Genomic DNA, 288,358 nt, shown 5'->3' with positions numbered 1-288,358 from the left:
AGAGCAGGACTGGCAGCCATGGGGAAAGGAATTTTCCATACTGGGCACACTGTTTGCCCATGACTGGGCAAACAGAGCACTAAAGGTGGCCAGGTGGCCATCCACAAGCCTCTGCTCTATCGCACCCATTGTGACTGAGTGCAGTTATGAATGACGGTGTGCTTTTAGCTGGAACGAAGCAGCACGTGTCTCTTCACTGAGTGCATCAGAAGCTCTTTTCCTTTATGCTGCTTGCCCCTGAAAAATGGGCAGAGGAAACCCACTTGTTTAAAACAGGGCATCATCCTCCAGTGGGACCGAGCTTGGCCCCAGTGAACCCCAGTTCCATAACCAAGGCTTACTAAACTGCTGGCCATCTACCACCAGCCTCCTTCTCCTTTTTTTTTTTTTTTTTTGAGTGTCTGTTTGTCCCAATATGGGTTCCCCCACCCTTCCGTCATTGGAAGGTTTAATGCTGAGTGAAAAACCACGAATAGTCTTTGAACGTGTTCTGCCAAGTCTCTTTACAGTACAATACTGGCAGGAGTGAAACACTGGGGCCAGGCAAATATGCAAGCTTCATCACATTAAAGGAAGCAGAGCAGCACAGTTATTGCATCATTCTATGGCTTCCCAGACGTTGTTGTTATTTTTTCATTAGAGCAACAGAACTGCACTTGGTGCTTTTTGCTGAAGAGCCAAGGAGGCCCCAAAAGGCTGTCGACTGGAGAAGAGAATGCGGCAACTGGAAAGATGAGTGGTTTACTGCACTAATTTTATAGCACAGCCTTTACCAGTCTGTGGTAGAGGGAACCGGCAACATGATCTGTGTTCACTTTTTTTTTTACAAAAAAAGACACATAGCCAAGTACTTAAAACTATTTGCTTGTTCAAGACAAGTTATTTGAAAGTTTAAGTACTACTGAATCAACCAACATTTTTCAACACTAAATCATTTCAATTCCATATCATATGTTTTTAATTTTATCAGCATCTGTAACTTTTTAATTACCATTTTTATTAAATTTTTTTTTTCTTTTTTTTTTTATTTGTTTTTTTTTTTTTTTTTTTTTTTTTTCCCAGAAGCAGTACACAAATCCCTAGCTATTTAATCCGGGCATTAGAACATGCAGTTCAAGGCTTGGCCATTGAAGCAAAACTCTGCTGCCAGATGCGCCCACCAGACCACAGGTGCTCCGAGTTGCTCTCCGGTGACTGCCAAGCTCCTTGGAGAAGCAAGGGGTGTCACAGCATGGCTGGACAAAATTTACCACCAAAATTTTAATGAACAGTTTGGCCCCCTGGAAGCTTCTAGGCAGATTCCCACCTAACGAAGAGGGAAGAAGCTTTAAAGGCACTGGCACAATGGGGAGTTGCCTGGAAATTTATGTTTCATGACCTAATGTTTCATGGTTCAGCATTGGGATAATGTCATTCTTCTGGCCCTCATCCAATATACACTCAAAGTGACAATATGCTGAGGGTTTGACTGGCCAACTACTATCTGGTCACCACATCAGCATTCCCAACTGTTGAATGAAAACACATGAAATTAGTGGAGATGGTTTTGTGCTGCTGGAGAGATGTAAAAGTGATAGGGCTAGGCCACATTATATAATTTGGTAACCCAAGCCAAAGCTACCCTGTGTGGGTTTACGAACATTTCATTTGTATTCAAAGCAAAATTGATTGCAGTTGTCATAAAAGAAAGATCAAACAGCTGAAGGGTACCATGCTCCCTGTAGACTGGGTTAAATCATGTAACTCGCCAATGACAACAACTGGAAAAGAGAGCAGACCTTGCCAACTGGAAGATGCCTGGCAGATAGTGTAGAAACAACTTGAGAGAACAAACACAAGCCGTGGTAATGCTGTCCATGGAAATCCTTCCCAGCAAGCAACAAGTACTACTGAACTGATAACCAGGCAGTAGGATGGGAAGCACACGTTACAGTGTAAAATTGCACTCAAGGAAAAGATTCATGAAAATGGATGACTCTTGGCTGGCTTCAATGCCCGAAGCAGCAAAATGTTGAGCACTGAGGAACATCTCTGTTTAAGGAGAGGAGGGAACAATAATTGGTAAAATTATTTCCTTCAGAAACTGTGTAATGTAACTTCCCATGGCAGGGCTACAGCTGCAGACACTTTGGTCCTGGCATGTTTCAGGTCACCAAAGCACAGATCAGGTTGTCTGAATTTAGCAGTGGCTAAGATACAGCGTTGCTTCCTTCTGTTGTTCTGGATCCCAAGCAGTGTGTGGCAAAGTTTAAGTGGCTAAAGAAGAGGCAAACCACAATTTACAGTTGGGGAGCCGGCAGCTTCTGCCTCTGGAAATAAGCTCTGCACGGAAACTTGAACACCACAGCTAAAGAAACACATCGCGTGTTTCCATTGTAGTCATTCTGCTGTCATGTGTAAAACAAAGATTACTTTCATAGAGATGTTTAAGGATCATCTATGTAATTTATTAAGAGATGAAATTCTTCAACTAACATATTATCTAGTTTGGCCTCCTGGGTCGATTCCCACCTGATCCCCCTGTCAGCAGCTCATTTGACTTGTTTTAGGAGATGTGGAATGAAGGAGATAGCACAATTTCACACAAAGTGATTGGCGAGCCTAAGGCAAGTCAGTGATTCACATCTCAGGACGGCTTCATGAATCTCACACTCATTTATTTGCCAAAGAAAGGTTTTGGTGATGGAGCAGAATAACAAAGCCCCTAACATATCGCAGATCCAGTGCACCCAGGCCATGAAGTTTGTGTTTCCCCAACAACGTGGAGACAGTATGGTGTGTCAGAACACATGCACTTGCCATTAGCATGAATGTTACGAGGAAATGAGCATAAATCCCAGAGTTAAATGTGTAGTTTGAACATCCTGGGACAATTAAATTATTGATAATGGTTATCTGTCACCAAGCAATAAATCATGAACTCACGGAGTGGTAAAAGAAAAGCTATCTTGCTGATGACAGATGCACAGACTGAAAGATTTGGTGGGCCTTTAAGGTTCCAGAAGTAATTACATAAAGGTGAAAGATTTCTTCTCTTGCCTTTTTTTTTTTTTTTTTCCCTCACCGACTATACTATTTCCATACTGAAAACAACACTTTCCTGACAACTTTTCTTACTTGGCCTCTACATTTTGTGAAATTTTAATGAGCATGAGGAGCAAAGCTTTAAGTGAGCAGCTGGTGAAGAGCAGGCCTGCCTTTATTGCTGTGAGCTGGAGCATTGTGCCCTGCACAAGTGGAGGAGCTGGTGCCCGAAATTTTGAAAGGTGACAGATACTCTCTGCTGACGGTAACATGGAGATGATGCTGATGGTAACTGCAGGTATACTGTGGAAAAAAAAGCTGTTATAAGACTGCAACAATACAGAAATAAAACAAGGAGGGAGCAGGCGACAGCAAAGGAAGGACACACAGACTGGCCGCCTTTTTGTCACTGCACTTCTGCAGCTGAAATAAGACTCTGTATTGCACTGAAAACAGTACCGAGCTCCAGCACTCTGCACAAACCTATTTCCTAAGAGGCTACAGGTTTACGTGGGCAAGCAGTAGCTGGTGGAAAGGGAAAGGGACAGAGGCATTTCCCTGTCAGGCACAGGAGCAGTGGAGTGTGAGCTCGCCGCTGCCCGGTTATAAATGGTGGGAATGCCGGGCCCCGGCGGCCGTGGCTGCTGGAGCTGATGCCAAGGCTTGAATGGGGCAGCGGGCGCTGCCAGGAGGGGGATGTGAGCAGGAACCAGGACCAGCTTTGTGAACAGCCTTTTCAGGAGGCTGCGGTGTTGTGAAACTTAACACAGCCCTGCGGAGAAAGTGGAAGCTTGTCAAATGGACACGCTGTACTGCTGCCTTTAGGGGAGCCAGAAACCAGGTTCATTTATTCATTTTCCAACAGCTAAATCTTCTTGTATTAATTATGTGGAATCCAGGAATTTTGGCCAAAGAAAGATGTACTTTTTAATACTGATCCTTTGACTGTGTGGCGATCTGTATCAATTTCAAAACTTCTTCTCCTTGCATAGAAGTTTAAAACTTCAGGCATGGCACAGGAAAAGAAAATAGCACAAATAATGTGGCTTAAGTCTGGGATTAACTGTCTGAGACCTTAAAATAAAGACTTCAGATGAACTGCTCAGAGGCATACGGGCTACCAGCGTGAGTGTGAGTGTCAAGCTGAGGCCATTTAATTGTCAGGAACATGACATTTATTGCCCTGACGCCTGTATCATAAAATTAAGTTTACTTTAGAACTTATTCCATATGAAATACATGTTAAACAGTCAAGAGTGCCTTGAGAGGTCATGTTAAGGACAACAATTATTGTCAGGGAGTTTTTTTCCCCTACTTCAGTAAAAAGAATAACACACCAGTTTATGTACTTTTGTAAGCAAGACAGCAACAAGCTGTTTGTATCTACAGCCTCTCTCGCAGGAACAAATGAATAAATAAATAATACCAAGCCTCTCCTCTTCCAAATTAGTCAATTACTATTTAAAAGTATTTTTGCATATGCAACGTAGCATACACTACTACAGCAGTGACATCAGTGTGATAATATGGATGTATTGATTTAAAATAACTTATCATGTCTATAGGGCTGAGCTGGCAAATAACTAAGATACTATTAGCTTGGTCATGGGCTGCTGACAAAACCTGTGACAACCCCATAACTACGTTGGTGTTTGCACTTACCAAAAAATACTAATTGGATTCATATTTTGATCTCCAGACTGTCACCACCTGCCCATAGTTTATTTCCTTAAAGACACTCTTTACACCTTCCCTAAGGAACCGATATAATCTTCTTTCTCAGAACTATATTAGGCTTCTAAAATGAAATTTTAAATGAGCCTTTGTGTCTGCTTTAGAGAAAACACAAATGAAAGTTGGATTTGCATGATGCTTTCATTCGAAACTTCTGCTAAAAGTAAAATCAGTTGCTTTTAGTAGCCTTGCCAGTTAGAGGAACAATAATTGAATTAAAAACTGCTTCCAAAACAATAAAATAGTTAATTATTAAGGGAAGTAAAAAAAATCATTCAGAAGCAAGTACTTGACAAACACAAGTTATGTGAACATTTGCTGTAGTTTTTTTGTTTTCCAGTTTTGTCAGATGTCTGTGTTTGTAATTAAGGCATTACTGCTCTCAAATAAAATGTTAGTATTATTTGTTGAGCATGGTATGTAGAGAAGGTCTCCTTGCTATAATGTCAACAACTGATTATATGATTATTGAAATTAGCTCTAATTTTAAATATAATTTTATGCAGAAAATAAAGTAACTACTTCAATACAATGTTGTCCTCAGTTTAGAAATTAAAAACAAAACAAAACAAATAAAAAAAACAAACAAACAAAAAAAAACAGATAATGTGTGAACATAAATGTAATAATCTACTTTTATTTATAACTGGTAAATTTTAATTTGATTTAAGCACATATGCTAATTAAAACACATTTCACCAGCTACTTATAAATTAAGCCCTATTTTGTTTCATGTTGGTAGAAACAGGAAATTTGGAGTGATGTCTACTGCTACAGCTGTTTGCAGTACACCAGATGTGAGATTGATGTATCTGTATTTTGCCCTCTCCTGTGAGTTGCAAGTGATCAAACAGGCAAAAACATAATGACAGGATGATTAGACAAATTTAGCACAAAGGAATTGTTCGAGACATTCATAGTACCACCCAACGCCACACATGGTGATGGAAAATGTATTTATTGCAATGTCACAGATAGACAAAACCATTTATATCCACAACTAGTTTCAAATACAATCTTACTAATTGTAGAAGGCACCTTAGCCATATCTTATCTGGTAATCTTTTAAAAGATGCAATACTAAAAGATCCAGAAAACTAGGTGTGAGCATTTTCTAAACCCCAGGTGTGACAAACCGTCAATATAAAAACAAATACTATTTTCTACAGATGAATTTTTGTTATTAAATTATTCTAATATAAATGAGCTGTTCTATGACATAGCAATGCTAGAAGAAGCAATCGCGCATTCAGATGTAGCTGGATTGCAGAATGAGGGTGTTGGTAAAAGCTGTTGAAGTATCAGCCATACTTCGCTTTTTCTGTTGCTAGAGCCAATCTGCGAATGTTTGCTATGCAACCAGCTGCTGCCTCCTGCAGAGTTTCATCTGTAGAGCCCACCATAGTCAGTAGGAGCTACAAAAATAATATTAAAAAACAGCATAAGAAATACAAAAAGTATGTGATTATTTAAATAGTATTCAAATAATATCTTGAACATTTGGATGCATTTACTCATACATATAAGGAATAAAATATTGAAAATTATATTAACAAAAATCATTGTATTATATACGTGTCCACATATACACTTATTTTTGTATAGTTTTGTATACCTATATGTATTAATATACACATAGAGCACAACACTTTATATCTTATCACATTTGTACCTGCAATTTGATATTTCATGTCCAATTTTCTATTTATTTTATCACATCTGCGTATTGGATCTGACTTGGATTTTTTTCTTGAAAGTAGAAATTGTGTACATGTTAATCGAAATCATGGTTTCTCCTGAGGGCATACTAGTATATTTGTACCTGCTCAAGATTTTTAATAAACAAAACCATGCACTTTTTTTTTTTTTGCTTTTTTTTTGGCTTTGATCATAAAACTGGATCCATGTGAAGGGATGAAGGGACCCCCGTGTCCCATTGACTGTAGTAGGTTTCTTTATTGTCACAGGAAAGCACTCACTTTAAACTGCTTGAGGGATACAGATCTGGGCATGCCATTCTTATATATTTGCATGTAAAAGTGAAAAAACAAAAGCTCAACAAAGGCACCAAACGTTTGGAGCAGATTCAGCTCTTCAGTCATGTGGAGTAGATTCTTTACTCTGGAAGTCATTCAATTTTTTCAATGGAAATTCCCTTGGAGTAAGGTACTGTTCAACACAAGCGTGACATAGCACAGGCCTTGATGATAAAACATTTTTACATATCAGAAAATCATTAATAATGGTTTTGGATCTCTTTTCCTTAGTGTGTTGCAAGTCAGTGATGCAACTGCAACTGCAATATATGTTGGAAAACACAAGAGTCTTGCCTAGCTTAAATCAGCTCCACACAATCCTCACATTTCTGAAAATCTGCCAAGCTTAATGTGCGTCCAGGTATTTCGAAGCTCAGACAGCTCTAATTAAAACCTATATTTTCAGTCTGCAATACTTAGGATTCTGTGTTCACCCAAACAATGTTGAGTCAAACCACAAAGAAATCTGTTATCACTCAACTCCAGAGCATATTTTTCATACAGCTAAAATATTACATAAAATTATGAACTGCTAAATATAAAAGTATAAATTGAATGCAGACATCAAATTCATATGCTACCTTTTTCTAACCTTCCAGCAATCATGAGGCATGGGCCACAGCTGCACACATATGGCATTTGCTTATAGAGATCAAAGCATTTTATACTTGAGGAAGTATTTGTGTTAGCCAAATGTACAAAACAAGCATCTTGCCAGTCACCTTTCACCCTTTGACCCTTATATGTAACTTGTAAGAGTGCCTGTAATATGCCTGAATTATGTCAAAAAGAGTATTATGTAAATGAAGCATCAAATTTTTTTTTTCTAGTAATTCTTCTTCCTATAATTTCCATTAGTGTAATAAACTGTCTATGTCCAAATAGTTAAATAAGAGCTCTCAAGTTGTGAACACTTCTGAAGGGCTATACTGGAGGTATATGTATCCAGTGACAGTATAGAAGAAAAGAAGACAATTAAAGAGAAAGGTTTATATTCTTGTGCTTTATTTGCAGGCAAATTTTGGCCAGGTTCAGCAGCCAGTGAAGTCGGGGGAGGTTTCACCACTGACTTCAGCTGGTGGCACGACAAAGCAGGATGGCTCTGTGCAGTGACCAAGCTGCCCTACAAAGCACGAAGGCCAGAATGCAAGTCTTATCAGACACCTACCTTAAAAGAAATCCCCCTGAATGAAGTTCCTTCTTCTTTGCTAATTTCCACCAGCTGATTTCTCATTAACTTAAAATGCTTCTTTGGGTGCCTTACAACATTGTTGTATAACTTACAGAGGGAAACTGGTATAGATCCTTCATGTCCCTGACTCAAAACCAAAAATATGTATGCACATACCGTTCGTACGGTGGTTTTGGTAATGCCATAAGTTTCAAATTTGGGAGGAAGGAAACTATATGCCATATGTGATTATTCACTGCGTCTTCACAAACCCAGTGCAAGGCTTTTTCAGTGTAGAGTGTGCAACTCAAACTTCCATAATAAATTCAACATGAGATTTTTTTATCAGTTCTTGAGAGTAGACATTCATCATGAAATTAATATTTTTTGGAGATATATTGTTTAATGGAAATATAGCAAAAAGTAAAAATAAGCCTTTGCCTTTGTTATGACTCCATGCTAGGTAGTCTTCAATACAAGGTTATTTATTTCTTCTTTTAACTACCACTTCTGGGCTCAGAAGACTTAGGAAAATAAATACTTTTTTTTTTTTTTTGTCATTTTCCATGGTGAGCTCAGTATCAGGCAATGACAATGGCAGTGGTGGGGGCTGGAGGGGGAGGGTTGTCTCTGATTTTTATTGCTGCTGCATGTTGGAGAATCAGAATTTGGTATCAAAGAAGAACACATTACAGGACATGGATTCAAGGTACCTTTGCAGATGCCTAAAGAATTAGTGGTGTGCAACAACGCAAACAGCAATTTTTATTAAGACTGATTTTTTCCTTCTGAGTTTGGGGGATCAAGGATTAGTTGTTTTCTAATTTCTCATTCTTCTCAACCACTTGTCAGATGCAACACCCATAAGAACTGCCACATTATACAAAATCCTGTACTACAGCATCTCAGGATTTTCAGAATATAACTTCAAAGAAATATTCCTGGAAACACAGTCTTATACAGTTGCTGTCTCTGGGGACTGAAGATATACAGCACTATTTTCCAGTCACCTTATTCCATGTGTTAACAAGAGGGCAACTGCAAATATTATTAAAAATGCAAAATATTTCAGTGTAAGTAGGTGATTATAAATTTAGGAATCTAACTTCAAAGATTTGGATATAAATGCTATCTTAAATGAAATAAAATGTTATTCTTTTCTTATACACCAGCAAAGTTACAATTCTCTTGCTTTCTAACTGCCACTTCTTGCCCTTTTGTGGGTTCGGTTCAATTGACTGGAAATTTGGGTCACCAGTCCAAAATTCAGCTATGGAAATGTATGCATAGATAGTATCCACAGATTGTATCCACACATTGCATGTATTTGACAAGTCCAAGAGAGCTTTTTTTTTTTTTTTTTTTTTTTTTTAATTATTATTCCAATGCACAAGTGCAATATTACATGTCCTTCTTCTTGATGCAGTGTCCTTGAACTTCATGTATCCCTTCCCCTCACTGTTCAGGTATTGTTTTCTGACACATGTAAATGTTAACAGATGTGAGGAACAGTAAAAAGCATGTGGTATAAATGCTTCTTTCTGGCACATAAGAGGCACTTTCCATAGACAGAGAAAGCATTTGCAGTACTATGTAGACTTCATTTTCAGTTGGCAGGTATCTATATTCTAAGGCAACGGTCCAAAATTTTTTGCACAGTTAGCACGTCATACCAGCAAATAAGCACAAATACAAGCTGTTTGGAGAACGTACAGAGCATATGTAGCATTTATGGGTTCCAAAAGCAGGAGTAATGCACAGCCAAATCATTTAAATATTCAGAACAATTAAGAAGATTTTGCTGTTACTATCCCAGCTTTAAAATACAACTGTGTGGCTCCATTAGTGTAACACAATCACAGAGTAACTCTGAATGGAAGCGGTCTCAGAAGTCTCTCATCCAAGGCTGTGCTCAAAGCAGGGTCAGCCCTGAGATTTATACCAGATTGTTCAGGGTTTTATTCAGCTTGATCTTGAAAATCTCTGGGGTCACAGACTGCACAGCCTCTTTAGGCAACCTGTTGCAGGGTTTGTCCCCAGAGAGACAAGGCTTTCCCTATATTCAGTCTCTCTTCTTTCGGTTTATGCCTGTTGCCTCTCATTCCCCAGCCATGTATCACTGTGAAAAGCTTTGCCACATCTTTTTGATGACTGACCTCCTTGTAAGTACTGGAAGACTGCTATTAAATCCATCTGAAGCTCTCTCTTCTCCATGCTGAAATAAACACTTCCCTCAGTTTGTCCTCACAGGGCAAGTGCACCAGCTCTTCACCATCCTGGTGGCACTGTGACAAACTAGCTCTGGTTTATCCATGTTTTTCCTATACAGGAAGACCCACAGCTGGGTGCCATATTCCAGGTGAGGTGTAGTGGGAAGAATCACTTCCCTCAACCTTCTGACTGTGCTTCTGGTAGTAGAGCCCAGTACTGTGCCTTCTTTCTTGTCAGGACACACTGCTAGCTAAGGCTGTCTTCTGAAATCTCCATACACTTTTCAATAAAACTCCCCCACTACCAGTCAGTCTTTAGCCAACATCACCGCAAGGGCAAGTGCAAAGGCAAGTATGAGTCCTTCTCAGGCACAGGACTTGGCCTTTGTCTTTGGCTTAATTTTGTAATGTTCCTGTTGATGTGCTCCAACCCCTACCTTTGGTCAATGTATGTTGACTGTTGCCAGTCACTATTCCCTTCCTGGGTCCAGAAATGTGTTCCAAGAAGATTCTTCCCATAGTTTCCCGAGAGACCGATGTGAGGCTGACCAGGCTGTAGTTTCCTAGACCGGGAGGAGGAACTGTTGCTCTGAAGACATGCTTGGCAAATCCTCATTGCTGTGTCTTATGCTGCTGGCATACCAAAGTCATAACAATTGTTCTTCAGGGCAACAGTAAGAAGTAAGGGTGTAAGGCAGAACATTTGCTTGCATGTTCATGCATCACCAGTGATGCTGCCTTCTACTGGTTGCAAACACAGCTTCCTTACAGTAGAATCTCTACAGTCACAAAATATCCAATTGAAAAGTTGAAAACCCATTTTTTCAAACAAGGTAACATAAGAATCAACAAATAACTTGTAAAAGTGTCCTTCCAAAATGGGTATGTTTCCCTGGATAAGTACAACAGTAATAAAAATGGGCTAGCAATTCCTGTTTCTATGAAAATATCTTTCTAGAATTTTTCACTTCTACCGAAGAAGTAGCACAAGGGGATTTTAATGCAGAAAAAGTGCAGAAAAGTTTTATATCAATAAATCCTAAATGTGACAAAAACTTGTAAGGAACCATAGTGCCATGACATGGGTACAATGTTCCATAAGTATTCAATTTGCTACTTTCCTTTAGACACAGGAATTGACAGCCTCCAGCCTCGCAGGTGGGGGAAGCAGGAAATATATGAAGTGATATTTTCAGAAAGAATAGTTTGCATGTATTCTTCTTCAAATAAGGGGTTAGTCACTTGATGTTTCTATGAGTTTTCCAAAGCAGTGGACAGTGTAGAACAACACTGCTGGACAGAGGTTCCCATGCTCATACAAAGCAGATAGAGATCAGCCTAAGCTATACTCTGGAGTCTTGTGAACATGAAAGCAAATGATGAAGAAAGAATAGTTATTAAAATAATTTTAATACCTTTTATGTTTTTCCTATTCTTTGTTTGTTCATTTGTTTGCTTGTTTATGTGTTTCTGCCCTGTAAAACAGATTTTATTAGATTTTTTTTTTTTTTTTTCTGATCAGAAGGAAATATGGGCTAACTCCTTCAATAAGATTCATATCTATACTGGGAAGCGAGTCAGAGTTCACATAGAGCTCAAAATTCCTGGAACTAAAGACATTTACTTCAACACAACTGCTGCTTCTATCTGCTGTGCTGGTGATGACATCTTGTAGATTGACATAACATTTCCAGTTGGTGGTAGGACTTGCCATTTCTTTTTTTAAATTTAGATTTAGTATCTGACTTCTTTTACATGCAACATTTCCTAAAGGATACTAAATTTCTAGTACTGTGATTTTCTAATTGCGTAACACTTCTTTTCCAAAAAAGACATTTTTCACATGCTTTTTATAAACCTAACCTAAAAAAATACTTTAAATAAAAGCATATGGTGGAAGCTTATCCAAGAAAGTATCAGTCTAGATCCAGGCAGCATTTTGCTAACTTTCAACACCATATTGCACACTGGAAAATATTAAAGCACCTACTTTGAGTGTTATGTTACACATATTCCTATGAAAATATTTCTTAAAAAATTAGATTATAAATAATAAATCAAACTCTACAATCAAAGCATAATGAAGATTAAGCTGTCAGTTTCTAAATTAAAATTCAGGCCCATTTCCTGATTTCTTCTTTCAGTGGAGTGAAAGGATGTCCCATGTACCAAGCACAGCCTCCTAAGAAGATGCTCAAGCAAGTTCCGCGGTGTTTTCCTTTTTTTTTTTTTTTTTTTTTTTTCTTCTCCTCACGTAACACAAAGAGAATAGATTTCAGATGTGAAGTCTTTGGGCCAGGGAACACTGAGTTAGTAGAGGTAGAAAATCCTGCACCACAAGGCAAAAGTCAAAGGCAAAAGATGGTCAGGGCAGACGCCCACTGTGCTGACTGCCTCTCACACAAGACCTCTCCTCTCCAGGACTAAAGTTGGAGCAGCCCCTGACATGGCCCACTTCATGCTGAATGCAAAGAGGAGGAACTGAAACACTCTGGCTGGGCTGGGTGAAATCCTAGCAAAATCCCACCTGGCTTCTTTTCCTTTCCTCTTTCATTTCTGTCTTTCCTCTTCTCTCTCCCCTGAAACACATTTCCATTCTAGCAGCCATGGATAAAGGGTAACAACCCTTCAGTGTCAAGTCAGGCAGACTAGGGGATGAGAAGGTCCAAATGATGCAGCTTAAGCTAAGGTACACCTGAACATGGTGGCAGTCAGCTGGCTGGGCAGGAGCTATCTCTTCTTTCTCATCTTTCCCTTACACCTTAAAACAAATAAAGAAACAAAAACCAGTGAAGGAGAGTGCAGGGGGAAACCTGTATCCTTTCTGCAAACAGCTGCAGGACATGTTAGGGTGGAAACAAACTTGTCTGCAGTTTGTGGTATACTTCCAGGTATTAAATCACCTCACCTGCTTTAGAACTTAGGACTTACCCTTTGCAAGTGATTACTTTTTTCTGTGTGACTGCCTGTGACAAAGCAGCTGTTAGGTAAGCTGAATCCTACAAGATGCTGGGAAACAAGGGAGAAAGAACAGGATGGCTTGACAGATCCTGTGAAGAATTCTGAACATCTAATTATCACAGAATCACAGAATCACAGAATTTCTAGGTTGGAAGAGACCTCAAGATCATTGAGTCCAACCTCTGACCTTACGCTAACAGTCCCCACTAAACCATATCCCCAGGCTATGATACACTGTAATAAGATGTTTACAATTTCTTTAGAAATAAACAGTTTCAGTGAACTTCAACTGGTTTTGTCATGGTAGATCTGCAATTTAAAATTCTTCTGCATACAGGTCCCCCTCGTCCTCCTCTTATTACAGCCAAACTTAAGAGCATTTGGGTCTTTCTCCAGCACAGCTGAATTGTGTTTACTACACTCTTGAATAGAAGTCCTCTTGGACAAACACTAATAAAATAATAGAGATATATGTATATAGCTCTCTTACTGTCCAATAAGGCTAAATGTGGCATTGCTTCACTTGTTGGAAAAATACATAAAACCTGAATGCCTATAGGAAATTATAACATGGTACACACTCTAGATACAAATACATACTCGCAAGTTTATATACATGTAGAAAATATGAACAAAATACTCTTCAGCTCTTTTTATACCTCAACTGTATTAACTGTCTATTTCTTATAATCATATTATTATTTAGGGGAGGGCATCCCACTTCTGCGCAAAGACATAACAAAAGGGCAGAGAATTCTGATTATCAATGACAAGGAAAATGTGAATAAAATGCTATACGGTAAAATGCAGAAAGGTTTTAAAACTTTGTAAACTTGCAAGCCATCTTAAAATACACTAAGTTGGAAGGTTTTCCCATCTCAGGTTGTTAGTCATTGGACTTCAGAGGGATATTTCCCACAATTTCAGATGTAACTGAATATAAACATATAATGGAAAGGTAATATAGCTAAATAAAACCAGCAATAAAAATGCCTTTGAATCATTGTTTAAAAGGTAGGATTATATGCAACCAATCAGGGTCCTTAAGGGCGGACAGTTTGAATCTACATTCAGCTGTAAGAAGTTTGGTGCAATATTAAGAAAGAATTCAATCATCATGAGCATTCCAACGTACAAAAGTCTTACAGGATATGAAATTCATCCCACAAAAAGCAATAGGCAGATCTGATAATCCAGAAGTGATGAAGCCCAAGGTCTTACAGCACAGTTTTATTTGAACCACTTTCTCTATTTTATTTTTATTTCATTGTAGTTTTCAAGAAAAGATTAACATATAAAAGGCTCTTGGTGGGATAGAGAGAATAAAGAACTTTCTCATAACATCAATACAGTGACATAAAAAAAGCTTTTTTCAATTCACTGGAAATTCATTGTATTAAAACAGGAGCCTGCTTACTTGCTACATGTAATGGGCGTTCAAAACAGTAGGCTTATGCCATGGATGTTCTTTTCCTTTCAAAATTTAGTCTGATTCTGTAACATGTTGGGGATTATCCTTCCCTTATTTTGCTGCAGCCCGACCAATTTTTCTTTTTATTCCCTGCTTATTTTCAGTATGTATCTTATATGTCTGTTTTTTCACATTTTGCTTTCTTTTTCATTTTACAGGAGTGCAACTTTTACCTTGCCCTTCCTTCCCAAATACTACTGAGGAGATAGTACAGGAAATTGAAAAAAAGATCTGCTAATTCAGTTTTGGTTTTCCAATTACAATTTTTTTTTAATTACTATTAATATAAATACTGTTATTTTGTCTCTGTCTGTCTGTCTCTAGCAGTCATATAAAGGCTTCATGGAAGCCAAGAGAGGGCAGATGCAAATAAACTCTCAGGAACAAGTCAGAGAAAAAAAAGCTGTCCAGGAAACCACACGTATGGTTCTGCTTGACTTCTCAGCAATACCCTGAAAAAATCATGCATTTAGTTCTTTAGTTTACCTATTATTCTTGAAGTGCACCATAACCAGTCTGTCTTTAAAGACAACATTGAACTGCAGCAAAGAGAAACCACAATTTCCAGACTACTGACAAACTTTGCAGTGTTTATCTCAAGCTGTATCTTAGACTGAGAACAAGGTCCAAAGCCTTACTGTACTAGTATTTTAAAAGTACGTTACATCTACTGGTATTGCTGGACTGACTTCAAACTCTCTTCTGTATTCAATTCCAAGTACTGATTTTGATCTCTAAAGTCAATGTGGATTTAGATCCAATGGTCTCAGTGTCTGTCTCGCTGCCTATGTACGATCATAATAATCAAAACCAGTGGGATGCTTTTGCTAGTAAACATTACATATCAAAGTCTGGGGATAAAAGCAGGACAGCCATACTGTAGACCCATGCAATAGCATTTATTTCAAATAACAAGATAAAGTATTTTAAAGACTTTTTTTTTTTTTTTTGGTAGTGTACTGGAAGACTGATCTATAATCTCATGTTTTTAGATGTGTGGGTGGCAACAGTGCATACATTTACATAAACTGGAAGAAGACTGGCATTGTTCGATTTATAGTCTGTTTTTAAACTAGCAAATGTACCAGAGAACATTCAATTACAACACTTTACGAAACTAGCACAATTATATACATAGATAGATAGTCAAATTTAATAAATGACTCCTGTAATTTTTTCTGGGTAGATTCTAAGATGAGAGTGTAGAATTTAATAACAATAATTTAATTATTATTTAATTCTTCACATTTGGATCTCCTCCTAACTGAAGTTAATTTTCCAAAACAAATAATGTAAAATAAGAATAAGCACATATATAACTACACTATCCCTTTGGATAAACCTAGGATGTCTTCCAGTCTGGAAAGACAGTAATTTATCTTAGGTCAAAATATGAGAAGTGCATTTGAACTTATTGTATTTTACTTAGTGTATTTGATTATTTATTTGTTGGTCTTTCTGTATTAATTTCTTTCATGTTGGGCACTACTAAGGATACATAGTAAAGAGCAATTACATCAAACAGAAAAAAAATAGCACAGCATAAATGATTGTATAGATAGTATGAACACAGCTCAGCTTTATTCATACAAATACAAAAATCTGAACGTAACAAAGCAAAAAATGACCCAGGACCTTTCATGGACAAAAGTCTGTGTATAGCCCACATTTTATTTCCTATCTGTAAATTTCAAAAGTTGTTTGTCTTTTCTTGTTTTCTACTTTGTAAGTTTTTGCTTTGGATTACAGAGTGAGGTGAGCTGCAGGAATATTTTTTAATTTTCTTTCCTCTCTTAAAATTGATATTCACATTTGCCAAAGTCTGTATATACTATCAATTTTTGTATTACTCTTTTTTTTTGTCACTACTATTGTGATGTATGGAGGACAACAGACACAGAATCGAATATATGGTATCAAGTCAAAAAATAGAAGCAACAATGAACACAGAGTGGAAGTTACTACTTTTTCAGATTGTAAAACTGCTTCTATTTTGTTATTAGACAAGAACATAAGGAATGAGTTATTTTACATTGAGGATTCAACTTCCTTAAGTCAACCCAAATTTCTGAATGAGTTGAACATTGCTTTATGAACACTGTCTGATATAGTGATCATAAAATATATTTACAAGTGCTGGAAATTTGTATGCTTTCATAAAGGGTATGCTGTGGAAAAACATTACCATGGACATTTATTGTGACAGACAATTTTTTTTTCCAGGTCATATTCAACCAAACTACTTGTAATTTGCATATAGTTTACAAGAGTGAAGTTAGACAGAAATTTTTCAAAAAAAGAAACATCTCCCCAAAAGCAGTCCAGGATTTACACTGGCCATTGCTTGAGTGGCTGCTGAATTTTTGAAGTTCTGTGAGATTAGAGATTTTTAAAGACACTACATAGCCTGCAGGCAGGCAATAATACTTGCCTGCCTGCCGTGTGTATGCCTGTCAGGAAGTACTGGGGGTCTTCATCTGCTTCCTTCATCTTCTAAGGACATAACTATGACACAGGGAATTAGAAATACATTAACAGAAGTTAAATCTAAAACTTCCATTGGATTAGAGAAAAAGTCTGTTATTCAACCTTTTTATTAATTGCTCAACTTTATTTCCAGGCTCCAAATTTTGGGGATGTTTTTGGCTCATTTGTTTGCTTGGGCATTTTTAATTTTCTAAATAGAAAGTTCTAGTTATGCTTGGGCAAGTGGAGATTGTAGCACAAGTATAAAAGCTCTGGCGGAGCTGGTTAAAACATGTGGGGGAAGATGTGAAAATTAATTTTCTAAAAACATGAAAACTTATATTTTATTATGGAAGAAAAAAAAAATCATGTGGACTTCCTATGAATGCTACTATGGCAGAAAGCTAAAAAGAATCCCTATTGATACTCTAAACTCTTCATGGCGGTCACTTTGTAGTCCAGGTAGCATGAAAAGGTTGAAAGGTTGGTTTACCAGCTACCCAAAATATTATTTCATAATGCTGATGTTAGCACAAGCACACTAATAACAGAATTTTGGATGATTGGGGGTGAGAATACTTGGGGCACATTGCAGCATAACTATGACACTATGGGGAAGTTGGTGTAAACCGAAGAACTACTCTTATATAGGGAATATTCTCTTTTCATCCTTCAGTTCCCAACTGAAACAAACAAACAAACAAACAAACAGACCTTTTTCAGAAAAACACTTCATCACATGCTTGAATCATGATAAAAATAAGGTGCTTACCAACTCTTGCATCTTTACATAGAATAGTTGTGTTTGTTAAAGAGTGGTTCCTAGAAATACAATTCTCTCATATGCATCTGTGATACTCAAGAATTAAACAAAATAACAGTTCTTCTCCCTACTCCCTAGGAAGTTTGCATGAATTTAAAGAGAAACAATTCTTACGCAAATTGCATGAGAATTCTGGGATAATGAGATGAAGAGCAGAGAGATTACCAGAAACAGCCTGAGCAATCAGAAGCAAACCCAAGATCCAAAGTCCAGACTTCAGGGTGTCCTTAACACTATGTTACAATAGATTTTTATTTGTCCAAGGACATTACTGCCTTGCCCAAACATGGGCCTATTTTTAGTGCTAACAAATTGTTACTGAACATCCCTTTGCATCTGCTGCACATGTGTAGCATGCCGTAGGGTCTCTTGTAGTACATGCAATGCTTTCATGAACGATAAAAACTTTGTACTGAGCTGTAATGTACTTGCACTGGAGATTTGGCATGTCTCAGTTTTTTTGTAAAATTGCAGTTTACAATCAGCTGTCACATCTACTGCCATGAAGGACTAAGTATCGTCACCAAACTTTGCAATCTCACCTTTCACCATCCTTTCCATTATCATTTATGAAATACTGAATGGCAAGATCTCTTGGCTGCAAAACCTGATCCTAATTCCTAATTCTTACACTTTGAGTCTTCATTTCTAACCAGTTATTTATTCTTTCTAGGATTTTGCCTCCCCGTGATATGGCAGTTTGAATTCTTTATGAGTCTTTGGTGAAGAGTTCTGTTGAATGCTCTCTTAAAACCCAAGAGGAGCAAATCCAACACTTAGAAATAGCAAGAGGATTACTGCACATGGATAAAATTATATGGCAACTGATGAGAAGATGAAATGCTTTATGAAGCAAAATTCCAATAAAATATTTTCTCTACAGTGAATGTCCAAGAAATCCAGGACAAAAGTATGATGGACTTTAGTGAGATATATATGCACTCCATAAAGCCTACAATGCTTGCTAAGTCCAGCAATTACGTCTTTGCATTTCTGTATAGGGTGTAAGCCAGTCTAATGACTTTGGGATTTGTTCAGGTTTCACAGGTACAGTGTACACAGATAAAAAGAGCAAATTAACCTGGATTCATCCCACATACCTCTGGACAAGACAGGCAGTAGGCAAGTGGTAGTGAAAGAGGGGACCTCCTCAGGGCAGTTCTGGTTTTAGCTGTTCTAAATACATTTTGGAGATCTTTAATGTTTGCACATTGCCACAGGAACCTATATTATGTATCTCACCCTGAGTCCAGTGGTTGGAACTGTAATACATGCATGGCAGGAAGGAAGTACCTTTATGCATGACTAGTTTCTCAGTTCTATACCACAGACAGTTTCTCGATTTTTACCTTTATTTTCAACAGAAATGCAATGAGTAGACTAGGTACAATCTAAATTCACTTACTATCTAGCTTTCTGGATTCCCCAGATGGAAAGATAATGTATAATTTGCAATATATCAGGCTCCTTTGGTAATTGACTAGAAATACTGACCAATATTTTCTTACTTCAACATTCAATTTTTTTAAAAAACTTCCAGAGATTAAAAGTTATCATTAACAGTTGCAAGAAATCCTGCACTGATTAGTAGCTGGTAAATACAGTCAATTATGATTCTTTGAGATAAATGTAAAATTAAATGAGATTTCAAATAAAATGAAGTCATATGGGTCTAGCAGAAGTTATCTTCTAGCTTTTACATACAATGGGTGTTTATATAATCACCATTGCAACTATGATTCACAATCTGATCCAGCCCTCACTGAAGTCAGTGACACAATCCTCATCGAGCTCATGCTCCTTAGAAACACGGTCACGTCTACAGACTATGCCAAAATACAGAAACATTAACACTAGGGCTCATCTCATAATCTACACATTACAAAAGGACTTCTCCTTTGAATTTATACCTTGAAAGTGACAGCAGTAAGATGTGCCATATTACTAAAAGATAGTGCAGAATGCTCTTTGAAATAGCAACATAAAAGAGATTACAATGACTAGGGCCCGAAGCCAAGTGTAACTGAGTGATAGATTCTGTTGGAAAAAAAGAAGAAAAAAGAAGTTTTCATAGATGACAACATGCAACACATACTTTGGTCCACTAAGGACTCCTGAGCAACAATTCAGCCTCTATTTATATATATGTTTAAGTATGAATCTATGCGCATGTGTATATATTGTTCTTATTACTTCTTATACTCATCTTCTTTGAATAGCTTCTTACATAAAAGGAAACTATTTTTGATCAGCTGAATGCCAAAAATAATTACCTGGCATTATGCCCTTGTGCATTAAGCCCAGTACCTCTCATATTCTAATTATTAGAATTCATAATTCTAATATCTGCCAATGTTGATATTATTCCATAAATATTAAAATATTTCAATATTCTTCTTTCTTATTATTGCCAAATTAGAAAGAAATATTTCACATAGTCACAAGGATAAGACTTGGTACAGGGAGTTAAACAACGGCAAGAAGCTGCTCCGTGTATTTCTGTGGTTTAGAAAGAGTGCCAAGTCGGAAGGAAAAGACATTCTCTGAATTTTCTAAAGCAAGATAAATACAGAAAAGAAATATAGATGAAAGATGGAACAGCTATCTATGGACTCTGCCAGATTCCTTGGCTTTTTGGCACACCTATTGAAGCTGGCAGACTTAGCCAGTAGCAATCTTTTCCATTAAAAGAAGCAGCATATATTTTGGTTTAACATACTTTGTTTGTGCATTTTTAAGCTTCAAATATGTCTATTTAATTTTTTTTTTTTTAATGATTCCTTCTGCACAGTTGGCTGCAATCACACTTATTTTAAGCGGCTCATTTATCACTAAAAGAGCTGCAGGGCACAGCTACTGTTAAACAGCTCCAACAAACCTACAGCTTAGTGGGACAAGCTTCTTTTTATAAGACTAAAAGATGTTTAAATTGTGCCAAGAGGAGCTCTATGCCAGCCTCTAGGTTTGTTATCCAAACGTTACTAAATTAGAGGTCTCCTGAAGCACAGGGTTTGGGCAAAGATAAGCTGATCTCCCCTGGGCTGCTGGTTGTTCCCATCTGGAATCAGCCAGATTTTAACAAAACACTTGCTACGTATCATAAACTTTAGTAGTGTGAAATTTTGAAAAATCACCTCAAGTCTGAGGCTTAATCTACATTGAAGCGAAACTTCATTACCTTTGGCAAGGTTGCAAAAGCAAAATATTTTACATATAAGTACCCCTACTTTATGAATGGTGAAATTCTGCTTTGTTATGAAGGTAGAGGCTTACTGGGTTCTGCTTCCTGGAGCTGAGACTGTAAGGAAAATGTTCACACCCAGCAGTTGCCAACACAACAGAAAATGTAGTGATGTAACATTGTCAGTTATCATTAATCCTTCAGAACCAAAACAAAATATGTCAGTATTGGACTTAGTTTATGGAACCTCTTACATCTGAAATTTCAAAGTGTGATGAGATCAATACATTTGTGGGTGAAGGAACTGGGCATACTTTCTACAGCCAACAGTCATGCAGCGATTTTGCCATCTAGTGCCCTCTTTCTTAACATCCAAGAACTGCAACAACTAATTTATAAAAAGCAACAGGCACCAACTAGCTTGGAGTATGTGCCAAACACATTGTGTCTCCAGCCTAACAGTGGAGCCTGGGTAAGCCAACCATGGCAGTTAAAAAGAGGATGCTTCTAAACTGAAAATAAAAATGTAAATATGTAAATATGCAAGTATATTTGTATTGTACATAGATAATATTTATGTATAGATAATATATTAAATATTTTGGATTTTTACAAGGTATTTTCTTAAACCTTGTTTAATAACATAAAATTACATTCTGTACTCCCACCAAAGACCTAAAGACCATGCCCCCCCCCCCAACAACTGAAATAAAATTTTTCTAAAGAAGTAGGTGTCAGTGCTTTTGCATTTCAGTTTCTGAACCTCAGATATATATGGCTTATGCCAAAGAGATGTTTTTTGAAAGATTTCAGTAGAAAGTTCTAGCAATTGTCTACCATAGTTTTTAATTCACATTATTTATTTCACAAAGATGGTCTTATGAAAGCATTTTCACATTAAAAAAAAAAAAAATCACCAAAACTTGTAGGGATTTATGATTTTAGCAAACAAAGACCAATATTCTGGAAGCACTGTGTAGTAAAAAACACAAAAATGTATTCTTTAATAAAGTCATTATAAGAAAGTATAAAAGAACTCTCCAAATAGTAGATCTGCTTCTCACAATAACATTCATAAATCATGGTTAAACAAACTATTTTTTATATGTCATAGTATTACATTGAATGAAAGAGCCTATGTGTGATTAATTAACCTTTCTACCATTAAGAACAGGACTCAAAAAGCACAAACACTTTGAATAGTAACTCATAGAACAGTTTAGAAAATACATTATAGCTATTACACCTTGTTTGCCAAAGTAAGTTAACAAAATTAAAAACAACCATGCATCTCTTGAGGCTATAGCACTGTAAGAAGACAAGAATGGATCTGATGTATTAATTAAATACATATATATTCATAAGCATGTATATGCACACATCAAGAAGCATTTTATACACTCTTAGAAGCGCGAGGCTCTGTTTTGCTGCCTTATTATACCAAAGACTTCAACTTAGTTTCAGCATCCCTGCTCAAGTTCCTACTAGCTACAGCAACCAGTATTCTGGAAAGTATCTACAGATACTTCATAATATTAAGAAAATTAAGCATTTCGATGCAGTGCAAGTAATTCAATGAATGAGACCACAGAGAAAGGCTAAAGACCAGTTCTATATGCTGGCAGGTTGAATAGACACTTTCAATATTAAAAAAGGTCAGAACACAAATGGAAAGTCTAATCTGCATTTCAGATATGCACTGTAATTATGGAGTTAATGGTTCCTCCGACCCAAATGTGCTCATATACAATGGAGTAAGAGCAGAAGGAAAAAGACTTGTTTACAGTGCACGACAAAATACCATCTTCACATGAACTTATCTGGATAACAAAAACAGCTCAGAACAAAACAGAGCTCAACAGATGCTAATGCACTCTGACTATCTGGAAAAAACTGCAAATAGCACCAGCTGTGGTTCTCATATGGGTTAAGTGCCTTAAGGACTGATTGACTGGATACTATCTGGTGGCCCTGCTGCCTTGATTTGCACAAAAAGTATATAATCAGTATTTCTTATTTATACTTTCCTTATGATAACTGCAGTTATGAATTAGCAGTGCTTGTATCTTGGTTTGCTTGAATTATCAAGTATGAGCAATATAATTTTTTAATAGATGTTTTTCTACCACTTCATTCCTGTCTGTTCACCTCCACCTTGTGTCCTACAAGAATTCTGAGGTCTTGTTCTGATGTAGCTATATGTCACTGCCCAGCAAAGTGAACTACTCAACAGTGATCAATGGCTTTAAGCACCATCACAGTACAGATAAATAAATGAATAAATGACAAATTAATAACATTACTTATTAATTAACTTGTTGTGAGTTCAAGCACAAACTTTACTCAAAGTCAGAACACAAGGAGTATCTCAATTGACATACTGGAAATTACCTCACTGAGAAGATATCCCTAAATGTTTTAAAATATTTATGTACCACCTGATCAGCTGCTTACAAATGTAGAGTATTCATTGGCAAGCAGAATAGGTGGTTTTTAGCTTCATACTTTACAATCAAAACCACTGGCATTCTTTTCACAGACTTTAACCCATTTGTGTCTACATAATGCAACTCTCAGCCAGTGAACTTGAGTTTTCTAATAAATCATATCTCTGCCAAAAATAGAATCTTCCATTGGGGAAGGCAATATTTTGCTTTAAAGGCATTGTAGGAAGAGTCAGTATGTTCGTCTCTTAAGATTTTCCTCTCTAAAACAATAAAATGTGTGAATTAATTTTGTGCCTGCTTTTAAACTGTGAATGACTCATATCTAAAAGACAACTAACTCATCTGAGATTTAGAAAGTATATTGACATTTATTAAAATCTGATTTAAACCCCTGAAAAAAAAAGATATCAATTTATTTCACAAGTTCTAAATTCACTGGTGATTTACATTAGCAATATTACCTTATGTTAATTTTTATCCCTGTGCATGAAAGCCAACATTATAGCACAGAAGTTCTAACCTGGCAAACAGTCAAAGTAGAAAATTGGCCGAATATGAACTTTGAGGGCAATACTGTGGCCAAACAGAATAATGAAAATCTCTGATGTTCAAACAGAGCTTACATAGAAACAGGGAAGTTATTTTACCTGTTTTAAGTATTCATTCAACTATTACTGTAATACTGAATCCTGTTCAGAAGTATGCTGAAATTCAATCCAAAGAAGAAGGTTCAGAAATAAAGGTTCAGAACTGATCCACCAAAATAAAGAGTTGAAAAGATAGAGATTCCATGAGAGATTACACTTATTTAGTTAATTAAAGAGATGACAATTGAATGATTTGATCTTACTCTATAAGAACGTAGATGAAAACAGAACTTATATGGGGCTTTTCAGTTTACAAAGCAACAGTATCATACATGTAATGGCATAGATAAAGTTAGACAAACTTTAGGCTACAAATAAGGTGCAAATGTTTTTATGGGGAAGGTATTTAACTACTGGAAAAAGTTTTGATGGCTCTAGTGGATTTTCCATCGCTGGAATTTTTTAAGTAAAGAGTCAGTGTTTTTCTAAAAGATATACTCTATTCCAAACAGAAATAAATTGAAGCAATGTCTGGTTTGTATGAGCAACACTAGTCAGACTAGACCATTACAATGGTCTCTTCTAGTATTATAGTGTACAATGTAGTACAATAATGTGTGTATCTATGATTATTCAACATGAAAATGGTGTCCAGTTTACAGGACTATAATCTTATTTAGGCTTTTAAAATATTGGCACATTACCTTTCTTCCAGCCCTGCGAGTTTCCCTGTACTGCACAGCTTGCTGAAAATCAACATTCAAGAGGATATTAATTCAAATTTAGCTGTCTGAAAGCTAGCTGTTTAGTCTGAGTTAGACACCTAGGTCCTTTCTATCTATACTCAATGGAGAAAGCTAGAAACCTTCATGAGTCTATTCCTTCCAGAGACCTTGGGCATCTATTTTCAGCTAGCATAAGTCTACAGGTGCACTTCTATTTCCATTTGCTACAGAAGGTGTCTTAGTTTAGACTACTTTAAACTCCATACCTAAAAGTGGACTAAGTTAGATGAAAGGAATCCAACCTTAATACTCCAAAGAACTATTTCAAAATTCCTGGATTCAAGTTAGATCCACTAATTTAAAGCGTCTGTCTTTATTAGATCACGTTTAAAGTGTGCTTCAGTTACTGTTGGGCAGATAGTGTTTCATCACAATCATACCATTAATGCATGTCATCTGTATTTTTCCAAGAAAAGAATAAAGTAGCTTTTGAATAGCTCTTCCTTATTGTACTATTGTTCAGAATTCTGTCATTCCTATCTAATAACAAACTGGATGCATAGCCATTCTTATGTCCTCATAGGAATAAGAGAATTTATGTTCTCCACTGCCCTGGGAAGGGATTCCCCCCTTTAAGCACAGATATCTACAGTGCAGATGCGTAGATCTGATCTTTGCACCTGTACTCCCATTATAACCAAATGAGATCAGATAATACTACTGGGAGACACTAAAGTGCCTTACCTTTGCATATATGTCTAAATTAGGAGAGTGAAACACTGTGAAGAATCTATTCCTCTTCCTTTACTACTACAGGAACTTAGGTGACTACCTCAGAAGGGTTTGTCCACAGCATAAACATTTAAAGTTAAGATGAATGATGAATTTTGTTCTTTCACATCATGATTTTGTGTGCTTATTTTCACTTGTTCTTACTTTTTTTTTTTTTTTTTTTTTTTTTTTTTTTTTTCTCTTGACTTTAATAATCTCCTCAGAAGTCTCATTAGCCTCATCATAGAAGACTGGCCTCAACTCTGTGATGAAGCCATTCAAGCTTCCTAGGCCATCTTTACAGAAAGAATAATCATATTTGACAAAAAAAAAAAAAAAAAAAAAAAAACAAAGCCCAAAGTTGACTTTCACAAAAGAATATCTTTCATCTTCCTTCATTTGCAAAGTAAGAATGCCCAGGAATACTCAGTTACATGTTTCTCACTTCCACATATTTCTTTGAATCTTTCCAAATATCTGAAGTAGTTTAGAAGGCTTATTACGAGCCATTTCATAAGCGCCTATATACAACACCACCCCAACTCATCCACTTCAAAAGCATATCCCATTCTACAACTTGCCAAGAAAACCAAGAAAAAATGTGGCTCTAACACAGAGAAGTGTTGTATTAGTTTAATATGGTGACATGGCCTCTAGGAAAAGCCAACGATTTAAATATTTTCTCAGGATTTTCAGATGACTTGAATTCTTCCTCTAGCACATGTTTAGACTCATCTTTTCACTGCTAAAGAAATTGTACTTCCTCATCCATCTGCACCTTGCAGAACAGTCTTTCTACAACTCACCTTAAAAGAGTAACCCTGTAAAAACCTGTGCTTTTTAGCCAAGATCTTTTCATGAACAATTTTGTTTGTTCTAAGGTTTCAATAGCACTCAACCATAGGTAGAAATCTTTGTTCCTTTGCAACAGCTACATTTTGTGAGGGGTTTTCTGCTGTATCCATGTGGTGATGGCTGAAGAATTCTAGTCGTCTGTGATGTTTCCTATTTCTCTTCTCTCAATTGTAAGAGACTCAAGTGCGATGAATGTTGCCTGCTTCTGCTTATCTTGGCTATACTCTTAATACACTGCTGGATTTCTCTTCTTCCTTGGTCTGTGGACAGCTATTTCCCATCTTGAAAACACAGTGATGCCTGGTCTTTAGTGTAACGTCTAAAAATTTATCCTGTGTTCTAATGTCCCACGTCATTACTTGGTCTTTGTAAAAACAAATTTCTTTTCCAGTACACACATTAATTTTTACTTTAGAAAGAGGAAATATTTTCTGGTGTTTGATAGAAAGAAAGCATTGATTCGTCTGTCACAGGTCATAACAATTGTTTCATTCCTAGTCATAAGAATATTGAGCATGGAACTGAACATACAAGAAAAAAATCATGAACTGCCTTTCTAAACTTCCTCCAATATCGTCTTGTTTTCCCACTCCAAATTTCACATGGCAGTTGACATACACCAGTATTTCCTGACATTTTTGTTACATAGCCTTGCATGAGAAAACTGCCTGTACTTTGGGTACAGCCATGAATAGGTGAGAACTAGGAACCCTGTCTTTCTCCCACAGCTGTGCACATACACCTGTTGCTTTGACACAAGTAATTAGCAAACACTGTTTGCAGCAGTAGCAAAAATGTGAAATATAAATATCTGCCTCAAACTAGTTTCCCTATATATATTTATTCCTGGTGTCCTGAACAGAAACACGTACATACACACTACACAGTGACTAGTCAGAAGTCTGATGGTTTGAAAAAGTCTCTGACCAACTGTTCAAGCACTCAGCAACTGTGTCATTCATGCAGAGTAAATGTTTCCCTGAAGCTTCAGACTTTCTGTGCATGTGAACACAGCACGTGAATATGTGCTAAAAAACATCTGGGATTCTGCATTTATTGCAACCAAGTCAGAACTACAGCAGCTGTGCCATTAACCCAACCAGGCATGATTACCGAAATACCAGAATCTGGTAAAAGGATGGGGAAAAAAAAAAATCAAAAGAACCCAGACAAATTTTCCAGAAGCAAAAATATAATGATTTATGGAAGAATCTGAACACAACAATCTCTACATAAATTCAAAAGAATGCTTTCAGTCAGCTCTTCATTGGAGGGACTAGAAGAATGAAAACTCCCAGATATTCTGTGATCATCATGGTACAGAAGTGCAGTGCAAAGATACCCAGTAGCACAGACGCAGTAGTGCTGCAGTTTGTCTTACCTGTGCCTGGTAGACCAACTGAACAGATCAGGCAGGATTTAGCATTGTACTGACTCTTCCATTTGAGTTAATAAACCTCCTCCACCCACTCTCCTTTCCATCTGGGAATTTCTCTTTAGCCTTTCTGAAACTCCAGTAATTGATTCCTGATGGTAACTCCAACAATGCCAGCATAAAAGTCAAGTTCATAAGTACTGCTGTATTGGCCAGCTATCATGGTGTCCATGTTGTGCTTCGTGATCTGCTCAGCTCTGGCAACACTGAACAAAGCCAATTTTGCTAGAACTTCTGGAGAAACTGCTTTAAGTCCATCAGAACATATTTTCTCAAACTGTCCACCAAGCTTCACTTATTATATGATCATCCTCACTAGATAGAGCTGCTATGTCTTGCTGATCTGCTATATCCACTTGTATCTAAATCCTACAAAAAGGCCTATCTGTTGTTCTACATTGCTTTGCTGTTTTGCTATTCCAGGTAGTTAACACAATAGTATAAGCCGTAGAAAATGATTGGAAATCTCACAGCAGGATAACTGCTAATTAAGACACCCTTTATTTAGGGTTAGAAGTTCCAGATGGTCTCAGGTATTTTCCTCTTGTGCTTGGGAGAACTCCATCCCTTATATGATAGGGTTGAAAGCAAACTACACACTTTTTTTTTTCTCTCTTTTTTTTTTTTTTTAACATGGATATGCCTGTACTGCATTATAGTACTAGGATAAGGTAAATCTAATACTGAGCTCTGTGCTAACAAAGCTATACCAATAAGAAATCTCAAGATAGCTCAGAAAACTCGGTCTGATGACCTCTCACTGCACATCTGTCACTTTATGGTGTAGGGAGAACAGAACAGGGTCAAAGACTTTTGCAGTTTATTAACACGGATCTCTGAGTCATGGTAACTTCAATGCATACTCTGGTAGTGGATTCTCTGTGCGTATATATTAGTTGAAAGGCAAATGAATTTTGTAGTACGTCCTGCAGTCCTGATTCCCAATTGTTTATACATGTTGTGGTTCCAGTCTTTCTTCTGCACCTGCTTTTTTTTTTTTTTTTTTTTTTTTTTTTTCCAGCACAAGCCAGAATGCAACCTGGTGTGCATCCAGGTTTAGCCTCAATATGCAGTCAGTATGTGGCCAGGCTGTGCACCTGGACACAAGAGCTGGGAACTGCTCCAGGGGTCCCCCTGTTTAGGCATACCTATTTATTTTATCAATTCACCTTGTGTTAATGATTTCTTACAGACTTGAACAAATAGAGCTTTTATAACAGATGTATTTATAGTCATTGTGTCAGAACAAAGTTTCCATAAAACGCAATTTTAAAACATCTGAATAATTAAACAGTACAGAAATACTATTTGTGAAGAGTGTATTTGTTTGTTTAGGTATGTGTAATTACTTTCATATTATCCAGATTAAATGTCTGTGGCATCTGTAATTAAGCACTTCCATGAAGGTTCACTGGAATGTGACAGAGAGAGAAATGAAATGTATGCAGGCATTGAATTAAAAACAAGAACAAAAAACATGTAGCTCACCTAGTTAGGTACAGCTCTTAGTCCTAAGTATGAGACATGCTTAAAGAATTTGTTCAGCTGGATGGATTTCTTACAATAATTCATTTATTTTAATTTTAAAAGCATCAAACTTGTTTTAAAGGCTCATATTACAATAATAAATTTCCCATTGCTACAAACTGGGTGGGTGACTCTAGGCTTCAGAGTCTCTACTATACACACTGACTGCGGGAGGACATTGAACAGAAGACAGCTTACTTGAAGAGCTGGACAGATCTCAGAGGTTTATAGTAACTTACTACATTTGACTGTGCATTCGCTGTCAGGCTTTGGTTTGGACGGCATCAGCCATCTGAGTAGTTTGACTCAATTTATCTGAAAAAACACTCTGCCAAACTTCCATTCTTTTTGCTTTGGTGGGGGGTTGGTAAAAGCTAATCCTCAAGGTAAGTTAATGCTTTCCAAGCACAGTTCATTTTTACTGCCAATAATAACTGAGCACTAAGGAATCATTGTGTTTTCCCACCTATGCATTTGTTTCACAGTCACCTCCTAGCTATGAGAAGATTCCAGTTTACCAAACTGAGGAGCTTATGGCATGAATCAACAGTGGGGCCTTTGACTGTTATAATGATATTCTACATCACCTCCAAAAACCCTTCCCAAGACTTTTGCACATTGCAATACTTATAAGTAATGAAGAATTATTCTAGGTCCCTCATGACAAAGTGTTGTAACAGGTGTTTTCATCTTAATGCTCTTCTTTAAGCTCTTAATTCTTGATCAGGTTTAGCTGCATTTTAAAGATTCAATATGGAACCAGTTTTGTTTACAGTCAAACTGCTTTCCCCCCACAATGAGGTCATGTGAACTACAGAGGAGGATTAGTCAAACCTTGGAGAGTTCTGAAATACTTCCAGGTAGGTGAAAACACACTGCCATCTCTTAGTTCCTTACATTTGCAGAGCAGACCTAAAATTCAAGTGAATTTTCTGTTCATGGAATGAATATTCCATTTCTTAATGATAAAAAGTGGAATTCAGCTACCTTATCCTACACATTTCCATAACTACCTAAACAACAGAGTGATTTTAGCTGTTCCTCTAACAATATTTCTTTTGAGATACCCACCTGACAAAGTACAGTGTCATCAACATTACATAGAGTGGCTACTTCTGCATACTAAATGGCAAACCCTATTATGACAAATACGGCTATTTTCGCTAATTGGATATGCCACAGGTATGGATCAATAAAGTACACTGAGAAGCCGTGTACTGCTTCACTAACAAAACATAGTGAAGAGGGGTTTTGCAAAGATCACTCATTATTTTTCATCTGCTAGAAATCAGATGATCTGAATCACTCAGGTTGGAAGGTGTCTCATGAGGTCATCTAGGCTGACCTAGTACTTAAAGCAGGGTCAACACTGAATTCAGACTGCTGATGGCTTTGTCAAGGCAGGTCTTGAAATTCTCTTGGATGGAGACTTCCCAACCACTGTGCGAAAATGTTCCAGTGTTATATTACCCTCCTGGTAGATGTTTTTTTCCTTTTGTCCAGATGGAACCCAGCAATTTCAATTTATGATCCCTGTCTCGTATCCTCCTATCACGCAATTCAGTAAAGAGCCTGCCTCCATTTCCTCACTAAATTTCTCCTAGATACCGGCAGGTTGCTATTAGGGATCCCTATCCAAAGGTCTTATTTCTCAAAACTAGACAGGTTTGGTTCCCTCACAAGCTACGCACTTCAGTTCCCAACCACCATGGTGGCCTTCCGCTGGATTTGCTCAGATTAATCCACATCTTTCTTGACATGGGAGCCCAAAGTAGACACCTGATGTGATCTAACAAGTGCTAAGTCACTAACTCTGACCTATAGGTTATGCTGCTGCTAACACAGCCCAGTATGCTGTCAGCCTTTATCACTCCCAGGGCACCCCATTGGCTCATGTTCTGCTTGCTGAACCAAACCCCTCATCCTTTTCAGCTCCACCACTACCCTGGTAGTTAATCTTGTGATGGACCAAAATGTAGCTGCTTCCTGTCATATTAATAATGTATACGTGCTTATAGAATACAAATGCATGCCTATTATGGCCCATGTGATGAGAATTGGTCATATACACTCTCAGATGTTTAGGCCATCCATCAATTATGAGGTGGCAGAAACTTCCACTTTGGTTCTGTGCTGGAGCCACATACTATTATGTAATCAAACACTTGTCCATTTCATTACAAAAATACAAGTTTCTTGTACACAAGAAAGGGAAAGCGCACCCCGAGAAAAATGCTTAGATGCATGCAACTAAGTTAATCCAAGTTCATTTATTTTATAATTCACTTTTCCTTTTATCAGTTCTCTTTTCTCCCCTTTAACATACTGTAGCAATTCCAGAACATTGTGAACAATGTAAAAACAAAACACCTATGATATTTTTTGCATATCCCTACTTATCTGCAAGTGCAAATAAATGCTTTTATGCATTTTATTGCATGCTGAAAATGAACCTAGACTCAGATGGAATTACTATAAAATCACATCATCAGAAATTTGTAAAAATTGACAATTCCTAAAATTTCTATCTCTAGGGCCATAATCCTTCTCTTTCCTGTGAAATAACTTTACTGTCTTCAACTTGTGAGATAAAACTGATAGAAATCTTTTTGATAGAAAAATTATTTCTAGAGAAAGGCCTTTGGAGAATATTCTCATGCTTAACTCCTAAAATACAATTTCTTATAAGTGAATACAGAACTCACTGAAACAGCTCCAGGTAAACTAAGCCTTTGTTTCATTTTTAATTTTAATTTGTTCCCAAATCCAGTTACACGCAGTTCCAAGGTGGCTTCCTGTCACATTGGCCAACTTTCCATGCTGATAAAATGCTGATGTAATGTCACTACCAGCTGAGGTCAAGTCAAGTCAAGCACTCTAAAGGTGAATGTCCACATCTCAACAACCACCAGGCTGTGATAACTCTAGCACTGCTCTTCCCTATTTCACTACTTAATCGAACTTTTCTAAGGGAAAGCTCAGAATATTTGAGGTACACAGCAGCATTCAAAAACTATTTCAAAAGAAAGGTCTTTTTTGATCGAGCCAAATAAGAAAATTTCCACCTCACCTTCACCACTCCGTTTTCATGCATGGTGATACAGTTGCTGGGATCCTCTGAAAGTTGATATAAAGCCTGAGCTGTAGCTCTATGAACCAAAGGATCATTTGACTTCAAGTAACGCACTAAGGGAGCTACAGCCTTGCTCTCTCCAAAGGTAACTCTATTGCTTCCCCACATGCAACAGTGAGAAATGGCCTCTGCTAAGTGACGTCTTAATTTGTCATCGTTCTGAAAAAGGTAAAAACATAATAAATTAAAAACAATATAATACAATAAAAATTTCAAAGGAAAGCAGTACTGTATTCTAAAACATTTTTTATGTCCTATTTTAATTGTAATATAATTAAAAATTGGAGTGCACTATGAGGCATGGAGCCCTCTTTGTAAGAAGTGCAGTGAATTTTTATATTATTTTAAAGGTGCTTTTAGACTGACTGGAAATCAGGTAAGATTAGCATTAAAATTTAACATATAGCCCATCACTAAGATTCTCTGTGCATTTCAGATTTATTGCTCTCTCAACCCTTTGTACTTTTTCCATACAGCAGCTGCATTTCTGAAAAGCAATATTCAGCAACAGTGATTATTAAAATGAAGCTCATCTTCCAAAGCAATTTTAGTACCAGCCACAGAGTGCTTTCATGTCCAATATACATCTCGTGGAGGAGGAATTCTGCATCTCTTCCTGATAGCTGCTGCAAAATCTATCACTCATGTCACAACCTTTTAGTTGGGTATAATGCAGATTGATATAAGAAACTCAGGTACTTAATATAGTATGTTTAGTATGATACTTAATATAGTATGTTTACTTACTGTGTTTGCTAGTTTAGACAACAGAGGGACGACTCCGTGATCTGTTATAACAGCTAAATTTTCTTTATCTTTAGCTATATTTGTAATGGCAGCACATACACTTGCTAAAACTTCTTTATTCTTTGATTTTAGCAGATTGACTATCAGTTCCAAGCCACCGACAAAGGACCGAACCATCTCCCCAGCATCCTAAACAATTCATAAGAAACATTATTTTAAAATATTTAATATAAATTTTATGTGAATGTTAAAAAAAAGAGAGATTGGCATGACATAATTATTCAAAACTGCAGGTAGTGTTCTGTCACCTTCACTAAGAAATATGGACAATTTGGAACTCAAAACTCTTGACTGACAGATAAGAGTTAGACTGTTTTAAATAGCACCATGTAAGCAGAAATTCAATGCCTAAATAAAGGTATCTAGTGCCATTTTAGATGACACCGGGTATTCTTTATGACTTCAAGCTGTCACTTCCAAAGGTGTGCAAGTTTATCTTACCTGCTGTACTTGCCAGGCATGTGCCTCATATACCCTCGGGCATCTTAAACACCAAATAGACACCCCTGTTTAGGCTCTCCTACTGTCTTCTGTTTCTCACATTAAGTCTGACAGCTAAGACAAAAGAGTGGTAATGTTCTTTTCTTATATCAATGCAAATGAGTATTCAGGAGTACTTGCAAACTTATTCAAGAGGCAGTTACACAAGTCTTGACAGCAACTGAGGGAACCAAGGTACACTTTAGAGTATGATCAACATAAAATGTGGCTAGTGGATACAAAAACAACTCTACAAGAATGTCTAAATATGCTTTTAGAAAATAAAATAGAAACTAAACATGGTATGTTCAGAATAAAACAACATTAATTTCAGAGAATAGTTATGATGTTGAAGTCCTTGCAGCAGAACTGTATCATAGAATCATCAAGGTTGGAAAAGATCATCTGCTCTAACAATCACCATACTACCAATGTCACCCACTAAACCATGTCCCTAAGCGCTAGGTCCAACCTTTCCTTGAACACCCCCAGGGACGGTGACTCTTCCACCTCCATGGGCAACCCGTCCCAATGCCTGACTGCTCCTTCTGAGCAGAAATGTCTCCTCATTTTCAACCTGAACCTCCCCTGGTGCAACTTAAGGCTGTTCCCTCTATTCCTATCACTAGTTACCTGTGAGAAGAGGCCGATCCCTAGCCCCCACACCTTCCTTTCAGGTAGTTGTAGAGAGCAATGAGGTCTACCCTGAGCCTCCTTCTTCTCCAGACTAAACAACCCCAGTTCCCTCAGCTGCTCCTAGTAGATGTTAAAAGATTTTTGTTTGAAATTGACAAGACAATTTCACAGAAAAAAATATATAATTAAGTGTTATTTAATTGAAAAGTATTCCCTCTGATTTGAAAAGTTTCTGGGCCACAGATTCCTCAAAGGTGGGAGAGAGTTCTTGGGAGGGGAGCCACTGCTACAAGTTTGCCCCATTCTTCTACATTTCCTTAGGCATCCCCTTGTAGGCCAGTATAGAATGTAACAGAATACTGGGCGAGTGAACCTGTGGTCTAGCACAGAATTGGCTGCTCTCATATTTTTGTGTTTATTAGTCAACTCAAATTAGCAAGCACATGTTTACATTTAATGCGTAAAACAGAAAACCGTCAGCTTTGGCACTGCAAGACTGAACTAACAGGTATGGAATTCATTTGGTTGCCTCAGGCAAATGGGAACTGGCAGTTATCTGATAAAGTGACATGCAGCATACAGTACTTCATGTACCCTTAAAAGCACACAGGATATAAATCTAAGTTTGTTTAAGTACAGTTTCTTAACTGATTAAATTACATAGTCACTGACCAATGCTGTACACCAAGATTCACCGTAGTCTGTTAAAAATGTCTGAAAAGAAACATATTGCCATTTCTTTGGTAAGATGTTCCACCATGTAAGATTACATGACTTTAGTCAACCTCTTTTCAGCTTCCTCATAGACAGAAACGATGCCAGAATAGAAAAGCATCAACTTCTTCAAATGTTTTTTTACACTTTTATTCAATCTGTGGGTAATTCCAAGCAGCATTCTGCCAACCACCTAGAAAAGGTTCTTAGGATGCCTAGTTACACAAAACCTAAGACACAACACTGCAAAATGAAACATCATTTCCAGAAACTTTATTGCAAGCATAATAATTAACAATGGAGTGGAATGAACTTCAAGTGCGTAACCTGAGGATATAAAACTTTATAACGTTACCTGAAGAAATCACTTTGTTGTTTGATTGGGCCCTTCAGTTACTTTAGTTGAGTAGACCTTTATACTGAACATAGACATATGTGTTTTATTAGCACTTCTTTATATATATTCATATATATGTTTATATATGTTCATAATCTATAATCCAGCCCAACATTTTTTGGTAGATTTTCAACCTTTCAGGTGTTGATATGGAAAGATGAACAGTTCTCATGAAGTTCAATGTCCAGTGAATATAGAAACCAGCAAATGACTACACTGTGGCTAAAAAGGATTGCTGTTGAGCAAAACTTTAGCAAGTGAACTGTTAATCAAGAAATACATAAAAGTCAGAAACACCATGGGCAAAAACTTCAGGTATTCTTTGACGGTCATCTAATTTTTATGGAAAACTATTTACCAAAAGTATGCCACTAGTGCGCAAATCTTATTATTCGCAAAAGGGTTAGGAACCAGGGCACTGTCTTTACAAACAACTAGAAAAGTCAGTATGGTAAACAAGATCAAAGAGCATTTGCATTAAAAGGACAGGATTAGATACAATCCCATTAAAGGATCTGGTTCCTAAAAGGAAGCACTATTGGATTAAGAGTTTTAGAAATCTGTTAGAAGCAGGCTAAAAGAAAACAAAATAATCCTGAACTTGAGAGTACGAGAATGAAATGATCACTATGTGAAGTTTGATAGGAAAAGAAAGAACAGAAAGGCAGGAGCTCTTAAACTGTGTATCTAGTTGAAGACAACTATCAAGATAAAACTGGAGAGCATTATCTTTGAGAACTCCATTGATACTGTTTAGACAGCTGTATGTGGTGGATTCTTTATTGCTGTTTACAGTGACATTAGCAGGGCCTATTAAAGCTTCAGAGGACATCCGATAAGCACACACTTAGGTGGCAGGTGTTTTGATTTAGAGGATGCATTAAATGATGCATTTAAGTGAAATATATTAAATGTAAATCTGATAATAACAGCAGGAATTAAGGCCCCAGGCAGGAGCCTTTCCAATCACTTGGTCAGAAGTATACTTGATTTAAGAGCTAATATTGAGCTCTGAGATAAAACCCTTCTTGTTGATAACAATATCTAAGAAGTCCTCGTCATGAAATATGTAAATGATGATATTTCCTTGTATCTCCAGTTTGCATTTGAGCAACATGAAGTACTTGGTGCTGAGGAGCAGTGATGGTCAGAGCACTGCATCTCTGAAGAATCCCTGGTGTCTACTTTGAGAGGGCTAGGAGGCAACAAATAGCATGGACTGTAAGAAACTAAGTTAAGTAATGCCTTCTAAAAATGAACTGGAGCACTCCAATGGATCTTAGCATAGCTGTTCAATTATTTGAACAGCTTCTTTTGAAATCATGTTCATTTTGAATTATTTGAAAACCTTCTCTATGGGGAGCTAGAGAGCTCCTTGCTGTCAAAAAGGACCTTCAAAAGCAAAGTCTTCCATTACAGGATTTCTTTGCATAGAGTAGGGGTATAAAACGAAGACTGTTTCCTCTAAATAATTATTCTACTTGCAATCAGCAGAGTATTTCTGGCTCTTTTAAAGAATGGTGCCAAGACTATTGCTAAATTCAGGTAGATTAAGGCCTGAAAATGAAATCATGTAGGTAAGATCTTTGTGGGTACAGCTGGCCAGATAATGCCAAGAAGTTACCTAAGAAGAACAAACATTGATTGAAAAATCCTTTTAGTGATGATCTGATAGAACTTCTATCAACCTAGTGGATATAGTGACTCTTTTGGTCTACATACTCCTTTCTTTGGCAGCAGCTGCCATTGTTTTTAAGTTGGAAGGAAGGAGAAAAGGAAAAACTTGAGTCACTTGCTGGGATGAGACCTTTTATTCATCCTCCTTTATGAAATTCCGCATGACACTGGATTTTACCAGAGCTGACGGCCAGGACACAGAAATACAGGGCTGAATGACAATAATACTCTAGAAATCCAAGGCAAAAATAAGATAGTGAAGGCACATGGATCCAAAAACTGATCCAACTAAATATGCTTTAAGAATGCTAACCTTATTACTAGTACTAAGAAAGATCTGCAATCATCTATCAGCACCAAGAGCATGTTCTTCTGAAAAGAACAGTTAGAAACTCTGAAGGAGAAAATAGATCTGAGCAGATTCTTCGTGACATCTTGCTGTACAAAGGTGGCATTGGACAGCCTGCTGTCAAACTCTTATTACACAGAAAGAGAGCAAAAGTGACTGGCTAAGTGGTCAGAAGTAAATCTGTGGAAAAAATTTTAGCCTGTGTATGTCAGTGATGGTAAAAAAAAAAAAAATGCAGAGATGGAAAGAAAGGGCTACAAGTGGAATTTCATTTATACAGTTCCATCAACAGGTCAATAGGATAATTTTGAATAAAATCTAACAGACTTTCTCCTGAAACCCTTTTGAACTGAAAGGTCTTAGGACTTCATGAAAGTGCAAACATGGACAGTGTGAACTTTCCTAGGGCTAAGGAGTGACCATAAGACCAAGAATGGTTTTGATTATATTTATTTCTTTTTCAGAGCTGATTTATTAGCAGAGTATGACTCCAATTGTATTGTGTTAGTTTTGCTGAGCAAATCCATCAAATCGCTCATGGTCTTGGAAAATAAAATTTCCTACTTCTTTAGTTCTGGGTCTACATGCTAAGCAGAACTCTTAGCTGTGATGTTTCCTTCACACAGAAAGCAAAAGCAGTGGGTAGCCCCATCAGGAATGTAGTATTTTCTAACACAGGCAGGGAAATTCTTGAGACTGGAAGGGAAAGGTTAAAGCCATACTGTTTGAGGATCAAAACCAGAAGCCAAGGCGTGTGAAGAAAGGTAATATCCAGTAGCAAACTTTGGGCTGAAGTCCTAAAATTAACAGAATGAACAAATAATACAGGTCCTAACAGAAATTAAAAGGGGATCTAGATGTTTATGCAGAAGGACAACATATGTTTGTGATTCAGAGAAGCAGCTGAGAGAAGCAACGAAGGAAGGGCAGCACTCTGCCAATCCTGTTACCATGTGAGCTGCATGTAAAGTGAGGTGGGCTTGCAGCATGTTTCCCATGCGTACTCTAGGATAAAAGTTTATCATTGCTAGTATATACTATGTATATATTTAGTAAGAATATACCACAATGTAAATAAGCCTGCAGACAATCACTTGAATTAAAACAGTATTTCTTGATAGGCATTTTCATGCCTTACTTGGAATTTTAAAACTTGAGTAAAAGCTGGAAAAAATGGCTCACAGAGAAAAATCCTACAAATAAATTTCTTACTATATGTATCAAAGAGCTAAATGGCTAGAAGAATGGATATTTTACATTTACTTCAATTTCTTGAAACTTACTCCAGAAGCCGTGTCTAAATATTGGCTCAATAAATAAGAAAGGTTTCTGTTCAACAAGTAAACTCTACAGTAAGTGTCTAAGATTTGTAAGGGGCTCAGCTATAAATGCAAATGATCCTGCTCTTCTGGATGGTTCAGCTATCTGTGTATTATTCATGTTCTTTAAGAAGTTTTGTGAAGAAAGAAGATAATCTGTATCCCACCCTAATGAACTAACATGAAAATCTTACATTTTGCTACCTGTACATATTTTCTCTCCAGATGATTATAACCCTATTTGTAAAATTTCTCTTCTGACTAGCTTGCACTTTCCACATTTTGTAAAAATGTATGGTCATATTAAACTGACAGAATAATATATAAACAATCAAGCAGTAAGTAAAAGAAAGGAGTTTCAATAATCGTCTGTGAAACCAGCTAAACACAAGGACAGAACATTCTACCAGTGATGAAAAGCAGAGGGAAACTGCAGAAACCACATGTCAGGAAAGTTTCCCAAGTGTGATTGTGGGTGTAGTCTGGTGGTCTGTGCAAGACAAAGGGAAAAGCAAAAAAGCAAGAAATTTGAAGAACAATGAGCAGAAAGAAGGACTGAAATGAAAGCTTTAAAATCCATTATGTTACTTTTTCTTTCAAAGAATTTAAACAACAAATGCAATCTTTTTGATATCATTTAGCAAAACCACATACTTGCTTTGTACAGTAAATTTCTACTTCATTTACTTTTACTGAAATGTTTATGTATTATATACAATTGTCATCATTTAAAGATATCTTCATTTGAGGAAATTATATGAAGTTGTGCTTCTGATTGCAGAGGTCTGGATTCAATTCTTTTGAATCTTTGAGTATACTTATATTAATGATCAGATAGCTGTCCATACTTTAAAGGCTAAAGAAATTTCTGTGATTTTAGTTTCCAAATCGAAGAGTTCCTTCAGGCATTTCCATCTATAGTTTTGTAACATAAGAGAAGAGAAATAATATAAAACATGTCTTTGGAAATATTTTTGTACTTTTTGTTTCAGGTAGAAAGAAAAGCTATCTTTAAATTTGACCTTATAAATCAATCAAAACACAACTTTTTTTGTGAGACTTAACCCAAAGGATTTGTCATTTCCAGCTATTTGTGTGTGTTAAGCTTTCACATTTACTCGTAGTCCTTAAAACTCACTGCAGAAATGTAAATGGCATTGTTTCAAAGTCTGCACTGTACAACTTGGTTACTACTAGCTAATAACATGACTTTCATACTGAACTTGAAGTGGAAAGTGTTCCATTTCCAGCCCAAGACTACAGTTATACTTCGCATTTATATACTGCAAACTCTGATCTATTAATACAGCCACCAAACTACATTTAATTTCATGTTATTTGTGAAGCTAATCAACAAATTTAAAGTATTTTGAAAAGCTTCAAGAACATCTTAGGATATAGGTATACAAAAATAAATAAATAAACAAAAGGTAACAAAAACTTATTTAATTTAGCTAATTTCCCCCCACTTCACTTATTGTGACAGAACCTTACTTCTATTGCCCGAATAATACCACTCCGTTCAATTTAAATACAGTTTTGTAAAAATGAAATTCTTTTTATCCTCAAGAAGTATGACAAATATTATTTCAAAACTGTATTCAAAGGGAGGAGTTTGCAATTTCAAGCAGTAAAAATAATGTCTGTCATATATGCTGAGGACAGCAAAGTTACCTGCAGTACTAATAAAGCTTCATCCTGTTACTCTTTAGTCATATATTTCCATCTTAAAGAGCATGCCTATCAACAAAATTTAGCTAACTTTTCCTTTTCAAATATTTATACACTGGCTTCTGACAAGAGCAGAAATACTGTGAGATAGACCAGCTTTACACTGTTTTTATTTTTATTTTAATTGGGAGCAGAAAGCATTACAATATTTGCAGAAAAGACAGGTTTGGAAAAATCATTTGATCTTTTCGGTATTTATTCAAGAAGAACACTTGAGATTTTTGACTTCTCTTGTCATCATATTATATGGTTGTTGGGTTTGTGTATGTGTGTGTGTGTGTGTTTGTGGTTATTTTCATTATGTAAATAAAGTTCATCAGCCTTAGGTTGAGACATACAGTATTTGAACAGGCACTACTGAATTCTTCTGTAACTGGATTCCCTTCTTATTTCTTCCAAAGTGAATACTGGTTTCTTTATTTGAAAGATTTAAAGCTAAACACCGTATTACAAAAACACATTGTGTTTATCTTTAAAAATACTCCACTTGAAAGATAAAAGTTTCTCCACTAAAAACAAGTAGTATTTCACTCTTAGAACATCTTAAAAAGCTTAAGGTGTCAAACCTGATTTGTCAAACTGAAATGCTTTTGCCCAGAAAAGTGATGGTATGGCTGTGCAAATAAACTCTAATTAGCAAGAGTCATCTTTAAACTACCTTTTCTTCAGTGAAGGAAGCAGTCCATTTGCATGCCCTATGGCCAACCGAATGACTTATCCTAATGCACAAACCAATTAAAAATTCAAAATAAAGAAAAGCAACACATTTATATCTGTTTTTTTAAAATTTATAAATTACAGCTGAAAAAAAGGAAAAAAGTCAAACACAATGCATGAGGATGTTTCTATTCATTTTTCAAATTAAACAACACAATGGTAATATTGATTCAAATTATTTTATATTTAAAGACTAATTTTATTCCTGTCTATAGAGCTGTGAAGGCTTCCACTGTAGCGGAACTGATGAAGAAACCCTTGCAAGATGAGCCTCTTTTACTATAATTCACAACTCTTTCTCTGTACAGTGTGTTGGGAAAATGCAATCTGCTGGAAAAGTAATAGCAGACAATCAACACATATTATCCTGTCCTCTTCACCTCACTGAAAGAGGTAATGCCAGAGCAGGTTTAGTGTTACATTAGTAGTTTTAACATAGCCCCAGTGCTACTCCATAGCCTAGAAGAGCAGAATCCCTTACTCTGTGCTCTTCAGGGCTAAATTCATCACGCAGCTAAATACTTGGCATGTATATTTGCTATTGATAGCTTCAAGAAATAATGGCAAAGTCCATTAGTCAAGTGTACAGCCCAAGAAAGCGTGCAATGAATGTCCTCTGAAAGTTGGTGGGGAAAACATGTCTTCATGGTCACTCACACAAATTTTGGATGTCCTTTTGTCTATTGTTTTCCTTACTTTTCAGCCTGGCAGACTACACCTACTCTTTCTCCACTTTACTCCTCATAACTCTCACTGAAGTTCAGTATTGGATAAATGCCAAATCCTATTTTTTTTTTCACAGAAGCAATGAAACTACTAATATCAGAGTCCTTTGAGGCCACTGTGGCGAAAACATCATGATTTGCTTTAGATTATTTTGAAAAGCATTATAATAATGGAAGCATGAGAAACTGATGACACTGACTAATTGAAAAAACTAAACATTGTTTCCATTGGATTTGTGTTGAACTGAATCCAAGTAAGCGCTCAAAACATTGAAGCTGAATAAGTGTCTAAGTAAACTTCTTCATATAATTATTAACATATTTGTGAGATAGCCGGTACTAATGTCGTTTCATATTGTAGCATTGCAAAAAAGTAATATTGAAATGTTCTGAGGACAGTCTAGCTAAACAATCAATGCAGTGACAACACAAACAAATAAATAGTTATAACAACTATTGTTTGTCTTGTTGCAACTCTGGCATGGTTCCATAAATTAGAGTGGTATTTGAGAAGGCAATCATATCATATTTTACCAATTACAATTACGGACCACTGAGAATCTGAACAAGTAGCATGAAGTATAAAATATGTTATAGTACAATCAAAAGCTTCTGGGGTAGATAAAATGATTGCTTGAAATTTTCTGGTTTGTATTATGCAGCAAATGAGACACAAAGATCTCCGTGCTATTTTCTTGCCTTAAAATCTATGGAAGTCACATATGGTAAGAGAGAGGGTAAAGACAGAAAAAAAGTGAGATGGACAAGAAGGAAAAACAAAGGAGAGATGAAAAAGAAAAAAATGGGAGGAAGATGAGGTTTAAGCTTTTTATAGATTTTTAAATCTAATTAGCAAGTCTAATTTAAAAGTACAGAAGCTACATGACAAGCTGTTGACTAGTATGTGTAGCTATTATAAACTAAGTTACAAGAAAAGCTGGTCAAATATTTTCCAGTGGAACAGTATTCCATCAGAAAATGCTAATGGAATGGAACCAAAACCTTCCATAAGAACACGACTTCTTGAAAAGTTTTGACAGAAACCAGGCATAAAGGCAGGCTAAATTACCAACGTGCCTCTTCATCTTTTCTCTTGTCAGCCAGATGGCTGGTGAGTAGCCTGCCAGGCTGCTTGGCTTCTGGTTTTCACAGAATCCCTGACTTCTTGCCGGATGGGCTGCCAAACAGCTGGAAAGCCAGGTCTCCAGGAGCTCCTAAGCTTTTTGGCTTAAGTTCTTCAAGCTCTCAGGCAGCTGCTTTGCACTTAGGATCTGGGGCTCCCCAGTTTGGGAGACATAGGTTACGTTCTCAGTTTCCTGTTGCTTCCCAGATTTCAGGTTGTGTTTTACAGGAGGAACTGGGCTCCTAAGGACCTCAGGGCAATTTATGGCAGTTCATTCTGGATCTAGGATTGCATGTCTGTAGGAGCCCAAACACTCCATGACAACTGGTCCACTAAACTTCTAGGCAGCCTGTGGCAAGAGTCATTGGAGAGGTTGGCACTTTGTGGCCCTTGCAAGTATGGCAACCAACTATGAACTCACCAAGCCACTTTGTAGGCTTCCTAAATCTCCAAGGACCCTGCTATTCTGTAAGTTCTGAGGGGCAAGCCAAAAATTCCTTTTTGTCTTTCTTATGTCTTTCTTTGTAACAAAAGCCTAAAAATTTGTACACTACATCCAGATTATCAAGGATTAAAAAAGGCATAAAATTGAGATCAAATTTAGAGAAGTAGGTATGAATGATGTTAAAATACGATAATGTCTAGAGAAAACAAATAGGCAAATGGAAAGAGATCAGTAAAGAGCATTAAGTTTGAACTGCCAAGATTTCCGTATATAAATACAAGAAGCATAACAAGGAAAACAAAGAAACTGGAAAATGCTGTACATACTCAAGCAAGGAGTTTTGACGTTACAGGCTTATCCAAAGAAAAGTACATAAACAAAAATATATTGGAACTATTTAAGTAAAATTTTTAAAATATAAACAAATGAACAACAGTTTGCATTATGGGGAACTGCTAATCTTCATACACTGGAGTTATTAATCAGTAAAATGTGTTAAAAAAAAAAGTAACTTAGAATATTTACAATGGCAAATAATCTTCCTAATTGTTAAATATCAGAAGAATTTCAAAGTTCAACTACCTTTCCCTGTTACTTTTAATACAGAAATGTCCATTCTAGTTTTATACATATGGTTACATTAAAATTTCCTCAACAAGCAAAATTTATATAGACATCTTAAATAGCATGGGTCATCTGCAGCATATTTTCCACCCATGTTAACTCCAGACTGCTGCCTCCAGTAGAAGTCACTACCTTAGCAAAAGTGAAGGCTACTTGACCATCACACATGCTCATCTCTTGACCCTTCCCTCCTAAACCTGATTTAGTTCTGCTTTTGCATTTATTTTGTGTGCAAGAGAAAAGAGATTTTGTGTGCGAAAAAGAATGGACATTCTCTTTCCCTTTATGTAGGAAATACACAATCATCTTTAGATGGCTGATCATCCTTCATCACACCCATGAAATTCCATTGAGAGGGTAAAAAGGAAGAAATGCATTTGTGTGTGTTCGGGGGTGGGGTTGGATGACACTTTATCAGAAAAGTGAGATGTCATTTTACAAACACGCTTTAAAAAAATAGGATAAAAAACTTTCCCTCTCTCTTCCCCCAAATTCCCAGTCTCAGACTGTTTACTTGAATAATTTTGACAGACTTCATACACAGCTGACTTCCAGAAGTTCTTTAAGAAAGCCTTTACAGTTGTAGTTGTAACAAAGGTTAAAATTTAAACTTTGAAAGCTGAAAGCTGATATGCAAACACAGACAAAACAGAAGAAAGGATAAGGCCTTACGTTATGTTTGCACCCAAAACTCTATTAAATACAAGAAAGGAAAATAACCTCTAAAACTTTTATTTTTATTTTTATTTTATTTTTTATTTCAAAACATACTTTTTATACATTCCTCTGTGAGGAAACAGTTGACAGTGTTCCTCTCATCACTATAATGTCTTTGGATGAATTTTATGATAGCCCAAATAACATCTTTGTGGAGTTTCTCTCAATTTTTCTGTTTGGGCTGATGTACATTGGGATAACACTATAAATACTGTTTTTTTCAAAGTAGCATCATAACCAAATATTGCTGTTCCAACATCAACAGAGTTGAGTAGACTTTTCTTAGCAATTTTTCACAATCATTTGTGGTTTTTGGACAGTATACTTACTTTTTGTCGTTACCAATGTGCCTGCAGTAGTAACTTTTCCTTTTGGAAATAACTAATTTATACAAGTATGTTTCTAATAAGATAATTCATTTGAATAAGTGATTCAGCTCTTCTAGCCTTACAGTTTAAATAAAGGTATACCTTAATTTATCCAAAATTGTACGATATTTTTCTAAGACTCACAAATAGCACTGATAAGTGCAGTACAAATTTTCTCATGAGTTCTACCACCTAAATTATGCCACTGCCAAACTACCTGTAAGATCTTCACTCTACAAGCCACTCTTAAGGCTAAAATTATTTAGAAACAATGCTGGCATACGGAGGTCATGACTGATCTCAAACCAATATTATGACTGTCAGAGTTATAACAGTTTATGTACTGTAATGTATAATTTATATCCTCTGTTTTAAAAGTCTTAAATCTGTCACAGACCAAATGAAACTGATCTAAATCATACTGATGTAATAAACAATTTCACTTTGCTATATCATCCTGATGTAATCAGCAATATTGTCAGTCCAGTTCTACAATACTATTCTATGGGAAGTACCCTGAACCAGCTACCATAATGCAACTGTTAATTTATATAACCTAAGGATATTGGCACTTAGATTCTCCTCCCTTTTTTTGCCATTAACTTCCTGCCTAACAGCAGGCAAATTAGACCCAAATGCTCAAAAACATCTTTGAGAAGTCACCTGGGCATTCTGTGACTCACTACTTTCTAACTGTAAAACAGAAATGGTGGGTTTTCTAATCTTAAACAGATTATGGTAGGAGTAAATGCATGAGAGATGTCCATGTACTCACACACTATGGCAAAAAGAGCCATATCAGTATGATAGATTAGCTTCTATGATTTTATAAGTATCATAGCAAATAATGTTTAAGTTGTATCTGCACAAAATGTCTGTGCAGGAAAATGGATGCTGTATTAAATTTTATAAAATTTGTTTTGGATACTGTTAACAAGTTCTTTTTCATCTGTGAAGGTCCACACTACAGAAGACAAGCACTACAGCTTCCGCAAAACAAAACAAAACAAATTCAGACTTCAAGCTCAAAGCTATTGGAAACATGTTTCAAGTACAGGCTTGGAAAATCCAGAGTGCACATAACTCATTTAAAGTCATATACTTATTCCTGCTTTTGAGTCAAGCACTGCATAAACCAAATCGTGCTTCTCGGAAGACCATGTAAATTGTTGAGTATTATTAACTGTGAATAAAAAATCAAAATTTTGTTTACATAGAAATAGTTACTGCATCTCCACGGTTTGGCTATAATTGCTGCTTTATACATATTTCTTTCCATTCAGTGTCAGAGGAAAGGGTATTATTGGTAGGTTTGTTTCAGTGTGCCACTCTGCCTCAGTCTCACACAAAAGACTCTTTGTGGGGTCACAGATTAGCATTTGGGCAGGCAGCCAAGAGAGATGAAAGGAGAGTGGCTACACTAAGGATGTACATAGCTTACACTCATCAAATACCCTGGGGGAGGGAAACAGAGAAGAAATATCTATGTAGTCTGTAATTTCAGTAGCTGTCCTCTATCCCTTTAGTTTCTGAAAACGTGTTTTTAGTCAAACCTCTAGCACTGCAGAGCTCCACTCTGGCAGTGCAGGTCATGGAGTCCTATGCATAATGAGTACTAAGATAAAGTAATATTTTAACATTTAGTTATAGAAATATTGTTCAAGAGATAGGCAGGTATAGTCAGATCTTGACAGAAGAGACATGCATGCACCCTATCATCAGGTAATATAAAACTTTCATACTAGATTATATGTATTTTTTAATTAAAAAAAAAAAAGAAAAAGATAATCCAGAATAACCAGGATGTTTGAAAAATGACAAATAAGCTGTCTTCATAGAAATCGTTGTGAAGAAATAGAAAATGCTGAAGTTTTAAAAATCAGGAGCAAATGTTCTTGAAATACCTTCATCCACATATCTACACATACATCTATCTATATACATAAATAGCAACCACAGTGTTCTCAGCTCCAGGCAGGAAATGCTGCCTGCAAAGGATCCTAAGGATATCTACCTCTCTGAGGAAATTTCCATTCTTTACATGGTCAGGTTTCAAACTGTATGTAGAAGGATATGTGTTTTTAGTATAGCAGAGAGAAGATACAAAAGTTGCATTGAATATGGAGCTAAATTAGAAATGGAAGATATTACTGTAAAAAAAAATAAATAAGGATAAAAGTCTACTTAATATTCTAGGAAACATTTAATGAGAAACAAAACCTTCCACATTTATTTTACCACAGGTCAGTGGTAAGAAATCATTGAAGATGAGTTACAGATTATAACACCATTTTATCTCTACCTTGGAACTGACACGAAATACATGAATAGTTCAGTCTTCTGTGCAAACTGACCTGCACAACAACCACTATTCACAACTGGCACTTTTTGTTGGCAGTCTCAGCAGAAAATCTATGGATTACATTGGCACCAAGACTGAAATATGCTCTGAAACCAAAAGACAGTCTCTTGAGAATGCAGTTGAAGTACCTCATAGTGGTGAACAACTACAACTATCTGTGCTATTCAAAGCCCATGAGTAAAAGCTTTCTGTTTCCAGCATTGTCAGATCAGCTTTTTCAGCATACTTTGTTTGGGAACAGGAAGTTTGGATCCTGACAAGTTATTAAATTAATTCCAAACACGTTAAGTGCTCTAAAGGCAAAACAGAATGCCTCCATTTAACACAAAATGAGTTCTAGATGAGGGCTACTACTCTATTTTTAACAAATGAATACATCAATTACTTAAAGCAGTTAAAGGAATGAAATACATTTTAAGTGGCAAATAGCAAAGTATTGCTGTAAGTCATACAAATACAAAAACTGTATGTGAATATATATGTAACAAAGCTATTAAATACTTTCTCACCTTAGCATTTTCAATGCATGGACAAATAGCCCAAGCTGCACTTGCTTGAACATCTGGATTAGGATTCTTCAACAATGACCATAACAAACGAACTCCATCTAAACGGTCGATTATCCTATCAAAGGAATCGATCAGAAAAAAAGAGATAATTAATTATGGAGTACACAATGCTAAATTTTAGATTATATCAGTTTGTTTGAGAAACTACTTTAAGAAATGTTGGTATGCTTTTCTTTAGCGTATTGTTTTGCTTTACGTAAGTATTTGTGTTCTGTTGTCAGCTGACTGCCATCAACATACACAGTAAACATTGCTTGCTATTGTAGATGGGTGTGAATAAATTATGTAAAGACAGGATATGTTTTCCAACTAAATCTTATGAGTGTTGTTTACGCTTTTATCAGTACTGTGATTTAAAATGCTTATAGAAGATAAAGTGAACTGCATTATAACCAGAACTCATGTAAAAGTAGAAGTAAGCATGTGACTTTTTAACGATCTGCATGTAAACTGAAATCTGAATTCAAGCATACTAGCTTCTTTCATATAGTAACAAATACTTTCCAAAACAAATATTTATGCCCAAAACTATGTACTTAACTTTTTATTCAGTCTATGCTTAATGTATTTACCTTACTGTACAACATATTTTAAGGTACTACGTTTCTAATCTAGCATTAGAAATTAAAATGGTCACACCACACTGCACCCTTTGTTGGTCATGAATAACGTGTAACTTGTTTCCCATGTGTTCCTTACCAACAAGACTAACATTGAATATTATGTTATAATTACTTAAACACACCGTAATCAAAGTATCTTCATGACTAGCTGAAAAATGAATTATCATCAGAATCATCTCTACACCATCTGTGTTATGTTTACATATCAATCAGGCCTGGGGATCATAACGTCACATTAGGGTACAGTGAATACCTTAAATAGAAAGGAAGGTCAAACAAAACTTAACAGCTTTTACAAACATTCCTATTTTTCAAAAAGATATATTTAACCCAAAGCAGATGAGCTGAAGATAAAGGAAAGCAAGTATACTTTTCTAACCTCAGAAGGAAAAAATTCTGTTGTATACATGCAAGTCTACATCTTTAATTGTAAGTACAAGATAAGAGAAATAAAATACAGGTTACATCTTATTTGTGATCACTGTAAATACATTTGCCAGGAAATTTTTCAACTTATTATAAAATCATTTATTTACGCAATTCTGCCGTCATGTGAAGAAGGAAAATAATTAAGGGCATGGACTCTGTCTAAAATAACCACAGACTTTAATCACAACATTTTTTGCAAACAGGTTAAACAACTATGTTTTCAAAACAATAACTTTCTGCACAAAAAGGTTGGTTAAGCTGAGAAACCATAAGTTGTATTTTTTTTTTAAGATCTGCTCATTTAATACAGCTTATTTTACTTAATCATTTCCAAATCAACTGCAAGAATATCATAATTCAACAGAAAAAAATCAGAAATCGTAATACAAATTAGAACAGCATGATCATAAACTACACAATTACCAATATACGTCCACATAATAAGGATAACTTCAGTATAAATGTCAAACAAGCTTTTAAATCTCTCCAAATCCGCAAAACTTTCAAGCAATTTTAATAATACTTTCCTGTCATTTCAGAAAGCACAAAGAATTTTTTCCTATATTGGACTTAATTAAAAAAAATCCATGAGTGTTTCTTCTAGTCAAGCAGAGTACTGATCACTTACCAACATGAGATACTTCCTCCCAAGAGGGGCTAAATATAAATGACCCAACTCCAACCAGTATATAAAAATCAAGTGATAAAAGTCAAACACTGAGTTCAGATTTTTCTACCACATTTAAGAAAACAGCCTCTAGGCTTATTTATCTCTCTCTTTTTTTTTTTTTTTTTTTTTTTTTTTTTTTTTTTCCAAAGCCTGCTGATTTAAAATGCACTTTCTTCTCAGTTTTCTTGTCTTCTCTTCAGCTTTTCAAGGCAAACTACCCTCACTCTACGGTTCCTTTTCTAAAGAATTTTTTTGCCTTTTGGTTGAAGACCAGAAATATGAGTTGTCTTAGACCCAACAGAATAGCTCAGAATATCTGAAAGTGTTGTCCTCAGTCCATTAAATGTGTATAAAACAAAGAATGGTATGGAATAAACAAACAAATCCCCAAATTACATTCTTCATCACCGATCAGTGGTTTCACTCATTTATACTAGGTTAACTCAAATGTTCTTCTATGCAGAAGAACGATACTGTCAAATTTTCATACTGGAAGAATTATGGTTGTGTCACCATAGAAGCACAAACCCTTTTATTTTCATCTTACTAAGAATATACATTTGCCAATTAAAGAAAACATTAGTAAACAAGTGACTAAATCCCTTCTCAATTCCATTTTTTTTAACCTTTCCGTGGTTTCAGTGTAGCAGATGAAGAAACGGGATGTTAAACTAGCATATCTGCTATAAAAGCAATGGGAACACTAAAATAAATGGCCCTGAAAAATGTTTCCTCTATAAAAGTGTTTGGATGTTAGTTTCCTTTCTATATGAAAATTCTTTATTAAAGTGGGCAAAAATATGCATTCAAATTTCTTTACAAATAAAGACAGACCTGTAATCTTGAAAACAAACAAACAAACAAACAAACAAAACACAGACCTGTGATCTTGAAAATTTCAGCTCTGATGGCATCACTCTAACCAATATTCAGATTTGTTTGTATAATGCTTTCGTATCTAATTTTCATCCCCAAACTGATTATAACATCATTAGCAGGACACTGTAATATTGCTACTTATCACAATAAATACAAAGAAACTGTAAAATTTCCTTTGGTTGGCTTCCAGTTCTGCATTCATTCATATCTAGTACATTAGTTTCCCTGTGGTTACAGTCACTTAGATGAGATGCTTTCTAATAATTTGTTGATGTAACAAAGACAAAACTAAACTACAGTTAAAGCTGTATTAATCATGGGACTGTTAAAGGAGGGGTCCTTAAATAAAGAGGCAGAATATATTGAAAGCTGAAGGGAAAAAATATAAAAAAAAAAAAAAGCTGAAATAATGTGATATTTAGATGATATTAAAAAAGTCTTACTATTTAATAATTTAAAGTTTAAATATTTAACTGGTTTATACAATAGCTGTATTGTATGCACTTAAAGAATTCAATGTATAGAACACTATTAATAGCATAAATTTTAACAGGCATGAAACTCACCCAAAGTAGGAATATTAATTTTATTATAGGTAATTACTATCTGTTGCTTCACTACAAGTACACAGTGCTATTTGCTATTTGACCAGTGCAGATAACTTAACAAGACAGTTTTTATGAATGACTTTTGTTGGCTGTTTATAGATCACAGTTGCTTAATAGAGGTTTTTTACATTGCATTTATGAAACTTGATGTCATAGTGCCACTGAATATCACGGTATGTCTGCAAAAATTTGGTCACAATTCTAGGAATTTACATTGTTTTCTAAAATACATCTGAAACTAGCAGAACTGTTAATCTGAAATAGTACTCCTCTTTAGAATTCAGATTTAATATTGCATCTTTCCACTTCAAAATGAATTGCTTAAACACCACACACAAAGAGCATAGGCATCTGTTTGTCATATCTATCATCTTTTTCTGTTACAGTATTATTTGACAGAACTTTTGAGAAGTCTAGTTCTATTGTCTGCCAATTTAGACCACTAATACAGATATAAATAAACAAAGTTAAACTGACTCTGTATTGTGCTTGCTGGTAGGATTACAGGGTTTAATTCTGGCAGATTGTAATCTTGTCTTTTCTGAAACCACAACTTAGTATGTTTCTTAAAACTTCCACTACTTGCTAGAGTGCTTTAATGAATAGAATTATATACAAATGTCTTCAACTCCATCTGTCTGGCTAAAATATTTGTACATTTTAAGTTATAATATTCTAACATATCAGTTTTGAATGCTAGAGTTGAAGTCTATGGGTTTTCGAATGAAAAGTACAAATGAAAATCTAATGTTGGTTAAAGAATGAGCATTAATACTCTGGTTTTGATAATATAAAAAGAATAACTGTGAAAGTTCTTTAAAATGACAAACATACATAAAAGATATGCAGAGGCATCTCTGTCAATGCTTTGCAGCAGCACTCTGCAGCAGACAGAGTATGGAAAACAGTTTCAGCTTATTATTACTGTAAGAGAATTGGGTTGCCAATCTTTATACAGAAGATATAGATTCACCCATGCCAATCTACTACTCCTCTTTGTCAATGCATGCTTCTTCCATGGAACCTATGATAAAAATACATTATTTCCCTCAGCATTTAACTCCACTGTTTCACGGAACGTGCTCTGTTTTTTTATAATCCAGAATCAAATTTTATTTCCTACATGAATCCTATCCTCTTCATTACATACCCTTGAATCACTCACAGAAACTTCATGAGCTCCACCCTTTCAGTGTGTGGTTTCCACATGCCTACTGCTGCAAGTATAAGAACAGTCAAAATAGAAGACTGTTCAGCTGAAAGGCTCTAAGGGAAACTTTACTAAGCACATGCAGCTAATAGAATGTGACAATACATTTGAAAATTCTCAATTCTTACTGAGAGTTAGATACTAACTTGAAATTTTCCTGCTTTGCTCTGGGTTTCTAGTACATATCAAGGTCAATGACAGCAGGATCCATAAGAATCATCATACTTCTAGGTGTTTCTGTAGTGCTAAATTAAAACAGAATCTCTCTAAACACTGCTTGTCCAAACCAGGTGACAAATAAAACAAGCCTTAAGACCTAACAGCCAAATTGACAAGAGAAAAGCTAATAGAAAAGATCAACTGATCTCCCAGAACCCATCAAGACATTCCTTGAAAAGATGATTACAAAATAAGGAATGTAATAATGATTCATTCAACTGAACCAGGAAGACCAGAAACAGATAATTATTAAACTCCAATAGAAAGCCATCATGTGTATATACTTAGAGGCTACAAAGTGGCTTTGCTTCTTTCCAGAAGAACATCTTGGAAGATCTCTACATTCTTGTTAAGATGAGCAATAGATTGTAAAGAGCAGAAAGCATTAGAAGAGCTCAAACAGCGTTTCTCAGATGTATTTCAAGACAGCTATTTTTAGCACAACAAAGCAACTCATGAAACAACAACAAGAAAAAAAAAGTGTAAGGCATAAAAGGGAATGAGATGGTGGAACTGTGCATCCTCTTCTTTCCAAATTAAAGTTAAAGTACTGTAGGAAGGAAAATGTTTCCAGGTACTTTGCTACCACATGGATCTTTTAGATGTCTCTTAATACTTCGATAAGATTAAACAGGAATAAATAAGGTAATAATGGGAATAGTAGAGTGGCTAGCACCTGAACTATTTTATCATATAATCATACAGTGATAGAATATACAAGTTGGAAGGGACTCACAAGGATCATCGAGTCCAACTCCCGAGTCCCCAAAGGACCACCCAAATAAATAAATAAATAAATAAATAAATAAATAAATAAATCAGACCACATGTCTGAGAAAATTGTCCAAATGCTTCTTGAACTCTGGCAGCTTGGTGCCATGACTGTGTCACAAAAACACAACGCACTGCATGCTCGGAATTTGAGCATCCTTAGCATGCAGTGTTCACATTCTGGAGCTTTCATATCACTAATTTATAAATTGAGTAGCAATATATCAACATTTTCTAACATTAAAAAAAAAAAAAAAATCTCAGAAACAAAAGTCTGAGTCCCATATTCTGCAATTAGAACAAAATGATACTACAGATCAGGTATCCTACATGTGTTTGGTGACCCACTCTTCTCAAAAAGAAGATTGGTTTGTATGAGGAGTTAGTCTCAGCTCCTGCTATACTGGTCTAAGGAGAAGGATAGAGAAGAGGAATGGATGGCCCATGATTTGGGGTGGGGGAAGAGGAGGGGAATCTAATACTTTAAGCCTGCAAGAGGCAGAGTCCTCAACCAAACAAATCATTGAAATGTGTGAGTAATTGCATTGATATTGATGTTTAAACTAAGCATTGTTTAAACATTTTGATGGATCAGGATCAAACTTATCTGCACCTGGCTGAATCGTGCCTCTGGGAAAAAATGCATTATCTCTTCTAGTGCTACGAGTCTGAACTTGCACTAGCACAATACTTCAGGTAAATGTCACAGTAATAAACATAATTTCTCTGTAAGTGTTTTTGTTGTTGTTATTGCTGTTGGAGCAAAAAGTATATTTTGCTCCTGGAATAAGTTCCTTGCTAATGTTTTAAAATATTTTCAAAATAATAAATAAATAAATATAATAAATTAATAAATAAAAAGAAATGTTGAGAACCTTTGATAAAGATTTTTTTTCATATGAACTGAATTCAACATTTCAATCCTTCACCCACTCTTGGCAAACTCTTTCAAGTTTCCTCCCAAACAACCTGTACTCTCTCCTTAAAAACAAGATGGACTTTGTTTTATCACAATTTTAGCAGCAACTTGTGTTATTTTTGGTGCTTATGCTGACCACATTCCAGTGTGAAGCTATCCATACTGGATATTACACGTGGTAGTCCTGAGTACTGGCATATGTCTGAGGTTTCATAATACCAATTTATATTTATTAGCTTTGAAATTTCTTGGTTGATTTACAGAGTTAATTTTGTTAATACATTACAGCAAAGGTAGACATTTAGTATTCTTCATTTGAGATGCACAGTGAAGATGATTTCATTTATGTGTACTTTTCTGCTACATGGCTAACTGTTCACACAACCCATGTTTACAGTTGTGTACCATCTAGCCTTTTGCCACTGGGTGACAGCCAAAGCATGAAAACAAAAGCCCTATTCAGGAAAAGAATTCCCTGCACTGCTATATGAATATCAAGTGAATTATGCAAATCAGAACAGGAGGAGCTTACTAAAACTCTTTTTCTGATCTTCCACATGTATAAGGAGGGAAATATTCTGAGAATCTCGAGGTAAATATCTCTGTAAGGGAACAGGAAGAACAGTAAATGCCCACCTCAACTTTTAACTGGAACACTTAATCATAAAGCTCAAGGATCTTTGTAAGCTGTACAAATCTACATCACAAAACCGAAGAGAGCAGCAACTTTCTGAGTAAAAAGGCAGTCTTTCTCTTCGGTCTTGCAAAGGAGTAAGAGGAAAAAAAAGGATGCAAGAAAGTCTCAGTTCATAAAAGGAATTACGAAGAGGGACAGAACAGATAAAATACAAATAACACCCTATTTCAAAAACTTTGAAATTATTTTTCATGACAGTAAATGCACACATTTCTTTTGGAATTGCTTTCTCTAATTGAGGAAATTAGTTATGATTCAAGAACAGATGTAAAAGGAAAAGAGGCATAAGCAGGACCTATCATACAGCACTTGTAAATAGGTGCTTTGTAACTTTGAAATTTAATTTTAATAAAAATAATTTTACTACAGTTCTATATGATTTACCCCCAAACATAAAAGCTTTATGTTCTATACATTTTCTCAAGGAAAAAATTGTATTCCTATTTAGCACATTTTACAGTAAGAAATAACTAATCCACACAGTAAAATTTCCTTTTAAGTCAGACTATAATTGACAAAACTAAAACCTTCTAAAGTGTTTAACCTGAAATTGAGTCTACTACTAATGCTGATGAACTGATAGAAGTATAGTAGGCAGTCCTCAAACCCCTGAGTTGAATTACCACAAACTGGAAATAGCTTTTCAAACATCCCTATTACATGAACCAACTATTCTGTGATCAAAATGGCATAAAATACAATTTGAACACAGGAAAAAAACTATTTTACAGTGAGAAAGTTCAAACACTGGAACAGGTTGCCTGGAGAGGCTGCTGAGTCTCCATCCATGGAGACATTCATAACCTGACTGGATGTAGTCCTGGGTGATTTGCTTTAGCTGACCCTGTCTGAGCAGGGGGGTTGGAGTAGATGATCTAAATAGGTCCCTTCCAACCTCAATGGTTCTATGATTCCATGTTATCTCATTGTAGAGAGACATATTTTTAATATTTTGTAACAAATTTTAAATATCACTGCATGTGAACCTTGAATATTCTCCCCAAAATATTAACAATATTTCTCTCAGAATTACTCAAAATATGTATTTTTTTGCAATATTCACAATGTCAATATGAATGGCTTACATCATATTTTCAGGTTCTGTTGCACACGCTCCCACTGCTTTTGTTACATTCACAAGCAGTGCCTGATTGGTTCCAGTGAGTAACTTCACTAGGGGTGGTATTCCGCCACATTTACGGATAATAGCTCGATGTCTGGGTTCTTGGCAACATTCTCCCAGTGCTCCAACGATATTTACAAGGACTTCTTCAGGTTGATCAGTGAGCAGTCCTACCAAAACTTCTACGACTTTATAATCATGAAATCTAAATGACAGCAATAAAAACAAAGTAGTTATTATCAGTATGCTACTACTGTAAGGTAATCCTTAATTTCTGTAATTAAATTATCTTGATGAACAAAGCACAATATAGGTAAGCCATTCCAATTAGTTCTTGTAAGTGCGACATATAGCATCATTTCTTACTTTACCTTTTTAACTATATTTCTCTATTTTAGTATTTCAAATTAAATTTTATTTGAAAATTTAACATGTGGATGAAACATCTTTAACTAGCTGTAAACATACTGGAAGACTAGCAAGTACAGTGGCATCCTAACTTCCGTTTCTTTTTTCTGCCATGTTAACAATAGGTAGAGCAGGAGTATATCTGACCCTCTTCCACCTTTCTGGAGCCAAAGGATCACCCTGACGATTCAAACCCTTTAGTGGTTTACCCTCATCAGTTCTATAGCTAGTTCAGGCCTAATATGTGCATTTTCTTACTGTAAGACCAGAATTATATTAGATTTAATTCTGGAATTAATAAAATTAAGAAAATAGTTGACAGAAATTTGAGTTGACTTTTACATTAATACTTCCCTCATAGCACTTTTGGTACTGATGATCAAAAACACGTTTGTAAAAATCCTGGAATTTTCTTGTGCGGGCTCCATCCTACAAACAGATGCATGCTAAACCTCAGAATTTAATCTTCTGGAACAGTACTTTAGTTCTCAGCACTGGGGTCACCCCATTGCTAAGTTTGTTTTGTTCAGAACTTAGAGGATTCTTAATGCTCAACAAATATCCTATTTTCCTTTCGCACCTTTTCTATGATACACCTTGACAATTCCACTTAGTGTATCAAACTAGATCTAGCCTGTATATCACCTATTAATTATGCTTTGATATATATTTTTGTGTAAATATACATGGTTCCTCTCCTAAAAAGATAAATTATCTGAGAGAACTGTTTTCACTTGTGCTCCCCTTATGTCCTCCAGCTTCTGCAAATGTCTACTTGAACTACAGCTACTCATTTTCCAGGAATCAGCTGTACACGACATTTCTTTTGTACAAAAAAAAAACAACAAAAAAACAAAAACAAAAAACAAAACAAACAAAAAACAACAACAACAACAACAACAACAAAAAACAGTATTTTTAATATTCTGATAGCAGATCTATCTAGAACTCTGTTTCAATAAAAAAATTAATCTTTCCAAGTGGCTTATCGATATAACAATTAATGTTATACTGTGAAATTAGAAACTTTATTTTTGTCGGATTTGCTTGGATCTGATAAACATTTGCTTAAAGAGAAAGTCTTTGTTCAATGTAATTTGGAAGTGTCCCTATATTTATATTTTTTTTTAAAGAGGAAACACCAACAACATGAAAACAGAGCAACAAAGCAAGTAAACAATTTCAGAAATAAAACTACTGATTTTCTCCGACTATTTTATGAGTGTTGCAGACGCACTGCTTCATGGATGGAATAATATCAGCTGGCTCTGTGATGGGCAGGCTAAAGTCTGACAGAGTTGTTGGCTCAGGCCATCTTGTGTCCAGAAGCAGTATGGCTGCTTGCATACAAACGGGAATCTTAGTCAGACGTAGGCACATGTACCAGCTCACTGCTGAGTCAGCACAGAATCTCGGCAATATACTTCAGGTATAGGAAGTATTGCAGAGTAGTCTGAAGGTAATTAAGTTGCCCTGCAGGAACCAGCAGGGTTTGTTAGTTCTAGCCTCATGCCAGACTTAAAGTCATCCCCCCAGATCTACTTACGTGATTTCATATCATCCTTCCTCCCTGGTCTGTTTTGTTCTCCCATCCTGACTTTTGATTGGGTTTATTGCTTCAGACTCAGCAGTGCATAATACATGAATTCAGCTCCAGTCTGGAGCTGTGCCTGGCTAGTAACCTTCATGGAGCTTCAAGCCCTTGCCAAAGATATGCGAGTAGCCCAGCAAAAATCTGTTTGCATTTGCACAGAATTATTGGCTACAACTACACTAATAAATAAAGCAGGCGATGGCTCATTCTGGAGCCCTGAGGACAAGAAGCACAACGTAGCATCCATATGGCTAAAATCTCTTACCCTCACAATTCAGGGTGGCCTCACCCATTCTGCCTAATGGAAACAATCTGCTGCCTGTGCTGTTCCCAAGGGGTGTCTGGGCATTGTCTGGAAGAGCTCTTGCTGGCACAGGCCAAACTGTGTGAGAGATCGTGCTAGCAGTTAAACAGCATGGATAATCATAACATAGTGACTGAACCTGAGATTAGGTCCTATTTAGTTTACCAGTATAGACAGAACCACTCAGTTCATCTCGTCACTGATCTGGAACCAGGATGCCTCTGTGCAGACACCCAAAGCTCACAGAAAAGGAGGATATACCTTTCTGAAAAGCCAGGTAACTGTGAAATGAGGAATGCAATAAGAAGTAGGACAGAAGTACAGTATGTAAAGACCATGGCTCTGTATAAGAGCAGTTTGGGAACTCATTTAGGATAGTAAAAAGCTACACTGTAAACCCAGATTACTGGAATTCTTTCTGTTTTTTATCCAGTACTTATCTATTATATCTGCTTGTCCAGCAGAGTACACTAAAATTAGGGCTGCAGGAAGAGGTTAGCTTTTATTGATTCTCCTCCCAGTCTGTGAATCTCATTCCTCTGTACAGAGCAGCATAACTTCAGCAGGAAGCCTAGCACATACTCCAGTAGAGCAGGCATTTTTTTGAGGTAAGGTGCATGAATCAGATGTATTAATTTAAGATGAGAAGGGCCAAGTATTCTGAGTCATTAAGCTATTCCATAAAAGATAGAGTGATAATTCCTGCTGTCAAATTCTTATATAACCACTCTGGACCATGATACTAAGAGGATGTAAGTACCTATGGTAGGACTCACTACAGTTAAATGCAGTCCTTTAGAAGTTGGGTGTCCAGACCAAGCTACTTTTCTGAGCGCCTTTTGTAATCAAGAAGAGAGGCATTGAGGCTAATTATCCTAGCACCCAGTATATTTCTAAAGCAGGTGGACCTAATGGATATTAGATACTTACCTCAGAGTGAGATAATGTTCACTCTCTCTCTCAACCTAAAATGTTAAAGCTAATTGTGCTGACTACACTCTACCGTGCAGCCATGATTGCAGTTTGCAAGTGAGAGAAGAGTGGGTATATAAGATACACATACACGGAAAAATATTTTATGTGTGTTAGTACACCTCCTGGCTTAGTCTTCTGTATATTAACTATTGTTCAGAGGCACCAATTTTCCCCGTTAACTGTTAAGATTCCAGGAACTTAACACTGTTTCCAATGTACCCTGATGAGGTCACCAACAGTATTTGGTACAATAAAACCTAAGTTGAAAATCCAACGAATCATAAAACATGCTTTTGCAGAGTAATGACATAATATTTTGAAAACAATAGAGGCCCACAGAATCAAAACATGATAATGTAATAAATATTTGTAAAACTAAATTGTTACTTTGACACATTCTCTCCACTGATTGCACATTTCCAGATTGCTCCTGTCACAGCTGCTAAAAGTTGTTTATTTTCAGAGTTACCAAGCAGAGTAGATAGTGGTAGTAGACCTCCATGCAGTCTAACCAGGTCACGTGTTTCTTTATCTTCTGCACACTATACAAAAAATTAAATACACATATTATGCAAAATGTGTAAAGCAATGTCTTCAAAAGTTATGTGCATTATGTTTTAACTAGTCAAATCTAACACAAATGAAAATGCAAGTATTTTATTAAAGTGCCTGAATACGCTAACATTTCACTAAGGGAGTTTAGGCAGTAAACAGCTACTGTAGCAGTGTTTACACTGTCACATTGTCCACTTTGTGGGCAAATAAACAAAAAAATGCATCTTCTTGCACAATAAGCCCTGCCTCTCTCCACTGGTTAACTGGAATTTAGGGCTTGCACACAAGAGGAGTAAGAAAATGACTGCAATATCAAAATGCAGCTAAAACATCCTCATAAAAATCAAGCCAAGGATCATCAATATTTTTACAAAGTAGTATCTCACACAATAAAGAAATAGTAAAACTGAGAAATACTATGTGTAAACTACATAAAAACAAAGTGTTAACCCTGGCTTTTATCTAATAAGTTAATACAATTACCTTAAATATGGCACTAGCACAATGCATCTGAAGCTCCTCATGCTCAGTACTCAGATTGTTCACAAGGTGCTCAATCATTCCTTCTGTCCTTATTGCAAGTCTGTAACTTGGCTAAAAATACAAATTCCACATTTTAAACCCTGTATGTTTACAGTCAGCATCACCAGTCACAATTAAAACACAGCATTACAATTTAAGTCTTTGATATTTTGAAACCTTGTACTTTATTTTAAGACCAAGCCATGTGCATTGCCCTGGATTGATATTCTCAAAGCTAAACAAATACATAAATTCTCTTTGGGGCTGTGGTCTTCAAATCTCCAGTAAAACCAGGAACTGCAATGCCTACTTTGTAGCCACCCAACTTACAAGGTGACCAGCATTCCTGCTCAGAGACAGGGAAGGAACAGATGCTTCAGAATGGGATCAACCAGTAATCATTCTACTTCATCTACAGCTGGAAGTCAAAACAACAAATCTATTCCTAGAATTAGTCTAGAAAAAATATGTTATTAGAATTAAAATTTTACAGTTATGTTTTCTTCCATTTTTTTTCAACTACAGAAATTGGAGCAGGGAACCATTTTTTAAGAGAAAGGAAACATCTGCGTTAAAAAAAATGCATTTAGTGTTCCCCCCAAATTATGTCCAGGTCTGGCCTGGTAAGAAATCCTTGGAAATTTCACCTGCTGAATACAGACTTACTGAAGACAAAATGCTGTCACATGGAGCAAGCATAAGTTTGTGTAGTTCAAGAAGCTATTTTTGCAAGGACAAACTCTTTCATAATGCAAAATCTTTAAAAAAAAAAATCATGTCTTGCATGTCTCAAATTCACAAAGAGAATTTATTTATATTTTTTTCCATAAGCACGATGCACTATATTTTCAAATTTGATTCTGCAAATGGGGAAATAACCACTCATCTCAGACAGCTATGGTGAAAATAACTGTATTCAAATTTTAAAACTTAATACACACAAATCTGTGAAACCTGCCAAGGAAATCTGTAGAGAAATCACATATATCCCTTTCTTCTCTTGACAACCGATCAGACACATTGTCCTTGTGAATTATGTAAAACATTAAAACACATTGTTCTGTACTGCACTGGATCTTCTTGGCGACATCTGCAGGTTAGCTTTGTAGAATTTAAATGTACTGATTAACCAGAATATAACATCTTAATTTCGCAAATTTCATTTCTTAAGTATGATTTTAAAAAAATGAACTCATTACGTATTTCATTTCTATATACTTTCTTTTGTGAACTACTCTTAGCCTTTAAAATAAAATATATATATATATGTGATCTTTATTACAAGCTCTAACCTTCTCAAAAAACTTTGCAGAGTATCTACATCCAGAGTGGAAACTTCCTGATGGGATAACTGTACCAGTAACTGTCCTGGAGAAGCTTCATTTTTAAATGATAGTCAAAATGTAATGCTTCTTTTCAGTAGTCAATTATTTTAATGACTGGAAATACCTTAGCTGTATGTGTTTACCTACCTCTGAAGCACATTCTTGTAGTGTCCCCGCAACTGGGGTTAGGATGCTTTTATGTGAACTTTTGAGCCATTCAGCTAATAATGGAATGCCTCCAGCTTTACGGATTGCTTCTTTGTTTTTGGTACTTTTGCTGCAGCTCCAGAGTGCTAAAGCCCCACAACGTGCTATTTCAATATCTTTTGCCTGAGATGGTGTTAGACCAGTTGATCTCACTGAAGTACATGCCAACAATCCAACCTAAAAAAAAAAAAAAAAAAACTTTTTTTTATTTATCTACAAATATGTGTCATATTAAGCTTATTAAGCTGCTTTTTAATGATGGTACATACTATCTGAAGACTCATGTATGCAAAAAATGACATTTTGGGAAAAAATATACTTACCAATCTCTTGATTCCTCCATGAAGCCTTACTGTCCTTCGCGCTCGTTTAAATCTAGCAACATTAGCAATTGTTTCAGCTGCCAAACATTTTAGTTCTTTGTCTGGGGAGTCCAATATTTTGACCATGATCTCTAAGCCCCCAAGATCTGCAATTGCATGTCTGATCAATGTATTTTGACTAATTTCCTTCAGGATTTTTAATGAACCAATCTAAATAATGGAAGATAACAGACATTAAACATTATTTAAGAGTACATAAGCAGAAAAATCTATAAAATGAAGGGTTACATAGAACATTTTAACTTTTAAATCAAATCAGAAGAAAGCAATTGAAAATCATTGAAACTGATTTTCATCTAATAAGTTCTTGCAATTGAAAAAATACAGAAAAAAAAAAAAAAACAGTTTTCTTCATCCTATATAACCATTAAAATTGAAAACATATGCTAATAGAAAAGGTATATTCACAACTCTTTTCAACAAAGCTACTTACCTGGCATTTAATTTCTTCTGTATCAAGTAAATTAATTAACACTTCAAGACACCCAATGTCTCTGATGGCCAGCTGGCATGTTTCTTGAGCCAGATTGAAATCTCTCATTGAACACAATGCAATTACTGTAGCTGTTGGATTACCTCCCTAAAATAAAGCAAATTTTTAACATATATAAGGTGCATTTAATATAAAACCTAATCTCTTCTACTACTAGTAGTAAAACTTATACTAAAGGAGAAACTTGTTAGATTATTTTTTATTCTATATTGTCAAATGACATAGACATAATAAGAAATGGAATTATTGATAAAGTCTGCAAATGACATATAGATCAAGGTGAGAATGAATAGCACAGATGACTTATGACTAATACAGCCTGCTGTGAATGGACAAGTAAATTAGATAGTCGTGTATTAGAAGTTTTGGTATGAGCACATATCAAAGGAACACATGGTGAAGATACAGACATTTCAGAGAAGCTATCTGCATTCTTTGCATTGGTGTTCACTATAGAAGAAATCAAAGAGACTTCAGACTGGAATCATTCCTCGTGGAGGACATTTCAGATTTGCCTGAAACTGAAGTTACTGTTGAAAAAGTTATTAAAGAAATCCTGACATAGTGAACAATAAAAAAAAATGCCACTACTAGATAGCATTCAATTGAGTTATAGAGAAAACTGAGGGTAAAATAGTTGATTGAATACAAATGGTACGTATCTGGTCACTTGAAACTACCTGATCACTGAAGTACCAGGAAACAACAAATGTTTTTTAAAAGAGTTCAGTAGTTATCCAAGGACTGTTAGCCAAATATCTGTACTGGAAAAAACAGTAGACTGTAATAATGAACAGAATTAAAAGACATCTGCCTAAATATGACATTCTTGGTACAGTATGATATATTTAAGAGTCAGCATAGACCTGTTAAAAGAAGTCCTGCCTTACAAAACCTTCAAAGTTTGTGGCAATGCCAGTCTAGCTGATATGTTTAACTAGTTGATATGTCTACGTAAATCTTTAGACAAAATCCCTGATAGCTTTCATAGAAACTAGGCCACTATATTATACGACTGAAGGTCATTGCATAGATTAAAAAGAATGACTAAAGGATAGGAAACTGGGAATAAGAGTAAATGGTCAGTTCAATGAAGAGGACTGATTTAGTGGAGTTCCATGGATATGTGTTGAAGTTGTGAAATTTGACATACTCATAAACACTCTGGAAAACAAAAGGACTAGTTACACAACAAAGTTTGCTGATGATACTATGCTACTAATTAAACTAAGCCATTTAGGTCCAGTTGTGACAAACTGCTACAGAATCTACTAAGGCTAAGATGGCAATAAAATAGCAAATGAGAAAATGAGAACTGATGCACATCAGAAAAACAAAACAAAACAAAACAACAAAAAACAATCCTAAATCAACAGATGAAATGATGAGTTTTCAAACGACTATTCAAAATTAGATGTTATATCTTGTGATTATGTGAGATGACAATCAAAAACCAAACGGAATAGTAGGACTTGGAAAAAAAAATGTGAATAGAGAATGTCACTATAACACTGTTTAAACCCATGCTTCACATGTACCTTAAAAACTTTTTTTCATTTCTCCAGCTTCAATTTCAAGATTACTGTAGCACCAGAAATATTTCAGAGAAAACAGCAAAGATAATGCAAGGTTTTTTCAGTCTAGAAGGATAAGCGAAGGGATATGATAAGAGGCCTGCAATGTTAGGAATGGCATTGAGCAGGATAAATAGGGACTAAATGTTAAATGTCTCTTTTAATACAGATATAAACTCTTTTAATAATGGGAAGTTAAAAATAAATAAAAGGTGTAGGTTCTTGAAAAAAAAAAAGTAATAAAATAAAATGGTTCCAAGTGGAACTAGCTGTGAAAGGATTCTATGAAAGCTGAAAGTTTTTATGAGTTTAAGAAGAGACTCAACGAGTTCATGAAAAGTAATCCGTTGAAGGTCAGTAAAACCTTAAATATCTCACTCAGTTTCCAATTCCCTGAGCTAAAAATGGGTAGGGGTTGGAGGAGTAGTACATTCATGTTTGCCCTGTTGCCCTGTTCCTACTCTACCCTGTGCATTCATTTATTGGTCTGGGTTTCTTCTTCCTTGGTAGAATACAAGCAGAGCTTCACACTACTACACGTTATGCAGTGAAGTTTCCCACATTTATGGAAATCAGAGGTTAGGCTATCTAGAGTGCATGAGAAGAGCTTTAACCACAGAAAACTTCCATTGTGATTATCCTGTCTCCCTTCCTGTTGCAGTCAGGATATTGGGCCATTCTGACTTACCATATGCCCCAAACAAGTCTCTTTCATGTCCAAATTCAAGGTCATACTCTTACAAATAATGAAAACAGGATACACCCCAGTGTAGGAGTTCTATATGGGAAACCAGGGCATGTAAAAAGACTTGTGATGTTGAATAAGAATTTGAGATTACAGTGTATCATTTGATTTAATTGATATTTTATGATATTTTGGGTAGATAAGTGAATATACTGAATAGGAATATAGGCATTACCTCCTTTTAGGCACTTGTGCTACTACAGGTATTGTGTGTCCAATTTTCTTTTTTACAGTTCTAGAAAGAAAGTGAAAATACAGAGATGATTCAAAGAAGAGAAAGAAAAGTTACTGTAAGCCTGGAAAACTGCTGCATGAAGTCAGACATGAGAAACACTATTTAGTTTATTAACAAGTAAGTTAAGGTATGATTTATTCATAGTGAAAGAATACATCTATGAGGAAAAGGAATGTGATCACACTGCGCTCTGCAGCCTATCCTGATGTTTGATGATTTGAGGTAAAAGGTACTTGAATTTACATGACAAGTAAAGTGCAAGTTTTCCACTGTGTGGTTAGTTATCCTTTGGAAGAAGTTTCTTAGGGTGACGATAAGTTTTCCTGCAGTGGAAATTTTTCAGTCAAGATTGGATGTTTTTCTAAAAGATAAGCTCTATTTCAGCCACAGCGACTAGACTAAGACCAAGAAAAAGATCAAAGAATACACCCTGTTGTAGGCAGAAAGTTAAACCATATGATAACAATAGATTCTTTTGAACCCCTAACACAGATTTACTATTAATCAAATCAGAAACAAATCCAGCTACACAAAAATTGGGAGGGTTGAGCTACCATGAAGCTGCAAAAGAAGCTGGAGTGCATGAACAATGGCAAGTGCTGCTCAGGAGGAAGTTCCAATTTAGTGCACATAGTAAATCAAACTACTGTCTCCACCTCCCAAACGCCTTTGAATTCCAAGGAAGCTTTGGCTGACACCCAGATTTGAACTGTGCTGCCCAAGCCCATCTATTTTTAATGACACCTTTGAAACTGTCAAAGACTTTGAGCCAACATTTTCCAGAAGAAAATAATTTGCTAATCTGTGTACATCATTCCAAAATATAGAATACTAAAAAACTGAGTAATGTTTGCTAATGTGAAACAAGTAGATCTAACCAAAACACTGACATTTTGCAGCATATTTCTTAAATGTAAACCATAGCAGTAAAACAGATACACTGTAAAAAAAGTATTTAAAAGTATTTAAATTTAACATGCTCTTCTTCAGCAGATACCATAAAAGGTAGCTGTTATGCCCAAAATGAATGTGAGAAAAATACTTGGTAAAATTTCAGATCAGTAACTTATATCAGACTAAACTTTTCTGTTAATCAATGAAGCACATGTGGATGGCACCTCCTAGCTATTTTTTACTCAATTTTCTTGTAACTATAGATACCCACAGAACTTCCACAGCAAATTGCTTAAAAGTGGTGTGGGGTTTTTTTGTTTGTTTGTTTTTTTTAACATCTATAACATATGTTGTCCTAAAGGAAGATTTCTACAAATTTGTCATGTTATCTTTTTATCTGTCATTATAGCCTTGACTTCAGAAGAAAATGCCACTTGTGCCTAGCTTTAAGAACATACTTTGATCTATTTTGTACAGTATCTCCTATAGAATAAAGTATTGTAGCAATTTCTCAGATGTTTTCCTAGAAATCAGTTTATCCACATCTCAAAGTTTAAACAATTTTTTTTAAATCTATAAAATATTGCAAAACTACACAGAATATTCTATAGCTCAAAAGAACTAACAGTTGTCCTTTTGTGAAGTTTATGGTCTTCTCATATAGCTTAATAGTTTGAGGTTTATTTTGCTTTGAATTATAAAATAATTTAAAAAATTGCAACAGGTGTTTAAAGAGAAATTTTCTCTTTTCATTATTTTATATAACTGTAAGAAAGATATTACTAACCTGACAAATGACATCTCTTCTGTTGAGAAGTGCTTCTCCTGTAGTGAAACTACATTTATATATAATGTAGTAATTCATATTTCACTTATATGCATAATGGCTGGCATGAGACATTTAATACAAAGTTTTAAAAAAATAAACAACTTTTAATTCGCTTACATTAAATCAAAAATAGAACAGTATATGAAAAATATATATGCATTCAATTTTTTTCAGCTTCAAAACTGAAAGCTGAAAATGCATAACTCATGTTTTCAAAGTAAAACCACAAAAAAATATTTTTCATATGTTCTGAAGCATCAGTTCTACAAAATAAGAAATTATACCAATGGTTTCAACGATTATTTTTTTCTTTCCTGAAGTTATCATTACAGCAAGTCTTCCAGTACTTACAACACAGATTTAACATGCATGGAAATACTTACCTCTCCATTAAGTTGACATAAAATCTGCATCATGTTGTTATAACATTTGAAATCTGATATGTTGGATACAAAATAAACTCTACTGGCAGATTAACAATCATTTTTAAGGCTTCAAATTAAACACAGATTTAGTTTAAAATCTGTCTCTTCCTATATGGTGGTATAACATATATGTCCACAAATTAAATGAAAATTTTAAGAGCATCAGTGTTATACTATCAGTAAAACATCTTCTGTGAAATGTATGTAATGTCACTTTTCTGATACTCAGAGCTCATGGATGAGAATTACAGAAGATATAGAAATATATGTATACAATGCCAGCTTTATTAGACAATGATTAGATTTTATACACATCTGGTATCTATGAGTTTGATCTCACTTTCTGTGCTGGGTGGGTGAAAGATTAGGAAAAGACCAGTATGAGACCTTCCCCATGAAACTTCTCCATTACAATAGGACAGGGTGTGGAGACCACCATTATATTCTTTCACCTTTAAATGCTTTAAAGGGCATTTCAGGAATGATGAAAGCTACAGAGGTGTCGTGCAGAAGTTGCTGAATAATCTGTTCATTAATAAAAAGGTAAATCAAGATTTAATGTCAAAAGGAATATTAGCCCAACCAGTTTGACTGCCTGTTAAAAATAGGTCATTAAGTTTTATCTGTTTATTTTAGTGTAATGCAAAATAACTAACATTTGCATAATACATACTTTCCATCTGCCTAGGGCATGCTTTTGGTCTTGGTTTAAGATATCAAGAAACAGGAAATCTAAAGGCTAATTACCTTTAGTGTTAAAATAATGAGCTTGTCTGACTTCATCACTTTTTTTTCAATGTTTTGAAGATGTGGGTACCAGAACAAGATTTGCTGGTTCAAAATCAGTCTTACCAACAGTGTACAACAAGGTAACCTTTCTTCCCTAAGCCTACTCACTGCTCCCGTTTATGAAACAGGGCACTCGCTGTCTTTGCCCTAGAAGTACTGAGCAACTCTTAGTTGCTTTCATGTTAACTTTTGAGAAATTTCTAGAGTAACTGTTTCCTGAAGACAGCCCCTCACTGTACAGGCATGCTCTGAATTCTGTGCACCCACCAACTTAACTTCACACCAGGGCATCATGAAACACATGGAATGTGAATGGAGACACCCTGCCAAGCAATTCAGATCTGTCTTTGAGAGCCTGTCCTGTTATTCCACGTTCTTTGCCATTTTTGATTTTCAGGAGTGACTTCATATTCATGTCCATAACTCTTAAAAAAAAAAAAAAAAGTTAACCAGTGTTTGGTTTAGTCAGTTCTATAATAGAAATAATATTGGTGATGTTTCCCCAGATATGACTATGCATCAATTATTCCATGCTGAGTGCACAAGATGCAAGCTTATGCAAGATGCATAAACTTTTGCTTGCATCCAGGTCCCCTTTTCACTAGCTCATTTAGCATCCTATCTTTCTCCATTTCAAAACCCTCATGCCTTTGGAACGTGTTCCTTAGGATCCCAGAGAATGTTGGGCACTGCTTTTGAAGTATCCAGTTACCTCCCGACGCCTTCTGGTGGGAGCACATTCAAATACAGCTTGTCTACAAAACACCGCTCAAAGATCTCAAGTTCTGGTGGCTCCTCAGCAACAGCAGTGGCGGAAAGACACACAGAGAACAGCTACAAATACAGTCATCTATTCTTCAGGTCCATTGTGGATAAGACAAGAGGCAGGAGGGTTAAATGGTATCAGGCCTGATTTATGCTAGGAACTAAAAAAACATTTTAAACTGTAAGAAGATCTGAATTTTGGAATATATTGCTTCCAGAAGTTATGAAATCTCCATTGCATGAAAGAATAGTTACAGAAATACTTGTCAAAATGACACGTAAAAATTGACAAACAAGGAATTAATCCTGTTTTGTGAGTAAGCAAAATGAGTTAGTATCTTCCTAGGCCTGTTTTCTATTATTTATTTTCTAATGAACATTTATTAACATGAAATTTTGTAAATATAAAATGTCTGATTTCCTTCTCTTTTTTTCTTAAAAAATATCCATAATAATGAGATAATAGATACAGATAACAGATAACAAAATATGCAGGCTTAAGATTTCAATATCACATATCCCATCCTAAGTAAAACCCTTCCCAGTCAATATAAAACTTAAAATTTTGAAACCATGATCTCATTTCAGTAAGGCTAAAGAAGAAAGATATAAAATTTCCTCTGGAGTCATCTCTGGAAAGGCTAAATATCATTAAAGTTTTTGCAGATGTTCTGCCAGCAGGCGGAAACATTAGCTTTTCAGACAGCTGAGACAGTAGAGGAGCTGTACAGGAGACCTATGGAACATCAAACCCAATTATTGTCATCTGGTTCAGTCCACATTATGGCACGCATTGTCCTCTTCCTTTTGTTTGAACCTTCCAACATCATCTGTGGCATAACTGTGCCACTTTGACAGATATGATAGCATTTTATATAGATCTCCCTACAGTAAGGACCTATATCAGAATTTAGAATTGTCACAGATGAGACTAAGGAAAAGCTGGTTTTACAAGAAAGGCACCACACCATGCCTAGATTCAGGATGCCAGTGAGCTGAGTCCTTTGACAGAATTCCTGTCTGCTGCTGGCCAGGTTCCTTCTCCCTGCATCTCTGTTCCCTGCTTTCAACTGAAATCTAAAGGCATTATTGGAGTACAAGTAATAAAAGTACTAACAAGACTATAAAGAAACTGATTCCAAGTGCATTGTCCAATTCATAGGAAAATGTATGTACACGCATGGAAAAATAAAAATATTACAATGAAGTTGCAGTGCATTTCAGTTTCCTCAAAGAAAGCAAGTTAAATAAAATGAAAATTACACAACTTTTGGCTCACAAACATCTCTATAAATATGGTATCTATTTGGAGGAGGGTTTTTAATTAATCTATTCATTTAGTATGTGGATTAATAGTGAATATGACTGAATATAACATAATATGTAATAACATATAACCTAATATATTTCTTTTTTCCAGAAAAGGAAATACTGTTTTAAACTGCAAGGGCAATGCCAGGGATTTTTTTGTTCTCTTTAGACCTACGGCTGAAATTTAGTTTGCCACAGTAAAAGTTCACTGTAAAAAAAAAAGTTTACTGTATCAGGAAAGTACTGGATGGATACCTTAATGTGCATGCCTGTGATAATATGCCTATGACTGAAAAACAGGAATGAAAATTGCCGTTGGTGGGTGGTTTTGTCATTCCTATGTAAAACAATACTCTCGTTTTGATTTTAAGTATATATAATCTAAATGCTTACTACAATATACTTGAAAAAAATAAAACTGTACGTAGTAAGTCAATATAGTTTTAGAAAATACCAAACAACCAATAATTTTATGTTATCTGAAAGAAAGTAGAACAAATTATTGGGACTGTTATTGTGATATCAGAAATCACTTAATTAAAATCCATTAATGGGATGAAAATAATCATAGAACAAGAACATTGTTGAAGTGGAATCCAAGCCCAAACTGCCACTTTCATAAAACAGTAAAGTCAAAATTTAAGTGGTAAACTATAAAACAGAATTCTTAATTTACACCTTTAAGACTTAGTGATTTTGTATTGAATTGGACTCTCAAATCTTCGATCATTCTGTAATTTACAGCTCAAAAACTTATATACATTTCGATAACGCTTAATGGAAGACTGAGTATTGCAGTGTGATATGCTCAGTACGCTTCAGCAAGGCAATTTTTCTATGTTAGTGAACCTCTAAATACTCTGAGTATTGTTTTGGTTTAAATACTAGTTCCAATTTTTCATTTTAGTTTATAAAACATACAAGCTGCAACTTGTTAGAGATGAGTTATGGACAAGTATAACTGAGTTATGGAATAATTCCCTGCCCCATTTCCTGAATCTTCTGGAGTTCTTGGGCTACAGCCTGGCAGCGTGTAAACCATACAGATTAGTATAACTAAAGCCAGTGGAAAATCACAGGCAGCACAAAATCACAAAATCCAAAACGTTTATATTGGACTACAAGTTTTAGTGCACAGAAGTCGCACGGTTTTAGTTGCAGATTAATTCCTTTACCCTGCTTCTATGTCACAGTGGCAGAAGTGACATATATGTTAGGACCCAGACACTGAGTTAAACTTGCCACGATATTTTATGAAAGTGAAAAGAAATGACTTCTCAAACAAAAGAAAAAGTTGATTATTATTATTATTTTGAGTGAACCAGAACTTGATTCCCTCTTGAAAACTCTCTCTAGACATGTATCCATTCTGTTAGCTTTCCTTTTCTGATGCATAGCAATTGGATTCAATTATAGAATAGATTAAGAGTCAATGCAGTTCACATGCAAACATATGAACTTTTACTTCATTGGACTAGGAACAGTAGAATGCTTTTCCCAGTAACTTCTCAATCCTGACAGTTAGAGAGAAGTGAAATGCTGACCCAAAAACTCAGGAAACCTGGCCAAGGTAATATATAATAATTTAACAATGCAAGGTTATCTTCTTCTCATTTTTGAAGTTTTCATTTTAGCAGTGTATTTGTTCCCCAGTTGCATCTGGATAATTTTGTAGAGACAATGGACCAGTCTTTTCAAACCTAGATAAATTTGGAGGGGAAAAAAAAATGTGGGCAATAAACCCACAATCCCACTGTGATTTCTAGATCAGATTACTGCAACAGATGTTAATTTGAGATTTAATCTAAACTACTGCTACTGCAACATGTAACTATTCAAGAGACTGTGTAAACACTAAGTCATGCTGAGTTTTAGCTCTGACTTAGGTTTTAGTTACCACAGGCTGCCTGTAGTACCTTTGGTACCCATACCAGAGTTTAGACTTCACTTTATCTGGCAAAGCAGCTTGAGGTAACTGTATCCGTGGAGTAAATCCTATAACACCTCCAACTCAAACCATCAGCTCCCAACACACCAACATGAAAGAACTCAGTCTCAACAACCATCAAAGACTTCCTCTCAGTAGGTCCTTTCAGCATATGCACATTGCTTGACTTCATGCACAAACCATGACCTTCCTCAGTTCTCTGTAAGAGAAGTCACCTTCCTTGGTCTTGGTACCATCGCTTCCCTTCAGCAGTGCACTGCCTTCAGCTGTCACTGTCACCAACACAGATGCAGTCCCTGAACAAAGGATTTACCTCAGAATTCTCAGTGAAAGGTTCTTGTTTTTGGGAAGTTACAGGCACCACCTACATGCAATGTCATCAAATACATACTTGACCTGCCTGATGAGCATCAGAAACATGACTAATACCATTCATAACTTGACAAAACATCTTCAACTGTGAGATTAAAGAATATATTCATATTCCTTCTTCCTGCCTGCTCTAAAGGGATGGTAACTATATATACAAAAAGACTGCTCTCTTTGTAATCAAGCTTGGAGAACCATCTGGGACATTAATATTGCATACAATGAGTGTGCACCACAAGTCTGCAGCATTTGTGTTCTCTTTGGACCTAGACGACATCAATGCTGGTAAGATACCTGCCTTGATGGTAAGCCTCAATACACTATACTGCTGTAAGTCAATAGTGCCTACATAAATACTACAGTAATATAATAATGCCACAGTACTATACTGTCCTCTTCCAAGTGGGCTATCCCCATTAATTTACACATTTGAGCACAGTTACATGCAAACATTTTTTTTTATTATTTTATTTTTTGTACAGGCTTTGGTCTTTACCCACCTTCTTTCCTCCCTTTCTACCTTCAGCCTCTGGCTGGAGCCATAAGCAATGCTCATGATTCACGAGCTCTTGATACAAACTTACCCAGGCGTAATGATTCAATGGCCTTCACAGTGTCTCTTTGACATGAACAGCGAACACTTTGGTCTGCTATCCTTAGCTGTGCTTCCTTCCCATCTTGTAAGAATGCCCTTTATGCTTTCTAAACAATGTCCCTCTTGCAGACCTTGTTTGCATGTAGGTGTGCTGCTTTGCAGTGGAGAGAAATGGAAAGAAGAATCAGAAACACTGAAAAGAAGCTGATAAACAGGAAAGAACAGTGCTAAGGGTACCAAATAGGCTGAGAAAGCCAAAAGATATTAATCGAATAAAAGATTTCAGGAAAAAAAATGATTTCAGAACCGCTAAATATGGCTAGATTTGGCTTGCAAGAAAAACAAACAAGCTCTCAGAGGTATTATGTGCCAGTATGGCTAAGTGAGAACAGCCAGTTGGGCTAATATAGACTAAGGTAAATCAGAATGCCAAGACATAAACTTAAAAGTGATTCTTGGGTAAAAGGATTAAATGTGCTTTCTCTCATAGAACAGTATGCCAATAACTTAAATTCATAAAATTCCTGAAAGAAAAGACATATTTTAGTGATCAGAAGGCAGAATGCATCTGAGTAGAAATTATGGGATTTTTTTACTTTCCTATTGCTCACTCAACATCAGTCTCAGGAAGGTGTCATAAAATCACCGCATTGCTTTATTTGGACAGCTAATTCTTGCAAATTCATTCCAGATGTTTATTTACACTTGCTTTTCTCCAGAATCCTGATAGTTTCTCCCTCTGCTCACCAACACTCTGTCAAAAGAACCATCCTGAAAATGACAGGATACTTTGCATTCCACTCCTGGAAGAACTCCAAAGACAGTGCAGCATTTGCTGATAAGACAGTAAAAAGCTGTGCAAAGCCATTAGGTCTGATCTACTCAAACTCTTCGGAAGAAGCAGTAGCAAGACAAACCAGTAAGATGCTGATCACATACATACTGTCCGTGTAAACAAAGCTCAAGCACAGTCACCAAACTGGTGAGGCCAAAGCTATGACCATGGCTATCTAGCAGGTGCTTGTCAGTTGATTTTCCCTATTTAAGAACTGCCAATTTGTTTCTGTTAACAAAAAAGCTGAGCTTTGGAAAAGCACTCCGAAGCAAAAAGGCCAAAAAACATACAACCCCAAATTGCCAAATACCTAAAGAATTTGTAATATGAGTAAACATTCAAAAGACTATTTCCTATTACACCTACTGAAGACTTCAAATGCACGAACGAGTGTTGGGATGGAAGTCATCTGACTAAGCTCACTAATCTACAAACATCCCACATTCCTGACAATTAACATCGAGTCATCTATAGCCATCCTACATTCCTGTTAACTCAGATCAGGTCAACAGTGAAGCTGAAAACATGATCCATCTCACTCTGAATTAGATATTTAAAATATCAGATGAATCACATCCTTAAAATGCCTAATTTTTTCCATGGATCATAAAGGTAGTGTTGAATGACCGGCTCAGCTACAAATGCCTACTCTGTTTATATTTAGAGATAGATGAGATGAATCTAATCTACGTATTGACTTCTATGTCTTGATACTAGAACAAAGATATAGACCTCTCCCTACTTTTGGTCACTTATATTTTTTAAAAGAACGTATACAAATTAGCAGGGTTGAACTGGAAAGACAAAAAGGTCTGGTATTAAATTAAAAGAAGCAGCAGCCTACACAAACAACAGTCTTGTTTTTTAATTTAACATTGATAGTTGTAAATCCTGATTGCACACTTGGAGACATGACCTATGCTGCACCTAATACACATACACTAGTCTAGGTTGTGTGTGATAGTGTCAGACCACGTGAGCAATGCAGAGGTTGCATAGCACTTGGCTAACAAAGAGAATAAAAGCCTTAATGTTATTACAGTGAACCCTTGAAGAAAATTTAATGAGGTTGAATTAAGAAAGACCTGCGCCTTTATAGACTACTGAGAGCTAGCAAAGCTGTTTAAGTTTCATAAGCACTGAGCAAACAGAAAAGACAGTATGATTCAAAACCAGTTAAAAAAAGAAAAACAAAACGATAGCAATAGCCTGTGAAAATTAAAAAAAAAAAATGTTCTTTGGAGAAGTAATTTTTTTTTAAATATATTAAAAATTGAAGTCAGTAAGAGCATAGGAAAAATAAATATAGATGAGGACATGGCAGAAGCACAGGCATGCTTCTGCAATAGCTGTATATAGAAAACTGTGATTAAATTGAGCTGAGATCCAATGTGGAACATTTAAGACCAATGTGGAATGTTGTTCTTAAAACACTTGGTAGCTTTCAGACACAATCATGTTCTGTAGGAAAGACAACAACTTGATTATCTATTTCACGATTATAAAATCTTAAGTCAGACTGAGACAGATGTGGTGATTTACAATTATGTTACAGGTATAGTAGTTATGGTGTTAAAGCAGTAGCACATTAATTTATATAACATACCTGCTTTTACAATAGAATACGATTCCACAGAAAGGGGAGAATCATACTTCAGTTATTTTACATTCTTTACCTTTGCCCTGAATTTTTGACGGATCATCTCTTCTTTCTTGTTTTCCATTGAAATCTTTTTTTTTTTTTTTCCTCCTGCTTATTTTCGTTATGTCTATCTTGCCTTTCATCTCATCAGCTTCAAAACACTTAGGAATGGGTGATCCTTAGAACATTAATTAACCTCCACTACACAGAAATTCCTCAGAATCAGTGTTTATGGTCAAAAATCAAATGGCAGTTATGTATTTTATATGTCTCATGATGAAGAATGATTGTTTGTACAGTATTTTGAGGAGAGAGCTATGCAAGTTCTTCAGAGTTGCCAATTATAATAATAATTTGAGAGTTCTCCATTTGCCAATATTTCCTACCCAGTAAATTTATCATAAAAAAGATTTCTTTTTCATGATCAGCACTGGCTAGATTGTTAAAAAATACATATCTTAACTATAAAATGCAGTTTTTCCATGTTTTTATCCCATTCTTTTTTCAGCAAGCATGTTCTTTTCAGCAATTTAAAAGAAAATCTTGGCTAATACCAGAAGATAGGAACAAGAGATGTTCACGAACAGTGGAGTAGAGAGGGATATAAAAAGATTACCTGCCAAGGCTGACAGGTTAGCCAAATATGTGCCTAGAAACACTAGCAGGTGGCACATGATTATGGCTCATATATTTGGTATTTTCTGAAGAATATCAGTCTACCCCTTTGCCAAACTACAGCAAAATTATTGTTTCATCTTGATCCTTCGGTTCAGTTGAATAACCTCCTTCATATTCTCCCAACATATACTTTCTTAAGGAAACATAAAAGGTTTATTGTTAGATACTCTACCAATAACACAGTCTAAAATATCCACAAATTTGGTCAGTCCTGAAAAAATGCGTTACACTGGTAAACTTATTTTATATATGAAAATATTCTCTATATCCTCATATACACTTATTTACTATTTAGCAGATAAAAAATAGTTTCATGTAAGCCTTGCTAATATATTATTATAAAGGAAAAACAGTTAACTCTTAACCACAGGTTATGGAAAAAATAATACAATATGAAATATATTTCCTATACAGATATTTTTGCAACTGCTATTAGGTTCTAACATTTGACTCTGTTGCACATCTAGGACCTGATTTCAAGATTACTGATAAATTCCTTTGATAATATTGCACACAAAATAATTTCTAAGTTGATTACATATCTACCCAAATTCATAACTTTTATGTTAACTGTCCAAGTATTCAGCCAGGGTTGTAAGTTCTACCCATCAGTAAATCTTCCTGATAAAATGGAAGCCAAATTAAGAAAGGCAGTTAGTTCATCAAAACTCATACTTGCTCTCCAGGCAAATAATTCAGGGGTATCAGAAAACATCAGATTTTAGACTTTTTCTAATACTAGAAAGCTTTAAAGCACTATTACAACATGTAAAATAAGTAAAGCAAGAAATTAATACTTTAGTGGGTACACTGTAACACTAATACCATTTTTTTCTAGTCTTATACAACTTCAAATAACTTTTAATTAGTTTCACTTTAAATGAATTAGTATTGGAAGACACATTTTATTCCTTAGGCTAAAATGTTCAGGTCTATTTTGAGGTTCAGTGTTTGAAAATAAAACAGAATCACTATTCTACTACTCCCAAAATTGATTTCTTAATCCATGCATAGTTTATGAAGTTGATTTAAAATTTTATAATGAGAACTAATGTAATCTTAATAATATGGAACATGTCCAATACCACTGTAACTTAAGAAAGCTATACTTTTCCATTATACAGTTAAAAAAATACCGTGTCTATCTTCTATTTCACACAAATTTTGAAAAAAAAAATATATATATATATATTAGTCACATCAATGTCTTCCCCAGTGCCATAAATTTATAATTGGTTCATATAAAAGAGTTGCTGTATACACCACCTGCTGAACTGCAGGAGGGCTAAGACTGCTACATAACACTCTTGGGCTAATCTTTCATTTGCAAAAGAAAAGAATCAATTATTTTGAAAGACTGGATGTTCTCTGTCACAACATTTTATGAGGAAGTTTCAGATAGCTAAAATGTTAGACCTTGGATATGACAAGGCTCAGTTTAGAGACAAATTGTGACTGACTTTATGCTAATGCACAGTCGGGAAGTACGTGAATCACTGCTGCTGCTCCTCCTTCCCCTCTGGGCAGCGAAATGCCACAGTGCAAACCGCACGTACAGATTGCAAAAGAATTCCCCCACATATACAATTCTGCCACTTAAGACTGTGGTCTTCAAACGTCATGAAATAGGCTCTCTGTTCCTGTAATAGTTTCGACTTTCGTTGTCCGCACTTCTAACTTTCATGCACACATGGATTTCCTGCACTCTGGTTTGCCTCAGCCCCCTAAATTTCAAGCTCCAGATGCCTTTCTGTCTTTTCCTGGGGAAGAAAACCCTCCCACACTGTTTATCAACAATATCTACATGAACACCTCATTCCAAATCCTTCATCTTAGCTCCTGGCAGAGCCTCCCTCCATATTTTCACCGTCTATTTGACTTTCTGCATTCCTAACCTCTACATTTCTTCCCCAAGAACGTTAGTGCCCTCCATGTACTAAAAAAAAAAAAAAGCTCAGCCAGAGAACCACTGTGCCTTCCTGCAAGCCAACACACAGCTGCATTTCCCTGACTGATAAATTTGAGCTCCCTGAGAAAGGGAAATAAATTCTGTCTGTGGTACAGCAGCCACAGAACAGCCTTCTGCCTCTGCTCTGCTGACACTGCGAAGGAGACGACGGGCTGTAGCTCCTACCCAACCAATTCTCACTGCAACACACACACTAAACACACTAAAAGAACTAGACCCATGGCTCTGATCTCTTTGACTTTCATTTCCCTGAGCAAGTTGCCTAGAAATAAATGAGGACTTTTGGGGGGACCTTCCCACTGCTCGCTTCCATGCAGCACCTGGGCACATCTGCACCTGGGAGCTGGTGTTCAAGGCCATACGTGAGGTACCTTCTCCCTAGCTCCTCTGCACACCACAGCCTTTCTCCAGCTCCTGGACCTGGCAAAAGACGAAAACAGCTAGGGAGAGGCATCAGGTTTGTTCACCTATGATTCTGAAGTAGAAAAGGGACAATGCTGCTCTAGGAAAGGATTTGCTCAGACTGGAATCATTTAAAACAGAAATAAAATCAGCTGGTATTTTACAGGAAGCATGAAACCTGTCTGGTTTCACTAGTGTACCCCTGAAACAGAGCCAAAAATAGAATGACTTTCCATGTAAGAAATTGAAGGAAGAATTCTGCAGTTGCTATGGTCCTGCAGACCTCTGTCTGGAGCGCACCCTGGCATAAGAGTACATGTTAATCACACCCTTACAGGGAACCAAAAGTGAGCGACACAAGGGCTTAAAGGATTAAAGACTTATTCTGAGATTAGAATTATTCCTGGCACAGTCACTAGCCCCAGTTCACCTCTCAACATCTCAATTTTATCTTAAAACTGGCAATAATCGGTGCTCGACAGCAGGCAGCGCAAAGCATGGTGCCCAGCTCTCACCACTTTTCTCTCTCTTTTTTCCTCAGTGGAGAACAACCCCAGCTCTGCTGCAAAGATTCTGCACTGCTACCCAGTGATCCCCATTTCTAGCAAAAAGGCCACTGTAAAATATGGCCTCTTCACCTATTATTAAAAATTTCCACATGTAAAATGTAGTCCTTTCCCCAGAAATCTCACACTTCAGAAAGACTATTTCAATAAATAATGTAAAATCTGAACCAGGCTGTAATGGTGAGATTCCCTCAGGATACACATCAGCAGAGTGCCTCATCACAATTTAATCTACTCTAGCCCCAAAAGATGCCTAACACAATGCCATCACCAAGCTCACTGGTCTCTCCTTGCTGCCCACTCTTAAGCCGATGGGGAGACACGCAGGAGCACACATGTTCTATCTTCTGTTTCACAGCCCTGGGAAGCCTGAAGGTAGGACAAGGAGCCAGACCACAGAAGCAGCTGCTTTCCAGTGGAGCAATTCCAGCATGGCTGCTCCTTCCCAAAAAGGAGGGGAAACGGGGAAGGGCAAAAAGTCAGAAGGGAATTTCCCCTGCACTGGATTTTTGTCCATGTCAAAACCTGTACCATCTGCCGGTACAGATCACAGGACCCAGCAAGTTTGCTTTACACAGGAAGCAACTGTCTCTTTAAGACAGCGATCCAAGAGTGGTATAAAACCTACATATCTTTCAGGCTTTATGGAAGTTTAGCATTTGCAAATTGATCTGTTATAGAGTCTTGCTGAACTGTGAATCCTGTTTACTTTAGCAGACATTCAAAAACTGTTGCACCTATGAATTACTGTATTTTCTAACTCGGTATATCCAACATCTATTATTTAAGGCATTTTATTTGATTTTTTTAAGATGTGCAAACAATGTATTCAATGTTTGAAAACACACGAGTCCTCCAAAATGTGTTTCTATATAAATATGCTTGTAGATACTTAAATAACATAGTCATAAATTTATTTTCTCTTATGTTGCATGTGTCATGAACACTTGCCTACATGAACAACAAGAATGCCAAAAAATCTCCTAAGTCTAGCCAGAAATGCAGTATTTATACTTGAATTAAAATGAATTCCATGTGCAAGCTAAAGTAGCACTCCATCAATAAAGCATTTCAACCACTGTCTGTGGTATGGCACAGAGGCATCTCTTTTCAGCTTTATCTGACACTAGGGATTTCTTGCTTTACGTAGCTAAAAATTGACAGAAAATTATTTTATTTTCAAGTACTTTGTTTAATTTATTTCTAATTTGAAGAGCTATTGGAAGACAGGGGTGTGCATGACTACAAGTATACATTTGAATTTTCAAAACAAAGCTTTTCATACGATAGAATTTCATATTACAAATACTTCCTATCAGGTATTCACAGTATGATCAAGAGTGCTCCCCTTCCTAATTCTAGTTCTAAGCCATTAAGCAATTTTGCCTGTTGACATCTTGAAGAAAATATACTCAGTTCTAAAATGGAGGAACATGAAAAATATATTTTCCTATTTGCTATTCTCACACTTCATTCAAAATGGTTTCATGCAAGTGTAGGTATGTTTTAGTACTGAATCACGTCCAATACTAAAATCCAAACATGTCTAGAGGAAGAATCTAAAGAGGAGATAGAGTTTGAGAAATATATTATCAGGAGAGAAGAGCCTTAAAGACTTTGGTAAAGATGGTGGTCCACAGATGGGCCAATTAAAAGATTTTTGTGAATTTATCAACAGTAGGGATTTTCAAGTACGCTCTCCATAAGTGTATAGATGAACAAGTTAAATGCTGAATGTTACACCAGATTAAACTTGCAAAGGGTTACTTTAGCATAGCCACAGTAACAAGAATATAAAGTTCCAACCTAGAAATGATAAAGTGTAATGAATTGTAGGGACTTGTATTTATCAAAGCATTTCTGTGCTTTTTTGGCTACAGAAAATAGAATAGGTCCTACAGCAAATAGAATAGGTGCCGCATGGACAAACACAGAACAAGTAGTGAGAGTGCATTAAATGACCGAGTTACTTTTCTGCAATGGTTAAAGGACTGGAAGGAGCCAAAGCTGTTCTTATTCCTTGCTAGTATATCCGTTGAACTAAATGCCAGCCCCGTCGTTTTTATCTGTCGGATGAGCATACGCTGTAGCTGTACTCCAAGAAACAGATAAGGCAGTGCTTTTATTAGTAACTTACATTACTTAAATTCCTGTACAAACTTGTTAAGGAATTTCTCCTGAGGCAAAAACATGATTAGTTTTAGAGTCTTCCAGAATGGTGGAGAGGCCTTTGTTTTGCGATGTGTTTTTTTTTTCAGACATACACTGAAGTCTAAACATATGTATTTATAGGCTCCAAAAGATTTTCAACAGGTCTGTGTAAAAAGACTTTTTGTTTGTTTGTTTTAGAGGATGCCTGTTTATCATACACTTTCTTGCCCACCAACAGAAACTATCCAGACACAAGACCATGTTAGAACTACTCCAGTTATGCGTTAATCATAGTTGATGAAAGACTTTAGGCAAGTATTCAGTTTTAATAAAAACTCTTGAAAGTTATTATCCACATAAAGAAATATCTTGGAAAGTTTCAAAAAGCAAAACAGAAACCTAATAATTAATAAAGAAATTATACCAGCTTAAGTATTAAATAACACTGAACAGATGGCTTAATCTAAGGGTCTACGTAAGCCAAAAACAGCAGATCAAAAATGCAGGAGAAAGGGTGGGTGATAAGAAAACACACAGCTCCAGGATCTGAACATGCAACATAGCAGGGCAACTGAAAAAAAAAATAATAATAATAAAATAAAAATAAATAAAAAATAAAAAAAAAAAGGAAAGAAGGGTGGAAAAAAGGATGAGGATCTGGTCTGGTGACCTCAGATGTAGAAGGGAAAAAGTGGCTTTTTTTTTTTTTTTTAAACAACACTTCTAACCTACCTTTAAATATTTTGCAAGTTTCTGAATTCCCCAGTATTCTGATGGCAAATCAGTGTTTCCTTCCTGATGACGTACAGGCTGTTCTTCGTCTTCCTCAGTCTCTGAGGAACTTTCACTAACTTCTTCAGACTTGCTTGATACTTTACTAAAAATGAAAAAAGACCATCACCCACCCAGCTATAAAGTAAAATGAACAAGCATATTTTAAATAGATATGACAACTCTGCGTAACAATGGCATTGGCAAAATGTAATTATCATTACCAAACAGTAAGTATGGTGATAAATACAGTGGATACAGAAAATAAAAATAAAAAAATGAAGGAAGAAAAATAAGTAAGCCATACCATTTCAAAGATGATTGCATTTTAACAGATGCGGAAGAAATACAACTGACTTTCTTTTTGAATTTTGTAGACACACTACTACTTCTCCGTTGTTCTTCATTTATTTTTTTTGCAGCTTTGGCACTAAAATATTCATTTTTATTATTAAAAAAAAAAAAGAATAAATGTTATTTTACATATATATAACCAAAAGTTATGGTTGGACACATAGATCAGATGAGTTTATGAACCTGCACAATAACCTTCATTAAAACAAAAGTGTTCTGTGTCTTAAGTAACTAATTTTGCTTGAAGAAAACAGTGGAATATTAGAAAATCTGCATTACGCTGACCTGTATGCAACACAAGACCAAAGAATAAGTATATGTAGCCAGACCATCTATCCTAGGTTACTGTCTTTAACTATGATGAATAGCATCTATCTAGGTAGCAGCAGGAGAATGACAGAGGAATACTTTTCCAGAATATTCCTCAGCAAATTCTAGTTCAGGGAAATCCTAAGTGTCCTTATGTTAACGGTTTTGGACGGACATTTCTTACGGATATTTCTTCCATTACTTTGTCTTGGTTGCTTTTTTAACTCACATAATTGAATAGCCTCTACTCTCCTGTGGCAAAAAAAATAGAGCTTAGCCACACATTTTGTGAAAAACGATCATAGTGCATACTGATCATAGTGCATACAATATATCTTCCTTCCCTCGTATTCCAAGAGGAGTCCCAGGCCCAGCTGGGCAAAATCACTGGTACTTTTTTTGTTCCTAATTTATAATATAGTGAAAACAAAATGTCCTTTTGAACCTGGGTTGGTCATACTATCCCAGTCATAACAATAAGGGAGAATGCTCACAATTTGTTTATGAAAGTATGATTACACCCAATTTCACTACATCTAGACTATATCTAGATGTAGATCTACATCTAGAAATAATGACTGTGGAAAAAAATAAGCTCTTTTTCCTGGCAAACCACTTTTTTTTTTTTTTTTTTTTAAACTGATGACTGTAGGACACACCCAAAACCTCATAAAACATTTCTTGCAACATGTCAACATGTCAAAATGGCAGACCTGAGAGGATATTGACCTCTTTTATTTTTGTAAGATGGCAATCAAAGCCTTTTATTTAGATATTAATTTTCATCTATTAACACAAAATAAGAAATTATGAAATCAGAAATAGGGTTCTGATTTCAGATGAAAAATCTAAAATGGAGTATCCAATATATACTCTGTTTTGGGTATCCGAACTTTGAGATAGCCCCATTAGTGAAGACTTGCTAAAAGGAGTTAGAAAAGTAGCTCATATGATTTGGAAACATTAAAAATTGTTATTATAATTAAGAGTCATCTTGTTTTTCCATCCTGGATGTCCTCTGCCTCCCTTAGAAAGTGTTGTTCAGATGATATAGTCTACTCTTTCTTGCTTTAAAGGGCACTTTGCAGCAAAACTATCACATGACAGTCCTGAAGGACCAAGCAATGCAGATGGTTACAAGAAATTTCCCTGCCTTGTCTTGTTGTAACATCATCAAAATTGTTATATGATAGGAAAGAACAGTAAGAAATTCCTCTGCTAGTCAGGTCTCTTTCCTTAGACATTTGCATGCGGTAAACTTCATTTTATTGCTCTTAACTTGGGATAATAATGCAAACTGTAACAGGCAGTCCAATCATAGCACAGGTTAGAGAGATCTATTGAAAATTCAATTACAAAGGTGATAACTACTTACCTGCGGGCAGCAGAAAGCCCAGTATTCTTCCACTTCACAGATGGTTCTAATTTCTTCTTTTCAATGGATTTGCTTTTTGCAACAGAACTTTTCACTTTCTCATGTGTATTCTTTTCTGTGTGATCATAATGGTTCTGGGATTGGCCAGAGACCTTAGCATCAACTGCTTCTACATGCTGATAATTTTTCTCATGCGTTGGTTCTTTAAAAAAAGTATATTCCTAACAAAAGAAGGAGACAGGGTTTGTCAGCCATACTGCTGTCTGAATAATGCACATTAAAACAATAAGTTATAAGCAAAATTCCAGGATGCAGTGATTAAAAAATGTATTTATTAAATGTGGAATTAAAGTATAGGCATGCAATAAGATTACCTTTAAAAGAATTAAATGTTAAATTAATCTGAAAAGTATCTGTTACTGTATGCAAACTAAAGTTTTTGAAATAAATGAATGATCTAAGTTTGGAACTTCTTGAATATACCTGAATATTGAGTGTTGCTCAATTTCTACTGTGTTAAGTAATTTGTGACACAAGCGCTTTTATAGAACCTAATTCCAAATGAGTTTCAAGACTCAGTCATTCTGCTTTCAGTGGACTGTTTATATAAAAAAACTATTTCCCTGCATAAAGGATTTATAAAAAAAATCCCACAAAAAAAATAATGAACATAAAACTGAAGATAGGCTATGATAAACTGCTAGACTTCAGTTCCAAGTAATTTAATTTGATATAGTTTAGAATAGTTTTATAGTCAGAATATAAATATAATCCATTTAATTTTTTTCATTTTCTGTCTCTCAGGACAAGACATTGGTGAACAAGTCACATGCAAGAATGGAGCTGAGTGGCACCTACGAATCCTTCAGCTGTCTGTGTCTGGTACCATAGCTGATCAAAAATATCCAGAACAGAAAGGACTCTTGTCAACCGTTATTTTCTATTGGAACATAGTCATTTTTCACAGGAAAGACAGCATATGATCGTTACTTATTATTATTGCAGCTGTCACTACCAGAAAGGTGAAGACATTCCTTTATGTATCTGATTCAAGGCAGTTTTAAGGAGACTGTCACAGCATGGTCTGTCTTCGATTAGTCTCTGATGAGAATCGGCTGTTCCTGGCTTGCTGACCCAACCACCCAATCGTAAATTAATTCTAGTTAATTCTCTCATTCTAAAAACATACTTTAAACAAGACAACTTACCATGATAGTCAAACCATGAGGGAACTGATGCTGTTGCTAGACCAGCTAAACACATTTTTAAAGCATGTTTCCTACAGTGCCATATACCAACACAGCACTTCTAAATGTTAGCTTAAACAAGATATTATAAAAGTTAATTGGCTTTGCAGCAAATGTATACATAATAAACTTTTTGAAGCTGTCCTCTCCTCAGAAAATCAATCAAAATTATTTCTAGTCATATTTTATTTTATACAGGGAAGCCTGAAAATACTTCTGTACCTTTTAGAATTCTAGAGTAGAGCTGATTTTCCTTTAAATAAAATGCAGTGCAGCTCTACAATCTAAACTTGTTTAAATTTTAACTTTAGAATGCAGAATGTACTGAACTATATCATCAGAAAAGCAATAGGATATGATATTTATAAACTGTTAAAATGGTATAGTTTACATTCTTCAGTAATTTACACAGGAAATACAGAATAAATGGTTCTATGATTCTATATGACAACTGAAGGAAAATGGGATAAATTCTATTTATTTACTCTTATCTAGCATGTAAGCATTTCTTGAATAGCTACATTATATTTATAAGCAGGGCAGAAAAACAGTAAAGAAGGGTACACGCTTTATTTAACATCCATATTCATATTTACAATTATTAATATTTTAAATATTTATTAATATTTATTTAAAATACTACCTTATTTTAGCTTCCATGACTATCATATGAAGCCAAACCACTTTGAAAATACATTAAAGCAGTAACTATATCTAAAACATTCATATATTGTCATACTTATGAAATGTAAATCAGTATGGAGATAAAATATTAAAGAAATATTTGCATATAGGATAAAAATGCATTTTAGAACTCATTGCACTTCTGAACAGAAGAACTGAACATTTAATTCCATTACTGTTACTATAAACTACTGTATTTATGTGTGCAATATGAAATGCTGTTCTTTCAAAACCGTCAAGCTTTTGTATTTCAAAAAAGCAAATATCAGTCCTACAACCCCCAAAATCAGAACCTAAGCATATGTAAATTTCCCTGTTAATGATTTCCTCCTTACAACAATTAAAATTGAATATAAATAACCACAACAAAACTTCTGATAGACTTAACCTGTAATGAATTTTACCACAAAGTTATCAATCTGTTATATGCACACTAGAAATCTGTAAAAAGTGTTTTTTGACAGGAATGATGAAACAACTAAAATTGTAGCGGTACTGTGTGATTCTGTTGTAGCAGACAAAATATGATGCTCCTCACTCTACCTAGTTTAGCACTTTAAGTAAATGCCAGAAGCCCTTGCATTTTTGAGTGACTGGAACAACAGCAACTGTGTAAGCTGGATACATAACTCTTAGCTCTGAAATTTAAATCAGGCAGTTCTTGTAAAAACATTGGGCTATTATTTATATTTGGGTCAGAAAGAATGAAGATAAAAATTCAAGTGGTTTTGATCACAGGAAAATATTGTCATAAAAAGTTGACCTTTTCCATAAGGATATCATATTTTCCTGCTTTAACATTTCCAGTGCTCCATAAAGAATAATACCAGAATACAAGCAGATTTTTTTATGCAAAATTAGAAGCTGACTTCACATATTGGATCAAAACACATAATACTGTATGATAGAATGATTACTAAAATAGTGTGTTATCTGCTTTCAAACACAAAACATTATGGGGAAAAAAACTCTATTCATGATTCCAAAATTTAAACATTTTTTAATAACATTAAGTATTACGAAATCTAGTTTTAATAGTACATATCAAGTGTCATGTTCAATGTAAGTGTTCTATCTTTGCTTGTATTATGCTTCCTATTTCCTCTAGAAAACTTTTATGTACATATGACAGTGGCTTGTGCCTTTATTATTTTATTATTTTATTTTTTTATTTTTTTGGTCATCAGATGACAAAACATGTTCTGCTAAAACATGCTAAACTTAGGTCCAGTTGAACCATTATTCAGTTGCACTTGGCTTCCAGAGTCATTACTTTCCAACAGAGGTCTGTGCTCCAGTAGTGGGCAATTAGGATAATTCCTGGGGGAAGATGTGTTTGCAGCTATGCTACAGAGAAATAGGCCATGTAGTACAGGCCCTCTCCACAAATAACTCTTGAGTTCCAGGCAACTTCAGGCTTTTTAAGTAGACACTAAGACTCTTAACATGGAACTTTCTTTTAAGCACACATTTTGTGCTTTTACCATAGAACTGTTGAACACAAATGTATTTTTCTTTTCAGGATTACATGTTTGCAAGGGTTAACAATTTTTGCTTAGTAAGACTTGTATGTTCCATCTCACAACAGTGGAGCTAACTCATTGGGAAGCCCAAAGTAATTTCACACAAGGTTTAGACAGTCCATAAAATAATGTCTGTGATGTCAGTACTTTCTAACCTGCAATTACCTGAATGTAAACTGGCAGCTACTGCATTTAAAATTGCAATTACATTGCAATTATCGGAATAGTAAGTTGGTTACAACATTCTTCTTAGAAGCATAAGAAATAGTCTGAGCTCAAGCGGTGATTAGAATAAGGGTGATGCCTGCAGACAGATAACAAATAGACTAAAATATGGTGACACAGAGAGAGAAATAATTCAGGAAGCATGCAACTGAGGACAGTCCAGATACATAAGATACAGTGGCACAGCCTGCATATAGCCTTTCATACAAACTCTTCTGAATTTTGTTTCAATCATGGCTTATAATGATAGAATTTAAAAGACAAACTGGGAAACTCATACAGTGTATCACAGAAAATAGGATGAAAGGGCTGCGGAGAAATGATTAAATATGGACTTGAAGCTATGCACACTGCTTCTCCAAGGAAAGCTGTACAGCACTTTGACAAGGCAACTTTTCCCAGCAGAGATATATTAAATGGTAAAATTAAATAAAACTAATAATTGAAACACATTTCACATTCTTGGGAAAATTATTTTGAAAAAAAAAACAACGTAATGTAAGTAAATAAAGTGTACTGTAAATAAAGAAATATTTTTAAGTTTGCTACTTCTTTAAATGAGACTGTCTTTTTACATAAGTTAGCTATTTAAAAAAGCAATATATTTAGTAGAAACTTTGAAAAAACACGAAGTAAAATAAAGGCGTTTCAGTCTTTAAAATTCTGCATTTAATCAGTTAGCTTTGGTAAAGAACATGTATGTTCAGACAAGTTTATTGCGTAATTCTTACCAATTATTACAAAGTACAATATACATGTAGTTCAGTAAATACATACCTGCTTAGCCATATTTTCTACAAATCTAGGTGATCTCTCCCTTAAAAATGTAACAATATCTTTATATATGTCACTTTTTCTTTCGTAGTCAATGTCACCTTTACTCTTTAGCTCACCCTTTAAAAAAGAACAAACATAAAATTAGTAACAGTATCACCGTACACAGGTAATTTAATCTGTATCATAAAATACTGCTAAAGAGCACAGACATCATAACACTGTAACAATTAGGTCCAGAAGCCTCATGATCAGCATCAGACTTCAGTAACAGTCAGTGAAGGTGCATGGATCACCTCCACAGATCCCAACAAATAACCAAGATCTTACAGACAATTCTGCAAATAACTACTCTCAGTTAAAATTCATTGTACTGTAGGCAGTTCAATTGTAAAGGGTTTAGGGCTCATGGCAAACAATCACCTAAATGTGAGCTTCCAATGCACTGCAGTGGATGGCTAAAAGGATCAGAAAATAACGTGACCTGACTCAGCATATGCTTTACTAATTTTATCCATTAAAAACATCCTAAATCAAAATTTCCCTTAAAAGACTCTCAGGGAAAAGCAATTTGTAGAGTTATACCTGAGGGACATCAGTCTCTCTTCTAAATATATTACAAAGTTTCGGTTAATGCTTAAGCTGTATGGCTATTATGCCTGTACAAAACTCATCTGTAAAGAAAGAGGTAACCAGAATGAAAAGTAGACAAAAAGAAATAAAAGTTTTAAAAGTTTCTATTGAAAGGAGAAAGAACTGCTTATGATTTACAAACAGACAAATGCAAGCTGTACATATGAGTGACAGTATCACGTGTCATCAATATTAGCCACACATCAGATCAAGAGCGATGAGGGACTAGAGAGGCATCTGGTCCCACAGTACTTTATATAGGAGTAGTGTTAAGAACAGTGAGGGCACATGTGAAGACTAACCAACCACTCCTAGCAAAAAGAACACATTCCTTGAAGAAAAAAGACCTCTAAAAGTATGGGAAAACTATCATGCACTTATTACTGTTCCTTCTCCATCAGTACTAATACAGTAACTCTGCAGGTCTTACAGCTTCAATTCCACTCCCCTATACCTGATGGATCTCTGACTTTAGCACATCCAAATATTTGTCACTTCGCAGTAGCCTTCATTATTACTTACTCCATTCAAAAATACTCCTGCCGTGCTGCAAGTGATACACAATGGATCAGTGTCGTGTGGTTTGATAATTAAGTAACAAATTTCTCCATGCACTTGTCTCCAGGGAGGAGCTCTGCATCCATTAGAGAACGTGTAATCTGAAAACAATTAGTATGAATATTTGTATCCAATTTAAATGTGTATTTTAATAATTATTCCTGATGATTAATATAATTTAAACAAATCAAGCTCCCAAAATAGTATGTTACTCTTAAGCACTCATACTCAGTTGGGAATCAGTCATGCAAAAATCTGTGACCCATGGTCCAATTCAACAAACAACTACAGCTATGCCTAGCACTTATCAGGATCAGGGACTCCGTTTATTTCTTTTAATTCTAATGAAGACTGGAGATTATTTCTGTAAGTAAAAGCTGAAGAAGAGCATTTTATTTTACTTCATAACATTGAGGTGGAGAAAAACTATTTATATTTATTAACACAATTATTTTAACACATTCCACACAGAAGGCAAGTACTTTAATAAGGGTATAAGCAAGGGTTAGACATGATAAAATTCAGACCTGATGTATATTCCAGTGATTCCAGTACTGTGTCTTCTCCCTTCCCAGAGAAATTCTTGAGAAGATTCACTTCATTATTTACAGCAGCTGGACTTAGTCTTACATCTCTGCAATTAATAGAAAAGGTCTATCATCAAAAGGATGTGCACAGAGATATCAAAAGAGAATATTATATTTTTATTGTACACTGAGTCTTAGTAGTAGCAACAAAAATCTGGAGATAGGTCATCTGCCATTTTTTTCTTGATTTTTATCTGTTAGTTCAGAGATATTTTAGTTCCATAGCTAAGAAGGCCTTGTAACTATGAACCAGACTCAAAGTGCTCTCATGAAGAAATAAACATTTCCCTGAAAATATTTAACTGTTAGTTTGTTATTTGTACAAATTACTTCAATTTGCTACCAAAATGCAAAACATATGCAACAAAAACAAAAACACTTGCAGGCACACACTCACATACCCACACCTACATCAAAATCTTAAGGGGAAAAAAAAGTGTTTTTTCAATAACTCAGTGAACAGTGAAAGTCATTCCAATAAATTTCTCTATATCACACCAAAAGCACATGTTGTGGGTTGAAAACAATCTAGCTTAACTATAAAAGAAAAAATGCACTAGCTGACATACTTAAGTTGCATTTGAAATGCACTTACTTTGAAATCTGTTTTAAAGAACTATTAAGGAGTTGCATATCCAGCTGATGAAGAAGAATAAAAATTTTCATTTTCTTCTCTGTTTCAGGGTCATCAACTTTTTTCACTTTTTCAAGTAAATGCAACATGGACTTATCTTCTCCTTCAACAGTCCCATATTCAGGGCCAAGAATTTTCACTATAGGGTCTCTGTTAGCTGTAAACATGAAACAGAATCAGTATAAGATGATACTACGTTAAAAACGATGAGGTAAGAGTAACACTTTTTATCTCAACTGATGAATAATTTCTGTGCTATTAATTTACAAAACAGCATTTCACCAAAAAAAAAAAAAAAGGAAAAAAAAGATGAAGATTCATTCAACCAAGAAGTAAATATTAATTATCAACAGTCCCTTTTTGTGTAAAATTGCCCTGCTGATCACCAAAACAGGAAATCAGTGGGCTTAACTCACTGAAAATGGATCATTTGGGAAATATGATTTAGTGTTAAAGAACATGTTTAAAGTTTTCTAGCAACATTCCCAATAGTCCCATTACTTCCTCAGCTATGCCAGCTGTCCTTTTTTTTTTTTGGTAAACAGTGATATAGCTTCATGTCAGTGGGTTTTACAAAAACAATTTGCCCTGTTCTTGAGAATGAAGTCCCATGCAGCTGTGAATGTCTCAGCATGATACTCAGTCCATATTATTCTTCCCTATTATTCATGGTTGATCACTCCCAGTGAAGGACCCTGGGCTAGATGCATCTTAAGTTTGATCCAGTGTAGGTATTGATATTTTAGTATTGCAGATACAATTTCTACTAATGGTACTAAGGAATATGACTGATCTCTTCTGCCTCCAACGAGAGGAGGATATCCAGTTCAGCATATCAAGGGTCTTGTCAGTTTGTAAAACTAGGACTTGAATATGACACAATAAAAGTACCAGTGCCTGTATTTCAAAAGCTTCTGTGAGAAGGACCTGGAAATGTTCACCATGAACGTCGTGCAGGTACGAATGTCCGTAGCATATGAGATTATTTTTTTCCTTGAATATTTTAAGGGATGTAACATTTTAAAAGTGGGTTAAACTGCAAATCAAAGGAAAAATTGCTGTAAGCTTCCAATGAGACATTCTTCTGCTGAAATTTAAGCCTACTGTCTGTTGCAATAGCTGGTGTATTACTCAGTATACGTGAATTTCTATATGAAAATCAACAGTTTTATTTTAACTTTATTTCAGATTTCTTTGTTACTGATTTATGTGAAAACAAAAGAAGAAACAGAAACTTCATTAAGTCCTGGATGAGAACTTTGGGGCACGTTCATGAATCAACACCTTTTCATATACTTAAAATGAGGACATGCATTTCTTTCTTCAAATTTCATAAACACAAATTCAAGAAGACAAGCTTTTTAAAATAAAGATGTAAAAAGAAAAAATAGAGACATTAAACCTTCAAGGCATGCCTGTGCTTCCTTCAACTTTTTCTCCATAGCGATTTGTAGCAAACGGGACAGCTGGTCAAAACTGCGAACTCTGAGATTTGATGCAGTGAGGAGAAGCAAGGGCTGGCCATCCTTGTCTCTGGCTTCAGACTTAACAGTTTCTCCACTGGAAAAAATAGATTTTATATTTTAAAAAGAGGAACTTTAATAAACAGCAAATTTTAGAGATGAAACCTGAATATTATGTAAGCTTCACATTATAAAGCTTTACAATTTATTTAATGTGTTTTTTTCAGAAAGCTTCCAAGGTAAACCACTTTATTCACTGCAAATCAAACACCTGTAACATTTGCTTGACCTTGGCAACACCTTTTAACAGAATTTTGACAGACTAGATTTGTGAAAAAGGAGTCCTAACAGGACTGGTCACACCTGTCATTTAGTCTCACAAAATGTTCACTCGTCTCCTGCATGTTCAACTACAGGACTGCTAAGTGATTTTCTGACTATAGAGTTCAGAACTGATAACTGATTTAAAATGACATATATCATATGACCAAACGATCCCAATGGCTAGCATGAGAAATATGCAATCTTTGCCTCAAATTTTCTGATTTTACATTTTTCAAACCCAGTTCTAGGATTATCTGAGCTGTTGTTTCTCCTTGAGACCAATTAAGCTCTGAGGTTTCAGCACGACCTGTAGGAATTATGTAGGAATGATTCTTCTGCGTTCAAGCTTTGCCTCTACAGAATATTGAAAGCATTCTTGACTAAGGCCTTACAATGCCTTAACCTTACCAATTTTCTCTGAGTAATATCCACCATCTTTGAATTATAAATTGTTTTATATATAAAAATATATGCTTTTTATTTAGAAGAAGTAAATATGCAGTATTTGTATGTATTAAAGGTCCCTATAAATTATGTCAATTCCCCTTCCATAGCACATACGTAAATATCTACTTGCTCAAAACTGCTTGCTTGCTTCTCACTGTAGAGAAAGCTTCCTGTCTGTGACATCCAAGCTGCTAATTACCTCACTGATTCAATCTATATCTGAGACTTCAGATAGTGCTTTAAATCCTTTTGTAATACCCCCAACTCCCATTTTAGTTCCCTTTTTTTGTGTGGCCATGATTTCTTACTGTAAACAATTATCCTGCTTCCATTAACCATCCTTAGTATAACTTCTGCATTATCCATCCTGAAACTAGACTGAACTCTGATATATAACTCAACAGATAAAAATAATCCTGTAGGTAGTTTCTGTTAAGAGAAGATAGGAATAATGTCAGTTATTTATTTGGTTCAATCATTTTTAATTTACAGTGTAGAAAATCCTGTTTACCACAGGTGGAATCAGATCAGATTTTTTCAGTCACCATCCTTCAGAATCTCTCTATAAAGTCCTTTCTTCAGGGTTAGGTTACCATGTTTTCCACATTACAGCAAAGCTTGCTATTTCCTCTCTCCTTCAACTTCTCCTCTTCAATACAATGCTAAAAATACAGCCACACAAGCTCTTCTATACACCACTTGAATCTTTGTTGTGGTTAATATTCATATACCTGTTTATTTTTTGGAGACTGCTGATAGATCACTAACCTACTTCTTTCAAAAAGGTCAATGAATTCTTAGAAGTTTCATGTAAGTCAAAGGCAGATAAAAGATACAAACAGTTTAAACAAAGTTTAGCTTATAGTCTAAGACTTGCTGTCCTGCATGACGTTTCAAGCAAACTTTAGTTATGTTGTTCATACCCATGTAACTGAGTGACATCTAATGGCTTGTAGTAAGCTGAATGTCAGGAAAAAATAACTAATAGTTCTGTCCGAGATTAAGTTCCAAGACTCTATAGAAAAATAAAAAAACATGTATCCATATACAGAATTTTATCTGGGGGAAATATTATTTAGCTTAAGTATCATGACTATACTTGAACTAAAGACTAGCTGTAGAGAACAGTGAACTTTCTCTTCAGATTTCTAAAAAAAAAAAAGTCTTTAAAAAAATGGTGCCTAAAAATCCCCCCAAATGTAAAGGATGATATAGGGTAACCCTTTAGGAAATGTATGTTTTAGGTGTATATTTCTATTTGGAAAGAATTGCATGGTGGAAGGGAAGAAAATATTTTCTCAGAATTAGGGTATTTCTACTGCATTATCTAAATGGAACGGAATTTGTCTACTTATCAAGGAAAACTCTGAAAATTCTTTAGTTGCTTTGTGATTTAGCCAAGAAAAATGAATTTGTGCATCTGGGTCACCTTGTCATGTCATTGTTCAAACAATCCCCAAAATTATGTAGGGTTACGGTCACATAAGTCTTAAGCATCATTACAAAGCCAGTTCATGTCTTCAAAAACAAGAATAAACTTCTTATTTTTTTCAGCACTAATTTTCAAATCCTAAAAGAACTGTTAAGAGTATTTGATAAATAAGTTATAGCACTGTAACAGCTACATTGATTAAGACTGAAACCATGTTAATACATTAACACTGACTACTTATAAAGAACTTGGTGACTATAGTTCTCAAAGAAGCTGAAATTCAAGGTTTTGTTTGTTAATCCACCCCAATAGCAGCATTAAAACCTATGCTTAATCAGGAGCAACTTCTAACATTAATAGAAATCACAGGATAACTCAGTTAGATACATTGTCAGAAGCCTTAGGAATAGACAGTACAAGCCATACAAATGCTAACTGGGCAGGTCTGCATTCAGAACCAAAACAGAATAGTCAAACTCTCCAAAAAAGCAATGCATTTTAACTCAAAAAAAAAATCCATATATAACACTAAGAAGTCCCACCCACTTCAGCATCCCAAATATACTGAGGCTTTTTTTAATGCCACATGAGTAAAATTTTGCTTTGTACTTCACCTTCAACACTTCAAAACACACTGCAGTTCTGACTTACTCGATCTCATAACCCTCTCCAAAGGCTGAAGAGTCCAACTGTGTTTTCCACTCCAGGGGCTCCTTGAAGACAACCGCTGCTTCCTGAGGATGTCTGGTGCTGAAGTCCTCTGCAAACTTAATAATTTGATTTAAAAGAGCTTCATTCAAAGGGGTGATTTCAAGTGTGCCAGTTCCATAGCCAGCAGCAGTCCACTGAGCTGCTCTTGCCAACGCAGCACCCATGGTCTTGCCTTGTATTGAAGATGGACACCTTAACGAGCAAACACAGTCAGAGAATGACCATACTGAGCTCTCAGACAGAATCATTAAGGTTGGAAAAGACCTCCAAGATCACCTGGTCCAACCATCCCCCTACCACCAATGTCACCCGCTGAAGTTGGGTAGCTGACGTATCTCCTCCTCCCACACTCACGTGCCCACCACAGACGTTGTCACCACTCCTTGCGGTTCTACCCTCTGCGGTGCTTTACCTCACCCCTCTGCCCAGCAGGTCCAGCTCTGCTACATGCTGGGCATTATCACAAGCCCTAAAGCTAAAACGATCGCCGAGGCTATTTCAGTTATCAAAATCAATTCATAACTCCAGAATACTTTTATTTTTCATACTAATATTTCATAGTAAATGTACAGCATTAAACATCAATTGCCTTTTGTATCGCCTGAAAATGCTGTTTTACCATTACTAATCCAATAAAAAAGGAACACCATCAAAAGGAACCACTCCTACAATATGCTGTAATTAGATGTAAAGATGTCTGTAATTAAAAATGTCATAAAAATGACATAAAGATGTCTGCAATTAGGTGTAAAGACATTTGGGAATGATTTTACTCCAGGTAAATCCTTGAAGTGGGGAAGGGGGGATTGAGAATCCAACAAAATTTTTTAAAGAAACAGGAGGATCAGGTGGGAAAGAAACAGTTTTCACTTTGATTAATTCTGTTAGACGGAGGTGACGCAGACCTGTTAGGGTTAGAATAAAGGCTTCTCCTTGTCGGGTCGCACAGCCCCGCGTGCTTTGGGGAGCCCCCACACACAACACCCACCAGCGACCCCCCTCCGCCTCCAAACCCTTTCTTCGAGCCGAGGGGTGCCAGGGGGGCACCCCAAACCCGCAGGAGCTGGCAGGGGGAAGGTCCCGCTGCTGAGGAGACCCCGGGACCCCGCAAAGCGGCCGGGACCGAGCTGAGGGCACCCCCCAGCCCCGCCGAGCCGCTCGGGCCCGGGCGTTGCTACGGAGCCGGGCCCCGCGGCGGCCGTTGCCGGGAGCCGCGGGTAAACAGCTGCAATGGCGGCGGGGCGGCCGCTGAGACGAGGGGAGGGGAGGGCGGCGGCGCTGGGTGCAGCGCCCGAGGGGCACGGCTTAAGCCTTCCCCTGAGTGCGATCGTTACAATAAACGAGCTTGAATTCGTCAGGGTAACACGGGATGTTTGTATATTTTGGGTCAGTGTGGCAGGTGATGCGCAAAGTGCTGGTGTTAAAATGCGAATTTAGGGTTTCTTGGAAGAAGTAGAGGAAAGAAGGGTAGGCAGTGCCAATGGATGAAGTCCTCGCATATTAAGGACAGGACAAACCTATAGACTTCCAAGTGCAGCATCCTTAGACACAGAAGGGAAAGCACAGGCTTTCCCTTCACTGTGGGTGAGCCTGCAAGTAAGAGGGCTGCTGATGTACTCCCACCAGGCTTGCCTTTCGTAGAGCTGGTCAGATGGGAACAGCTCCCTTCCCTTCCCTTCCCTTCCCTTCCCTTCCCTTCCCTTCCCTTCCCTTCCCTTCCCTTCCCTTCCCTTCCCTTCCCTTCCCTTCCCTTCCCTTCCCTTCCCTTCCCTTCCCTTCCCTTCCCTTCCCTTCCCTTCCCTTCCCACCCCCAGCTCCATTTTCTGGCTCCACCACAACACCCATCAGATGGCAGCCACTGGCTTAACCCTGGGCAGAGCCTGCTGAGGTGAGGACGCTGTTCTCAGCTTCCCAGTACGTGTGTCCTTCCGAAGGCATAAGGAAATGATCCTTTCAAGGACAGCCCCACAGAAGAGCCCAGCTGTCCCAACAGCATAGAGTTAATGCAGCCAGGAGTTATTTTACCAACTGAGAACTCAGCGGGGTAAGAAACCGCTAGTAATGAGGAAGGTCAGGAAATGTATGTGGGATGTATCTCGAAGAATAACAGTGCGGGATTAATGCATTTTTTTCTCTGAGATGATTGTCCATGTACATTTCACTTACTGAAACTTTCCAGCAATAACTACCGATGAGTACATGCAGTCCACACAGTGGTGACTCAAGGATAACATTGGCTTTCCTTGTTTCACTGCATAACTTCGAGAAGGCAGAAAGCAAATCATTTGATCAGGTGAAAATGAAAGAGCATTTTTAGTAAAAAGCCTGGGTAAAGACTTAGTGTATTTTCTTTTTGAATACTTACAACGAAGGCATTTCCAGAAAAGATAAGATCTCCTCTTTTTACTGAAATAACAACCATTTAAAGGTTGAACTTGATGGGCAGAAGGTGCAAACAGCAAAATGTGAAGGGGAATAAAAGTATGTTCAGCCACGGGCGGCGAGGAGTGAAGACAGTGAGTTTTCACACAGAGCTGAGTATTTTAAGCAAGAAGTCGGTGGAGTAAGAAATAGAATTCCTAAATGAGCTCACTCTGTTCTACTGAACTGCAAGAAAGGGAGATATTTCAGTGGCTAAAACAAATGGGATGATTTGTCCTCAAAGAGTGTGCATCTCCACTGACCATAAAAGGAGCTTGGCTCAGTTACCAGTGGAGCTTCCTGTGGGCAGATAAGTTAAAAAATGAACATGCAGAACACGTCCTGCAAGCCAGCAACAAGGAATCTGGTATTAGACATTAGAGGGCTATGGATAGCCTACAGGTTGTAGGTACTTTTCCCCTTTCTGCTTTGTAGCTCAGCTGTTCTCATGGGAAGACTGCTGAGATCCCAACTCTTCAGAAGACTGGAAACCATCTGCTTGACTTTCTAACTTACATTTGTGTGATGACTTTGTGTTTATTTGTTTTTGCACCAGCACTGGTCCTTCACCTTATTTTCAACAGCTATGTTACCCCCTTAGTTTTTACGTCCAATTTCTGAGTTAGAATATTTTCCCTTGGACTTCACTTTCCTAGGATAAACAAGTTAACTCCTTCAGTCTCTGCTTGGAAGTTACTAATTTCTCTTACCTTCTTAGTGTCCCTTATTTGCTTGTGTTCCAGTGTGAACTTGTTTTTCTTAAATAGCCATGGCAGTATTTGTAAGGATATTATACCAGGACCCTTTAAAATGACATTAATAGTCTTCATCTCTTTTGGAAGTTCCTCAGCTTCTGCATTCTAAGATTACATTTGTTTTTCAGATCATGTTAGGGGTTGTCGTCTTCCTGAAGTTGAATAATACAACCAATTGTTTCTTTGATACTTTTATTTTCAGTCAGTGAGTTTGTAGCTATCTTCAGGATTCAAGCATAATATCACAGGTCAGTCTTATAAAACGTAAGTCCATTTGTAAAGAAAAGAATTTATCATATGCTGCCTCTACCTTTTGGTCCTGATAGCAAATTCAAGCTCTGTTTCACAGAGGATTGTAATCTTAGAAATAATTACGGTCCTCCAAGTTCTGTAAAACCTGGGGTATTTGAATAGAGGGGAAAGTAAACTTAATGCCTTTCCTGAGGCAAAGGCAGGTATATAAATTGCAGATGATGTTCTGCAGTAAGCAGCTAGCCAGGCATTCTGTTCCTACCGTGCTAGCTAGTTAGCATGAGTAACCTCAGCCTGGCCCAGACGGTATTTTTTGGAGAAGGCAGCAGAAGGTAAGGGGACAAAGCCCCTAATTTGGTAAGAAGTCAGACCTCATTACTTTTGCCACTCATGGAATAATTAGTTCCTTCTGCTAATATCATTTTATTCTCCTCTTTACATCGCAGTGCCACCTGAACGTATTCTTTCTACCACGAGGAAGACTATGGCCAGTCCTCCAGCAAGACACAACATCCCTTCAATGCCGCACGGTGTCTGGAGGTTTAATTGGATTCTTGGCTTACCTGGTCTCTGAGAGCAACTTTGTCCAACATGGACAGCGTCCTACCAGCAGTTTTGCTTGGTGAACTCTTTCCCAGAGGTTCAAGTCAGATGAGAAGGTTAGGGAGCCTAGGCAGAGCTTGTGGGTGCAGGCCCTTCCAGGTGGAGTCCACATTCGAGTATGGGTCTGCGGCCACTTGACCTAATGGCTGCCCTTGCTGGGTCCTGTAGGCAGCATTCTTCAGTGCCAAAACTCTTCACTCATTCCCTTATGCGATATGAACAATTTCTGCTCATAGTCTCTATGCTCTGTAGTCTTTTGTAGGTTTTCAGACACAAGTTGGCTGTAGCAAGTCATTGCTGCTGCTAATTGGATTGGTAATTAAGCCCCAGGTGGTTCCCTTGGTTGTGTTTTGGCTTGTCTTCCTGGATGACAAGAAGTCATGCCTTCTTAAGTCAGCTGTCACTGAAAACCAAGCACTTAGGGACTCACTTATTTAGCTGGACTGAAGGATATTCTTATTTAATACCACTTTTTGCTTTTAGCAGACTTGATTTAACAGTGCTGTTATACCTCCCAGCACAAGAATATAAATGGTTATCTTAGAAAATTTTGTCTGACAGCTCAAGTTTCAAGTAATCGCATAAAGAAGTGTGGAAGTGTTCTTGCAGTGACTCAAAACCAGTGCAAAACCTTCCAGGTAATAAAGTTGTAATTTGCTCTCAAAACCAGCATACTCAGGAGCTGAGTCCACCAAGAGATGGCATTTGCGCTGTGTTTGGCTAGTGCTATAAACTAGTGGTAGCACGTTTATGTACTAAAGACTTTTTACTGTAAGTCATTTTTAATGTCAAAGACATTTTATAAAACAGTAGGGGAAATGTTTGCCTGAGCTTAGTCAAAGATGAGATCATTAGGTACTGGCACAAAGAAATGGGGAATATGAAGAATTTCTTAACATGGAGAGAAAGGCAGTCGGAAAATTTTTTACAATCTCAGAGTTGCAGCCAGAATGTGTAAGCATTTTTTCTTGTATATTTTTCCTCACATTATAGTGGAATAGGGTGTAGAGTATTGCTTTTAAAGTAGAACAGTAACACAAGTTGTAAAAAACAGTTCTCAAAGCTTACATAAAATCAAAAGGCCATTCAAGGTAAATAATATCATCTATTCCTTCTGTTAAGTGGCAGTTTAGCTATTCATAGGCAGTTTGTCAGACAAGTTGAAAATCAGGAGAAAATGAGATCGTATTTGTTGGTTTCTGTTTATTGTTCATTAGCTTGCTTTTGTTGCAACTATTTACATATTTTTGGCATTCACAGAAGAAATAAAAGTCCCAGTGTTTTGGTGAAAAGAGCTCAGCTAGGGAAATAAAAAATCTAGTTATGCTGCATTTACTTCACTTTGTATGTGTTTAAATGCAATATTTAGGTGCTTAGAGTTGGTAATGAACATTTGTAATGCATGTTAAAATCTAATAATCCATTGTCCCATCTTTTTTTAATAGGGAGTTTCCTATTTTCATATTTTATGAACAGGCAGGGTTTCAGCTCAAACAGAGCTTATATGAGAACACAGAAAGAAAGAGGATGCGATGAATCTGTTCATGTCTTCTTTAAGCATGTCTTTTTAAGGAAGACAATGTTCAAAATCTAATCCTTATAAAGCAAATGACTACTCATTTTTCACTGAGTCTCTGATTTCCATGATGTGATCTACTTACCTCTTGTTTTCTGAGTAACTATGTGCTTCAAAAATGTCAAATGATGTGAATTGAGGTTTATTAAAGATTGGACACTGTGCAATATATACTGTCTTGACTATCAAAATTAAAAAATAAAAATGTCCGTTTTTCAGATGAGAGTCAGTGCAAGGAACAAAAAGGTATGCAGGTTTGTGCATGGGTGTCTGGCAAAGAGACAGTTCCTTCAGAAGTCTTCAAGGAAAATAAAGCAAGAAAATATTTTGGTTAATAAGTTATAGATTAATATCTGGATAGTTATTTTCCCAGCAATGACAATAACAGAGATTCTGCTGTTCTTTTGTAGAAATGGCTTCCAGATGCGAATCATGGTCTACAGTCCAAGATTGAATGTGATTTAATAAGTTTTTTATCAGTAAATTATATAATATTTCAGAATATGAAAATTGTCGCTGCACTGCGATTCCCTCTACTTTTAGATGGTTGTTTATTCTCTTTGCATGTTCATTTCTGCTTCATTCTACTGCTCAAGTCTTTTGAATATTTGTGAGTATAATCTGGAAGAAAAAAATCAGTATTGTAATAAGCACATGGCTGTGACTATGTCATAATAAGGATTGGAGTACCAGGTTAGAAGACTATGATTTTTAAAGACAAGGTTCATTCATATGTTTTCTTTGTAGCATCAGAAAAAGATATAGTTCAGGTTATCATGGGCTTTAACATGGTGAGTTAGTAATACTTTACTGGGGAATAATTACATTCAAGAATTTTTCTTTCTAATTCCTACAATATCTAATTCCTACAATCGTTCTACATCTTCAACCTCAATCAACTCCCTCTTCAAGTAATATTTTGTCTTGAAATTTCTCCTTTTAAAATGTGTGAATAATAACACAGAAAAGGAAAGCTGTGAAGAAAGATATTCTGGAGCACAGTTATTTATTATATGAATCACTTGATGACTTGCTTTAAAATGCTGATTTTACAGGAGTCACTCAAGTACTGACACCATAAGCCATGTTAAGTGGTTCATGTAGGAGTACAGCCCAGTGTGCACAGACGAGATTAATGGCCGATTCTCTTTACATTTCTGATTGATGCTTCCCTGCATCAAAATTTAATATTTTGCTTGTGCATGTATTTTTCTGGGTAGAAGGAATGTCTATAATTTTGATGTTTATATAAAATGTTTTGTTTTGTTCTGTTTTGTTTTGTTTCTAGAACTTGTTCATTTATTCTAGAACTAGTTAATTATTCTGACTAAGCATGGCAATTCAGTTTTCATACAAGCTTCTGAGCTTTTTTTTAAAGCTTGTCCAGTAACTGAATTACTTTTATGAATGGATTGTAAGTAAAAAGTTAATATGGCTTCTGTACAGTCATCAAAAAGATACAGAAATCTTTTAAGGCTTCAAAATAAATAAGACACTCCGATTTCTATTATAAAAAATTAATGGAAGTTCAGCGGTGATATTTTTCTCCAAAACAGTAGATATTTCACCAAAAAAAAATACTGAATATTTACCCAAAACAGTCTGCATCAGGAGTGGACAAACTGGTATCCCTACAAACTTCCCTTTGCACTTTAGAAAAGATTTTGAATTTCTGGTTAGTAAAACAGAACATGAGAAATAATTTTTAAATGTAGGGAAAAAAAAAATGCCAGCTACACTTATTAGTTAATTTAGGCTGTGGTGCTAGACATTTGAAATAACTTGATATTAAAAGTAAACTGCAGACCAGTTTGTCTCATACTGTGATCGAAGAGTGTTTTCTACTTTCAAACATAAACCTTTGCAAGTGCAAGCTACCGACATTCCCACACGCCTTTTGCTTTGCTTTCCTAGTGGTTTTTAAAAATTGTCCCCGTTATTTAAGGAGGAAAAGGGAGAAAGAATTGAGTTGTTTGTTTTGGGGTGGGAGTGTGAATGGGAGACTGTTTTAAAATTAGAAGCATCAGTAGTCTCCATTTATGGTTTTCTTTTCCTAGAGGAAAAATGAGAGGTATTGGTGGAAAGTATTTGGGACTATAACTTGGCGATATTAATCAGGAAAGAGAGTTTGGCTGTTTCATGAAGAACGCTGTCTCACACTAGATGCTGGTACAAACAAGCAAAAGATATTACACTACACAGTTCTAATTTAAAAAAAAAAAAAAAAAAAAAAAAAAAGAGAGAGAGAGAGATAATTTAAAATCTTTTTCAGGTATTCAGCTTGCAGTTATCTCTGTGATAGCCCCATTTCACTCTCTAGACAATCACCAATAGTAATTCTGGATAATTCCCTGCATACTTTTCTTGTGAAAGTAAGATTAAAAAAAAAAAATCCAAATCACTTTTCCCCCGTTATATAATGAGAAAGAAGGCCAAGAAAAGACATCACGGTGCTTTCTCTTCTTTGTAGGTCATTTTAAGGCAGAAATTCAAGCACCTTGGAGTAATCACGGGTTTTGAAGAGACTGCTTCTATCATTTATGGTGGTATGGTAATATTATATGGGAAAATGTGAAATTCTGAGAGGAGTAGGGACCAGAGTAAAGCCAAATCGCTACAGGGTTCGAGCAGCAATTGGCTGTAAAGTTAATATGGAGCAAGAGTTGGATGTTGCAAGGTTGAGCATTAATCCAGTGCCTGGTAGAAAAATAATTTATCTGAGTTTCTGCCTCATAGTGGTTGTACTATGCAAGCTATTGAACAAAATAAAATTAAAAAGCAACCCTCTGTGACGTCCATAGATTATATTTCATGATACTGACATCTTCTGTCAATGTGAAGATGAAAAATACGTGCTGTATGGATGGGAATAGCTCCCTTCCAAATCCATTTACAGTAGAAGTTCGAACCGGGGAGGAAATTTGTCTTTTTATCAAAATTATTTTTATTGAGAGAAGCAGAAGTGCGTGTTACATATACATGTCTTCTTGCATAGTGTACATTCTGATACAGTTAATTCAGCCAATTTTCTGGTATTATTCTCAAGATCTGTGCCATGGATATTAGAGTCCTCCATATGGGTACATTTATTCCTCTGATTTTTTCCATTTCTTCTTCTTGTAATAACTGTAGAAAATCAAGCATTTTAGTTGAAATGTAGAGTCATTAAGGTTGTTTTAGAGGATCTGAAGCCCTCTCGCGTTTTGTGTAGTTAGTTATTTTGTTGTAGAAAGAGTTGCATCTAGTTGTATCTTCATTTATTTTTTAGTTCAAGCAGAGATGGAAATTAAAACAATCTATTTTGCAAAACGGTCTATTCTTTTTACATCCAATTTATGCATAAATGAATATTTCATTTTTTTTACAGGAGGTGTGGGTTTCCAGCAAGCCTTCAACTCTGAATGTAAAATTTGGGGATGAAGCAGGCCACTTTTTCAAAATGCAAATACATGCGCTGTGTTTAGACTGGGAAGAACAGCACTGAATATTTTGCATGTAATTTTTCCTGGAATATCAAGCTAGCATCTACTGCTTTGGTATTGAAAACGTTGCTGGTTATGATGCCAGGACTGTTTTATTGAGTGGCTTGAAATCACTTCTGAGTTGGAAGGGGATTCTGTCCCCACTGGAAAATCATACCTGGCAAGACTTTAGTATCCTCTCCCCTTGCCGTTGGTGTCAGTAGATTTCTCAGGAAGAAAGATTTGGTCCATATGGTCAAGCAGCAGACAGTTAAACTTGATGTTACCACACTCTCAAAATATCTAGTACCTGTGACATTGTGAAACGTAGGTTAGTTACATTAATGACATTTTTCTGCTGAGGTTTCAGTGTAAAAGGTGTGTGATTTATTGTGATTTCGGTAAAGTCCTCCACACTGGAAATGAGGATGGTCTTTTTACGATAGGGGTTGGAAGCAGTAAAGCTGAAGGTCTTGATGGAATCTACTGCCCATTAGTAGTCAAGTAAGGAAATACAAGCATATTTAATCATATAAACACATTGCTGTAGTGATTCATTTATAATGGCATTTTATTCTCTTGATATTTTGGTTTGGTAGCACCGCTACATCTGAAGCAGTGACATTTAAGTGCTAAAAAAAGTTTGGTGCCATTAAATGAGGAAGCACAGAATCGAATTTGAGGGCTCAAAGCTGCACATTTGTACGCCAGAAGCCCTTTGCATCTCCTACTGGATACGCTGTGCTGCACAGTGAGCGTGGTGTAGAAACTGATGCCAAAGCTAGCTCATGCACTGGAAGCAGGCTAGCCCATTTGTGCGACGCTTTGCCAAAGCTAATTTACTTTGCTAAGAAACAGGGTAAATGAGACAGGAGGCAGCACTAAGCGATGTGGTTAAACTGCTTCCAGTTACCCACGCTGGCTCCTCTCGAACTGCTTTGGCCACCTCTCCGCAGCTCTGTGTTGTGTAGCACAGCTATTCCCTGAGTAAAAGTGATGTGGGAGAAAAGGACTCCTGTAAGGAAGGACAGATGAATTATACCTATCCTTTCTTCTCCCCCAAAGTATCTGTCTTCGGATACATGCAGAATGTACAACTAAGCCTGTCTCCAAATAACTACAGTATAACTGGCATTGCATTTGACCTCAGAAATGCGATTCTCTGAGTAAACACAGCGAATGGAGGCACCACAACTGATTATAATTAAATATAAGTGGCTAAGCACAGATCTGTGGTATAAATAGATGTGTTAGGGCTGACAGTGAAAGTCTGAGTTCAGCTTACATGTGAGCCTTTGCATTACTCATGTAAATCAATGTTCTCACTTACAAGAGAAACCTCATAATTTACCACTACCCATAAAGTATCCTCTCTGTAATCAATGGTGATTCCTATACGGAATTATTGTGCAGAGCAACCTTTCTTCCATCCATATCCTCAGCGTGATTGCTGTATGGTTTGGCAGCGCGACAGAGAAGTATCCAGTGAGCTCAGTAGTTTTCTGCGTGGAAGGACTTCGCTGCCCTAATTTGGTACAAAACTTCCATTCAGCTTAAAGCAAGCAGAACTGCAATTAAATACTCCAAATGGTGGGGGACCAAGTGCAATCTTCAGGGGAAGAAAATGATTTCTATCTCCCTGTATTGAGAATTTACAATGAAGTTCAATCTAATTTTGTTCTATGTGTAAGTAGAATGTGTTACCTGGAAGCGCTGTGTGCTGTCTGCCATGCTGATAAGAGTACAGGATGTTCTGGCTGGTTTTCCTTCTCCACTTAAGCTTATAATGCAATGCCACACTGGTTCTCAGCAGCCACCACACAGCTGCATGTGCAGGACATGAGCCAGAGGCAGGAACAGCCTGTGATGCCAAAAAGTGCATCCAGGGTGCAGGGGCTGATGGGGACGCGGTGCAGACCTGGCATTAAAAGATGCTGGAGCGGGAAGTTGAGAGAAACTGAAGCACTGGCACTCAGGAGGCTGACAGGAACAGGACAGCAGATTTTACAGTCAGTCAAGCAGAGGTTTTCTGAATTGCTTTTGTGGATTTGGATCGCCTGAACTCCACTTTCGGTTCCTTACGTGCATCCTGAGCGTGTGGCTCTGCATTCCAAGGAAAATATAGGCTACATCTCAAATAAACAAAATGAAGAAATAAATAACGCTTTTTTCCATTTTAGTATGTGATCTGAAGTTCTAAAAGAAAAAAATTCATGCAGTTTTCTAGTCACCTAAGGAACTGACACCTCTGGATGAACTGAGCACACCTCTTGTAGTTACATAAAACAGACACTTCCAAATGCAATGTTTTATTAAGGTGTGATTAACTAAGGGGGATAGAAGAGTTTTCTGAAAAAATATGGTAAACTAATAAATGGCACATTTATTCTAAAAAATTGTAATTCTCCTTGGCATTTGATTACAGCATGTGAGATCAAGGAGTTACTGACAAAGTATGTTTAAGCTGACAAAGCTATTTATGCTACAAAAACCTGCAGTTACACACTTCCCTGTTCTTATTCTGGCTTTGTATGAAACCTGCTTTTCTTTTTTTTTTGCTTTCCCCTCTTAAGGATAGCTCTGTATATCAATTCCATACATATTTTTTTCATATAATTTGTGATTTTATAAGATAACATCACATCATTATATAAGCCATCATGTTTTGTTTGGAGAATAAACAGACAGGTAACTCTTTACTTCAAAGGGTACTTTCAGATAAGTGTGTTCATGTATCTTTCTCAACTTCTACCAACAGAGCAGCATAGTATTCTTAGTGTTGTCTTTTTGCTGTACAATGTTAAGACTATGGGGAAAAAAAAACCACAGAGGCTACTGAATCCTTGGTGATTGCTTTGCATATAGTCAGTAAAAATGTAATGTACTCACAATATTGTTTTTTTGATGATCTTTAGTGACTGGGCTGTGATATGATATCTCCATTTAAAAGGTTAAAAAAGCATGAGAGATCGTGGACAGACAACATTATTAATCCTCAGATCCGCAGACGTATCTTCAACTCAGCATGGTTCACAAACACCGTGTCTGTATTCAGCTTCAAATTCGCCGTTCTTGTTTTAGGTGCAAGGAAGGAGAAGTTTAGGAAGGACAGGCCCCTACCAGCTGTTCTCCAGCCATATGAATCAAGCTGGTGAAGATTTATCTTTGCAATCTTTGCCTTGGCTTTCCTTGAGCGCCTGGTTGTGATGTGCAGTGCCTGTTTCTCTAGTACCCATGGCAGGGCAGCACTTGCAGCCACGCACAGCTCCTGCTCCTCCCGCCTGCACTTGCAAGTGCTCAGCACTCCTACAAATACCGAGCACCAAGAAAAACACAATTACCAACCACATGTGAGATGTGACTAATATCACACAGGAAATCTGTGGCAAAGGCAGGGATACGATTTGGTTCCCCGGGGCTGCGCTCATGCCTTAATCATGAAAACATCTTCTCCTCTCTAGAGCTGGCTGCCGCAATGCTACGCACGTCCCGAGGGCTGCAGCAAACAAAGTGCTGTTTCCACAAATCTTGCGCTTTTACTACACAGTGATTCATCCTCCAGAGCAGGTCTTTTCAACGTGCTGAATAGCACAGGCAACCTATGGAAAGCGGCTCCCTCTCAAAGAATAGCTCGCGCCTCCCTCTCCCTCACCACTCTCGTAGCCCACCTGAGTCCCCATCCCTTTCTCTGCCACTTCCACCACCACAAGGGTTTGGTTCACAGGGGGCAGGATCCCTGTGATGATTCCTGCGCCTCATGGGGCCCCGCTGGCAGCAGCAGGACCAGGACTGGGGCTTGCCCAGATGCTCCACAGGGATGGACAGTCCTGCACAGGTGTTTATTGGCTTGAAACAATCTTCGGAATGCCAAGAATAATTCATCCACCACTCAGCTCCTCAAACCAAGCAGGAAGAAGCACAGTGCACAGATCTAAATGGCAGGTAGTGGCAGCAATTAGCAAACAAACGAGCTTTGCTCGTGTGATGAACTTTTCCTGGAATGAACTCAGTTTTGGGTGAAAGCTAATTATGCACAAAGTGTTGTCAAAGGCGTGTAGCCGAGCAACCGCACCACTCCTTTTGTCACTAATCCCTGTCATTTTTAGGAACAAAAGATGCTGCTTCTAACTGTAATAAGTACAAATTTATCTGTTGGAAATGGGATCTGCAGTGTTCTTTCGTTACACTTAGAAGCTATTTAAAAGCAAAACAGGTCTCACCCAACCAAAAGTAGCGCTGCACGCTTACACTAAATACATTCATTTTCACGCTGAAATTACTCTAAAGAGCAAAGAATTGCTCCGTGTGGGAAATCAGCGGAGAAATGCAAGAAAGTCTTCCAAGGAGGTTGGCTGTTGTGCACAACAGGAGCTCCACAAGACCGTGCCGTGACCAAGAGCACAGCCAGCGCTGCACGATTTATTGGTTATCTGCGGCACGGCGAAACCCCAGCACCTCGTCTGCTGTGTTCCTTCCATCTTAGCACGAGCGGTAGCAGACAGGCAGACAGTTTGGTTTCAGCCTGGGAGCTAGACGAAAGTACCTCTGACATAGCCGTGGACTGTTCCAGTCTGACTTCTAAGAGCTCGGTAGTAAAGTCGTTGGGAATCGAGCACTGAAACGGGAGAAAAGCAAATGGAAAGAGCCCCCGCTGTGTGCGCAGACTGGTGGTGAGAGGGAAAGCGCTCCGGGCTGCTCGTGGAAGCTTGTCGTGTAAGGTCAGGGAGCGACAGACGGCTCTGGCGTGAAGCTGGGGCTCGCACCGAGGCTGAAAAACTGCAAACGGTTCGAAACACGCATTTAACTCAAAATGAATGTGACTAAAACAAATGATACCGATCGTTTATAAATGTAATCTGAAAGCACCGTGGCTCCTGGCTGCCATTCAGATGATGTCTGGCAGCACGCTGTGTATCATCCACAAAGTCTCTTCCAGAATCCCCAGCACCCTGGCTTCAGGGAACGCTCTAAATCTCCCTAAATTCTGATGATTCTGATGTCATTTTCTAAGCTTAAAGTGTTCTTTCGAGTGACATCAATCATGACTCAACCTGGCCTCTCCTGCCACAGATGACAAAAGCTCCTATTTTTAAACTTTCAGACAAATACAGCCTGGATAACTTTTTTTTTGGCCAAACATACGTCAGTTCAAATCTCACTATTCCGAGCATACTCTGTTCTTTTGGGATACTTGTCAGCTGGCCTATTTATATCGGATTTATAAGAAATGAGATTTTTTTTTCTAGAAGTAAAATAACAGGCTTGGAGAACAGAGCTTCCACCTTGCGTTATTAATAGAATTCCTGATAATCTGTGGCTATATTGTCAGAGCACAGAGACTAATTGCACAGAGCCAACAATTCACTCAGCATGGTGGTTAAAATGGATAAATGGATAGAAATGATTTGTATTAGTGCCTGCAGTCTCTTGTAAATGTCAAATAGTTTCTTGACATTCTAAAACCCAGGCTGTGCAGCAAAAGTGGGAGAGTAGCATTTCGTATTAATTTAAAAATGCATAAAACTGATTATCCTCTTCTAGCACTCAGTATTTCACTGCTACATGAAGACCCTAGACGCTGCTGAGAGCTGGCAGGATCGCTGGATGCTTTCAACTCATCATTTCTCTCATTTTTCTTTCAGCAGAGCAGTGAATGTTTTACTTTAGATAAACAAGTAAAAATTTACTTCTTGTATAACAAGGTATTTACAGAGGTTCCCCACGACCAGTTCTCCCACTTGGAGAAAACCGTAAATATTCATAGGCTAGGCTCTATTTTCCATGCCTGGCAGTCTTGCCATTCCTATGAACCAGGTATTCCTCTTGTGTAAATCCCAATGCTGTGCATGTATCTTCACGTATTTCAGTCCTGTCACTTCAGCTTTTTACTGTTCGCTTTAATCAGCCAGCAGGGTTTGAAGAACACCTGGATATATTCTCATCTGCTACTCTTTAAAGCGTTTACAAAATGTTCTAGTATAAAGGATTTATGATATTTCCTTGGTTCACCCCTTTTGTGTACTTACCATACATCTGTTAGGCTCTATTTTTGACTCCGCTGTAGTAAAATGATGCACAGGTGTCACTGAACTGACAAAACTGTTAATATTTTTCCAAAGCAGATCACTTATATTTAGTACAACTGACATGTTTCTCGTTGTTCTCGTTAATACCCACATTTATTCCAAAAGATTTGTGAAATGAAATCATCAAAAAGGCTACCAGCTGTACAAGTCTTCTGAAACCTCTGTCGTCTGAGTCTGCCTTACACATTACAAAAACATGCAGAAAGGCTTAGAGATAGTTTAAAAAAAAAGAAAAAAAAAAAGAAAAAAAAAAAAAAAAGAATAAGAGCAGGAATGTCCAGGTGGCTTTTTAAATGTGGAACACAATAAAACAGAGTTTGGAAAGTATTGCACAGAAACGTATTAAGGAAAAAAACAAGATATGCAATTTACAGGTTGAAGTACATGGTGCTGTGCCTTTGCCTGAGCAGACAGCAGCCCAGCAGAGCTCGCTTCGTGTGGGTTCACCAACAAGAGCCCGACAGCACCGAGCTGGCACCTCGCAGGTGTGCAGGGCAACACTCGGAAATCTTTTAGGGTTTAAGGTTAATTAATGTTAATTGCTCTGAAACACCATGTTAGAGAATTCAGCACTAATTGCTAGGAGATCGGGATTGCTGCCTCCGTTTTGGGAGCACCTGGGAGGTTACTTGGGAGAGGAGTGATCGGGATCACACCACAGGTGTACAAGAAATACAGCACGGGATGAACAGCTGAGCAGCAAAGGGCATGTCAGCCTATTTGATGCAATCCTACAACTTACAGTATGCAATTTATGTACAGAATCAATAGATTTATCAGCAATACATATTTGCTGTCATGTGCTTGTCAGGACTTAGATGCATTTGAATTGAAATTCACTCCCAGATTCTAATCTTAGGTATTAACCCAAAGGTAATACCCAAACAGCTTCACGCGTTTGGTTACTCGCACAACCATTAATCATCTCTGCTGCCTGCATCTTATCGCAAAGCCAGACCCTGAGCCCAGAGAAGTCCTCCACTTCTTTCCCAGGTCGGAGCTGCCAACCGCGGTGCGAGCAGTTGTCGAAGGCACAGGGACCACCCATGAAACGAGGCACTAAAGCTCAACACTAAAAGCTAGCAAGACCTGGCAGTACATGACAGGATCTTCTTAGCAAAGACCATTCCCAATTTCCCTGGCACAGAAAGACCAGAGGTAAAACCCTGGTGCTGTTCAAATCAAAATGAAGCTTTCCTCCTAACTTCAATAGCGCCGCCCTTTTATCCGCTGCCATCTCAGCGGTGTCGCACTTAACTGCAAAAACAATCCCGTGTTTTTAAGCGGTGCAGATGAAAGTCATCTGAGGCTACAGGACGAGTTCCTACTATCGCTTGCTTTGAGGTTGCAGTGGTGTCAGGTATCTGTAGGTATTTCGTCCTTGCCCCGTGCCCGTAACACAGAAAGCAGCAGCCGTAAGATGTGAGCACTGAACCAATCCAGACTTAAGCACTTTCCAATAGCACAAAATGAGGCAATTTACCAGGAAGAGAGGGAGTTGTGTTAGCATGAAAAAACAATGCTAAGTTATCCACAAGATGCTGCGAGAGAAGGAAGACTCATCAGTCCCGAACACTGGAACCAGGAGGACCCATAAGGATTTTACATGACAGAGGTGAAGCCAAGCCAAGTAACCGCTGCTCTAACTGGGGCTGTGCACAGCAGCACAGTTGCCTCCCTGTGTGTAGTGTAACAGGTCGCAGGTTTAGAGAGAATCTGGCCTCGTGTTTTCCACTGAAGGTCTGTGTGACAGGTGAGCTACCGCAGCTGGGAGCAGCCCAGGAGTTGCTGCAGAAAATCTGCCCATGAGTGTCTCATGAGGGGGCTTAAATGTGGCTGCAAGGCCAGTTAGCAGACACGAGGTGTGTAACTGGTCACGTCTGCTGGTGGGAGCAGTTCATCCTGGCCACCAGCAGCCCTCTGGTACAAAGCAGGTGAGCAGGAGATGTGTGCAGACCATCACACTGGGAAGGTGCAGCCTCTGCCCCTGTGGATTTGAGAACAGCCCAGTGGAAGTGCTTCACCTGGCATGGAGGCAAGGTAACTGCTCCCTGCTAAACATCTGGGTGAGGGGCACTGAGACTGCTCCTTCCTGGGGTTAAGAAGGAGTGAACGACACCTTACCACTTAAATCACCTCCCCGTGCTGCTCATCGAGCTGGGGTGTGCGGCAGGCCCGCAGACTTGGCAGCGGTTTGGAGCCCTGCAGAGCCCCGGCTTCTCTCCTGCTCCCGGCCAGCCTCTCCTCTCTGCTCTGTGTTTGCCCTCTTTAAACTTTTGGCCCCTGACACGGGGAAGCATTTGGAGAAGCCTGGCTGGGAGGAAAGGAAACGAGATTAAACAGAATAGGTCACTTGAGAGTGGTTGCAGAAATGTCTTTGTTTGCTTGGTCTGGTAGCTTTGGGAGGTAGGAGCTTCACATTGTTTGTGGTTACATTTCTGTAAAGAATAAAGGCTTTAATTACTTTTTAATTACTCTTGCTTTCAAGAGGGCTGTAGAGAAGCCAGCAGAAGAATTGAGGAATTCACAACCAAATTGCCTGAAAATCAGAAGTGTCAAATAAACTCCTGAAGATTACAAATGAAACAATGAAGCATTTTCCACTTTTACTAAGTTATTTTCCACTCTGATCACAAACAACATTCCAAGTTTCAGACACTGCCTTACCTGGCCATGGCAGGCACGGAGTGGCACCTCCTGCTCCTTGGGGAAGGTTCCCTGCAGCCCCCTGTGCTGCCAGAGCATCTCCCCAGCCCGTGCGGCGGGCGGACAGCATTTTCGGGAGAGGGGGGCAAGCATGGAGTTGGATGTTTGAAGGGAAAACAGAACCTGATACCTCAGTTCCCACAGGATGCCACCGCAGCGACTATTTTCTGTAAAACAAAACCAGCGGAGCGGTGTTTTACGCCACAGCATCACATAAAAGGCAGGAGAGTTGGCCCGGTGATACTCCTACACAGACAGATCCCTGCCTCTCCTGACAGGTTCACGTTTCTTTATCTGGCAAGCATAAAATTATAGTCTATGTACAAAGCAGCCTTTTTATTTAGAGAACAATTAAGCTAATCCCGGCAAGATTTCATGTTGAACTAGGTTTGTAGTGAACAAGTTTGTCGTCTGCATTCAATCAAGCTCTTTTGCCTTTCACAAAATAGGGGAGAGCAGTAGAGCTGAACTGTGGAAATCTAGGCTGTCTGAATGGTGTGCAAGTCCTGTGTGAGTAAAACTACAGATCTGTTTGCTAAAACCTCAGTATTTTACCAGGTAGACTTCTTTTTTTAACCCTTCATTAATCTTCCAATTAAGCAAGAAGCATTTTTTTTTTGTAAGCCTGCTTTTTTCATTAAAATGACGTGGTGTACACAACAGAGCTCGATAAATACACACATATGAATATGTATGCACACATGCACGATAAAATGGAATTGGTATTGGCATAAAGGTAACATTCGCTGCACTCATTACAAGACGCAGACTCTTGGCCCTCAAAGTCTCACCTCTTCAAACGCCTGGTTAGGGTCTGTGCATTTCAGTTCGCTCTGAGTTTGGGCTGCATCCAGCTGTGGCCAGCGATGATCTGAATTCAATGAAGTCACAAGAAGATAATAATTCAGCTTCAGTTCTGGCTTTTGACAAAACAATGGTTCGAATCAATCTTTGGTTTTGGTTCTACTTCCTGCTTAACAGCTGTGTAAAGAAAAACATCTGGAGCACTACCCCGGTAGGGCCAATAACCGAGGCTGCATGTTCATGCTATCCAGATAGCACCGATAATAACAGGACGTCCAGGCCAGCCCTCAGCTGCAACAAAAGCGAACAAACCCAAAATGTTATGCTCTACTCCCTGTAGCAGCCAGGGCTGCAAATGGGACTTCATCTATGTCTTCTACAGCAAGGAAAACAGGACAGGAGCTGCCGTGGCTCCGAAGGAAGGCTGCCCAGCACAGCCCACAGGAGCACAGCTGAACTCTCTCCCCCAGGCAAGGCAGCCTCATGGCTGTGAAAATCAACCTTTTGCTAGCCCCTGACCATGCCCAGGCTCTGCCCAGCACAGGGTGGACTACATTTTATCTCCATGTTTGTGCAGTGCCTAACACAGCCCAGTCTTAATTTGGGATTCAGCCTCCAGAGGCTGGATCGAAGTAGGTTTAACGGGGAAGCATAACCCACACACAAAACACAAAGCAAGAGTAATTTATGAAGGGGTCGAGACACTCTATGGAGTGGTCCCAACCCCTGCTTCCATCTGTGCAATTTCCACACCATAAATGTGGAAATTTCTGATCATGAAACACAGTGACTACTCCTAGTACTTGAAGCCTAGCCCAATTCACGGAACCAGCATTTCTTAAGAATAGGCTGGTAATATGTATCTAGGAAAAGTGCGGGATCATGAAATGTCCAGAGGTCGTACACCCAATAAACACAACTCCACCAAGCTGTCATTTACTTAAACAAGGCCCCCCGTAGTCAGCCCTGGCTGCATGAAATTAGAACTGCTCCTGGCCTGTTTTATCACGCACTACTCTTATGTATCAGGCAGGCCACAAGGGCCTCTCTCAGAGCTTTTGTATTTTCATGGCACAAAATGCTGTTCATCTGCTCCCCACCTGGATCACATGCTCTTCACCTCTGGGTTTCAGAAACACACCGCCTCCTGTGTCCATTGGGAGACGAGTAAAATATGTCCTTTGATGAAAATGTCAAATTGTTGGTGCCTCACTACTCTTCCAGATGAGACAATTATCTCTTTTTCCCCTCTGAGATTATTAAACTAAATTTGTACAAGGCCAAGAGGAAAAACAGAATGCAGTTGCCAGTGGAGTTTGGTAAGCTTTTGTTAAAATTGTGATGTTTGTACTCTTTTCCCATACAAGTTAACAAAATCAGAAGAAAATAGAGCAACAGCTCTGCGAACACCGCCAGGACCAGCAGTGCTCCCTACATTTCAACTCTCAAAATTAATTTTGGCTCCACTTACCAATGAAGATCTACTGGAGCTTATTTCTATTTACCAGAGAGGGAACAGAAACCACAGCACATTAGCAGCCAACTCGCTAGCTTCCTTGTTCAGTGACTGATAAAAATAGAGACGTGTTTCCAGGATAGTAGCCTCACTTGTAATGTTCTCAGTCCCTCTCTCTACCATACCCACAGACTTGCTGCCTTTAAAACATGTACCGAATCCCTCAAAACTGTGCTTCCCTAAGTCTGAACATGATATTATAGGAAGCTTGTAACATCTCTTTTAAACCACAAATCTAAATTTCACATGAGGAAAATTAAAGCATGCCTTCTGGCTTTTTAGCATACTCAAATCCTGAATATCAATACGACTAGTCAAAAGAAAAAATAGTTACAAAAGAAATTGTGACCTAATTTCTCTATTTATTTCTTATCAAGAAATTTTCAAATACTGTTTGTGCCATTCCCCTTTTGGGAATCCCGAATATAGTTGTCTCCATTCATATACTGAAAAGTGTAACGGGCAGGTTTGTGACACCAAGTCTTTAAAAATGTGTTTAAATGGACATACGTGTACCACGACTACAGCTGCAAACCAAAGGATTGATAACCACGATTCACCCTCTTTGTTAAAGTGCTGGATATCAGCTACACAAAATGCTACAGTATTTTATTATAGAGATGTAAAATCATTCCACGCTCTCTTCCAAACATCCAACTTGTATTTCAGACAAAGATACCAAGGGGGAAAAAGTATCCAGCTGTCTAGAACTCCAAATTCTCTCATTTGTACTGTCATTTAACATAAGACAAGATTTAAGACCAGACTTTAACTGTTTCCAAATGTTTTTGTGTATGCTTCTGCTGAAACCTTTAACCATTATCAAGCACTAGAAATCTTAAACAACAAATACACATGTAGTGTTCCTTTTATTTTGTTTTCAGACACTTTTCTGTTGAATGCTTGGCATCACACGTTAGTCATGGTAATATATGATAAATACTTAATGACTTTCAAAGCACCTTGGGTAAATTGCAAGTGCAAATGATTTTAAACACTGATACACAGAAAACTCTTATTCCTGTGGGGAAATGTCTGTAGACACTGCAGTAACAAAACAAAACAAAACAAAACAAAACAAAAAAAAAACCACTCAAATTATAAGTTTAATTGTAAATTTCGGAAGAAACTATTCACCCTTTGAAACAATCTTACAAAAAATAAATACTAGCTTTACTGAGGAAAAAAATCTGCATGCACAGGAGAAACCTGAACCTAAATACATGTGGGAAATGCAGAATACGGCACTGAAACAAAACAGAAGGGGTTTAAAAATGTTCTCTCTAATCCTAGTATGTGTTAGGCTTTTTTTTTTTTTTTCCTGGAAAAGATGTAACAAAGTGCAAAAAGTAGTTGAAGCATTACCTTCTTTAAGTGTTAGGAAAGAACACAGCCTCCCGTGTGACTTGCCAGTGGACCAGGAGCACATGTGGCCGATGACACACTCCGGGTCGGGAACTTGGCCGTCGATCCAAGCACTTTGCAAGCACAGACGAGTTCGTGTCTCAGCTTGACCTTCTGCCTTCAGCATCCATCTCGGAAAGAAAATGGTTTACTTGGGGGTGGGCTGCAGGAAAGGGTGACCATATGTTCTGAAGCAGAATTCACCAACAAACATGAAAAATTGAGAATTTCACTCTTTGCCGCTCTAGGTTTATTTTTCCATGTAAAAATAATCAGAATTTTACAGTTAATAGAGAGACTTATGAAATAACTTACTTCTGGGCATTTTTTCTTTTAAAATCAATATATTTTAAAGTCTATACTTTATGGTGCTATTTACAATAAAGAGAAACAAAAAACACTTTCAGTGATAGCAATAATTTATTGTTTTGCATAAGAAGGTAAGATCAGAATCCAGGTAAGACACCAACCAATGACCTGATGGCAAATTCAAGTATCAAGCTTGGTACAATAATAAAAAATACTAGCATTTGTTTGACTACGGCAAACAGCTAAAACACAATAAAAACATCTGGACTTGACTGTCAAAACATACAGATCTCTAAAAACCCACACAGCACATCTTGAATATGTGGAATATTGAAAACATGTTTAGTCATCTTCGTTCCCAAGTTTTTGGAGTCCAAAGGAGCACACAGCCCTCCCCATAGGTGCCTCAGAACAATTCAGTACACGGGCTCAGCGTCCATCACGATAACCAGGTTCCTGTGCTGTCAAAACTGTTGGACAAAGACATTTTTTTGCCACGAGCTTGTATCATCCCTGTCAGCCTTACAGTGGCTTCTATTTTCTTTCTTTTTTATTTATTTTTTTAAAGCAAACACTGTGATAATGTTGATTTTCAAGAGCAATCTAGTAATTTAAGTAAAACTACCTCGCACTCGTTAAAGACTCCGTGCACATTTTGCTCTGCTGGATTTATGTTTTTGTGATTCCCTTCCTTTTGCAGGTGTTACAATTCAGGACTTAGCTTCTGGCCTGGAGACGGGGCAGGCAGCCATCCATCTAGGAAATGCCTGCCAGGACTGTGCTGAGGATCAGAGTCGGTGTCTCTGTAAATGCAACAAAGCACGGTGCTGCTCACTGCTGCCCAGCACAGCAAGCATGTTGGAGAAGGTCCTCCTAGACCACACTGACCCAGGAATGGGAATTAAAATCTTTTCAAAAGGACATGAAAAGCATGCAGTAGAGCCAGCACTGTTTTAAAACAGGGACTTTGGAGAATATTCTATCATCTATTTCTTAAAGAGAAAAGCAGGTCCCTTTTGGGAGAGTTATTTTATACTGATGTTCTGAGACACCGTGGGTTAGAAGCAGCATTAAGAGTGTTTCATTAAGGACTAAAGCTCCTCTGGCTGGAAATGGTCAGATCCTGGGAGCTGCAGAGTGCCAGCTCAGTTTTCACTGGTTGCTAGAGGTGGTGAGGGCACTCGGCACCTTGCAGGCAAAGGCAAACAGCCTGAATTACAGATCCCCTGAAAAACAGTTTGATTTTCAATAATTTAAAAAAAAAAAAAAAAAAAAAAAAAAAAAAAAAAAAGGAGAACATTTTCCCAACCCACAGAATCTGCCTGCAATTAATTTAATCAACAAATCTCAATTGGTATTACAAAAAGGTTTAAGTCCACCTGAAAAATGGTGAAATTTGACAGAAGTTACATTACAGCCATTCAAACAGAGCATTTATCCATACTGAGATTCAGTACATCTGTAACTCTTGCATAAACATTTCCAGACTCCTAGGGATTTTGCTGTTGTTGCTTGCATTTCATTTGTTTTATACAACTCTAAGTCAAATGCAATGACCCACACATTAAATATGCATTTAGAAGAAAACTGCAGAACCCAATGGCTTGATCAGCACATGAACTGAAATAAAATATTTACATGGAATGTTGAGCTCAATTTACAGAGACGGTGTTTCAAATTACAGTCGTGGTAATCTGTTTAATAAATGATCACATTGACAAGAAATTTAAAAATTTAACATCCCTTTTCAACCCTTTCATAAATATATAAGTTTTCACTAAATTCTTTACTCTTTAAACAAGACATCTATATTCTCTTTACAGATTAACATGAAATAACTGTTTCCTGTTTGAATGCCACAGATGTGATGATCTGAATTGAGCAAGTTCCTATACACACGCTGTACTTACAAGACATATTCACAACACAACACATGGGTGTTACTTGGTCTTTACAGATGTATTCATTTTCTGCGTATCAGTAGTAAATAAAGAAAAATACCAAATTATCTATATTAAAAATACATAGTCTATGATACATTAGCTTTCGCTGCCACATCGAATTTAAAATGAGGTTTCCAACTGTGTCTGACCACTGACAAAGATATTTTTTATAATGAAGTTTACAGCATTAATTTATTTTTGGATGGAGACAAAATGTCTGTTACACTACTAAAAAAAGTATCACTACATACTGAACAATAGGAAGAGTTAACTTATTGCAACTGCTTTCCAGATCTTCAAGGTTTCGTTACTAATAGTTTGAAAATTTCTGAAGGGAAATCTGTTCTAAAGAATGCTAAAAATGCTTGTAATCAATTTAAAGAAAAAAAAAAAAAACTCTTTGTTGCTATTCATACTGCTTCGCCACTGATTTTACAGATGACTAATCCCAAAGATTTTGAAGTTATATACATAGTAACTCACATTTTTCCCTATTTAAATAAATATTCCTGTGAGTTTTGTTGTGCCACAAAGCATGCATGAAAATATTTTCAATCCATGCACGCTCACAGCAGAGTTTTTCACAATTAAGCCACTGAATATCTTTTTTTCATGACTACACAAGTGCAAAGGAATACGAAAATCACTCTGTACATATAAGACAAGGTTCACATCTAAAAAAGTAAAAACACTTATCTTTTTATGGATAGGATGTCTTCCTCATAAAACTGTTGGTCACTTTTGCCTGCCTCAGTTCTCTCAAGCACTTAACGGATAATAACTTCCAAGTGCTGATGTGCTTTTTATGAGAGCAGTTATGCTTAAAACCGTCAAAGTGCTGATCTCCAGTAGTAATTACTATCTTCTGCAAACTCTCCATTAAAAAAGCTTACCTTGGAAATGGACATAAGAATGACAGAGAGGTGTTTGGCAGTTTTGTTACACCAGCATTAGCTCACTTTACTGAGCATAGTAAGACTTCGGTTCGACCTGTCTGTACTGTCCCAAAATTATCAACAGGAAGATTGAAGACACGGAAAAACAAGACCAGTGCCAAGTATGTGAAGAGTGCACCTGCTGCTCAGGTAGAGTTAGAAAGCCCTCCTACCAAGAAAATGGCCCTTAAGTATTGCCTAACCATGCACCAGATTTAGACTTGGTCGACGTCAGACGCCTTGTGTATGTGAAACGTTACGAATGCAGCCAGCTGACAGGAACCCAGAAGGTCTCAGTCTCCAATCTGTCAAAAGTTGTTTTGAGCTCGCTGTAGGCTGTAGCGAGGTCATCGTTGACAATCACCTTATCAAAGAGGTGGCCATACTGGCTCTCCATCACCTGGGCAGACTTGATCATTTCTTGAAAATCTTCCTCCTAATAAGATCGGTGCAAGGATCAGTCAGTCCACAGAAACATTACATAAACTAATTCTGTGGTAAATGTGAAGCTACTTGTTTATTTCTTATCTCATCAGGAAATTGAAACTGTTTTTTATTTTTAAAGAAATATAGAAATGACCGTTTCAAATCATCTCAGAGAACATTCTCACAAGTAGAGTTTGTTCTACAGGCAATCCTTTCATCTCTGCCCTTGCAGTAACACAGTTGGTCACCGCATGGTAATTAAAGAGAACATTTTCTGTTAGCAACACCAGTGGAAAATGTTTCTAGCTGTTTACTTTGATGATACATTTAAAATTTCATTACTTACGTCTTGGCTTGCTATCAACAAGCAATTTGTTACAGTGCAGCCTTTGCTCTTTTAAGAGCTTGGCAGGAGCTGTCTTCCTATGCCTTGTTAGACCTGGTTCAGTGGATTCCTGCTCATGTTTGGGGAGGGAACAAATCCTTGGAATTTAATTGATTACACACGATGAGATAATAAAACTGTCCCAACTAAACAATATCCTAAAGAATGAAGAATATCCTCTTAAGAATGAACTCCTCTTATATTTTATATATGACACGAAGTATTGTTGTAGTGCATTATTTCCAAACTATTTCAAAAGCATATTCTACAAAGACAGTCATACATAGACTTACATAGATACAGAGAGAGATACTGTATCTGCTCTATCTAAAATATCTATCTTTGTAAGTCTATCTGTGACTTAGCTTGAAAACCAAATCTAAAAATTCCTAAATAACATCTTATATTTGAGTGAGGGAAAATGATACACCCCTTAAAAGCAGAAAACAAAGTCTAACAATGATTGACTTTGGTCTTGTCTCAATTAAAATATTTTTATATTGTATTTTAAGGAAGTAAGTAAGTTACTATTGGGTAACATGACTAATTTTTCCTTTCTTTCTTTTCTGATTGTTGACTAAAGGCAGCATTTATTACTTTCACTTCCTTGGATTTTTTTCATTCTTTCTTATAATATTTATTTCCCTTTAACATTTTTTATGTCTGCCCAAAATATGTTATTTTTATTAAAGCAGCATTTATTTTTTCAATTGATGCTTTATATTTGAGGTTTCCTCTAAATTAGACTCAGAGCTACACTTGATAAAACAAGGAAATTCCTATACTTAAATAGAAACATCTAAGCCCACATGCAAATTTTTTAAGGAGATCCACAGCATCATTTGTCATAAAAATATACTTGCATTTTGAGGGTTCTTCAATTACATAAACTCAAATAGAGCATGATGGAAATGTAAATACCCATGAGCACAGCAAAAAATGAGAACATCACAGCAAGTTTAGGGTGACAGAGACTGGGAAATAACATGTATGGTAAACACCACCAACAAACTCTTAACAAGATCTCATGCTTTACCATGCCTAAATAAACTTACTGTAAAGGGTTTTGCAGTTCCCCTATCATCTTTACTTGAAATAATCTTGGCATTTTTTCTGGTCTCTCTCAAACGGTCAAGCGGTGGAGGCTTTATAAATATAACAAACGGTTTAAACTCATATGTCCGTAAGTGTTTCACTGTCTGGGAAGAGGAAAGATTTAAATTAATTAGTTTATTTCTCAAAATGGAATTCACTGTAGCAAAAGAAACTCTCCACTAACCAAAATAAACCCATAAAGCACTTGTAGAAGGCTATCTTCAGAAAGGCTATCTAGAAGCCAGCTTTCTGTCCTCCTCATGTTGTCAGGGTCCAAAAGACCCTGGTGAAGGTACATCCCAGAAAGGCTCACAAGCCTGAGTCCACTGGAGAATTTAGTATTTCACTGAAAAATCAGGCATGCTGGACATGCAACAGTCTTGCCAAGCAATCTGGCAGCACCAGCCTCAGGAGCCCCTGCCCAGTTCCCCTGGTGCAGGTTTGGCTTGCCCAGATGCTCTTCTGCTGGCACAGCTCTCTTGCTGCTGCTCTACAGCAAAGCCCCGCATCTGAAAGTGCACTGGGAACTGCTCACAACCTGCTGGGGTTCAGAAGCCACAGGCTGGCCACCCTTGGAGATGAAAAACTTCGCCTACTTTTAAGCAAAGCGGTCCAGCTCCTGAAAGTGCTGTGGTTATTAGTAGAAAAAAAAAAATCCCAGTGGAGCTGTTCAGCTGATTTGAAAGACAATGAAGGTTAGCACGAGAACAAATGGTTTAGACAGGAATGGTCTTAACAATTATCCAGCCAACAACACACTGAACGTATTCCTTGACTTGTCTGCCCTGCATGGAAACCCTTTGCACAGACATACTGCTAAACACGGAAGAGAGTTGCTGGATTGGTGACAGCTCAAAGCTTTTCTGAAATTTAAGTTTTGGAGAGAACCTCTAACATGAAACGGCAGAAATTTGAATGAAAATATGGGAGCACTTTGTAATCACATCTTTGGTATTGTGATGTGAGCTTTCAATTCAGTTAATTACTGAGCTGAATACTTGCAAAATATATTGAAGTTTCCTTCCTCTTCTCCTTTCAGCAAGCCTTGCTGCGATAAAGTTACCCAGCAAGCCCACCCAATAGTAACTCAGCAAGGAATAAAATACACTTTTTTAGAAACAGGTTCCTGGAATGCTAATATGCAACACAGGGAACTACAGGATTCCAGAAGTGCTTACTTACATGAGGCTGCACATCCAACAAACAGACTTTGTTTTTAGCTAGGACTGATCGAACAGAGTCTAAACTTGTACCGTAGTAGTTGTTCTTATATTCACCGTACTCGATGAACCTGTGGCAGAAGGTGAAAGCAACTGGAATCATTTCCATTTTCTCCAGCAAAAACTTATCAGTTTGGCTTATAAGATCTAATTCAGAAGCAAAAATATTTTACTTTACACTTGAGTTTTACCGTGTTTTATAAAGGAAATGCTGTCAAGTACTTCAGCATGTCAATTTTAAGAAATCTTCTACTTTACCACGTTCAAATCAGTAACACCTGCTTGTATTACAGTTAAAGAGAAAAAAGTACTGTAGTCCAACAGCCCACTAATGTTTTCCATCACCTCTTTTTCTGAACTAATGCAATGCAATAAAACAGTGGATAAGCTAAACAATAGAAACTACTGAAATTTCATTGCACACTACAGAATATCCAAATTCTGTCCCAGAAGAGGAGGAGGAGCTACAACAGTGCTAATGGAACCGAGGCGGCTGGTTCTGTGCTATAAAAGTAAAGCATGAGTTGCCAAAAAAGCAAAGCACAGTTTGAAGTTTCAATAAAACCCACAGCTTTGTGTCTAATACACTTTTGCCCTCTGAAACACTGGGGCAAAATTTCCAGCTACAACATTTTACAGGCTGCTTGAGAGCATGATGCTACCATTGTCTTCATTTGAGTTTAAGTTCTGGAGGGTTTACAGGCAGGGGCTTCACTGTAGGTCTCTAAATTCAAAAGCACAGGAAGTGCCTGTCCTGAAAAAGAGCAGAACTACACAAACATTGATTCAAGCACGTTTGCAGCACTTCCAGACCCCTCTCTTCCAGCACTGCAATGCTTTATTGCTATCAAAGACGACGCTCAACACCTACAGTTTCAAGTCTTATTGATGAGCTGAAGTACTGAAACCACTTGGAAGCTTAGAAACATTTGTGTCTGCATGTATTTCTTTTTTTTTTTGTTCTGTATTTCAGATTCTGTGAACTGTTTATGTATCAAAATGTAATTCTAACAGACCTTCAAATCACTGCAGCTTACATCCACTCTGAATTACTATCTAAAGTTACAACTAACCCCATTTTACAATAAAGCCATTGTCTTAACTACAGTTCTAATTAAAACCTCTTCACCATACTTGTTATTCTGTACGTCAGTCTCAAACAAGTGCTTGGAAATGAAAATGTATTCAACGCCATCACTTTCTTGGCTTCTTCTTGGTCGGGTAGTGTCTGCAGTTTAATTAAAAGAAAAAAAGAAGAGATGTACAAAACAATATAATGCAAACCAGTTCAAGAAACATTCAAAAGTGTACAACCCTTGTGCAATACTAAGCGTAGTGGTTCCCTTACTTCTGACAGACATAAGGCTGCTCTGCTAGGCAGCACTCAACACGTGATAGGATTGAGTTTAAAAGCATGCACAGCAAAAAAAAAAAGCCTCCTGGACAAGTGTCAGATTATCATTTTTATTAACCAGTGGAAAAATCCAATAAAATGAGGACAGCTGAATAATAAAAAGGAGCAGCAGTCCATAACAATTACCCCAACTTTGCCACTCGTTAAACTTATTAGCATATTAGACCATAAAGGGAAACAAAGTTCACCAACCTGATTTATAAAATGTTATGTTCATTAACAACACTCGCAGCTACGGTATGTAAAGCATGATAGTAAAGAAACGGGGTGTGAATTTTATGTTTTAGTGCTTTTCGTTTTCTGGTGATTCTTTTTTCTTTCAGTAGTCTTGCATTATTAGTTGCAGTTTTTACTTTCCTTCAAGCACTAGGCACAAAGTTTTTACCTACAAATGAAACTTCCTTCTGGAGTTGCCACTTATGAATGACGAACCCCTCTAAAAATCACATTTAATGCAAGGTGTGTGTTACAGCATCATGTATTCTTCATCATATATGAACATATACAACCTGCTTGCAGAAACCCAGTTGTTGAGTGCCATTTGATGCCATGCTCTTCTTAGGTTGACAAAGACAAGACCTCCAGTTCTCCCTGCAAGTCCTAACTTACTGAATTTCAGGGAGAAGGATTTCTTTACTTGTTTATTTTAAATTATAACCACAAATTTGGAAGAGAAGTGAGAAAAGGCAGCTTGATGAATTTGATGAATACTGGCAATTTTTAGGGAAATACTTTTAGGCAAATGATTGCATATGCTTCAATGTGTTAAATATTTGGGAACATCTTTTTTTTTTGTAGTTTTCAATACCCAGCTGAGGCAAATATTTGCAAATGTAATGACTTGCTGAAAACAAATGTATTCACTTTTCTACCTAGAAAATTATTTAATACATATACCTTATCATATACCTTATAGTATACTTGTACTTGCAAAAAAAAATGTGATAATATCTCCTGAATTCAAAATGTTGGACCCATATTTTTGAAGGATCCCTATAGGAGGCAAAATTACAAGTACGAAGCAGACCAAGGAATGAAAGCCCAACTAAGACTGTCAAGTCCTCTGTATGAAAGAAAACCCAGTAAAGTACTGCAGAGTTTAATACAGAGCAATTTTATGCATTATTATACAAATCATATTACTTAATCATATGGGGGGAAGAGGGGAAAAAATTCCCCAAACCAACTTTTCTGAAGCTAATCAAAGGGATTTAAATCATTTATTCATGGGATGAAATTGTTTATTATCAGTCTTTATTTTCCAGCCTAATGTATAAAGGGCATTTTGCTGAAAGCAAGTGTTGGTAACAGAGTATGTTTCACAGTTTTACAGCTAAATCCAGGGTGTTCTTCAGCCGAGTTTCATTTACGAAACCTTACTGACATCAATCATGTTATACTTGTAGTAAAAATCCACTGCAATGCCTCTGAGCCAAAACGTCCTATCAATTTAATCAATGCTATTTAAAATACAACTGCAGCAGCACTTTTAGAAATTAGCAAAGTAATTTGGATGCCAAGCATGCATTTAGAGACCTAAATCTGAAAGTGCATTAAGTTAATGCAATAAGAAAGGAAACCCAGTATAGCATTAAGAGAATAGAAGTGTGTTTTTACTTACGTGGCACTGTTACCCCGTAATGCTGGGTGTCACTGATCAGCAATTTCCGTTTAAGTTCATTCAGTCCAACACCTACAGGACCTGAAAGAAACAAATGGTGCTGTTTCCCCGCAGCCAGGTCTCTCTGGTCTTCAGGCACAAGTAGTACTCCCTGAGATAAGCCCACAGAGCTTATGGCTAAAATACAAACTGGCTTTTCATCAGTCATTTAGAAACGCCCATGGACATAGCCTCTCCTCGAATATACAGTGCTGACAAACTTCAGGGGAGTTAGCTGGCAGTTACTGTGTTCTGACTTTACTACCGAGGAAAAAATCAGTGAAAAAGTTGACAGCAAAGCCAACTTTCTTCTCCACTGCACTCCTCCCCTGAGGAGCACGGCTCCCACCTTCTCCCCATGTCCTGGGAATCCCACTCCTGGCAGCCCCTGCTGCAGGCAGGAGTTCAGTCGGCCTCAGGCCGTCCCCGTCCACCTTTTGATGGAGTCAGGGCAGCACTGAACGGGGACAGGGATGAAGGGCAGCTCCTCTCCATGTGCTCAGCACTCCCCAGGTCACAACCTGCCTGGGGCGCTTTTGTTTCTTTCTTTGCTGTTGATTTTCTTTTGAACTCTGCTTGTGTGCTGCCTGCTGTCTGAACTGCTCCAAAACAAACGTTTCCTTCTTCGTGTGGCTGCCAAAGAGGGACCACTCTTGGAAGGAGGTTGGCAGAAAGAAACAGACTGCATGGAAGGCTTTTGACCCAACTCCTCCACCTCCACTTGAGTCCTAGAAGTTATTGCAGAGACGTTGCTTTTGATTTTGGGGTTGTCCCTAAGTCTTAGCCATATGCCAATGATTCTTGAGGTTTCTCTGAGGGCACTTTGTGTCCTGTGAGCTCTCAGAACCGCTCCCCAGCACCAGGAACCTTCTGTGCAGGGCTCCAGCCTGTTCACCATGTTTGGTGATATGTTCATGGAGGAAGCACAGCTGTGTGTGTGTGTCCACAAGTTTCTGATGTGTACTGGCCTTGTTTCTGCCAAGCCAGGTCAAGAGCAGAACACAGAGGAGAGTAATTTGAACCACATCCCAAATAATCCAAGGATAATACGTGTGGTTTTAAGGAAAATTCTTGCTGTTGTAGGAAAAGGGATACATATATGCATTGAATGCTTTGTAATAGCCATTTTAGAAATCAGAAATACAAAACCTAATAAACATTTTAATGAAAGAGTGACATATTGCTTAATTACTAGTGAGTATGGTATCAAAACACAAAGCCTGACGCTTCAACACCTTCAGGTACCTATTGGTAAAAATGACTGTCCACCCCGCCTGAAGTTAGAAACACGTAATGATGAGAAGCAAAGGACTGCTACTATCCCCAGGCTGCAGTCTTTCTGCAAAATCTTAAGAGTTTCTGCATTTATAATTTTATATGTTTACATAAGTTAAAAACACAACTACATTTCAAGTTCCATCTCTGACCCGCCTGTAAATTAATCTATCAGTATGTATAAATGTTTATTTAATATGGTGTACAGCAGCCTCTACTGGTGCATGTCTGCAGAGGAAAGCAATGTGTCATGAAGATAATGGCATTACTCTTGTGTTTATTTAAAAATATATATATATATATATATATTATTTTTTCCCTCTTTTAATAGTATAGCTATTTAAGCAAACAGTTGTTTTTTTCAGGAAAAGTGATTAAAATTCTCAATATGTACTAGCAAAGTTGAATGAAACAAGTGGAATTCGAGGAAAAAGGAATCATTGTATTCCTCTAAAGCAAAAAAAAAATTCCCATCAAATCTGCACAAATATTATGTCCTTAGCCTATGTGCTGTCAAATCAACAATATGCTTTTAGCTCTATTTATATATAAATAATCCAGGCTTCATTTACTGTGACAGATGCTTTGGAAACTTAGATCAAATCTGTTTTAAGACCCAAACCTCATTACTACTCTGTCTCCCCTTCCAGGTTACCATTTTAAACTCATCTTTAAAGATTACTACTGAAAGTTGAGGATTCCTCTTTTTCAGTGCTGTCTTCACAAAACTCTCATAATTGTAGCACATGGACTTTTCGGGCTGATTCCTAATTAGTAATGCCATCCATTATGCTCGTTTTTACACCACAACTCCTGAGTGTAACATATACTTCTATTCTGAATCTTCTTTTCATTTTCATGCTACAGAAAAAGATGCTGGTTTCTAATAATTATGAATCTGGATATGATTTGAACTCAAGAAGAGAATAAAGCATCAGGATTGGAAAGGACAGTCCAGATTCTTATTGCAGAATGCCAGGCATGTGGGACACATGACTGTAGCATAGTTTTAGTTTACTATAAATCACCCTAGACAGCAATATTTAGTGTTACGGTGACAGATTTAGAAATACTTTGTTTATTTTTTTGTAAATGAACATTTATGTTGCTTGATGTTCCATGTTAGTCATGTCAACTGCTTGAGTCCTGCATAAACAGACTGCAGTGCCTACCTTGCTGCAAGACAGTCTTGCAGAATTAAGATCTCCAATCATTAAAATTTGCATTATGTTTTGTACCATTCAGACATGCCTGGAGAAAACTGGAAAAACTGTGTGATGTAAGTTCAGACCTCAGGAAGATTAACTCAAGCAGTTACTCTTCATCAACAGATACAAACTGATCTCCTAGAAGTCTACTTATTTGAAAGAAAAAAAAAGAAATTGGTCTTTCAGAAAAGATTTTGGAAGGTAGGTGACATCACCTCTGCTGGGACTGTAAAGACCCTGTAGAAAACATGCATTGACAGGCACTGTGCATGTCAGTTATTCCTTCTCTAATACAATTGACCACTATAACGCAATGTAGAAATATGGCACAATGACATATGAGGTAGGAAAGCAGAACATCATTTTTCCATTTTTCAGTAAATTGTCACTAGCAGTGGGAGAGCACTTCTAGATTTGCTGTTCACTGAAGCAGGAACAGGGGGTCCATGCCAGTTTTCTCATTGGCAAGACTTGCCAACATAGATGCTGCATCCTTCGTAAAACAGACATTTCTGAACCATGCTGACCTACCTATTCATTTAGTCAGGAAGGTTTAATGAACACAGAAACTCTAGATCTCCTTCTTCATTGTTCAGATGGTTTACTTGGAGTGGTATGGTCAAAGCAGACTATCTTCCTACAGCATTGCTGAAGTGCTATTAAATTCCTGCAGGCCACTAGTGAACATGATGCTAAAGGTATGTCCTTTGTACCGAGACAGACCTGGTCTTCACACAGCTTCTCCATGATAAAACTAAAAGTGATGGATTTTTCAGTTTTTAATATAAGAAATATAACAACAGAGAACTCTTCCAGTCCCCGATTTATTTTTTCTGCAGTAGTGACCAGCAGGACACCATTGTGGGGAGTATTGATAGCCTAGTTCAGGGACAAGACCCCTTTCTGATTTGTGCCACATGCTAATAACTGTTCCTTCGTGGTTACACACCTCTGGTTCTTGTTTCCACCACTGCCCAGGGCATATGCATCACCACAGATGCACCCGAAAGGCTTTACATGCCTCTGGTGTCAGCACTGTATGCAAGCTACCATGTGTGTTCTGGGGCACATGCTCATTGTTTGTTACTACTGACCTTGCTTAATCCTAGCACTGCCCCCTTTAGAAATTTCTGCCTTAGCTGATACTATGCCATGTACAATTACAGTGTATGGCACATCCATTCTGACTCTCAAGAAACAAAATTTGTGCTGGTCTGGCCTTCACAATTACCGAAGCAGAAGCCTTTGTGGGCAGGACATTTTCCTCATTCAAGTAAATGAAAATTCCACTGTCTAAACAATATAGCTTGTATTAAAACATTCTGCCTCAGCTTGATAAGGCTGCAACACTGGTCACATGATATTGGACAATTTTGCTTTTAGCAGAATCATCACGTTCCTAACACCTAAAAGACAGCACAGCAGAAGCATCTGTATCATTAGCACTCCAGATGATCCATTATTTTAGCCCCAAGGATATGCAGGACTTTATTCATGAGCATACATTTGCAGACAAGGTAAAAGCTTGACAAACTAATACATGTAGCTGAACCTGAGACTAATACATCACACTGCAGGGCACTAAAAATTACTATGTATGCAATTTGCATTCTGTAAATTAGACTAGACCAATTTAAAATGAGGCCAAAAGAAATTTCCACTTCACAGTTGTCAAACTCCCTCTCCCTAAAAAAAGAACAAAACAAAACCTCAAAAGCTTTCCAACAGTAAATTATGCATTTAGGCTTAGCATAACACAGCAGACATTTAGTGTCCCCACCAATTACAGCTATAAATTCATTATCTGTCCCTTTGTTTCCTGGTAATAATACCCAAGTTATGTTTGACAGATTATATTGTACGCTGCTACTGGCACACAAAAAGCTTTTAGAATATATTCGCTCCTACTATACCTGTGTTGCTTAGCTCTGCTACTTTTTCCACATTTCGCACAAGACATTTTTATAGTATTGGCCAGACTTAAGCTGCCCTTAATATCCAGAGAAAAACATTAGAATTACTGAAGTCTGCAATAAATTTCTGAACTGCTTTTGTTACTGAAAAAGCACACTTTCTTCATTTGATTTATTACAACAAAAATCAAATGAAATCTCTAGGTATTCTTTAGATCAGACATATGCAATTTGTTATAAAAAGTCTACTTATCACACTTTTGCACTGCGCTCTGTTGATGTAAGTGTAAAATCAACTCAACCATGTTATTACTTGTTGTATATAGCCCACAATCTCACAGTGATCACACTAGTAGGTGGCTGAATTTTAGTGCTGGGGAGTGACAAAACTGTTTATTAAAAACTAAATTTAATGTTCCCTTGGATATGAGTGATATAAAAACATAGCTGCTCAACAGTTCATAACAGTCCCTGATAGGGGGTCATATTTCTCTGCTCTGCTGCTTTTAGAGTGGAGGAAACTTTACTAATGAAGCATCAGCCTATGTACTACTGCAAAAGAAACAAGAAGTAATGAGACATTATTCATTGGTAGTAATGGTTACTCACTGGTCCTACCTTTGAAAAATTTAAAATATTATACTTCCTCCTTTTTTAGAAGATTGAGGCAATACATTTTGATTAGATAATAAACACTGTAGTGGAGCTATGGTGGTGACAGATTACAAAGGAACAGAGCGTTAAGGGTGACATCTTTAATATTCTGCAGCTATATTTACATCTGCTCTTGGCACACAGAGGTTCACCTTTCATCTACCTTTCTCTCAACCTGCTTATTTACTTAGTTTAACACACCAGATTTTGTTGCTGTCCACTTATATATTCTGCTTGATTGACCACAGGTATTTGTTCTTTTTCTACATTGCTGTATTGATCGATCTTTAAGAGCAGAGCACTGACTTAATTCTTAAGAGTTTTAGTACAGATTGACTGCCAGCTTCAGATTAGTCACCACGGTAGCTATATTTTAACATCAACTCTTTTCGTTTTGGCAAGGCTGTAAACATCATCTCCTAGAGCAACCTTATATACTAATTGGGATACCCTATCTAGATGGGTGGACTACAAGACAGGTGAAAAACTGCATGAATAATCATGCTCAAAAGGTGGGCTCCAGGTGACCACTGCACTAGCCATGAGTCCCCAGTACATGCTGGCAGCAATGAAGGATACCAACATGCTGGGCTACATCAGCAAAAGGATTGGCAGTGAACTGAGGGAAGTTATTCTTTCCACTTCTTAGACTCTGAGGAATAATCAGTCCATGTTGCACTCTGTGTTACAAGAAAGATGTTGACAAACTGGAGGAAGGCCAGTGGAGGGCTTCCAAGATGATCGGGAGCTGAAATATGACCTTCAGGTGAGACAGGCTGAGGGAACTGGGCTTGTATAGGCTAGAGAGGAGATGGCTTCAGGAGGACCCAACAGCACCCTTCTAATACTTGTTGAGAAGATGGAGCCTGCCTCCTTACCACGGTGAATGGTGGGAAGAGAAGACATGGTGGGAAGACAAATTCTCAAAGCTGTTGTAGTCAGCAACCTGCTCTGAATTCAGTGCTGATCCTGCTTTGAGTGGGAGGTTGGACTAGGTGACCTTCTAAGATCCCCTCCACATGAATGAGTCTGTGGTAAATATTGCGCTAATTGTCAGTCCTCTGTTTTACCAGGTTAAAAATAAGGTTAATATTAATTTGAAAACAACTTACCAACCAAAACTACAAGCCTGTATTTGTCATTAGGTTGTCGTCTATATCTTGCAACTTCTTCATATGTTGGGATATCTGCTGTGTCGTACTGATCGCTCTTCTTGCACTCATACATAGATTTGTTTGTTTTTTTATCTTTTCTGCTAAGACGAAAGCTTCTTCTAAACCCAGCTGCAATAAGAACAGGATCTTTTCAAAATAAGAAAGTGAGTCTCCTCGAAATATCTGAGAACAGTCTCTTCCAAACACTCAAGGATTGGTGCATGGAATAAAAAACACACTGTATGTTTAATAAGCCATGTCATTAGAATGATATTTTACCACAGTTTAAAACTATGTCAGATACCTATTTAAACTGCAGAATTAAGATTATCAATAAAATCATAACAGTTACAAGCTGTAAGAAATAATTACATTAAGTTGTTAATATATTTAGAAAATTTGAGTATTTTATACATTAGGAGATATACACAAGGAAAACATTCATGCAATCTGGATTCCCATACCATACTTAATGCATTTCTATTAAATCATCATGGCACACAGACATCAAATACAACATATGGTAGAAACACATCTAGTGGTTGAAAGAGTTAATGAAAATTAATTCCTTGAATTATTTTTTGTGCTTGGCTCCATGCTGATACTATAAAAAAGCGTGCTGAACCTTTCCCGAAGATGTTTAAAAATAAAACCAAACACTGTCAGTTAAATTCCAAAACACCATGAAACATCTTAAGACAACACAGTTGCCGTATTATGGATATGTTAGCATGAAATTGAAAGTTAATATTCCTATTAAATTTGCATTTACAATTGCACCAACAGAATTACATCTACAGTACCTATCTGCAAGACTGGAAATTTCACATAGCTATTAAGTATTTACAAAAGAGATTATCACGGGCATTTTCAAGCAGAACAGTATCCCCCCCCTCCTTCGAACACCATATGTTAAAAACTAATTTACTCCTCTGTTAATGATTACCTTACAGTTCTTCAAATAAATCCTTTACGTTAATTTTACTGGTATCTCTACTGTATTGCTTTTGTTCTAGAAGGAACTATGGAAAGGACTGCAAAGAAGGGCTGCAAAGCTGATTTCATTATTTGGTGGTAATATAGTAAAATACAAGCAACAGTTTAAAATTACTGAAAAAATCCCAACACCTTTTTTCGCCCAAGAACATTTCATAGGACAGTAAACACGTGTAAACTTTTGGTGACCCCACATTTTTCAGCAATATGTTTTCATAAACTTGTAAAAGCACTTATGTTTAGGTGTTTGAGAAGTAATCATATTACAATTTCTTCTTCAAAGGCAGTATCTGGCAAATTCAAAACCCAGTTCTGCAAATACTTAGAACCAGATCTGAAGCAAAATCCTATAAAGCTTTGTTACAGGCTTAGCATTTTGCACACCCACAGTCCCACTTAGCATAAGTCTTTGCAGAACCTGGATCACAAAGCATGTTAACCTACTTATTTTGCTGATGTGAGTCCCTATACCCACGTGAATTTACAATACATACATAAATACAAAAAAAAAGGAAATTTTGTTTTGAGAATCCAGAGATGTTGACCAATCATATTCAAAATATGAATAAGTAAAATCAAAATTGATGAATGGGGAAAAGAGCTAACAGCCACAGAAAAGGACAACACCATTTTTAAGAGCTACCGTATGTCTAGACTGAGAAGGAGGTGGACTGAGATAAAGCAGTGACCAAAATATAAGATAGGAAAACATAATGAAATAGATAGAATTATGCTATTTTATTCCTTAAAAAAAAAAAAAAAAACACACTAACACTGACGTGATTGCAGTGAGAAAAGCTTTGTCAAAGTGTTGATAACTGTAAGCAGGTACAACCATGAGTCCAGGAGATCCTGTCTACGGTAGGGTGAAAGTCCATTATGATGCTACATAATCACAGGTAACTGTATATGCAATTACATAAAGGAAAGTTAACAGTAATATTAGCAATACAGACGTGAAAAGGGGTTATAAATTTCCTGAGGTCTCATCTAAAAGGCTTCAGGTTAAAAAACTGCCCTAAAAGCTAGTTAATTGTTCCAGAAAATTGAGCTCCATGCCTCTGAGCCATGTCTCATAGCACATTTACCAACAGCTTCTTAACCTCAGCTTAAATGCTGAGATGTGAAATATTTTGGAAAAATACCCTTTTTGCAAAATTTTCATGATCAATTCAGTTTCTACTGTTAGGTTTTAATATGATGATTTATTTATAACTCATTCTTCTTTCTTCCACCCACTTCATTCAGATTTCAAAACCAAACTACCAGGACATGGGTTACTGGAGAATATTCAGTCTTTCCTCTAATAGGAGAACAAAACTGCGTGGTATTTTCTTTTGTGGGGGAAAAAAATAAAAAATAAAGAATAAAAATACAAGAATGTTTTTGGTGCAATCTTTAGGCTGATTTGTCCCTTGTCACTTTTACGGGCTACATACAAAGCATCACCAAGACTCCAGTGATGTGGTTCCACTGCTAACATGAGCTTCCTTGATTAAAACATATGACATTTCTTAGATTGAAACTAACTGGCAAGATGAAATTAGTAGTATTTTCCTTTGCTTTTAGAAGTTTCAACAGCAAGTTTACCTATAGGTTACAGAAAACTATTACATTAATTAAAAAGAACACACAAATATGGGGGTGAGAGGTAACAAAGGCAGTTTCCAGTATAACTGATTTCTCTGCAGCATGGTTGTGAAAGCACCCTGTAAAATGACTGAATAGGAAAACCCTGTGGTATGGGGACTGCTTTCTTACCTTAAGACAATTGTCAATTTGAAAGTTCTTCCTCAGAGCACATCTGAAAAGCCCCAAGAAAGTTTGCTCTAAGTAGCTTTCAAATCCAAGGAAAATGCAGAGTACAGACAGAAGGGATGAGCCTGTTTCAAATAGATCCCACATTTTTATGATACTGCTACTGCGTTCCTGGAAACACGCCTCTCCCTCTCTCACATCTGCCATTATACATCCACACATATGTGGCTTAACTTTACTATGACCTTCAGAAGCTATTTTCTAAATAAGTGCTAATAAATGTTTTCTATCGAACTCTGCATATATGATTACATTAGATGCTGGGCAGCTATGACTGTGCAGAAAGATTAAGCTGACTGAAACAACGCTGTGCTTGCAAGAAATGAATACCTCTATGAACAAGCAAAAAAAAAATCCTGCTTATTTTTGCATCTTTTGCAATTTAGGAAAGATGAAAACCAAACTCCATAAATTTAAATTATCAATAGAGCATTATTAGAAATATAGTGGTGAGAATCACCATGGAAAAACAAAAGCAAGACTGAGATACAATAGAAAAATGAAGTTTCTGTAAAAGGATTAAGCTTAAAAGTAAACTTCTACAAGAGAACAGAGGGAAAAAGAATTGCTAGCCCAGGATATTTGATAAAATAAAATTCAGTGAATGTGAAAGGAGTCACAACCTATACTGTCTGCGGAATATGGATATCAGCAGAACTTAACCTTAGCTGCCAAGTATGCACGCTATAAAATAAAAGGGGAAAATTCTGTCACCACAGCAACATAAAACTCTGGACATTAAGAAGCTTGCAGCAGGGCACTGGTTTCAGCTCTGTGACGAGAAGCTTACTGAACATGCTAACCCATAAAGCACCCCTGGAATGTAACAGGTTTGGTGAAATAGGAACAGCCGCCGGGAAGAAAATATGAAGAACAAATGTTCTCCAGCTACAGAAGTCTCCAAACACTTCTCAACATGAAAAAAAATCAGAAGCTGCTACTAATAAACTTAATTAAGGTCCAACGACAATCCAAGGAAAACTACTCATATCTTTAAGAATAAGAAAAAGAATGAAAAAAATAAAAGGCTGTTTATTCTTTTAATCACTAGCAATACACATCCTTACATTTGCATAGGGAAATCCACTTGGATTTCAGAATCCAAACTGAAAACTGTCAATGCGCATACACATCCTGTACCCCCTGAAATATTTTTAAAAGATGCCAATGTAAAATGCTGTGTTTCTTTAGATTTAGTAATAAAATTCAAAAGAAGTGAACAAAGGATTGTGATTACATTCAATGAATGTAAATTCAAATATGTTCATGAAATTAGAAAGCTAATTTCTCAAATTCAGAGAAGCTACCCTAACAGGAAATATTATAATTTAAATCCATCTTTGCTCCACGAATTCACCAGTAAGGCTCCAGAACCCTATAAAGCACTTAAATGTGCTCTGTTCATTTTCATTCTTTAAAACAAGAGCTAAAGTATATGCTTAAATTATGAATATCCTTTGATGAATTTAGTTTAATCTTACATAACTTTTAGTGAAAAAATGGTATTTGTAAATGAATTTACATGTACTTTTAGTATTCATATTGCCAACAAAAATAATTATAGTACCATGGTCGTTACCAAAGTTTGTAAGAAAATGCTTTAAAATATTGTAATATTTTATTAGATATTTCTGGATATTTTTTCCCCTTCAAAATATTGCGATTTTTTACACTCGCTCGTATCCTGAGTATTTCTATTGTTACACAGGAACTGCACAAACACAGAGCAGACTTTGTACTCTGCCTGCTTCTGGACTGATTCCCAGCTTGCACATTTAGACAGGGTTAATAAAAATTTAGATTATGTCTGGATTTTTAAGACAAAATTGAGAATAGTAAACAGATGATATTCATCTATATTTACTGTATGTTCATAAAGGTTCAAGTAATGTAACTAGAATTTAAGGTTGGCAAAGACGAACTCCTAATGTTCTCCCCAGCAATTTCTCAGGAAATTAAGGCAGAAACACACAATACAAGAGTGTAATTTAAGTATTAGGAACTGGTGAAAAATCATGAAATTTATTTGAGCCACTTTAGAGGGGAGTGTTCAAATTAATAGTAGGATAACCCTGGGCATAAAAGATCAGAACCCAAAAGGTAGAGAAATCATGCTTTCTTAAAGCTGTCTTTTCTATTGGTTGCTCTTCATGACCACCTCGTGTGCATCTGAAGTACAAACCCTTTCAGAGGAGTTCCGATACTCAGAGGACATCCTGGTTCAGATTGAAATGTGAACACATACACAGAGCCCTAAACCCATAACCAGCCATGAAATTGAATTAAAAACAAGAATTAAAAATAGAATTGTTGCAGTTCACTTGATGTGATTACACGCTATTAAAATGAGGATGAAACCTGACTTACTCTTTTTGATTTTAGGAAGTTGCCAGTGCATCTGTACTTTGAAAACCTGTTCTAAAATTTTGACATGCAAAAAGATATAGCATGCTTCAACCCAGCTGATGCTAACTGTTCATATGTGTGAATATTAGCTGCTGTAAATGCAAGGTGATACAGCTCAGCTCCTTCATTACTGGTTAAACTAATTCAGACTACCTTGTTCTTGTAATGGGTTATGACGCACTGACAGGCATCCTGAACTCGTTGGGGTGACCCAAGTCCTTCGGTGGCAACATTTCAGGTTTTGTTTCCAGTTTAGTAATGTTTAATCAAGACTTTATGCTGTAAAACTGAAGACTTGCCTAGAAATTCAGTTATGTAGTAAGCAAGGAGAGCCACAAATGTCTATCATCTTTCGATAGCATATATATTCAGAAAAATGGGATACTCAGGATTCATGCCAAAAAACAGTACTGCAGAACGCAGGCAGACATTCAGATCATGCTGTTTTCAGCATCAGACAAATTCACAGATAGGGAGCCTGCTGCTTTTGGGGGAGTGAAGAGCTCTGAGAAACCTCTAATTTCTAAACCAAGTATCTAATTATTTACAATCAATGAATATACTTGTGTGCCTACCCCAAGATTGATCCTAGCCTTAGACACATCTTTTTTCTCCCTGCTGTTCTGTCTCCCAGCCCTCATCTCTGTCACCTTACTTCCAGTGGCACAGACCCAGCACGAGAAGGCCAAAGGACCACCAGTGGACTGATGGCAGCTCTCCAGCGTGTGGAAGCTCTCAAAAGATAAAACCACTGTCTGCACTGTACAGTAGATCTCCAGGAATTTTTGTAAAGTTTTTGCCTAAGTTAACTGGACATCATCTTGAATTTTTGTTCAATAGCTTCTTCCTCAAGACATCTCCTTCCTAGATGACTGAGCCATTCGGTACCTGCTGACCCCAGTGTTTCATGGAATGGGCAACAGCACGAAGGCAATGGATTCTGCTTTGTTGCTGTCCTCCTCAAATACAGCAGCAGCCCACTAAGACCTGACTGCAAAACCACGATAGTCTGACCTTCAGCATTGCAACCAGAAGGAAAAGATGTGGAAAAAAAGAACTTTTTGTCTTCAAAGAGAAGATTTGATAACAAAACTTTAGTTTATCTGGAATTACATCCAAAGCTCCATTTTCAAGTATACTTCAACCTCTCAATACAACTGCAATTTAATGTTAATATAGTTCATATACTAACAAGCTTAACAGTTAATTTTCAGCACAATCAGATGACCATTAGTTACACAAATGCATGATAAAATCGTACTCCACTAAGCTTTTGCAAAGAGGTCAAAGTCCTTTCAGGTGGATAGCTTGTCTGTTCCTGGTGCCATTCATATACCACGTTTACAAACAGCACACTACAATATGAAAACCATCTCTGATTTACTGTCCTGGTCTAAGGTGTTTCAGCGAGCTCGATTGCTTGGATGTACCAAAGCACTTTGACATGTTTCTTCCCACTCCTCTTGTAGTAGGAGGATGAAAGCCTTGGGAAAAGGGCTGGTTGCCACAAAATCCACGCCAGTCAGTCTTCAGCTGGCAGGAATTCTGGACGGTTTCAACTGAAATATTTTCACATAGCTTTTAAAATGGCACAAATTAAAAAAGTTGAAACATATTATGGAACATTCACCTTATTTAAATGTTACTTTTGTTTGAAATTCGGAATGCTGAAGCTGAAGCCAAGGGACTCCTTCCCCTCCGCTTCCCCCCTCTCCACAATGATACATTGAGCTCAGACTAGCTTTAAAGCTAAATTTAAGCCATTGAGTTATTAGGACTTATTTTATTTTGTAATGTGGAAAAAGAACCCGTGCCTGCAAATTTGCTTTGTACTCTCACTCAGTCCTTCCAAAATTGTTAGACAGACAAGTACAAAGAAAGAAAAGGTAAGCAAACCTCGGATAAAACCTCGAAAGCGTGTCTTTAAAGTCTTAAACTTTTCATGATATTGTAACCTTATTGTTACATTAAACACATTGCTGAGTTAATATACCTAAAAAGTCAGTATTTTTCCCAAATTTATATATATATTTTTATTTAAACTTAAAATCAGTACAGCGTTTTAGTAGCTTATGATTAACCAGATACTGGCATACTACACTGCACAAATCCTTTATGTCAAATCCAATGAGCCATTTTCAAAACCTTAGTTTTCATGCTTTTCTCATGCACAGAACAGACACTTGTATGCAGATTACCCCCGAAAGCAAAGTGGACACAGCAGTTCCAGGGAAAAGAAGCTGAAAGAAAGAAAGAAAGAAATTGTCTTTTGTAACCAATTGCTCACCTAGATAGGATCCACTGTTGTGACCAGCACATTCAGCATCTTCTGGACGAAGGGTAAAAGCATACAGAATAAGAGCCAAGAAATAAAGCAGAATAGTTAGAAGCCCAGCAAAAAATACAGAAGAAAGTACTTAAAAATGACAACTGTACAAAGCATAGCATCAGAAAGCCTTCAATAAGCCACTTTCTTAAAAACATAAAACAACATTTATTGTTTTATATTTTAACTGGAGATATTCTGGGACTTTGCAGCATGCACACTGATCTTTTTACCTTTTCAAGCAAAAAATTTGATGACGGCGAACATTCTGAGAAGGATTCTAACACTGTATTATTCACACTTTATCAGTTAATAGAAAATAGGATGCCACTTAAAAGAAAGCAAAATGTATTTGATGTAAATCAAGCTTTTTTCGTAAATTACACATTATCAGACTTTAGCTTTAAGTTTTGGCTCACTGGATTAGACAGAAAGGTTTTTGATCAAAAACACATCCTCTCATTTGATATAAAATAACTATAATGTATATTTTTACATGCCAGAGGCCCTTTGATCAAAAATATGAGCTACAATTTCTAATGCCTTTATAAACAAAGGCCTCTTAAGTTTAAAAAAAAAAATTACAAGAGATCAGCTGCTATTACTTTAACATATGCTGCAAGCATAACAGTAACCGGCTACACTCAGAGGGAAAACAGTAAAGATGATACTACATGGATGAACTTTTTACCGTCTCAGAGAAATACTTCTTTGGTATTAATTAGAAATGCAAGACTTCTCATGGCCATGTAATTAAGTCAGAACCACCTCCTTCCAACCCAGCCCACCCAAGTTCTGCTACTACAACTTCATGACACTCCTCTTCTATGCATATCTTACAACAGTTCAAAAAAGAGAGAAAAGAGTTTAAAACAATAATCCAAGTTAAGGAGCTTTTCATGAAGCAACTAGGAATATTTTGGTATTTTTTATCTACTTCTAAAATGATTCAGTGTATTTGGTGGCAATATAGAAGCAATATATATATATAACATCTCTTAGAAACATTGGACTATATTCAATTTAATTCTAAACACATGTTCTCTAAATAAAATTATTGGGCTATGCAGGGAAACTTTTGTACATGTACCTTCAATTTCCTCTGAGAAGCACAAAGGAAAAATAGGAAAGGAAATCATTAAATGGAGTGAAAGCATAACTTAAGAAAGAAAAGTTAAATCTAAGAAGAAAAATGCACCTACCACACTCAACCGCTTCCTCATCTTAGAACAGCCAAAAAAACAAAGTATTATTGTTTAATACTTCATAAATAGGAAAAAAATGTAGCTATGTAAGCTACTCTAAAATTCTCTTGATAGCACCTATTATATTGAGGTATATACCAACATACCAGCAACTGAGTTCAACTTACATGTTTAACTACACTCAAAGACAGAAAGGGACCTAAAAAGACATTGAAATATCATGTGTGCTGCATGTTTCCTGCATGAGATTCTTCTGTTATTTATTTGGTAGCAGTGTCCTTACCCAGTTCTTACAGATGATTTCTTTTGTATTAAACGCTGAGTTTGTTAATCCCATTGTATCAGTCTTAACCCAGAACTTCTAAGAATCACTACCATGAATGTGATCTCAGTATTTTTCTGCATTTACAGTAACAGTTGCTACTGCCCTTAGAGCTGTGTTTTGCACTTTTTTTTGTATGTTTTTGAATGTCTATTGCTGTAGCTGAAAAAAAAGCTGAAAGAATTTCTGTACTCTGTTTATGAATTATTTCTCTGACACTATGCCACTATAAGAGACTTGACTTTCTGTTTACCCACAGCAAATCAATACATTTCTGCCTCCTTGACAGGGGAAAATTAATATTTTTACAATCATTTTTGGGCTTGCACAGAAAAACAACATATATAAATATATATAATGGATTTTGGTTCACAGAGACATTACATATTGAGGTCTAGATTTATAGAGAGTTTACAATCTAGATCTTATTAAAATTTCCTTTGAAATCTGGATAAATATGTCTAAAATATTAAATATTTTTTAGAGTTTCCATGAAGCGTGTCTTCTTTCGGAACATGGAGAAATTATTCAAGAGGTATTTTAAAATCCATCGTGCATAGCGGATGTTTCAAGTAAAGGCTAAAAAGCCTCCTGCCTGTATGAATAAAGAGTTTTCCCATTTCATCCCATGAAATAGGTACAAAAGTCTTTTCTGTTGGGGGAAGAATATAGTTTTGCAGAATCATTTCTTGATACTTCTTTTTTTTTTTTTTTGAGGACTTATTTTAAAAAAATGTATTAATTTGGAAGATTTCTGATCATATTTACAACGTATTTCTAAACTCAAGGTGACTACATGGCTTCAGTAGGCTGGACCAGGAGAGTTCTGTATGTACACACAGGTATGCACTTGCACAACCCCACCTGCACATATGGGAAAAGGTGGAGCTACAGCAGCTCAGCTAAGCTAAGAACTGCTGAAAAGAACCCAGGGTTTTGGTAAGAAAGGGAATGGTCTTAATTCATTGATTTAATGCATCATTTAATGCAAAAGTATACATTAAAGATGTTAGGATTCTCAAGTGAGCCAGGTGATACCACAGATCAGAAGCCACTATGTCTAAAAGCTGAGATTTAATGCTCAGATGAAGTGGAGTTTTCAATTTTTGTTGTTGTTGTTATGAATTTTCCATCTTAATACTGCTCTTGGCTTTCTTGGGCTACTCCTAAGGACAAATCTAACAGTATATAATGAAAAAATGTGGGAAATAAGTGGATCTTCATAGCTTAATACAGCTATGAAACAGTCATCACCATGTAGCTCCCAATCTGAATTTTACCAGGAGTTTTACTAGGACTGTTGTCTGTCCCTACTAAAGGCAGACGTTATTTGCCAGTAATTGTCCTATTAGGATTCACCACTAACTAATTCAGCTCTATGTGCGTGAATCAATTGTATGCATGCAGCAGATATTTGCAGAGACATGCCAAAAGCTCCGGAGTTTAGAGGTACAGAAAAAGTTGGGGTAAATCTTCTCAGGCCAATATGGTTTTGTTGAACTGAAGTGGGGTAGGAATGGAAACAGAGATGTTTATCTGAAAGGAAAAAATAAGACACTAAAAGAGGACAGAAAACAAGGAGGAAATCTGATGGGAAATAAGAAAAATGACAAAATGAAAAAAAAAAAAAAAAAAAACAAACACAGGGCAACACAGAATAAATAAAACTGAGAAAATAAGAAATTACTTAAGAGTATGATAAGGGAAAGGAGTTACAAAGAAAATAGTTGTGGAATAGGAATGAAACAACAGTGAAGTACCAAAATAGATAGAGATGGTAAAAAAGAAATAGGAAACACAAGCACAATGAAAGCTTAGGAAGTAGGTGTTTTTATTCATTTTAGAAAGATTTCAGGATAGCCAATATGCTACACTGTGACAATGCAAACCACTAGTACATACATTTTATTTTCGTATGTATTTTAACTGAAATTTATTTAGATTTGATTTTGGGGGCCTCACCTAAACTACAGTTCAGCACCAGATTAAAATTGTAAACTCTTGCTGACTTCCAACAATATTTCCATCAAATAATCTTATTTGAATTTTTCTCAGGCTAAAATTAGATCCAACAGCTCCACTCACATTACATAATCCCTGAAATTCTATTTCACTCTAGTAAGCAAGAAATTGTGATATACAATAATCTGCATTACAATGAGTATTTTAAACACTTTTTTTTTTTTCTTTTTTTTTTAGTGTAGAACAGCCCCACATATCGATGGACATTTATACTGTTTTGCATCCTACAGGGTTCTATAGATCAAACAATACACACATGTTCATCTTATAGAAAATTTAAGGTGATCTAATTTAATCCTCTCACAACATCCCCAGATAACAGTATCTCTAGAATTTGGAACATGTAGAAGGATAGTCTTGTGGTGAAGGACAGAGCAAGTTTATGGTAGCCACTTCCACTTCTGTCTCATGTGACCTTGATTCAAATGTCATCCAGCTGCAGGTTTCCTTAATTTCTGTGGTAGTAGGAAGTTAGTATTTGTAAGGACAGAAGACTTCTGAACAAAGATGCTAATTTAACTCTAAAGGTCTGGTGTATTTTTTGTTTTTACTCCTCTAACTACTTGCAGGTGGGCAATTAAGTATCAAACATGAACACAGAAAAATACTGAGAAGAAAGGCATCGTTAATCTCGTGCAGCAATTATAACAGGCAAAAGAGTCCTACAATACATTTATCCTAAATGTTTGGTCTTCAAGTACAAGTGGTACAAAGCCTTCGTTCTTTCAGCCTGTTTAAATTCTTTTGTAGGCAGTACGTGATCTTCAATTCACAAGACACTCATCTCTGGATAAAGTGGGTTACATCTTGTTTGAATGAACACCATTTGGCTGCAGTTACATATTTCCTCTTGCTCATACAATGCCAATCACATATGGTAAATCAAAATTGAAAGTAAAATAGAATTTAAGGCCTAGAAAAACTAAATAATGATGACTTTGCCACAGTAAGTATTAACATTTTGCATTAAATATACATAACAAATGTATTTTCAAGGAAAAGACATCTCTGAACAGCTCTGTCTTAGATGCTTCATACATAAACATATTTATATATAAATATACACACAGGGCACAGATATACATATATACATATGCATGCACTGCATAGGTTAACAGAAGTTACAGGCTACACTAGTATAAAATATAAAGTTGCCACTAATTTTCATACCAGACACAACACATATATGAGAATACAACTGCTATGAAAGCAAAATTATGCTGAAAGGATAAAATATCTTGGCTGATTATTGTAGTTCATAACTGCAGAACAATAACTAAATTATTTGGTTGTTATTTGAAGAAAAATACTTTTTTCTTCCCTCAGAAAAACAACAGGTGATCAATGTTTTATCTACAGATAAGCTACAAACACTGGAATTATGATGTTTGTTGGCAGTGACTATTTCAGTTAGAATATGATTAGTCTTTGTATTCAAGTTAGCAGGCTGGGAACAATTAAATACATTAATTCTTCCCTGTGCTGAGTCTCTTGGCACTCCTTGGCCTGGATGCAGTGGCAGGAGAACTCACGGAGCCAACTTTGGCTACAAAGCTGTGCCCAAGTTAAGATGAGCTCATAAAGCCAGGAATGCCGTTCAGAATAGCTCAGGAATACCAGAGAAGCAGATTTCATCAGAGCTGGCAATCAGCCATGGCTAATATGCTCATATATACCTCAGCTGATTTCATGCAGCCAGACACCACTACTGTCCCCTCCCTCCACATCCCACAGAACCCCCTCATACCCTGTGCCAGGTGCATTGTCCCAGCATGGGCAGGGTTAGTCCTACTCACACAATTTCATGCATCTCCTTTCCTTTACTTTCATTCCATTTTCCTGTTTTCTTTTCTATGCTGCTTTTTCTCACCATTTTTTCCAGTGCAATTTTCCCATAGTATTAATGCACAAGCAACACTGCTTTTTGCTGAAAAGAAACTACTGTTAAGTATCAAGAGAAATGCTGAAAAGGCTTAAGAGGTTTGTTATCCCTCCATCATTTCTGAGCTTCAGAAATAATGCTATCAATTTTATCAGCAGGTCAGCACATCTAACTGCCACTTATCTCATGCTTTTAAAACTTTTAAAATCTTATTGTTGAAACTACCAAGAGGGTTATCCAACCAATAATAATAAACTGAAAGAGGTCAAAGTTTGTATTAGTAATTTTTGCATTCACTGTTTCTAAAACTTTAGCAAAACAAGTATGTTAGTATTTGAATTAAACAGAATCAAGAAACAACTGTACTATCATGGAAATATTGACTACTGTAGTGCTCTTGCATAATACTGTTAGTTACACTTATTTAATCATTTCAAAGCCCATCCTCTCTGGGGTTATGCCTAACAGGTTGACGGACCAACTTTCGTCCATCTATTCTTCCACCGCTCTTATTTCTTTTCCCATTGCCCAATCCTTTCTCCTTTTCTACATCCTCAATACTAAATTTTGCTTCCATGCTTCTCCCCTTATTTTTTACTCTGACTTTTCTGGGTCTTCCTCTGAATGTAAAATCATCTCCGGTCACCATAGGGTCCATCTATATTACCAACTTACCTCCAAATACCATTAGACTATGCACCCTCTCTACTTACAAATAAAAGTGTTATTTCACTTGCCTTTCAATACAAAATAGCTTTGCCCTCTCCTCAGTGTACATACTGAAGGTTTTACAGTTTGAATTGTGTAATCTCAGAATGATTCTGTTATCTCTTTTAGGAAAATGGCTAGATTTTGGGAGAGCTGTATGTATGGAAATTATCTTCCACAAAGCTAATGTGTTTAATTTTACTTATATTCACTTTACACATAGACACAATGAAACAGTTCAGTTGGCTATTGAACTGAAACTAAGACTTGGCATTTCCATTGTAAACTGATCATTTTAACAATCTAGAATTAGGTTGGGCTTGTGTTTTCTTCAGTGCAAATGATTATCACTGAAAATGATTCGTGGAAAATTTCCTCTGCTCCCTGTCCTCAAGATGTGTACGCATACAAGCTGGTCAGTATCACCAAAAAAACACACTTTTTTTTTAGCTTCCAAATTTACGATACACAAATATGTGTACAGTTTAACAATATGCATTGCTATGCTGAAAAGTACAAAAAATTCAAAATTGGAAACAGAAAGGCTTTCCAAAAGTAATGTAACCTAGTTTCTTGCAGTATTTGACACATATTTAATTATGCTAAGAAACAATCCTGATAGATGTTAGTTACTCTGAATAGTTATTGACTGTGTTTCAGAGAGCTCTTCTTCTAGTTACATATAACTGCCCTCCCCAATTCCCAACATTGGCTTGAGGAGAGATAGGAAAAAAAGTGGTAAGATAGTTCTTGGGTAAGATTTTGACTAATTTTTAGATTAATTTTCAAGTAGAAAGGCACTACTACCCTAGAAGCCCACATAAGAAACCAGAGTGGATTCATAGTTTCTTGGTATTCAAGAAAACAGAGTATTTCTTCTCAATTATAGATTTCCTCCTCGTTACAAAACATGGGATGTGGGGAATGAGTTGATTAAGCAAAGCAGGCTGGCATCCAGTGCTAGTTACCATGTCTCAAGAAAGCTTCCTTGTGCAAAAGTCCCAGACCTCTCACAAAAGGGACTTTTATTAGCAGCTCTGTTGAAATTAATACATTTTTGTCTTTTGGAAGCTGTAGGGAATTATCTACTGGCAATCACACTTTCCATCCAAACTGCTACAGGAATTCAGGTCATAAAATTGGGTAAGATCAACTAAAATAACAATCTACCTTTCAATGACCTTTTCAACCTTTCAATTTCCTTTTCAGAAAGATCTACAGGACATCATTTTCACCGAGCAACTACCCATCCAAACGATGGAGAACCTTGTATCATGATGGAGGCCCAGAACATGGGCTGAAAATGAATCTCATGATATCAAGCATTACCAATTTTTTATCTCTCTATGTGGGATTTTAAATAAAACTTTAGAGGACAATGCCCAATCAAAACAAACAAAAAAATCAGACCAAGCAGTCCTTCCCAATTTTCTATTTTCTATGTCACTTTCCTCACACACTTCTGATATCGTCAATATTCTCTTCATTCATTTGAGTATGCATGGTTTTCCAGCATCTCCCAGTTTTGGCAAGGCGAGTGCTGTGAACTAATACAGACAAAGCATCTCACAGTGTCACTGTTGTGCTTGATAACAGGAAAAAACTGCCTAACTTTAGAAGGATCACAAGGCTGCGGAATCTTCAGCTTACATGGTATCTTCTTGAAAAGCCAAGCAAGTGGAAGGTTTTCCTGAGAGCAACTCAAGCAACATCCTAGTCATGAAATTTTTCTATAGGTGAATTCTGGTCTTTAAAATGCCTTCTCTACGAAGGATGTGAATTCCCTTCCAACACTAAAAACATGTTTGGTCTTTGAATAAAGAGATGGACATCTGCTCAGAACAGCACTGCCACTCTTCCCATGGAAATCTGGCAGATGTAGCAGCAGATTGTCTGAAGAAACAAGGAAGACAGAAAATGATAAATCTCTATTACTCTGCTGTCTTTCTTCCTTCAAGAGGCACCACAGACTTCTAGATATTTATCTGGACCTAGCTTTGTTTGGAGAAAGTCTAAAAGAGAATGGTAACAAGTATACTGCATTACCTGAAGGCTCTGTCATGTGTTAAAGGAAAGAAGAGCAAGAGAGGAACTCTTCTCCCTTGTTTACACTAGCTGAGTCAGAACAAATAAAGACAGCAGAGACAAAAATCACAGACGTTGCACTGTGAGTTTTCTTTGGGTTATAATTTTGGCAATTCCCAATCAAATTCAGGCTGCCAATTTGGAATGGTGAGATGCATCTTGTAAAACCTTTCACTTGAAGGTCACTAAAAAGATGCAGTCCATTGTAAAAGGAATTATGCAGTGTTGCTGCAGCAGCTGATTTACCTCTTCAAAAGCACCAGTGCCACCTTAATTGAAGGCTCTTGTTGAGGGTATTATCCAGATTCAAGAACAGTGGACAGAGAGAAATAGCTATACCCTGGGACCAGACACTTTTCCAAAACTGGGGCAGAGCAACTTCACCTAGAACCTAGAGAAACAACAGATTTACTATAAACTGTAGGAGTTCCTCTTTGTTTCTATGACCTACGCAAATTAGTAATGCTACAGTGCAATCATATAATCTCTTACTGTAAATATGAAGCTAATTGAGGGCTTTCAAGTTAACAATACCATAGGGCATACAATACAACAATTAGGGGAAAAAAAAAAAAAAAAAGTGAAATGGAATGAAAGAGAGAAAATGCAGATTATTAGAAAACCAACAGTAACCATCAAAATTCAGAACACAAAAGCCATAGCAAGGAGTTAGGAAAATAGCAACAGAAACCTCAGCGAGAAGTTTTAAGGTTAAATTCATTTAGTTTTGCATAGAGTGTGCCAGTATCCACCTCTTGCCATAGTATCCACACTTTTTGTTTTAATGTTGCAGAATGAAAGATGGTTGGAAATTTTAGACCACTTTCTGAATATTTCTAGTTGAACTCACAAACATGTTTGTATTTAAGATTTAGATCCTACTGAAGCGTGATAGTTTCTTACATTGTACTCACTTTGTTATGAGTCTGTACAACTGAAAGAAATAACAGGTCAAGTAAAATATGCAATAATACTTAAAACAGATGTTGATGTAAATTCCAGTGGAAAGAAAATATTTGTTTCGATGTATGCACTTTCTTAGAGCTTATTTTTCTTATATTGTGTAACTACTGTATTTAAAAGCAGAAACTACTAAGTATGAATTTGTTTAAAAACCAGTACACTGTTTCGTGAAAGTCCGTTGAAGAATTAAGTGTCCTGACTTTTAAAAATTCATGCTACTTCATATGACATAAAAAATTACCAACTATATGGGGAAGGAAAAGGAGAATATCCGACCTTTTATCTCACTCTCAATATAAATTTCACCATATTGATGCAGTCCAAATTATATAAACTGTTGAGCCAATTCTGCGCTATTTCAACAGGAAAAGAACACTCCTCAACCTTTGAAATATTATATATCAAAACATTAATTGGGCTCAGTGCTTTGAAAACAAAGTCAGAAGGCTGGGAATAATTGTTGCTGCTTTTAAGGCTTTTAAGTTCAGCTGTTCTATTTACCTATTTTCTTACTGATACAATGTGATCAGGAAGCTATTGTGCCCTGGAGAAATGCATCCTTTAGTCACAGGGCTGAAACAAACTGCTATTTTATGAGGTTAGAGATCAAGAGTATGATTTCTATTCCAGCTTAAAAGACTTACATGATTTTCTGTTGGAAATTTTCAGTGGCTGAATCTGCACTTCTGGTCTTCTTAGTGCAAATCTCCTATAAAATGGGGGGTGGTAGGGAAAAGACACAAACTCCTCAGTTTTCACTGCAAATTTGGGATTAATAAACACTTAACATCATGAGACTATTGCAAAATATCCAAAAAACTTTGTAAGAAATTAATTTAAAACAACGAAATCTACTCACAATCTAAAAAATTAAATCCTGAGCCTCAAATTTTTGTAAGCTCTCCAAAATCTGCTGCAGTTGTTATTCCTGCATAGTACATCAGTGCGAATAGAGATACTGATGTGCTATTTTCCATATGGTTTTTCTTTTAATCTGGATCAGTGCTATCCTATCAGTTTTTGTCATTATTAGTTCTGGCCAGACAAATAAGGAAATCCAAAGTATTTCAGCAACAGGTTTCCAAGTTCAGTTGTCTTGCTGCAAATACAGGTTTATAATACCCTTGTAATCTATGAGCATATGTATGACAACTATGCTAACTTAACAACTCGGCAAATAAGTGATTTTCTTACTATAAAAGATAAAACTATGCTTCTCATTAGCTCACCTCTCCTGGAAATGCTTTGAAGGGATCAAGCCTGCTCTGGGATTGGCATCACCTTCATGTTTGGCCTGCCACCAGGTCGCATCATCCTGGCTCATGATCTGAAGGATATCTCCTTTTCTGAAAGCAAGTCCAGCTTCTTTACAAGGAATTGCTTTATCCTCATTAGGATCATAGTCAAACAGGGCTCTGATAAACATCTGAAACAAACAGTGCTTTTTCTTTAGAATCAAAATATTACCATGTAATCCAAAGGTATCTCCCATTTTTGTTTTCACTGTTCAAAAACATTGAACAAAATAATGTAAAGCAATAAACATTTACTGCTGTAAAACATCCTCATGGAAGTCTAACATCAGAAGTTAATACAGGAATGTTTTATTCATTGTTCCTGCAACCACAATCGCTTGCAGTAAAGGCTGCAAAATCTAACTCCCAAAGGTAAACAGAACTTCAAACTTTGCAGTGGGACACTGTGTCCATAAGGAACAGAAGAAAAAAAAAATCTAGCACGTTAGTATCATGTTAGAAAAACTGGCGTAAGTCACATTCTTGGGTCTGTCATCTAAGCAAACAAAACTGATCCTCAGCAGTAACACTTAGAAGAAACATTCTTAAGAAGAAATATTCTTAAGAACTTGCCTACCTTGCCTTCCTTCGCTGGTGTTTCTTCCTTCACACTGGGTATAATTTTAAATGTAATTGCTCCTTGAGACTGAGCCTAGTGAACATTTTAAAAGACAATGCACAGAGAATTAAACTCTACATTTCACAGAAAATCTTAAAAGGAAAGAAAACTCAAATTAATTAAAATACTCAAAATATAATGAATCTATCCTTTCCCAGACATGACCCATAGAGTTTGACAGCTTCACCATACAGAACTTTGAATTGCAAAACTTACAAGTACTCACTTAAAAACCCGATGATTTATTTGTGTCACTTGGGGTTACAGATGGACTGTTAAAACCTGGAACCTGCATGTTTCAGAGGTTCCACTTCTGCACTGAAAGCAGGAGCAAATGCTACAGCTAAAATATACACATATTAGAAGCAACTGCTGGACTCCTGGCACAGTTTGGACATCCCTGGAAAAATCCAGCTAGCATTTCATTTTTCAGAAAAAATCTGATAGAAAAATTCAAATAGGTTTGTGCCATATTTATCATATAAAACTATTGGGGGGATTTATTCTTTTGGCAAGTTAAAGAAACTAGAAAAAAAAAAAAACATTTTTGAATAGACTACGTGTACTAAATGGAAAAAAAGCCCTCCACTATAAATCTTAAAACAAGTTAGCCATCATCAACCACCTCATCCATTCATCTTTCCCTATATCCCACTTAAAGTGTGTCTGGCTGCATTTTACTTATTAACCACAATATATTCCCACTGCCTCAGTGACATTTTGCTATTGAAGGAAGTGCTAATCAGCTGGAGACTCTGCTACTATTGCATGCAGCTGACAAGTTTCATAAAACTCGCAGAGTGCAACAGACAGCCAACGATTTAAGCAAAATGGAAACAGGCCTGTCCACTACCAAGTGAGACATACTTCTGCCTGCATGTCTGCGATCCAAGAGCTCACTGTTTGACAAGCAGCAGCCAAGTTCTTATTTCACCAGCCATAGGACTGGAATCAATATTTCTGTTACTTCTGAAACAAGCTCTAAATAGCTTTTGATGTTTATATTGTACCTCAAGGAGGTAAATGGGGAAATTGTTCACACCTTTTCTAGTGCTATTGTGTTTCTAGAGATTTTTAAATATTAATTTTTGCAGGAAAATATGTTTCTGTAGGGAACACAAAGCCATAAAGCCAGTATGAATATTGCTGGGCTAACACTTGAAATGAATCATCTTGGTAATTGAACCAAAACTGTGAGACAGCCATTCAATTCAGCAGGACAGCAATATGTTTATGTATATAAAAATGACTATACCATGAATATAAAAATCTGTCACGACCTAATCAGTTTCTTTGGTATAAAAATATTAAATATTTCTGGAAAAGTCTAAATTCTTAATTTGTTATAGTGATCCGTAACTGACTAAATAGGCTGGCTTTAGAGATTGCGTAGCTCAGAGAAGTATGAACATAATTATATATATCACTATATACAAATTAAGATATACTTCTAACTTACCCAGTTATTCTATCAAGTACATACGTTATGAATTCATCGTAATGTGAAGTTAATGCATTAAAAACAAACGAATTTCTAAGTTTAAATTCAACAGATGGTTTTATATCTTAAAAACTGCAGATGATACATGGAGGTCTGCAAGATGTTTACAGCCATGTGACCATCATTAACCCATTACAAGTCATTTGTAATTGCATAGATCTAATGTGTGGAAAATCATTTTTCTAAGAGAAAGGTAACAGAGGTTTGTGGATGATGGTACTAGAAGAAAAAGCACTACTGCAAAATATACTTTTTACCATGAAACACATTAGAAATTATAATTATTTTTTCTAGACTCTCCTAAATTAATTTGAAAACGTTTCGTATTTACCAAAATGTGTATTATTTCTTCAGGTTTTTTATCATCTACAGGAATCCCATTGACTTCCCTTAGTTCGTCACCAACATGAATAAGACCTACAGAAGGAAAAGAGGGAATATTAAATGGTATACGTTACATCTAACACAAAAAGAGCTGTCAACATTCAGCTTTTTTCTCCCTTGTCCATCTACTTTAACCTCTAACTTAAAAGCAGGAATATACGGTGAGTACAACTACAACTACTGTCCCCATAGATAAGTTTGAGATGGTTGGTTTACTCACCTTCCTTCCTTCCTCCCAAAAATCAGTACGCTATGACTTTTCCAGACTTCTATGCAGATGTTTGAAACATGTCTGTGCCAAATCTTTTTCTACTCATACTACTTTCCTATTGCTACACAGCTGCAAGTACTGCAAAGATGACTTAAGTTATGAGCGCTAATTTGTGGTACAAATGCTTCCTAATTTAATGATATATATCTAGATTTACTCCACTATCCCACCTAAGTGTGAAATGCAGCTGTCTTACATTGTCTTCAATGAAAAGAGGCATGTTAAGAGCATAATTCAGGATCTCTTGCTTGAGTTCTTTTAGATTCTGAGCATCCCAAACTGAACAATGGGAGTCAAGGATGGGCTGGTATTTTGCTATCGACCAGCAAACTCCAAATGCAGTAACATAAAAGAATGCAGCCATCATGAGTTCCTCCATCAATAGGTATAATATTGGACTATCTTATGATTTCTAAGTGGATGTCTTTAACTGGAAACAAATCATGATAAATCAAAAACCAACCAATCAAACTAACAAATGAAAAAAGAAAAAAACCCTCTCCATCTGCTAACTCAAAAGACACCTCATTGCAAGTGAACTGGGGAAAAAAAATCAGCACAAATACTTTATCTGGTATTGAAACATCACTTTGGAAAACTGTCCAAACTCCAAATATCTTCGTGGTACAAAAGTATTTCATATGTACAGAATACTCCCATTTTATCACATCTTCTTCTAAATGTTGTAACTTGAATGGCTTGTACCAAGAAGCAACACCTTACCACTTCTATCTGCAGCTCCTCCACGCATTATCCTGGCCACCACAATAGCACCAGTATGTTCATCCCTTTTAATTGTAGCCCCCTTTAAAGAAAAAATGGTTTCTTGGTTAGTCTTACAGTAATTTTAAGTCTCTAGACTAAAAAACATTTGCTATGCAAAAATGAATAAAGTTGGCATAGCATTGATATGTGAATAACCCAAAATGATACTTGCTCACGTAAAGAATTCACAAGGTATTGCTCTATTAGCATCCTGTTAACATGGGACTTCTTTTCCATTCAGAAGCAACTTGGGCATTCTGTAGGTACACAGCTTTAAAAAAGCACAAATGATACAAAAAGTTCACTTTTCAACTTAACGTTTACTGTGGCATACGTTATTTGAGTCTGCTGCTAAAAGTGTACTATGCTATGACTGAGAATTGGTAAGTTGTTTCTGTATTAAAAGGGGGTCGGGGAGTGGAGATGTTCCATACTAGGGCTATAAAAGGTTTATCTGTGCTTGCAATTGTTGCACTTTATGCTGAGAACTGCCCATGCACATACTGCTCCCTGTTTTGCTTTACAGTGCCATCAATAAACCTGAATTTGAGAAATCCCCCTGCACTTTAGCCCTCACGTGGAACTGGCATACATGAGGGACAGCTCACAACGCAGAGGAGTGGGACATTGCCTGTTTTTATGTTACACAAATACAGCGCAAGACATTTAGGTAAAAATTGCATAATGTAGTGAAATTTGTAGTGAATAACTGTCTAGAGGAGAAAAATGCCTTTGTAAACATAACTGTGAGAGTGTTCTGCAGAGAGACACGAAGTGATGAGTAAGAACCAGGTAGTGGCAGGGAGAAGGGAGAAACTAAGGTGAACCAGAGCCTCGAAGCACTGTGGAAGTTGAGATGCCATTTCTTTCAGGCAGACTGGGAGCAATGAGGTGGGGAGAGGCCGGCCCTCCTCTGAAATCTCACTTGAAAAACTCACGATTAGACTTCTGTGCAGAAAGCACAGAGCGCCGTATGAATCTATCAAACACAGCATTAACCCCTGCAGCCCATATCTCAGCATTAAGGTATGACCTCGCAGCAACAGGTGTAAATTTAAAGCTTATTATTAAAACCTGTAAAGTTGCATCTGTTTAAAAGTATAGAGTATCTTGGCTTTGGTTTTAATATAGCCGTCAAAAAGAAAAAAAGCATTAGGATGCTACAGCCAAATACAAACACAGGACACCTCCACTATATCGTCCACATATAGCAGAGGCTCCCCCATTCACCAGGAAAAGAAGCCCTGAAAGGAAAGGCTCTAGGCCTTTTACCCAGATATTGACACTGTTAAACTTCACTGGATGCAAAATGCATCCGGCCACTGCCACCACCCAGCCACCGTGTCCCCTCACGCCAATGTCTGCACATGGTTACTCCCCTTCTCTTTGTTTTTGGACAAACCCTGGAAAAAAAAAATGTGTGGAATTTGCAGTATGGACCAAGGTGAGATGCAGAAGTGATGATCAGGCTCGTGTCACAGCGGAGCGGTCACTTAATGCTTTAGGCAAGTCCCACTACCCTTATACCGGCACAAAATGAACTCCCGGCATTTGAAAAATGTCCCAGTAAATGTAAAAAGTAATTGGGAATTTTCACACAAAGCACAAAATCAAGGTAAAATTTACAGGAAAATTATTTAACCCAAGCAAGGTGACCACCAACAACTTCTTTATGGCAATCTCAGCGTGAGGCCCATAGGCAGCAGCGTTCGAGTTTACGCATGCTGCCGTACCTGTGGCACACAAAGAAAAAAAGAGAGTTCTTTAACCTCTCCTTCACTCCAAATTTAGAATACTTAAAAAGAAATCATCAAACAAATGGATTTCTTTTTGAGCACTTGAAGAGTTGATTTTCTGAAAAAGCAGCTTCTCTTGTACTGCTGCCAGCCCTGCTTAAAGTATGAGGTATATATAATCTGGCAAGGATTTCTCCTTATGAGATGTTCAGCTCCAGTACTTTCAGTTACATGTGCAGTGCAGCTCCTCATTTAGAGCTTTAAAAATGGAAGAAGGTTAGGCTGGACCTTGAGAGCTGGAAAGTATTTTCAGGGTTGCTAGCCAAAAGTGTAAGTTACCCTAAATGAGACATATACAGATGTAATAGCATAGCTCAGTTTAAAATACTTTTAAAGGGAAAAATAAGGAGTTTGGGAGCCATATGGTGATCAGACTGAGAAAATGTTTAAAGGTATACCATGCAAAAACACTAAAATACAAGCTCCTTTAGCAAGGCTCTTTCATTATTTCTTTTTTTTTTTTTTTTTTTAATTATTTTTAATGTAGTAAAACTGGTTGTTGAGCACCACTCAGGGTTTCACTGACGTAAGCTTTATTAGTTCACCCATTTATCTGCTGGTTCCACAATACAAATGTCCTAAGCCTTGATTTTTTATAGGAAGAAAAAGTTACTAGTAAGAGAGTTTGAAAGATCATTAATATTTTTGCATACTTTTCTATTAAATAAAAACACATGCAGATGTTGAATACAAATAACTACTTCAGTCAGACTTATTTTAATTCATTCTTTATTGGAAATGCATTTACAAACAGCAGCTACCTACCTTACATTGAACAGTTATTTAGAAGTTGATGCCCATGTACATGCAGACTGTGCACACCAAGGCTTTTCCTATCCCCAAATTAACACCACCTATAAAATAGTTGGTCGGGTTCATTCACTGACAAGAACCAAGCTATGGGGACTTAGAGGAAGAACTGGGGAATCTGCACTGGCAGAACATGTATGCGACTATTTTTAAACACCACAATTTGTTTCACCCAAGTTCAGCTATGGAAATCAGGTATCTAGCTCAAGCTAGGTGTCCAGGCTCCTCCTGCAGTTAATGAAAACAAACAGGCAGCTCCAGAGAATGAATCATCCTTTCGTCAAGACGGGCATCTTGAACAGATGGAATGGCTCATTCTGGAGCTGCCTGTTTTTCTCCTGACTGTAGACACAGCACAGATCATTGCTTTCCAAATGACTAAATTTATGTGAAATGAACTTACGTGATGAAGAAGAAATCATCTGGACATGAAGAAGGATCCTGTTCAGAACAAGATCACGACAGCACTAATAAACCAGGACTATCATTTCAAAGCTGGAAGCAGTGAGTGGCCAGTAGCTGAACTCTGGATACCCCAGGTGTACATGCTGGGTATCAGGAATGTTAACTAGGAAAATGGCAAAGACTGAAGAAGTCCTAGAGAAGCAGACTCTGGGTTTAGGTAAAAACCCTCCAAGCTACGTGACAAAAAGACAAATTACAGTCAGGGGAATTTTTAACTATCTCTGGGAAGAAATGTCTCTTAATTCTCTCTCTATAAGGTTCAGAGACATTCTAAATTACTTTGTTTAGGTAAAACCTCCTAACACGTGATCTCACCTCACTTGAGCGAGAAACTCTTAGAATGCCATTTGCTAATAAAGCATTAAGGAAAAAAGAAAGAAGGGAAAAAAACAAACTGTGGATGGACAAACCAAAAGTTTAAATCATCTCTTGCAAAAAAAACTGGAGGAAAGTTCAGCGGTGACTTTTGAACTGATGAAATCTGGCAAACAGAAGGCCCTCCCACAAACCCAGTTTCCCTCTTGTGAGATGATTACTCCTGAGAACTCAGGCTTTGTTAATATGTGATTAACACCAGTGAGAGTTGCTTAACTCTAAGACAAGTGCGAACAAATACAAGAGGCTACGTGGTGTAATTTTACTTTAAAAAGGTCACTAGATACACTCTGAAGAAGTTAAGAGAGTGCGTAATTCACTTCACAGAGTACTGCTGAAAGTAAGCCAAAGGAGATGTTCAAAGTCAAGAACTTCCAGGACTCGCAGCTGATGCAAAGCTAGCTGCTTTGCAGAGGAGCAATCTCTGCTGCTTGCTTACAGAGGAAGAAAAGGTATCAGAGGTGAAATAAAGTTCAAAGAGCTCAGTATCTTCAAGTCAAGAAGCCAGGCAATTTCCACCCCAGAAAAAAAAACGTATGGTACCTCCATTCTCAAGTTGAGTAGAAACAATTCTGATGTATGTATGCAGTGGAAGCCAGCCTTTATGACTGGTTCTTGTGGTTTAGCCCAAGTGGGCAGCTCAGGACCCCATGGCTGCTTGCTCACTCTGCCCAGGTGGGATGGAGAAGAGAATCGGAAAGGGAGAAGTGCAAGAACTTGTGGATGAGACAAAGACAGCTCACCCGGGAAAGCAAAAGCCACGTGTACAAGCAGAGTAGAAGTGTGTGATCACCACAATTTTCATATTTTCATCATAAATCCAAAACAGAGCATCATGCAACTCTCTATGAAGAAAGTTAACTCTATCCCAGCCAAAACCATGACACTGGAGTAGTGCGAATAGATAAGCTGAACAGAGACTCATTGATCTGCGCTCGGCCAAGAATATGCAAGACTTTAAAACAAGCTCTGAAGAGAAAGAAATTAAAAAGACATGGAAATAAATAGAAAATGAAATTTTAAATAGTTTAGTAAAGGTAGATCATGGTGTATCTTTTCTTTAGTAAAGCAACTTCAGAAAACATAAACACAACGGTTCTAAAATACCTAGCAAAAACCTTGTCTTTGATTATTCTGCTGTGCCTACTCTGATAAGTGATTTATCTGGTAACTTATCTGAGTTACCACGCATGTTTCTTCTCACTCATACTTAAGAAAATAATAACAATCTGGTGAAGAGAAAAACACAAGTTTGTTGTGTATTGTGGTGATTGTGGCAAAACAGTAAGTGACCACAAAGAGTCAGTACGTGACATCAACATCAATAATGTTAAACCAGAATGAAGGGGATTTACAGAGAATGAGGAAGACACCACGCAGTGTTCTTGGAAGTTTTCTTGGAGAACAAGCAGCATGCAAACCAGAACTCACCATAAGCTCTTCTCCAACAAAAATAAAACAGAAAGATAGGCTGGGGATGTGAGACCACAGACACTCCTTTCCCATACAGATAATGTGCTATCTTAGAAACACTGATCGAAGGGAAGCTTTAGAAGTCATTGAAACCAATCTCCTGCTTAGCACAGGACGACTGTGAAGGCAGACCAGGACAGTTTGGAGACTCTACAACGTCTCCGGTGGGTCTCCTCCAGTGCTGTACTTCCCACCTAATGACATGTTTTTCTTAATTCTCAGTCGAAGCATCTTAGGGCTGTAGCTTGATGAAAAAAACACTGACCCGTGTTTTAGCATCTTTCACCGCTGAGAAGAGTTTGACTCTATTGTCCTTGAAAGCTCCTCACTGTCAAGTAACCATAGGCTGCAATTAGCCTCTTTCTACAGATATAACATAGCAACAAGTCTACCATGGATTCCACTGTAAGGCTGTTTTCACATTGGTAATTAAATCAAACAGTCCTAACAAACAGAAGAACTGAGTTCTCTCACATGCTCATCTCATACTGTATTTTCTGACTTGTTCACACCTTTCAGAATTAATACTCCTTCTGATACTAAATCCTAAAACAAGTTTGTTCTCTTCCTCAAAGAATTTCTTAGATTAAAGAAAGAGGAAAGCTTGAAGCTATGATTTAAACATTTGGAAAAGAAAAAATTTAATATGTTAAAACAAAGCAAAAACTTTCCATATGGCCAAACATTTCATTATGCCAACGGGCATCTACAGTCAATACTAAAACTTATTTCTTGTTTATTGATGCCAGAAATCCATCAAGAGTGATGGTAAGATGTCTACTGAGAGGCATGCTCTCCTTGTATGTCTAACAGAGGAATCACTTTCCCACTGTTATTTCAAGTGCAGAATCATTGCTTTCTCAAAGTTATTTTGCAGATATTTCTTCAGGATTGCAATCCATTAAAACAAATACTCAGTATAGCATAAAACAAAGCTCTTACTGATTTGCAGGAGAAAAAGAACACAGGTAAATTTTATTCAAGATGACTCCCACTCTACAGCAAATAAAAATAACCAAATCAAGTAAAACATTTTAATATTCTTGTAATACAACCTAGGTTTAGTCCTTTCATTTTTCCAGATATCCCCATGAAGATATTAACTTTCTAGTATTCATAATCCAAAGTACAACAACAGACATCTTAAATTTGCCCAGATTTCAATTCAAGCATTTTAAAATATGTTTTTATGCTTTATTTTCAGTGTATCAAAAGGTCACATTTTTTTTACATGAATGCTCACAGGCACAGTTCATAACAAAGGTCAAGATTTCTTTGGGGATTCATTCTCCCTCTCATTTTAAAACAAGTTCATGATGCAAATTCAAGATAAAAGATGAATATATTACATATATAAATGCTCAGACTGGCCCACATATATAATGCTCAAACACTGTGAATGAACAAATTCTTATTATTCATTTCACATACTTTAATACTAATAAATGGAAATGGAATACAAAAGTACATTACTGAATGTTAGGAATAAACATGCACAATGGCTGTCTATTCACTTTTCTAACCCATTTGCATTTATAACCTGAACACTCCACACCCTGCACACAAAAACAAACACCCACAAAAACAAATGACAGGAAGACTTACCAATGGTTCCCTGTTTTTGACAAGTCTGATTATTTTAACTGAGTCTTCTTCCTCATCGATATCATCAGGCATGGGGGGCAAGACAGGATCATAGTTCTTCTGAGCAACAGTATCATGCACAGAGAGCAAAGCCTGGAAACATTAACAGTCAGTAAGTTATCTGGCATCTGAAAAGGTCATGAAAGACAAAGCAGACTTCTATTATACACAGCCTGACTCTACCAGCTCTACTGACATGATGCAGGTAGACTGAATAGAATTTGTACCCACTCAGTGGGTAAGGAATTGGCTGGATGGTCACACTCACAGAGTTGCGGTCAATGGCCCAATGTCCAGGTGGAGCTCAGTAACCAGTGGTGCTCCCTCAGGGCTCACTACTGGGACTGGCAGTGTTTAACATCTTTGTTGGTGACATCAACAGTGGGATTGGGTGCACCCTCAGCAAGATTGCTGCTGACACCGAGCTGTGTGGTGTGATTGACACACAGGAGGGAAGGGATGCCATGCAGAGGGACCTGGACAGGCCTGAGAAGTGGGCCTGGGCAAACCTCATGGGGTTCAACAAGGCCAAGCGCAAGGTCCTGCATCTGGGCCAAGGCAATCCCAAGCATAAATACAGGCTGTATGGAGAATGGATTGACGGCAGGCCTGAGGAGAAGGACTTGGGGGTGTTGGTGGATGAGAAGCTTGACATGAGCTGGTAACATGCACTCGCAGCCCAGAAAGCCAACCGGATCCTGGGCTGTATCAAAAGCAGCGTGGCCAGCAGGGCGAGGGAGGGGATTGTCCTCCACTGTTCTGCTCTTGTGAGACCCTACCGTGAGTGCTGTATCCAGTTCTGGGGTCCCCGGCACCAAAAGGACATGGATGTATTAGAACAAGTCCAGAGGAGGGCCACGAGGATGAGAGGGCTGGAGCACCTCTCCTACAAAGACAGGCTGAGGGAGTTGGGGTTGTTCAGCCTGGAGCAGACAAGGCCCTGGGGAGACCTTACAGTGGCCTTCCAGTACCTAAAGGGGGCCTACAAGAAAGCTGTGGAGGGACTCTTTGTCAGGGGTTGACAAAGAATTCCCTCCATGAAGTATGTATTTTCATGCACACAATGTGTGCACCTAAGTAAATTGTGGATAATTTACAGAGTCTTCATATCTATGAAAATACCAAGTGCTCTGCACACTAGCTTGAAATTACAAGAATAATGATCAGGAGAAAACCCGAGTCTCCAAAAGTAAGAACAACACTCTATTCCTCCAAGATAAGTTTCTTCAACAAACCAAGCAGTCCTATGAATCAAATAAGCAAAATAAGCATCTTCCAGTACTTCTGTTCCAGCATCAGGTGCATAACATTAAGCTGTTTCCCAACCATTCCCTTCAGAGGAACTCTGGAAGCTTACTTGGTTACTGGATCCCTTTCATACCAGCTCCCTTTCATACCAGCTCCAAATTATCCTAGGAATGTTTAATTTATTGTGGAATTCATGATTGAGATTGAGGAACATATTGCTCAAATGATTTGGCTTACCAACCACCTGTCACATGTCTTGCCCCATTTCTTTCTCTTTGTAGTTTCTCCAGTTCATGCACAGCTTGGCCAATCGGTTTTTCAAAGAAAGGCCTTTCAAACTTTGTTGTGACAAAACGCTCAATCCTGAAAACAAAATAACTTATGGCCTTGCAGAAACTCAAGCGTCTTGAAATTCAAAGGAAGTTGGAAAGCTTATTCTCCTAAGGCTCTAAGAAAATCTCCCCTATAATCCACCATTCACTGGATGAAGTAATAATAACAAAATAAATGAAAAATCTCTTTCTAGATAAAGAACTCTTCAAGTTCATTTCTATTTTGAAAAGTCTTCATGATCTGTAATACCTTTTAGACTGGTGAACAATGGTCAAGTAATGCATTTACTTCTGTGGTGGAAACTATGCATTACAACAGGAGCAACAGCAACAGCCGTGCTTTTTATCGCAGTTACTGCTTTCCATTGCTTCTGTTTTCAAGTAGTTGCTCCTAAACACTTGAATATCTTACATTTTGATCTGACATATTTTTGTCCAAAGAGTTATTATTACAAAAGTTATAGTCTGAAAAAGAATTGACTTGCAAATTGATAACCTTCCCTGCCATACAAATAAAGTGTTTTGCAAAAAGTTGAAATGTTTAAGGTTAAGCAGAACACATCGACCTCGGTGACGTGGATGGCATCAGAAGGTGTCAGAGCAACAACTGCAATAATGAATCTATTATAACAATTACAATGGTGATTAAGAAAAAATGCCTTAGTAAAGAAGAATGGAAAATGGCTACATTTCTCTAATACTGGTTTACTTTCTACTTAAGAAGATAACATTAGACTGAGCATACAAATAATCCAAACCCTTATGTTCTCAAGGATGATGCGAATGTTTTTAGAAAACACATGACACTTCTATTATGCTATTCCAGGATTTTTTTCCTTATTGAAGGAGACTGTAAACAACTGAAAGAATTTCCAGGCAATGCTACAAATTATCATGGCAAAAGCAGACAAGAAAGCGCACATAGCAATCCTCAAACTCTGAAGTTTCAAGTTGAAGTCAGGTCTTCAGCAGAATAAACACAGAAGATCAGGTCTGCTTCACGAGAATTTGCTGTCGTCTTGCTGATTTCTATCCATATTGTACAATTTGATAAAAACATTTTAACACTGTAACTAATTATTGCTGGTTTTCTTCCCAAGATACAGTTATCGGCTTGTACTATGCATCATCAATATCCACCAGCTCCCTCCCACCAAAGATTAGTTTTACTTCAGGTCTGAGCTAAAAACCTCAGGCTAGCAATTATGGTTCCTCCTGGAAATGTGTATTTTGAAGCCTTACACATGTAAAATCCAGGCAATCACACGTGGTCCTCTAAAGATGTATGTGAAATATCAAAGATACACTAAAACAGAAGTGGTGTTTGCTTTTACTTTGAGCTACTTACAGTTAAGACTTCTGAAACTAGTATTCTGCAACGACATTTTTCCACATAAAGCTAGGGCACATTCACAGACTGGTTCAGTTTAATGAGGTTCTATATTGCAGTTTAAAATCAATCGGGCAGATAGAGAAAACAGATGAAACTAATCTAACGTACCATTTCCATAGTAAAAGGCAGCACCTTAAAATATGTTCAAAAGAAACTACCCCCGACAACGAAACTTGCAAAACAGCCTCCACCCAATACCGAACCCACTGATGCCATCAGTGTTAATAAGATGCTTCCCTGCTATTGCTGCCAGATCAGCCTTCTGGACACAGCACGCCAAAGAGCCCTACAAAGCAATGCCAGTCAGTGTCTGGTCCTTCTGATGCTTTTCTTCATTCACAACTGGAACTTATCAGGCCCTTCCCTCCTCCTCCTGAAAAACACATCAAACCACCGTGTACTACGGTTTTCCCCAAACTCTACTATTATTTTATTTCAGAGCAAAGGTGCATGCTTGAAGTAAGAGCACCCAGGCCAGAAAGCATTTCTCAGTCAGGTTTCAAGAAGAGCTTCTGTCATCACAAACTTGTTCATGTTGTACGCTGAACATACTAAGATTTCTATAGTGATTATCTTCATTGCTGCTTCTTTAACACAGTATCCTCTGTCCACTGTAGTTGCTCTTGAATAGCATCAGCAGCAGAGACATTGCACAATGATTAATTTGCAAGCAAAATTTATAAAACTATTTTATTTCACTTGATGTTTCAACTCAAGATGATCGGCGTATGTCCTCAGGAGAACTTCCATACATTTCAAACACATGAAAAAATGACCATATTCACAGAGCAAAGGGCCGTTTCTTCAGCAGCTTCTCAGTGCTCTGCATTTAATAAAATGTATGCTTCGTCCAAAAAATTATGCATCAGACTAGACTATATATAAAAGTTTGGAACCTTTTTTTTTAAAGAGCAAACAAATTACGAGTGCCAAGAAAAAAAAACTTGGATTCCATCCTGAACAAGATTTACACAGAATAATGGTGTAGGGAATGCACAAGGGAAGGTAAAGCTGGTAATGTTCTCTTTTTGTACATAAGAAGTGATGAACTGACTGCATTTACACTCCATGGTACTCATTTTTGCCTAGCACAAGAAACTTGCAAGATGTGCAGATGACTTTTTTTTGTTTACATTTTGTTTTTGTTTTGAAATACACAAATCTGCAGAACTATGCACATATGATGAGGGTCATGCATATTTAATCACTGCTGGAGAAAAAGATTTTATTTCAGCCCTAAGTTCTACGCTTATGATTCACTAATGTAAACAGGGTCCATATTTAGAACTTGAAAGAAGGTATGATTCAAACTCCTGCACTACCTAAATATAAATATTGATGTTCAGCTAAATTCTTAGACATGATCTAGCTGGAAATGAATACTTTCATCAGACCTCTGAAATGTCTAATAACTTTTGCTGTATTTTTCATATTAAAACTATCACTGGTCATTTCACAGTTTATAAATTGACATTTTACACTCTCAACTTACACAAAGAAAATCTGACTTTAAAAACATGGAAGGATCTTTTTCTTAAACTGTTCTGAAACTTCAAATGCTTTCTGAAATTGAGAATGTTATTAATGAAAACAGTATTATTTTGAAAAACATGTATCATTTAACTACACCAAATACATTTTTACTTCTATAAAACAATGACAAATTTCATATGGTTTTTTCTTCTATTTATATTTTGAGAGCCATAAGATTAAAAATACCTCCAGTAACCCTAACTTTTGAACACAGCTCCTTATAAGTTTTAAAATTCTCACTATTAAAAAAATCTCTATGTAAGCTCTACTTTTCGGAAATATCTTGCATTTGCAACTCTAGAAAAAACATTTTAGAAAACAGCAAGTTAAACAAAGATGGAAGACAAAGGACAAAGAAACAACAGAATCCCTTTCTTTACCTACTTGAAAAACAGAAAGATTAGAAAATTAAGTAATTAATAGTCAAGGTTTTAGAAATAAAGTTTGTGAGTATTCCAACTAACCTTCAGGAAAGCAACCAGCTGCAGCAGATTAAGACATTGCCAATCCAGCTGCTCATTACCTTGCTTCTGGTGGAGATTGCTGTCCTGGCAGCAGAGTCAGCAAAATGCAACAGAACGGCCCGTGACTTTGCTGTCAGTCCACAGCTTGGATCACCAGCACAGGCCACATTTCCTGGCAGCTCAGTTTGATAGCTTGAGTTGTATCAGGTGAAAATGACATTTTCCCACCTCTTTGCTTTGTTTTGGTGATAGTTACTTCTAGCGAAGCTGGAATGGAGAAGTACATAGGAGGAGAAGGGAAACTTCACCTGCAAGCAGAGAGGCGTGCCCCTCAACCCTTATGGCTCTTATGTTAGAGGGCTGCAGCCATACCTAATTTTCCTTTGTGAAAGGTGACAGAAGAAATACAAAAAGATAAACTGAAAACGTTGGTGGAAAAATTATTCAGCACTTGATTTATGAGAGTAACTTGTGTAAAGTTAAAACCAAGTGAGTGAAGTCATCCAGAGATACTAAAGAAAAGCTGAAAGAGCTGGGAGGAGACTGAACCCACTGAAGGAGGCTGAAGGCAGCAGAAAGCCGAGGCACAATGGTAATGGCATATGGGCTCTGGGCACAAAAAAGGAATCAGAGAATCGCTGCAGTGGAGGCACCTATGAATGCCATCCCCTAGCTCCACTCCCCAGCAAATGGGCAGTACAACAGCCGCTAGAAAAGGGCAGCGTGGGTAACCCCAGGCCTGACCCAGGGCAAAGGCCACAGGAATCACTGGGTACATGAGTGACGAGAGGGCAGCAGGCGTCTGAGCAGGCATCTGAGCTAATGGGAGAGAGCAGTTATGGCAGTAGAACTGAGCCTGGCTAAAACATGAGGCATCATCTAGAAGCAAGCAATAAAACTACAGGCAGCAGAAACTTGCTTGTGCTGCTGAAGTGCACAGAGGATGGCTGGGATAACAATGTAGTATTTCTTTTCTGGCAGTAGCAGCAGTGTGAGTTCGCAAACTCCAGTAACCATGTCCCAGGCAGCAAAGGATTAAAATTCCTTCCAAAGGTGCGACAATCTAAGCAACTTTCCTGCAAGGATCAGAGATTTTCTACTCTGAATAAAATTCCCCAAGTTAAATACACATAGTACGTGATATTAAAGAAATCGGTTAACTTCCAAAAAAATGAACATCTTTTACCTTTGCTGCTGAAAATCACTTGCACTATTCGATCAACGGAAGCAAAAAACCTTTGACAGTGATAGTAAGAAAACTGAAATAAAGTCCTTTAATTGAAGTATGATTTTCAATTTGTAACCAGGAAACCAACGGATGTATTAATTCATGGAAAAAAAAAAAATCATGGTTAATTTACTTCTTTTTTCAAATGTTATATTTTCCTATACGTCCTCTATAAATGGCCCAGAAATGATACACTGGCTGAGAAGGCAGCAGTTAGGTATGCACAAAAGGGAAGTACTCCATGTGTGTGTCTGCCCTGTCTGTACTTACAACAGGGTTGCCCCACAGTTCAAGCTTGTCCAGCTGGCAATCGAATCCCTTTCTCTTCCCATTTGACCAATCTGGGGTCACAGGAGTGATTCAAAACATGTAAAACGCATCCCATACATATGTGGTTTTGTGTTCTTAATATCTACTAAATATTAATGTTCTTAGCACAGCAACTTCTCGGTTGGATCAATATTAAGTACATATTACTTTTTCCTTTTTACAATGGTGGACTTTATTCCTGACTATACGAACTTCCTTTCACTCAAGGGTAATTTCCTTGCCTGAAAATGCAGTTTCTTGATTTCAGATTCACCAATCTGAACTGATGGGTTTACCTGCAGCTGGTAGCCAGACAGCAACAGCCAGCAGAAAGCTGAACTTTCTGCATCTTCAGACTCCCGTTTCCTTTCGCTCATTGTTTGGAGCCCCAGGAGACGTTTCCAAAGTTGAACTATCTCAGTGTTCACAGAAGCACGCAGCCTGCCCGTGTCATCTGGTAAAGGTGTTAATATTCTTCCAGATGACAGCCCTATGTTTTTCCTCAACTGTGGATCACAGCAGAATAACCTCTGATTTTAAACCAATACTGAAGAATTTGAACAAAGTCTTTTACATTCACAATGTGATTCACGTAGCTAAATTGTTCTTGACTGTTTTTGAAATAGGGCTTGGTAAAGCCCTATTTAAGTAACTTCCAAGAGCACAAAATACATGGTTTGCAGACTGGAAAATGCTTACACATCAGCACCCTTCCAGCATCTTGGCAATCCTTGATGCGTTCCTTTTTTGAAGAAGTGGCAGCATCCTGACAATACTGAAACAATGGGTTAACAACTGACTGATGGGTCAGGCTCAAAGGGGTATATAGGGTTACACCAGGCTCATAAGGGTACTGGGGTTACATCAGGTTGGCAGCCAGTCATTAGTGGGGCTCCTCAGGGCTCCATTTTGAGGACAGTTCTCTTCGGTGTTTTCATAAATGATCTGAATGCAGGGCTTGAATGTATACCGAGTAAGTTTGCAGATGCCACTAAATTAGGAGGAGCTGTTGACTCCCTCCAGTGCAGAAAGGCCTTGCAGAAGGATCTTGACAAATTAGAGGGCTGGGTGATCTCCAGCCTCATGAAATTTAACAAGAGCAAGTGCCGGATTCTGCATCTGGGACAGGGCAACCCCGGCTGCACGCACAGGCTGGGGGCGAGAGGCTGGAGAGCAGCCCCGTGGAAAGGGGCCTGGGGGCTGTGCTGGAGGCCAGCTGGCCACGAGCCAGCCGTGTTTATTATGTTTGTTTATTAAACACTGTTTATTATGTTTTGTTTATTAAACGCTGGCTGCTAGTGAGCATTTTCATTTCTACACATCCAAGACGATTGCGACACAGGCTGTCCATTTGACACCAGCTCAGTTATCACTTGAGCTGGAAATGAGAGCCTTTCCAGCACAATCTGATGATTGTTACTTAAATATATTTATTTATGATATATTTACCCTTTCATCTCCTTTATATCATTTTATATCTATGTTTATGATACATTGCGTATTGTTATATGTACGCTCTGTCAGTTCCTAACACATTAAGAGTGTGCCACAACTGCTTTCTAATTTTCTCTGGCTATCAGGTGTGAAAAATCAAGGCTTTTCTTGCTGTTTTTAAAAGGACTGTTTTGCTATTAATTTTGATTTTACTTCTTCCATTACAGTAGCAAAATCATTCCAAAACATATTCTCCCAGAGCTCCGAAACAACAAAAAAAAAGTTTTCTAAAAAAACTCCTTTAAATTATGGCTGCAAGTGGCAATAGAAATATCAAGTTGAGTTCTAAAACTGAAGAATTAACTATAGAACCTATTTTCCCTCTAACAAGGTTGTCAAAATATGCGAGGGAGGGCTTCCCCAAATGGCAGCCTGTTGCAAATGGCAAAAAACAATAATAATTAAAAAAAATCAACTGAATAACCCACCTTTTCACTCATTTACAGCTTGTACACCTATCAGAGAGCATTAAAAACATTATATTTGGGAAGCATAACACTGACCTTAAAATTTCACTTCCTTCCTCCACCAAATCCATAGCCATTCCTCCCTTCAAAACAGCAGTGTGCAACCTCTAGCAGAACACAGGCACCAGGACTCAGAGAGAACAAAGATTAATTTTCAAACCACATATAAGATTAGCCTTCGATCCGTCTATCCAAACAAACAATGGGGACATTTCTATTAAAAAAAGTGCATGGAGTCACCTCTGTCTCCTTCTTTCTCCTTGGTGCTCTCTTTTGCAAGTAAAGGAAGGAAAAACTTTGTAGAAGGATCTCATTCACTTCCTAATGAAGTCTCCCCAGCGCTGTCCGTGTCCTTCTCCCCCAGCTTCATGGTTGGTGTGCTCAGGACATCTGCGGGCTATCCACCAATGTTTTACCACACCGTCACTGCTTTGTTCCCTGCTTACTGAAAATTTCCGTATATTACTTTGGTGGAAAATAAATATTTCTCTCTCACTGCTGGTATTTGACAGCAAACCACCCCAAATTAAGCATGTTCTTGCTGATTTACTTAGGGGCTCTGATTTTGAAAATGAGCAGTAGGTAACTTCCCAGTTGACATACAAAGAACATCATGGTCCAGCTCACCATATTAATAAAATTACACTGGTTTTATAGTAAAATCTTTCAATGAAAGAGCACAAATCCTGTAACCAGGCCTATCAGCAAACCTCAGAGAGCACTGACAAATAAATAGTTATAAATCGTGGACAATTATGCTCTCTAAACACATACTGTAGTCTGCGTTACCATACGTGACCATGAATGTTTCATAAAGAGGAGAACAGTCTCCCAGGACATGAGCAAAAATAGAAAACATTGGTTCAGTCAGGAAGACAAATCTCAAAAGGAACAGAGCCAAAAGGTCCTCCAAGTGCTTGGGATGCACTAACAGCACAAATGGAGCTCAGATGTTAACTGACCTGAAATTTGTGTTTGGCTTCTCCAGATGCAAAACCTGAACAGTTGTAGGCAAATTCCAACAATTTCCAGCGGAAAATGTTGACTTTGCAGAAACCGCATATTTCAATGAAAAATCCCTGATGGAAAATCCTCAGCAAGTCTAATTGCAAAGGAAATGGCGGAAAGAGGACAAGGTTTACATTAAGATTTTTTTTAATTACATGTTACAAGAAATGTTTCATAAAATTTTCAAAGAAAAAGCAGTTTTTGGTTTATATTATTATAGCCCAATATTTTCTTTGAGTACTTTGTATGTTAAAAGTTCTTGTAGAAAAATGCCTGCTGCTTCCTGCATAGTAAATTATATTGTCAATTTTTGCCAGTAACTGTAGGGCAGCTTTATAAAGCTCTGCTGATAAAGGCTTACAATGTTTATTTTTTTAACAGAACAAGTAGCACTTTGATCTGAGCAGTCTATTAGGACGCTCCAAATCCAGTAAGCCTCAGATGGCACAGGTGATGGTATCAGCCGTTTATCAAATAAAGGCTAGAGTTTTACAAACTTCTCAGAAAATATAAGAAAAAACAGAAAAGGATAAGACAACGAGAAAAGTATGCTTCAAGCTATAAGAAGCACTTTTCTTTTTTTTTTTTTCTTTAAGAAATCTAAACAAATATGGGGAACAGTTATGTGAAGAACACAAACTGCCCTGGTTTCACCGTCTGCAGCTTTAGTTTTGTTTAACTCCTGCTTATATTCTGAAGGAAAGCCAAGGAGGAACGTATTAGATGAAAATGTTTACAAACACAAATTGTTTATGCTTCATGAAATTGGAATTCAAATACATTTCAAATAAATTGCAAATAAAACAGCAAGTGTAAATCCTATATACAGTTTTCTGGCATATGTATCTTCATCATTTCAAGGCAATTTAAAAAAAAATTGAAAACAACTTAGTGTAAAGAATCTGTATTTTCTCTGAACAACATATTGAAGTTGTCCATGGATAAATTAATCTGAAAACATTCCCAGTCATACAAGAGTGGTTTTCCCTTTACTCTGAAAGTTATCTTGAGAATACTTCCAAAATTCTATTCATTCTACAGTAATAAAAGAGAAGCCAAGAAAAATACTTAAAGAATGTCCACGGCTTGTTCCATGCACAGCTACAGGTACGGCTCCCGAAGTGTTCCAAATAATTTACATTCTCTTGTACCATGATGCATTGAAGTGATTCACAGTCGTGCCTTGTGTCCCTGTTTATGTACCTGCTTCATGTTTCAAACTAGCAGCTGGCAATCCTTTCAGTGCACATAAACAGAAGATAAACTCTGCTGAAATAGGCAGAACCACCACTGGCATTCTTTGGAGGTTAAAAAAGTTTAATTTCCTCCAGGTCACAAGCGGTATAAACATCCTTCAAAACAGTTTTAGCACCGTGGCAAAGGCTTTTAAAATAATTATTGTTCTGCTTAGCATACCAGTGACCACAAAGGGCATATTTTATACGAACTTAAAACACACTAAATTTACCATAACAGGGACTTCAAATGATAAATTTCTCATTTTAATATGTAATGATTAGGAATGTAACTGCCTTTATAAACAAAAAGTTAAGAGCAAGTGAGATATGAAAGATCTATCCTGAGTCTGGGTCAAACTGAGTATAATTGGGATAAAATTGTTCCATGGACTAAAAGATGGTCCATCCCTTCTTCTTACAGTCTTTTAGTTTACAACCACAAGAAAAAAGTTCCTAAAAAGTTCACTCCTATAGTTGATTGCTTTGCTTTTTCAGGTTTCATGTAATTTAAAAAAAATAAATAGCAATTATGCTCTTGTGCTATGGCACTGTTCCAAAAAGAACACGTCTTTTTCCAGTTAGTTAGAAAATGAATTGAGAGCTACTATTCATGAAAGCCTTTAAATTAAAAGTGGAAGAGAATTTGAAAGCGTTAAAATACTACATGGAATATGCAAATTAAACCAATGCTGCATTTTGTTTCCTACTTAGTAGGATATTGATTTCTGTGTATAAAGGGCACTAACACAAAAAAGCCACCTTAAAGATTTTGGAGCAAAGAACAAGACAAACATCTACACTGATGAAAAATACCCTGTAAATATATCAGAAATCTAGGAATACTGCAACTTTCTAAATTATTCTTTATTCAGTTCAACTGCAAATACTTATTAAGGGATTTTCTCCCCCTGTATCCCCACTGATGCAAGATCAGCTCTCAACAGAGGAAGTACTAGCTTTACAAGTACCTGTGCAAATTCACCTTCCTTGTTCAAATTAGTATTTGAATGTATCTTCTAAAAATTGTAGAGATTTTTCTGGAGAGAAAAAAAAAAAAAAGGTGCACACACATTTTGCCTACTTCCTTCTAAAAAGCACAGAAAATTTTGTTGGTAAATAATACTGGTCTAGGTTTATTTCTGTTTTAGTATGTCATTAAAAGCTGCAGAATGTATACTGAAAAAAGAAGCAAATATTTACAAGAGAAATACTTAAAGAAAAATATTGTTGATATTCTCTACATAATAGGTTAGAACAGTAGGCAGAGTTAAGGTCTAAGTCATGATAATGGCATTTCCTTGATATCTGAAGAGAAGACCTTAGGAACTACCTTACACTGAGAAATACAATCTTAAGAATTTTGTTCAGGTTTCCCAAAGTGTACATACAAAATAGTTGCATACAAAATAGTGGGGCAGTTCTCAACAGCAAGTCAACGCTCAACACACTCACCTCAACTCCTCTTTCCAGAGTCCAGAACATGTAGTCATGTTTAAATGACAGAAGGACACCAAACATCCATATTTTAAACTCACCTTTGGTTAAAAACTATACTGAGTCAAAATCCTACCATTACTCGTTAAAAAAAAAAGTTTAATTTTACTGTTAATGAATAAATAAATTAAAGCATAGGTTAATTCAGCCAGTTGTAAGTTCAAGAAAACAAGTATCTGTCCTAGCAGAATACTGCATGCCATGCCTGCCAAGTGCTCATTGAAAAACCTTCATCTTCCTAGTCCCTTCCATCAGTCTACCTGGCTCTTGTTCTCTTCTATTAATTGTATCTCTTTTCTAATACATCCTGAACTCACTCACTCTTAGTTTGATCATCTTTCATATTTACTACATCTGCTTTCTTACAGTATCTGTCACTGTGGTTCTGCCACGTGACCGACAGGCAACTCCACTGCCCACTTCTGTTCCCATCTGCTCCCACTAACATATAAAATCATTTTGCTAACTTGACTGTGACAAGCCCATTAAAGTCCAGAATTAAATTCCCTTTTAGAATATACCTTGTGTTAGTATCTTGAATCTCAGTCATCCAATTCATATATTCCAAGCCCTTTAATCCTATATATATTCCAATATTTTCATTCCAATGTATTCAATTGCATAACCATGAAAAATAAAATATTTTGTATCTACTTATCTCACCTAGTTTTTCCTCCAAAATGAGTGTTCTCAGACAACAGCAATGCTTCATAAAAAGCCAAATGACTCTACTAACACATCTTTCTCAATTGCACTGGTAGCTACTTGATATATTATCATTTTTAAACTTTCTGCCATAATTTTCACAACTATGTACAGCTCCCTTCTTGACATCCATTCTGTTTCCTATCACATACATTCCTTCAATCTCTTCAAATTATAAACTATTAAAGCCAAGAATATTTACCTCTTTATCCTATTATTCTTATTTTATAAAAGAACACATAGGAGCATCTTCCCTTAAATCAGAAAGATCATTTTCTCATGTATATCCTCATAATATATTCTAGTTTTTCTGTTGCAGAAAATATAGAAAAAAGAAAATGAAGCGTCCTTTAAGAGATGTGTTTAGGGTTATGTCAAACTTCATGTGCGACGTACTTACAGCTCACAATGAGTAACTTTAATGTTGTTGTTAGAACAGCATGCTAAGGGACACTTGTTCCTTACATGGAAAACAGTATGATACCCAAGTTCCTCACGGTGCTTTATTCAACCATGCAAACAATCATATAACTTCGATGTAAATCCCTGTCCGTCAACAAAACTAACAAAACTGGAACATAAAACAGAAATCTTGAAAATACAAACCATCTTTTAAATGCTTCCTTCATAAAATAAGCAAGGTAAGCTTGAAGGAGGATGAAAAATAATCTAATTCATAGTTACACGTCAGGAATTATGGAAGTCTTAAAAGTCATTCCAGGAACAGAGAAGAAAGCCAGGAGCAGGTTGCAGTATTCCACTTCCAGCCAGAAGCAGGAATTACCACCTTCAAACGCAGCTCATCACCCTAATTTATACAGAATAGAGGCTTACAGAGAGTAACACAGTCCCATTCCCTGGAGGTTATAACAAACACAACCTCCTCCCCCGTGTTTATAATGAAAGTGGTGGGTAGCTGTTTGGCATAGCACCACACAGACTAATATGCAATTAATCTAAAGCACCAGCTCTGGTGTTGAACAAATGGAAAGGATGAAAAGAAGCCCTAACACAGTCAGAATAAAGGCCAGGAGGCAGGGTGTGTGCTCAGGAAGCTTTGTACTGCAGCCACTGGTGCTTCAAGGCCTCGGCTGCCTTGTGGGACCCAAGGAAGAGAGGAGGAATGCAGAGGCTGCTGAACGGCCGAGCACACAGCACTGAAACACACCAAGGGTCTGTGAGTGCTGCTTTTACACTGCCTGGTAAGCAGCTCAGTAGACCTGTTATAGCTGCATACACACACATTTATTACCAGTTACCTTCCTCAACTGGTTTGATTGCACGTTTGGGGTTAGGACACACAAGGGCAGAAGATATGCATTGCTGCATTTATGATTTCTGAACAAGAGATAATGAGAATGAGAGATTTTCTGGACTGGTTAAAAATGAAACATTGCATTCAACTCAATTCAAGGTCTAAGGTATGGAAATACTGTTCTACTTGTTGTTAAGTAAAGCATGCCTACTGAATGTAAACTACAAGTCTTTACTGCCCACTGGAATTTAAAAACACCAGACATTGCTGGCCTGCATCCACAGCACTCTGCAATTGTATTTTAAATCTCCAACACAAATGCAGTATCTTACACGCAGATAAACAAATCCACTTGATTTCTTCCCGGAGCTAAGTGCTCTGCTCTACATCCAGTGTTCTGTTTTAATCAGGTGAGATAAAACACAACCACTGTTAGTTCATATAATTGTGGTAAAGGATGTCACAAGAAAAAGCACGCAGTGTAGCTGGACATCGCATCCAGTTTTTAAAAGACCAGCAATACCCAATTTGTTTGTTTGCTTGTTTGTTTTTCCCAAAAGAAAATGGATTCAAAAAAAAACTTTGGAATAACTTTTAGGACATTTTGAAAATCTCAGGTCTGATAAATGTAAATGTCTCAGAAAAGTTATTTTCTTATTTAAAACATTTTGCTCTGGATGAAAACCACGAAACAATAAAAACTTTATGCATACAATAAAAAACTTTACAAATCAGATGCAAACACTCAGAAATATATTCAACAAAACAATATTGTAACCCAAAAAGAGAATATGTAAATATTAATCTAAATCATACAGTTGCTGGAAACCTCTCCCAGTCTTTTTCTGCATGTTAACCAAACCTGTGCAGTTCCAGTCACCTTTCTGGACCTGTCCCTTTGCACAGCCAAACGTCTAGAAGCAGTGATGTAGTGTAGTGAACTAATCCTAGCCGTTCCACACCATGCCATGAACGTGTTACAACAGAGCTGGAAGAAAGTGGAAGCGCTCCTGCTGGCTCCAGCTAGCACTGGAGTTACAAGCCAGGTCAGGAGAGGAAAGTTTCCCCTGCAGAGTAAAACACAGCCAGCTTAAGTCAATCCCAAATTAAGCCATACAATTTTTCAGATAAAGCCTACCCAGCATCACTGGAAAACATGCATCAGTTATCCCAAGTGATTTCAGATGTGTGGAAAAGAGTTGTTCTAGACATCGTTTTGCCCCAGGAATCTAGATGGGAAGAAACAAACCCTCTCCAGGCATCAGCCTGGTGTGAAGGGCTAGAATATCTTCTGCAATGTACCGCATAAGCTCAGATACGACTGAGCAACCTCAAGAGAATCTCACACGAGCAACTGGAAAAACTGAGCCCCAGCTCCTTTGTTCATTTCCCTTCCTGCCCAAGAGAGAGGAGGGAAAGCATCTGAACCCTGTGACTCCATCCATACTTGTATGTGCACAACGTGATGGAGAGGGCAGTGATGTTCACCATCTCTCCCAGTAATGCTTGCCAGGAGATGGTGGATGGAGAAAATAATGGATGGGAGAAGTCTCAGGCATACTGTCAGCTCTTTCCCCTAAGATGCACAAACACTTGCAAGCCATGCAGGACCGGGAAACCTGTGTCTTGTGCTGGCTGAGCCAGGCTGACCATGCAAAGGGCTGGGTACCCTACAGCTGGCCAGCTCCTCCTCCTGTAGCCAAGAAACACATTTGCTAGGTTACTGCACCTGTTCAAGCACATTAACTATAGCGAGGATAAGAAACTTCTCCTAAAATCCCACTAAGATTATCATATTGCATTTAATAACTCAAATGTAACAGCGAGATTGAGAGAGATACAAAGAGACAGCAAAGCGGTGAGGAAACAAGAGAGCTCAAATGAGAGTGAGGGGGGCGAGACAGCAAGGGGGGGAGAGAGGGAGACTGAAAAAGAGAGAGAAAGGGAGAAGGAGAGGGAGAAACGCAGTAGCAGCAAATTAGCTGTCTTCAGACTCACTACACTAAAGCTTCAGAAGTGTGACACGCGTGAGCAGTCACTAAGGAAATACCTGCAGGGACACTTACAATCCCTGCAATTTAACGCACCGACTTTTTCTCTTGTAGTAAGCCATTGCCACTGCTTACCCCTTCGGAGAAAAACTGGCTTGTCACTTTGCAAACTAGGGAACACTCAACTGCGCAAAAATCTTTTAAGAAGGAGATACAATTGATCTTTGGTTTAAAATTTTGTAGCCCTTTAAAGATACCAGAATGTCAGGTTTTGACATCAGTGTTTTACAGGGAATATAAAGAAGCAACTGTGCCTTACAAAGCGCTCCTTTCCACAGTTTTCCCTCTAAACTCATCAACTGCTTCATTTAATTAGCATTGCAAAACGCACCTAGAGCACGGAATTCTTTGTTCTCTTCACAGTGGAAAAATAACGTGATAGTGTGCATTAACAACAGTACACAGGGGAGGCTCTGACTGGCTACGAGGAAACAATTTTTACTATGAGGATAATTAGGCCTTGGAAAGGGCTGCACAGAGAGGCTGTGGAATGTCTGCTCCCAGGCATTTCCAAGACGTGGTGGGACAAAGCCTGGAGCAACCTGCTCTGAACTCAGCGTTGACCCTGCTTTGAGCAGACTGCTGGACTAGACTTGACAACCTCCCAGGGTCCCTTCCAACCTGAGTGATTCTACGGTTCTATAGTCTACTGACAGTTGCACCACGGATTTTGGCTGAAAGTTCTCAAGATTGTAATTTTTTGAAAATAACATACGTCAGGGACTTTCTTTTTAAGTACCAGGTCACAGCATTTACGCACCATGTGGTTAAATCAATGACATGACTGATGATCTTGTAGCAAATGCACTTTTTACATAAATGTATGCAACGCATGCAATAAAAATTAGCTAAAAAAGAAAAATCAAGCATCTCCTTTTTGGAATATGTGTTGCAAATAAAAAATGGCTTTCCACTGATTTCCTTTTATAAACATCAGTAACAGCATCATAATCCATAGGCAACATTAAGGGTGTTTCTTCAGGAAAGGTATTTCCTATTAACACTGTGTCCATTTCTCGGAAACGCATGGATTTGTTACAGCAGACAGAAACCCAGGCAGCCCTAGAAAGCAGCTGCACACACCCATGCAGTCAGCTCTCTGCAGGTGCAACACATCCTCACCTTGAGATTGGGCTTTGACAGCAGTTTCAGCAGTTCTCTGATCTCGCTGTTCAGCGGCTTGCTCTGCAGCTCCTCAGCCAGCTGTGGGGGAGATTGAATTGACACAGAGACCATTAGGAAAGCATTGTTTTACCCAGTGCATCAGTGACAACCTCGAATCTATCTTGTTCAAGGTTATTACTTTCCAGTGTGTTCAAACAGAAGCCAGCATGAAGAAAAACACCATCAATCACCGTGCTTCTCTTTCTGGCCCTCAGCGGACCAGATTTAAGCCAGGCCTTTCGGCTCAGTTTAACACAAGTAATCATTTCTGGCACCGGTGCAGCCAGATCACATTCTGATTTATAGCAATGAGGGCAAATCCCAGCACTTCATTTAAGTGAATGGCCCTTCGCGTGCAGACAAAGGACTGCTTGTAAAAATGACTGGATCAAACTTTGACACTGTCTATAAAAAACTGTTTCGAATGAGGTGGTGAAATCCACACTGCTTCCAAAAACCCACAGTAGCTGTGCTGTTTAGGAGCAGGATAAGAAAGCAAAGTGCCCCTACAGTGCAAGCAATCTGAACCTTTTATTATGTTTACACATACACTGGAAGCAGCTTGTTAAACGTGAAGCAGGTTAATCGTAATACAGTTTGTAACAGGTCATCAGCAATTCAAGCCCCTAAAATGCACAAACTCTGTCCTAACAACAAGATCGGTAATTTATGTTTGGTTATATTACAAAATTGTGGTTTGGTGAACAATAGAGCAGCAGTCTAACATTTAATCCCATGGCTATTTGGCTCACGTCTTTAGTTTTTCTTATCACGACATTCTCAACTAATTTGGACTCAGGAGGCATATTTTACTACAGGATTTCAGACGTCAACTATTTTTCCAGAAGGAGGAAAAACTAAAACATATTTCACAGCACTGAACTTTGGTTTAAAATTCTGAAGTACACGGCTCATAATCCAAAACGTGATTTCAGATAATCGCTTATTTTCTTTGCACTAAATCACTATCATAAAAACGTCTCAAAGAAAGATTGGTTATTTGCAGCAAGTAATTTTATTCATCTAGGCTAATTTTAAAGTCTTACTTGCAGTTATATAAATTTTCAAAATAAACTTGTATAGAAGTACATTGAGCATAATTATATGTAATAGACAAGCCTAGAAACAGTTAAAGACAACATCGAACGTAGCTTGAATGCTTCTTTTTTCACCTTCATATTAACACAGAACTACCAGAACTGAAAGAAGAATTGATCACCTACACTCCTGTAGCCTTTATTCTTGGACAAAAAAAGGTTCATCAAATACATCAAAATTAATCTTAACAATATCTGTGCATTAATACAGAAAGATTAAGAAACAATCACTGTAGGAAAGGTCAGAATGAAATATTTTCATATTTCTAAGCCAAGTATTGAGGTAATCTGCCTGCAATTTAGTCTGCTTGTTCTATGAAAAAGCTCACCAAAGGTCTGCAAAGCTGAAAATAATCTGTGCTAGGAATGACAGCAGTTCAATGACACAGGTTCCCCTTTGTTCTCTTTTCATTCTTTAGCTTGTACTACTCATTGCAAAATAAAATCTATTCATTTGTGTTGTATTGATGAAGAGTAGCAATCACTCAATAAGAATGACTGCTTCAGCACTTCTCTCTCAGATGAAATGTGTACAGGCAGCTGTTAATTCAGCAGAGCTGGCATTTGCTTTGGTGGTACAAACATAAATGCAGGTACATAATGTTTAGAACAATGAGGAAGGCAAAGAATATTTTGTTATTGCTTTAACAGATGTTTGAATCTCATCATAATTTAAAAAAAAAAACTTGTTCAGAGATGAAAAAATTAAAAAATTGTTTGCACTCACATCATTTACAAGAGTTTTCCAAATATTCCCATAAGAACCTTAAAGGCTCTGTGTAATAATACCCTGTGCTGTCCAGAGAAGCAGGAAGACAGAGCTGTGTTTCCAGATCTGCAGACAGGTATCACCAGAGCTGCTTACTGGGATTCTGGCAGTCCAGCTCTGGCTTTTTATTTGTTGTTGTTGACATGCAGAGATCTGTGAGAGCTGCTAGGAGCTGTGCAAGCTATATGGAATATTTTGGCTACACTGATACCATGCTAATCACCTCATATGACAAAGGCTGCAGGAAGAGCTGTCAGAGGAACTCTTCCAATATTCTCCGTGGAAGGAATCATAACATTTTAATAAGATCTTTATGAAAAGCTCTGACTTTTCTCCTGGAAAGGAAAAGCCAAAACAGTGGAGAGACACAGATTTAGAGTGAGGTTGGAGATACAGAGAACACCAGGACCTGAGAGTTTAAAGTTTCTTGAGAAAGTTCTGACTTATTTTGTCAGTACCAGAGGCCTGATGTATGGTCTATACCCAAGCTCCAGCAATGTTTAATTGATTTGCATGGAATCAAGAGTCCTGCAACAGACGCTGCTGCTCCAAAATAAAACTCAAACAGAATCTCTGATGGAAAAATCAGTCAAAGAGTCACTGGTGGTGAGGAGTGAGAAGGGATGGCAGCTAGGAAAATGTTTAGAAAAGAAGCTTGTTATCTCTGAAATTGATTCAAAAATCAATACCAAAGGGAAGAATAAAAACACAGTCCTTAAACATTTTAGTTACATTAGCAACACCTCAAATTTAGATTTTAAATCAAACAGGAAATACATGTTTGGTAATAAGAGTATCTCCTTCTTTGTTTAACTATAGAACAGCTACTATCACTAGGAAAAAACATTTATTTAAAGCCTATTAAAAAAAAAAAGCGTGTCAATATCAACATGCTCTTCTATCCCTGAAGCTGACAATTAGTCAGAGGAATGTGCCAAAAAATGAACAACGCTTTAATCCTAAAACTCCACGGGTTTTGGAGTTACAAAACACACTGTATGTAAATTATATTCCTCAAAGTTTGCTGATAACTACTAAAATATTCCAAATCCTGCAAAACACTAACCTGACTTCAGCTGCTAGAGGACATCCCTGGTCTGTGGGATGGTGCCCCTAAAACTAGCTGCTCAACTGCACCTAAGAAAAAATGAAGTGCCTGCAAAAGAATCATTAAAAAGCAGCTGTGCTTCAAAAAAAATTGGCAGATGTCTAGAGATATTCGTGTCCTGACACGTGTACATTCTAAAAATACTACCATATATACATAAAAATACATTCACAGGGTAGAAAAAACCCTGACCCTTCTTAACTGAAGAGTGACAGACTACTTCAATTTGGGGATTTCCAACACTGTACAATTTAAATGGAGCTGAACAAAGAATGAGGTTGCTCAGCATTTCTGCAAATATCAAGAACTAGGATCTGCATCCAAAAATAAGAAACGATTCTTATTAAGAATTTTAGCCCTGAGATCCGTAACAGAAATGTTAACAAGGATTATTAATATGTCATCAGGAACTTAATGAAGAGAATTTCAAGCAGCTTTCTAATTTTCAAAATTACTATCAACATTATTCAAAGCTACTTGACAGTTAAAAAAATATTCCTAATATATGCCTGATGTCAAAGCTAATGCATTATTATACCTAGCATGCTATAGGATATAGCTCTCCTCCTACTGAAAAGTGATTAAATTACATTATATCCCTTTTTCTAGACTTCAAATGTTTAATTTAGTTTTTCTTTAAAATGTTATCATTCTCTAATCACAACATTAACAATTAGTCTAATTTCAAAATCGAACGCTATCAATTATAGCAAAAGATAGTTGAGATTGTAAAACATCTATACCATACCTGAAGTTTCCAACACGCTTTATTTGAAACAGATCCTAACACACATTACCTTTTTCAAAAAACAACCTGAAATCATCAGGTGCAACAAAGATTTCTGGATTTCACCTAAACCACAGTTTATTAAACATTTCTCTGTCCTGGCCTACCTCAAGTTCAGTCATAGTTTATACAGGTGTGTGCACAATTCATCTGAATCGTAGAATTAACCAAATAGAAAGAAATGGCAGGTTGGATTTTTTTTTTCTTTAAAATAAAAATTATAGTAACAGGAAATTAACTACTCCATCAATGCCGACCACTTTTACAATTTATTTTTTGGTTATAAAGGTAATTTGGAAAGCTCCAATATCCATAAATCACTACTGTACTTTTTCTTAAATAGTTTTTGTGTGTGTGTTTTGTTTTATTTTTTAACAAGCCTTCTTCCTAGGCATTTCATATGCCTCATTTCTGTAGTATTATCTGTCATTTTTCATGTTCTGTCAGCAGTGCTGCTATCTCATTTGTCTTTATTTTTCCAAAGCATTCCTCTTGTCTGTGACTTTCTCACAACACTAATAGCTGACAGCTTTTTCCCTCCCCGTAGAATTCCAACCTGTAATTTCTATTACGTAGTTACCAAAGCAGAACAAGAGGCTATCTAAGATGCAATGTTTTTATAACAGGCAAGTGAATAAAAATCAAAGTAATATCAGCAACAAGCCCAGTGATGACAGCACCTTTGGAAACATTTGCAGCTTCTTATGATTTCAGCTCAGAGGATTACATTCATATGTTTGCACTATGAGGAGTTCTGCTTGCAGACAGTTTTTTGGGAGACTTGGTACCAGTGATCTCAGCAGGGGACACTTACATCATCTGCCAAGGCTGCTGCACTGTGGAGTATGGGCACAGGGTTCTGTTTTTCATAATAATGCAGTTTTTCATGGATCTAGAAGACAATAGCACAAAACGATAAGTTTATTTAGCAGCATGAGAACCATTACAAAATACCCCCGTCGAGCTAACTGATCTGTTGAGTGTCTGTAACTAGAGAAACATCCTTATAGTAACCTACAGGCAGCAATCATGTACATGTAATTCATCATCATCCTCTGTTGAAGTGCTAAGAATATGAAATCAGATGGAAAAAATGCTCAGTATGTAGACCAACCCACAGAAAAACTAAACATTTGTGATTTTTCTCTCCCAGCTTTCTATGTCCATATTTCTAACATATTGCTTTAAGTATCAATTACATTTTATATTGCTGCTGAAAACACAAAGCATAAAGTGTTTATCCCCAAGATGGATATAAAAAACCCTGTAAATTATGATTTATGAAGTGAAATAATAGCCTGCCACCCACATCTTGACAGACAGCTTGGTGGAGCGGCTGCCGTCATTAAAATAATTCAGAAACAAGGGCAAAGTAGTGCTAATATGAATTCTAACACATCTGAAAGAAAAAGGCAGTCCTTCAGCAAGCTGAAGTCATTTAGGAGCATTTAAAGTTTTTAATGAGGAGTCATCAACATTAAAAATGCAGCGTGCTTTGCTTCTTTCAAAAGGGGAAAGGATATACCATCATTTAAATATACAGCCTCTTCCCTCCTCCACAAGTCAAGCATTTCAAAATTTAGTTTTTTTCCAGTGTGAAAGCTTAAACGAGCCAAAATATTTTAAAGCTTCTAGAAAGTTTCTTACAAGTTGTTTCAGAATGGCATAAAGTAACATATTCAACATTCAATTTCATTTACACAACTTTCCTCGAGATAGACAGATACACAAATACGAATTCAAGTAATAAAAAAGAAAAAAAGAGGACAGCAGTCTGAGCTGATGCGAACACACCTCACCCTTAGGGTGCTGCTGCCTCCTGAAGGAGGCATGGGCTCCAGATGGTTGGAGGAGTTGCAGACACAACCTCTGTGCTTGGCAAGGCGAGGAATAGGAGGTCTGGCAAGGAGCTCGGCTGGGGAGCCCCTCGTGTCCTAAGGGTATGGGAGCCCCAACGATACCTTATCCCTTCCTAGCATGCCACTGGCAGAGGAACGGCTCAGTGGCTGGGCAGCCAGGAGAGCTGTAAAGAAAGAGCAGCACAAGCAGTCCTCGCTGCACACCAGCAGCGTTTGGCATCAACTGGGTTGTGTCCACGTTGCACCGCTTCCTCCAGCCTCCCCTCCTCTCACGCTTGCTTTTCCTCCCAGCATCCCCGCTCTTCTCACTCCCCAGGACCCCCTTGCTCCTCTCCCCAGCCCTTTCTTTAGGATTCAATCCGAACTCCTACCTACACCCACGACAAGCTCATGCTACGCCAATGATGCTCGCGGGTTTTATTGCTTCCTGCGGGGCTTCGGAGCAGCCCGTCACACGCCTGTTCCTACAGACTACAGGACGAAAGGTCCCTTGAAGCGAAGGCCATCTGACACTGCGTTGACGCCATGTGCCATAACAAGACCTAAGTCGTGGTTGATTCCTTCGTTATTTCCATAACCCGGGTCAGACGGGTTCTCCAAGTGGGCTGCCACAGGAGGCTGAAGCTCTGAAATGCCAAGGTGAAGCACGAAGACAAAACAGTCGCTGAGTTGCTATTGTAAAAGGATCCCTTCTGACCAGGATTAGTGCTTCAGCTAGAAAATCAGCGCAAAGCACTGTTTTCTCTGGAACGAGAGTCTGAATTTTACATAGCTGATGTAGACATTGTTTACTCTGAGAAGTAAGGGTAATCCATATTGGATGTGACATAAAGTACAAGTGGCTGGAAAACTTCATATTTCCAGCTTACAAAGCACAGAAACTAAACAAAACAAGGAGCTGCAGCTCCCTGAGTTTAGTAGAAATTTGTGATTTACTTAGACTGTGAACTTGAGTAACTAAAAGGCATAATAAATCAAAAAGTCTCATATCCATCATTTTTTGATTGCTTCAGCCAACATCTTGATTTTATCCAGGCTGAGCTTCCGTCAGCTCCGAGGTTAAAAGCAGTCACCTCTGCTACCTTCTACTTGCTCAAAGAAAATCGAGGAGCCGCTTCCAGTGGAGCTGTTCTTACCCTGGACAACCTGAAAGTGTCTTTACCAGTGAAATTGAAAAAGATGTCATGGCTTTCTTGCACAACCTTTCTTGGAACAAAAATTGTAAATATATGCAAGAAAAAATAGGGTTTTAAGAGGATGTCCCATGCAACTTCAACAAGTTATTGGTTCTGCCAATAACCAGCAAAAGGTTGGAAACCAATTTTTCGTTTTCTAACAGTGGATATCAGAACCCAGCTAAGCATGACGGAAATCATTATGATTTTAATTGATATGGTGGAGTTGCGGAAAGTAACTGCCTAACGAAATCTGGTGCAAGCAACAGAAGCTAATCAAGGAAGCAGGAAAATCTTGCTGTAATTACAAAATGGTTCTGCGTAGTGGGCTTTGCTACATCAGAGTGGAAGTTTTATCAGTTTATCCGTTACCAGTTTACTGTACTGACCCTGGGACTGCCTCAGTTACATGTTCTATGGAAAAAGACACGGCAAACTCAGCACACTGCCATCCAAGCTGGAGTATAGGTGGTGTCTTTTTCTAAAAACATCTGACATGATTTAATGGGTAGTGTTTTGCTTTGTTTGCTAAATTAATCTTAGTGTGTTTTTTAGCAGATCTTTGTGAGGCAAAATCCGTCTTTCACCTCTTTGTAACTTGAAGGAGTTGCATAAGCAAATCTGAAACAACAACAAACCAAAAAACCCTCTGGTCTGTGCACAAAGCTGCAATCAGCGCACAATACAAGGATTACCTTTCAGATCAGTATAAAATTACCATCATAACATTAAAATGCTACTTCCTACTGCTCTCCCTTAGATACCGCCTACCTCTGACTTCTGGATAACCGATGCATTTATAATATATGCAGCACTTATACATAATAGCTTCCTGAATGCAGTCAGACAGGAGATTTGGTGCAATTCAACTGACAAAGCAAAAGTTTCAGCGAGGCAAAAATATGTTTTGAGGAAGCTTCTTCTCTCCAGGTGTCCAGAAATGCGTGCCAAGATGAGCTGCTCCAGGATTTTCCCACAGATCGCAGTAAGGCTGACGGAGCTGTAGTTCCCCGCATTGTATTTTTGGCCTTTTTTTGAAGATGGGTGCAGCACTTGCCTTTCAACTCTGTTATCTCTCAAGGATGGCAGGGCACACTTGCAAACTCACCTGGTAGATTCCGAATTTCCCAGACTTCGGGGTGATGGATGACTGCATTTATGACTACCACCTTCAGAAAAACTGCGATGTGCACTGCTGAAATTTGTGGCAACTTCTCCACGTACTACCTTTCAGCTAATTATTTTCCCATATATGAAATTTTTAAATCATGCTAATATATCTGCAACATTATATTTCCAACATTCAATTCTTACATAATTAGAATTTAATTTTTAAATCTGTAGATTTAGTGACAGCATTGATGAAAGCTTTTTGGTGGTTCAAGCTCTGCAAACCCAGTTGAAAAGCAGAAAAGGACAGTGCAGGTCCTTTGCCCCTTTGGAAGTCTCACTCAATGAAATTAAACAGTAGTAGGGATTGAAATAATCCTGAAACACTTTGAGAGAAGTGGGAGTGGACTCGATATGGTAGAAGAGAGAGCATTTACTATGTAAGATAAACCATTTCATATTCGCAACCATTTATTTGAGCTTCATTTTAAAGAATTTTATTTAATATGAAAGGCAAGTGTATCTTGTATTCTGTGGCCATAGTACATGGCCTGGGATTTTAATGCTATTGCCATCTCTCTAGAAGAAATCTATGGGGAGTCTAAGCTTGTATCATGCTTTAAAAAATAGAAAATACACTACATCTGTTTCAAGTTCTTCTGACGTTTAAGTGTAAAGCTGGAACCCTGAAAGCCTCTTCATAGATGAGACCCAGTCGGCTAAAGCAAGCTTCAGAGCCTGCAGGTAGCCCTTGTTTGAAAGAGTGCACGGGAAGAACATTGGTGGTGGTGAGAACACGAGGAAGAAAGTTGCAGAAAGGACCCAAATCCAAAACAAAGGTTTAAGGCAAATAATAAGATGTCAAAGATTTAACGGGAGACAAACTTAGTCTTTTTAACAGAACAACTGGTGTAAGAATATGTGTGTAAGAATATATACACAAATACTTATAACCCAAAAAACACTGTATCAACACCAGTGAACCATACTAGCACATAAAAGACAAGAAACATTTGTGAGAATGTTCTTCCAAGCGCACAGTTGTGCCACCAGTTATTTACAGACACGCCAACACCTCTGGGTAACAGCTTTTTTTGCAGCAATGACACAACTCAGAACAAGCAAAGATGATTTTGTGAGAAGTTCGGACTGACCGGCATTCAAAGGCAGAATGCAATTCTGGAAAACAGAGCGCATCACATCAGAGGCTTCTGTCCAGCTCCCAGCTAAAGCCACCATGAGGACCAGGGCTTGTGAACGTGAGGCTGCTTCTATCTGTCTACAGAGGGTCTCATCTGCTTGGTCTTCCTAACCAGGTAGCCTGTAGCACACTATAATGCCACCTGTCCTTACCCTCCGTATAATCCTGACCCAGAAGCTCTCTGCCAGCTCCTCCTCCGTCCCCACGCCTGGCAGCTGCTCAATGGCATGGAGGGCGATGCCCCCTCCTCGTCTCCCCTGTCTGTCCTTCCTCCTCCGGGCTTCCTCTCTTGCTGTACACCACATTTGAAGGCTTTTTAAAGGCAGTGGGGAGGGTTTGTGGTTTTCTTTGTTCTTACTTTCGCAGTTTGCTGTGCCATTTAGCACTTCATTATGTTTTCTCTGGGAGAACTATGATAAAGGCACAGGCCTTGAGCCTAAGCTGGTATTTGGGTCCCACATTGCTGCCATCCCAGCTCTTCAGGAACCTTCTGGTGGAGCCAATTATCAATTACACTTTCTTCCACTTCTCTGAAAGCCAATTTGTGGAGGAAAAGAAGGACGACACCTCCTACGCCTCCTCCAGGGTAGATATTTTCTGTTTTATTACAACAGCTATTTAGTACCTTGAACTTTAGTTTATTTTAGTGTAATTTAGCACTCCTTGTGCTGGGGCCCGGCCTACACCTACCAAGCACTACCGAGTGTGATTCGGCAGCACCCTCAAGGGGGTGAGAAGGTCTCTGGATCTGAAGACACACAAATGGGCGTTGTGGCTACATCAGATGCCCAACAACCGACTCCTGTGGTCAGGAAGAACCTATGGAAGCAGAGGTCAGCTAGGTCAGTGAGGAAGGAACAAACTTTTCCTACAAGGGAACTGGAAGAAGTATCATTAGAGGCAGCCTGTTCTGCAGCTAAACAGCCACAAGAGCAGGAGGGGGGAGAGGCAGAAATCATAAACGAGTCAGAAACCACCTGGTCCCTATCCCTGAGCAAGCTGCAAGATGCAGAAAGATGACACCTGCCATCCAGGCACGCAAATTATCACCTGCTTTCCCTGGTGCTGGGATACTGGGGTCAGCAGGATTTAGAGAGCCAGGAAGCCCAGCAGCTGGCATCCTTGCTAGGGAGCAGGGGATCAACACAGGGATCAGAAAAAGGGCAACAAATCTGCAGCTTCTGGAGGTGGCTTCTGTCACACAAGGTATCCCCTTGAAGAAGATTCTGGAAACGGCCAAGGCAGGCTGAGCACAACTGAGGGAGGTATCCCGTAGCTGAAGGAATTAGCTGTGGTAGAGGTGATCTGCAGCAGCCTGGACAACAACCAGGCATCTAAAGACCCCTATGAAGTCCAGTGCACGTGGTCTGTGTGGGATAATTTGTATGGAGCACACCGATGTTGTATGTCAACACTGGCAAAAAGGGATTGAAAAAACATTGAGGCACCACCTGTGACAGACTGGCCGGCCAGCCTAGGCGACCTGAAGAGAATCTCTCTTCCTCATGAATCAATTCACGCTGTGCCTCATTTGTCTGTCCTTCAACCCTGATTGACCTTGAAGAGCAGGTGGCATCTCAGGAGGATGATCGTGACAACGAAAATGCAAGGCCTTGGAAAGAAGCAGCAAGAACAGCGACACTCAGAGGTTTACCTGAGACAGTCTCGCAGGGGAAGCAGTTGAAATACTACATGTGCTGAGTGACCTGTTCTGAGACCAGTCTGACAAGGCCACAAAGGCACTGACAGATTTCGTTTGTCTTAAAGAAATCTCCTGATGAAAATCTCAGGCCTGTAAGCACACATCTCTTTTATTTTAAAATAGAAAAGCATCTATTCTACTTTTGCTGTGTTGAGGAAACCAAGACAGACCTGAAGTCAGCAGCTGATGATCCCGGTGATCCTGCTTGTGCTTCTCTGTGCCTAATGCACACTCCCTGCGTACTGAACTGTGTACATTTCTGCATGCACCTTCTCCTATCACATTTCTTTTTGTAAGAAAAAGTACTTCATTATCGCTCAATACCTAGCTATTGACATTTTCAACAAGCATGTCCTTCAAGAACAGAGGGTATGCCTGCGTATCTATGCCTCATAATACTCCTAATTTCAGAAGGAAAAAAATGTGTTCTCATTCTAGTGTCACCAAAGGAACACAAAAGTAAATTATTAAATACATCCCTTATGCAGTACACCACCTCCTTTGCTCACAAACCATGAGATTAAGAGCTATCAACATTAAGAGACATTCATTGGGAACACTTCAGAACAACAGCTATTGTTGTTTTCCCAGTCTGGAAAGCACCCTGTAAGCAAGCAACTGTACGCCTGTCAGTATGGATTAAATGCAGAAAAAAAAAATCTGAAAGGGAGAAGTGGTGAGGTTGTTTATATTGGCCATTTTGAGAAGAGACAAGAACAGACAAGAAAGAAAAGGTGTGAACGCAGTTAGGTGTGGGATCGGTGACACATAAATTCATCAGTAGTATTTAGTCCAGATGTAGTCCTTTTAAAGTCAAAGTCTGGGGTATGAGACTGTTATAAGGTGGTGAGCAACCAAATTCCTCTTCACTACCACATTCCTGAAAGAATGTCAGTCTGTCTATTCTCTATTTGTGAATGGCAAGGTAGCATTTCCTTACTTAGTGTGTGGTTAAAAGCAAGACCAAGTAAGTACCTTGAAAACAGCGTGCCACAAATTTACATTTGTTTGGGTGCTATGGAACATGTTGGGGTAGCTGATGAAGTGCAGACACATTAATCAGGAAGAAATGAACAGATGTATCCTAAACTTTAGTTTAATATGGAAATTTGACTAATGTAACCTCTCTATATGCACATCCAGAAATTGAACAGAACAATTTCAGAAGGTGACAGAGGCCATATACACAGTGGCAACACCTCACCCAACTCTTTCTTTGCCCACAGCTAGGTAACCAAAGGTAAGTTCTGTAGATTTCTAGCAATACAAAGCACTTCCAGTAAGAGAAACTGTATTCTGCCAGCAGTCCTTTGTGGCAGCCCCTCAGGGGTGTGAGCAGAGCAAGTACCCCACACAGAACAGCCAGGGCATCTGAGCACGAGTCACTGTAATATGCACAATCAAATTATTGCTCAAGAGGCAAGTATTTGGGTCTAGCTCCTGTAGGGGAGTGCCCCTAAACCTGGCTCCCACCCCTTCTGGTTATCCTACAGGCACAGGAGCAGCAGCCTTGCATCGGACAGGTTGATGTCTACATCTTGGGACGCTGTGCTGAACCTCCTGTTAATTCACGGGAGTACTGCCTGTAATAGTTTCCTTCCTTTTTTTAGTGCTGTTCCTAATCAAGACAATTTTAATTGGAGAAAAAACACGTGGGCAGGTTGTGGTGTATATAAAACTATAGTCACACACCCTATAAACAGAGTGCTGTGCAGTTCATTCATGCAGTGAGACATACAGCAGGACCTAGATGTTCGGTAAGGATCGGTATTCTCTCCATCCTACAGAGCATGTTCTCTAATACAAAGCAGGGCCACAGGGAGCTTCGAGGGGTCATAAAAGTTCACCCAACTACTTGAAGAAAAATCAATTGTACTTAACTGCTTAATGTTTGCTAGCAATGCCCGCTCTGAAAGATCTTAACTGCACTTATGATTAGAAACATTTTCCTAATGTCTAGCTTCTTTTTATTTTGCTGTAAATTGATTTCTAAACTTTTCACTTTGTCCGGGAGAACAAATTATCTGCTTTGTCTTTTTGATCAAAAAAAATCAAACCTCTTTGTCTTCAACAGAAAAATGTAGATACATTTCCAGTCATTTCTAAGCTAGACCTAAACTCTTTCAGTCTCCCCTAGGGGTTCATACCTGGTTGCAGACCAGTGATCATTTCAACTATTCTCTTCTGAAATTTCTATATTCTACTTAATTACTGGCCATACCTGATCTTGAATAGAGAAAAAGGAATAATTCTTATGTCTCCTATTTCTACTTCCCTATGCGGCATCTACCTTTCATGCTGCTGCTTCACATACAGTTTGCAACCCACTCAAGACCAGTTAGTAGCTTTTTTTCTTAACTATTGATAATCATGAGTATGTCATCTAGTTTTCATAAGGCTGATCACTGTAATTCAAGTAGGATGCTAAAACTACTATAAGGATAAAGATAAAAATGGTAATTATATGCAATTTTCATTTCATTATTCATTGGCATTTACAAAAGGAGTACTGTAACATCTTTGTGACTTTAACCCCTTCATAGGGTATCTTGTGGAGTGCTGCCCTTTTCCTTCCTTGATTTTCAAAAGCTAGTGTTTTGCATACACACACACACATATATTTTAATACCTCTAAAGTTTGTCTCGTATATCCCATATCACAAAAAAAAAAAAAAAAGATAAAGAACTAAAGAATAGGAAAATTCTGGTCTGAATGAATATGAAAGCATGTGTTAATAAAACTAATACATTAGCTATTTTATTTTTGCAATGTCAAGCAGAACAGATTAAATACTGGCTACAACCCCACTTATTCCTTGCAGAGTTTCTTAAAATGTTTATTTTTCTGTAAGAAACACTTTTCACTTTGAATTCATTGTTCCTTATACAATAAAATAAAGCTGCTATTATATGAGATTTCACAGACTTCATTCAAACACGCTTTTTTTTTTCAGTAATAAGAAAAGGTTTTGATGACTTTGCTTATAGGAAGAGGGTCCCTAGATAGACAGAGGAAGTTCAGACCAAAGCCAAACAAGTTGCGCTTGCTCCAAAATAAATTTTCCTGCCCCTTTAGAGCCAAACAGCTTACATGGCTACCGTATACAGTATTTCCAAAATTGTTTTTCTGCACTTTTAACCCTGTTTCTAAAGGAAGGAGCATCAGAACAATTCCAAATTGGAATGAAGCAACTCTCTTGTGTGAACTAAGGACATGAAGTTCTCAAACAGAAATTTATTTTTATCATTAAAAAAAGAGAACAAACAAGAACATCGAACTTTTTATTCTTTGAAACAAGCAGCCTTCAAACAGATGTTCAAATGGATGTTGAAAAAACCCTACAATTTTAATGCACTACCCTTCATAAATCTGAAAAATAAGCTCAGCAAGTCCCCATTTGAATATGTTAAAAGTATACCGATTCTTTTTTGAAAAGCACACACTGCCCTATAAAACCACATGAAATTTGGTGTAAGTTTCAGGAAAAGCTTCAGAAAAGCAATACTGAACTTGGTTAGGCCTCCAACTCATAAACGGCCCTTTCCACTTTATGTCTCTTCACCCTTCTGTCTATATATAATGTCCATCAGTGGCACTCTTTGCCCACTCTCCAATTAATAAAACACTTTTATTTAAGTATTACTACTTCAATAAACACTACTTTTTGAATGAAAGCTTCAGATTGAAAAGAAACAGATTTTGGGGTTGGTTAACATCAGTGTTTTTATATCTAACTCTTCCTTTCATGAAGACAATGGTAAGGATTCATCATTCACAGAACAACAGACCATATCTTTGACCAAAAGCAAATTTCCTCTCTCTTTGCATAAAGATCTGCATTTATGCTGTACTGGTGACCCAAGGAAATACTTGCGTGCAGCACTACAGACATCGCAAATTGATCACCTACATAACAGAACTCTCAAAGTCATACAAAGACTGCAATTTACAGTGGTAATAAGAGTCACGATTATGACACCATTTTTTCTCCAAAGATTTCAGAGCACACTGATAAAGAAACTAAGCATCGATTTCCTCATTAAAGGGAAGACAAGGACTTAGGTGGAGCTTTCAACTCCCTTGAGGGTAGAGAGGCCTTGCAGAGAGATCTTGACAGATTAGAGGGCTGGGCAATCTCCAGCCTCATGAAATTTAACAAGAGCGAGTGCCGGATTCTGCACCTGGCAAGGGGCAACCCCGGCTGTACGCACAGGCTGGGGGCGAGAGCCTGGAGAGCAGCCCCGCGGAAAGGGGCCTGGGGGCTGTGCCAGCCATGTGCCCTGGGGTGCACCAGGGAGGGCATAAAGCTGGCAGAGAGCCTCCACGGGAGGGCTACAAAGATGGCAAAGGAGCTAGAGGGGAAGACATGTGAGGGGCCTCGGTTTCCTCGGCCTCGGTTTCCTCAGCCCCGAGCAGAGCAGGCTGAGGGGAGGCCTCATGGCGGCCTGCAGCTCCCTCACGAGGGGAGCAGAGGGGCAGGCGCTGAGCTCTGCTCTCTGGGGACAGTGACAGGACCCGAAGGAGCTGCATGGAGCTGGGACAGGGGAGGGTCAGGATGGGGGTTAGGGAAAGGTTCTGCACCCAGAGGGTGGTTGGGCACTGGGACAGGCTGCCCAGGGCAGTGGTCACGGCACCGAGCTGCTGGAGCTCAAGAAGTGTTTGGACAACGCTCTCAGACAGAGGGGCTGGTTTTGGGGTGGTCCTGTGTGGAGCCAGGAGCTGGGCTCGATGATCCTTGTGGGTCCCTTGTGGGATATTCTATAATTCTATGACTAATCATGGACACAAAATGTTCTTAGATGTTCTAAAATGACTTCTAATGCGAAAAAGATAATAATTGATAACCTTATTTTTCTTTTCACCTTCCAACTTCTGACAGTGAGATGAATAGTGTAACAAGCTACAGCATTTTCCTGACCTAACTGTCATATAAAAAACATATCCTTCTAAGTTAATTTTTAGATACAATTTTACTTCATGCAAGCAAGAAAGATTGCAACTCACACTGAAGCCCTTCAGTTATGAGAAACAATACTCAGTAAAATTGCACTGAAAGTAATTAAACACACATGGAATAACCCCTGCTGCAACAATCAAAGAGCTGATGTTTCTACGGTAATTCTAAATACAAAAGTTGAGGAAAACCTTATCTTATTCAAGACACTGAACTTAGACTGATCAGAATATATATACATACGTCTACAATATTTCAATCCCATATTATAACAATCAACTTTTTTCCTCTCTTTAAAAAAAAAATCTTCTATTTTTTTCACACTTAAATAGTCTTGTTAACTTCTTTTTTAGGTATCAGTTGACTAACAAAGACTTGCATGACGTATACCTAATTAATTAGAATTATTATGTGTAAGAAATAATAGAAAGAATTGATCTAAAACATCAGAAATGAAGTCAAGTCTTAGTATCTGACAGATTTTAAAAAACGTGTTTTGTTTTGTTTTGTTTTTTTCCTCTCTTTTTTTTTTAAGACTTATCACAAACTTTTTTTAATGGCTCAAGTATAGTATTATCACAGAACTTATTACCAGTTCTGTGATACTGTTCTCAATACTGTTCACAGAACAGTATTACCATTCTTATATAGCCCAAAGGGCAAAACTTTTGCTATGGTACTTTACAATTCTAGATCTTAATAAATTTGAGAGAAGGATTTTTTTTTCTTTTCTGTAGTCTGCTTTCTTTACTACAGAATAACATAATCGTTCTTGAATTTGAATATCAGATTTGCATATTTCAAAGCAAAAACCTTTTAAAAAAAGAGAAATAATTATACTACTTAACATGAACTGAGAAGGGAACGAAACACACTGGATGCAGCTAGAAAGTAAAGAAAAGAAAGATGACATCGACAGCTAACTGACTGTCTTTTGTATGCTATCAGGAGCTGAAGTCCTTCTAAGCACAAAACATACCAGCAACAACTGTCATCTTACTTCTGAAAGACATTTAGGAAAACTGCAATCCTGAACATTTCATGATATGCCATCAAATTTGATTATCTAATTCAGCAAATTGAAAGAAAATAAAAACAATATTCCATTATTTCCCACTGCTTTATGTTGGTATGTTAATTAGCAAAGAGACATCAAGTGAATTTGAACAGAAATTTACTATACGTCCTGAGCCAATGTTAATACCAATTCTTGTTAAATTACTCCCAGAGTCAGAGTGAGGACAGAAGAGGTAACATGCCAAGAATGTGGAGACAGTGCTTAAAACAAAAGAAAAAAAATCAAAAGAAACAGACATTTTCAAATAAAGAAGCTACCACGAAGTGTTTTAAATGAACGACTGTATGGTCCTGCTTTGTCAAATAATTGCAGATGAAGAAGCTTTAAAGAGAGATTAAACTGAAGGCTGAGAATTGTTGATGAAAGACTGCTAAGAATGGGGAGAAGTACTGCACAAGAAGAGCAGGTAGTCTCACAATCACTGCTAGTGGACTTGAAAGAGAAGTTCAGGATTTCAGTCAGATGCTAAAACCAAAAGAAGTACGTGCCTAGATAGAATATTTCTCTTCATATACGCCTTGTCCTTTCCTTCAGAAATCAAGAAGGTTATACAAACACTAAGAGGTTCTCATTTGCCCCAAAGTACATTTTACTTGTAAACAATTTGTTTTTGTAATCTTCAATTCTCCCAATGCTACTTTTTCAAGCATTCATCACAAATTTGAACTGAGGTAGTTACTTTTGCATCATTACACAGAAGCTAATTTCCAGCCATTTTTCCAAAAGCAAGCAATCCCCACTGTTCTTTTAACAATATGAACCTAAAGGAAAACTTTCTTAACCATGCTTAGCAAATGAACAGATTTCTAACATGAATGAAAGCTAAACTGCTCTTCTCATTGTCTGACAGATTTTTTTACTCCACTGTCTGTATATCTAAGGTTTTACAGAAACGCCGACTGAATATTACTTAAAGAAAGCAGACAAACAGGATTCTCTGTGTGCAGACTACAAAACCTTGGCACAGGCTTGTGCTTTTTCTCTTTCACTCTTCAGGCAGAGCGTGCTACATTTAAATAACGAATAGTTCAGTTTATTCCTGCTTAGTAGTAAACACATCCTTACAGTCCTGTAGTCAATGCAAGTTAGTCCTAGCTCCAATTCCATTCAGGTTGCCCAAATTCCTAATATTATTGAGAAGATTGCTTCTGTATGGTTCGTGATGCAGAACTGAGCTATTCAAAACTCAGCAAACTTTAATCAGAGATAGGGACATACATCCTCTGAGATAAAATTAAATATACACACACATATATTTATCAATTAGCACCATCTAGTGGGGTCGGTACAATTTATGCGATGGGAGAAGTATGCAGCTCACTGTTCAGGTTTTCCTACATTTTCTGCAACATGTTATGATACAGTACAGGTCAAATAATTAATGAAATTCAGATTTTTTTAAAAACTGTCTCATTTTAATTCATAGCATTATATTACTCCACTACAAATTACATTTTAAGAAAAGTACTGACACTGAAAGCTGCATGTACATACACATGGAAATCTACTCATGGGGGAAAAGAACAACAAACTTTTAGACCCTCCTAGACATGCAAAACACAAGTACTATTTCATTACTGTTTTCTACTTTGACTCATCTGTTCCCCTATCACATAGTTAAAGATTGGTAGATTTTTATTGAGAAACAGCTACTCTGAAGCATGCAAACAATGAAAATAACACTTTCATTTAAAGAATGAAAAGGCCTTCATCATCAGAGCATAATTATGTCATAAACACAAGTTTTGATAAAATCGGATCAAAGTGCCACAACCCCAATGCAAAATGCTAATAATTAGAGATGAAATACTTGTGAAAAATTCCAAGTAATTCATTTAAAAGAAGTTCCCTACACTAAAAACTGATACTCAGAGCTAACCATGTTCATGGCTATTTTTCAAAATGAACAAAAATTTGAAAAAAAATGATTTTCTTGTCAGTTTTACATTAGAAGCTGGGGGGACTTAAGTTGTGCAACTTCATTATGCTGGAGAATTTCAAATGCAAAAGCTACCCTTAGAAGTCCCCTATGCATCAACTGTCTACAAGCAAGCCTCAAAAACCAAGGCAGCAGCGTGTGAGGGTGCTTAAATGCAACACTGCGAAAGGCCAGGCAGAATCTATCAGCGGCCAACAGGCAAGCTAGCTGCAGGTCTTACTGCTCCCTTCTCTCTGTGCCTGCTTACCATTCAGGTTAAATAAATAAAACAACACAAAATAGAAAATAAACCATATCACTAAAGTAAGCATGTGCTTAAGAGTACTAGGAGAAGTCACAAGAATTAGTTTAAGCACTTGCTTAAAAGCTCTTGCTTAAACCCTGGCCATGAAAATAACAAAGAGTGCCTACAAGGCAATGATTTACATTCCTATTTTAATTTGTTTTTAAAATAAAAGTAATTGACAGTTAACAATTTTTCAAACCAATCACAACAAATCAAGTGGAACTTGGACAATGAGGGACACATCCTTGCTGAAATCCAAGGAAGGAAGGAAGGAAGACTAGAAAAACAAGAAAACAAAACAAAACACTATACTGGTTAGTAAAGGATGGTCTTCTGTTCTTCCCTACTGTCCCTACTACATGTGGTGTTACGTGTAAGTTTTATTTTTGTTTCTGAGAATAATGGTAAATGTAGTAAAAATTCAGAAAAAAAAAATATATGAGGTAAATATATAGATATGCAGAAAAAAATTAAGATCAATATAAACCAGCAATGGAAGATTTCTAGTGAGGATGTTACCAGTCACTGAATCTAAGAAGAGAAGATGAAGGTGACTGCACAGCACACCCAGGTGTCAGGATACAATTAATTTATTTAAAATAAACAGAAATAAAAATAAAGATATTCTAATAAATGAATTAATACAAACAAAACCAAACAAGAGTTATAATAAAAGTTAATAAATATATATATCTTTATAATAAAAATAAAGATGAAGGCAGTCTCTGAATTTTATTTAAAAGGATTGAGAGTTGTGTCAAGAATAAAATGTCCCAAATAAGTACAACCAGATAATGAAGTAGTGGTGATGGATACTACTATTCCCTCAAACCTTCCTGCAAAGGACAAAGAAACACCAACAGTGAAATGGAATGTGTGTTTTAGGGTAAAGAAGAATGTGAAAAATAATGACAAAATACTGAAAAAAAAAGTTCAATAATTTAGGAGAGATTCTTCTCCTCAGCTTTTCAAGTCACTTCACTTCAGGTTTTTGCACCAAACCATCCAAACATGCAAACTGATTTTAACAGAGCCTTCAAATCAAAGCAAACATTCATTTCTTTTTATATCAGAAGGAGTAACACAAATGTATTTGTACAGGTGTACAAAATTACAGCCTTGCTATAGCTTTAACTTTCGGAAAGCAGGTAGATTCACAGCAGGAATTGCCTAATGACGGAGGAGGCGACAGGAACAAAAATAACAGAGCTCCTACTAGCTGCTACTGTTTTAAAATAGAATATAGTGATTACAAAACTACAAGATCAGAAATTTTATTCTACAAGAAATCAGGATCTATGAAAATAAAGACCTGTGATACAAAAGTATCAACTACTGGGATGCCAAGAGATTTCCTGACAGCTTCCAGCTGGGAACTCCCTGCCCTGGCCCCATTTATTTCAAGTAAGATTCACCCAAAGCACCAGCCAGCACGACTTAGCCTGATTTATATTGCATTTGGACATGCACCGCTAGAAATAAATAGAAGTTTTAGTAATATCAGGAAGAAATATCACAAAATCAGGTAACATTTTTCACAATTTTATGCCACGGATGAGTTTTAACATCAACAGAAGGAAAAATAACATTTCCTTCTATATTACTCGAAAAATTGTTTTTTTTTTTTCACTTAAGAAACTAAGAAATCACAAATATTTATCCACCTAAACTCAGCTGAAGTGCCCCAGCTCAACTGGAATACAGAGAAGCACCCTTTATGTGTATCCATCTTTGGATGAAGAGTTTCAGCGAGACTGAGAACAAGAGGCTGCTCTTAACAATATTCTTAAAAGTTTGGGAAATCAGTGGAAAAAATGAAGTAAGAAAAAACCAGCACGACATTCCCATGGAGAAGACACGACAGAATGGTTCTGAAAGTGTTAACAGGAATAACAAAAGGAGAATAGATGCACAGAACATAAAGGGAATTAAAGATCTGTCATAGATTAAAAATTCATTTAGCAGTATAAGAGTAAATATAAAATGATCCACTTCTAAATTAACAGACCAATACACATACTCAGAAAACAGAGAGCGCAGAATTGGGCAAGAAGATGCAATCAAGCCATAGGTCTTCCACAGTGGTTACCTGATACACAACAAGGAAAGAACAAAAGATCGCTTCCCCTTTGGGAGAAGGCAATAATAATAGTAAAACTTGGGCAGATTATTAGTTAGAGTTAGTCAGAAATTGGTAGAAAGCGGATGTTTGGAGATGAAAGAGCACAAGCATACAACTACAAATATTTTGCTGCTTGGCATGTGCTACGGTATGATTTGTAGTTAGCCATTAATGATATACCAAACTTCAATATGGCCAGCTTAGTGTTTCAGCTGCCAGATTAAGATGATTACAATCATGGGTTACTTTCTTCCTAGAATCTTTGAAATGTGGAAATTCCAAATTGTACCGACTTATGGTTTGATCCTGATTAAAGCCGTGTATGTCTGTAGTGTCATTACCAGATTATTTAATCCCTAAATCTCAGCAATAACTGCTCTTTTCCATGAAACCCAATCTGCTAAGTGCATTAAAATTCAAGATACTTTATGAAGATGATATCCATAGTAAATGTAAAGCAGTAAATGGGAAGCTATCCTATATTTAATCGCTAGCATTTACAGCTGGCAGTTTGGTTTTTTTTTTCTTTTTTTTAACCCTTTAACTTCAGTATAATTGAGGCAAAGTCACATTTGTGTATGGACACCACTTGTCACTTCACCTTGTGCTTACTGTGACTTCTAGCAGAAGACAACAGGAAAAGTTTGGAAGAGGCAGGGAGACAATACAGACTTGTTGTCCAATGGACACAATAAGAATGTCTGACCCCCCAGCATCCCTACCACTCAATAAATACCACTATTTGTCATGGAGAGTCACATTGTGCCTGAGCCACTGGGGCAGAGAAGAATCGGTGGCTCCCAGGCAATGCCTTCATGTTACAGAGCTATGAAACAGGGCGATGGGGAAAGGCAGCAGGAGGGAAATAAGAGGAAAACCAACTCAAAATTGAAGGAAGTGCACATAGTTGCCATAACACTCTCTGAAAGAAACAGCTTTGAAGCACAAAATGTATCTTTGCTGACCAGTGGATGCATGAGAGGTGTACTGATGCAGCTAGCAGAGTGAGTAAGGATAAAGGAATTAAGAACATGAACTAGTATTCTGTAGTTAGAATGGTTTATTTTATTGATTATATTCTCTGATTTTATTCCCTTGCATCAATAACATTGCCATCAATACCATGAGCCAACAGTGTGCCCAGGTAGGCAAGAAGGCCAATGGCATCCTGGCCTGCATTAGAAATAGCATGGCCAGCTGGACCAGGGAGGTGATTGCCCCTCTATACTCGGCTCTGGAGAGATCACACCTCCAGTACTGTCTTCAGGTCCAGAGGAGGGCCACGAGGATGATCAGAGGGCTGGAGCACCTCTCCTACACGGACAGGCTGAGGGAGCTGGGGTTGTTCAGCCTGGAGAAGAGAAGGCCCCAGGGAGACCTTACAGCGGCCTCCCAGTACCTAAAGGGGGCTACAGAAGAGCTGGGAAGGGACTTGTTGCTGGGGGTGGAGTGATAGGGCAAGGAGTAATGGCTTTAAACTAAAAGAAAAGGTAGCTATAGAGTAGATATTAGGAAGACATTCTTTACTGTGATGGTGGTGAGGCCCTGGCCCAGTCTGCCCTGAAAAGCTGTGGATGCCCCATCCCTGGAGGTGTTCAAGGCCAGGCTGGATGGGGCTTTGGGCAACCTGGGCTGGTGGGAGGTGTCCCTGCCCGTGGCAGGGGGTAGAACTGGATGGGCTTTAAGGTCCCTTCCAACCCAAACCATTCTGTGATTCTGTGATTAATGAATTTAATCATGTGCACAGGTAACTGCATGCTTGTGCGTGTACTTTGCTAACAAACTTTAAGCTGGACCAGCCAGTGCGAGGAGACCCGCATCTCAAAGAGCTCACAGTCTGAACCATCGTCTGGGTAAAGCACCGTGGCTTTTTTTTTTTATGAGAGCTGTTGGCATTGATGTAGGTACAGGCACTGCTCTGCGGTAGCTGCTCTGGCCAGCTCTGCACCCAGAAGAGGCACCCAGCCCCAGCACTGGTGTGACCCACAAAAGGGAACAGCAGAGGCCATCTCCATCGGACTGGGACTGAGAAACCTCTTCATCTTCTGCAGCTGAGACAGATTCCTCAAGTCCTGGGGTCTGCTGCATTTGGCAACTTCCCTAACATCTTCCAACTCCAGCACTGACAGAATACCAAGGATTAAATATGTTATCTATATCTTTTATACTCTCACTGTCTTAACTTCCCTAACAGACAAGGAATTAATCCAATCTAATCATTGAGTAGATGGGAAGTAGAAGCCTGCAGACATACAGGAGAGGGCACCCTGAGGAAAAACTTGGTCTTAGCTAAGAAAAGTGGATCAGCGGGAAGACAGCTGCAAAATATAGGAACATAATGTAAGTGTGTGCAAGGCTAAATTGCCCGCTGAGGCACCAGTGCTCTTTGAAAACAAATTCAAGACAGCTCTAGCTTTAGACAATTCAATGTTTTTAAAATTGTCATTGTAGGAATAGGGAAAGTATGGGCAATCCTATTTTTGTGCCGTGCATACCTTATAGCAGTTCAGCTGGAGCAAGCAAGCACAAGACACCCCTCTCTGCAGTGTGGAAACGGAACGTGTCACAAAGCTGAAGCTGCTACGTCAAAGTCAATCTGCACATCTAAGTTTTGCCAGTGCACTGAAGGCGTAGTCAACTTGTGTTAACTGCTCTTTCTAAATTACTCATCCTTGAATTACACAGACAAGTAAGCATTACGTCTTTCATGCTTTTAAATCCCTTTTCTGCAGCACCCTACTGGCTGCTCCGCAGCATCTGCGCACCAGGTGGACAGCACCAGCCTGGGGAGCTCCCATGCCATGGTCTCAACTTCCCACGAGTTATGTTTGAGGAGAATTTCCACTGACATCACCGCACCTGCAAGGAGAGGACTGGATGCTACAAAGATGCACAGGAGCAGCTACTAGAGAAGCAACACATGGTTAAGAGAACCGCTTAAAAAAGGGCTTAAGAAGGCACAGAAGAAAGAAAAGTAATGGGAAACAGAAAAAGGAAAGATGAGCAAAAACTGTGTGTGTATGCGTGGATTTCATACAAAGGAAGACAGTGAGGATATGTGTAATAGCACGTATTGCTGAGCACTACAAATTAACTTCAAGAGGATTATCTGAAGAGAGGATAAAATCAAGGCTTACAAAGATGGAAAGTTAACCTAAGCAGTAATGAAACACGCTGATAACAAACACAGGCATTTTTACTAAATCTTATTTTTAAACTTTTTTATTAAATCTTATTGTATCCATTTCCATGTTTCAAAAAGATTCTACAGCTATCGCATCCCATCCTTCTTAAAACATTTGTTTTTACACTGCAGAGGCTTGCTTGGGTAGTTAAAACTCTCTGTTCTTAAAAGAAAAATAGCCCAAGACAGTAACAAAAGGAAAAAAAAATGAAACACACCCTCACATGTTCTCCTACAGAACATAATTTTTTTCATCTGCCACAAAAATGACTGCTGGTCCACAGGAAAAGAACACTGGAGAAAAACAGTTTAAAATGACATTATCCTTGGATGTCTTGGATTTATCAGACTACTGAGCAGCTTACGGGACCTTTGATTGGCCTCAGTATCATACACAAAAAATGTATCACTTTGGTTAAATAAACACTGCACGAGCTCTGTAAGACAAGAAAAATCTGGGTATGAGCATGGATTTGGGTTCTCAAACTTCCCTTTGGCCTGCTGCAGAAGTTTTGTCACCAGGCTGGTATATCACACCCTCTGCAACAATGAAATTACAGACTATTTTCTTAGAAGGATTTAGATCTTCCTTCTCAATGTCCAGGACATTTTGGCTGGATTTCTGCTACTCTTTGGAGGTTTCCCAGCAGAAACTTTAAATCAATTACTGCTGATCCAAAAAATGCCTCCGTCTGGAGTTTAACCTAAACCAAAGTGTTTTCACATTCCAAAGCACTGATTAATTCACAAGTTTCAAGAAGCAGTCATAGACCAACATTTCACACCTCTGAATTAATAAGCTTATCTGTTTTATTTTTCATTTCAAAAGCTTGTTGGTATACCGTACCTGCAGAAACTTTTACCTAGCCCAGCTTCTCCAGCTCTTATGAGACTAAACTGTCAACAAGCCTGTGTAATTGCTGCTTTGGAAACTGATCTTGGAATTTTTTGTTATGAACAAAGTGGGCTGAAAGGAGGAGATGGTGACAGGAGCAGGACTTCCTTATAAAAACCTAGATGAAAACATGTAAGTCTCTATTATTAAACACATTAGCAGCTCTGATGTAGAAGCTGCAAGATGCTGGGGATACCGGATGTCAAAACGTCTGAGAAAAGTTAGTACGGGACAGCCCATCCTGGAAGATGTCCCATCCCTGGAGGTGCTCAAGGCCAGGCTGGATGAGGCTTTGGGCAACCTGGGCTGGTGGGAGGTGTCCCTGCCCACGGCAGGGGGTTGGGACTGGGTGGGCTTTAAGGTCTCTTTCAACCCAAACCATTCCATGATTCTATCCAGTTAAATTTCTACCAGGAAGTACAAAATAAAACATAAAAACACACAAGGCAAAACACCATCATCTTTCATCAGAGAAGAAACACTAAGACCATTACATGTTACAGTATGTGGCCACTTTGGGGTTTTAGCTAGGATTTAAAGCAGGAACCCATTTTTATTTCTGTTCCTTTTGCTCCGTTACTACCTGATGTCCTACATTTTCATACAAGTGCTCAGACAAGTGAAGGGGGTCAGTGCACGCACTTCAGCCAGAAACTCTCCATCTCAACAACAGAAGCATTAGAAGCATTTGGTCGGTGCCTGGCTGCTGGCTAGCTTTTCCTTACATTTTCCATGGCAACAGTATCAGTCTGAATAAAGTAAAGATCCCATAGTATTTTCTATAAAACTTCAATTACCTTATTTTGATTAATCTGATCACTGTTCCCATGGAAATTAAGTTTAAAGGCAGCTGACTGCCTCCAGCTAAGAGCGATCTCTCCACTTGCAGATTTCAGTTGCTGGCTATCGAGCAAGTCTCCAAAAATCACTTTGGCTTCAAAAGTAACACTCGAAATTCACACGGCGTTTCATATGGAGTAACACCTTGCATTACACTTTCTTGAACGCAATAATTTGGATGGAAGCAAAACGATGCTTCCATCCAAAAAGCAATGCTTCGGGGGTAATTACTCCAAATATCATTGCTAACGGTTGTTAGACAGCATCAGGCTTTCTTACAGAGTATTGTTTTTTTCAACACTTTTCATCTTTAAATAAGCAGGAAGCCTACGAGCAAGCTTGTATTTCGGTGTACAAATTAGACCATTAGCTACGAATGCTTTGGGTGAGAAGAGCACCGAAATGCCACCACTCCTCCACGTACAGTCCACGCATGCAACCCAAAGATGGTCTGAATTTGAACAACAAAGAACTGCCCCCTATGACCGAGTGCATCAATATTCATGAGCCCAACTACAGTAAATTCCTTCCTCCTTCTTTTAAACATGCCCAGCTGCCCACATCTGCACGTTGTTTGGCCAGTCTGCATGACGAGAGCGAGAGCTTTGTTCCTAACTCTGGCCTTGGGTAGGCTTTGCATGCCTGCTCTGACTGAGAGATGTAAACTATAACGTAAGAAGCAAGCTTGCCCGCTCCTCTAGAGCATGAAGAACAATTATTTTTCATTGGCCATGAATTGTTCCCAGCTGCCAAGCACCACCCTCCCACCTCCTTCTCCAGATGGCCAGGTGGTAAATGCTTACTCACACCACCTTTTCCTTCATTTTTTCCCCCATCTCCAAAGCAAACAGCACTTCAAGAGCTCCCCATGAATTTACACAACTCCAGCCTATTCCCTGTACCTGGGAGGTACAGCTTTTGAAAAATAAATATGATTGAGAACTCTGCAGCAAGGAACCTGAAGGACTCTGAGTACCAAAGAGCCATTTCAGTGAACGAGCTATCAGTTTCAATAACTCCACCCACTCCGAGGTGGTCTGTCCATCTCTCCAGCTCCACAACACTCTCCCCTGAAACCACAATCTGCTCCGTTTGATTTAAGGCTGGGTGGCTGGAGCCTGCCAATCTCCAGCCCCACTCACTGACCCACACTTTCAGCGCCTTTTCCAGGCGTGCTGCTCTTGGATAAGGCAGCTCCTCTGAGCTCCTCCCGAGGTACTCGTTTATGTCTGCCCTGAAATCAGAAATCCCTCTCACCATTCCCTTCCCAGGTGCAAAGATAAAAGCGACCGAAGCCCCTCACAAACACACCCAGCTGTCTCCGTACAACAAAGCAGTTAACAGAAAAAGAAGTGGTTCTGTGAGCTGTAGAAACAGCTCCAACAATAAGCTCTAAACAATACGAAGATTGTGTAAATATTAGTGCTAGCGAAAGTGCACACAAAGAACAAAGTCATCAGAAAGTAAATAACATGTTACGAGTAAAAAATATTTTGTATGTTACGAGTAAGAAATATTTCAATAGCTTGTAGTATAGCAGCAGTCAACATCAACGTCACCAAGCTGCCATGAAGAAAGCCAACTCCATCCCAGGCAGACAGCGCGATCTCCAGCCGTTATTCCATATCGTGTCGTGCTCAGATCTTTGTCTAATCCATCCTTATCGTCCGTCACCACCGTTGTAATCCTTTGTCACCAACACAGCTATCATCCTGTCCATCCGTGGTCATCCGTGCCAAATGTTCAGAGCAAAGAGACCAGAACAATCAGCTGTCACACACATCAGAACAATTCACAGAGAGAAGTGTGTTTCCTCTATATTCTTTTGGAAGGGATATGCAGCTGTGGGGATGCTTGAGGACATGCCCAGGCAGAAGCATTCACCATTCAGGTGCGTGACACGGGAGGTGAATGCACAAGATGTGTGCGGTGCGTACCTGGATGCTGGCTGCAGGACGTCTGACGCCTCACGGGGCAGGGGAAGCTGCACCAGAAGACCCCTCCGTGAGCTCCAGGAGAGCCACCACAGTTGTGAAGTTTGGGCTATGTAATCACACACTGAATTTGCATGCCAAAGAATTTACATCGGGAAACACTCTTGCCTATTCTCATTTTGAAGATTAGATTGCTTAGAAAAAGCTCTTAGTCATTGTGTTAGTCACTGACACAGACAAACATTAGCACGTCCAAAAATTTCTCAGAACTTCAAGCCAAGCCACATCCAGGTAAAACCAACAGAAAATTAGCACAAATTAAGGTTTTGCAGGGCTAGCTGCCAAAATATTATGCAGTCATAATTAAACCAGACTAGATTCACCAAATATTCCTTACTCTTTGCAGTAGCCATATTCTTCGCCAATGCCACATACTGCCTTTTTGGCTTGTTGGATGTCTGATCCCTTCCCTATCAAGGGGAGGAACAATACCACTCGTGGCTTTGTTTTCATAATGCAAAGTACAGCACTGGCTAAAGATCTGTCCATGCTCTGAGCTGGCCAAAGCCAATTGGTAAACTGTAATTGGCTAAAAAGTACGTCGGTAGCAGCCTAACAGCTCAACTTACTCAGTCTTTGAGCATTACACCCACAGCGAGAAACGTTGAAGGCTACAGTGGAAGCAAAAGCTTCATCTTGGAGCTCAGCAGACAAACAGTAAAATGTGTCCAGTGCACTAACAGCAAGCAAACACACATGGAAACTCTTGTAGCTCCTCTGAAAATGAGCTAAAGGAGTAGTTAGAACAGATCTTTATTTATACATTTTCCTCTTAAAAAAAAAAAAAAAAAAAAAAAAAGAGAGACAAAAACACAAAAAAATGACCACCAACACAACCAGAGTAAACGTGTACTATCCAAAATTTCAGCTAGGTTAGTAGTCATATTTTCTTAGTTCTTTTCTATGAATCTCTACAGAATTACTGGGATCTCAACCATATAAAAAGTAATGAGAAGGTTGAAGATTTTTGGTTGAACTTAAGAGAGTTATGTAATAAGACAAGGAAGTAATAAATTGAGTGAAGCAGAGACAAACTTTGAACATTCACTATCCAGAGCCAGCTTTCTCTTCCAAACTGTCAACAATAGTTGTGGGTTCCTTCTTCTCTATACTTTGCGAACTAAAATCTAATCAACAGATTCTTTTATTGAGAAAAAAGAATGCAAGACCAGTTGCATCAGTTCTTGCCGGTTTTACTTACTACAATAGGAATGTACTGTAGGGAACCATCCAGTATTTGCAGGGGAACGGACTGGATGATCTAATACAACTTTTCCATTTCTGACTTCTTAGAACAGCTCAGCCTGATCCAAGTTCACAAAGGGATTTCTATCCAACAGCACTGAATGAAGAGAAACCCGAGGCAAGGATTTTTCTTTTCAATATCAAGAGAACCAGAGCAGCAAACCATACGCCATCACATACAACCATGCAGAAAACACTGTGACTATTAAATACCCATAAAACGCAGAATATCTGTACAAAGCGGTACAAAGTTGATTTTATACTTAAACATTTCAAGTAATTTGGAGCGCATTATACATTTTAAAACTTAGAAAACAGCTCTGTTCCAATATTTGCAATTATTAAATACTAAGGTAATAAGTTCAGTTTGAAATTTTTATGAAGCTGTGTGCCTATTTTAAATAGATAAATAGTAGTGCCCAATTAGTAGTATATCAGTGCTAATTTTATTTCTATTTATGAAGTTTAAAACCCACAGATACCAGGATCACAACATCCTTGGCTCTAAGCTAGTGCTTCTTTTTTATTCCGAAATATCTGTCATCATTCTCTGCCTAAGGAATTAAAAACATTTGTCTTTGCAAGTATGGTTGACTTTAAGAAGTTACTGCTAGGAAAAACAGCCTTTCAAATAAGATACCAGAACCCAGAAAGAAAGGTTTGGCACTTCTGAAGCCTTGTAATAGGGAAAAGCTATGGAAGATGAGATTCTCTCTTTTGCTCTTAGTTTCATTCCAAAAAGCCATGCACTGCCTTCTCTGAAACTTGATAACACACTGGATAATCCTTTTAAAATGTGTTAGAGGTCAAACAAATACTATAAGTTTCAGATACAACCTAAGGGCAGGAGTATGAACTAGATAACCTTTTAAAAGGCCTTCATGCCTGATTTTCTGTAGCTGAACAACACAGAAATCAAAAGGCGAGGTCTCATAGCCCATGCCATACACTGAGTCAGACTAGATGCTGGTAACAGTCTCAGTTCTTGTAATTAAAAATCTCTGTCTTTTGAGTCAAATTAGCACAGTGCATTAAAGAATAAGTGCTACTACTGAACACGAAAGATGCATTTTCAAAAATTAAATCTATTTGAAGACAGTGTGAGCCCTAAAAGGACTTCACCATAACTGTTCACAGGTTAGGAGTTAAATATATACTTCATTTGTGGCCCTAAAACTTACAAGATAAATAAGATGGTTGGAATACTTCAACAGCTTCTTGCTGTAACTGCAATGAAATGTCCACTTACTGACCCCCAAAATTTCCCGACTGCCTCAAGAAACCTTTTTCATTCAATTCTCATCCAGTAAGACCAATCCACCCTGCAGTAACAAACAACATGATATTAGGGCATGTACGAGAGCCCATCTTTTTCAAGGTAAGTGTAATAGCTACAGTCATAGCTACAGCCATGCTAACTTTGTTTATTTTGGGGATAGGCAAAAGGAAGCAAGTGAATGAGTTAAAAGGTTTTGGTTTTGCCTCAATACAAAATTAAGAGCAAATGTTGAAATTTTAATGTTTCACAGATCCACACTCATTTTCAGCCAGCCTTCTTTAATTCCCAATCCAGAAAGAAAACTAACTTAGCTACTGACCTAATATTTAATTTAGATTCACACGGCCATCAGCCTATATTTGAAACATAACCGGTGCTCCCCTTTCAGTGGTGATCTTAGCAAGCTGAGCAGACAGCTGAATCCAAGCAGTAAGAAGTGTAGGAATCGCTGTGCTTCAGAAACTTTGATGAAATTCTTTAGGCAAATGAGTATTGAAAAGCACTGTTCTGCTGCTTGTTGTTTTTGTGTATCTGCTACCAGACAGTACTTGTGTTTATTTTCATATGTAATTCTGCAGGTAATTTGAAAACTTTGCCCAAGTACAACATTTTTATTTATTTATTTATTTATTTTCCTGGAATAAGATAGCTGAAAGAAAGGGAAAAAGGTGACTTCTAAAATCTACATAAAATAATCTCAGTTGCTTCTGTTTTAAGCCTCCTCTCACGCAATGACTGACAACTGTAACAAACTCTGCTCAATTATGTGCAATCTGGATATATTCATCGTATGGGTTACCACCACCTACTGACTCCTTTGAGACCTCAGAATTTCCTTACAGCTCAAATTAGCTCCATACTAGAGACCTGAGCCGCACTTACCATGTTGGAGGAGTGGAACGTTTGTAACCAGCTGTTTGGTCCCATTTTTCTTCTTCAAGCAATTTCAACGTTATTGGGGTTGCTCTGTGTACTCCCGTGGCATGCTTTGATTTTTTGTTGCTGCTCATTTTCATAGCAGGACACTTTACTCAAGTATTCTTCCAAACTTATTTTAGGTCGTACTTTAGTCCAACATATTTATGTGCAAAACAATTTTAAATGGAGGCAAGCCAATAAAAGAAACAGCTTACTAGAATTTCAGTTGACTTTGTTAAAGGAAATTATTTTAAATTAATGTGGCTACTGAACTGTTGCCATACTTGACCTCAGAAAATATATTCCTTCTAATTTTTGCTGTGAACATTTATTTATTTAAGCTAAACTCCAGGTCTTGAATGTTGACCATAAAGAAGGCTCAGATTTCCTGCTACTATTTCGTACTCTCTTTTTCTAAACAAGGGCAAACAACATATGTTTGCTGCATTAGCATTATACTGCCAAAACATCACTCTTAAATGAAATCATCTATGTATTTTTGGTAGAATCTTATTTAACAACTTCCACCCCTGACAGAAACAGAGTTAAAACAAGGCTGTTTTGTTTTCACTGAGCAAGTTTGATCACTGGTTTACTAGATGGCGCTCAAAACATTTTTCCATATGCTCTTCTCAAAGAGAAACTGACTTAAATGTGGTTTACCTTCACCAATGAATGAAGGCTTTTTTCACCAAACATATCCCAGAGGAAGGTCAGGTCTTCCTGGCTGTCCACATGTGGCTGCAGCTGGGCTGGCAATGCAGCCAGCAGCTCATACAGACCTATAAAATGAAAATAAAACACAGAGTGTAATCTAGGGGTGATCTCATTAATTTCACTTAACAGTTCTGTGTAATTGGCTGCCTGGAGCATGTCATTTTAACTGAATAGGGAGTCTGGAGGACCCAGCACAACATTAACTCGTAGAACCAAAAGGAACATTTTTTAAAAATTACTAAGAAGCAAGTATTAGCAGTGTACTTTTTACCTTGTCACAGTTGTCAAGCTTCTATATCCGTATGTATTTACACAAGGTTACAGAGAAAATTCGTAAAGTTTTTTTTTTTTTTTAAAAAAAGACAAAACGAGAAAAAAACATACATTCCTTTGCTTAATCGTTATTCCATTTCCCTTGATGTTAGCCAAAGAGTGAAATGAGTCATGAATAGGAAAAACTTCCTTAAAAGAACAGAAACTGGATAGGGTGGTCCATTAAAAAAGGGTTCGTGGTTTCTCTAAATATTTCTTGCTAATATATTGCTTAATATTTTTTTTATCCCGTGTTCAGTAGGAGCCTACAGCAAGACAAAAGGAACCGCTCTGTTTTGCAGCGCTACACCTCAAAAAACAAAGCCAGCGCAGCTTTCCCAGAGGCACCCCCAGAGAGCGACGTTTCGGGAACGTTTTGCATTCGCAGGTATCCAGGGCCCTGCGTAGGGTTAAAGCAATCGCTGCTCCCAGTTTTTTGTGGCACACCTCGGCAGCGGGCTCGGAGGGGCAGACAGTAGCGCAGTGTTCCACGGTAGCATGCAGCAGCAAATATCCATCATGCACACAGGCCATCAAGCTGCTGTCCAAGAAATGTAGCAACAGTGTTTGCAGCAGCCCTCTTTAGGGAGGTAACCTGGCACGAGCTGATATCAATTCATAGCACATGTTGAATTTTCCACTGGGATTACTTGGGGTAAAAAGGACAAAATGCCTTTTTCTCCTGTCTGCTGTCTACAAAAACACCAAGAGTCTCCCGGGATCCAAGATACATGGTCCTGCTATTATTTTTAGTCTGACTAAGTGCTGCTGTTCCTCACAAGGACGGATTTACAAGATATTCTACCAGCAAAGAAGGTTATTGTGAGTTATAGGTTGCCCATCATTATTATGCCTATTATCTCCCTAAAACTCCATCTCAAGTATTTATCAGTAAACATAATTTCACTGCCTTTCCAGGCACCACACATCCCCTTTCAAAATTACATCCAGCACCTTCGGGATCCGATTATTTAACGTTTTTGTCCTTTTACTGTCTTTCAGTAAAATATTCTGGAAAAAAAAACGTTCCTTCCAGATACATTCTTTTTGTGGTCCAAGTGTTTTGGTGGTTGACATTCATTTTCTTAGAATCTCGCTTTTATTTAAATCTGCTCTTGTTTATCCTTCAGAAATACTGTAAAAAGAGGATATAACTCAAACCACTACAATTTTGCATGGGTAGAAAAAGAAACCCAAGCCTTGCCTACCAAGACTCCACCAATGACTGAACAAACACCCGAGGAACAGAGGGCTGAATTATGAAATATTAGACTTTCAGCACTTTGTTAAAAAAAATAATAATTATAACTTAAGAATAACTTTTTCAGAGTTTCTCTGGATGTCACAGTAGCTGAGAAATGACGTCAACAGTATTTCAGGTGAGGAATTAAGTACATAAGAAGAACAAATATTAAAACTGCAAAAAATAAGCTATCACTAATTCAATTTACCGTGTCCTTAAGAAGTTCATTTAGGTAATTAAAATTTCTTTACACTCAGCTTTTATTTGTGCACATGGCCACTTTGTTAATGTCAATACATTTACCTTAGAATAACGTGAAGATTGTTTAAAAATGGGATGAAAAATTGAAGGTAAGCTTATACTGTGGCGTAAGTGTTCAGGAACAATTCACATGTGCCATTCAGAGGGAAGAAGATACTACCTTCAGCCATTCCCTTCACGTTAGAGATGCACAAGAAGATTAAGGGCTTAAATTTCACATATCATCTACTGTCAAACTATTCTATGCTTGTAACCACTGCCCCTCAAACCTTTGATAATTAATTCCCCAGTGAAAGTAAAAGTTTCCTGATGGCCTAATTCTTACGGTAGCAATATGGGGTGAGACTGAATCTGCCCGTAAAGAGACTTGGTTTTATGCACAGAACTGCTTGTGATCCAGGACAGGGTAATCCTGCAGGTGCTTGCATACCTTATGGCTTCAACATCCAGCTCAAAAGGTGCTGTGGGCTTCATTTCCTCTTAGAGCCCCAAATTCCCCTTCTGGGGAAATGGGTGGCTGTGTCTCAGCATCCCCATTGCTAGCTTCCATGGAAATGTACCCCCTTTATGCAGCTCTTCTGGAGTTACATGAGGCAGGTGCATTTTTTCCAGTCCTAAGGTTATGTTTCAAATGCTGCCCTGCTTTACCTCTGCAGTCCAATGTTTGTAGCTTTCACCCTGAAGGTGAAAAAAAATCAGAATCCAGCTCTTCTCTGCAGCAAAAGAGCCCCAGCCACCCACCATGCCAAGGAACACTGCTCACCTGCTCCTTACACTCCTCTTGAAACCAAGCATTATGTAGCTAAGATAATAAAATAAAATAAAATAAAATAAAATAAAATAAAATAAAATAAAATAAAATAAAATAAAATAAAATAAAATAAAATAAAATAAAATAAAATAGTCAAACAAAACTTCAGCAGGAAGAGGACTTGAGGTTTTTAGCTGGAGAGAGCAGATGGTAAAGACCAAAGTTAAAATACTGACACTCCAAAATGGAGCTCAGCTCTACCCTCTTTTTAAACACAACATGACAGCAGCAGAAGGTGCTGGTCCCTATGAAGGCTTAGCTTCACATAAGTGCATTTTTTCTTGCTCCTTCTGCAGTGCCCAGTGCCATGGAATCAAAATTTCTCAGATGGGCATTAAGGTTTTGTATATAAAGAAAACCTGCGTATTGTTCTTCTGCCCCTTGCACCAACTCCTTAAGAGCTAGAAGGTGGCATTTGATTTGTGTCTCAGCCAGACAAAATGCATCGTTCCGATGTACTGCAGTGTAAAGAGATAGTGACAAGTGTACAGCTAGCAGATGGGATTTAAAAGCAAGTACTTTTGTGATAGGGACAGGGACCAGGTAATTTGTCGGCCTGCCATAAATTGGTAATGACTTCAGTTGACTGCAGACATATCGGCCTCGCTGAAATGACCACGGACTTGTCACATCCACCTTTCTGACACCTGAACAGCAGAAGATCAAGCCTCTGCTGCCCTGCAGCTGTCACTATGTGGAGTTGCTTCCATGCAGCACGGTAAGCAATCCAAATTTAACACCGGAGATTGTGCCTTAGCCCATCCTCAAACCGACCCCTGCAAAGCTACGAAATAGCATCTCAGGTGCTCCTGGAGGCCAGAGCCAGAGGCTGCAGCAATCAGTGTAAGTAGCTCACTGGTTTTACTGCACTCAGGCTGTTGAAAGCCGATTGTTGTGTTTTTAAATCCTTTTAGTAGAAATTAGAAATACTGAAATGCTGCTGCACTGAGCTTCATCGTCATAGGCATATCCCCTGGACTGAGATGGGCCGCTACGGGAATTAAAAATGCTTTTTCCTTGCAGTAGCCATGGGCTGAGACACAGCTCCACAACTGAGAGCTGAACGCTGCTGTCCTAAGCGCGTGGCTGCCAGCCCTCAGCTGGGCTATCAGTCTCAGGGCGATGCTTTCTTCTCCAAGCCATCCAAAAAGCAGGGAGCTCCTAGTAAAAAAAAGTATTTTGCACACATTTTTGGAAAGATGCCTACAGTCTAAACTAACACACACACATGGAAAAAAAAAAAAAAGTTTTTAAAAGGCTCTAGAAGTTGTTTTAAAAAACAAAAATCACAAAAAGCTGAAAAAAATCCTGGGTTTTCTGAATGCCTGATGTTGGCAACACTGTAAAGAGCCTTGAAAAAAAAAATAAAAGCATTTTAAAAAAGCTTTTTTTATACAATGTTGCTATTCTACTTGGGTTCTTGTAATTTTTTTAAGTCTAGTTTGGCTAAATTTAAGCAAGTTTTATATTTAAAAGGAATCACATGTCCACTGGGATTTTCGAGTATCAAAATACTTCAGGTGTCAAAATTCAGTAGAGTAAACATGACTTACACAAGAAAAACTCATTTACTTCTATTTTTAAAAGCAGAACATTTATTCAGAGGTCTCAAATGACCTGAGCATACATTACAAAAATTAACAATGAGTTTAAGCATGAAGATGAAAGACTATTTTGCAACTATAAAAAAGGAAGCAAGTTAGGTCAGTCCTACAACTTGGGGGAAAAAATCTCACATCACAATGTAATCATCCCTGTACTTCCCCAAATCATTGAATCAGAGGAAGAAACAGGGATCTTTCTAGATGAAACATGGGCACCTAAGCCGGTGGCAGTAATGAGGGTCAATTCCAGATAAATAAGGGAACTCCTAGTTTTAGATACTGGTATGCTGATATTTATATTCATATATCCATATTCATATATTTATATTTATATAAATTAGATACAGTGCTTAAGATGAACTAAGATGTGAACTAAGTAAAACCTGTGGTGTGGCAACACTCCTGAAAGGGGCAAGCACTGCACACAGTAATATCATAAAGCCCTTGTAAGAGTAGTAGGGGTTAGGGAATGTTGGAAGGTGCTTCGGTAGCCTATTAAACCCAACTGCCTCAATCAAGAATAAAGAAATTGAATAAATTAACACCAGACATACGATACACTTTCCATGAAGTTTATTTCAACCAAGAAAAAAAAAAAAAAAAACACAGGCAAATAAAAAACAATGACTAGATAACCCTGCTTACAGAAATAATCCCTAACTATATTTACGCCAATAACCTAATACACGTACATATCTTCCTAAAACTAAAATTTACAACAGCTTGCCACAGATATAGAAACCACTCTGAAGATTTTAGACTTGTTGCAGTCTAAATTGTTGCAGAGTAACCCAAAATGGATGCAAAATAAAGCTTGTAGCGTTCAGCCAGCTTGGACTAAAGAAACAATTTCAAGGGAAAAATCCAAGTATGCTTGAAAACACAGAATTGTCCCGGCTTAGAAAGGTAATCAATAGATTTCACGCTTTTTTTCTATTAACACAGTTAAGCAGCTCCCGTCTTCAGGGTGTCTTCAGTTTTTCCTAAACTTAATTAATACAATTTAGTTTTATTAGATCTGGGGAACAGAGTGTATAATAATGACAATCTCAATTTAAAAATGTTTAACCTAACTTTGCGCATGCAATAAGATTTAAGACTGAGAAGAAATGGAAAGCTTTTAAATCAGAAACAAGAGGACATAAAGAATTTTTCCAGTTCTAGAAAATTGCTTCCTTCAGAGTGTTATATTCTATAGCAGACTGCTTGTTCCTAGGAGGAGAATAAATGGCTAAGCAATTGATGAAAGTGTTCCCGGACTGAACCACTCGCACTGCGGATTCCAGATGCTCTACATTCTTGACATCAGAATGGAAAAATTTACTGTTAGTCTAGAGAAATTTAATATCACCATTCTTGTCATATCCTTCATAGCTTCATTATTAGGACAAGTCTGTGGAAGCTATAAACTAGCGCTAAATGATAAAAAATATGGTCTCTGCGTTCCATCACTCCTGCACATTACAAGAAAACACCAGCTTTGTTTTGGTTAGCAGAAGGAAAAGAACGGAGACAAATGGACGTGCGTTTGCTTTCGTATGTTAATTAATTTCCTGAATTAGCATTCTGGACAACGATGCCAGACTTCAAATCAAAAATTTTTACTGTAACCGAGGGGTAATAAACACTAAAGAACATATATCTAAGCCCAGAACAACACTGTAAAATTTTATTGTATTAATAAAACGGGACACACCAACCTTTAAATTTTCCACTTTGTCAAAGGTAAAATAATCAGCACCATTTGCTGCCTTTTATAAGAAGCTGATATTTTTTCACATTTGAACTGTACTTTACAGTTCAATAAAGGATCAGACACACTCTCCTTACACAAAGCAAACAGCCCTGCAACAGAAACCCTTGTTCTGACATCACTGCTGCTGCACAGTAAAATCAAAGTCACTACCACCGAATGTCGAAAGTTGTTTCACTCTCGGGTTTGAGATCTGTCTCCATGCACAGGTCCACATCAAAACATTCTGGGCAGATACGGATTAGGACAGACATACTCCACTGCCCTGTCAGCCTCCAGCTGTAGGATGACCACTGGGTCTGCTACAAATACTTCTTTTTTATGTTCTTAATTCCCCTGAGTGTGTAGGCTTCCTGACGCTGCAAGAAGGCTTTATCACTGATTCCTTAAGAAAAATTGTTCAATGTGATTCTATCACATACATTTTTTTTTAATTTTGCAATTTAGTGTCCCATAAAAAATATTTAATCTAATTTCCAGAAGATACAGAATACTGAATAACCGGATAACTGTAATATGCAGGTCATCAGCACCCCTGAAAAACGTACTATTTTGTTTTATTTACTAACTCACCAAGAAGCAAAATGCTAAAATTGTTACAGGTGGCACTAATTAAAATGTCAATGTTCTATTTTTTTTCCTAATGAAAGCAAGACTTTTGTAACACATACCCTCAGAAAACCAGATTACACGTTCAGTAAGGGCAGTACAGTATTTTAACTTCCCAATTGTACCCAATTTTTATTCCTCCACGCTGGAGTAATTTGTTAACCCGCCTTAAAGCAACGTTATGACAGAAAACGCTGAAAGTAAGCAATCGTTTAAACCCATCACTTTTAAAAATATTATTTCCTTCAAAATGGAAAAGTCTTTAGTTTTGGAACTTGGCTACAGGAGCTAAAGAATCCGCAGTTGTTTGAAACCGTTATTGGTCTTTTAGGATTTGTCTCAACATGTGTATTTCAGATTTAGCACACCGCATACCGGCGCGCTCTGATTCGAGTTAAGCAGTTGATCCCTACTCGCGCTCGGGTAGTGCGAGACCGAGTTCTTGCTTGTACAGCTCATCAAACCTGGTTCAAAACCGAAACCCCTCAAAATATCCTTACGAGGCTCTCCATCAACACAGAGACGTTGAAAATTCATAAAAATACTTTCAGGAGCATTAAGAAGCTCTATTATTTGCAGGACTAATACAAACAGAGCTGAGTTAAAGTGACCTATCAAGCCAAATTAATGAGCAGCTCGTGGAGAGCTCGTACAAAGACCTGACGTGCATATTTGCAAAAAGTCTTGGCTCCTCCAAAGAAGCCTGCATACTACGACACCTTGAATAACCTTGAGTAACTGACTGGTCCTTTGTACAGACGTCAGCCTGGGGAGCCTTAAGTATTTATATCTAGATCTTCATCAACACTAGAGGAGGCAATAGCAAGGCTCTGGCAGGCAGTCAGGAAAGAACTCATTCCAGCACTAGGATGTCAGAAAAAGAATCACCGGGCATGCTCGGCATGTTTAACTCTTCAGTCACAGCCTGCAAGGGACCTGGTGCAGGGAGTGGTAAGGAATCCCAAATGTGGCGTTTTACATCTGCAAGAGGAGGCTGCAATATCCCATTAAGAGACCAAATGAAGACTTCTGACAACAGAAGTCAAGACTATTTTTAGCTCAGTTGTCCCTAAAAATACTGGAAGGACCATTTGATTACCGTGTAGCTCAGCCTCCCATACTGTGTCTTAAGAATGGGTGACAACATCCTACAATCTATACGATAGAGATGGCAGCACTGATGCCCAAAAAATGCTTTAAAGTCTATCCTTGCACTATTGTGTCTCATTGTACAACTGAGTTTAAAGTTTAATGCTCACAACAAGTTATACCATCCCCTCAGTCATATAAGCACACACAAGCACACAAATATTGATCCACGAGTCTACACGGTTATATAGGAATATAAAGAAGAGTCAAGTACATCTCTGAAGTCTCAAAGTTAAGTCTAAAAAAGGAAAGTAGGAGTGACAAAATTTTGTATTTTATCCCCTAAAATATACACTGCACTGAGGTGTGCTTTTTTGCATTTTTTTGTTTGTTTTTAACCAATGTGGTACCGTAAAAGCAAAATCGAACTTGAACCCATGTTCCACAACAAGCAACTAACAACTGCTAGCAGGGAAGCGTCTCACTACCTCAAAGCAGTACTGAGTTTCCTTCAGATTAACAGCTTTAGCTTTTATTAAAACAGGCAATACTTGACCCGACGTTGGGCTGAGAAGCCACAGAACCTTTCATCTGACAGCAAACGCACACAATCTGCTCCGCTTGCCGAGCCGGATTCTGGCAGCGTTACCCTTGTGCGTTACAGCATCGCAGTCTGCTCTCGTCAAAGGACTTCTGGCAAAAGGGGGAATTGTCAACCCTCACTGTAATTACAGCTTCTCGTCCAACGAGAGGAGCTATACATTTAAAGACTCTGGTTAGAAACAATAAATACTTTCAAATTTACCGCAAAACTACGCATTGCTCACCAAAGAGAAAAAAAAAAAAGAAAAAAAAAAAGTTATATTCCTGCTGCCAGCCCATTTGAAATTAAATTTGTGTCCAAGAGCTGTAACAGTTTTAAGGAGTTTACCACCAGTAAATATCACTGCACACATTTTCTGATTCCACACGGGTGAATCAGTCTCACATAACATAAAGCATTACGCCAAAACAGAAGAGTTGAGAGAAATTTCATTCTGCTTTGAACAAATTTTCCAACACTCACCAGAAATGTGTTGATACCAAAATACCCTTTTTCCCCCATACCAGAAAGTTATATTTTTAAAAATTAAACCTGATAGCAATTAAAGCTAGCCATACGCCTCATACTTTCCCACATCTTTCACGTTAGCGCTAGCCTACAAGCCATTTAATGCCTCTGGCAGCTGGAGATGGGGAGAATTCAAGGAAGCACGGTAAAATACGGCCTCTATTTAGTAACTCAGCGCAAGTTTCGCCTCAGCTAGCGTCCTGGCTGTCGTGAAATCTAGCCGCATGTGTGTGTTTCAAGGCAGGGAGCAATTCAAGCAGCCCTGTGGTGGGCACGTCGAGGCTCAGCTCCGTGCGTGCTGGGCTCTCACCCGGCCGCTGGGCCCGTCACACGTCGGCACCGAAGCGGAGGCTGCTTGGAGCCGGTCTCTGCTGCCCCGCAAGCCTTTCGCTGGCAGCCTCCAGCGGAACAGCTACTCCCAGACCTCTCCTTCATCCTTCTCCTCAGTTCCCTTTCTCTTCATCTCGTAACAACAAAGCCCCAGATCTTGGGCCACCATTTTATTGCATTTTTTTTTAAGCAGTCTGTAAAAATAGAACTCCCTGCTTGGTAGCTCCCTCCTCCTGCTAGCAACTGGTGGGGAAGGCTACGATCTGCAGCCACCGCAGCTCCGTTCGCCCTTCAGCCCCGACAAACATTTCTCATGGCTCAGCCAACTCCTCAGCTTTCTCTGCCTGTCAGTGCTTTTCCTTCTTCTCTCCATCTTTTTATCCGTTTTGTTATCAAGCACTTAGTTGAGATTATGCTAAAGCTGGCAAGCTCATTAAAGTGTATTAGTAGGAAATAAAGGGAACACATCCATACCAAAACAGAAAAGGCAAGGGTAGAGTCTTTCAATGTTCAGGTGACTGCTAAAATCATCTTTAAACTTTGTGTTGCTTGCAGCTCTCTCTCGTCACTGGCACACGACCCACATGGACTGTGGAGCTATCGAATCACTGTAAGGGTCTAGCAAAGCATTTGTACCATTATTCACTCCATCCACATCAAGGGTACGCAGCTTTAGCAGTGCAGGTAATTACTGGAGAATCCCAGAGAAATAACCAACGTTTCCAACAAGCTTCATAGCTTTTGTTTGTATAATTACAAAAGAGAAAACACCAAAACCAGGAGTCTATTAAAGCCATGGGAACTTACAATTTGGTTAGCAACAAACGTGATTTTTTCCCATTTAACAACTGGTGTGTATTCAGTTTTATACGCCTATAATATTGGGGGGAAAAAAAAACACGATCTGGCACAGCGTTAGCTGCTAATATGTCCTCAAGAAGCAGCTAATGTAAGCCTTGCACAATTTTACCCTCTATAACTTAAAATACTCAAATTCAAGAACTGTTTCTGACTTTCATTATATTTAAGCAATCTCACACAGTTTTACTGGGGACCAAACTTGGCCATTCCTTGTGATATTCCTGCTGACAACACATGAATCACTAACACAGCGTCTGCTTTGCACATTCTTGCGCTAGTTTTTAAGGACAAACAGAAAAAGCAGCTTGAGACTCGTCAGCTGAGCAAGCTCACTAAAGAGCTGTGAAGAAAGAAATCTGTAACAACTTTACTATGTTTTTCACACTAAAGCACCACCTCACAAGGCACAATGATGTCATCTTGGCTCCACCAAAGTCAGCAAGGAAGCTGCCATCAACTACCGTGAAGCCAGGAGAGCAAACAAACCTTCTGAAGCAGATACGTGAGCGCTACATCTCACAGACTTGCTTCACCTGCACAAGTGCAAACCTTCATTCTCGGTCTTTCAACTCTGTGTGGCGGGTTTGCACGCTGAGTTCAAACATGGGGAACACGGACAAACGTCAAGCTTCAGACGCAGCCTCACGCAGAGCTCAGCCCTTCAGTCGAGATGGGTGCTTTGAGATAACTTTGACCCAACGATGACGAGACAATAAGCCTTCAGAGAGGAGCAGGGCCACCTGCCTGTTGTCAACATGTAAAACCATTTAATGTGTGCACGTGTGTACGTACGTAGAAACGTGGGTGCAAACACAAACCTGTAATTCATAGGAATGTTTTCCATTTAAACATTTGATAAGAATTTTCTGACATCCCCAGATGATGCATTTCTATCAAATAGTTCTCAGTGAGCTCTCACTTCTTTTCACATCCAGGTTTACTTCCACTTCACCAGGATAGAACAGATACAGAAATAAGGCACATGGGGGTTTCAGAGTCTCAGAATAGACTCTGCAGAGACCTCCCCCACACTAAATGCATGTTTTTGTTAGGTCCCCATAACTAATTAACTCCACAGCACTCCACACCGACTCCTCTCCTGGATCAGAGCAGTTCCAGCTCATTGCAGGCAACAACACTTGTTCCCCAGGGGTCAGTGTTGGGGCCCATCCTCTTTAACGTCTTTATTGATGACTTGGATGAGGGAATTGAGAGCACCCTCAGTAAGTTTGCAGATGACACCAAGCTGGGGGGAAGTGTCGATCTGCCGGAGGGTATGGAGGCCCTGCAGAGGGACCTGGCCAGGACGGGTTGATGGGCAGAGGCCAGTGGGATGAGGTTCAACATGGCTCAGTGCTGGGTCCTGCGCTCTCGTCACAACAACCCCATGCAGCGCTACAGCCTTGGGGCAGAGTGGCTGGAAAGCTGTGATGAGGAAAAAGATCTGGGGGTGCTGATTGATGCTCACCTGAACACAAACCGGCACTTGTGCCCAGGTGGCCAAGAAGGCCAAAGGCATCCTGGCCTGTGTCAGGAATGGTGCAGCCAGCAGGAGCAGGGAGATTGATCGTCCCCCTGTACTCGGCTCTGGTGAGGCTGCACCTCGAGTGCTGTGCTCAGCTTTGGGCCCCTCACTACAAGAAGGACATCGAGGCTCTGGAGCATGTACAGAGCAGGGCTACGAAGGGCCTGGAGCACAAGTCCCATGAGGAGCGGCTGAGGGAGCTGGGGGTGTTTGGTCTGGAGAAGAGGAGGCTGAGGGGAGAGCTCATTGCTCTCTCCAACTGCCTGAAAGGAAGGTGGGGGGAGCTGGGGTCGGGCTCTTCTCACAGATAACCAGTGATGGGACTAGAGGGAATGGCCTCAAGTTGCGCCAGGAGAGGTTTAGATTGGAAATGAGGAGACATTTCTGCTGCACTGGGATGGTTTGCCCAGGGAAGTGGTGGATTCACCGTCCCTGAGGGTAATCAAGGAGAGGTTGGACGTGATGCTCAGGGACATGGTTTAGTGGGTGACACTTGTGGTAGGGGGATGGTTGGAGCAGATGATCCTGAAGGTCTTTTCCAACCTTATTGATTCTATGAACACACACACACACCACCAGTTTATGCAGTGAGGGTGAGAAAGCAAGAGGAAAGGCAGTCTACCGACCTTTCGACAGGGAGCAGCAAAAATAAGAAAATCCATTTTTTAGTGTATCTTTTTTTTTTTTTTTTTTTTTTTTAAATCTAAATGTGAGTTATTCCAGAAAAACAGGGCTCTGAGGTGGATCATGCTGCAGATTAGCAAACATCTGCCCTATAACCAGGACAGAGACCACAGTTTGATGTAGTCATTAAAAACAAACAAACAAAAAAACACATTAATACCTATCATGCTTTTCAAGAGAAGCAGTAAGAAACTGGAAAGAAAGAAATAATTCTCTTTTCCTTCCAAATGCAAATGTTCATTTAAAAAAAAAAAGTAAATATACACCTTGCAGTGGAAAACAATCTGGATTTAACAAACACTTGGTATTATTTAAGCAGCAAGATCTCAATAATACATACCATACTTTACTATTATAGATTGCTTGGGACAAGGAGGACAGTTGAGCTTTATCCCACATAATTAATTAAGATGTATTTGGAGTATCACAAGCATCAAATAGGACATCAAATAGGACTGGGTTTTCAGACACTAAGACACACAATTTAAACATTAGTGGTTTTTTTTCATTCGTTCAAATAATTTTCGTTATTATGAAAACATGTCCATTGCTATTACTTCTGGACATAAAAACATTCTTTAAATAATAAAACTAGCAGTATTATTAGCATCAGGCACTAGTCGTCACACATCCTTCTACTATTCATCTTAAAATTTTCTTGAGACTTCAGAAAGCATTTGGCCATGTAATAGTTAAAAAAAAAAAAAAAAAAAAAGCAGGTTTTGGAAGGACACAGAAGATTGTGTGATAAAGGAAGGAAAGTTCCACTGTGGAAAATCAGCCTAAGTTAGACTACAACATCTTCCAAAATTCAGCTTGAGTATACTCAATAGCTTCAACTGTGACAGAAGTGAAGCACATATTTCCATGGGGGAAGGAGAAGAAAAGTGAGGTAGATAGAGGTAGGATTTGGGAAGATAGTAGTCTAATCCTTCAAACACAGGAACACACACACCCCTCCATCATTAAGGGAGAAAATGTAAAAGAAACAACAACAAATTCTCACAATTCATCTTTTCACATGTACATGAGGTGTGAGGGGGGAAAAAAAACATCACTGCACTATGCAGTCTATTTAAACTAATAATTCAATGAAGTTCCTTACATTATTTTTCGTTTCCTGACTTGAAATCTCCCTCTTCCTTTTCAAAATCTTGCTATTACTTCCTGTGCATAAAACTATGTGCTCTAGAATAACAAGCAGAGGGATGGAAAGCAATGATCTTTCTCCTGTAATCTCAGCGGGATGACCTATTTACCAAACACCCTTGAGAAAAAATACTAACTTCACTTGCCCCTAAAACAGAGACAAAAATATTGCCAGAGAGGCTGCACACAACAGCAAGATTAGATTTAACCTTTGAATGTAGCTTGCTATTGCTACAAAGAAGGTTAGAACTCCAGAAAGCTACATATCTGCACTCCCACTGCCTGCACTCAGTGATAGGAACTGGACTCTGATTTGGAAGGCAAAGGAAGGAAGAGAACTTGAGACGGTATTTTTCTTCTCCTAATTTGTTAGAGAAGTGTCAAAACCAAGTAGTCTGTGTTCAGAAATAACTCCGCTGATAACTAACTCACAGAGGGGATAGTCTAGACTGCTGCAAATATTAAGGCATGTATGATATCATCATCTTTTTTTCTCCTCCTCTTTAAAGTTAACATTGTAGGAACCACTCTGAGGTGAATCCAAATTCTTCAGATCCATATTTAGTATCTACTTAGGGGCTGGGGATAGGGAGAAGAGGATGGCTGGGCTTTTAAAAAGTAATCTATTATTTTTATTAAACCTGCGGTGTTCCATATACTTACATTAACTTCAGGAAGAAAAGGTTATGTTTAAAGTGCTAGCTTACGCATCTGTTAAGACCACAATTAATTATCTTACTTGATGATTTCTTGAAACAGAGACTGTAGACTTAACAAATAAGCTCTGGAGGAAACATGCAGTACTCCTTGGCTTGCGTACCTGTGTCACTTCCAGATCCAGTTGATAACGCTGGCATGATTTAGTCTGCAGAGTATCACACAGGAACGTCAGACTAGTGCTCTGCGGCCAGAAGGCAGAAGTTAATTTCGGTTTAACTGCTTGCAGCCAAGTTGTCTACAAAGATTTATGCAATCTCCCCGTTTCTCCTAGAAAGAACGGAAACAGAATTTTACAATTAAGAACTTTGTTAAACTGTAAATTACTGCAGCTAAGCAAACCCAATCATTATCACAAAATAAGCTTTTGATTTAAGTCTCTCAAAAACAACAAAGCTCTTTGCATTTATATAGAACTGTTAAATTTTTTTCCCCAGGTGAAACACGTTTTGTTTTCTTCAGTCTAGTCTATAATCCCATCCCGCTGTAAAAATAACTTCACACATTTCTCTCATGTAAATTATACTCTAACTCTAGCATGTCAGGTATTTGGGAAATAAAGTGTTCTTTAAATAAAAACGGTGAATAATTTAAGTCACTCTAATTTTGTTACTACTTTTCACAGAAAAAAAAAATTGCTTACATGTTAATTTATTCCATGCTTCTACTCAAACCCCTTTCAATCCATTTCAGTACATTTAAGATCTAACATATGATTTTTATTTGTAATCTGGAAATATAAACTAAATTTTAACTGAAATTATAAAAATCAGGACTGCAGCTAGCACTTATCTAGGGTAAACGGCAACTGGATTTATGGAGCCATTCTCATCGTTCTCACGCAAACTATATATAGATTTTTTTCCTGTAATTCATTACTATGAAGTCACTTTTTTTTTTTTTAAGATACAGTTTTTAATTATTGCACAGGCCTACAGACATTAGATTTGGGTCTTTTGTTTTAACCAGTTCTTGAGGAAAATTCAGGGAAAACGTAACAAAAGTATGAACCGATTTCAAATGTAAGTGAAGATATTTAAATTCGGGTATGTTAAAATATAAAACTGAAAGAAACTCAAACTCTTTTCACAAGACTGGAAATGTTTACTAGTAGCAGGGCATGTGTTTGCAGGGAGAAGGAATGGAGGGGGGGAAGTAGAGGCTTACAGAAAATAAAGTATTTTCTCCAGATTTCAGAAAACAAAAAGTGTCCTTGAAGAAAGAAAGCAGCACAGTTCTGCTTTAGCGTAAGAATTTAAACAAAAAAGCGAGCATTTTGCTGCTGCTGTTGCTGATTTGGTTTTTGTTGGTTTTGTTTGTTTGTTTTGTTTAAACACATTCATATTAATCAGAATGACTTTTGAAGTCATCTTGGCTCTAAAAGTGAGTATTTTGGACACATTTGCACTTGGCAACAGTCTCATGGAAGAGTAATATACAGGTGCTATAAACACTGTACGCTGTTCAAAAGTTTCTTTCTCCAAAAAAAAAAAAAAAAAAAAAGAAATCCACACATTGCTAAAAACTATTGCAACATATTAAGGGCCATCCTTAAGATTATGTTTACTCCTTTTTAAATCAATTATTAGATAAAAGCTAGTTGTTTACTTGTCCCTCTGTCTAAGCCTATAGTTTAAATAGTCTGGCAACATCATGATTTTTTTGTGTGTGTGTTTTGTTTATTTGTTTTTTCTTCCCCCCTAAACATTTTACCTGAAGAAAGATTTTGCATGTCAGCTTTCAAACCCCAGTGATTCTGGATATTTTTTAAAGAAGGTAAGCACAACAAAAGTTACAGTGATAGGTAACTTCTTCTTCTATTAAACAGAAAGAATAAAACTCAAAACATATCTATCATAATTGTTTTAGGGATGGTTTCAGTTGTGGGTTGGGGTTTGTTTGTCTGTTTGTTTTTGTAGTTATAGAAGGTATTGTTAAAGAAAAAAGCTTTCACCAAAAAAGCATCACTTTCCCCCCAAAATCAATATTCATTAAAGCAATACAACACCTATTAGCTTAAGCTAAATTTAAAACAGAGATAAGGGAGCACTTCAAAGTGAAAGATAAACTTATGATGACAAAGTTGTAAAACATCTATATGCAGAGCTAGCCAGGGTGCCGTTTAAAAGGGAAAAAAAATCTCGACATCATAGCCAAGGACACACTGTGCAAATTAAGAGCAAACATACTCACTTTACACTAATTCTGTTTGTTTTCTTTTTATTGTACCACATACAAGTACCATAAAGGAGGACTCCTGTTGCAGGCTCCCTTACAGTCCCCAGAGTGAGCACACGACTACAGCCGTAGGACGTGTGGAAGCACTTTAGGTTTTCATGTGTGTTAGAAACTGGTTAAAACAAAATGATTTCCTGCTAATGGGCCATCTTTAATTTATACGCAGCTCTGTCTACTAAAATAAATCCACCAAAACATGCACAGCATTCTCATTAATGCGGATTAATTAGAAACTCAGATGCCTCAAAAAAAAATCATTGTGAAATGTGGAAAGTCTTGATGATCTACATACATGTCATGTATTCAGAACTCAGTCGTGCTCTTTATTTTTCTTTATTTCACGGTAAATCATTTGATATTAAAAAAAATCAAGTTCCTTATTATTTAAGAAACTTATATATGGCATAAAGTTATTCCCCCCAGATCCTAAATATATATTAATGAAAAATAAATGACCTGATGAAATCCTTACCAGTAAAATGCTTAATATTTTGCTGGAATGGAAGAGGGATTTTTTTTTTCTAACTTGCAAATTAAGCTACATTTTTGCAGTGATGATGTTATTTTCTTTGGCTCGCTTTATGTAAAATGCTTTGGAAGTTTTTGCCGGAGCCCAGCCATAGGCACTGCTGACTGCTGTATGGAATCGATTTGCCGCAACACAGAAATACCAGCTGTTACAGTATGTCCTGAGAGGGATTACCGAATATTCTTAAATTGAAGTTCAATCCATCTTTCCATAAAAATTAGAACCCAAAGCCAGGAACGTAACAGCAGTATCAAGTGCACCTGAAGGCATTTACAATACCCAACAGGACCGTTACGACCAGCCTTTAAAAAGGGCTTATTTTTTGAAATTTCATTATTCCAGTTGTACCTTGCTTCTATAGATCACACTGTATCAGATTCTTCTGGCAGCCACCATGTGGAAACAGTGAAAAATATGCGAAGCCCGGCGATACGCGGCTGACTTTCCACCAGGCCCCGGGCCGCCTCCCCGGCCGCCGCGGCGCTCCTGACCCCTAGCGGCCCGGCCCGGCCCGCCTCACGCGGCTCGGGGTCGGGGCTCCTGGGGCCGGGTTTCTGAGGGATTTGAGGCTGAGGGAGCCAAGGGGCTTCTGAAAACGCTAGGAAATGTGTGATGGGTTTGCACTGTGTGGGTATTTACCTCAGCGGCGAAGGGCGGTGCTGTCTCTAGGGCTGTCCGGTGGAGCTGCAGACACTAAAGCTGCGTTTCCCTGCCTTTACATAGCTGGCGTACGCTGTGCGAGCACACGAACCACGCCAGACACGCTTCACCCGCCAAGTTCATTACGGTAACGCAACGTGTCGTGGTGCCAAATGCCCCGGCTATAAATAGCCAGGAGGGCGGCAGAAACCTCCTGGGAACACCTTGCAGAAGGCAAAATCCTACAGCCGCAGCCCTCCAAGGGACCGTTCTTCTGCCTGGCACACAAATAAGGGGCCCCTTACCCACAGACACAGGGGAAGGGGATAAATCCTGCTCCCCACCACCCGTGTCATAACTACGGACAGCGGTAGGAAGGTCAAACCCGAGGGCAGGAGACAAAATCTGAGCGCTAAGGTTCACTATGCCTTGTGCATAACCCTAGCTTTAGTGGCTCCTTTCTAGCATCATCTGTTGTTTTTGAATGCGAGCGACTCCATTAGTCACACGTACACCTAATTTTCATCAAGTTAGCTTTTTCTGCTCCGAAAACCCATTCAAATTTATCTTTATAGCAAGCATCGTGCATCTGGAGACGGCATGCATCAAGACTTGGTTCCACATTCGGCTCCCCGTCCAAGCCTCAATGAACTTAATATTTCTTTCTGAAAGGTTATTTTATAAGTTAATATTTTTGGCACTTTAATGAATATAAACAAATTTCCTTCACATTTAAAAGGCAGGCTGATGATTTCAGTTGATTTAAAACAGTTAGAAATATAAAAAGTATGAACCTAATAATGTTATGAATCAAGGAAAAAACATAAAAAAACAGGTTGTTCGATACAAGAAACACACTTAACATGTTCTTCTAAAGGATGCTACAGTTATGAAGACTATAACCTGGATTTCCAGAACTAAAACAGCATGCCTGCAAATGGTATTTGAACTACCAGATAGAGATTTCATGTGGAGACAGGAAATTTGACAGCCATTCGGTCTTGTATTCATTGTGGGGCCTCCAGTAATTGAATGACTAGAGACATGTATACAAGTCTCCAAAACCTAGGCAGCACAGGAAATTGCCAAAGGAGGTCTTCTAGACTGGGGGAAGTAAATCTGCGTTGGTAGACAAAATGTGAACAGAAAATGGTGGTCTGCTCTTCTGGAAGATGTAATGAGACCTATTGAATCCTTAATCCTTGCTGAGGAAGCTTCCACCCACTCCATCACAGGGTCTCCGACAGACTACTGGAATCCATTTGTGGCTTTCGACTGCCCTGCAAAACTGGTCAGCTGCCCTTATAGGCAGTTTGTGCACGCTGCCAACAGGAACCCCCACACACACAAAAAAACAACTGGAAATACTGCATAGCATATGAGCACTACGTAATTTCAACCATGTCCCAAATTGAAGAGGACAATAGCTGCCTTGACTGACATCCTCCTGGTCTTGCCATTGTATCACTCTTCAACCATCAGAAGAATTTAAGACTTTTGCACGATATTTTAGAGTATCTTAATCAGCGGTTTCCATTTTGTTTAACTTATGCAAATCTTCAGCTTACACCATAAGGATTTTAGATACAACCACAGTCTGAGAACAAAAGCCAAGAATTTAGTCCCAATTAGTGCTTGGTGGCTACTTCTGAATGTGGTCAGATTTCATTACAATGAACACCAGAATGAAGCAAGGCTTATTCCTGATGTTGGTGTCTATGTCTTTAAGAAGAAGAGAATAAAATCGTAAAGGATGAGCTCACACTAGATCCTTCACTCAATGGGTCATTAGCAGAAGAAAACTCCAATCACTGTCTCATCACCCACTCATGAAAACTTGCCAGATATTCATACACTGTGAACTTTTCTGTTGTTTGACTGAATTTGTTCAAAGGCTCAGAAGACAGGAAGGAGAGGGAGATGAGAAAGTAGAGCCTAAGATTTGCTTCCTTCAGAACCTGAGCAACAAATATATTCCTCCTCCTGAAGAGCTTAATGCTGAGTTGCAGGAATCTCACTTACCTATACACTCCAATACCAACACTGAAATTGATGTCACCATTTTCTTCCTCCAGACTCATTTTCCCCCATATTGTCTCTTTGCCAAGACTGGAACCATAACATAAGACCTGTTTATCTAGACACCACCTTTATCTGAGCCCTCTCTAAATACAACTGTGAAACTACATTATTTTAATAACAAATTACTCTAACATAGAATAAAAATACAAATAAAATATAGATCAGTGTAAAAAATAGAGTAAAGCATTGGGCCACTGAGCAATGTTTCTGCAGAAGTCCAAATGACTCTGAATCCTATCACACATCTGAATTAAAATGATAAAAATCTTCCTGGAAGGGACCCTGTCCACATACTGCTAACGGCATGCCAAAAGGTAAAAGCATAAGAACGAACTGTTTTACCCTCTAAGTAATACAAGGTTGACCAAATGAGTGATAAATACTTGTCTATGCACATCCTTATGTGTAAACTAAACACAATTGGGAAGGACACTTGATTCAGTCTACTGGTTCCTATCGCTCCCAGCATCTCTAAATTCAACTGAAATTCCCTGATTTCAGAGAAGGAAGAGAAGTCAAATCAGCTGTATCACAGAACAAACACTGGAAACTGTTTCAGTGGAGCTTAACCAGCCTGCCTTGACACTATTCTGAAGAGGGCACTTCATTGTAAAATGTAACGCTGTCTTCATGTTGACTCATTTTCTGACCTATGTGGCAAATGGTATTTTAAATTATATAAATGCACTTGCTTTTTCTAGGGCATTTACAGAAATTTTTATCAAAAAGTATGGCTTCCAATCAGTCAAATATGTTATCTTCTATGTATATTTGTCCACTGTCTCCATAGCTGATGTTTATGGATCTCCTGAATGTATATAATCCAGATTCTCTTCTGTGATTAATAAATAACCAGCGCTCATAAAATAAATAAATAAATTAATAATAATAATAAAATGCTACTATCTACAAAAAAAAAGAAAAAAAGGATTTATTACCTATATTAATTACCAGATTAAAAAAAAAAGTTTCAAAAACTTAATCTCTTAATCTCATGATCTTGATTAAAACTTTTCCAGAGATCTTCAGTCAAAGTAACATTTGAAGGTAGTCCAATCTTGCTTCTAAGACGCCAAGTTTATTTTTTTATATATTGTACAGAAGTTGTTTTAGATTATTGCTGTCTTAAAACATAGTCATGTTACTTGTGAAATACACTCAAAAAGCTGCAATAGGTAAAATTGCAACAGTGGCAAACCCATTTGCAATCTGCACCTCCCGTCTTTAACACAAAAAACAACCCACATGAGCTCTGTTCAGCCTCAGATTTTAAACGTCAGTGTTGGAACTGAGCACATTCCTTCAAATGCTTGAAAACATTCCTTTAAATACATACACTAAAGCTAACAGTTTAATTTAAAACAGCATCAGTGTAGTTGATGTCAGATACCCTTAGACAGATCCAATTTTCTGCAAATAAAATGTACCAACTGACAGAATAATATTAGTTTAATAAACTAGTTTAATAAAGCTATTCACTAAAATGTGACCTAAACTATGTCTCAGATCAAAGGCTGCTCTTTTGGTTTGAGTTACTGGTTTGGGTACACTCTTAACACTTTTCCCCTAGCTGCAAACCATTCCTTTTCCTGGAAAATACCTGTCAGCGGGTACCACAGTCTCTCCATTAATTACATGCACAAAAAGTTTTGTTCTGGCAGGGTTTCTTGACAGACTTTTTGAAAAATTTAAGTAAGCTGAAGTAAATGACAAACCCTACTGGCCCCCCAAATGCTGAAATGATGACAACTGTAACTATTGCTATAGAAGAGAAAGCTCAGCAAAACCTCCAGCAATGAGTTATCTGATAACCTCAGCCCTCCCTAACGATTATATATGCATTGTAGCAAAGGGCTCTACAATTCCTATTTTAGAAATATAATCCATATTTTAGTATTATATATATGATTCTGTATTTTTGGGTGGTCCCGTGTGGAGCCAGGAGTTGGACTCAATGATCCTTGTGGGTCCCTGCCAACTCAGGATATTCTGTGATTATTATAAGGCAGTTTGATCCCACATCTACAAAAGCTCATGGAAAATCTCCAAGTGATAGAAACAAAAACAGTGTTAAGGCCATGCTTAATAAAATAATAAATAGTTCATTTATTTATTTACAAAGTATTTGCAAAGTTTGTGTGTCAAGTTTAGCAAAGTATTTGTGTCAGCAATATACTGAACCTCACAGTCCTGTGGCTCAAAAAAATTGTGCACCTATTCTGAGGTTTATCAAACAGCCGCGTCCAAAAAATCATCCTCAAAAATATAGAAATATACAAATATGATTATTTCAAAGTCAAAAACATCCCCCAAAATATTAGCATGTTATTTTTCTAAACTCAAAAACGCTTACACCTCTAGAGCCAGATGTGTTGAGGGGGTATTTTACAGTGCTTCCATATTTTGTTTGTTTTTACAGGAGACAGGCTGTGTCCGCTTCATCTTTTCTAGATTACCTCACCTTCCAAACATTTATCCTTTGTTCAGCACAACTTTCCATAATCCATTTCTGTCGATATGTGATTTATTTATTTTTATTTTTTTGATGGAACAGAAGGTTTGGAGATGGAGAACAGGAATGAAAAAGTAAACAATATGTATTTTTTTCTCTGAGAGCAAAAGCAGAATCCACTTTCTCAACATATTTTTATCCCCATAAAAATCACTACAATAATTTCCAACAGAATCAATTTCAGGCTTTTTTAGTATTAAGTTTTAAAATTGAATATGAGCAATCTGAAAAGTATATACTTTTAGCTCAATTGTGGAAAATTTTGATTTATTAAGTGATAATTTACTAGTTGCATCTTGAGCATAAGTAACAAAAAACTTCCTCGCATGTACAGGTGCACAGTAAAAGGAAAGTATTGCTAGGCAGAGGAAGTATGTGCATTTAATTTCCAGAACTCTACAAGCTTTGTGAGCCAAACTGCACGTGGGGTGCTTGAGCTTGTAAAAGAAAACAAAGCTGAAGCTCAATGGCTAAGCAGTGACACCTCCCAGGGCCCTCCCCTGCCTCTTCCTTCTCAGCAAGCTCTGGGAGCACCACTCCACCTAGTCCAGCGTGTGATTTGTCACCCAGGACACATTTCCTTAGTTTTCATTGCCTTCATTTTCCCCCTTTTCTTCTTTCCAGGATGGCAGGCCCCCCCTTGCTGCCCCAATTCTACTTGCTCCAGGCCTCTATCCGTCTTACTCTCTCCTTGGGTGGCACTGCTATGTACTCACTATTCTTGTCGTGAATTCATGGTCTCCCGCTAGCAAAGCTTCCTTTTACCCCCTTTTCACCAATATCCCTGCATCCTGACACGACACAGTTTGTTTTTACTTCCCCTACAGATTTTGCTTTCTCCCGTCTCCATTTCCACTCATCCCACCGCTGCCTCAGCCCTCACCACTCTATTTTTCACACTGTTGCATTCCAGTCCTAGATACGCGTTCCAAACCTATTCTTCATTAGCAAGCACTTAGTTTATTACCCTCCAAACCTCAAATTTATGACAATGTGCAAGTGGTAGCAGATGGGGAGATTCTTCTGCCTGCAGCTCCGTACCATCTCCAGGCTCCGAGCAGGACTTTCCAATGTTCTGACTCAAATATTTATCAATGCTCTGTAACATCTGGAACATTCCCCCACAAGTTTGGAAACAACCATGTCATTTCCAACGTTACACATTATAATACAAAGAGACACAGTTAGAGCTTTACTGCAACGCTTGAAGCTTGACACAGTCCATGAGTACAGACACTCTGCACACCTCAGTTACGTAGGAACTTAATTGGCCAAAATAGAGTAGACTTAATCGTAAGATTGCCAACTGTCTTGCCAACCTGTATGGCCTAAATTACAGTCCCACTGCAACTGAAGTGCTAGCTGCTGAGATTCAAGTCTTATTGTCAAGTTTGAAAGCCAGTTCATTTGCATCTGAGATGGTGATGGATGAAGAAGAGTCAGATTCAAGGCAAGGGGTAAACTGTAAGTCAAGCTCACACTTCAGTGAAGACAAACTCTCAGATTTCACTTCATTTGGCCAAAAACATCATATTCAATCTTTACGAAGAAAATTATTTAAAATGATAAAAGCTCAATAAACACAAATGGTAACAGTACTTAACTTGGCAGTGTTACCTACATGAAGAATTTTCTGTTTTTCTTGTTCAACTCACAGCTTAATACATTACTTTATACCTTAATGTATACCAGGAAAACACAGGATATGCAAAGAGTCCAAGTTAATGTTGCTGTTGGAAACTTAATGTTTGCATTTCCTGGATTTTGCAATTTCAACGAGGTGAACAATACTGCATTGATTCTATTTTGGCATTTGCTACAGATACCAAAGTGTTTTTCCTTATTTTGTCTGAACCTGTATAAATCAGAGAGTTGGGCAGTTTGATAATGAGCTTTTGACATTTTTTGTTATTCATAGAGGCCTATCCATCTTACATATCTTCCAGTTTATTAGACAATCATGAAGGTGCTGATGCTGTACAGATGGGTAAGCTTACCTGCTCCAGCAAGTGTAGCTAAATGAAAGTGTAGAAACATCTTAAAAAGTTGATGTTTTTAAAATTAAAATATTGTGAGTACAGAAGTTTTGATGAAGCAAAGGAAAATATTCTACAGTAAAAATATTTCGTTGAGATGGTGTCACTGTAGATTCCCTAATAGCACTCAAAACAGGAAAGTGCAGTTAACGTATACTTACTTATAAGAGAGTAAAAAAGAGGCAGTTCAATCTTCCCTCTAAATTCAAAAGCTAAAGTAACTCAAAACTCTGAAAACTAGAGGGATGGCGGTTAGCTGAATTCAGCTGAAGTGCAGCTACTTGTACAAAAATTACAGTTACTACAAAGTAACTGGCCTCTCAGTACATACTGATGGTGTTCCTTGCATTAGTACCCCTGAGATGGTAAGATAAAGAGCTGAGCAGTGGCTAGTGTTGATCTGGCACTCTCTTCTGCTTTGACAGATGATTTAAAGACATTATGTTAACAGAGATCAGTTGAATATAAATAGATATATTTAAAATCATTCTGCATTCTCAGAATTAGGAAAATGTATCAAATTGTAGAGGTTCTTGGGATCACTTTAAAAGGAAGGAGTCTAAGAAGCTGCTGTTTACCTGGTTCCTGCTTCATCCTTTCCATTCACTCTGCGCAAAGAACTCCTACAAAATTCCTGTTGAAAACCAATGCTGCCCACCACCGTGCCCACCAGTCCCTTACGCAGGAATACCTACTGCATGAGATTGTCACAGCAAGCATTCCTGACCAGCAGCTCTTACCACAGCATGAAAATAGATTCCAAGTCACTGGGATGTCCTTCTTCTTAGAGCTGATCCTACTGCCACCTGAGTAGTTGTTCTGTCTTGTGCCCATCAGTGTGGCTGGCTTCTGTGGCGTATATCAGGAGGCAAATATTCAGAGCTGTGCTATAAAACTAACTTCAGTACTGCCCAACCAAAAGACTATGAAACATGCAGACTAAGACAGACTTATGGAAAGTTATGCATGAAATCTTACAGTGCTGCCCTGCAGACAGTAGAGATGAAAGCTGCATAGATCATCATTGAAGTGCCTTAAGATTACTAGGTATTGATGTCTCAGTAAGATCATAAAAGTGAATACAAACCAAAGCCTACAGAGTATTGTACTGGGAAAAGCATCAATGACTGTTTCAGCAAGACCAGAGGTGCTACAGTTCCCTTGGACTGCAGCGACCTGTGAGACCTGCAAAACCCAGCGACCCAATTTAGGGATGGGGACAAAGAATTGGATGGGGAAAGATCAGACAGGCAGCATTCAGAAATCTCTATTCCTAAACAATTCACAGAGGCAATGAGATGGATGATACCTTGCCACAAATAGAAAGAAGATAAAGGCTATGACACTTGTGAATCCCAGGCTTATAAGGAGGATACAGGAAGAAAGAACAGAATTAACTGACTTACTAATACCCAAAGTGGACACACTCTGGCATCTTAGTCAGTGCTGGTAATTCAGATTGACTAATACCTATTAAAATGGCACCGCAACACACTCAGGCAGTACCAAGGAAAGGAATATAACAGCAGGCATTTATTGCTGGTTCAAGCAACCCTTCAGCATGAGAGCATGCCTGGGTAACCAGGCATCTATTTCTTGGAAATTTCCTCTGTCCTTACCCACTTTCTCAACACATGGGGCGTTGCTGCACTCCTCCCTCCTGCTGTGCAGATTTGCTTCCTCTTGCAGGGCAGATGGCCTCACCAGCAAAATCGCTGGAGATAATCCTGTTTATGCAGAACAAAACATGATCCACTTCTTGGCACGCAGGCAGTCCCCAATACAGGGATAAGACTGCTGCTCCCCTTGTACAGAAATCCGTGCTGATACAGCACTGTCCGTGTTGTTTTTTGTTTGTTTTGTTGTTTTTTTGTTTGTTTGTTTGTTTGTTTAAGGCAACAGGTCTCTCCCCAATGCCAATCTTCCAGTCAGCTTCCTGCCCTCAGGAATGATGCTGCATGAAAGACAGATGCTGCTCTTCTAAACTTAAATATCAACAGACCTAGAATGGTGTCTGAGGATTTGCAAAATTCAAGAGGCTATTATGAGAGGAGAATGCTTGAAAAACCAGAAACAGGCAGAAAGCCTCCTCTCACCCACTGCTCCCTGGATGGACAGGAGGAGAGGGATGGGGTCACAACATGTCTAACTGTAAAGAGCTTTAAACAAGCTTAAGAGACTGCTTAAGAGACTTAAGAGACTCTGCTTTTCTAAACCTAAGGTAATTTTTAGGGCTTTGTACCAAGTCCCAACCAAGAGCTTAAATTACTGTTAACAGCTGTAAAAAGCTCAGGTGGGACTTAAATAAAGAGATGATACTGGAGCTGCAGCTCACACCTACATTAAGCACTGCTGTCATGACCATAACAGCAATGTGACATCAACGGTGAGGAAATCTGCCATCTGTGATGGTACAGAGCAAGACTAAATAATATTTGCCTTTTCAAAAGTTGCTGTTTGCTATGGAGAGTTCCAGAAAACAAATTAGAAATGAACTACAATATGTAACAACTATCAGCTTATATTAGACCAAAAAAGTATGGTCTGCACCAAGAGTAAATATTCTTAATTCCTCTTGAGCTGCTGCCTCTCTACATGGTTATACTTATTTGCAAAAAGATTGTTTTTGCAAATAAGTATTCAAAATGAGAGAGGATGTTCTCATCAACTTTCAAGTTGGAGCATTCCAAAGCCAGAAGAGGGAGCTCCTGCACTTTACAAATAAATCAGCATGGATTTCATCTTGTCTTTAGCAAGAAAGCATTTCCTATCTCATGTCACACATTTGCATCTGGTCACTTAAAGAGCAAATAAACAGCACAAATCCAATATGAAACTAACGCATATGCATGACTGATAAAGATCAAAAATGGTTACAATAGATTTATTCCCCTGCTCCTTGTAAAATTGATCATTTTCATATCACGTACACAGCACTGCAAAGCTGAAACTGCACTGCCTGCTAACAGTTCAATCAGTAGAAGGCACCCGACCTACACACAATGACACATGATAGGTATGAAAACCCATGGAATTTTCTAACAGTGGTGTTTTTCTTATCTTTCTTTTAAAGTTGAATAAATTGAACATGAGCCGTGTCTACCCTTATAAAAATAAGGAACTGGATTTTGCTAATTTTAAGAAAGTTGGGAACAGAAGAAATGCCGCTTAAATATTTGCGACTGTTTTAAGAAGGTAGTGTTTTCCGAAATGGCTCAAAACCAGAACAGTTATCAATAAACCATTTCATTTCCTGCTTTTCTAATGAAGCAAATGAAAAGTTTTTCAAAGATTTTGTGGTCTGGTTCCTTATTATAATGGCAATATTTATCCAAAATGAGCTCAGACCACAAAAAAGTCAGAGGGGACAAAACACAACTTTTCACAGCCTGTTTCATCAGAATACATTTCTTAGACTGTGGTATCACTGTGATCTATCTGGTAGTTACATTTCCTAGATTGAGGGAAAATTCATGGAATCTAATGGATTGGGTATTTGAAAGATCTTCCTACAGTGAATGTCTGAGTCATTTCTCTTCAAATGACACACACAAAGTGAATTCTTCGGTTGCAACTGAGCATACCTTACTTGTGGAGATAACCTGTGTTCAGTGACAATAAACTCATCCATGTGAAATTCTTAATAAAGAAACAGGAACATGCAAGAACTACTGAGCCTGTCCTTTTTTTAATCTGTAAGTCTGGTAAAGAACATCCAAGAAATTTGTTCCCATTGAAAAAAAATGTGAAAACTTATCTCTAGAAGACCTACACCAGTTTCAAGAGGAAAGGTTTTAAGATGTAAGATGCAATTTGTTGCGAATATAGGAAACCTTCATACTTCAATCTTCACTGGACTGAGTTCCAGGTAAGCACTCCGGAATCCCACTTCATGTCCTTTTCTGCTGTTTTGATTCAGATCCTCAGCCTTCTGCGTTCTCACTGCCAATGAATTGACTTTGAAATGTTTCTTTTTCCCATGAGAAAAGTGGCAACGTAATGGATTTCTTCCCAAAGCAAATTTCTTCTTCTCTTTACTGAAGTCTGTATTAGCATTTCCCGCACAACTCTCAGCTTAATCAGAAATCTAAAACTTAGCATCATCATATTCCAGCAACCAATTAGCCATCTGGTCTGTCTTAATACTCTTGAATGAATGATTTGTGCTTAAAAGCAGAACTGATATGCGCTGGGATCTAGTCATCAACGACAAAGCTAGCCTAACTGTAACAGTCTGTTCAATGAAATCTGGAAATTTGGCCAGAAAGAAAGAAAAGCCATGCTTAGAATCAACCCTTGTATCTGCTCTGACCTTTAAGAGCAGGAGTGCTGAAGGAGAAGAGGAAGAAAAACAGGGCAAAATGAGCAGTAATATTTGCTGCCAAATTTCACCTCGCTGTCAGCTTTTGCAGCCTAGCAATATAATTATGTAGTCTAAATTTCATACAGTTCCATAATTACTTGTCTCACTCATCGGTAGGCTTCAGATACATGGAAAATATTACAGAGTATACGCTATTTTTCATGGTATAGTATTTGCCAAAATATCACTGTCACAGCTCATTTCAGGTATGGTAGCGTGATTAAAACACACCAAGAAGGTTTTGACACGTAACTTAATTTCCAAAAATATTTTAATTTTTACTTATAACACCATAAACTAGTTTAAACAAACACTTGGGCCTGGGAGTTAATTCACTGTAAGTTATTAAGTGGATACCAGCAGGTATTTCCTCACTATCTGGCCCAGCAGCTGGAAGCAAACCAAGATACCACCTTCAGCTGAAAGCAACAGAGCTGCCATCAGCAAGGCAGGGGCAAGGAAACCCAACCACAAAAGCCCACCAAGCACTCTGGAAGAGTTTTTCAGTGCACTCTAAATTCTCACATCCAACAGCCCAATGGAAAAAATCGACCAAACACACAGAATACCATCCCAATACGTGTCTGGTAGTCTTCGCTGTTAAGCAGATGGCATAACAGGTTTGCTTAGAGCTGGTCAAATAAAACTTTGCTAAGACACCTGCAATATCCAGCAGTCGCATCGCATGGCAGCCCCCAGCTGGGAAAATAATGAGGCAGAGAGGGAAAGGAAGCCAATTCTGTTTTCCCACTGCTTCTAGTGGTCCCAGGTTGGAAGGAAAGAAACCCATAATTTCTCAGGCTGTAGATATAATCCCAGCTTACTAAAGTAGTAACTTTTTTAACGTGCCATGTCACACTGTTTAAGTAGAGAGTGTACACAAAACTGGAGAGATAAATGTTAATAAATACAGGGGGGAAAAAAAAAAAAAAAAAAAACAGATTCATCACACAAAATATACAGGTAAGCACATGTAAATAATCAAACAGTGCATTTTGAAGATCAGAGCGTGCTGCTGTGTTGAACATATATCATACATGTTGACACAAAAGAGGATGAGCGAGAGTTGTTGTTAATCTCGTTCTCCTCTTCTAGCTGCACACAAAATCCCTTCAGGCCCTCACGAACTACAAACATACCAAAAAATATCAGGAGTTTTACCAGTGCAAAGGAATCACTGTATTGATAGGTGGTTTTTGGAAACCCGAAAAACAAAAAACAAACAAACCCAAAACCCACCATGCTTCTCGTACTGATGAATAATATGAGAGTAACCACAGTGGACGTGGCCCAGCATCGAGGCTTCCCACAGTCCAAGAGTAACAACAGGCTTTACGGAATAGCTAACACACGGTCCTTCACTGAACACCTCGTGGTAACACTACTGCAATTGAGTACAAAAGGCTAAAAGGCATAAAAGCTATGGCATGTCAAAGGAAGAGAGTAAGACCAAGGTTACTAGCAATGCTGTGTGCTCGCACGGTAATTGTCGTTGTGAAAATGTACAACTACCTGAAAGCTCCTGCTGCACGAGGGGCAACTCGGAAACAGAGAAAAGGATATGGAAAAAGCAAAGCCCCTAGTTGTAAATTTAACTTGGAATAAAGGATTAACACACCAACTAGGCATTCAAGAAGTTTTTCATAACCATGAAAAGCACCCAAAAATGCTGCCCAGCACTGGGTGGAGATGGGTTAAGTCAGAGCTAGCAACCATTCTCCTCCTCCCTTTGCTTTTTGAGACCCAAGGAGTCTGACAAACCAGCCAGCAGCAGCTCAGCTTCATTCCCGAAGTTAAAATGCCAGCAGTGCCCAACCCTACCACCATCCCTCGTCCTCCACAACACCAGAAAGCAGCCATCGCTTCTTGAAAATGGCTGAGCAGGACTTGGGAAGCCCAGTGATAGTCTTCACCAAATGAAGGAAAGCCAGGGCAGTCTATGATGAGTAGCTCCTTCGTTAAGGTACAGCTCAGCAAGTGTGGGATCTATTCCGGTCACATAGTCAAAGAACGGTCCTTAGAGCTAAAAGGTAAGGTCACAAATGCATCACACCGAGATTTGGTAGTGAAGGGTTTTGGATCCCACAAACTGTACCCAACACTTTTGTCCAACACTTCCCAACTTTGATGTCACTTGATGGTAGGCTAAAGGCCTCGAGGCATGGTTAATTCCTCTCGATGCGTATTTATACACATAGACATACCTATAGAGGTATATATACAATGAATTCATATTTCCTATCTATCTTCTTTTGTCTTATCCTCCAACCCCAAATAAACCCACCCTTGCCTGCTGGTTTCAGCCAATCTGCAAAACGAAGTCTTCATGTAAGAAAAGTCCTTGCTGCTGCTGAAAGCCAAAGGAGGAGCTGAAACCATTGAACAAATGAGTATGATCAGTGAATTTGTGATCAAGTTTCCAAGAAAACTTTACTAAGGACACCTGTAATATCCAACAACCTCATCATAACATCCAGCCTGGAAGAGGAGGTTGTTCCTCCTATAAAAACCAAGCAAGCACATATTAAAGTAACGTATGTTCTCTGTTAATACAGCAGTCACCCCACATCCAAGCTCATACTTTGCAGCTACAAGTAATTATTCTTCCTCCCTTCCCACTCCCCCATCTCACTCACTGCACAGGGCAAACCCTGCTCGCTGTGTAGCGCTCTGCACTGTACTATTGGTTTACTGTTTTTATACATTTTCAAAATATTCATGCAAAACGGCACTGTACTTAACCCCCAAGCACAGATTAATCTGTGCTGCCCTTTTTGAGACGCTCTAATATTTAAGCACACCTTAATGAAGACCTGTGTTTGCAAAAAAAAATACAGTTACAAGGAACGTAAACCCCTGCTGAACACAGGGAGGATTTTTGCACGTCTGCTACCAAAGGCTGACACCGGGATCTCAAGCTGAAATATGTTAATTTAGCAGTAACTCTTGAAAAGTTTAATTACCTAGAAACACTAATTAAAGTCTAACTTAAAATCAGACAACACCTCTGTTGCAGAGGCAGTTCCCCATTCCCGTAACCAACTGCCCTAACAACCCCTAACCTTCCCCTGCTCGCAGCCTTCTGCAATAGCTGTAAGCCCCACAGCGTTGACAGTACCCGAAATTGAAGCATGAGCTAGAAGAGCAAATTGTGCCACTCAGGACCCTCAAAACACACAAACACGACTGAATTAAGCTCTAAGTGCCATGTTTAGCACACCTGACTTACCACTTTTAATTACATTCTTTCTGGTCATGAAGCAATACAGTTTCCTACAGTCTTTGTAAGAAAAAAAATGCATGCTTTGGTATGACACATCCGCACCTACGTGGTTCGTGACCCTTTGCAGGAGTCTTGGCCACTGCAGAGATCAGCAGCAGGCGTTGGCCACCATGCAGGCAGCTCAGCAGTGAGGGGGCACCAACTCTATATATGTTATATATACAAACATATATACGTATATATATATCAGAATGGAAATATGGTGCAATTGGAAACATAAAAAGACAAAAAAATTTCTGGCCCGCTCCTAAATAGCGATAGTCCATAGTGATTTCCTGGTATCCAAGGCTCTCCTTGCACTGAAAAGGAGGATCTGTTCAAACTGAAAGAGAAAATACACTATTTTTCCCTATATTTCCAAATGTCTGTGGGATGTTCAGCTCTGCAGTGGGAAAGAGCAGAGAACTCAAATCAGCCCAAGAGCAGGGGCAGGGGGAGAGCTGCATCGAGACTGGTTTACCTGCCATCCAGGCAGTGCCTTACGTTGTAGGACACAATGTTCTCCCTGCTTGAAGAGAACTGCATGTCTTCTCGAAGAGACCAGCTGAGAACAAGTCACGGACAGCCAGCAAAAAGCAAGTCCCATGTCAAGTTACGAAAGGACTGAGAAACAAGACGGGACTTGCTGTCTTACTAATCCGCGGGGAGGCTCTGGGAGGGCGCCAGGTTAGTTAATCCAAACACACAAACAAGTTAATGATGACCTGAGGGAGCAACACTGGATTTACACACCGAAGGAAGCACCGTGTAGGAAAATGTTAAGAAACTGCCTGTATGTCAGAGCTCAATGCTAGCATTTCACAAGCAGCTTAATTTGACCTTCTGACACACACCAAGAAGCCGAACCTCCCATGGAGAATCCCACAGCATCCCTTAGTTATCACAGGCTGGGAATTCACAACAGAAACTTTAAGACTAAAGCACCCAAATTATCAAGTGCTTCTGGAATACCCTATAACACACCCCCTGAGGACCAGGTCAAATTATGACCTGGTCTGAGTTTATACCATCCAACCTAAAATTTTGTCTCTTGAACTTGCTGCATTTTTCATTTCAATTGCTAGATGAGTGAAATTGTTACACAAACTGAAAAAAAAAATCAAGTAAATATAAAAAAGTTCATGCAACAAGATTTCCATATCTAAATACCAGACAGCAGGAATCTGAATTCTCCAAGGAAGAAAAAATACTTGTTGACTCCTGGCTTTAAAGACGCATATAAAAACATTTTGATTCCCACTCAGTTACTGATGTAGTAAAAAAATTCATCAGCCCCTCTGAGAAGACAGAAATTATTCACCTTCTGAAAATGTTTTCAAACTTAAATGACAAAAAAGCATCACTTCTAGTTTCGTAAGTAGAGACACCAGTTTACAACCCAAAGTCGGTCTCAGACGACCTTCAAAAGCATGGGATAAAGAACTCTACAAATCCACTGACAAACGTTTCCTAAGATAGTTGTATCGTATATTGTAGCTTTCCTAAGCTCCCTGTTGAAAATCATTCTCTAAAATCACCGTTAAAAGGACAAATCTCTTGCCACCATGTCCTAGTTATCAGAAAATATCTGGCACGAACAGAATCGCCCTAAGCCTTTTTGCTGCTTCCTTCAACCACATTCACATCCTCCCTTTTTCTTTTTATTTCATTTTGAGGACAGAGTAGTATGCAAGCAGAACTGAATCCTGTATTCATGGCTCATTTGTTATGAATCGAGCATCTTCCCGTGAAGCCACCCCTCCTGCAGAAGCAGGAAGCTTAGGATTATTTTTTTTTTATTTTATTTTTGCAGCTGGATTCAACAACACGGGGAGGAAAGGCTACTGAATAAAAACTGGATTTTCTGTCAACACATTTTTATTTTAGTACAAGCTCAAGTACCCTCAAAAACAAAAATACGTTTGAACAACCACCCTTTAAAATAGATCCCAATATTAATTACTTACAAGGTGTCTCTACTCTCCTTCCTTCCTTACACTGAGCATTAAAACCACCGTCTTCAAGACACAGGAACGTCCCAGTACTTTGGAGACTGAAATTTTGTTTAGTATCCCTAACAGCAGCTGTCCTGATCTTCCATATTTCCTGTAATTCAAGGAACTACCTAACAAGCTTTAACAGCTGGGAGAAGCACAGCAAAACACCACGTTGCTCAGATGTGGAGAGGGTGCATCTTACCCAGTTAGCACACCAAACGTCCCCGCACTTTCTAACCATTTTCATCTCCGCAGCTTTTTGTGCTGTATTTTGTTGTGTAGAGACTCGGCCATCACTAGGGACAAGCTCATTTGTCTCTAATTAGCTGTGATATAATCATACCGTAGAAGTGAAAATTTCTCCTAACAAGCAGTATTTAAAATACTGTGCTAGTGAGTGTAAAATACCTACACTGCCTGTTCAGGCAGCACTCATTAGCCACCACCTAGTCTGAGATGCAGCTAATGAAACAATTACTTGTCCTTCCTCTGAACCTGCCAGTCCAAATTCTCAGCGCTGGGTGTGTACGGCAGGAAGGCTGATCAAAACCTTTTAACCAGCTTGTGTGCTGCTGGGCCACCTCTTCTGTCACTGGGAAAAACTGGAACTCGGAGATAAAAACCACATCTGCTCCGTGTCAGGTGTGAAAGCGCTTGGTTTCGGTCATCCTTATAAGACTCTGATGTGATGATTCTGATGTGAAGTATCTGACTACTAGTTTAGCACAAAATTACAGATATTCAGAACTTGGTTCAGGCTTCTGTCAAACCAGAGTGTTATTTCCAATGCCATCACTACGCTGGTTCTGTTCAGTTGTTTTCTGATCCACCTGGGAATAACATGCACACGAAGTCAGCTCTGTGTTCTCGGTACACAATAAAGATGTTGGTAGTCTGAAAGTTTAGCCCACCAACCCACACCCTTCCACTGCTAGCAAAGGCCTGACACTGCCTGTTTGCTCTTCAGCCAACCTCTTACAAGGAGATAAAAACAGTAATTAAGAAAAACAGCAACCCTTCAATACCTCAACTAAAGGGCACTCCCGATGATTGCGTTCTGCACTACGCGGCCACGACATCAAACACATGCTGAAGACAATGCAGGTTGAAACTACTTCTTGCCCCAGCAACCAGCAGTACAGCACCTGAGCCTGACTCTGGGCAACCACAAATAACACCTCCAGATTTGTAGAGCTCCTCGGTAAGGCCACTCGTAACCTTGATTGTTCACAGCACCTTGTGAAAATTAGTTCTATAACTCATGCCACGTGTAAAGCACTCCTGGCATTTCGTTTGGCACCCCAAGTTGTCAGATATAGTGAATAAATAACCTACTACTAACTTCCTTCCACGATTTATAATTATCCTTCATGTAATCCTTCGAATACCTTTTCCGAACCAAAATTAGTTGGTCCTTTGTTTTTGTTTTTTAATGGAGAAGCCACTTCATATCTCTGATGTGGCCTGCTACCCCTTTTCATTTACACTGGCTAAATACCCCCAGGATACTTAGAACTATGTCAGTCCCAGAGCAGATGCAAATGTTCAGGTACTGACAAAATTTTGATGGTAATATTGTTTTGTCCAGGAGTTTAGAAGCAGGCTATGGTTTTTTCCCTTCCTATCCATCTATACAAAAGCTCAGGAACTTCCCAACATTTTTACATGTGAGTAGAAGTCAGGGCCCAGTCCCTGCCCCTACGCAGTAACTAGGTCAGAAAATTCAACACCCACCACTTCACGCGACGTGCGCTGGGTGATGGAACAGGGACACCTGCTCCACTTCTGATGCCACATTTGTCTTCCCTCATTGGGAAAAAAGAAGGAGCCCACAGCCTCACCACCCTGCTTCCATTTGTCCTCCTTGTCCCTAATTCCTTTCAGAACAAAAACCAAAACCCACAACTATTTCTTGTCACCAGGATAGCAAAAGGGGGGCTTTTATTTATGGTGCAATTCAAAAATATCTTCTGACAGTAGTAAATAAGCTAAATGAAAACAGCGTTTGTAAAGCCAAATACGTATGAGCGTGCAGAAAATTCTTCTATGTTTATCCCAAATAAAAGCGAACCAAACCCATTTCCAGCAGGATGAGGAGGCATAATGGTGCCATGTGCAGTAACTCCTAACTGCATACGAAAATCATCACGACCAGAAGAACTCTAATGCAAATACCGGCATGCAGGCTGTCACAGCCGTCAGCTGTGAAATAAACATATAAAATAATAGCTCGACATTATGTTTAAACATAGATGTAGAAGTTGTTTTCCCTGGCATGTCTGGTGAACACGGCAAACAAAACATGAAATTGGCATCCACAGTTCGTGAAGACTCTAGAATACAACAACCAAGATCATTTGTTACAACAAGCTGTCTTTCCACAGTACTTTTTATTCCTGTTATAATAAGAAAATCATTATCTTTAAATATTAAGTTCTGACCAACATAACATCTTTTTAACCAACTCACAAGCACAGATCTGCCTTTTGATCCTTTCTGCAAGATGCTTCTGCCTGAGAACATTCTCCCCTTTTAGAAAAAAAGATGTTAACAAGTTCACGCATTAAACCACAGCTCTTCAGCACATAATAAAGTCCTTGAAATTCAACACTGCCTTAAGCTAGTCATTACAAGTTACTGCTACAATCACTTCTTAATTGATTGAGAAATAAACGCAGTATCAATGAAGGTGATAAGAAACATTTAAGACGGTAAATATCTAATGGGAAAAGAGAAAAACAAGAGAGAAAGGATTCAGAGTGCTCATTAAAGTGAAAAATTCCTTATGCAATTACTTAATAGGAAGCTGAATACATCTATTCACTGGATCTTAGCAAATTAAGTTTGCCTTCTTTTCTCCGAATTCCATTAATACACAGACATCATGATGCAAAAGAAGTCTGCCCAAGCACTTGTACTTTTGTTTTGAACTGGAATGTCTCAGCATGGCAAACATCCCTATCTTTTTTCCATCTGTCCTACACATTTACTCGTGCTAAACTTGTGACCAACTCCTATATGAATTAATAGGAAGTTAGGTGCACTAAAAAGGATCAAAAACCAGCTAGTTACTTAAATTACAGTGAGAAAACAAACTGGAAAATTCCTGGTTTTGGTTCATGCTTCATTTCTTGGAACTTACATGATTTACTAGAAATTATGAGTATATCTTAACTTGTTTTTTCCATACCTGATCAACTTATTTGACTATTTGAAAACAATAATTTAATTTAGACTTGGAGTTGTATTAAGGCAATTATGTCTCACGTATGAAAACATTCAGATTCTTAACCACTTAGCATGTGTCATTAATTTTGCAGCCTGTGACTTCAGATCCCTCGACTATGAAAGATTTAGGCTGGACACATCGCAGAGATATTGTACATTTGGTCAGCAGCTTTAAGACATCTCCTTCAGAATTTTACTTGTGATTAAGCTCAAATTCCCAGCTATGTTCTGCCCATCTCTGAAAGGCTGGAAAAGTTAATTAGAACTACAAAATTGAAGTACACGCCCTAAAAATTACAGTGCAACGTTACTTGTAATGCAAGATACACGTGTACTCAGAAAGCAACCACCCAGCTATACGAGATGCTCTAGGGACTGCTGTACAAAACAGGTGCTTTGAAAAGATGCAGAGACCATCCGTCAGCACTGCACTGCAGAGCAGAAGTTGGAGTCAAGCTAGCTTACTTCGACAAGGAAGAGGAATCCTGCAGAAGAGTGAGAACGACAAAATCAAAGCAACAGCCTGTTGAAATCTCTGCAGCAGAATTATGTTGCAGAGATAAGCAGGACTCGATGCTGCATATTACGAGAAGAGACAAATGCTGCAATAGCAGACAAAAGAGATAATGCGCTCCAAAGTGTTTTCAATGTTCAAATGCCTAAGAATGAACATATCTCATGGCTATTATTATGTGATTTGAAATGAGTAGGATTTAAATACAGCTTTGACACGATGCTGAATTTGGAAAACATCTTCCTGTTTATGAGCTCAAGTGAGCGGCAGAATAATGGCATCATTCACAGCAAATTAAGAAAGGACGTAAGAGGAATTTTAGAAATGGTGATAAAATTGTGGCATGAATTGTGTTATTCAAGAAAGCAAGTAATGTGCTTTTTTAACAATCATAAGTTAAGAGTTTCCAATAGTTTATTTCTCCACTAATAGTAATAGATAATACTAATAAAACATTTTCCACTGTAATTTGACAGTAACACTTTTTTTTTTTTTTAAGAAAAGCTGATGATACATGTTCAGACATTGCAGACTATGAAAAATTTCCTTTACGTTTTTGTAAGGGGCATACTCAGTTTTAGCTACTGAGTACATGTCAGGAGAATGAATTTGAAGCAAGATGGCAATGCAGCAAAACCAACCGAACAAAGCTCACAATCTGTGTCCAGAAGGTATGTAAAATGGTTCGAGTGTTAGTGATGATCTAGGAAAATGAGGCATAAATCAATCAGTCTTTCTAAATTAAACAGATTTTTTTTCATGAAATTAAATAAAGCAATAATATTATCCTTTTGTTGAGTTCAATGAAAAGCTAAAAATGTGGCTAATATAAGACTTTTTTTTTTTTACTTCCTTCCTGCAGATCAAACTAGAATCCATTATCTTCTTTTTTCTGTATCCCAACAGATCAACTAATGCAGTACATTTATTTCACATGTCTCTAGTGAGTGAACAACTGAAAAAGTATGAAGAGGAAGCACTTCCATTAGAATAATATTAAAACAGTATCTGTCTATCATGAGCCATTTCAATATTCAAAAAAAAAAAAACCAAAAAACTAGCGCTGTGTTACTTCCAATTAATGATTTATTGGGAAGGATGCCTCTGGAGCTTCTAAGTTAGGACTGACATTTGAACAGGACACAACCAGGCACAAGCAAATCAAACTGAAGTAAGCCTAGTTTTCGATGGAGAGGAAAAAGGTATTTCTATTATGATGAGAAATTGTGGGAGAGGCTCCTTCTGCCCCACTTATTCCAATGTCAGTAACATGCATTTACCAGAACTTCTAAAAACTGTGTTCTTCAGCTAAAGTTGCTAGTTCTCTTAACTCCTTACTGAGAATTTCAACTGTTTGTATGATTATTAAGGGATAAAGGTATTGGAAATGCAATCAGCTCTGTGTCATTACATCAGTGCTACCCTTCCTCTGCAATTTACTTAGGTGAACATCTGTCTTGATAATGACATTTCTTGGTGCAAGGTGGGCACTGCCCAACTTCTTTATGATCCCTTTAGATCCTTAACAACCCTTTTTGGTCCTTAACAAGCAGCTACTGCTCCTTTTCCATCCAAGGAGCTACACACTGTTGATTTTGAGCAGCAGTGCACTGGATTCCTCTTCCCAGTCATTTCCTTGCCTACATCCTAATAGGGGTATCACCATCTCCTTCATGCTCCTTTCTTCCCAGTAGAGACAGAAGAGTGCTTAAATCATTGTGCTTCTTTATCTATGACCCTTCAGAATTTTGTTTTCTTTTTTTTTTTTTTTTTTTTTCTAAGATTTTCTTCAATCTTAAAGAGAAGACATTAGTTTAAAACCGTATTCTGAAAAGACAGGTAGGGCATTAGACAGAAAAACAGTCACGCATCTATAACATCACCCTCCACTGCTCACGGTAGCAGCAATCACAGCACAGACGTTCACTGGTTTGAAGCAGTTTCAGCACTGTAGTTTCCAAAGCAGTACCGGATTTAATAAATTCCCCAATGCTTGCTGGTTGAAGCAGCAAAAAAAGCTTTGTTTTACTGTTCTACTGTATAGTGCCAGAACAAATTATTGTTGGCTACAGAATGCAAGCCTTAACCTAAGGTTCATACTTACAGTTGTTATTCTTCAGCTGTCAAACTGAAGAGGAATATCAATAAGCCACATAAATCTGTAAATGCTGATTAAAATGCAAAAGGAGAATCAGCCGATGCACAGAGGAATTACAAGCTTCCAGAAAACGTACTCATCTCCCCGTGGAAGAGTGATGTTCCAGTGTGTCTCAGGTTGTTACTTATGTTTGGATTGAATATCAGCAAACATCAGCTCCTGGAAGACTTCAGTAAAAAGGCATGTCCTGACATTAAAATATCACTTTCTGACTTCTAAGTAAAACCAAAGTAGAACACCTCCGTTTGAAATATTTAATTATGCAGCAAATCTAAATCTCGTATCCAATTTTCTTTCACCAAAACCTCTTTATCCTCAACATTACAGTAACTTCATTTATTCTTAACATTAACAGGTGCTGTTTGAATCCAGTGCCAAAGAGAGGATAGGACACAAGCATAATATTACATTTGGAAACACGAGTGAAATTTGGCAGAAGCTGATGCGTTGAGGTATCTAAGACACTGCACATGTGCTCCTTGCAATGTGCTGTGCCAACTCTGAAAACTACACCACGTTAAGGTAAGATGTCTTACGGGTCAGATGTGTGGACTGCACTTGCTCCATACTCCAGACAACACAGGGCACAAAAAACGAACCCACAAGGGCTCTCTGCACGCACACATTTTCCTTCCACCTCACAGCCAACCCCAAAAGGGTGCAATCATACCAGTGTTCACAATAATTTTCATGAGTGCTTCTTTCCTTACTTTATAGATTATCTTTCAAAGAAATGAGTAATGCATCCTGTTGCAGCACATTAAATGCACAGACCCTGGGAATTGGGTTAACTGAACATAAGCCACTTTCTCTTAGAGCTGCAGAATTTTTGGCACATATCAAACCCATGCATTCTGCCGATGAGTTTCCATCCTCACGTTTTCACCCGATCCATACAAACCATTCAGGGCATGACACGCCCCCTTTTTCCAGTAAGGAAGGACCATCCAATCACCCTCTGTGCACACTGCCACAGAAAGCCAAGGCACCTTTCTCCGATATCACAGCACGTTTCATAGCATGCAGGAACTGTAGAGCTGAAGAAATTATTCATTCACTGAGACAACGATTGTCTCACACTGAGAACTCCAGATCTATCAGGCTTCAGCTAAGAAGCAATAGATAATATTTTCATGGTTTCATGGAGTAAAATTTTTAACTTTTTTTTTCCAAGGTAAATAACCCATTAAGTTGGCTGAATTTCATTCTCTTGTCAACTTTGCCCAAATGAAACTCCCATTTCACATAGGGAACAGGCAACGTGGAGGTACACATATATGGAAACACACCCACTAAGTTTGGTTTTGGAAGTTGATGCTTCAGAAGTTTAAGAGCTAATAAGTTTCCCAGCTAGGTTATCACCTTCTAAGATCTTCCATTTTCAGTAATCCTGCCTTTTTTGTCTGAAGAGAGAAGGAACTTTTCACCCAAGCGTTACATCACTTAGGAACTAACAAGAACGATGTTTCTTCAGCTTGGGAAGTAGCTTCATAGTTGGATCTTCCATTATAGCCTGCGCATACAGGTAGCAAAAGCATCTTCCTAACAGAAAACTGCAGGAAGTGGTAAGGAATTTAGTTTCTAATTAATACAAGGCTTACATGAATGCCTAAGGTACAGCCTAGTTTCCTACCACCAGCTTCACTGCCCCAGCACTCCCCAGTATGGCTGTCAAATTCTAGCCAAGCAATCAATCCCATCAGCATCTGGCCCTAATGTGCCTCCCTCCGTACTTCTGTAGCCAGGAGCCTAATCTTTACGAGCCGCAGTGTTGAACATTAGAAGGCTTAAGTTCTTTTTTAAACCTGGGATATAAAACCTTCCAGTGCATTATAAACACTGCTAAGTGTTTGTTTTACTTTTTCCAACACATCAGCGCTTAGGATTCTAAGTGGAAGGAAAGTAGGTCAGGTTTTCCTACTGAAGCTTTTTCAAACTCTTTAATTTCTTGTAAATTCTACAAAACACATCTGCCTTTTACATCCTTCATTAATATCTTAAGAATACAAACCTCTGAAGTGCACTTCAATTTATCAAAAGCCTGAAGAGTAGCAAGCACCTATAAATATTAGAGAAATATTTCAGCGTAAGTCCATTTTTTTGTTCCTATGTGCTAGGTCTGGCTTATCTTTGATCACAGATTTTTGCAGTAACCCATTAAAAATGCAGAAGGAATTTGCCCACGCAGATCAGCCACAGAATAGTGATCCGAACATTTCACAGCCTGCGGGGGGAAAAAGGTGGAACCCGTGCACTGGAGGGGTGCCTTCAACACCTTCATAGGATCGTCTGCATTTCTCACTGAGAGGACATTCACCAAGTCCCTGCTGATTAGGCAACAGTCTCAGGGTTTAAAATACAGATTTTTCTGTCTTCCTGTACACTGCAGCAACAAGGAAGCTACTATTTGCTCCTTTTATCAGCAGCAGTACAAAGAATAAGGCACACCCTGCTGAAGCAACTGGAAAAACCTGCTGTGTGAGCACAGGCAAGCGAGCACCCATACCCATACCTTCACCTTGCGCCACCTTTCCAGGTCTCCACGGGGACTTGGCCTCAGCCTAGCTGGGAAAAGCCGAGCAGGAAGGCAAGGCCTGGGCATAAACACAGCATGGTAAGTCCAAAAGAAGAAGAACAAATATTAAACAAAAAGGACAATCTTGGCACACGACCTGGTTATCGCCAACTGATCTTGAACAAATTGACGCTGAATACCGCAAGTAGGTTCCCCATGCTGAGCACAATTTAGCTCCGGAACAGGCTTCTAATTAAAGTCGTGGGGGGAAAGGCCCAGCTGGTTTTGAGGCAGAGCTCCATATGGCTATGGCTGTACGCTGAGGCTTACAAGAGCATGGAAATAAACTTGATGAATAGGGAGCTCCTTTCCTGTCCCACATTCCTGGGAGAACAATAACTGTCAACCAAACAGCATCGCTCTGATACAGCTCGAAGATACAACCATCTGCCAGGCAGTACCCACCAATAATTAGACCAGAGAAAGCAAAAACGCATCAATGTCATCGCGGGACAAACTTCGCCAAGAATAAACTTCACAGAGGATCTTTTCACAAATGCCTTAGACTCACAACCATGCTTCCCGTACTTTCATAGCAGAAATTTATTTTTTCAGACCAAGCATTACAGGTTGAAGAGCAGATGGGCTTTCAGGCTCACCAACCTTTCCACTTGCTTGACATCTAAGACGTACATAATGAAGTACACGAGCTGGTCTAATAAAGAATATTTGCCTCCACCTACGAGTGTTTCAAGCTGGGAGACCATTTCATCCTACTGGGTCCAGGCCGGGGGTGGGGAGTGGGAGGAGGATCTCATATCTTTGTTTATTACCTGAAATCGAAGACAAACAGCATAGTATTTTTGGCTGATTGACTCCACCTGTTTATAGACAAAGTCACTGAGCACATCACGCATCTACTGTTCCCCTTCTACGTGCCCATACCAAAACGCAACGACTGAGGGTGTAGCGTGAGTGCTCATCAGGAACCGTACCCGTAAAGCAAACTGAAACAAAACTATTTCCTATTTCTTATAAACCAAAAGCTTAGGATGCTCAAGGAAATTACCTGGCAGCAGCCAGAAGAGCAAACTATAGGAAATATTTTTTTCTATACAATATCTAGGTTAAGTTATAATAGCCATAGCCCAACTGTTCAGGTAAGCACTTGAGACATCTTGAGAACGAGTCCTTCAGTGGCTGCTGAACAGAACGGAGCTGACACAGCCTGTCAGAGCCCCAAGTTTTGACAACAGCCAGGCTGCTACACCAAAACACAGGCTGCTCTACAGCCATTATTGCTCTTTATTCCTGAACATCCTCTCCTGGTCACTTCTGAAGAAAGTATGACAAGTTCCTACATTCTCATCAGGAGACCACCCTTCATTAACACACCATTTCAGCTTCCTTTTTGCAGTTGATTTCCCCTCTCCCTAACCCCTTGCAAAACTATTGTGGTCAAACACACAGAAACATTTAGCAGAACAAGAAAAAAAAAAAAAAAAACTTGTGTCTGAGCAGTAAAGTTTACAGAAAATAAAACTGCATTTTCTCAGCTTTATTCTCCTGGTGAAGCACAGAGCAAGGTAGCTGCAGGAGAATGTTACAATCCATTCTTAGTTTGTATCACACCACATTTTGCTCTACTATTTCAGTACATCTGGTTATACTAGAATACCAACACTTTTTTAGACTTGTCATCAGAATAGCACACACTTACATTGACTGTAAGTGCCCGCAGAGCTGATTTATAGTATATTCCAGACATATGACTGTATAATTCAGACAAGCTTAAAAAAAGTATGCTGAAAGAAGATACTACCAAGGACTTCCCACTGGCTCTGCTCAGCGTAAGAGGACATATTTTACTTGACCTACCCTACTAATCTCAGTAAATTGGACCTCAGCAACAGATGCAAAGCTCAAGTGACCACTTACAAATCCTTAGTGCTGCTCCACCTCCAGCCTTTGATCAGTTTTCTTCTCAGAGTACCAAAGACCTGTGCTCCTTGGGCTATGTAACAGGCTCCTCTTAGTCCAGGAGCTGATCTCTGGTACCAGCAGCAGGGTTACTGCTCCCAGCTTCAGCTGTGTTGCTCCCTACACATCCAGAAAGGCCTACATTGGCATACAACAATGAATTTTAGATCTAAGGAGTTCAAAGACTGTTTGGGTTATTTTGCTACAAGATTTGATATCAAATTACAGAATTACTGCGATACCATCTATGTGCATGCTGCCGTTTATATTTGACAGTCTGACCCAAAAGTAGCTGAAAAGGATGATGAAATCTACATTCAGACAGCTTTCATTCCTCTGGAAATTACAAAACCATAAGCACACAAATTGCTTGAAGCATAATTCACCTTTGCACAAACTTAAGTTGAACCAGAATTGTTAGAAAGAGTATTTTGGGTCACAAATTGCCTTTACCCCATGGGTCCTTACCCATGTTTGTACTAAAAACATAAAAATTGAACTCTTCAGAAACACTGTAAGCATTGTGAAGCAAATAAAAGGAAAATTTGTCTACACAGAACTAACTTCTAGCACTTGGAAAACATTTGGGCAGTAAGAAACACTATCTTACCCTCTTCTGCTTCTTCCAGACTTCTCCCATGGAAAATTGACAGGATTCCCCATCAGACATCCTTGCTACTATCCTGTGCTGAACCCTGGTCAGGCTCCAGCAGGCTGAAGGATTTTGCTATGCCATTGCAATGACAGCAAAAAAACGTGCCCAAAGTGGCAAGTTTGGTTATTTGGTGTGTGCTTGTGTGCGTTTAAGCATATTATTCTGAAACAATACTTTCAGAAATGCCATCTTTGAAGCTTGAATGGGGTGACTCCTGCACACAAATTCTGGATCTCAAGCATGTTGTTTACGCCAAGTACCAGGCTGACAAAGTCACGTAAACTTGCAGTTTTAATACCAAGTTTATTTTTCCCTTCTTCATTTATATTTAATACCAAGCTCCCAGCCCTACATAGGTCATTCTGGCAGCTGGTACAATTGCATGCCAAGTCACAAGCTAAAGACTCTGACACCAAAATGTCAAACCAGCGACCCTCTGATGAGGGTTAAGCAATAGCAAAAGAAATCTGCCTTCCAGAACACAGCCTGGTTGAGCGACATGGAGGCAAGCTCTCAGCATCAGGTCAGGAACTTTCTAAGGAGAAGCCCAAGCCAGCCTGCTCATACTGTTCTCTTTGGCATTGTCTAACAAAAAAAAAGGAAATGGAGAACACAATGCCCCTTGACAAGACGGGTCACTGCCTAGGAACCACTGACCTAGACAGCAGGACTGTGACATTAATTCATAACCAGAATCCAAACGCTAGGGCTGGAACCAGTTTCCTACTTGGAGATCAGAGTAGCTCATCTCTTGAATCCTTAAAATGTTTTTATTTTATTTTATTTTTTATTTAAAGTCTTTTCCATCCCTCTTTTACGTACAAGATTCATGTAAGATCCAGTAGGTTACGTTAGCTTTCCCTTGAGCTTTCCTTTTTCCAAGGATATTCTCTTCCAACCTTTTTTTCCTGAAATGTGCTGGTTTTATCAAAAGAATGGTGAGCAACTAACATATTTCCCCCCACCTTGGCCTAGGAAATGTCCCATTGCCAAAGGAGGCAGGAAAGACTCATCGGTAAGAGGAGTGCTGCAAGAGTTATCTCAACTTTCAAGGTCAAAAGTAGGATTTGTAGACACACACACACAAACAAACCCATGCTCCTTACAGTAAGGGCTGTCTTGTGCTTCAGTACACACACTCTAAAATAATTTTTATGTATAGGAAATGTGCATACAAAAGGGAGTTTATGCATAAAAACATAAAAACAAATGTGTAGCTTCCCATGTGTGTGTAACTTCTAACTTAGGTGCTTACTTCTAAGTGTCTCTGCTACAATACAAACACTAGATTTCAGGTTACTTTTTCTATTACAATCTCTATCCAGCAGCGATAACAATGTGGAAAAAAAAATGTAACATTTGGCAAAAAGTAACCAGACATGAAGCTTTCATGCTGGCTGTGGCACATTCTCACTTCTCTGCTGTGGAAGCAAGGCTGTCAGCTGCCATCTATGCCCATGCCATGGCTCATCTCTTCAGTCTGCATTCCAGTGCGGAGATAACATCTCGGCATACTGCTTAGGAATGAGTTGTGGAGAAGAACAGGCCCAGCCATTACTTTCTGATTCAGAGCAGTGCATTACTACATTTAGTAGTTTAGTATTAGAGTAGTTACTACATTTTACGAGGTCTCTGAAAAGTGTTCTGAGAATACTGCAGAAATCTGTTTCTCTCTGACAGCAGCAAAAGAGATGAAGAAGAACAAAATCTCATTAGAAGATGCAAGGCAGCAACAGGAGTGAGGCACTAAGATTTGCTAAGGCAGAATGAGCAACAACCCCTGTGAGAAAGACGGTAACATATGCTTTAAATTCATATAAGATAGAAGAGCACGTAGGTTGCAAGGCCAGCACTAACTGGGCACAAAGGGAAACTTTAGCCCTTTGCTCATGGTCCTCTCGATTCCACCTGGAGAGAAGGGAAATCAGCATTTGCATTTGACCAGCCAGGGAATCAGAAGCAGCTGGCTGCAAGGAAATGGATGGAGACAGGTAGACACAAAGGTTGGATGTGGTGCTTAGGGACTCCTTGATGGAGGACTCCTCCTCTCATCCCAGTGCTGAGGAAGTGCACAAGCTGCAAACCAGCAGGCAAATATTTAGCCAGAAGCACCAAACTGTAAGACGACATTTGCTTTTTGCACAACTGGGAGTAACTTCATTTACTGTTTGGGTCTTCACAGGGTGGGCAAATGTGTTAATTGAGATTTCTTACGTAGCTGCTCTGCCATACTAAAAACTTAATACAAACACACTGAGCAGCCACACCAGGTCCAATTACTTAAATGAACATTTTTCTATTCCTGGAGTATGGCATTAAAGGTATTAGCTTTAGCCTGACGTTAGACTGTATCAATGGGCACACAGTGTCTTCAGGAGCCTAGAAATATTCCATTCATAAAATGAAGAGGTTTTCTCTCCTGAAGTACCACCAGGCCCGTTTTCCATCCTGTGAATACATGCAGTGCACCTGCTGGCTCCACGTCATCCCCCAGGCTTTTAGCTGTGATGACAGCAGGCTGATTTTAATAAGCTGCAGTGTTTTGATATGTAATGTACGTGCCTATTGAACTGATACACGCATTTTAAATGTTAATGCTACATCCAAGCTAGATGAAAGCATTAGGGAATTTAGAATAAGTGATTAATTAAGGTGGGGCATTTAATTCCCTGAAGTGAGGCAGCGGTATGCAAAACGGTGAGTTCACTACTCACGTAAAGCACCCAGAATGTCTCCTGTTTTCTTTCAAATTTAATTGCCATCACCCATACGAAGCCAAAACCACTAGCCAGAACTCGTTAAATAGTGTGATACAGCTTGAAGGCTGAGGAATAAAATGGAAATTCAACATTAACGAAGTGGCATTTAATCAACTGTCATCATCGATTACAGTCGGCCACCTACACAACCAAGTTAGAGAATTAAGCATTATGTTACAGATGCTGTCTGCCTCTATTTGTAGAGCAGTAAAAAGAGGATTCGACTAAAAACTCTCTTCCTACAGGATGTTAAAATTCTTAACAGTAATAGAAATAAATCCATTACTCCCTTTGATTTGCTGAACAGAAGCTAACCACTGGTAAAGAGTTCCTGGACCAAGACCACCTATCTTTGTATTAGACATTGGTTATTATGGGTCCTGTGTATTTTTCCAGTTAGTTAACTCTGTTACAATGTCTTCCTGTACCTAAAATACCTGAACTCTTCCTCCACAGCTACGCCAGCTACAGACTCTTCCTTTCTGACAAGCTTCTTCATTAGTTCAACACCCTTCTATTCCCATCTTTTTTCCCCATTGAAACGAAGGCACTTAACAGTCTGCATTTATCATGGTGGGAAAGTTCAGTGAAAAGCCCTAATAAGAATGAATCTAAATGATCTTTATTAAGTGATAAACACATTTATCACGAAATCAGGACTTCAAACACCTCATTGAATACAACTCAGTGTTAGAAAACATTTAAAACATTTCTCATAGTTTCTAGGAAACAAAAGCTGTTTGCAGGTGGCGTAATGAAGTTCTCAACTTTTCTCCCCGTTGCCAAGCTGCTCCTTTGGCCCCTGCTCCCTCCAGTAACTGCCTTGCCAGCCCTTCTTTTGCTGCACCTAGGGCAGAAGTCTGCAGGTCCCGTTGCCCAGGAAGACATCTTCCTCCACTGCCGCAGTCCTGGAGTCAGCTCTTTCTGGTCACATTCTCTCTGTTGGTCTGGGTGCACACCGTAAGTCAGAAGCAGCTGTCTTGCAGCAGACACGTACAGAGGGAACTCCTGGCACTTGCTGGGTGTCAGTACGTACCTTTCCTAAGCTCCTTCCAAAAATCGGCTTGCTTGATGACCGACCACTCAGCTGCTGCATGCTGCTTTTGGTCTCCTTTTGAAACATCCCAATTTCTTGAAACTAGACAGTTCAGCTGAGAAGCAGCACGCTCACCTCACCTGACCTGCTGCAGGTCTCGCCACCCAGCCGCATGACTCGCAGGGCCGTCATCTGACGGCCAAACGCAGCACTCAGCCTGCACTCAAAGCATGCCATTCACAGTTTTATCCCCTGAGGCTCGTTTGCCATTTTGATGCCCTCCCTCGGCCTGGTGGTGGCAGCTGGAAGGTGGTCCATATCACAGTTCGTGTCGTATTTCAAACACATAACAAGCTTTCAAAGCAGGGAGTCGCACACCGCCACTCTACTGGAGCAGTGTACGACTACTGGGCTGTAGCACTTGAAGGGTCTCTTTAGCGCAAGAAAAAAAATCTAGCATCTAATTCTGATGTTATTTAACAGCTTTGGATCCTTGGATAAGAACCCTACAACAGCTCGGTGATGCAGGATGTTCCTTTCCCCATCAGAAAGAACCTGCTAGCACTGAGGTTGGCCTGCCCGAAGCTCTACGTTACCTACACGTGTTCCAGGAGTTATGGAACCAGCTAACTTTGGGCACTGTGCAGCAAAGGGCTCCTTTCAGAGCCTCCCTGATTTACAGATGGCGAGAGAGCAGCAGGGAGGGCAGGGCAGGGAGTGCCCAGACAAGGCAGCTCACAAAGGGCTGCTGTTCCCGCGGTGGGAGCCGCGCCTCGGGCTGGTGGGAGGGCGAGTGGGGAGCGAGGGCACGAGGGGAGGAGCGAGGACTGGAGATCCGACACGCACACAACACAGATTTCATGTTCCTGATAGACTTTACCCTCTGTACACCTTAGCTAGGGAGCGAGCTACTCGTTCAGGAGGTGGTTTTGGTGACTTCTCCAGCAGTGCCAGTGTCAGGACGATGCAGCTTCAGCTTCCCCCTGCGCACACACTCTGCTCACAACGCTGTCAGAGCACAGAAGTTAACTGTGTTCACAGCTTCCCAAATGACCCAGATTACAATGAGATAATTAACTGCTCGCCAACAGCTACTTCATTGAAAACCTCTATCGCTGGATCTGCTAGACCACAGAAAAACTTCATTACTGCGTCGGTTAAGCCCCTGAGAAGAAACTTACGGCTGTTGCTTTAGATCAGTTCTCTTCTGCAAGACTTATAAACTGTGACAAAAACAGAAGCCTTTCTACCAGCTGAACTTGCAACATCTTAAAAAATAGAAAAAGAAACCTCTCCACCAGCCAGTTGAGGCTTCTGATTCTGATTTGGCCACACGTAGTGTGTGAAATATTTATACTTGGCTCTTATTTATAATTAACAACGTCAGTTCCATTTCTTTAGATAGCATTTGTGGTGTGCTGTCAATGAAACAGCACTTCTGGATTTCATATACGAAACAATATTGTTCCTTTTGGAACAGACTCATTTGCTAAAGCCAAGCTCAGTCCACCAAACAATACATTATGAGTGCAATAAAGATTTTCAGTGCTCTTTATATAAATGGATATAGACATTTCCAAGCTCTAAGACATAATTAGTAGCTCTGAAGCAGTTTTACTCTACTCTTGAACATGTTATATGATTTATAGTATAATTTATTTTGTAGTTAGTCATTAACAGTTGGCTGAATTAGCAACACGCTTTCCTATTTTTTCAGAACTTATTCCATCATATACACTGAAACACCATAAGAAAATGTAATCATTCTTGACTTAAAGAGGCTGTCTCTATAAGACAATAAAGCAGCACACCATCAGAATTAAGAAATTTTATCCCATATATTGGTCCACCAGCATTTCACAGCATTATTTACCAATACTAAGATGCATATAACACTATTCTTGGTCTCTCATCCCAATCCACATGCTGTCAAGGACCAGAGAAAACAAGTGACAGTCTAATCCAGTATCAGAAAACTTTTGGCAGAGGAGTATTCACAAAGTAATCCTACCTGTAAGGCTGTCTTTACTTCAAGGTGGACTTAAGATACACATTTTCCAGACTGTAGATTCAATGGAACCTGAAGAAAAAAGGAAAGGCTACTAGTATTATGACATTAGGGTTGGAAACATGAAGTATCTTCATGCTTTTATTCTAAACGTTAAGAGCATGTACTCCTAACAATCATTTGTCTACGAAACCTTGCAAAAATAAGAGTCAGAAGAGACTTTTAGGGTGTGGGGTGGGGGGATGATGAGTTGCTAATTGTTCTGCATCCATGCCTACCCTAGGCAAATTCATCTTAAAGGAGTAATTAAACAAAATTATCTCAAAATATGCCTAAGTAAGCTTCATCTACCTTATAAACATCCATAAGGCTTCATACATACATAATCACATTTTATATGTGAACACCACAAGTCTGGGTACAAATTAGTACAGGTTAGCTTTCTCCTACTATTCTTGAAGTCCAAACTCAAAAACCCTTCAAGCATGCGTGACTTGATGCTTACAGTAAAGGTGCTCGTTTCTTTGCTTCGTTCTGCTTTGGAGAGCCAGCAATAACCTCAAAACCATCACTAGCTGTGCACGCTGACATTTAGCAAGCGTCTTTTTCAACGCTCCACCTGGCATCGTGCACTGCCTCCTCCTCATGCGGGCGCAGAAGACCTGATGTTCCCAGCCCCGATGTTCCCACAGGCAATGAGCTGCAGGAGCAGCAACGGCGTAACGCAGCACAGAGGGTGCTTGGGCAACAGAACCACCGCGAACCCTCTACATGCATGGCAAGAGCTTAAGTCAAAACAGCAGAAAACCTCCAGACAGGGCTGCTCTTTCAGCTTTTGTATTTCACCGTATCCTTCTCACGCTGCATATGACAACGATCACACCTCCCATTGTATAAGTCTCTGTGGCTTTGCAGTATCGTTTGTAGGTACAGTTCACAGATTCTTTCAGTGACTACCTTTAAATACTGATGACATTCCAGATGTAAAGAATGAGTTAATTTCAGGAGCTTCTCACTGCAGGTCTGTGATAGAATTATTGCACCACTGACTACACTGCACGCAGTTAAAGATCTGCGAAAGCTCGAGATTTGTTCTTTAAAACTAGCAAAGAATTGCGTGGCTGTTTATTTTTTTATTCTATTAAAATCTTCTTTCTTCAAGATATAACATATTGCAAGTGGGCCCTGTCCAAATTTTTTTTATTGAGGCTGAATTTTGACTTGTGATTTCATTCGAGTTACTCAAGAAGAGCAATAGCAGGATCGTATTAGCCTTCACAGCACCAAATTGAAAAGCAACAGAAATAAGACATAGGCCACAGTAACAAGATGCGATCCCAAGGGATTAAAGATACCGAAATCCTTTTACATTAGCTGCTCATCTTTTCTCCATAGCTAGCAAGTGGGACATGAAGTCCATTCTAAACATGATTCAGAATGTAGATTGTTAAACCATTTTCAGAACAAAACCTGGGGGTCGCAGAACTAGTCTGCTTAATGCTATTGCTCAAAACACATGGAATTTGTTATCCTTCCAGAGAGGGGGGGAAATTCAAGTTATATTCCCTGCTAGGCATAACGAACAGAGATATTTTTCAAAAACATCAAAGCAAAGTTCTGTGCATCTTCAGACGAGCTATTTTTGGTGTTCCCCTAAATGCAAGACTGCTAACTGAAGGAAAGAGCATGTCGAAGTAACATTAATCACTGTCCTTGGAAACTCACTTGTCAAAGAATTTTCCTGAAGGCCTCATGGTAACCCTCAAAATGGTCCTGGAAAATACACTAATGCGGAGCCAGAGCTGTTCTCAGAGCTGCCATAACCACATGGGACAGAGCAAATGGTCTGAGCTGTCAAGGGATGTTAAGGACACTGCACTGCAAATGTTATCTGAAATGTCCTAAGTAATGCCTGCTGCCTGCCTCTGTACTTCAGTACCAATACAGGTCAAAGAATCATAGAATCATAGCATATCCCAAGTTGGAAGGGACCCATACGGATCATCAAGAAATATTACATAAGTTAGATATTGCTTGTGAGGTAAATACCCACAACTAAAAGCAGGTATAAATTACTTGTTATGTATTTCTAAGACTAAAATCAGTGAAGGACAAGTGAATATACTATATCTTTGCCTTAATGAACCACGCACAGTAGCAACCAGGAGAAAACTTTCCCGGTGATGGAGCAGGAAGAATATATTCACCACGGGCTAGGATTAAGCTGTATTAGCACAACTATGCAGGAAGCTTTCAGGACTTCTACACGTAACTCACCTGGCTCTAGATGGTGAAACTCACTTAATTCACTGCAACAGCTTTCAGGAGGAGGTACGCTAGGAGACAGCTAACAGACACTTTGCTAGCAGCAAGACCAGATTTTTTCCTACTTTTACTTATTATCATAGCAAGTTCTACAATAATCCTTAACATGGAAGAACCAGTTTAGGGGGAAAGATGCCACTGAACTACTTTTCTTAGATCCCTTCTGCTCCCTTCCATATGCTAGAGATAAACGAAAGGCTTGAGCATGCCCGGGTGCTTGCCACATAAAAAGGAGAGATTCAGCACAGGAAAGCACAACCAAAGCTCCAGTTTTCTGTGAAAGGCAACGCTGCAACATCATAAGAACAGATGGGCGTTCCAGCAGTTTCCAACAGCATGTTTGTGAGAATCACAGGACTCCCACCAGGCACGCAGGAAAGGGCTGGGAGCTGTCACTTAGCAAGCTTACTTGTGACTGCTTCCTATCAGGAGCTGGGAAGTCCTGAAAATTTGAACAAAATTGCAAATAAGCATCTAATGTAATAGCACATTATCTTTATCTAGCTTTCTCTGCATCTGGTATTGACTTTTATGCTGTGCTGTTACAAGCTGACAGCTCCAACTCCTGCCTCATATAAAAATTGAACTCCAAATTGAATGCTAGCACACAGACGACAGCTCACTGCACGCACAAAAAGCCACTTTAGCTGAGGTCCACGGCCCATCTCTCAGTGTCCTGCCTCTGACGGGGACTGCTAATGGATGCCTGGAGAGGAGAGCACGCACAAACACAGGGCAACGCTTCCTGAGCGCTCCCTGCCACTTGACAGCACCGTGCGGCGCTGGGACCTCCTCCGCCTCCTGTCCAGCGTTCACATGTAGGTAGAAAGATGTTCACATTAAGAATCTGAGCTCATTTAAATCAACTTCTCACCATTTGGGTTGCTGCTTTGCTCTTTTGGCTGTGCTGGCACGGCAGAACCCCGCGGGTCCCCTCCGTTCATTCCCTAGCCCCAAGAGATCAAACCCGAAAACCCGAATTAGCTGTTGCTTTAGGACTGCTTTCAGAACCGGCGTGTAATGACGGTGTGGAGCACGGGAAGCCTTGCCCAACCCAAGGGTGACATTTCGTGAGATCCCCCCGCCGGTCCTACGTGAGATTAGAGATTTAATCGCCCGCATCCCCCAAAGTATCGCGCGCTCTCATTAAGCACATAACAAAGCTGTAAATTAAGTAAGACCTTCCTGTAGACAGCGCCAAGAAGTAAACATCCCTGAAGGAGGATGATAAAGAATCAGAGGGAAACGTTAATTACTATTTTAAAATGTATACGCGAAAGATGGGGTTAGCGACGCGTTACGAGCGGATCTCATTAAAACTAGGGTCTGGAGCTAGGAAAACTTGAAATTATAACTCCAGAACCGGCTCGGAAGACATAAACCGTGACGAAGAGGCGAGGAAATTCCGCGCCGGGCACCTCACGGGGGCTGAGGGCGCTGCCGGGGGGCGCCCCCGCCACAGCCCCGCGCCGGGGTACCCCGCGGGGGCCATCTTGGAGCGGGGGGACCGCACCGCCGCCCCCTCCCCTCTCCCCACATCTCCCCCCCACACGCGGCTACGGCCACCCCCAGGGCCCCGGGGAGGCTCCGGGCTCCTACCTGCGGCCGGGCTGCCGGCTGGTGGCGGCGGAGTCGCCGCAGCCTCCCTGCCTCCCTCAGCCCGCAGAGCCGAGCCGAGCCGCGCCGCGCTCCGCTCCCCTCAGCCCCAGCCCCGCCGCCTCTGCCGAGCCGGGCCGGGTCGGGCCCCGCCCCCCCGGGGGTCGGGCTCGGCGGGAGCGCGCAGAGCCCAACAGCCGCTCGTCCCCGCGGCCGCAAGATTCTGATTGGATAAGGGCAGGGAGGGCGGTGCGGGGAGGAGCGCTGATTGGCCGAGGGGAGGCTGAGGCCCGCCTCCCCGGCGCTGAGTGACGGGCGGTGTGAGGGGCTGAGGCGGCCCCGAGCCCCCCCCCTGTGGTGTGTGTGGGGGCCATGGGGCAGGGCTCAGTAACCCCTCAGGGCACACTGAGGCACGGCTCTGTGCCCCCCCAGGGCACACTGTGCCCCCAGCTCTACATAAAGCACTGTGTGTTGGGCAGGTGTCTGCCTAGTGGGGGTGTTTTTCACCTAACAGATCATGGCGAGGATTCTCCCAGCCCTTTCCATGTGGGGGAAGCACCCAGGGGTGCATGGTTGTCTGAAGGACACAAGGACCAGCAATCGGGGTGCAGGACGGTCCCTTCACACCAGGGCAGCCCTAAGCTGTACTGGTGTGATTAGTTTCTGCTATCCTCAAAATACAACATTGGATGTGTCCTTGGACAGCTTCAATTCCATGCTGAGTGGGGCTTTTCAGGGTTGTCTTCAAGTAGAAGTTTGAGAAACGTTTTTGATGGTGACAACAGCCCACTGGGCTGCATCAACAGCTGCTGAACACCCGAGGTTTTGGGGGCAGATTTATCGCTACAGTGCAACTAATCTCATTGAACCTCCCCTGTTCTTCCTGTTCAATTTATCATGATAGTTTTTGGCACTCTACAGAACCACACGGTTTCATTATGTTGTCCATCATTTTTGGTTGAGATCAGCAAGTTATTAACAATTACTTCCTTCTTATCCGTATCTTCAAAGAGCTGGGACGTGGTCCTTCCTTTTGCGATCCATCAGCATCTAAAGCATTTCTGAGAGGAAACTGGTTGAACATATAAGGTTAGGTCGGGCATAAATCATTGTAATGTAGAGTAATTACAATGCCTGGAGGTGCTAGACACCTCGAAATACAGCCCAGTTTCAGGATAAATCCGTAGGTTTTGCATTTTTCAAGACCATACTTTAAATATTCATCTCACCTTCCTTTTAAACAAATTAAACAAGATTAAACAAGTGCCAAGCTAATAATTTCCTTCTTTTTATGTTGACTACCCCCCAAGTACTTTTTCATTTCTGCAGACTTAACCTCATTTGGCAAATTAGGCTCTGAGCTCTGCCACTTTGCATGCAAACTTCTAGTTGAGGCCAAGCTGTTGTAGGAGAAAGTTAAATTCCTCGGGATGAGAGCGCTGACAGATTCTAAGCAACAAAACTCCAAAACAAGGCTTCCAGCCAGAAAGATGAATTGCCATCGTACCCATCCAAGTATGACCGTTCTTTTCCTATTATAGGAAACAGTGTTTGGCAAGAGTGGGCTGAGCCCTCCATCAGTTTTGGAAAAGGGCGTATGCTCCACAAACCCAACACAAAGCAGCTCCTGCCAGCTGACCACTCCCGTTTGATACCACAGGAGATATCAAACCTAGGGAGAATGAAGAGCTTTCCATGGTTTGGTGCTCTTTCCAGACCCAGGGAGACGGCTGTCTTCAGAGGACATTCTCCAATACAACATTAGTTAAGAACTAAACATCCCAATGTCATTAAATCTGTCCCAAGTCTGGAAGTCTAAGAGCTAGATTAGCAAAATATAGTTATGGAGTTAAACTCAGGCAAGTTAGTTGCCTTTTGATTTCCTCCTACAGCATTCTCTGGTGGAAAAGGATGAGAAGAAATAAGGCACTAGAGAAGCTGTTTTGACACACTAGCGCTCGAAACACTTTAAACGTGACTGATGTGGCCGAGGAATTTTCCTCTGTTTTGCTGACAAGGTTGGAAATCTGCACAAGCAGCATCCTACATCTCCCTTGAAGGAACACAGCCACAGAAAGACAAGGCAGGTGGTTCTGTGTCTGCAGACCGCTGTAGGGCCCACAGAACCTTCCTGGTGGTCTCTAAAGAGTGAGCTGATCACAAGGTCTTGGCCTCGCTCTTTGCAGTTGCTAAGTTGTTGTTACAAGGCAGCTAAAACATATTAAATACCTTCCTAAAATTATTTTTCCGTGCAGGCAATTGCCGTGTCTGGCACGCAGATGTTTTATGATCATTAATGGGAAATGAAAGTAAGACGGTGTCTCTACAAAATGTGGCCAGAACTCCTGAGAGAACTTTGAGAACTCCTACTTTAAATACATTCAGTTGTGTGTGTATAAAGCTTGCTTTGGTGTTCACCTCCTGACACTGGCACTTCTGCTGTGCATAGCTGGGATTCTTGCATAATTTAACAGAGCCATCTCAGGTGTCTCCCACTCTGTTCAGAGCACTTGAGCTGTGTTCCTTTCCAGATTTTGGCACGCAGCTTGTATCACATTACGTTTTAGAAGAGCTTACCAACCTTGATTATTTAGAGAATTTCCTAGAAATCAGATAAATTTTTTTCAAACACGTATATTTGAATGGCTCCCAAAATTTTTATGAAATTTGTAAATGACTGCTGTTTGCATTTTTTTAAATTCCTTGATTTTAGTCTGACAAAGCAATAACCAATATTATTTATTTTTCTGTCTCAAATTCCAGCAACATTGGAGCAAGTGAGCTTAAACTTTTTTTTTTTTCTTGATACATTGAAAATGCTTGCTGTTTTTTTGTGTTACTGCTTCATCTTCATAGTATTCAAACAGACAGGCTTGTGGCTGGCACGAAGGACTGGCTGAATGGAACTGGAACCAGCAAAAAGTCTGTTTCAGTCATTGCAAACTGAAGATAATGTAAAAATAGATGAATTTATTGAAAACATATTCATTTTGTTTTCTCACACCTTTTCCTACTATAATTGCAAAACCTGAAACTTGTGGTTCAGCAAAAGCCTGAAGTACATCTAGGTACAGTAAATGAATTATGCAAATGATTTTATTGCAAGAACATGCACATTCGTGTATGCACATTATTTGCCTGGTTTTCCTATTACAGCTGCAGTTAAATCCTAGTTTGTAAAAACAAAGGAGTGCTCTAGAGGCTCCACATTTCTGGCTGATACGGTAGAAACCTATCGTGTCTATGTAGGGCATATGGAGCTTGAATACATTAATATGAATAAATACTAAAATATGCTAAACATTATTTTTAGTTGTTTTAGGCTAGTTTCCTAAGGAAACAGGGCTATGATATTTTAATGTTCATGAACAGTCTGTCTATGAGACCCCGTTAGCAATTTCTGAATCTTTCTAGCTACACTCAAGGTAATTTTAACATTTTTTTTTTTCATTATATTTACAAAAATTTCAAATTACATATTTTTCTCCAGTCCTCTCTCCTTCATGTTGTGAACTTCTTCTGTCTTGAGTTCTCAGTATTTTTTTGAGAGACCACCATTTTCTAGTGTGTGCACATTTCTCTTCAGGACCCAACTATCATCACAGAATCACAGAATGGTTGAGGGTGGGAGGCACCTCTGGAGATCTGGACCTCTGGTCCAACCCCCCTGCCCAGCAGGGTCACCTAGAGCACGCTGCACAGGATGGCATCCAGACAGGTCTTGAATATCTCCAGAAAAGGAGACTCCACAGCCTCTCTGGGCAGCCTGTCCCAGCGCTCTGATGTGACCAAGGTCAGATTTTCTCCCTTCACCAAATATCTTTTGTTCTTTTTTTCCAGACTTCCAGTTTTCCTTACTGCAAACCACATTGATATCCTTTCTACTGCTCTCACTTATCCTTCTTACAGGTCTCACTTCTCCACCACCCTCTCACTTACAAAGTAGAAACTACATGAAGACAATCAAGCAGAAATACAACTTCCCTCATGCCTATTCCAAATCTGAATCCTACCTGGCAGCTTGGTATTTCAAGTGCTGTTTGAATGCTTTCCTGTATGTTTTTATCATGATCTTGCAAGCCATACCAGATAAACCGCTCTGTAATTTGTATGCTCTTTCACCCAATTACATGCGTCTGATACATGTTTATGTCTATATATAAACATACCTAAACTTGCCCAATCATCAGGCTACAGTTCAATTTGCTGAATTTTGCAGTACATCCAGTGATGCTACTCCATCCAACCTGAGAATTTATATTGGAGCCTTCTCTGACTTGGAATTATCCTGTTCTGAAATGTTAATTATTTTAATTAAGAAGATAATTTCAGATATTAATGGAGGCTATCTTCTATCCATCAAATCCATTTAATTTAATAGTCTCTTGTCCTATTCATAAATGTCTGACCATCCCTTGCTTTTCCTATTAAAATCTCACAAATTAATCATTGATTAATTCTGGTTAGCATTTAAAACACTTCCACTACTGACATGTAGACATCCAATGTCTCCTCAGAGTTTTGCTGCCACCTCCTGATCCCTGGCACACCTGCTGATATCTTGTTTAATGGTTTGGATTTGCCTAAGTCTCCTACCACCACCAAACTATGTTGGACATTGATGTACCAAAGCTAGACACATCCTTTAAACTTCTTAATATTCATCCTTTATTTTAATACAGTGCTTGGAGAGGAGAAAAACACATACAGTTGAAACTAAGAGAAGCAAAAATGTGTTTGCTCTACTTCTAAACAAAAGGGTATTTATGTGTTAAACATGGATCTTAAAGTTTCTTTTAAGACAACTTTGGAGTTTATGAAGGAGTTGTGAAAGAATTAAAAGCATAACGAATGGGAAGCTTAGGATGTATCATCCCTAATTAGGGTTGAGCTTTATTCTGCTTTGTTTGCTTCACAATATAGTTAAAATGTCACTGCTTTCTTTATCATCTCTGGCAGTTACAGAGAACTACTGTTATTAATGAATTAGGATGTGGCTGCAAGCCAAGAATGTGCAGTTTTATGACTGATCCTGCGTGTGCATTTTATTCTTCCACTCACAGAATAAAGAGAACTCTGAGAGATCACCGCCAGAAGCTATGGAGCGTGATCCACCCGTCACACATGAATTTTTGCATAGCAGAGAGAAGTAGGAAGAAAACTAAAATGTGGTGGCTGGATAAGCAGCTACCATTTCGTTTTCATTTGCTATCTGGTTGCCTAATCTCATTTCCCTATATTTTCTCCTCTAAACTGATCTAATTTCCTTTTTTTTTTTTTTTTTTTTTTTTTATCCCCTAAACCCTGCGTAATCCCCTCCTGCAGCCTGGAGGCAGAGTGCAGAACACCTGTGCAAACAGAGCTAAGGCAAGGAGCACGAGCCGCTGCTCCTTCCCCTTTGGGCAGTGAGCGGCTGTGCAATGGAAAGCAGATTTCCCTTTGGCATTACCTTAAGTTATCATTAGATGCAGCTGACAGTATTTGAAGCATAACCTTTAGGGAGTGCGTTATAAAAGAGGCAACTGCTCAGGTACAGACATGCCACCAAGAATAACAGGAAAAAAAGAACTATAATCTCACCAAAGCACATTACCTAATAAAGAACGGGGAGCCAGACATATTTTTTCACAACTTGGGACATAATTATGGCATGTTACGAAATTAAAACATCTCGACTAAATCAGTGATATTACGCTAACAGGAAAATGGAGTAAGAGATGCTGAGTGCCTACAGCAAGCTGTTCCAGGGGAAGGATGTTTGCTTTGGAGCTAACCTGGCCCTCCACATTCACAAATGTTCTGCATGTGGCCGACATTGGGGAATATCAGAACTGGGGAGAGGGCAATGAAGAACAGGCAAAAGTTACCAGCTCTGGGATGTCTCCCAGACGAAGTTACAGCAGCCATGATGCCTGAGATGCCCCCAGCACTTGTGCACTTAGTGCATAGTGAGAGGATATTTCAGGCTGAAAAACGAGCACCTATTAGTGGTAAGATGCTCATTATCAATCCTGCTGTTACCAGTTGTTACAAAGCATGCTCATTCCACATCAAATTATTAAACTCATGTTTATGAGAGCTGCCTGACAAAAACTGAGAGCCATGTAACCCTCCAGATACCAGGAAAGACACCAGAAATTAACATAAATTTTCCTCCAAGACCTAGCAAGATCTACACCTTCCCCTTACACACCTAGCCAGGTGTAGTCAAGCCTACCCTTGAGGCCAGGATTTCAGCCAGCTGTGTTACACTTTGCACCAAAAGGCCACAGCAGCACAAGCTGAATGGCTTCCTGACGTGTGCCAGATGCCTTAGCACCAGCTCCTGTGCTCCTTCACTGGATCTGGATGACTCAAGCACAGGCAGATGCCTCGCGGGCAGTAGTGATATACACGTAGTCTCAGTTTTACCTCTTCCTAAGTCCAAGCAGAGATGCTTTGAGCTCGGGCTGCAGTGATGCTAACACCCAGGATGAAGCGGATCGTGGGTGTCTGCTGCTTAAACTGCCAAACCTGTTCCTCCTTGCCAGGTGAAGCACTCATCACTTCCCCAAAATCCCAGAACTCCTCCGTCGTGCTCCGGCACAAGCTCCTGCCTGTGCAGGTGATGTGGGCACAGCAGAGACCAGCAGAAACGGGACCGTAAGTCAGACCAGAGCTGGGGAGCACCATGCTCTTGCTTCCTCACACTTCCTTCGTGCCAGCCCTCGAGTGGGCTGAAGCAGGGGCTCCTGCTGCTGAAAAAGGCAAGCGGCTGCAGTTCGGAGCTGTAATTTCATCTGGGTCTTTCCAAGTCCACATTTTTACCGCTCTAGACTGGGTAATGCACTGTGTGGTTCCTCGGTGTCTATTTTTGGTTAGCTCAGCTAGGGTGGATTGTAAGCAGGCTGGCTGCGCTCGCTGCCTGCCAGCACAAGCCAGCCGATCTGGTGCAAAATCTCATTATCAGTCTTTTATTTTCAACTCAGTTAAACTCTACTGCCTTTCAGGTCTGCCAAAAGGGCTCTTCTGCCTCCACAGAGCAGTACTCTTTTCCGCCTGCAAAGCGCCCTTATCCCCTTTTTGCTCATTTTGGTGCATGTGTGTGCACATCTAAGGGAGGGGTGGGAGGAAGGAGCAGCTCCCCTACGAGACAAACATCCATTTCTCTCCCTAAGCTGGAATCCTATTTAAATCAGCTTGCTGGGAATCAGCCCTGCAGCTGCTTCCCAAGGCAGGCACAAGGTAGGGTGAGCAGCTCATGGGGCTTTAGGGGGCCAGGGAGCCCCTTCCACGGCACGGCTACACCGATCCGGGCATCAACACTGATGGTCTGCATCGTGAGGGGGTTTCTTCTTTGTGGAAGATATTAGCCAAAGCGTTTTGGCATTTCAGAAGTTAAATACAGGAAGAGTACATTGTTTTCCAGTAGGAAAAAAAAAAAAAAAAAAAGGAATGAAATGTTTTATGGAAAAAGTTTGCTTTGAAGTTGAGCAAAGGAGGCTGTTGTCAGATGTTGTTTAACGCTCCAAAGAAAATCTACTCGAATTCAGCCAACTTTTAGGGTATTTTAAATCTCAGTTTACAGAGACACTTGCTGCTGCTTAAGGGTTAAGGATGTCCCAGAGCAAGCTGATGCCTCTGGCAGTCCCAGTCCTGTTGGTCGTGCATCCCTCCCACGGTGCACATCAGGCTCTCCAGCCCCTCGCAGTCCCACGCCCGGACACGCACCCTCCTCACAAAGCTGCCACACATGCCCCAGCCCAGGATTACACGATGGAGGCAACATTTCCCAGTCCTGGTTGTTTCCAGCTGCTGCAGGAGCCGAGCAATGAACTGAGAGTGGGGACACTTCGCTGCACTCTCGGTGACCTCTCTGCTGGCATCGAGGCAACGTGAAGGAAGAAGCTATCTGATGCAAAGGCAGGACGAGAGCTGGATCTAAGGAGAACCAGCAGGCTGCTGGAATTGGGAACACGTGGGATGAGAACGGGGACCTGCAGGGAAGGCAGATATGCAGGGCTGGCAGGACGGGAATACTCGGTTTTGAAGCCGGCAAAGGAAATGACGACGGGCAGAGGCTGAAGCTCCAGATGTTGGGGCTGTAGGCTACGGGGCTGGTGGGGGTGGATGGAGGATGGAGGAAACAAATTGCCCAGGAAACTGGGACACGAGTGAGGGAAGCTGCTAAGGAGGCTGGGATGGGGAGGGAAGGCGGGCTGAGCACACAGGGCTGGCACTGGGAAGCAGAGGAGGAGGGTGGCAGCGGCAAGTGCGCGGAGTGGGATGGGAGACAGGGTGGGAGACAGCCAGGGAGAAGGGGCAGGAGGGAATTCGGATGACCTGGACAAGGAGATGAGGAGCATAGTTTCAGTGGGAGCTTGAATATGAGGGGTTCTTTTCAACGAATGCTGGCGAGCCAAACAAATAAGGCAGCACTTGCAACAAAACCGAAAGCAGCTCCGTGATCGTACTGTCAAAGGCCACTCAGCGTTCAGTGCAAGAAGGCAGGAGAGGGCCCAGGACAAGAGCAGCCACCCGGCCAGGACACAAAATGTCCCCTAAATGTCCCCTCACACCTCGTGCGTGCCCACACCAGGCTCCTCCAGCGTCCCCAGGGGACTGGGACGTGGGAGCCCAGGGGAAGGCCTGGTGGTGGTGGCACTGTGAGCAGGGGAGGTGTCCCCTGCTGCCTGTGCGTCCCTCCCGGGAGGCTCCTCCAGGTCTGTCAGTGCGACCAGGACCTGTCCTTGCTCTGTGTGCACCGCCGGCTGATCGGGCTGGGGGATGCAGTCTGATGCCAGGTACCAGTGGGGAGGTTTTGGTAACTACATGGCTCTTCCTGATCTTAATCTACCAATAATAATAATCACGGTAAGATAAACATGGTGAAATCTGCTGAGGCTGAAATCTTTCAGCCACAGGACTCGCTGCATGACCAGCAGATAATGGTTATTGTACCCAGCCCTGCCTTCTTGGGCAGACTCTTGGGCTTGTTTTGGAAATAGTCGCTGATCTTCCTCCTCCGACCGATGGGTATGACCGTGCCTGCGAGTGCTCAGGCTGGGCTGATCCTCTTACTCCGGATTGTGTTTAACAAAAACTCCAGCTGTCTCCAGGCTCTCTGTGTGCCAGAGCGTGTTAGCCTGAAAAGGCATCGGCATACTTGATGCTTGCCTCGGCATCGCAGAGTCACAGAAACAGAGAATCGGGGAATGGGTTGGGTTGGAAGGGACCTTAAAGCCCACCCAGTCCCAACCCCCTGCCATGGGCAGGGACACCTCCCACCAGTCCAGGCTGCCCAAAGCCCCATCCAGCCTGGCCTTGAACACCTCCAGGGATGGGACAGGGATGGGTCCTCATTTCTTTCTGCGGTGACCTGTCACCGTTTGGGTTCGTGCCAGTCTTTCAGTAGTTACTGTCACTCAAGATCAACCAGGTACCATCAGCATTTAGGAATCTCTTTCATGTGGTGCTTTTAGACTATGAATATTCAAAACGCACCGAGTGTTGTGGGAATCACTCCCCTGCAGCTCCGGGGGTGGCTTTGATTCCCACAGTCCCGTGAAATCATTTGCTGCAGAGTAACACCTCGGTTGTCCTTGGTACTCCTGGAGGGAGGATGACCGAAGCCTTGCCCAGCGGACTAGCATGCTGGGGGGACATTGGGATACTCAGAGGTGCAGTCAGCTTCGCTTTCCTCTTTCTCTTGGCAGCCAGTTGTTAGCATATTTAACAAACGTGATCCTGACGATGCTTCTTTCTGGTAGGAAATCTGACGGACGCCAAAACCTTTCCAGGGGTGGTGCCTGTCCCTGTGCTGGGAGTGCCTGCACAAGGCACGTGTCACCGCAGCCCAGGGAGTGCCGGGCAGGGCAGCAGAAGGCTCACCCTCACCTCTCTCTGCTTTCTGGAGCTTTTTTTTTGTGTGTGTCCTGGGAATGCAGCTCAGCAGCGTGAGCTGGGTGTGCAGACTGACAGGCAGTACGAGCATTTCTCTGCCAGTTTCCGCAGCAATTACAGCGTAATATCATCAAACCTGCACATTAAACTAGATGAAAAGCACAGCCTAATTTCAGTCTGTGGTTCTTAGGACCTTTTTTTTTTTAAAAAATGTTTTTATTTGGTAGCACCTAGGCAAGGGTTATGCATCACCTCGTACGTTCAGCGAGCAGTGCCTGCACGCCCCAGTTCCTGCTATCAGAGGGCGTCTGCAAATCAGCTCCCAGCCTACTGGGCTGGCACCAAGAGGAGGGATGTGAAATTAGAGGCTAACAGGAGCACTCCTCTGCGAGAAGTGTCTAGCAGAAGCGGAGCAGACTGCAGTTCTCCAGGGAAGGCACCCTGCTATCTTAATTGTAAACCAGTTCTGTTTCTGCCTGCCCTACACCTGGATCGTTCACTGTTCATTTTCCAGTTTCAGCAGTAATGGGGACAAGGGGCTGGCAGGCAACGGGTGCTTTTGGTTCAGAAACCGATCCATACCCACAGCATGACTGAAAAGCTAGCGTGATTTTGTAAGTAGAAACGATACTAAAGTTACAATTACAAAATTAGCTTTCCCAAGTTGTAATGATCGACTGTACGACTTTAGTAGTGCTGTCTGGATGCATTTTTTTTCTGAATACAGATGAGTTTATGTGCTCTACCTGTTTGTCAGCTCATGTTCTTTCTCTTCCCAGAGGATGCTGAGAAAAAACAGGAAGGTTGTGCTAATTTGGACTAGTCCACACAGGCAGCTGGAACATGTTGGCCTTACCACCTCCATTTAGATTGGGAAAGCCAAATGGAAAGGGGTAAAGGACATTTGTACAAGGAAGCTCCGAGAAGCAGCTATGTTGGCATAGATGTAAGATTACACTTAAGCAGTTTTATAAAAAAAAGGTTATAGTCCCTCTATACAAGGCTTCTGCACCCGTAAAATATTATTTGGTTTTATAAAAAATATTTACAGATAGATTTAATAAGTCAGCTAGATTTTTTTTTTAGCTTCAACCAGCTAATTCATGTGTAACTCTGGAGTGCCAGAGCTGATGTTGCAGCAAAGGGAGCAGGGCAGAGAGGAGCTGGAACTGTCTGGCTGCCGGCTGTTGGAGCTGTGCACCTGACAGCACCCTGCATGCACTCAGTGTCGATGTGTGCAGGTGGCCTTTGGTGCAACCTGCTTAAGGCACCGTCTCAGGGAGCTGCTGCTTTTTGCACCCCCTGGGAGCTCAGTTTTACTCTCCTCTCTGGGGCCACCCACAGCATCAGACCAGTAACTGAAGCATTACAAGGTGGACAAATAGAAGAAAAACACCGGGGGAAACCCATGGACCAAATACGCTGCTTACCAAACCTGTTTGCTTTTCCAGACCCCGGTAAATACTGATGAAAAAGCCTCTTCTATAAAAACAAAGTCATCTCATGAGTGCTCTGTGATGTTTTTCCCTTCAGGATCAGGTTGGCAGCGTCTCTTTAATGTGCAGCACTGTGAACTTAAAAGAAATCTCATTATCAGCCTTCCTTGCCTTCAGCACTTCATCAAGTATTCCATGATCGCTGCCTTGCAGATGCTGCACTTAAGGTGCTGGGTGGTGGGGTTTTGTTTGCATTCCCTTAAGCCCTCTTCTTGTTTTTGTGTGTGGCTATAAATATCTGAGCCCTGAGAAGAGACATGAAAGTAATCCTGCAGACATTAATTAGATTCAGGGCGATTTTTTTTTCAAATTCTGGAGTCACAAAGCATAACTTTTAATTACCCATTTTTGTTTTGGGAATAGTAGCTTCAGACACATATCAACATGATCAGAAATATGTAAAATTTCTTCTCCAGGAATTCTTGATTTCCCCCAGCCAACTTTTAATAAATAAGGAAACATTTATGCCTGAATCAAAGAGCTGCGCACCCCTGAGTAAAAGTTCCAGTCCCTCTGTTGTGGGACTCGGCACTACACATCTACCAGATACTATTCACAGAGATCCTCAAGATAGAGATCAAAAACTTAAGAGTATAGTTAATTTCAGTTCTTTTTTTCTTTTTTTCTTTTTTTTTTTTTTAACTTCTAAATTAAAGTCAGCTGAAACCCAGAGCAGTCATATCCACCCAACTATGTAAGAAACAGGGTTTTTTATCCCTCACCAAAACAGCTGGTACAGCAAAGCTGTATCACTTAATTTAAACTACATCTAGCTAATATTACCTACTTACATTATTTATTCAGACATTAAGGAGAAGACTCCTTTATTAGTATTAATTTTGTGGGGGCAAAGGTGTCTGTCTGTGTGTATTCCCAATAATTTTGGGATTTATCAGCAAGTTTCTATCAACTGAAGTTGACGGAGGTCTCAAAGACAGGCTTGCATTCACTCACAGGTAGTTTTAATTTTGTGAAATTAGGACGCTGATAGAGGAAAGCAACCCAAACTGGGGATCCCACACCAAAAAGCTACAAGAGCTCGCTCTTTTAAATTATTTATTAAATGTCAGGGGATCTGTTTGAAGGAGCGACATTTCTCAGCATCCAAACCAGAAGAAAAGCTTCCATTAAAGTTTTGCTTGGATGGAAACCCATTACAACAGGCAATTAATACAGATTCTTGGTTTAGAGACTGTTGTACTCTGGCCATTTCTTTGACCAATATAAAAGCAAAACTGGACCATTAAACATGATGTGTGCCCCCTTTCCTTTCTGCCTTGTGCTGTCCTGAGGCTCCCTGAGTAGCATCCCTGAAATTTCCTTCCTGCTTTCCTTTCCCTACCTGCTAGAAATGTACAGAATCTGATTTTTGTGCATTTGCCATCCAAAACAACAATTCAACTACCTTGTGCCTACTCTCCTAAATATATACTGTAAAAAAAATATCCTGTGGTTACACACTGTTTGCTCTTTTAATTTGATTGCAACGTTCCTGCACTCACCTCAGGCTATCAGTGTCTCATTCACACTTGCTCTCCTTCCCTTTTCCAGCCCCTGTTCTTACCAGGAGCACATTTGTCTCAGTGAGTGGTGCACCCATCCTTTGACCATGAATCTGTGTTCTCGCTAATAAAATTCTTACCTTCATTTTACCATTCTCTGTTTCTCAGAAATATTCTAAAACCGCTCGTTTTTCTAACCTTTATATCTTTATAAAAATATAACTCTGAATCCTGACAAATATCTTCCGAGATCCTTAGGGCATAATGGTCTGGATGCCATAAACTGTGAAAGGAGAGTATTTATAGCAGTATTTTGCTGTTAAAAAAATTGCTACCATTAAAAATCCCGGGCTGCCAAAGATTATAGATTAATGTGAAGAAAGAGACGCATCCTGGCAGGATAGGCTTGGTGAATGCCATACAAATTACTCGGGTTTAAGCTGCTTTAGTGATCAGAGAATAAACTGCGGGGCTCAGAGAGAGAACTGGTAGTCGGTCAGCGCGCGTACCGCTCACAGCGTTTCCCTTCTGTTTCTGATTTTGCAAATGATGTGATAGCAAATCTGGAATTCTGCAAGCTCCTTGAGCCGCACAGGGGTGATCGTGGAAGCGCTGACCACCCTGGCCACAGATCTCTGTCTTTGGGAGAGGCCGGCAGCTGAAGTCATATGGAAAGGCTTTAAGATAAAAGTGAGTGAGCGAATTTTTGAGGCGTTGGACAACAATCTCTCCCACCTGCGAAGAGCAAGGTCACAGTGGCTGTTTTTAGATACAAAGTGGTGTTTTTCTGGCAGGTAAGGCTCAACCACACCCATTTCCCAATTCGTCTCATTTCTGTATAAGGCCGTCTGTGCAACTTTTCCCTGGCTGTGCTGAGAAGGGCCCTGACCTTTCTGCCACTCTCCAAATGGTGTAATTCTGAACGGGCTGCCAGTGGCCACCTACATTTTCCCTGTCAGCAAACAAAGCTGCCCCTATCTTATCTTGTGGCACACAGACCTGTCATTCACTCTGGGCACAGTGGCCACAGCCTGGGCGTTTCTCCCAGCCCAGGCCTCTTTTGCTCCATCCCGGTCTTGCACCAGCTCTGCTATTTATTTCACCATCGCTGGTGTCTCCTCTTGGCCTCCCTCCCTTGTCCCACGTCCCTCCTATCTCCTATCATTTCTTCTCTCCCTTCTGCTCCACAGCCTCTCACTGTGGGCGACCACTTCTGGGCTGCAGCATCAGGCTCCGAAGGAGAGGAGGAGGAACTGGCAGAAGAAAACCACCTTGGCCAGCCCCAGGCTAGCACAGACTCACCGATTTTTTGATATTTGGGATATTTGAAATGCAGACCTCTAAGGCTCTATCAAAGCAAACTGATCTTTCTCAAGCCAGTCAGACTGAGGTGGATTTCCAGAGTGACTAAAGCACTTGTCCTGCCAGATTTCAAGCTTTTCTTCTCAACTATGGGGCCTTTGGGACTGTCTAAAGAAGAGGTTGCCTTTTTTTTTTTTTTTTTTTAATACGAGGGGAGCAGCACATATTTTCTTGCACTTGCTGAAAAGCAAACCCATTTTGGCTGAAATTTTTATACGTGCTCAGCCTGAGGCAATTCATGGTACACATACACACAGATCACACCTATCCAGCAGGCACCTGCCATGGAAAATCTTTGTCCTGGAGGCTCGAGTCTGACACTGTTATAGGCGATGGAAAATGTGACCTAACGGTGGGAGTTATCGGGCAGCAGTTAGCAGGTGAATCGTCCCGACGCCACCCAAAATTATCCCCCCACCGAAAATCTTGCAAAAGATTCCAGAAGCTTTATTTGCCCTTTGCAGTAATTTTCCTTTTAAAAACCCTTGGCACGCATTCGTTCGTATAAAATAATGATTTGCGGAAACAGAGGAAGTTAAAATCCCACCCATCCTTTTCTCTCCCGGTTTATTTATTTTCCATGTGAGATTAATGAGTTTCCTGCAGCAGGGCTAGATCCGCTTGCGCACTGTGCAGATAAGTTAATATTTATTTCCTTTTCCAGGGGCGAGCAGACACCTTCACGTTCCCCATTTCTTCAGAGCGGGGATCCGTGTACAGCATGTCGAGCGCCACCAAAACCAAATGTCCTGTGTTGTAAAATGCTGCTCTCACGTTGCCTGCTGCCATCGAGCAAACTGGTGAATCGGAGCGGTGCTGCCCCGTGGCAGCTTAGTTTAACTGGGTTGATTTATTTTACCAGCAGATACTTTGGAAAGAATACATGTTTCTTTAAAGGGCTTTGGTTCAGAGCCTGTCCTGTGCAGGATTTGGCTGCTGCGTGCAGCGGAGCCCGTGAAAGCCGGTTTCCTACGGATTTCTCTCCCGCGTTCCCATTACCCTCCCAGTTCCTTCCCGTGTCCCGGTGCCACTGCTCCTCCCCGCAGCATCCCCGGGTGCCCCCTCTCTGGGGGCGAGCTCTGCCCTCTGGGGAGGCCGTGGATTCATCTCTGCTGTGAACTGCCAGGTTTTGGGGAACTCCCCACTCTGAGGCTTGCTGTGGCCCAGCCAGCACGCGGAAAGATGACGAGTGGCAGGAGGAGGGCGGGGGAGAAGCGGCAGGCAGGTGGCCGGAGCATAAGAGGCTGCACTTCCCAGGGAAAGTGGGATAAAAAGGGGCTCCTCGCTGCCAGGGCATTGTGTGGAAGAATTATATGTGAGAAATGCTGTGTGTGACTCGGTTCAAGGGCCTGTGCAAGCGGATATTTATGCTGCTGTGCAGCCTCCCCTTCTTCCAGGGTCAGCCCCAGTGCGTCAGCCACGGCTCCTTTCTTGCTGTCCCTGGCCAAGTCTCCCTTAACGACCCAGAGGAGAAAATTCCTGTTTTTCTTCACATGCAAATATCAAATCCTCTGTTTCAGAAAGTAAACTGGAAAAAGCAGGGTGAAAAACTTGTGGCTGAAGCGAGACTTGTCTTCTGCAGCCAAAGGGCCAAGAACTCAGTCCCTCTTCACTGATGTGCCAAGGCTGATGTTCAGTAATTCCTCCTGTTACCGTAATAAATAGTGAGACAGCTGTACCTGCAGGTTAAAGAAGTGGGAATGTCTCGATTCAAACATGCCTGCACTTCTCAAAAGAAAAAAAAAAAAAAAAAAAAAAGAAAAGAAAGCTTATTTCCTATGAATTTGCAGTGAGTGCAATAACACGTTACCTCTACTGCTTGCTTTTTAGAAGCCTGTGTTTCAGAAGCAGGCCTTCTTCCAGCAGCGTGAGTGGTGAATGTTGTGCTACACAGCCTCACGGAGAGCATCCTGCGTGCTCAAGGGGCTGCCTGGATCTCAGTCCATTAGGAGCAGTGTGAATTTTGGAGCCAGCGCTTTGCCCATCTCTGGAAAGGTGCCTCAGGAGCATCAGGCAGGAGGAAGCTCAAGCAGGACACCTCGTTTCCCACTCGTCACTTTAAAAGGGAATAAAGCAGAGATAATTGCAGAAGTTCAAAGAGAGGATCGTGGAGTTTTCCAGCAGCGCCTCAGGAAGGGTAAGGTCTGACAGAGCTCACAGCTGCATGGAGTCAGGCAGGGACTAGGAGGAGCGGAGCCTGTGCGTGGTGCCCTCCTGTTCTCCCTCCCGTGCTCATGAGTAGCACACGATTGAGCAGCTCAAGGGTGCTGTGACTACAAAGGTACAGGCAAGGAGCAAATTTCTCACTGAGAAACTACACATGGTTTTTAGAAGTACACAATCCAACTTCTGGAGATGCAACAGGGATCCATGAGGGAGGTTATAAATATTTTTCCCATAATCAGCTTTGATTTTTCTTCCTTAATTGCAGTTCTTTTGGAAATAAGTACTCAGGCATTTTATTTCTAAGATTTGAGAGCTGGAAATAAAAACCCACGTGACCTAAAAACTCTGTTTGCTTATTTTACATCAGCGTTGCCTTTCAGTAACCCAAAAATTTGGATTAACCCTTCTTGAACTTGAGATGCTGAGGACTTGACGTACTGCAGCACTGCAGATGCAGAGCTTGTAGGGAACAGAAAGGGGATGTGGTCTTAAAAAATGAACTCTTAAACTGGGAGTTTGTGAACTCTACAGTAAAAAGCTGGATCAGAATCTACATTCTGACTTCTGAAGAGCTTCTAACCTCTTGATAAAATGTCAATCTCTCTGAATTTTCTTTCAACAAAGAGCTTGCTTTCTGCAATGCAGTGCAAACCCACACCTGGTCTCCAAAGGCCATGGAAACATACCTTATATATTTTTACGGGAATAGTTCCCATATATTTTTTGCTTTGGGATTACACTCCCAACTCAATGGCTAACTTGTGGGCTGCAGACCGGCTCCGTTATGTTTCCTCTCCTTCCAGCCATGTCACTCTTGGACCTGCAGTGACCTAGCCTACAAAGGAGAGGCAGACTTTGTTCCCTTCCCATATCATTTTGTAGTCTGCTGACTTACTTTCTTTGGAACCACCGATTTAAATCCTTTCAGCTGAGAAGGGAATTAAGCTGCTCCGTTCAGCGAGATGGCTGCATCTCTGGAAAGAGCAGCAGCAGAAGCTTAGATACAAATGATGCTCAGGTGCCCATAAACTCAGGCACATAAACAGGACCTTTTGCAATTGTTCTCTTGGGCTGAGGCATCACAAATTCTCTCAGGATTTGCTCCAGGCAGGTAGGGTTTTTTCCTGGACCTCTCCCACCGAGGTAGTTCTGCCTTCCAGCTAGTGAGCCCGAGAGTCCCCTCTGCTTTGATGACAGTGGTGCAGGCAGCAGCTCGTCCCACACCTCCCACCACCAGACGCTGTGACTTCTCCAAAGGAGATGTAAAGACTCATTCAGCCTCGGACAGGCTCTAGAAACAAGGGCCCAGAGAGGCTTTTTGCCCATGAAAGGATGAACCTGAAAGAATTTCATGGGAGTGGAAAGTAATTGCAAGGGCAGGAGCTACATCTCTGCATGGGATTCCCCACATCAAAAGCTTCCCTGGGCCCTCTGAGTGCTGGAGGTTGGACTCTTACACCTTTGTGTCCTTGATCTTTACAGACAAGCAGGAAAAGGAATTTTCAAAGAGAATCTGTGAAGTTTCTCCTCCTTTCAGATCTGGGGCAGAGTTTACCAGGTCTCACGCAAGGAAGTAACATGCTGCCAGATTTTATCTTATGGTCAGTAGGAAAAAGTATTCATAGAGTTATACGACGAGATTATTACAGTGTGGAGACTGGCAGATCTGTAGATGCAAAACATTTGCAAGTGAGAACAAAAGGAGGACTTCAGCTTGCAGTCTGAAATTGATTTGGCATTCCCCGTGTCCTCAGGTCCCCCTAGCTACATTCTGTACTTGCAATCGTGGTTTCATCCCACAGGAATAGAAAAGAAAAAATAAATGTGAGGTGAAGACTATGCAAGTGGAAAGAACATTGTCTTTGCAGAGAAGTGACTGTGAAAGAGTAAAGCAAAAATTATCTTTCCTTTCAACTTTTGTTTCTTCAAAGAGACTGTTTTCAACTGTAGAGGCAAAACACTAATAAACAGTTTTGAAATTTGGCAATTATCAATATCCCTTGAAGGTCTTTTCCACTTGTTTCAAAGATAATAAATAAATTAAAGACTGCCATTTGTCATGAGCTGGCATTTGCGTGAGCTCATTTCTCATGATCAGGCTGCAGCTCCACAAAAAGTTGCTCTAGCATGGCCACACGTGGAGCTACAAGAGCCTACAATCAGCCAGGAGCGATGGGCAGTGCTGGCACTCACTGAAGGCAGCTTCTGGGGGGTTTTCAGCCCCCACCAGCCCTTCCCTGGCAAGGTGCAGAGCATGACACCACAACCTGCCGCTGGAAGACACATCCCATCTCTTCCCATCCACCCCTGCCATTTCCATGGGGGTCACGCTCATCATCCAAATTGTGGCTGAGAAGTCAGCCACATCCTCAAAATACCCAACTTCTCCTTTGTTAGAAAGGGAAATGAAATACCAGTGGAATTTACCCTTTTTGTAAAGAAAACAAGGGCACAAAGCAGGAGCTAAGTGGGACTTAGCTAACACGTGGCCCCTATGCCGACTGTGAAGTGTAATTACACGTAATACATTTCGCTCCTGGTGTGATGCACAGTTGCAAGCTGAGCACACCACTGAATAAAATGTGCTGGGCAGCTTTTGGTAGCGAGGAATCTGGTTCTCATGCTTAGAAACAGAAAGAAATATTTCCCTTTCCTAAGTACCGTCATGGTTTTTCCTGACATAGGGAACCAAGAGAAAACAAGCTGTTATGTAAAAGTTACGAGCAAACATCTACCACTTCCTCTCCGAATTCCTGTTGTCATTTTTCCCAGCTGCTGCTTTCCTTTTCTCACCACTGCTCCTGATGGCATACGTCCTCACATTAACCAGCGGGCAAATAGCAGAGAAGAAATTGCCTACCTTAGCATTCACTTCTATACCAGCAGCGTATTTATTCAGATTTCTTCCGAGATGAGAACAGAGAGGTCTGGCACCGCAGGAGATGAGGTCTTGCAAGGCAGGATGTGTGTGGATGCCTGCTGAGCAGCTCACCCTATTGCCTGAGACATCAGATGTTGATCAGCATGTCAGAAGACCTCCAAGAGCAAGGGAGATACAGCAGAAGTGGACACTTGTGGCTTTGTTGCAGAAGTCTGTAATGGGAGAGGTTCACTTGCATGGGATAAAAGCGGACAGGTCTGTGACAATAGGACGAGGGTGTAGTACTGCCTTCCAGATACCTCGTGAAGAAGATTTGAGTCTGAATGTACAACTGTGGGAAACATGAAATATTTTATCAGTGGGCTACTGAGGATGATGCTAAGTTAGCTGAGTCGGTCTTTTTATTTGTTCCCTGGGAGAAATAACATATTTCTCTGCAGACAAAACAGGAAAAGCCAATATATAATGGTTAGAAAAATCTTAAATGCAAAAAAAAAAAAAAAATGTTGGACCCGTGGAAAAAGACTGCCATCAGGCTGTCTGTAGATGTAAGACCTGATTTGAATCCTGCTTCTGCATTGTCATCAGCCAGCTGGAGGAATACAGCAGCCACTGGCCTAAGCAGGGACCAGACTGTGAAAGGATTTTAGGTGCCTTAGCATGCAGGTAGGCATCCATAAGGCCTTTACATGTCCCCGGGAATTAGGGACCAATTTTGCCAAGCTGCAGAACACCTTTAGGATCGGGGCCATGAGCCAAAAGGCAGATGTAGCACTACAGGAACTGGGGTGTAAAAGGTGAACATCTAAAATGTGTTTGCTCTGATCCCAGGAACAGCAAGGAAAGTGCCAAATCAGAAAGGGCAGAAGAATCCCAGGCAGCAAAGGAATCTGCAGGGCATCAGAGGGACGAGCTGCTGCCCCTGCCAGGAGCAAGCAGGCCGCACAGATCCCCATTCTGCCCTGCCAGTTACCTCAGGGTTACCACTTGCTTCTTATAAACATAGCTAAATCAAATGTGTAATTTGGGAGAGCAGAGCTTGGCCTACTGTGAGCAAGAATTTCAGTTTGTTGCTTGAGACCTCTCTGGATTTGTGGATTACCTCCTGGTTCACTTGTAGGATTTCGCAGTCTCACCAATCACAATTCTGCCCCAGGGTTATTTATCTCACTTCTTAACAGGTGCTCACAGGCAAGGTACATCTATAAGGCATCCTGTGTGCCTTTTAACATAATAAATAAGAGTAGTGATCTTTACAGTTTTCAGTTTGAGTCTAATACCACAATTACAGATATATTAAAAATGTACTGTTATTGTACTGCTCCCAAAACTAAATACTTCTTTTTTTTTTTTTTCTTTTATTTTTCCTTTATTTATTTATTTATTTATTTATTTATTTATTTATTTATTTATTTTAATTTCTTAATGGAGTTATTTGCATGTGTTTTTTTTTAGGTAGTTGTGTGTGCTGAATCACTCTGGAGCTGCCAAACCTATCCACAAACTCTAGAGGGAAGCAAAGACAAGCTGGCTTCGAAGTCAGACCTCTCTTAGATGCCTATAATTAGGTGGGATGAATGCCTTCCTATAAGCTGTATGCTTCATTTACCCTTGCTGTTTAAAGGACACAGCAATTCAGCCCTCCCTGGAGTGCTCTTAATTAATTTTTGTGCAGCATAACGAGGGATGAAAGTTCCAAAAATGTTTACAACACTCATGAACATAAGCATAAAAGAAGGCCAATATGAAATGCTGCATTTGCTTGTTCATAGATACGTTAAATCTTTAAAAAGGATCGATCCCTTTATATCTTTAGTGCTTCTTGAGAGTAAACCCTCGAGGGTTTGTTCAGCCCCAAGCAGAGCAGGCTGAGGGGAGGCCTCATGGCGGCCTGCAGCTCCCTCAGGAGGGGAGCGGAGGGGCAGGTGCTGAGCTCTGCTCTCTGGGGACAGCGACAGGACCCGAGGGGACGGCATGGAGCTGGGACAGGGGAGGGTCAGGATGGGGGTTAGGGAAAGGTTCTGCACTGGGACAGGCTGCCCAGGGCAGTGGTCACAGCACTGAGCTGCTGGAGGTCAAGAAGCGTTTGGATAATGCTCTCAGACACAGGGTTTGGTTTTGGGGTGTCCCTGTGTGGAGCCAGGAGCTGGGCTCGATGATCCCTGTTGGTCCCTTCCAGCTTGGGATATTCTAGGACTCAATAACTCTATCCTTCATCTATCTGAAACTGTAAATCCCAAACAATGAAAACAACAACCACATTAAAAAAAAAAAATAAGAAATACAGAAGGAGGCGCCAGTCCCCGCTGCCCTCAGCCCGGCCGCGGCTCCCCCGCGCCCCCTGCTGGAGCCGCCCTGCTCGGGCCGGGGGCCGGGGCTGGGCGGGCTCGGGCTGCCCTGAGGTAAAAAATGAGGCCGGAGGCCTTGGGACAAGCACAGGGTTGAGGCTGGGTCTCTGGGGACAAGTGTGTCACTGGTGCTGGCTGTGTCACGCCACGAATCCGCGTTTTTCCCCACCAAAATGTGCTGAACGTCGAGCCTTTCCTTGCAGATTACACAGGGCTCGCGCTCGCTGTTACAGATGTACGTTGTGTAAATTACATGCTGGAGGCAGCAGAAACATATTGCAAGTGACAAGATGAATTGTTTAATCTCCTTGCTTGATTGCAGATAAACTATAAATCAGATTTTATCTCTTCTTAGTGAAGGAGAAATGTTGGGGATGAGCGAGCTCCTAAAAATAACAGAATAGCTGAAATCGCTGCTTTCTTTAGAGCAAATGTAGCCCTTTGGGAAAGTGCAAGAAATCCCATCTGTGTTTCCGAAACTGAAGTAAATTTATTGCAGACATCTCTGTATTTACTGTAAATGGCCATATTTTGTGTTGCAAAACAACATGTTGCAGGGAGGAGAGATTTCTCTCATTCAGCTGACTCCACGAGGTTTTCTACCTGGAAAAGCTCTGTTTAAAAGATGAGTTTCCTTCACATCAGACACCAAACCCGAGTGCCTGTTTGTTTCAGTTCCCCCCACACACTGACAGCTGCTGACAGAGGGAGCTGAGGCAGGAGGCTGTGAAGGAGCTGTGGCTTTTATGAGACAAGGCAACTTTTCTGGTTATCAGACAAGCCGAGGGTTTTACAAATAGCTGCTGCACTGGTGACAGGTTTCTTCATGACAGCCATCTCTCTGGGCTTTCCTGACACACTTTTCACTGTACCTGCTAAGCGCTGTCACATCTTTCAGTCCCTGTTAGACGAAAGGTAGAATTACAGAAAATAAGCTTTCTAATCAAAGTGTTTAATCGGAACTGAAAAAGAATCCAGAATGTAATTCTGAGGTGGTAACAATGAATGTTTGGCTTAATATAGCGCACCCCATGGGAAGGCAGGGAGCTCAGTGCTTGGATTCAGCTGACAGCACCAAAGTATCTTTGATTTACACCGTGGCTGGAGGTGAGCCATGAAATATAGATGAACGTGGATCCAAATTTCCCCTGAAGTTCAGCGTGCCACATGTGTCCACTACAAAGATAAGTCTGGAGCTAGATTTTAATCTGAATTTTTCTGAGGGGTGGAGAGACTTCAGCCAAAAGTTACCCTGTAAAAAGGAGAAAAGGAGGCAG

At 38.8% G+C, this 288,358-nt stretch overlaps 2 protein-coding genes across 5 annotated transcripts; both read right to left on the bottom strand.

Moving 5' to 3' along the window:
• Positions 1 to 6,041: 6,041 nt before the first annotated feature.
• On the bottom strand, positions 6,042 to 96,168 carry ARMC4 (armadillo repeat containing 4). The gene is made up of 19 exons (XM_032182664.1): positions 95,945 to 96,168; positions 93,030 to 93,187; positions 91,589 to 91,784; positions 90,934 to 91,040; positions 90,371 to 90,507; positions 89,219 to 89,335; positions 84,763 to 84,983; positions 83,032 to 83,154; positions 82,686 to 82,830; positions 63,172 to 63,318; positions 62,679 to 62,888; positions 62,296 to 62,532; positions 60,785 to 60,895; positions 60,134 to 60,288; positions 56,428 to 56,670; positions 48,258 to 48,372; positions 33,305 to 33,493; positions 32,495 to 32,716; positions 6,042 to 6,173 (listed from the first exon to the last, which is right to left on the bottom strand). Exons 1-19 carry the CDS (start codon positions 96,166 to 96,168, stop codon positions 6,060 to 6,062), a joined length of 3,171 nt encoding a protein of 1,056 aa, XP_032038555.1. The 3' UTR covers positions 6,042 to 6,059.
• Positions 96,169 to 119,201: 23,033 nt separating this feature from the next.
• MPP7 (membrane palmitoylated protein 7) lies at positions 119,202 to 265,505 on the bottom strand. Of its 4 annotated transcripts, none has more exons than XM_032181658.1 (21): positions 265,448 to 265,505; positions 261,527 to 261,595; positions 225,116 to 225,282; positions 210,900 to 211,018; positions 183,269 to 183,346; positions 178,652 to 178,732; positions 161,272 to 161,403; positions 154,706 to 154,787; positions 153,659 to 153,744; positions 151,785 to 151,859; positions 151,142 to 151,338; positions 150,557 to 150,621; positions 141,928 to 141,948; positions 141,816 to 141,827; positions 140,687 to 140,728; positions 133,138 to 133,308; positions 126,937 to 127,017; positions 125,036 to 125,129; positions 123,864 to 123,972; positions 122,642 to 122,785; positions 119,202 to 121,211 (listed from the first exon to the last, which is right to left on the bottom strand). In XM_032181658.1, exons 3-21 carry the CDS (start codon positions 225,150 to 225,152, stop codon positions 121,032 to 121,034), a joined length of 1,806 nt encoding a protein of 601 aa, XP_032037549.1. In that variant the 5' UTR covers positions 225,153 to 225,282; positions 261,527 to 261,595; positions 265,448 to 265,505; the 3' UTR covers positions 119,202 to 121,031. The 4 variants fall into 4 exon arrangements, with proteins under 4 accessions (XP_032037549.1, XP_032037550.1, XP_032037551.1 ...); XM_032181659.1 differs by having other exon boundaries at positions 140,687 to 140,725; XM_032181660.1 differs by lacking the exons at positions 141,816 to 141,827; positions 141,928 to 141,948 and having other exon boundaries at positions 140,687 to 140,725.
• Between the last annotated feature and the right edge of the window lie 22,853 nt (positions 265,506 to 288,358).

The sequence above is a fragment of the Aythya fuligula genome, chromosome 2 (assembly GCF_009819795.1).
Source record: "Aythya fuligula isolate bAytFul2 chromosome 2, bAytFul2.pri, whole genome shotgun sequence".
Taxonomy (NCBI): Eukaryota; Metazoa; Chordata; class Aves; order Anseriformes; family Anatidae; genus Aythya; species Aythya fuligula.
The sequence above is the reverse complement of the archived record's forward strand: the minus strand, read 5'-3'. Positions and strand labels throughout refer to the sequence as shown.

What these genes read in the sequence shown, in the direction of transcription:
- ARMC4 (XM_032182664.1), bottom strand. Translation starts at nt 96,168, where the DNA reads ATGGGTGCTGCGTTGGCAAGAGCAGCTCAGTGGACTGCTGCTGGCTAT. An exon ending in CAGAAGAAATTAAATGCCAG is followed by an intron (nt 62,889 to 63,171) that starts GTAAGTAGCTTT and finishes TCCATTATTTAG; the next exon opens with ATTGGTTCATTAAAAATCCT. An exon ending in TGTCTAAACTAGCAAACACA is followed by an intron (nt 32,717 to 33,304) that starts GTAAGTAAACAT and finishes TACCTTTTTCAG; the next exon opens with AACGATGACAAATTAAGACG.
- MPP7 (XM_032181658.1), bottom strand. Translation starts at nt 225,152, where the DNA reads ATGCCAGCGTTATCAACTGGATCTGGAAGTGACACAG. An exon ending in AATTTCCAACAGAAAATCAT is followed by an intron (nt 141,949 to 150,556) that starts GTAAGTCTTTTA and finishes GGCTGTTCTAAG; the next exon opens with ATGAGGAAGCGGTTGAGTGT. An exon ending in ACTGACGTACAGAATAACAA is followed by an intron (nt 123,973 to 125,035) that starts GTATGGTGAAGA and finishes CTTCTGCCACAG; the next exon opens with GTTCATCGAGTACGGTGAAT.